At 47.7% G+C, this 288,358-nt stretch overlaps 1 long non-coding RNA gene across 1 annotated transcript; it reads left to right on the top strand.

Annotated features, from left to right (window-relative positions):
• Window positions 1-114,471: 114,471 nt before the first annotated feature.
• On the top strand, window positions 114,472-119,461 carry LOC140213215 (uncharacterized). The gene is made up of 2 exons (XR_011890155.1): window positions 114,472-114,901; window positions 116,654-119,461. It is a non-coding gene; the product is annotated as an uncharacterized lncRNA (long non-coding RNA).
• The last annotated feature ends 168,897 nt before the right edge of the window (window positions 119,462-288,358 follow it).

Here is a 288,358-nt window from a genome sequence, read left to right as displayed (position 1 = left end):
ACTTCGGAACAGGAAAATTCGTAACGGCGCGCATTTCGTCCGGATCGGGACGCACGTCTCTGACGTATACGAGGTGTCCAAGGACAGCGATTTGGCTGCGAGCGGCGTGACATTTTGACGAGTTCAACTGAAGAACGGCGCGGCGGAACACGTCAAGAATCGGTGAATGACGGTCTAGATGCGTGTCGAATGTGGGCGAATAAACGATGACTTCGTTCAGATAGCACAAACAGGTGGACCACTTGAACCCCTGAAGCAAAGAGTCCATCATTCTTTCGAAGGTGGCCGGCGCGTTACAGAGACCGAAAGGCATCATCTTGAACCGATAAAGGCCGTCAGGGGTAACAAATGCAGTCTTCTCTAGGTCCATGTCATCAAAGGATATCTGCCAATAGCCGGACTGCAAGTCGATAGAAGAAAAATAGGTGGTACCATAGAGGCAGTCTAGAGCGTCAGTGAGATATTCCGTCGCCATGACGATCCACTTATTTCCGGATGTTGGCGCCGGAAGCGGTCCCAACAAATCCATCCCGATCTGCTGAAATGGTCGGCAAGGAGGTTTTATCGGCTGCAGTAATCCTGCTGGCCTTGTCGTTGGTGTCTTGCGTCGCTGACAGTCTCGGCATGTCTTGACATAACGGGCGACGTCAGCGGTCAGACGCGCCCTGTAATACCTTTGCTGTATCCTCGACAGCCTTCGGGAGAATCCCAGGTGCCCAGCGGTTGGATCGTTATGTACGGCGTACAGTACTTTTGGACGCAGCGCTGACAGAACAACAAGAAGGTACCTGGCGCGGACTCGTGAGAGGTTCTTCTTTAGGAGCAGGTTGTTTTGTAATATGAATGAAGACAATCGGCGATTAAATGCCCTAGGTACTACGTCGGTGTTCCCTTACAAATACTCTACGAGGCCTTTTAGCACCGCGTCTGCTCGTTGCTGTGTAGTGATTGCTTCTGCGCTTATTATTCCGAGGAACGCTTCGTCATCCTCGTCGTCTTCCGGTGGGGGCTCGATGGGGGCGTGTGATAGGCAGTCGGCATCGGAGTGTTTTCGTCCGGACTTGTAGATTACTGTGACGTCATATTCTGGCAGTCTCAGGCACCACCTCGCCAGCCGTCCAGAAGGGTCCTTTAAGTTATCTAGCGAACACAGCGCGTGATGGTCGCTGACGACTTTGAATGGCCTGCCATATAGGTAAGGGCGGAATTTTGCGGTAGCCCACATGATGGCGAGGGATTCCTTTTCAGTCGTAGAATAATTGCCTTCCGCTTTTGACAGCGACCGGCTAGCATAAGATATCCCCGTTAATATCCGTCTTTCTTCTGGACTAGGACGGCACCGAGGCCTAGGCTACTAGCGTCAGTGTGGATATCGGTGTCGGCGTCTGCGTCAAGATGTGCAAGTACCGGCAGTGACTGCATGCGTCGTTTTAGTTCTTGAAATGCGTCGGCCTGCGGCGCTGGCCACTTTAACTCGACATCAGATTTGGTTAGATGCGTTAGTGGCTCAGCGATGCGTGAAAAGTCCTTCACAAAGCACATGTAGTAGGCACACATGCTAAGGAATCTACGCACAGCCTTCTTGTCGATGGGCTGCGGGAACTTTGCGATGGCAGCTGTTTTCTGCGGGTCGGGGCGTACTCCCGATTTGCTGATGACGTGGCCTAGGAACAGAAGCTCATCGTAAGCGAAGCGACATTTTTCTGGCTTCAGAGTGAGCCCTGATGATTTGATGGCCTCTAGTACTGTCGCAAACCGCCTAAGATGATGGTCGAAATTTCCGGCGAAGACGGCGACGTCATCCAAGTAAACAATACAGGTCTGCCACTTCAATCCTAACACCGTGTCCATGACGCGCTGGAACGTTGCAGGCGCCGAGCACAGTCTGAATGGCATGACGTGGCCTAGGAATAGAAGCTCATCGTAAGCGAAGGGGCCTCGTAGGGGCCATCTGGCGTGATGAAGGCAGTCATTTCGCAATCTCCCTCGTCGACTTCTATTTGCCAGTAGCCAGAATTGAGGTCCATTGACGAGAAGTATTTAGTTTTGCAGAGCCGATCCAATGCGTTGTCGATTCGTGGAAGGGGGTATACGTCTTCGTCATCGTCCGGACTTCGTCAGTCGACGATGAACGACGCAGAAACGTAGGTTTCCGTCCTTTTTCTTCACCAGGGCAACAGGAGATGCCCACGGGCTTTTCGACGGCTGAATGATGTCGTCGCGGAGCATTTCGTCGACTTGTCGCCTAATAGCTTCACGTTCTCGCGTCGAAACTCGGTAAGGGCACTGGCGGAGTGGTTGAGCGCACTCTTCGGTTATTATGCGATGCTTTGCAACTGGTGTTTGTCGAATCCTGGACGTCGAAAAGCAGTTCTTGTATCGTCGGAGAAGACTTCTGAGTTGTAGCTTCTTGCTCATAGGGAGACTTGGATTTACGTCGAAGTCTGGTTCGGGAACTATGGTCGTCGGGGTAGATGCGGCAGAACCGGAGAGAACAAACGCATTACTTGTTTCCAGAATTTCCTCCATGTACGCGACGGTAGTGCCCTTGTTGATGTGTTTGAACTCGTAACTGAAATTTTTCCTTCGTGCAGTCGAGCAATCCCTCTTGCGACGCAAATTTCACGGTCTAGCAGTAGACGTTGGTCACCCTCGATGGCGCCTTCTGCGTCGGCAGGTGTTTTGGTGCCGACGGAAATGACAATCCTGGAGCGAGACGGGATGCTGACTTGACTTTCGAGCGCGGTTAAGGCATGGTGACTACGAGAGCTCTACGGCGGTATCGCTCGACCTTCCGACAGCGTTATCGACTTCGACTTCAGGTCGATGATTGGGCCGTGTTGCTTCAGGAAGTCCATGCCGAGAATGACGTATCGTGAACACTGTTGGAGGATAACGAAGGTAGCAGGGGTAAGTCCGGTCATGAACGATAATTCTTGCCGTGCAGATTCCAGTCGGCGTTATGAAGTGTCCTCCAGTGGTCCGAATTTAAGGGCCCTCGCATGCAGTCTTAACCTTCTTCAACTCGGCGGCGATGTGTCCATTCGTGATGGAGTAATCGGCCCCTGTGTCGGCTAAGGCGGTGGCCGTCGAGAAGCACGTCGAGGTCGGTGGTTCTTTGTCTTGCGTTACAGTTAGGTCTTGGCGTCGGATCACGGCTGTCTCGCGTTGACCTGTGGCTGGTACGGGACGTCGTCAGGTTGTCTTTCGTCGTCGTATTCTTTGCTTCCACACTTAGTCGGGACGGCGGCGTGTCGTTATGTCGTCGAGGTAGCTTCTTCAGCCTCTTCGTCGGCGGCGGAGGATCTTCGTCAGTTCGACGAAGAGCAACCGCACCTCCATCGGTTGCAGCTTTTAGTTTTGCGGATATGGGCTCGCTGACCGGCCCCGGGATTGGCCAGTGTATTGACGGCGCAGCGGCGACAGGTAGCGGCCTGGTGACGGCGAACGGGACGGTCGTCGAGGGCTCCGCTGAGTAGCGGCGAGGTAGTCGGTGATGTCACGTGGCCGGCTTCGCCCCAATGGTAGCAGAGCGGGCGGTGGTCGGGGGCGCGCCAAATGTCCGTCTTCCTCGCGTAGGTGCGCTGAGCGACGGGTGGCCGTGATGGCGGCGGCGGCAGCGGACGACGGAATTGCGGCGTTACACGGCCCTGGCGCGATTGCGGAGGGGGACCTTGACGGCGTGCGACGGCGGCGAAGGTCATCGCTTCTGGCTGAGGATGCGGTCATTGAGGTTGCACCTCAGGAACTCCCAGCGATCGCTGAACGTCATCTTTCACGATGTCAGCGATAGAAGCCACTTGAGGCTGCGACGAAGGCAAGACCTTGCGCAGTTCTTCGCGCACAATGGCCCTTATGGTCTCTTGGAGATAATGGAGCCCAGCGCTTGGATGGCGCACTGCGGCGTGAGCACTTGGCGGTTATATTGGCTAGTGCGCATTTCTTAAGTTTTCTCAATCGTGGTAGCCTCTGTCAGGAACTCAGCTACGGTCTTCGTTGGGTTTCGGATTAGTCCGGCGAAAAGTTCTTGCTTTACGCCCCGCATCAAGAAACGTACTTTTTTCTCTTCGGACGTTTCCGGGTCGGCGTGCCGAAAAGACGGGTCATCTCTTCTGTGAAGGTGGCGATGGTCTCATCGGGTAGTTGGCCTCGGTTTTCCAGCAGAACTTCGGCCCTTTCTTTTCGGACAACGCTCGTGAACGTCCTCAGGAAGTTATTGCGGAACAGGTCCCATGTTGGAAGGTTGGACTCCCGGTTCCAAGGAGAAGTGCACATGTCGTAGCTTATCCTCAGATGTCCAGTTGTTAAAGGTCGAGATCCTTTCGAAGGTTTAGAGCCAGGTTTCCGGATCCTCCGACGTAGCTCCACGAAAGGTAGGGGGCTCTCTAGGTTGTTGAAGTACGACGGGTGACACTGGGGCGGCCATTGCGGTTGTCTTGGCCACAATCTTTTTGGTCTTCTCAGGTAGAAGTCCATGCTCCGGGGGCAGCTGTTGCAGACGACGGCTGGCTCGTTGGTCCGGGACTACGTTAGTGGTCTCTTTGCGGTCCGGGCTCGGACCGGTACATGGACGAAACGCACCTCCACAAGATGTCACGTGGTAGTGAAGTTAAAGAACACAGTAGCAATAATGTGAAAGACAAAACTAGCTTTTATTGGGCGAACCTGTGCCCAAAGACAGGCTACAGTTAAAGCACAACGATAGCGGCGAACAGAGTCGGCGATCGTCGAAAATCTGATCAGCGGGTCAAGCGCGTCGGCTTTTATAGATCAGTCGTTGAATGTTCCAGAGTAACCGCTGGCACCCGCCTGTCCTCAACAAAGTTTACACTATTCGCGTCTCGCATACATGCAATCAGATTACGCAAGTTGCGGGGAAAAAGAGCGGATGGAACCATCCATAACATTCCAGAAACTTCTTTTACATGCAGGCACATCCTGCGCTGTGCGATAACATCTGTTAGGTGGTGAGAAGTGGTCACCCGATAAAGATAAAGAAGTACACGTGTCAATATGCTTCCTCTTTCATAGGTCACTTTTGTTTGCTTGAAAAACAAATAACATGCCTACACTGAGCGGCTTGTCGTATCTAATTGGCTGACAAGAGGTGACGAGCACGCTCAAGTGGAAAGGCATTCGATGGGGCTGAGGTACTGCACTGGAAATTTATAACCGGATGAAGAGAGTGGTGAATATATCCGCGATTGTTCCGCTTTCCGTTACTTAACATGCGGTGGCTGGTCGAAAATCGCGGAGGCATGCAACGAAAGCTACAGAATGAATAAAATGGATTTTGATTGATTGATTAACTTTTATTTTACAGTCCTGCAGAACGCGTATTAGCACGCCGCGGGCCGCTCCCACGTCGGGACCGACAGGCCTAGCCTGCCAGCCGCATCGTGGGCCTGCTGGACAGCCCAACGTTGCTCAGCCAGGAGTGGGTTGCGGAGGGCCGCCTCCCACCTAGCTGAGCTGAGGTCAGGGCTTGCTATAGAGATACATCCCCAGAGCATGTGCGAAAGTGTTGATCTATCCCCGCAAGCAGGGCACGCGTCATCAGTGTAAATCTCCGGATATATCGCATGTAACGTGAACAAGTTGGGATAGGTTTCTGTCTGCAACAGTCTGAATGTCAGCGCCTGAGGCCTAGTGAGCTTGGGGTGAGGAGGAGGATATTGTCGCCGCGAGAGATAGAAGTGTTTAAGAAGTTCATTATAAGTGGCAGGCGCGTCCCTACCATGCATAACTCTCTCTTCGGCCGTTACAGCGCCAGCGCGGTCAGTCAGTGCGCGTGCGGCAGCGTGGGCCGTCTCATTGAGGTTCGTGGGGACACCCGCCATGTGCCCAACGTGGGCTGTGAACCAAGTAAGCGAGTGATACTTGATTCTATCCGGACCTGCCTTACGAAGCAGCCCAAATGCCTGTTCTGAGATCACTCCACACTGAAATGCCCTAATGGCCGACCGTGAGTCACTGTAGATGAGGTCGCTGCTGTCATCAAGCATCGCCAAGGCAATGGCCACCTACTCGGCTATCGCCGGATCTCCGGTTCGTACAGATGCACAGTTCGTGAGTCGCTGTTTGGAATCCACCACTACTGCAGAAAAGGAGCACCCCTTCCGATATGCGGCCGCGTCAACAAAGCAGGCTCTACGCCCCTCTGTCTGGATCTGTTTGAGTATGGTTGAAGCTCTTGCTTTCCTTCTACCCTTGTTATATTCAGAGTGTACATTTCTTGGTATCGGCGATACGGAGATCAAATCTCGTATGTCCAGTGGTAACTGGCATTTTCTTGGCGCTTCTGCAGATGGTGGGTAGGCGAGCTCTTGTAATATCCTCCTACCGGCGGCGGTCGTGGATAGTCTGGCAAGTTGCGCTCTTTCCTGAGCCTCTGCAATCTCCTCCAGAGTGTTATGCACACCTAGCTGGAGGAGGCGATTGGTGTTGGTGAAGATCGGTATACCCAGGGCTCGCTTAGTTATTTTCCTGAGCAACGTGTTGAGTTTGTTCCTCTCTGCTCTTTGCCATCTGTGCATAGCCGCCACGTAGGCAAAGTGGCAAAGCACAAAGGCGTTAATCAACCGTAACAGATTGTCCTCTTTAAGGCCATGATGGCGGTTAGCCACCCTTCGGATGAGACGTACTGCGTTGTCCGTCTTGGTCGTGAGCTTGATTATCGTTTGCGCGTTAGAGCCAGTAGATTCGACCACCATGCCGAGTATTCTTATTTCGTCGACCCTAGGAATCTTGTCTCCCTTGCCCGTGCGAAGACAAATGGTGCAGTCAGACAGTGGTCTCCAGCCCATGGGCTTACGACCTCTTCTTAAGGGGCGGTAGAATAAAATGGATGCTCAGCAAAAAATAGTTGGCAGAACGAGTAGCCAGTGCCTGAGCGATCGGCGACAGCCACATTTTATTCCTTTCGGAACGGGACAGCCTGCTGCTATTCAAAGGGAAATTGGTTTTGTTCGGTATATTAATGCATATTTAACGCATAAACGTCATTTTGACGGGGTAAGTTATTGCGGTTTTGTGACGTCGCGCGACTGGCTGGCGAAGTAGGTGCAGCTCGAAAAGTTTAGACCAATAGACGAGGGCTAATGGCGAAAAGACGTCGAATCAGAAGTAGCTAGTTTTCTTTTGTTAGGTCAAATCGACAGGTGAAGTGGGGTTGGTCCAAGAAAGTTTTTGACCAATCGCGGCGGGATGATTGCAGAATTGGAATAGAAAAGTTGGAATAGGGGCCCTATAACGCAAAACTATTCCAATACGTTTTTATTCCAATCTCCTGACGTGAAATTTGCGTAACCGCCGACGCAAGCATCGGGCAGTGACACGCATGGTTTTTAAAGAGACCAATCAAATGCTTTCCTTGTTATAGGAGGTCACTTTTCTTTGCTTTAAAAACGAATAATATTGCCTACACTGAGTAGGTTGCATTATCTAATTAGCTAAGAGGCGAGCAGCACGGCTTAAAGAGGGTTTCAATGGGACCGAGCCAGTGCACTGAAAATCGATAACCGGATGAAGAGGGTGGTGCTGCGTCTGCGATTGGTCAGCTTCTCCTTACTTAGCTTGGGGTGGCCCGTCGAAAGTCGCGGCAGCATGCAACGGAAGGTTAAGAATGCCACTAAAAAGGATCATCGGCAAAGAAAAGTTGACTGAGCGAGGTCTTAAACGTGTCGAAAGTGCTTGAAAACGTTACACGGCCACGCAAAAAGTATTATTGCAGGCAAACAAACATATGCTCTCCGGCAGGTGCGAGTAGTCTGTGCCTGAGCGATCGGCGGCAGCCATCTTTTACTCCTTTCGGAATGGGACAGACTGCGGCTATTCAGAGACAGTTTCAGTTTTGTTCGGCATGTTAATGCATCTTTAACGCGTAACGTCACTTTGATGCAGTGAGTTTTTGCGGTTTTGCGACGTCGCGTGGCAGGCAGGTGAAGTGGGTGCAGCCCGAAAACTGACCAATAGCCGAGGTCTAATGGCGAAAAGGCGTCGAATCAGAAACTATTTTTGTTCTGTTCTTTTTAGTCATGCATAATCAGTTTGTTCACATCATATCAGATGGGGAGTTACCGCGTTTTACGTGGCGTCGCCCGAAAGACAGGCGAAGTGGGGGTGGTTAACAATGCTGTTGGCCAGTGGCGGAGGGATGATTAGAATCGGAATAGAAAAGTTTCGAATAGTTTTACGTTATAGCGCCCTAGTTTTATGTTATAGCGTCCCTGGAAGGTGTTGCGAATGTTCCGTCAGTTGACTACATCGAACTTACCTGTTTTATTCTCTTGCCGTTACAGCAGTGAAGGTACACGCAGTGCATGGTTACATTGCTCTTCTTTGATACATCGAAAGCTCCCAATGTCTCATAGGTTTGTTCACCGCAATATGTGGCGAGAACCATCAGCTTTGTCGAAGATTTTACGAAGACGTTGGCTTCATATTACAATTCCCGGTGCTCTACCCAAAATAGACGAGTTCGGGCCGTGCACAAATATTAGTACCCTTCCTTTAGTCAGTCTACCAAACAGGCTTACTTCACTGGGTGTCGTTTCGTCGTAACTGTAGCCTGGTTTATGGCATTCCCGGAGCACTTGCTCATAGACTGTAAGGCAGGCCGTCTTTGCCACGAGCGGTCATCGGCGGCGCCACGTCGCCACCAGTCTTCGCTTACTAGCCTAGGCGCCACTATACATTAACCACATACACGAGTGCGTGATTATATTGCGCTTAGTGTTACACTGGCGATTTTAAGTGAAGGACAGTACATAATTATGAACGTCCACCAACTAGCCCCCTTCATTGCTTTACTAAATACACGCAGTGACTGAAGTTGTCCGACAGTTGCTTTTAAATTTAGTTTACACAGAACAGGAACTCGCTGCTCTACACTCTAAACCTAGGGGGAGTATCGCAGGAGTAAAGGGGCTTATGTGCTCTTCAAAGAATTATTTTACTCTCGCATAATGTCGAGTGGAGTGAAATGCATTGTGCCCTCCGTTTGTAAAGATAGAGTGAAATGTGCATTTAACTCTGCCGTTCTGAGAGAAAGTAGAATGCGCGTTCAACTCTTTGCGGCAATAGAGAACAAAACGTAGTGTAATCTTTTAACTGTAGGAGGCTGGCCGCAAACATGTCGATGTATCACTCACGCGCTCGGAGCAAAGAGCACGCCATCTTGTTCTATAAGAACAGGCAGCCACATTGCAAAGGGAAGCGGAGCCGGCGCTCTACTTTTTCACTCGTAGTTGGCCCACAGCGCGTGCTCACAACACCGCGGAACAGGACAGCAGCAGAGAAAAGTGATCCGTCCAGCGGCCAGGAACAGTCATCCAAGGAAAATCGTGTGTCAGTCATCTTGCGCTGCCTTGAAAATAGGACAGTCGTTCCTCTTTCGTTGGATATAACACGAAATCCTCCAGGCGACTGAATTCTCACTTCCATGTGCATCCTGCATATATGAATCAGGTGATCGCCAGGAAGTGGTCGCGACGTTTAGCCGAAGCTATTGACAACGTTCTAGGAAGGCACGTCGCGTCTCAATGCCAATCGAAAAAGCCAGTCGTCGCGATAACTGCATGTGATTTTATCATTTTCCGGTGTCCGTAAGAGACCTAAGGCGAAGGTACGCATAAAATGCTCTGTTTACCAGCCCATGGTTCAGAGCCTATGAGGAGCGTGCATAGCGTGCGTTGTGTGTTTGAATTTACTCAGTTTATCAGTATATTGTTTACGGAACACTGTTGACATAAGGAGTCATACTTTCGTTAAAAACCCAGTTCCTTCCAGAGCAGAACAACTGTGGGAAAGGGGGGTTTGTTGAGTTGACAGCTGCACTGGCACCGGAGCGATGTCATTAGCAAGGATTCCAAAACCAATCAGAACCGTTTCGTTTCCGCCGTGGAGGGAAAGAACGGAAGTGTTTTGGGCGCGCTGCGCTTCTTTTCTGTTTAGTTAATTATCCGAAAACGGATGGGACAGCCATGCGTTCTGCGTTCCCCCGAGGAACTGGCAGCACTCGACGAAAAGCGGCGAGAGCTCGCCCATGATAGGGCTCGCTGTCGGTGCGCGGATCCAGCGGTTAAGGCCTAAATCCAGTGCAACGTAGCCTGAACGTGCGCACGCATTACGTCAAGTTGGCGAGAAGTGCGTCTATATTTCGACCGATGGTTTGACGCACTGCTCCGCCAGTGTAACCGGACACCGCCAACGACGGTTGCCCGCGCGCCGATAACGCGCCTTTAGAGGCCCGCGAGCCCAAGCAATCCGACAGCAACGAGAACATGCCGAGCTCAGGTAGCGGGAGGCCGAAGCAATTCGGCATCGTTGCCTGTAGGCTAGTTAACCGTAACAAAGTTTACGATGCTCCCCGGAATCAAACCAGCGCCGGGAGCTGACTATGCGCACTTGGCCACGTGCGTAGGGCTGCATGGAAACCTCAAAGGAATTAAAATGCATCGCTGTGGTTGCTGTTATTTGCTGTCGATTGCAGATAGATGCGCGCAAGCGACGGGCGCAAGTAATGTTAGCCCAGCACGAGAGCGTGCGTGAAAGTGTGCCTTTAGGTGCCGGTGCTGTGAGCGACGGCGCACCGCACGAAGCCTCCCCCAACCCGTAGACGAGAAGGGAGTTTTCATTCAAACGCATGATCCCCACGCGACGTGTTTACTCGCACGTGCGACCGTTGACCTTGCGGGGTTCAAACCGGGGCACATCAGTTCGTCACGTACGCTGGATTCACGCGATCAGTTGCCATAATGTCCATGTGGTCATTCAAGGCCACGGTGAAGGTCCAAAGTGGCGTAGAACCTCTAATGAGCTTTCGTAGGACGCCATAAGCGATCAAGGGATGCCATCGCGTTACAAAAAGACGTGGCTTGATGAAGCAATGTCTTACAGACTGTTTACGGCGACGTCATACGTGGAAGGTTGTCGGACGATCGTTGGTCTTAAGCGTTGACTACAAGTCGCAAGTGCTTGTCATAGACAGGCGGAACAATTAACTTGACATTAGGTCGCACACATTAACACACATTAGGTCGCAAAGTGTACATACGTGCACGCCGACACGGGTCACTGAGAAGTGGGACTGAGTAGGTACTGCTTATCGAAAGAGCTCCTCGACGCAGATTTGAGTCTATGCTGATATTCCACGAGCCGCTTTAATGCCAGCTTGAGCCACTGGGTTCGCGCCAGCAGGTGCGTGCATCATTGTTTGTGTAATGTGGGCTGCCACACACTATTTTGGTTGCCGTGCATGCGGGCGTCGCTAGCCATGAGTGCAGAGCAGTCATACGACCATTCCCTTCGTAGAAGAGTGCTGTGTGGTTGTGTGAACATGACGTACACCGAGAATACTTGTAAACGCTCTGAACCACTCAACTTGCATCTTTTCATCGATCTTTGAGCAAGACTTCAGCAAGAACAATGCAGCGGTAAGCGACAAATATTTTTTCGAACACGATAATCTAAATGTGGAGCACTCTGTGTGGAAGATTTTTCATCTACCCTGGGTAACTATAGTACTGCCTGGTCGAATGGGTAGCGCATCAGGCTGCTGTCATGAGGCAGTAGGGCTCAGAAGGAATGGTTGGAACAACTTCGGTCGCATACTGTGTAGCAATGTGTACATAGGTGCAGCTGTTCAACGAACCTCTTTTACACCGACATTCGTCACTGAAACTGAATCTACGGCTGCGGTCTTTGGTGACCAACACTGGCACAGCCCAAGCGAGAGATACAACCGGTAATAGAAACTGAAGCCGCGGTGGATGCTGTGATATGGCCTACCAAGCATGCCTCGGGCCAGCGTGTACAGCGGTCTAGGCAGGTGAGGTTGTAGCCCTTCTCTTACAATGACGGAAAAGACTCGATGATATATAGGTGGATGTTGTCGAAGCGACGATCGGCCGACAATCACGCAGCCGTGTGGTAAACCTGCTTTCTGGAGCTGCTGACAGGCAGCGACACAAGTTTGTGCTTGCGCCATGGCAGCAGCAGCTCGCATCCCCATAAGCAAAGGCAAATTTGCACTCTTTTGTTAAATACGAGGTAATTAATGTGCCAAGCGTTACACTGAACGACGTAGACACTTAAGTGCGATATTTAGGCAAGATTTCAGCAAGAACAATGCAGCGGTAAGCGACAAATATTTTTTTCAAACACGATAATCTAAATGTGGAGTACACTGGAAGATTTGTCATCTACCCTGTGTAACTATAGTAGTGCCTGGTCGAATGGGTAGCGCATCGGGCTGCTGTCATGAGGCAGTCGGGCTCAGAACCAATGGTTCGAACAACTTCGGTCACATGCAGTGTAGCAATGTGTACATAGGTGCAGCTGTTCAACAAACCTCTTTTACACCGACATTCGTCACTGTAGACGAGATATTGGGTACGTGCCGCTGTTCGAATCTTGGACGCCGATTTCGGTTACGGGGTTTATGCAACTGTTCATGCTGGTATCATACGAGTCGCTTTGATGCCAGCTTGAGCCACAGTGTACGCGCTAGTAGGTGTGTGCTTGATTGTTTGTGTCATGGGGGCTGCCGATTCTGGGACAGAGAAAACTAACGTACTTCCGTTTCTTGTGCGCAGCCTGCCACCGATGCCGGCGAAGAATCAGCTGCCACCTAGTATTCTCCTAGAGCAGCGGCTCCTCGATGATTCAGCACCGACTGGATCGGGCATTCCAGCGGTGAGGGCATCCTCTGTCACCAGGTTCGATGTTGAGCCAGTCGTAAGTGGAATTTCTATGGAAGCCACCGAACACCCCGACATGACCGGCGTGGCGATGGTGCCATCCTCCAAGTCTGGACAGCCTAAGCAAAAACCTCCTGTACTGGGTCAAACTTTGGCGTCGGTAAAGGGCCTGGCCCCCGAAAATCCAGGATCCTCCCAAATGAAAAACAAAGACAAACGACATCTGCATGATGCGCAATAAATGTTCTCTCTGGGACCTCCTGCGATCACATGTCGATGTTACATATACTACTACATATAAGGACACATACCCTTAAATAGAAAGAATTGTCTTTTGCAACTGTATGGAAGTTTCTAACATAAAATGGCACAATAGAGCTTGCTCTCCGTGATTAGATTCCAAGCCTGAAAGAACTTCAAGGTTGTTTCAAGACGAGGAAGATGTAAAGAAGTAAATTTAAAAACACTGAAGGACAACATACTGTAACCGTTCTAGAACAGAAAATAGTAATACAAAAAGCGTTGAGGAAAAGGCAGTGCATATCGGGAAGTTTCCTGGAGGAGACGAATGTTTAGAAATGCTCAGACAGAAAAAAAAGTATGCAGAAACACCACTCCAGTTGTCTACGTAAACAGAAGCATACCCTCAAATTTGAAGTTGGCCTACCCCAAAATGAGACTGACCCACCCCAAATTTTAGCTCGGAAAACCCCAAATTTCAATTTTACCAACTTTTCAGTTCATTTTGGCCAGCTCCTACATTTAGGATGGCCCACTCCCACAATTAGGCTGCCCAACCCCCAAATATAAGTCCACCCATGCCTGCCCTAAAATGCTAGTTTGCCCACGCCCAAATTTCAGTTGTGCCATGTGCAAAAATTGGCCCACCCCAAATTTCACGTTTGTCCATACCAAATTTTATGTTGGCCCACCCATGCCTGCTCCCAACACGCGATCATAACCACAGAGTGCCCTAAAATTAAGTCGACCAACCTCCAAATTTGAGTTTCCCCACTTCCAGATTTCAAGTTGGGGTTCCCATAAATTTCAAGTGGACCTACCCCTATTGTCTTGCTCCCATATTTCATGCTGTCCCACCCAAATTCAGGTTGGCCCGCCCTAAAGATGGCCCAACCCAAAATTTCAAATTCACCCACCACCACATCTCAAGTTGGGCCACCGCAAATTTCAACTGCGCCCACCAAATTTCACGTTTGCCCACATCCAACACTCGGATGGACGCACTGCCATATTTCAGGCGGCTGACCTCTGTGCATTTTCGCCATATATTTTTCGACGGACCCCTATGTATTCCTCTGGACACTGTATCTTATAATTTCTTTGTTTGAGTGGTTCGGTATTGCTTATAAACCTACGAGTTATCTACATTTATACACTATAATAACGTATAAATGTCTGCGCAAACTTCGCCAAAGAATGCTTACACATTGTGTTTTTGGATTTAAAATTGTGTGCGACACCAATTTTCTTGCGAACAATGCACTATAGATGAAACAATGGTTCACAACAGATTGCGCGTAAACTTGTCATTAGAATAAATACATTAGGCGAAGTGAATATTTTCACAAGTACTATCAAAAACTGCTTAGAAGGCAGTATGTTGTGTTTAAAAGTATGTAATTCACAGCACAGAATTTTAATATTAGAAAGCAAACATTACAAAATAACAACAGGTTGGTGATTCACGAGGCTGAAAAAAAAAGCGCCTACCATTGGAAGGTCGGTGGCGCACTAATTGTACAGACGCTGGGAGGGCTGGAAGAAATATTGGCGGGTCAGTTGCTGGGTCGCTGGGAATACGCAGAGCCCAATATTTTCTTCTGGGAGGGCCAGACATGCCCTAATTTCGTACAATGTTGGTAAGTTAGCGAGAAAGTCAGTAAATGTAACAAGCGCAAACCTTCACGACAGGTTTCCTGGTAAAATACTATTCTCAACAGTGTAGTCGTAGAGTGCTTTCGTGTTCACGGAAAAGGTCAACCGCACCCTCACGTTAATCACGAGATACAGGTGGCGGTCATATTTGTTTTCAACTTCGAACACGGTGGAAGGCCTATAGAGGATAGACCGGTGTTTGAACCATGAAGAAAGGGAAAGTTAGGAGAGTTTCGCGCAGCTCGGTTGAAGCCAACACGTATCGCCCAACACGCGATCATAATCGCAGAGTGGTCGGCATATTTTGTGCTACCACTGTGCAGACAGAGATGCGGATGGCCTAGAGCTTTCTTGTATTTGCCCCACCCATTAGGCCCCCAGCAAATAATGTGGGGTCTAAGTACTACAGAGGGCAACCCGCTTTGCTCTCGTTTCAGCGTCATGTAAACTTCTTTCCGAACAGTATCATATTGGCCGACACGTAGTGAAGCGGTCATTTTTTGTCGGTCGTTGAATGGCCCCTCACTAGGGCGCACGTAGCATAGGGTTTGCCGCTTCGTAGTGCACCTTCGACACCTTCTGGTGCCAAGGTCACCGACGACCTGGCACCAGAAGGCCTCCTGTCATCGGCGATCTCTACGAAATACGTGCCCCACGCACCCGCTCTGGGCATACCTCACCCTACCTCGAGAACCTTCCAAGTACATACCCGCCGTGGTTGCTGAGTGGCTATGGTGTTGGGCTGCTGAGCACGAGGTCGCGGGATCGAATCCCGGCCATGGCGGCCGCATTTCGATGGGGGCGAAATGCGAAAACACCCATGTACTTAGATTTAGGTGCAGGTTAAAGGAACACAGGTGGTGGAAATTCCCGGACGCCTCCACTACGGCGCGCCGTATAATCAAAGTGGTTTTGGCACGTAAAACCCCGTAATTTAATTTCTCGCAATAAAGCAAATTCGCAGCAAGAACATCTCAGTATTGTTTGATCTGCGGCCGCTAAAATGGTATCTGCCATGCGCACAGATGCGTGAGCGCATATCAATCGATGGCCGCGAGCACTCACTTCACATCGATGGCATGATGAAGAGCGCAATCACGTTGCTGCTTCACACGTTTACGCGTCTGCGACACTTTAAGTTACGTAACCTCAAACAATACGCTCGCGGGAACAGAGCGCATATGAAGCCACCAGGCAGCTCGCTTCTCTCTTTTGCACACGCCGCAGATTACCTTAAGGCGTGTGGGCACGTATGCCCTCGCCAGATGACACGTACGATTGACGTCAGCATCATTTATTTATTATTTTTATTTACAGTACCCTCAGGGTTCAGAAGGACGTTAGAGAGGAGGTGGGTACAATAATAAAAAATACGCGTTCAAACAATTAGTAGTATTTAGGTGATAAATTAGGAACATAATCAGTTATCGCAATCTTAAAATATGATGCCTCATCAATGCAGGCGATGGAGGGGGGAAGGAGGTTCCACTCGGCACTGCTTTTTGGTAGAAAGGAATGAGAGAAAACATTTGTGTGACAGAAAGGAATGAACACTTTAAATCGATGATCAAGACTCGACGACATGTACGAAGGCTCTGAAATGTCGATAAGCGAGTTATTGTGGTAAGACTTGTTAAAAAAGGCAGATACGGGAAACTTTTCCTCGAAGCACATCGCGCTTCGCGTCACAAATTAATAAGGCCAACGTTTGACTTCATTAAGGAAACGCTAACTGTGCGGGAATAATTTCAAAGGATGAAACGTGCTGACCTGTTCTGAACTAACGCAATGATATCTGCTTACGTTTTTTGACCAGGGTCCCAGACTGACGACGCATACGATAACATCGGTCTAATTAGTGTTTTGCAGAGCAATAGCTTCAAATGGCGTGGCGCTTTCGAAAAATTGCTGCGAATGTAGCGAAGAGATCTGTTTGCATTGTTCATGATATGCTCGATGTGTGCATGCCACGAAAAGTTACCGTTTCATCATCATCATCATCATCATCAGCCTGGTTACGCCCACTGCAGGGCAAAGGCCTCTCCCATACTTCTCCAACTACCCCGGTCATGTACTAGTTGTGGTCATGTCGCCCCTTCAAACTTCTTCATCGCATCCGCCCAACTAACCTTCTACCGCCCCTTGCTACGCTTCCCGTCCCTTGGAATCGAGTCCGTAACCCTTCATGACCATCGGTTATCTTCACTCCTAAATAAATGTCCAGCCCATGCCCATTCCTTTTTCTTCATTTCAGCTAAGATGCCATTAACTCGAGTTTGTTCCCTCACCGAATCTGCCCTTTTCTTATCCCTTAACGTTACACCTATCACTCATCGTTCCATAGCTCGTTGCATCGTCCTCAACTTAAGTAGAACCATTTTCGTAAGCCTCCAGGTTTCTGCCCCGTACGTGAGTACTGCTAAGACACAGCTGCTATACACTTTTCTCTTGAGGGATAATGGCAACCTACTGTTCATGATCTGAGAATGCCTGCCAAACGCACCCCAGCCCATTCTTATTCTTCTGATTATTTCAGCCTCATAATCCAGATCCGCGGTCACTACCTGCCCTAAGTAGATGTATTCTCTTACCACTTCCAGTGCCTCGCTACCTATCGTAAAATGCTGTTCTCTTCCGATACTGTTAAACATTACTTTAGTTTTCTGCAGACTAATTTTTAGACCCACCCTTCTGCTTTTCCTCTCTAGGTCAGTGAGCATGCATTGCAATTGGTCCCCTGAGTTAATAAGCAAAGCAACATCATCAGCGAATCGCAAGTTTCTAAGGCATTCTGCATTAAGTCTTATCCCGAACTCTTCCTAATCCAGGTCTCTGAATACCTCCTGTAAACACGCTGTGAATAGCGTTGGAGAGATCGTGTCTCCCTGCCTGACGCCTTTCTTTATTGGGATTTTGTTGCTTTCTTTATGGAGGACTACGGTGGCTCTGGATCCGCTATATACATCTGTCGGTATTTTTACATATGGCTCCTCTACACCCCGATTCCGTAATGCCTCCATGACTGCTGAGGTTTCGACAGAATCAAACGCTTTCTCGTAATCAATGAAAGCTATATATAAGGGTTGATTATATTCCGCTCATTTCTCTATCACCTGGTTGATAGTGTGAATACGGTTTATTGTTGAGTAGCCTTTACGGAATCCTGCTTGGTCTTTTGATTGGCAGAAGTCTAAAGTGTTCCTGATTCTATTTGCGATTACCTTATTAAATATTTTGTAGGCAACGGACAGTAAGCTGATCGGTCTATAATTTTTCAAGTCCTTGGCATCCCCTTTCTTATGGATTAGGATTATGTTAGCGTTCTTGCTAGATTCCGGTACGCTCGAGGTCATGAGGCATTGCGTGTACAGGGTGGCCAATTTCTCTAGAACAATCTGCCCACCATCCTTCAACAAATCTGCTGTTACCTGATCCTCCCCAGCAGCCTTCCCCCTTTGCAGACCTCCCAAGGCTTTCTTTACTTCTTCCGGCATTACTTGTGGGATGTCAAATTCCTATAGACTATTCTCTCTTCCATTATCGTCTTGGGTGCCATTGGTACTGTATAAATCTCTATAGAACTCCTCAGCCACTTGAACTATTTCATCCATATTAGTAATGATATTGCCGGATTTGTCTCTTAACGCATACATCTGATTCTTGCCAATTTTTAGTTTCTTCTTCACTGCTTTTAAACTTCCTCCGTTCATGAGGGCACGTGCAATTCTATCCATATTATACTTCCTTATGTCAGCTGTCTTACGCTTGCTGATTAACATGGAAAGTTCTGCCAGTTCCATTCTAGCTGTAGGGTTAGAGGCTTTCATACACTGGCCTTTCTTGATCAGATCTTTCGTCTCCTGCGATAGCTTATGTGCATCCTGTCTTACGTTGTTACCACCGACTTCTATTGCACACTCCTTAATGATGCCCGTAAGATTGTCGTTCATTGCTTCAACGCAAAGGTCCTCTTCCTGAGTTAAAGCCGATAACCTGTTCTGTAGCTTGATCCATAATTCCTCCCTCTTCGCTCCTACCGCAAACTCATTGTTCGGCTTCTTATGAACCAGTTTCTTCCGTTCCCTCCCGAAGTCTAGGCTAATTCGACTTCTTACCATCCTATGGTCACTGTTGCGCACCTTGCCGAGCACGTCCATATCTTGTATGATGCCAGGGTTAGCGCAGACTATAAAGTCTATTTCATTTCTAGTCTCGCCATTCGGGCTCCTCCACGTCCACTTTTGGCTATCCGGCTTGCGGAAGAATGTATTAATTATCCGAATATTATTCTGTTCTGCAAAGTCTACTAATAGCTCTCCCGTGCTATTCCTAGTGCATAGTCCGTATTCCCCCACTGACTTGTCTCCAGCCTGCTTCTTGCCTACCTAGGCATTGAAGTCGCCCATCAGTGTAGTGTATTTTGTTTTGACTTTACGCATCGCCAATTCCACGTCTTCATAGAAACTTTCGACTTCCAGGTCGTCATGAGTAGATGTAGGGGCGTAGACCTGCATGACCTTCAATTTGTACTTCTTCACAGTTTAACAACAATACCTGCCACCCTCTCATTGGTGCTATATAATTCCTGTATGTTACCACCTATATTCTTTTTAATCAGGAATCCGACTCCTAGTTCTCGTCTCTCCGATAAGCCCTGGTAGCACAGGACGTGCCCGCTTTTTAGCACTGTATATGCTTCTTTTGTCTTTCTAACTTCACTGAGCTCTATTATATCCCATTTACTGCCCTCTAATTCCTCCAATAGTACTGCCAGACTCGTCTCACTAGATAACGTTCTAGCGTTAAGCGTTTCCAGGTTCAGATTCCAATGGGCCTTTCCGGATCCAGGTATTCTTAGCACCCTCTGCTGCGTCACAGGTCTGACCGCCGCCGTGGTCAGTTGCTTCGCAGCTGCTGGGGACTGAGGGCCGGGGTTTGGTTGTTGTATAATTGTTGATTGTTGTTGGTTAGTGTTTAGCTGGATTCTAAGATATATATAGGAAGTCACGTGCTCAAAGTTGGTTTCATTGATAATATCGCCGAAATGAATTGGTGAGCTTGAGCGACGCGAGACAGACATAATTTTCCATGTAGTCGGATTTAAGAACATTAGCCATTGTGAGCACCACCTTGAAATGTTATCTAGGGCTGTCTGAACCATAAGGTTATTATGCTGATTAGCTATTTAACGGTATAGAACGCAATCGTCCGCCAAAACTCTAATTGAACTATTAACTACGGCAGGTAAATCGTTAATATAGATTCGGAATAATAACGGTGCCATGACGGACCCTTGAGGAACACCTGACTTGACGGCGCAGTGCGGGGATGCAGAATTGTTAGCTGTTACAAACTGGGTACGGTTGCTTAGAAAACATTCTACCGATTTCAGAATATTAAGGTAAATATTAAGAGTACTAAGTTTAAGAAGCAGTAAGCGATGAGACACCTTGTGAAATGCGTTCGCAAAACGAGATAGATAGTCACTGACTTGGCCTTTGTCTAAAGAGGAACAAATTTTATGTATAAACGATATTAGTTGTGTTTCGCAGGAGTATTTTTTGCGAAACCCATGCTGAAATGAAGTGAAGAAAGAGTTGGATTGAAGAAATGAGACAAGATTGGAGAATATGACGTGTTCAAGGATATTGCAAGGCAAGCTGGTAAGTGAAATGGGTCGGTAATTAAGAGGAGAATGCGGGTTACCTGATTTCATCAGAGGGACCACCTTCTCCACCTTCCAGTCTGCGGGCAAAGTTGAGCACTCAATAGATTTCGTGAAAAGGTACATAAAGATATAGTGTTCATCCGAGAACGTGTAAATTGTAAATAAATTTATATAACCAATTTCAGTTAATCCATCCTTAGGCAGTTTGGCAATTGCTATCGCGATAGCTACGCAAACAAAGCGCCAATGGCAGACGAAGCTTAAGCGACACGGTTAATACGAGCGCGGTGGACGAAGAGCTAATCAACGCAGATGTTTGAATTGTTGCACATCTGAGACGTGAAGTTGACCTTAACACCACGCTAGCTGCACCCGTTCACGTATAAGTAAGCAGAAGTCTAACGAGTTGCCCAAATGTTTCGTTATTACGACATCTTGCACGACATAGTTACAGAAAAGTAAATACCAGTCCTAAAGACGCGTGGATAAGTTCAGTAGTGCGACTGGTCACCACGTGGAGAAAATTCTGCTATCGTGATACAAGCGTCAACAAACATTCTGTTATTCTAAACATATGCAGTTCCACCACTACTTTCGCAATCGCGTTTACCCAATGAAAACGCGAACAGCCCACATACGAAGCTTAAGCGCCACGGCTATCATTACGAGGCGGTGACAGAAGTAGGCAACTGGAAAAAACTTTCACGGTTACGTATGATATACGCCCACGTGCGAACGAGCAATCAAGTCAGCGTAAAGGTTTCAATCATCGCGTACATCTGAGGTGTAAAATGCACTGTTTCCACCCTAGTAGCAACCGATCACACGTAAGTAAGCAGAACATGAAATAACGTAAAATAAAGTGACCTCGAAAGAGTGCGGGTTATAAAACGTTGAGCGAACTAGTAAATCGTTGGCGTGACTTCAACTCGGAAGCGGTCAGCGCAGACGACGGAGCAATAGTTTAGCTGCGAAGCGGCTCGCCTGATTCGCTACTAATGCCGTAGGGAAAACTAATCGTATTTTCATCTAAAAGCAACATAAATATTCAGACGTTGATTGTGCTGAAGAATGCAGATGCTTTATTAAGAGCTCTGGAAGCATCGCAAGGTCTCAGCGCAGGATAGACTGCCAGCGTGCTAGGCCTGCACTATCTCCCAGCGATCGCAAGCGAACCGGACATGCTCGTTCGCTTTCCTCGGCGCCGATGAGTTTGCCCAATGAAATGCATTGCAATTTAATCTTGGCGTAATTGCATACAAGTTGTGCCGACGAACATAGGCGCTTCGTTCTACTAGCGGCAAGCGATCGGGTCGCAAGCGCCACTGGTGTCGAAGACAGAGTGAGCTACGCCTGCCGGCTCCTAGACACTGCGAACGCGGCCTTACGGAAACACGTCTAGGATGTTTACATAGAAGTGTTTATACTGTCATCGCTTGTTTTAAACGAGAGAGCTGTGCAAATACATTTGCTTGCACATTCTGTGCAGGCTCTCACGGAGAGGTGCAGGTTCTGGACGGAGCTACGCGCCGCTCGCCCGTTCGTACCATGCGTCCCCAATCGTCGTATTCGGGAAATCGGACATGACGCGCCGTACTACGGATCGCATGCAAAATTGCACCTTCTGTCTCGCGCTTACGGCGGGAGTACAGTGGATGGTCAATCGCCGATTGATGTTACCGTGGCCGTAAACCACTGGGATGAACAATGCCCGGCACTCGATTACGCTCAGACACGGCGACACTCTAGTCAATAGAGTTGCAGGGCTGTTATTAGCAGCCCTGCAACCGTAGGTAATGACACCTGTAGCATGTACGTCATGGCTGCGTGGTAGACTTGGCGGGTCGGGCTTGGCGAATGAGCACCTTGCCGTTCTGATCATGGCCATGCTTTTTTTGTAGAGCGAAGCTCTTCAGGGCTAGTTCCCCCCAAGATAAATAGCGCCCGTGTGTCGACATAAAACTCGAGCTTTCTCCTCCGGCATCCACGTCAGACACCACCTGCGTTCGTGCCGTCGGGTACGCGCCATGATTGGTACGGCCGTACTAGAATAAAGCATTACGATGGGCCGATCCCGAAGATAGTGCAATGCCTGGCCGATCCACGGTGGAGGCGAAGCACACGTTAAGCACTCCCGATACGTGGGCCTATCCCGAAGAATGTGCAATACCGGGCTGACCTGCGGCGGAGGTGCCGCAGGCTTTAGGCACTCGCCATAGGTGGGCCGATCACGAAGATAGTGCAATGCCAGGCCGACCCGCGGCGGAGATGAAACAGGCGTCAAGCACTCCCCATACGTGGGTCGGTCCCGAAGAATGTGGAATGCCGAGCCGACCTACGGCGGAGGTGACGCAGATATTAAACATCTCCATACATGGGCCGATCCCGAAGAATGTGCAATACCGAGCTGACCTGTGGCGGGGTGACGCAGACGTTAAGCACTCCGCATACGTGGGCCGATCACGAAGATGTTGCAATACTGGGCCGACCTGCGGCGGAGATGACGTAGGCTGTAAGAACTCCCCATGCATGGGCCGATCCCGGAGATTGTGCAAATCTTAGGCCAGCCCGCGGCGGAGGTGAAGCAGGGTTTGAGCAATCTCCATACCTGGACCGATTCCGAAAATAGTGCAATGCCGGGCAGACCCATGGTGGAGATGCAGTTCGCCATTTAAGGGCTCACTGCACAGCTTCGCTGTTCATCCTTCTTTACAGAGAAGGGCAATGAAAGCGGTCAGCGCAGACGTCACAGTAGTCATCTATGCGATGCGGATCGCCTGACTAGTGTAGACAAAACTAATCGTATTTTCAATTAGGAACAAGATAAATGTTCATTCATTGTTTTTGAAGATGAATTTAGGCGCTTCATTACTAGCTTCAATGTCGAAGGTGTCGCAATCGATGACCGAGGGAACTATGCCTGCCGGCTGCTAGCCATCACCGGCTGTCAACGGAGCAGCATTGCTAACGCGGCATTGCTGAACCACGTCTGTGGTGTCTGAATTGATGTGTTTATGTTGCCATCGTTAGTGTAAACGAGAGCTACGCAAAAACGTTTGCTTTCAATTATGAGCGAAGCTACGCAGTATTCAGAGCGTCCATGCAAGGGAACCGGTTCTGGGCCGAGCTACGCGCCGCTTCCTCATTCGTACCATGTGTGCTGAGTGCTCGTATGCTGCTAGTCGGACACAACGTGCGGTACGACAAATCGCGCGCAAAACCGCACCATGTGTCTCGCACATTACTACATAAACTATCTATTACCTCTTTATAGGTGTAGACCGTACAGGTGCCGCGGAGATAGAGCCGCAAAGCGAATGAAGAAAGCGTTCAAACTGGGATACACAGCGCAATAAATGACACAGGGACAAGCAGGAACACAGGACGAGCGCTAACTTTCAACAATTGATTTAATGCAGCTGGTGAGTATATATATACTCCCTGGGACGCCACTGCAATAGGCACACTGAAGGGAGGGAGGAAAAACAGTCATGTGACTACTATGCCCCAAAAATTCAAGCTCTTTCCTTGATAAAAGTAAAGACGGCGTGCTAACGCACTCCTCACCTGATCTGGCTATCTCAGCTGCTTCCACAATTTCCCTCGTAATCTTATTCCTGTGGCGATAGACAAAAACAGTTTGTTTTAAGAGCGGTAAGCATGGGGGTGCCTTCGCGTCACATTTTCTAGAATGGGCAGCCAGATGCCCATCTATTGCGATGCTCTCCACTTTGTTACTCTGCTCCGCCAGACGCACGTTTAAACATCTGCCCGTCTACCCCACGTAGTACTTCCCACACGAAAGTGGGATCTTATACAGAACATTGCGAGTGCATGTGGGAAGTACATGCGATGCTCTCCACTTTGTTACTATGCTCCGCCAGACGCACGTTTAAACATCTGCCCGTCTACCCCACGTAGTACTTCCCACACGAAAGTGGGATCTTATACAGAACATTGCGAGTGCATGTGGGAAGTACATGCGATGCTCTCCACTTTGTTACTATGCTCCGCCAGACGCACGTTTAAACATCTGCCCGTCTGGCCCACGTAGTACTTCCGACACGAAAGTGGGATCTTATGCACAACATTGCGAGTGCATGCAACATTGCGAGTGCATGTGGGAAGTACTACGTGGGCCAGGCGGGCAGATGTTTAAACGTGCGTCTGGCGCGGCATAGTAACAAAGTGGAGAACATCGCACGCCGCAATAGATGAGCATCTGGCTGCCCATTGCAGAAAATGTGACGCGAAGGCGCCATGCTACCCGCTCTTAAAACAAACTGTTGTTGTCTATCGCCACTGGAATAAGATTACGAGGGAAATTGTGGGAGCAGCTGAGATAGCCAGAGCAGGTGACGAGTGCGGTTGCACGCCGTCTATACTTTTATCAAGGAAAGAGCTTGAATTTTTGGACATAGAAGTCCCATGACTGTTTTTCCGCTTGCCCTTCAGTGTGTCTATTGCAGTGGCGTCCGAGTGTGTACATATATACTCACCAGCTGCAGTAAATCAATTGTTGAAAGTTAGCGCTCGTCGTATGTTCCTGCTTGTCCCTGTGTCATTTTTTGCGCTATGTATCCCAGTCTGTATGTATCCCACCAACACGCCCAAACTTCTACCCTGCTGAAGAAAACGTTAGCTGGAAAATTCAAGCTGGCACATGGCCCAACCAACACGTTCAGAGAAAACGCGCGAACTGATCGTGGAAGGCACCATACATGACCACAAGGGCGAAGAGATCCAATAATATCGCGGCATACAGTCATGTGACCGACTACGCGCAAAGCAACGCAAAACGTCTATGCAACAGATAGTGGCGATTTGACTGGGTAAGGGCAGTCACTGCTCTGTTCTACGGCAGGGGTTGCTGCCCTTGCAGTAGTCTACTTTCTCGACATGTTCGGAGAGCGTAGGACAAGATTGATTCGGTTACGCCTTGGGGTAGGTGGTAAAGTACAGCTGTTCCAGTGCTCTGCCTACGGCTTTGTCACATTTCCTCCCCATATACCCGTGCAGTGTCCGTCATCCATTGCAACTTCTCCACTTATCGTCTTCATTATAAGTTTGGTCTGAGTGTGGCAGCTTCATGCTACAGTCGGACATTTCTTTACGGAAGAGCGTGCCCAGAAGGCAGCTGTGGAAGGGACTTCAATTCCGCTATATGACCAGGTAGTACGTGCTGAATTGTGCGTGTTGGTCCCACATATGGCCGGTATGGGACACACGTTTGAAAATATACTTAGGACATCCATATGACAAAGCTTTGGGGTTTGTTTAGATCCCAGAAATTCAATCGTGTGGATATCCAAAGGATGTCCTGAAATAATGTCCTCATGTCCTCCACTGCAGGACCTTACCGGGACTTGAACATTCGCATACAGATGTCCGTGCACCGGGGGCAGGTTATGTGGCCTGGTCATGAACGGTATTTCTTGCTGTGCGGATTCAGTGGGTGTTATCTTGGTGTCCTCCAGCTGTCCGGATTTGACACCCTTCCCATGCAGTCTTAACTTCCTTCAACTGGGCGGCTAAGGGGCCGGCGAGGGCGGCGTTACCAGCCCATGCTTGGGCACGGAGGGGGAACATGATTGCAGGCTGCGGTGGCAAAGGTCGTCACCTGTGGCTAAAACGTCGCTTCGTCAAGTATTATTTTGTCGGCGTATGGTTGGATTCCAGGCTTTGCCGACATCGCGCCGTGTCTTTGCTACGTCGTCCACATAAATCTTGAAGCATCGTCGGCGGATGGTCTTTGGCATTTCGACGTACAGTAACCGTACCAGCATCGGTTGCTGCTTTTAGTTAGCGCGCTAGTGCTGAGGGACCCTGAACTGGATGGGTTAGAGTACTCTCATGGTCACGGCGACCGGTAGCGGCCTGGTGACGGCTAATGGGACGGTCGTCGAGGGGTCCCACCAAATGACGGCGCATATAGTGGGCGATATCACGAGTCCGCGTACCTTGATTTGGGCGTGCCATATTCGCCGCGAACCTTCCTTGACCGAAATCATGGTGAAGACACCGGTGGTGTACAGTGCCGGCTTCTTCGTACTGATAACAGAGCGGGTGGTGGTTAGAAGCGTGTCAAACATCTATCTTCCTTGAGTACTTACGCTGGGCGAAAATTGGGCGAGTTGGCGTTTGCGGCGGCGAACGACCGAAATGCAGCGTTACAAGCACTGGCGCGGGCGCGGAAGGAGAACGTGATTTCATGTTACGGAAGCGTAGGTCGCCGCTTCTGGCCGAGGCCGATGCGATTAAGGGACTCCAAGTGACTGCTTGATCTCTGTCAATGTCAGGAATAGAAGAATACCTGAGGATCGTCAAGGAAACCATCTGGGCATGTCCCAGAATGTTCTGGTGACCTCTCGTAGCTCTTCATAGCGTAGTGCTTGGATTTAAGTCTTCAGTGCAAGCACATGGCCTTTGTAATGCCAAGCGCGCGTTTCCAGCGTCTTCTCGATATGAGTGCTTTCCGTTCGAAATTCTCCCATATTCTCATGATGATTTCGAATGAATCCATCGAAAAGCTCATGCTACACACCACGCACCAGAAAGCAAACTTTCTTGGCCTCAGACATGTCCGGGTCGGGGTGACGGAACAGGTGAGTAATCCCTTCCGTGTACATCGCAGCGCTGTCGTTTGGGATGTGCATGCTATTCCAGTATTGCTCCAGGTCTCTCTTTGCTGGCAGACGCTCGTAAAAGGTGTTCAAGGTGTTGCAAAATGATACGACGTTGTCAAGATGACGCATTAATCTCGAGCCATGTTCAGGTGGCGTCTTCTAAGGGAAGTATGACTCCGCAGCTTTCCCTTGGAGTTCCAGTTGTTGAATGTGCCGACCGTTTTGTATATTTCCAGCCGGTTCAGCTGCGTATACTGTGTCACAATTTTGTGGCACAGTTTACATTGGGAAATTTGTGGCGACGCGCACTCTGTAACACTTATGCGCAGCTTCCACCTCGTCATCGTCCACCCCGGCAAAGCGCGGCTGTGTTGCGATCGGTTGCAAAGAACACGCCACCACCGCGTCACTGCCCACCACCGGTGGCTGCGTGGCTTGCAAAACACACTTGCTAACCGGACGCGCGAAGCGCGGGTTCGATGACCTGGTATTGCTACTACTGAGGCAATAAATCGCCGCCCTTTTTCTATGTTGGGATTCCTTGCTCAGTCAACGCAACATCCCACAAATACAATTGGTTATATAACTCACTTGGGCCAAGCGGAGGGACTAGAAGAATGTGGATGTTTGCTGCCCTACCGCACACGTGCATGTGGGCGTGATGTAGGTCCCTTGTGTTCGTAGTGCTTGTAAAACGTCGTCTAGCAAACGTACGCGCTTCTGTAGATCCACCTTCATGAGATAAAATGGAGGCAATATTTTCTTAGCGTTGCGCACAAAAGGACTGCGAATTTATATGTATGTTACTTACGTACGTTCTTGTGTCATTAGGTCCTGGTGTGTGCACCTCGTCCCCTAAATTTTGCCGAATGCACGGGTATCTAGCCAGTGCTGTAATAAATCTTAATTGTAATCGATGCTCGCAGGATCCAAGAAGCCCAGGAGGCGTTTCTTGACAAAAACCACGCGTGCTCCGCACTGGGTTACATCTAGCACTTCTGCAACAACGTTGACGTGGGCGTCATGCGACCCTGGAGAGGGGTGTATGCAAACGTGACAAGCTTTGTTCAATGTCATGGGGGACAATGGAGGCATAATTCACTTACCGCTACGGCCTGGTCAAAGCACAAATACAGTGAAACACTGGTGGGTTGTGAAGTGTGGCTTTTCATGGGTGCTTTTTATGGCTTTTCGTGAAATGCATAAGTAAATTTGAATTAAATTCAAAGGTAGTTCAGATTTATCGTCTTTTTAAAATATATATTTTAACGGACGAAAGCCGGTCAGATGATGCAAAAGCCGCAATAAATGCAGTCGTTAAAGTTTCAAGAAGTGACAAAGCCTTAAAGTCTGACAACAATATTCAAGAATGCAAATTTTTGACGCCCTGCAAATACGCTTCTCGGATACATATGAACATAGTGACATAATTGGGCAAAAGTCAGTTTCGTCCAAAAGAATAGTATATTGGTCAGCCGTCTAAACTTGCAAACACTCGCTGGCTAACTAAATTAAGCAGGATAGTGTCACGCGCGCACAAGCAAACATGAACACATCTCGCTCGATGATCCCGGAAATTGGCTGTCAACACGCTAAGGTAAGGAAGCGCAGCTGAAGCGGTGAGCGAATTGACCTTCGCGCTGCCTCTCGCGCCAATGCAAACTTTGCGGCGAAAGTACATGTTACACGAAGCGCTTTGAGGATAGGGCCCGCATGGACGAGCCATTTGCAACAACCGTCGGAGTAGAAACCGCCACCCTCCCCTCACCAACGGTGCCTTGCGCGCGACGGAAGGCTGCGCACTTCATCCTCGCTCTCGGCAGCCTGCGACTTGACCTTCGTGTTGGCAGTCGCTACATCGCTAACTAAGCGCACACGAAACAACGAGGAATCGGTGAGCTGTGTCCGCCATCGCAGATCACTTTTAAGATAGGGTCCTCGCGGCCGCATGCGGCGGCGCCATGTGCAACAGCTTCTATAGCCTTCTTACCTGCGCACATCCGGTGGCTTGCGCGCGACAGAAGAGGGCCCGACTCCTCCTCGATTTCCTCACTTGCGCGCGTTAGGTCTTGCTAGGTATTAAGCACCTTAATAACAGACATGGTGATGACAGAAAATGAAGAGAGCGTAGTATTGAAATCAGTTACTATCCGAGAAAGAACTACGTTCGTAAATGTTTTCTCAGGTTAATTGCGCAATAAATGCCATACGGTGCATTGACAGCTCTTGCAGTGTACGAAGGGCAGTAAAATAAATACCAAAATAAAAGCGTGTTTTACGGCGATGCCGACTATGCCTATGATCCCAGGATTTCTTCTTGATGCAACGGCGTCACACAGAGAGAGACTTATTTTGCAGAAAGGCAGAGAAGTCAGCCTGACCTATAACTTGCCCTTGCTTGCTACAACGGCAACAGCAGTCTATATCATTCAATGGCTCATATACCCAAATGAAATGGCTCATACCCCCACTAAGGCAGAGGCTAGAAGCGCTCGGCGATGATGATAATGAAGCAACATTTGAAATAAATCGGTGGTGCACGCAGGCACCTGACGGGGTGGTTCCCTAGTTACAGGACCCATATCTTCCCAGCAGCTCCTTGCCCCTGTCGTCAATGCGAGCTGAATAGGTAGGGCGGTGCTGGATAACAAGGTCTCCCATCGCTCAAGGGGCTAGGGATTGGGGGTGTTGGTGGGATTGGGAGGAGGGGGTCTTGAGTTCTGTGAACTCTTCCAAGAGGTGCGGCAGGGTGCCCTTTTCTCTTCTGCAAAAAGGACAGAGCATATCGTATTCCGCAGGGTACATGTGGTTCATGAGTACTGGATGAGCAAGCGATTCTGCGCTCGACGCAGAATCGCCTGTTGTTGCCTGGTGAGTCTGGGGTGCGGTTCTGGCAGTCTGCACCTTTCCTCTCGGTACATCCGGGTAATATCCCGAAAGCTGGTAACCGGGTGCGGTAGCTCTTCCGGCTCGTGCTCGGCCCAGACTGACATTTCTCGGGCATGGTAGTCAGCGATGCTGTTGCCTGCTACCTGCGAGTGAGCCGGGACCCACACGAGCTCTATGGTTCTTCCCGGAGGCTTGTGCTTTGCTAGAATGGCTCGGGCCGCGGAGGAGATTACCCCCCTGGGGAAGCTTCTGTAGGCGGTCTTAGAGTCGGTGAATACGGTGTCCACGCTCGGCTGTGCGAGTGCGAGGGCCACGGCAGCTTCTTCGGCAACTGCGGGGTCTGTTGTCTTCAGGGACGCGCTGACGATCAGCCTGTCTTTTGATGTAACCACCACCACTGCACGGTCACTGTGTTTTCAGAGCGAGGCGTCCGCGTATAGGACCCTGGGGATCTCTTCCAGCTTCCGGGCTAGTGCTTTGGCTCGCGGGGTGCGCCTCTCGTCGTCCTTGCTCGGCGTAATGGTCCGGGGAAGGGGATTGGTCTGAATCATCGTTTTCCAGTCTTCCGGAAGGGCCGTCTTGATGGGTACTGGCTCGATCTGCCATCCTATCTTGCGTAGGATGGCTCGTGCGCGTTCCGTGGGACTGAGCCGGATTCTCTTATCAGAGAGGTGGGCTTCGATGAGCTCCTCCACCATGTCGTGGGCGTCCATGTCTAGCAGTTTTGGTGTGGACGAATATATGGGCATGCCCAGTGCTTGTTTCGTCGCCTTAAAAAGCATTGTGTTTAGGGTGTCCCTATTCGCCTTCGTCAGCTGGAGATATGGGGCGGCGTAGATAACCCGCGACACGAAGAACGCGCGTAGCAGACGCATGGCAACGTCTTTTTTAAGGCCTCGGTTTCTGTTGGATACCCTCAGAATCATGCCAAGTATCTGTTCGGTTGTAGTCTTGATCTTTGTGATGACGGCCTGCGCCTTCCCATCGCTCTGAAGTAGTAGGCCGAGAATCCTAATCTGCTGTGTTGGCTTGATGGTCGTTCCGGCGATGGTGATAATCACGTTCGGCGCCAGCTCCTTCTTGGATTTTCCCGGTTGGATCATGAGCAGCTCTGATTTCTGGGGAACGCAGCTCAGTCCGCACGATTTTGCGTACTCGTGCATGGTCATTGCCGCCCGCTGCAACACTTCCTCCATCCAGGCACCGGATGCGGCTCGGGCCGTCCACACCGTAATATCGTCGGCGTAGAACGCGTGGTCCACGCCTTCGATTTGCTTGAGTAGATCGGGCAGGGGCAGCAGGGCCAGATTGAAGAGCAGGGGCGACAAGACCGATCCCTGAGGGGTGCCCCTATCGCCGAGCTCGACAGGGTCCGACTTCTCCTCCCCTATTCTGATGGTCGCCGTTCGCTTTGACAGAAAATCTTTTATGTAGCCGAATGTCTTTCGGCCACACCGGGTTTTGTTTAGATTCTGCAACACGCTCGCGTCGGACACGTTGTCAAACGCTCCCTTTAGGTCGAGGGCGAGTATCCCGCGCGGCGCGTGCCTCGTTGCCGGCTTGACGACCAGTTAGTGGAGTTGGATCATCACGTCTTGGGTGCTGAGATGTTGCCTGAAGCCATACATTGTCTCTGGCATCTGATCCATTTCTTCGAGGTGCTTCTGCAGCTGGTGAAGTACCATGCGCTCCATCACCTTCTCCACGCAGGATGTGAGGGAGATGGGCCGCATGTTGTCCATCGTGAGGGCCTTGCCGGGCTTTGGAATGAAGCGCACCTCGGCGTCCTTCCATTCCTTCGGCAAGTGCGAGCACTCCCAGGCATCGTTAATGTGCTGCTCTAGGAGGCCGCGGGCCGCTGTACCGCTCATGTTACCGAGTAATTTGTAAGTTATGGCGTCCCTGCCGGGTGCACTTCTGTTGTTACTGTCATCTATCGCTGTCCACAGTTCCGTCATGGTAAACGGCCGGTCCAGTTCTTCGTTGTCGGGTCCTTCGTACCTCTCGGGCACCGGGTACTGGCCCTTCTCTGTCTTTAGGTACTTGGCGTTCAGCTCTTCCAGGAACCTGCGGCCGTCTTCCTTGTGCGTGTTCAATACTTTGGTGAGCTTGCGATTCGTCGCAGTTTTGCTACTCAGCGGGTCGATCAGTTGCTTCAAGAGACACCACGTCTTCCACGTCGAGAGCTTGCCCTGTAGGCCGTCGCAGGTCTTCAGCCAATTTTCCTTGCATAGTTTGGCCGCTTGCTCGGCGATCTGTTTGTTCAAACCTGCTATGCGCTTGGCCAGCTTTCTGTTGTGTCTCTGACGTTTCCACCGCCGCTTGAACGAGTGTCGGGCAACAGGAAGGAAGACGACGACGTTTCCACGCAGACGTGGTTTCCTTGTGTTCCTTGGAAATTGCTCGGCAGCAAAGAAAATCTCGCCCTTATCCGGATACGAAGCTCATCGGAAGCCTATGGGGACCTGTGGACTCTGGTGAGGACCCTTCTTTGCCTTGTCCTACGGATCCTGCTCGTCTGATAGACTCAAAACAAGCACGGCTGGCGCTTAGGCTTAGTGCGGCCGAGCCGCCGCGCTCGCCCGACGAAGAAGAAGTGTTTGTGCCAGATGTGAGCTCCTCATCTGTACCTTCCACTGGACTGCTGCGCGTGACAACATCCATGCCAACTATGCAGCCGAAGTGTGCAACCGATAGCTCGAATACCCAAGATGCCACACCGAAGGACAGTCCTCTTCGTGATGTGCATGTGAACCTATCCGCAGTCGTGCCGACGGACACTGGTGACCCTATGGACGTGCAGCCATTTGGCGGTTCGACGAATGCAGCCAAGCGAGGTCCCCCTATCAACGTGCTTCAACAAGACGCCATTGCATCGCAGCAACCGGCAAAAAAGGTAAGGGCCACCCCAGACAATTCCTCCACGGCCTCCCCTACGCCCGCTCCCTCTCAGTCTTACCCAACGCCCACCCCTTCTCAATCATATCGAGTTCATATACGGCCCCTTTCATGCTACGACATAACTTCAGTAGCCACAAAATATGTCCAAAGGGTCATCGACCAATCTCTTGAAACCACCGGATACAAAGGGTTCGCAGCATACAAATCTACCAACTCGATCACTGTGCACTTGGCATCTCTCAGTGATGTGCAGAAAATGTGCACTTTAACATCTATCCCGCTGTCAGAAGGTCAACACCTGCCTGTGCAGTGCTACTTTGCATCGGGCCCTAATATACAGAGGTGTGTTGTCTATGGCATTGACCCAGAAGACACCCCTGAGATAATATGTCGTGAATTGACCTCCACGACACACAGGGTGCTCGCAGCTAGATTCATGGGCAAAAGCCGTACATGCTTAGTGACGGTACAGGGCCCTCAATGTATCCCAGAACGGTTTTATTACTATGGTTGCATATTGCGACCTAAACCCTACCTCCCTCGAGCAATATTCTGCTACCGCTGCTTTCAACGTGGACACATGCAGGCATTTTGCCCACAGCGTACTATTGATCCAGAAAAGCTCACACCAGAAGGCCAACCACGATATCGATGTGGCTTATGTAAATCTGATGAGCACGATATGACAAGCACAAATTGTCCGACTAAACAGAAGGCCACAATGCGGATACGAAAGGCTGTACCAAAAACGACTATAGTAACAACACACAATCGTTATGAGGTTCTTGCAGAAGAGCCAGAGATGCTCTTGGCAGAAGAGGAAAAAGCCCCAGAAACACAACTGTATTCTTCTGTTCTTAAACGTGGCAAGCAGTCGCAGACAAAGAAACAGAAATTACCGGAACCTCTGCATCAGTCAGATGATGACCATGATGACATTGACGCTCGGATAGACGCACTGGCCAGAGAGATTGAGCGACTACGCAAACATAAAGAATTGGTAATTCTGCGTCGTCAGAAAATAGGACCGACACGTGACGCATCAACCACTGCAAATGCCACCGTTACGCCTGGATCCCGTCCGGCACCACAGGTCAACCAAGCTGTTTGGACAGCAGTTTTAGATCAACTTGCTCAACTAACGTTGCTCATTCAGAATTGCCTGCATCATGGCTAATTCTCTGCAGCAGCTGTCACAGGATGGAATTCTACAGTGGAATTGTCGGGGCCTAAACTCCAAGTTAGGAGAAATTAAAACCAAGCTTCAATACAATAAGCTACATGTATGGGCACTGCTTATTCAAGAGCATAATAAGCTATGCTCCCTATCCAATTTCAATGGGTATCATAACCCATCTATTAGAGATAGACGTGCTACTACAATGGCTTCAGCTCCGGGAAAAGCTGCAGTTTATATATCATCGCATATTGCTCACACAGTGATTGACCTGGAGCCATGGTGTAGTGGTAATCAAGAAGTTGTCGGGGTCCTAACACGACCAGTGAAGACTCCTGTCATTCTAGTGTCATTCTACGCCAGACCGCAGCGCACACGTTTGAACTTGGGGTGGATAGCCCATCTCCGGTCTACGTACCCGGGAATTCCTATTCTCGTGGGTGGAGACTTCAATGCCCCACATACAGAATGGGGGTACAAGTACAACTCCCGAAGAGGATACCAAGTTAAAAACATCATGAGCGATGCCACTTTTACACTGCTGAACCATCACGCTGTGGCTACCTGTGCTGTACCCGCAGTATCTAGAACACACGCTCCAGACCTCACGTGGTGATTGGGTCCTGGAATGCCGCAGTGGCGGGTGGAACCAGACACATGGGGCAGTGATCATATGCCAATAATGATTGGTTTGCACAGAACGTGCATAAAGAAAATTCGACGACGAGTAACAGTCACGCATTGGGATAAGTTTCGGGAATCATCGATTGATGAAGTACCCTCAGAGCCCTCAGAAATTCTTCCCGCTTTGCAAGAACTGCTACGGAGGAACACCACTGTGACCACAGTTGACGAGGAACAACCTCAACCGGACCTCACCCTTTTGCAACTTTGGGCAAAGCGACGTCAGGCAGATTTGTATGCGTCGAGGAATCCCGATGCACCAGGTAGCCGTGCACGTGCTAACCATATAGCGGCGAAGGCGCGTCAGCACGAAAAGCAACTTTCTCGACGACGATGGTATGAGTGGTGCGAGAATCTTGGATCGGGCATTGGAAACAGAGCACTTTGGCGTACGTTCCGGTCAATGGAACGCGGTCATAAGCAACCTGACCCTGCAGCGAGCGTTAGGTTCGCCACATCAATTTGCAGAACACGCTGCTAGAGCGTTTTTCCCGAAATACGATCAAGCGTCACCTATAAACTGCCCCGATATTGATGAGTCTGCCACAACCTCCAAATCCGAAATATCCAGCCCTTTCAGCATGGCCGAACTAATAGCGGCGATTGAAACTTCGAAGCAACGAACAACACCTGGTCCCGATGGTATTCCTTATGAGGTTTTCAAGAACATGGAAGGAGCAGCTCTCGACGCACTTCTTCAGGCTAATAATAAAGTATGGGAGACTGGAAACGTTCCACCTGATTGGAAGCATTCACTTGTTGTCGCGATTCCGAAACCAGGAAAGTCTCCAAATAGCCTGCAGTCTTTACGCCCAATTTCACTAACCTCAACTGTCTGCAAACTCGCTGAAAAGATGCTGGCCACACGAGTTTCCTGGTGGCTTGAACGCCACGATAAATATCATCCTGCTCAAATTGGATTCCGTTCTTACTTGGGAACTGAAGACGGCCTTTCTATGTTATCAGACGATGTTTTACAGGTTTCTCCACACAGTCATGCTGTGCGCACGGTAGTAGCAACAGACATAACGAAAGCTTATGACAATATCGACCATGAAATCATTATATCTAACCTCATCGACCTGGGACTTCCACCGCGGGTGATAAGATTCATCTACTCATTCCTTCAGAATCGCACATTTCCGATTAGAGTAGATGGAAGGCAAGAAGGATATTTCACATCGAACAGAGGAGTCCCACAAGGTTCGGTTCTGGCTCCTCTTCTCTTCAACGTTGCTTTAATACCTCTAGCCTGGCAACTACATCGGATTCCGGATGTGAGGTTCTTAATCTATGCGGATGACGTCACTTTGTGGTCCGTGCATAAAGATATATCTAGACAAACTCAACAGCTTCAAGAAGCCCTTGATGTGATGAACAACTACGCTCGGAAAGCAGGATTGGACATTTCCGCCCTAAAATCAAGCTATGTTGTGGTGGCCAACAAGAAAGGACGCACAAGAATCACGCAGCACCCCTTCACATTTAGACTCGGCGCAGTGACAATCCCTGAGGCTTCTGAGGTCCGTATACTAGGTCTCGATATTCACCAATCCGGCAGTGGTGCCCACTGGCTCCGTAAAACCAGACAGAGTTCGACAAAAACACTTCACCTTATTCGTCGCATTGCAGCAAAAGCAGCTGGAGCTCGTACTGACGTAGCTCGACGGTTGGTGCGTGCAGTCTTGCAGCCACGAATTTTATATCAAGCACAATTTCAACGGCTGACTTTGGCACAGCTGGCACAGTTGGAGACGATTAATCGCGATGCTATGCGCACAATCACAGCACTGCCCCGCATCACTCCGATACCAACCTTACAGGAACATGCCCAGCTCAACACAATTGCAGAGCTAATTTTGCAACGTGAAAAAGCACGTGAAATAAAAAAGCAACTTATTCCGGCTGTCGCTGCGTTGCATGCTCATTTTCACCGCGGCTCTCGGATTGACAATCAGCCCTGTCCAATGCCTCCCTGGGAATTCACCAGCATCACAACTAATAAGCCAACGAAGTTACTACGCAGCGATACAACAGGTATTATTGACGAACACAACAACGTCGATGCATCATGCGTTAACACCTGCAAAGTCTATACGGATGCTGCCATTCTCCCGGACGGCGGAAGGACATCATTCCTGAGTACTACGCATAATTTCATCAGCGGCCACCACCGCTATTTATCTACGGAAGCCAGCGCTCTAGTAATGGAACTTCAAGCCATCCATGACGCTGTGCAAGATGCGACATCTAAGCTGCCTACCATCAAGCAACTAGATATCTTCACTGACTCTTTAGCGGCTATTCAGGAACTCAAGAAGGTTGATAAGGCGATGGAAATCTGCGAGAGAATACACACTATGAATAGTAAGACAGCTACTTGCGTCAAGGTACACTGGATTCAAGGCCATTCAGCAAACCCTCACAACATTGCTGCTGACCAGCAGGCACACTGCCCTCCTAATCCTGATCCTCCACCTATTCCCCTCCCACCCCAACCCCGTAACTCGCTGCGAGCCCGTAAAAATGTTCTCCGGCAGGACACACGCGCTCTTATCCCACCGTGTGTCTGCTCCCTCCCCCTTCATCTTACTAGGGCGGAGGAAGTTGTGCTTAGGAGGCTTCGGGCCGGGGTGGCCCTTACACCGGCTGTTGTCTCAAGGTGGAACTGGTCGCATTTACAACTGGGTGCTACGTGTCCATACTGCTCCATTCCTGTGGTGGAATCAGATGCATACCACCTAATATGGACATGCACGGGTTTACAATCGGAACGCTCGCGTCTCCTACTGCAAGCCGGCCTCCGCTACAGTGTGACAACCAGCTATGACCGCTGGATACATGACAACAGATTCCACAAAACACTGCTTCAATTCATACACAACACAGGCCTCACAGCACACATATAATACACATATACGCTCCAAGAACTATGCCTTAAGGGCAAGCCTCTATCGCAATAAAAAAAAAAAAAAAAAGAGTGTCGGGCCGCCCATATGAGGGTCAGTCTGGCGTTCACTAACGGTGTCTGCGACGTCGTTGCGATTTCTTGCGTAAATTTATCGGGAGCCTTCTTCTGGTCCCTCGCACATTCGGTGTAGGTCATTTCTGTTTCAGCTTGTCCCGATTCTTCCTCGGACGCCTCTTCTTGTTCTTGGGTAAACTTTCTCATCTTGTCCCAATCCGTGATCCGCGCCGTCCCCAGCCCAGCCCGATATCGGGAGCCTCGGATCGTGATGCCAATCACGCTGTGGTCAGACCCGAGGTCCGCTTCTTCGCTTCTCCAGGAGACGTCTAGCGTGCCCGATAACCACAACAGGTCTGGCGTGGTGTCCCTCGCGGCACTGTCCTCTTCTGGTGGTTACGTCCAGCTCGTTCAGTAGGGCCATCTCGTGATCCTCCATTGCTTTGGCCAATGCTTTTCCTCTCTTGGACTGAAACTTATAGCCCCACGTTGTTTGAGGGGCATTAAAGTCGCGGAAGATCAGGAGCGACCTGCTCCCTGCAACCCTCTCGCCTGGCTCACGATGTGGTCAAATTCGTACTGCCGTTGTGACGGCCGGCAGTACGCGCTCATTACAAATAAATTGCCCGAGGTGCCAATTTCTCTCGCATGAATTTCGACCAGCGTGTACTCGCACCCACCCTGCGCCGTGACATGTTGAGTTACTGCGACGTGGCTGCGGACGAGCACCGCCGTTCCGTTCTCCGTGGGGTCTGTGTAAGTGACGTACCCCGGGAGTCTTGGTTTCCCGATTTTTTCTTGTAGAGCAATTGCATCGGGCTTGTTTTTTTACCCGTCAATGTGTAATAATAGTTCCCCCTCTTTGTTGCGAATCCCGCGGCAGTTCCATTGGTAAATTACGGTGGTAACCTTCCCGGTTTTCTTCTTGTGCTTCTTACTTGGCTTCTGCAGCGAGCAGCGCATACATTCTTTGGAATCACGCACACAACATATAGAGCAGCATAAATTTCAATAACGAGCAAGCTCAACAAGCGCAAAACAAGCATCGAAGCCACAATTGAAGATAAGGCGCTCATGACAGGAATGCAAAGCACATAGCGCTCCCCGCATACGTTTCCAGGTAATGATTATTGCGTATTGTTACGTTTCGCCTCCGACGCGCGGTATAGTCGGCGCGGATGCAACGGACGCCGGGGCTTCGTTCAAAGCCGCGGACATTTTGGCCCGTTCAGCGCTGCCGTAACGCTTCCTCCCAAGCGCGTCCAGGCATGTTTCAATGCCACGTGTCTTCGTATGTGTGTGTGCGTGTGTGTACATGTTGGTGCCCACGCTTGTCAAAGCGCGGCAGCCGGGGCGAGGAGCTCCCCAACTGTGAAGCGAGGAGGTCTGACCGGCGCCGGCCCGGCGGATGCGTAACTTCTCGTCTCAACGTGTCCGTGCGTCGCCGTCACGTGCCCCTCATCCCGAGCCGTTCCTTCTTGCCCTCGACTCCGAGAGTATAAAAGCAGCTGCCCCCGGACGCCGAGAGAGGCTCCCATTTCTTCCGTCGAGTAACGTGCTCTCCCGTCTCTCCACTTCGGTCGACCTGACCGGCCGGTCTTTTGCGATGCTATAATAAACAAGTTGTTCTGTTAGCAATCGACTCATCCTTTGCCAGGACCTTCGAATGCTTCCAGTTGTGCCCCAGGTCGCCAGGCCAACACTACCCTTGGGGCTTGCGACCCAGATGCAACAACTGGCTGGCAGTGGTGAGATCACGACAACGGAGGCCAGCAGCGAAGATATGCGGTCGACTGTAGGCTGAGCAGCACAACGACCATCCGGGAGCAGTGCAACGAGCCCTGTGTGATGACTGCAGCGGAACGACTGCGCTGAATTCTTGGCTGTGATGTTTGGTGAGTGCGCGACTTTCTTCTTCTGAGTTTTGCCAGGCTTTTGTTAGTGTCAGAAACAGAGCTGGTAATTGTGGTTGTCGTTGCTGCCGGGTTAGTTTGCGGCAAGACAATAGTAGGCAGTAGAGAAAGCAGCATTCAGAGCAGCCATGGATTGGAAGTCGTTGCGCAAACCGAAATTGCTGGAGCTTGCAAGAGAGTTGGGTCTGGATGTCTCAGGCAAACTCAGAAAACCAGAACTGCTAAGGGTTATTCTTGAGTTAGAAGCTGAGGATGACGAGCTGTCGGAAGGCCTTGAGGCCATTGAGGAGAGGGAGACGGCAAAAAGACAGGAGCGCGAACGTAAAGACCAAAAAGAGAAAGACGAGCGCGAACGTAAAGAGCAAAAAGAGAAAGAAGAGCGCGACCGTCAACACGCTTTGGAAATGAAGCGTCTCGAGGTAGAGATGGAACGCGCTCGTAATGGAAGTCAGGCACACGGTGCAGGAGAACGAGTATCGTTCAAAATGACTGACCTGATGCGGCCGTTTAAGCTTGGAGAGGACATTGGTTTGTTCCTGGTTAACTTTGAGCGTACGTGCGAGAAGCAGGGGTTCTCTCGGGAAACGGGGCCACAGCGCTTGCTCACTTTGTTACCCGGCGAGGCGGCCGACGTAGTCGCTCGCTTGAAGAGAGAGGAGGCAGAGGATTTCGACAAAGTGAAATCGAGTCTGCTAAAAAAGTACAGGCTGTCAGCGGAGGCGTTCCGTCGGAAGTTTCGGGAAAATGAGAAAGGCAGAAGTGAGTCATATACGGAGTTTGCCTACAGGCTAATATCAAACATGCAGGAGTGGCTCAAAGAAGAGAAAGTGTTTGGTGACCACGAGAAAGTTCTGCAGTGTTTCGCGCTGGAACAGTCTCATAGTCGGTTACCTGAGAACGTGCGGTACTGGGTCTTGGATAGGCCAGACGTTAGTACTGTGGCTAAAGCCGCCGAGCTAGCCGAGGAGTTTGTGACGCGTCGGGCTCGCGGAGCTAAGGACGGTCAAAAGGGTGAATTTGGCTCCAAGTTTGAGAGGCCGAAGTTCACGCCCATGAGAGCAAGGGGGGACACACGTAGTGCGGATGCGAGTGAAAGCAGTCCGACCGAATGTAAGGAGACGGCGGCAGCCGAAGCCGAACGCAGAAAGCGGTTCGAGACGAGGCAAGCGCGCATGTGTTATACGTGCCAGAAGCCGGGTCACGTTTCGGCGCAGTGTCCTGAAACAAAATAAAAGTCGTGTTTTTGTCGTTATGCAGCACTGACGAGAACATGAAGCTTCTCGAGCCTTACATGCGAGACCTCCTCGTGAACGGGAAAGTGCCAAGTGCTTCGTGATTCCGCAGCTACAATGGATGTAGTTCACCCCTCTTACGTAGAACCCGATATGTTCACGGGCGAGTGCGCATGGATCAAGCAAGCCGTGAAAGCTCATAGCGTGTGGCTGCCCGTAGCAAAAGTGCTTATTGAAGGACCTTTCGGGGCACTTGAGACGGAGGCCGTAGTGTCATATATGCTGCCCCCCGAGTACCCGTACCTATTTCCGAACAGGTCCGATCACCTCCTGTGCGAGAAGGGGCTTTTGCTTGGCGAGGCTAGCATTCAGGCCTTAACCAGATCGAAAGCTCGGGAGCTCGCTGCAAAGGCGGTAGTTGCGGGGCCGACGTTGTCGAACAATGAGAAAGGGTAGGAGGTGCAGCAAGCTTATATTCAGAGCACGTCCGAACTGAATAAAGTTGAGCCTGTAGCGTTGGAGGCACCAGATACTGGAGAGGAAATTCCCGACACGGGAAAGTTAGAAGAGCTATCTGCAAATTTGCTCATCGCGCCTACGTCAGATGGACCTAATAGGTTGCTAAAAGTCAGCCTGTGGGCTTTGATAGCCGAGCTAAGAAGGATGGCAGCCTAGAAAACATGCGCTGCAATGTCAAGGAAGGTATCGCCAAGAAAAATGCTCGTTTTGTGGAAAGAAGTGGGGTCCTGTACCGGACGTATCTAGACCGCAGGGGAGTGGAGTTCGATGAGCTGATCGTGCCTCAGTGCTACCGTCAGGATCTGTTGCGCTTGTCGCATGGGGGTTCGTGGTCCGGACACCTAGGAGTTAAGAAGACTAAAGACCGTCTCTTGCAAGAGTACTATTGGCCAGGGTGTTTTCGTGACGCAGAACACTTTCTGAGGACATGTGACACCTGTCAGCGAGTGGGCAAACAAGGGGACAAATCGAGGGCGCCGTTGAAGTTGGTACCTATCATTACGGAGCCCTTTAGACGGCTCGTTATTGATACAGTGGGACCTCTGCCGGTAACAACCACGGGGTACAGACACATTTTGACTGTGATCTGCCCAGCGACAAAGTTCCCTGAAGCAGCGCCGCTTAAACAACTCAGCTCAGTTGAGATAGTCAATGCACTACTGTCCATATTTGCGCGAGTTGGTTTTCCTGCGGAAATCCAGTCAGATCAGGGCACAGTGTTTACTAGTGCTTTGACGACAGCCTTTCTCGAAAGGTGCGGGGTAAAGCTGTTACAAAGCTCAGTGTACCACCCACAGTCGAATTCCGTTGAGAAGCTCCACTCCGTCATGAAGCGCGTGTTGAGAGCACTGTGGTTTGAGCAACAAACTGACCGGGAGCTGTGTCTGCCTGGGCTGATGTTTGTATTGAGGACCGCGCCGCATGCGGCTACGGGGTTTTCTCCAGCTGAGCTGGTGTTCGGTCGCTCGCTGCGGTCTCCGCTTCGCATGCTTCGAGACGGATCACTGCCCTCTCCAATGGATGCAGACCATCTCTTCCATAAGTGGCCGCCTCCTGCGCTGGAGCCTCGCTTTGCAACAATATTCCTTTGAGGTGCGTTACAAAAAGGGGAGTCTCAACGGTAACGCCGATGGCTTAAGTCGAGGCCCCTAACGTAGGAATCAGCCTCAAAGTTGTTTGTTACTGATGTTTTCTTCCTGAGCCAGGATTTTTAACATATTGCTTTTGTTTAATGTTTCAAAGTCATGACGTGCTTTCTAGTGCAATTTTCCATTTGTGGGCGCGTTCTGAGTGCTGCTAGACTACTGTAAGGAACTAGGCAGTAGTATAAAAGGGGAAAGAGCCTGGCATGGCTTAGTGAGGGTTGTGTCGTGCTTGCTGACTGAGCGGTCGAGTTTCGGCGTAGTTCTAACGCTTGCTAGGAACGAGAGAAAAAAATGGCAACTCTCCCGAAGTCACTTTGCAGTGTCCTGTGTGAAGCTGAACGTGAGAACCAGGCCTTCTCAGTGCGCTGCGCTCAAGAAACGCCGAGGGGCGACCGACTTCGGTTACGAGCATCATCGAGCGACATCCCTCCGGACAGCGGATGCAGTCCCCTGACCATCGGGATCTCCTACTCTCGGCGGGGCGGCCTGTTACGTTTAGCCTCCGACGCGCGGTATAGCCGGCGCGGGTGCAACGGACGCCGGGGCTTCGTTCAAAGCGGCGGACATTTTGGCCCGTTCAGCGCTGCCGCAACGCTTCCTCCCAAGCGCGTCCAGGCATGTTTCAATGCCACGTGTTTTCGTGCGTGTGTGTGTGTGTGTGTGTGTGTGTGTGTGTGTGGGTGTGTGTGTGTGTGTGTGTGTGTGTGTGTGTGTTTACATGTTGGTGCCTACGCTTGTCAAAGCGCGGCAGCCGGGGAGAGGAGCTCCCCAACTGCGAAGCGAAGAGGTCTGACCGGCGCCGGCCCGGTGGATGCGTCACTTCTCGTCTTAACGTGTCCGTGCGTCGTCGTCACGTGCGCCTCATCGCGAGCCGTTCCTACTTGCCCTCGACTCCGAGAGTATAAAAGCAGCTGCCCCCGGACGCTGAGAGAGGCTCCGATTTCTTCCGTCGAGTAACGTGCTCTCCCGTCTCTCCACTTCGGTCGACCTGACCGGCCGCTCTTTTGCGATGCTCTAATAAACAAGTTGTTCTGTTAGCAATCGACTCATCCTTTGCCAGGACCTTCGAATGCTTCCAGTTGTTCCCCAGGCCGCCAGGCCAACGCTACCCTTGGGGCTTGTGACCCAGATGCAACAGTATCTTCAAAGATACCGTCCCGGAACATACGAAAACAGCCTGAAGCTTCCGGTCTAACTACACTGCAAAAAGTTTCCGTCATTACGTGGAGGAATCGCGGTTAAAAATACGGACAGTATGTCGCATTTAAAAAAAATACAACAAAACCTTTCGTTAATATATGGAAAGTGCTCCCTGTTTTGAACTTTACTTACATTTCATTATAATAATAGATTGGCTACACTGTTGTACATGAAACAGCCAGAATGTCGTATTTTGGTTATGCGAACGTCCGTATTTTTGCGAGAAAAACTATACACGCTGCATGTCGGAACGATCGCTTGTATTCGCAGTTTCATCTAACAATATTTTATTCAGCACGCAAACTGTACGCATTAAGAAGATTCGCACAAAATGTGAGAGCTAGGCTTCCACCAAAAGTTGCAATAACAGATGGTATAAGATATACGCATCCTCTATTCCGGTAGCAGTTCACCACGCCTACAGGCCTTGTATAACGGTGATTTATGCGCAAGCATATGCGTGTGTTTGCAATGTTCTCAATTTGAACATTTTGCAGCTAATAGTACGGCCTATATGTTTAAGTGAACGAATAACCGTGGACATACGTACCAATGCAAGCAAACTTGCGGCACTCAAGTGCTGGTGCACTGGGAGTGACATTGGTGCTTTACGCCAAAAATTGGGCGCACCATAAATCAGTACTCAAACAAAGAGAATGGTTTAATGACAGTAACTTCGTTTACATTTAACAACAAATGACCTGGAAGGGAACTGGCGGTCTATACATCCAAGTATAATGGTCGGAATGAAGCTTTGAATGAGGGAAGCAATTAACCCAAAAGTAAAAGTGCTTTGCTTAACTATAATGTAGTTGATTTAAGTCATTCCCATAATATTTTCAAAATATCTTGTATCTGTAAATAACTAGGCGATTAATTGATACACAACGATCACGCATAACCTTCACTGTTCAAACGTTGTCAATTCTTGCGCTAAGATGTAATGGTAAACATTTACAAAAAAAAAGAAACGGTGAATACGCACGTTCTTCTACGGCAGAATAAAGATAACAAACATGCACGCACCGACATGTGTGGAAACTACGGGAAGGTGACCGAAGATGAAGGACCTGGTACCGTGCTAATACTGTCTGTATGTCAAACAGAAAAAAAAAGAAAAGGAAAGAAAGAACGCCCAGTGCCGAGTAGCCGTAACGATTCAGGCTTTATTTCTTTTTGCCCCAGCACGCACCACCATTTGTTCCATGTGGTTCCATTTATGGTTAAATGTTATGACACAACTCCTTATTTACCCTTTCATTACATGCACTAACCAGACCAAATTAGCACTATACTAGAGCGTATTTATCCCTCGTAGCAATGCGTCTGGTTGACCTCTCTGCCTTTCTTGTTGCATTGTCTATCTCTTTGTATAAGATGCGCTACCTTGTGGGCGAGAAAGCGTTCTCCTCTTTCAGTATTTAATTATTTGTCAAGCAATTATTTTACTGTTCCAGCTACTTAGAGCGCAAATGCGACAACGAAACCGATGCTGTTTTGTTCTCCATGCTCACCGTGTGTTCCACCAGGGGGCAGCCCGCGCTGCGCTTCCGATCTGAGGAACGGTAGATAAAGCTGCACATGTCTAGTCAGCCGGCTTTTATCGTTCCATGTTGTAAAAATGGTTAGTTTACCGTAAATATGCCTTGATTTCTACTCAAGAGTGGAGCAAGGCCATAAGGAAGAGAGATTGACGCATCGGGAGTCAAGAACACAAGCGATGGAGGCTTACGCTGCTTGAGTCTCTCCATGTTCGAATTGGAAAAGTTCCGAATTTGTCGCCGTGTGATGTACGTTTGTGCGCTCGTCATGTGCCGTCATAGCGCGGGGATACTTGCGCTGAATGTGTTTCACTTCGTGTACAAAACTGCACGCATCGAAAAAGTTGTGCTGTGTTTGGGTAACACGTATGCGCTTGGACACGCGATAGCCTGTTCTAAGCGGATGTTCAAGACTACGCACGCTCGTAACTTGCTCATGAGGTAAGACCATTTTATTTTTATTTGGTTTGCATAACGTAGGCGTTAAAACGATGTAGGTGTTACGTAGGTGTTAATAACGTAGGTGTTAATGATGTAAGCGGGCGTCGCGAACAGAGATATTGTTTCAGAAGGCCAGTAAGCAGCATCTTAGAGCAAAAATGACGCACGAATGGGTAAAAGGATTACCTATTTTTAAGATCGATATCAATGGTAGCGTGGTTGGCTCGAGTGCGATCGCAATTTTTCGTGCGACACTTCTAAGCTCTTGGTCAATTGCGTTAAAAGCGTAGGATCAAACTTCATTTATTTGCGCACTGCTATTGAGGCTTGTAGCGGCATGAGAGCATACTGTATCTGATACGGCAAGAACTATTAGAATACGGAACTGAACGTTCAAGATAATAGCAATGGCTCAATACCTGCGATCGTTACTTTCTTGCTTGCGTGCACGTTTTTATTGTCGCGACCAAAAAAAAAAAGAGTTCTCGGCTGTGTGTTTCCTTGGTGCAACTGCTTGCAGCGCAACAAGATGTTTTGCTTCGAATAGTGCCTGGGCAGTCAAAGCATTCGTGTCAGTAAGCAAGCTGTCTCTATACTATCAATTGCAAAAAAATGGGGACCTACAAGAGAAGCGAATGCAATCATCATAGGCGGTATTTTAAGAATAATTCAGCTGTATAAATAAAGCGGAGAGAAGATAAGCGTAGAAATCAGATTGTATTGATACTTAGCAGGAGCTAGGTAACTTATCATTACTAATTATTCACTTTCTTTTAATGAATGACTAAATGCTGTTCTGTTGCAGCTAAGAAGAGGTCTGCTGACTGCAATGGGCCCATCTCTCTCAAGTTATCGCAGTATTGTCGCTCTCAAATTGAGTGGGCGTTTTTCCTCTTAGCTTTTTCCTACTTGAATCATGACTATGTACTTAGCTTTGTAGCTGTTCACTGTTAGTGACATTGGAGTGCTGGTGGGCAAGCGCCCCTTCATTATTGCAACACATATGACAGAGTGAAGCTGAGGCAGTATGCGAAGGTGTTAATGTTATTACGATATCATTGAGCGATGCTCAAGTAACGAGCCCCCGCGAGAACGACGACGAAGTGGGTCTGTGCCCTTGGCGCGAGCGAGTGTCGGCCTGACGGTCTGGCTCCAGTGTAAATAGCCTGTATATAGCCTCTTTCATTTGTTTCATTCCACGCGTAACATTCTGGTGGAGGTCAGCGATCCCTGTCCTCACCACAGAACTCTGGAGTGGTCGGTACATCGAGCTTGTCACCATGCCTCGCGGTGACGAGAGTGCCTCTGCAACGGCTTCGGCTTGTCCGACTGCTCCGATCATCCCGGTTGCCCATCATCGCGACCCTGGTGTGCTCTCTGGTCTGGAGGGAGAGGACGTTGACGAATGGATCAAGCTCTATGAAGACGCCAGTGCTAATAACAGGTGGGACCCAACAATAATGCTCGCCAATGTCATCGTTTATCTCGGCGGCACCCCACGCGTGTGGCACCAAACGCACGACGGCGAGATAACCAGTTGGGACAGTTTCAAAGAAAAGCTCAGGGAACTGTTCGGCGACCCCATTGGGCGCAAGGCTGCCGCTAGAAAGGCTCTTGCGTCTCGTGTTCAGACATCTACAGAGCCATACATTTCATACATCTTCGATGTCTTGGCTCTATGCCGCTAAGCTGACAATACTATGTCTCAAGCAGATAAAGTGTCGCATATTCTAAAAGGCATCGCCGACGATGCTTTCAATCTGCTTGTTTTCGGCCACGTCCCGACTATCGACGCCATCATCGAAGAATGCCGTCACCTTGAACAAGCTAAGAGCCGCCGTATCACACATCACATCACGCGGCTACCCAATACTGCTGCTACGTCGACATGTGAGGGTCGAGCGCGTCAGACCACCCCCTGGGACGACGTAACCCGTGTTGTTCGTCGTGAGCTCGAAGTCGCCTGTTCGCCAGCTTTCTCCGTGACGCCTCCCGATCCACCGGCAACCACGATTGCGTTGATTCAGGCCGTCGTCAGACAGGAAGTTGAGAACATGGGTCTCAACTGCGTGTGTTCTTCGTCTCCGCCCACGGTTCCCCAGTTCTCTAGCAGCCCTCCTCGTCCCCGGCAGTCCTTTTCTGCCGCATCTCGCCACAACCCGCCCGAATGGCGTACCCCTGATGACCGGCCGGTCTGCTTCCACTGCTTTCGCATCGGCCACGTCGCTCGTCACTGCCGCAACTGATGGCCACCACCTCCTCGGACATACACCGCCGCTCATTCCCGCCCCTTTGGACCTTCTGCTCCCTATGCCACCCGCCAGGAACCCACTCCCGCTGATGCTCCTGCCCCGAACCTTCGCTACAGCCGCTCGCCCTCCCCTCGACGCCATCAGTTTCGTTCGCCCCAACCCCGTCGCTTCTCTCCGTCGCCTATCGCCTCCCGGATCCAGCCGGAAAACTAGACATTGCAGCTTCTGGAGATGAAGCTGCGTTGTCCACCTTGGCCTCAAATCCTCTGCTCACGTTACATACGAACCAAAACCTTCTTGACGTTGACGTTGATGGCTATCCTATCTCTCATCGATGCAGGTGCACATCTTTCTATTATGGGTGCTGCCTTCCGAAGACGACTGAACAAGCTCCCCACCCCAGCTTCTGCACGAGTCGTACGCGTTGCAGATGGCGGTACTGTGCCTATCAACGACATGTGTACGGCACGTGTTAACATCGCCGGCCATCAAACTTTTGTCCTCTTCACCGTGATTGCTCATTGCCCCAACGACCTCATTCTCGGCCACGATTTTCTCTCCGCGCATTCTGCCCTTATTGACTGCTCTGGAAGTACCCTTCGCCTTGAGCTGCCAATTCTTGCAGAACCTTCTGATGCACCCCAGTGTGGCCTACGCCCCACCGGCTTTATTCGCCTGGCGCCAAAATTATTAGCCTATATTGTACTCTTGCTTTCCCCACCAGTCCCTGATGGCGAGTACCTCGTCACTCCTCTGCCGAACATTCCAGTACAGTATGACGTTACCGTGCCTCACAGTATACTTAGTATTACTGCGAACCGCACTTTCATGCCCATCTTTAACTTTGGATTGGCTCAGCATATTATATCGCAAGGTATAATTTGCTTAGCCAATCATGCCAACGTTGATTGTGTCGGCGACCATCACGTGGCAACTTTATCGATTGATGCTTCTTGCGAGCTTAACAGGGCCATCGTGTCAGCCTCGGCCGCCGATCCCAAGATACCGAAAATCGTTGCGACGGACCTGTCTTGTGTGCAGGCTGAAGACTTTTACCAAGTATTATCGTCCTACCGCGATGTTTTCTACTTCGACGATCGATCTTTAGGCCAGACGCTCGCGGTCAAGCATCGGATTCTTACTGGCGATGCTACTCCTATTCACAGACGACCGTATGGAGTATCTGCGTCGGAACGCCGAGTACTTCAAAGTGAAGTGAACAAAATGCTAGATAAAAACATCATTGAGCCTTCTTCGAGTCCCTGCGCGTGACCTGTAGTGGTGGTTAAAAAGAAGGACGGCACATGGCGCTTCTGTGTAGACTACCCTTATCTGAACAACATCACTAAAAAGGATGTCTACCCACTCCCAAGTATAGACAATGCCCTTGACTGCCTCCACGGTTCTAGCTATTTCTCTTCTATTGATCTTCGTTCTGGATACTGGCAGATTGCTGTTGACGATATGGAGAGAAAAAAACCGCCTTCATCACACCTGATGGCCCATACCACTTTAAAGTAATGCCGTTTGGATTATACAACGCCTTTGCCACCTTCAAGCGTATGATGGACTGCTTGCTCCAAGGTTTCAGATGGTCCACATGTATCTGCCACCTCGACAACGTCATCGTCTTCTCGCCCACGTTCCACACTCACCTTGAGCGTCTAACAGCTTTACTTGATGTATTTCGAAAGGCGAAGCTGCAACTTAACTGGTACAGATGTCGTTTCGGCCGCCGCCAAATTACTTTTCTGGGCCACCTCGTTGACACTTCCTGAGTACAGCCTGATCCCGACAAAACTCGCGCTGTCCGAGCCTTTCCGGTTCCGAAGACAGCGGCAGACGTTCGAAGTTTTGTAGGGCTATGCTCGTACTTTCGTCGTTTTGTTCTAAGATCTTTTGGCAATTGCTAGACCCCCCCCCTAATTTTTTGGCCAAATTAAGTTATCTGAGTGAATGTATTAATACACATGTCATTCGATTGAGGTCTAGCAAGCAAAAATGCTAAACAAGAAGTAATTTTAATTTGCACTTAGCTAAATTGTGCAACCAAATGAATTAAGATGTTACACATGAAATGAGACATTTGTAGATGTGTTCTACAATGTTGAAGTCCTGAATAGCTTTACAGTTGAGTGGTACCACTATAATGTCTCTGTAAAGCATATAGCAAGGTTCAACATTCTAGGAGGCTGGCATCAACAGAGGTCTTATATACTGTGATGTTGAAATGAGGTGTGACCGTTAGGGTTATATAAAATTTATGCTTGTATGAGGCAGAAATAGATGGGAAAACTTATTTTTTTTGGACAATGGCAGAAATGAATGGGCAGTATTTGTATGCATAAACATTACATCACTATTGTTTAACCATGTGGTGCCCCTGCGGGCTAGAATATACGGAGATATGATTAAATAATGTCAAACTTTGCTCTAACATTAAGACAGCACCTTTTATAATATTAGAGATTACCATCATTCCGTACCGTCATAGTATGATATTTGCAGTAAATGTATTTGACTTTGTCTATAAAACCCTGCACACTTGTGCATCATGAAAATTTATCACGTTAAAAATGTCATGTAGCCTACCAATTGCATAAATATAGTGCAAGATTTTCTCGATGGTTTCTGGCCTCAGAATGCACTTCAAGGTATATTCTTGTTTGCGACAAGCATATGATGTAGTTTTCTGTTTATATTTTCTGGCACTTAAACCTGCGGCAAGCTACACCACTAGGCAGCAATACTGGAATCGTTACCGTGTGTGGAGCTGTGTTCAAACACACATGAGCAAATACAGCTTTGGCTTGTTTGAATGTGTCGCAGGTACTTTTGAAGTACTGCCTGTCCAATAACCTTGGTGGCATCGAAGGGCTGTCCACTTCTATGCGTTGCTTTCCATTTATTTATGGCATCACGTCACATTAAACCGTAATATATACGATCATTTTCTATGAGACAAATAGCCCCCTCCTTGTGTTATATTTGCAGTCGCATTTTTATGTGCGGATTACCAGTGCTCCAAGTTCTATTTTTTTCGCAGAGTAAGCTACTAGTACCTAAATAATTCTGTATAGCAGGAAACCAAAGCTGAAGTACCGAACAGTACCAAGCAGCAGCCTCAGTGCAGTCTCAAGCAGACTGAGTGGATTGGACATGAGGAGCTGCACAGCGTACCTCTTTATTACTTGCTGAACAAGTAAGTAATGTGAAAACTTAATATTTATGTATGTTCAACCACATGCCATTGGCCATTGATCCTGTCCTTAGCAACTGCGGAAGATTACTGGGGCATTTCTTTTTCTAACTTATTCTTCTAATTGCAGTGGTATTACTGCATGTATAAGCGAAAACGAATCACATGGATAATCAAAAGTCGACAATGTATAAACTTGAAACATTGATTGTGCAGTTCGTTAACTCAGAATAAGTAGAAATACGCCATGAAAATTAACAATTAACTTTTACTTGACACATGGCTAGTGTATACAGTAACCATACCTTATGCTCCTACAGTGTCACGTAAATTAAAATTTTAGTGCAGGTTTCCAGTGTATGTAACATGTTACATGTCACGTGTTTCCAGTGTATCTACATGTTACCAGCCCTGTCAGAGGGCTGCTAACATGTTTCACACGTCTAGCAACTAGCCTGTTGTGGTATTGACCGAAGGTGGAAGTCAGACTCCAGCCGTCCCGAAGTAAAAGCCGTTTATTTAACATATACAACCAATATATATAATGAACAGAAGCGCCCCCTGGGGAATAAAGAACCGAAATGAATAACGAAACTGAATATAACATACTCCCTCCCTTATTTTTAGTAGTTAGTTAGTAAGTATTAGTAACGAAAACCCCAAAGCATGCACACTGTACTTATTTAAACATATTTACAACCTAGGTACATGACAGACCACGAACTAATTGGTCTGATAGTCTTTGAGCCAGGCCGGTGGCCGGCGCTCTCGGGTCGGCCGCGTTGGACGTCGCACTGGCGACGGGCTCGTTGACTGCTGCTGCGGTATGCCAGGACACAGTGCCTGCGTCCTGGGAGAAGGAGGCTGTAGCACGGCAGGCTGCAGCACGTCGGGAGACAGCGGCTGCGGCGTGGCAGGCTGTAGCGCCTCAGGAGACCGCGGCTGCGGCGTGGCAGGTTGCAGCGCCTCAGGAAGCTGCGACGTGGCGGGCTGCAGCGCCTCAGGAGACCGCGGCTGCGGCGTGGCAGGTTGCAGCCCATCAGGAGACCGCGGCTGCGGCGTGGCAGGTGGGTCTGGTCTCCAGGTGCCCCTCTCCGGAACCCTGGAAAGCTTGGAGGCATTCCACGTACGGCCGTCTCCAAGTCGGAAAGAGGCTGGTCCCCTCCTCTTGATCACCTCAGTGGGTGAAGAAAAGGCGCAGTCTCCCTTGAACCGAACGGACGGTTTTTTGACACGGACAAAATCGCCTACGGCTATCTTCGTCTTCTTGGCGGCTCTTTTGTCCGTGTAGTGCTTGCTGCTTTGCTGCTGACGCCGAACCCTTTGACGAAGTCGCGCCAACTCCTTGGCTGGATCTTCCGCAAATGCTGGTGCCGAGAAACCCACGATATCCAGCCTGGTTCGGGGCATTCTACCATGCAGCAGAACTGCTGGGGCGACTCCGGTGGTGGCGTGCGGAGTACAGCGGTAAATGGCAAGGTATTCTGTGACAGCTTGCCGGAGTGGTCGTCTTTCGAGGAGTGAGACTTGAATGAAGTTTTTCAATGTGCGATTGAAACGTTCTATTTGCCCATTGGCTTGGGGGTAGTATACTGAAGAATGTGAAAGACTGATGCCTCTGTGTTGCAGGAAAGTTATGAACTCACGCGAAGTGAACTGAGGTCCATTGTCACAAACGATCTCTTCCGGGTAGCCTTCATGGGCAAAAACACTTCTTAAAAAGTCTTTCACGGTGCTCGTGGACACTTCGCTGCAAAAATACACCTCTGGCCATTTCGAATGGTAGTCAACAAGCGTTACAGCAAATCTGCTGTTGTAGGCTGCATGCTCCAAGGGACCAACAATGTCTAGGCCAAGCTTTTGCCACGGTCGCTCAGGCCATTCAACAGGTTGAAACGGTGCTGGTGATGTTTTGGCGGACTTATATGCCTCCAGACAGATAAGCAGCTTTTTACTGCCGTTTCCACTTGCTTATCCATTCGTGGCCACCAGAACCACTCACGCAGTCGCGCCTTCGTGCGCGTGATACCCGGATGTTTCTCGTGCGCGGTGCCGATGATCTGAGCCGTGAGGGAGGACGGAACAACGAGGCGCTCTCCACGCAGAAGCAGGTCATCGACAACAGAAAGTTCTTCCCGAATGGCGTAGAATGGTTTCGCCTCTTCTGGTATGGACTTCTTTGGCGGCCAGGAACTCAGCACGAATGACTTGACGGTTTCCAGGCAACTGTCGTCGAGGGCGGCCTGCCTGAACTTCTCCTTAGTCACGCAGGCTGGCTCAATGAACGAGACAATTTCTTCCTCCTTAGCAATCTCTGCCTCCGAGGTAGGTGCTGGTAGCCGAGAAAGTGCATCTGCTACAGTGTTTGTGGACCCCTTGCGGTATTCAACAGTCAAATTGTAGCAAAGCAGTCGTGCACTCCAGCGTGCGTTTCGAAGTGCGCGTCTTCCATGTCCTTGTGACGACAGCAAGGACACCAGTGCCTGGTGGTCTGTTCGAATTGTGAAATGGCGACCCCACAGGTACGTGTGCCATCGCTCACACGCCCAAATGCACGCAAGTGCTTCTCGTTCACCGACTGAATATTTTCTCTCTGCAGGCGACACTGTATGAGATGCGAAAGCGACTGTGCGGAGCTCGTGGCCACTTTGTTGCTGCAGGACTGCTCCCAGCCCACAGTCGGACGCGTCGGTCGACAGAATTACTGGCAATGACGGATCGAACATCTGGAGGACTGTACTTGACGAAGCATTTCCTTGACCCTCCGGAAACTGCTGTCTGCTTCGGCAGACCAGATGAATGGCTCATTTTTGCGAAGTAAGACTCTCATAGGCTCAACCACTTGTGCCAAGTGTGGAACAGACTTTTATTTATTTATTTATTTATTTATTTATTTATTTATTTATTTATTTATCATGCCCTCAAGGTACGGTTGTACATTGCAGAGGGGAGGGGCAAAGTAAGTAAATACAGAGGCAATCACAAAATAAGGAGGGAAGGCAAACAACATGGCAAAAAACATCGTATACAAAACAAGAATGGTAAATAGAAACTTGTGAGCGTGGCAAAAATACATGGCGGAACAAAATAAAGAAAGGAAAGAACATACGATATAAAAATACAAGCAATAATGTAAAACAATGGCATAAAAGCAGTTATTATACAGAACAAGCAAACGCAACAATTATTTATAACATGAAGCTTTGAAGTGTGCTTTTAAAGTTATTGGTGTCAATAATGCTTGTAAGTAATGCGGGTAAGTTATTCCAATCTTTGCTCGTTTGCGGAAGAAATGAGTATGAAAAGCCGACGGTGTTGCAGTGCGGAATGTTTACCTTTTGGCGGTGGTCTATGCGAGATGAAATGTATGGTGGTGGTTGGACAAAGATAGAGCGTAAATATGTGTTATGGTAGTAGATTTTATGCAAAAGACATATGCGAGATAGTTTTCTACGGGTTGATAACAGCGGGAGGTGAAGGAGAGCTTTCATGTTAGTGACACTCGCAGTTCTTTGGTAGTTGGTGAGAATGAAACGGGCTGATCGATTCTGTATTGCCTCTAGAGACTGTATGAAGGTGTCATGACCAGGGTCCCATACTGATGACGCGTACTCTAGTTGTGGGCGAATGTAAGTTGTGTACAATAAGAGTTTTAGTGATGATGGTGCTTGAGAAAATTTTCGACGAAAGTATCCCAGCGTGCGAGTGGCCTTAGATGTTATGTGATCAATGTGAGTTTTCCAGGATAGATTGCTGGCAATGTGAACCCCCAAGTATCGATATGACGTTACACATTCTAGTGGGATGTTATTTAGCGTATAGGTGGGGCAGATGACGTTAGTACGAGAAATCCTCATAGTCTTACACTTTCTAATGTTTAATTCCATGCGCCATGTACGACACCACTCATTTATGTTATTGAGATCCTCCTGAATTAGTAGAATATCTGAAGAATTAGTTATATTACGATACAAGACGCAGTCATCCGCAAAAAGACAAATGTTCGAGGAAACGTGAGTGGGCAAGTCATTAATATAAATTAGGAATAATAAAGGACCGAGCACAGACCCTTGCGGGACGCCGGAGTCAACTGGGGCTAAAGGTGAGTTAGCGTCATTAGTGGTTACATATTGAACACGTGATGTCAGAAACGCGCGAATCCAATCAATTACGGAGGGGTCGATGTTTAGAACGCCTAATTTATGAAGAAGCAATGCATGGTTCACTTTGTCAAATGCTTTAGAGAAGTCGAGAAATATACAATCTGTTAAAAAACCAGAATCTAAATTGGCATGTAGGGCATTAGTGAAGAGGATAAGCTGAGTATCACAAGAGAAGTTTTTACGGAATCCATGCTGCATAACTGTGAAGAAGTTGTTATTTTCAAGAAAATTAACCAGATGTGTGTATATTATATGCTCCATAACTTTGCATGGTACAGATGTAAGTGAAATGGGTCTGTAGTTGTGTGGATCATGGGTTGGTCCGGTTTTGTGAATGGGGATTACTTTGCCAATTTTCCAATCATACGGTATGGTGCCAGAGTTGTAAGATTGTGAGTAAATGCATTCTAGTAGGATTGAACAGTATTCCGCTGTGTTTTGTAAGAATATAGTGTTAATTTCATCTACCCCACATGATGCTTTAGGTTTTAAGTTTTGTACTATGGCTTTGATACCAGTTGCGTCGAAAACGATGGGATCCATGAAATGGTAGTTAGTTGATTTTATCTCGGGCATCGGATCAGGGGTCTGAGGTGATGAGAATGACTGAGTGAAGGTATTGTTAAGCACGGTAGAACACAATAGGTCAGGTACTGGGTCCCCAGAAGTTGTTAGCAATGAGATTCCAGTTTTATGGTTGTTTCCTCCTATGGCTTCCCAGAAGCGTTTTGGATTAGTCTTCAATAAATTTGGAAGTGTACAATTAAGGAATGAAAATTTGGCTGACCTTAGGGCTTTAATATATGAAATTGCTGCGTGTTTATATGCTAGCCAATGTGTCTGTTTTGAGGAATGTTTCGCTGTACGGAATAAACGTTTTTTCCTGTTCGATAACCGATTAAGATATGTGCTGTACCATGGTGCTTTATTGTTAGCATAGACGGATCGAAGAGGTACGTGTTTGGTGATAAGCTCACTTATTTTATTTCTGAAGATAGACCAGTTAGTTTCTATGGAGCGTTGCAGATAAAGTGGTAGGAAAGTGTCTAGAAATATGCATAGTTCTCTGTTGATGGCTTGATAGTTAGCTTTTTTATAATCTCGGAATTTTTTCCGCTGTCGGTATGTTTTTTGTTGTGTTGTTGTAAGTGTAAAATGCAAGATGTCATGATCGCTCAGTCCGGGCATGTGTGTCACCGCAGAAAAGTTATCGGGCGATGACGTTAGAATGAGGTCCAGGAGTGATGATGTGTTATGTGCTACACGTGTTGGAAGTCTGACGATCTGCGATAAGCCGAAGTCAGAGCAAATGGAAATGAACCGATTGGCCTCGGCCGACGAAGGATTAGAAAAGGGACTGACATGTGACCAGACAATGTTAGGAAAATTAAAATCGCCTAAGAGTATAATTTCAGTTCCGGGGAAACGCATGGTAATCTTATTTAAACAATCATATAAGTCATCGCAAAAGGATGAGTCGCTTGATGGGGATCGGTAGCACACACCTAGTATTATTTTTTTAAAACTAATAGTTATACAGCACCAAATTAGCTCTAAATTGGTATCAATGGTCACAAAAAAACAATTAATACATTCTTTAACGGCGAGCAGAACGCCACCACCAATTCTACCAGTTCGGTCACTTCGGTAAACAACGTATTGGTTCTCGCACTGAAACAGTTCGGGGTTTGTTATTTTACTATTTAACCATGTTTCTGTGAGTACAATGATGTCAGCATTACAGTCGTTAATAACAGCACATAATTCGTCTTTCTTAGGAAAAAAACTACGAATGTTAGTAAAAAGAACTGAACACCCGCAATCTTTTAAGGCACCTCCCCTCGGATGGCCCTAACTTGGCTGTAACTTACGGCCAGAACGAAGAGTTGTACCAGGTGTATGCGTTCTGCGCATTTCATAAATACTTTCACTGGCTTCGTCATATGCGTAGCATTTCCCATCCAACATTAGTTTTTTATATCTTAGTTTGAAAAGCGTGTTTTTCGATTTGCCATATTCTATTAATTTTTTCCTTATGTTACGAGTGGCTTGGCAGAAATCTTCACTCATTGCTGTGTCAGTGTTTTTTAACAAACCCCGCTTTGAAGAGACTAGCTCCCTGGTTTTATAGGTTTCAAATTTAGTTATTAATGGTCGAGTTTTCACTGAATCAAAACGACCAATTCTGTGCGCCCGGCATATGTCAGAACCGGTTATGTTAACCTTCAATGTATTAGTCAGCAGGTTTAGTATCTTATTTTCCGATTCTGATGAAGTTTCGTCGGCGGTGTCCGGGATACCATAAAAGATCAGATTATTTCTGCGAGATCGATCTTCTGCGTCATCAAGACGTGAGTGAAACGCACTCGTGTCTTTTTTGAGGCGCTCTACCGTGGCATGCAATTCTTTCATATCTTTTTGGCACTGCTCGAAAACAGAAGTTTGAGTTTCGACTTTCGCTAGTCTGTCCTTTATTTCGGACATCGCTTCTGAAACAGACTGCTGCTGTTGCTTTACTTCAGCTACTGTTTCCAATATTGTTTTTTGCGCTGATTCAATTCTCTTTGTGCGCTCATTCAAGTCTTTCATCGTTTTCAGGACTTCTGCAAGATTATCGGGGCCAGGGTTCCTTTCAACATCCCCACAAAGAAGAAGCAGCAAGGAGCAAAAAGGCAATAGGACGGCTTCAGGGCACGGAAGCACGATAGCGAATGGATCATCTGATCTGAAGCTACGACAAGGTAATTTAGAAAGGCAACTAACCTGCAGGACGAAAAAAGAGGTGCGTAAGCCTTTGGTTCTTCCACTCATCGTGCCTCCGTGCCCACTGGAGAGATACTGTTCGATGCTTGGTCTTATCCTTTCCAGACGTGATGACGTTGACGTCGCAGCTGCGCACTGGCGGAATTGCAGGTGGCGCCCGATGCGCACTGTCAGGTCCACGTGAGCTGTTGCCAGCAGGTGTGGGTCCGGAGCAGAGGCGGCATCACAAATTCCGTCCAAGGGTGGAAGGTTAACCCGAAGGCCAACCACCGATGCGCCGGCCGCGAAGACAACGACGAACTGCAGGACGAAAAAAGAGGTGCGTAAGCCTTTGGTTCTTCCACTCATCGTGCCTCCGTGCCCACTGGAGAGATACTGTTCGATGCTTGGTCTTATCCTTTCCAGACGTGATGACGTTGACGTCGCAGCTGCGCACTGGCGGAATTGCAGGTGGCGCCCGATGCGCACTGTCAGGTCCACGTGAGCTGTTGCCAGCAGGTGTGGGTCCGGAGCAGAGGCGGCATCACAAATTCCGTCCAAGGGTGGAAGGTTAACCCGAAGGCCAACCACCGATGCGCCGGCCGCGAAGACAACGACGAACTGCAGGACGAAAAAAGAGGTGCGTAAGCCTTTGGTTCTTCCACTCATCGTGCCTCCGTGCCCACTGGAGAGATACTGTTCGATGCTTGGTCTTATCCTTTCCAGACGTGATGACGTTGACGTCGCAGCTGCGCACTGGCGGAATTGCAGGTGGCGCCCGATGCGCACTGTCAGGTCCACGTGAGCTGTTGCCAGCAGGTGTGGGTCCGGAGCAGAGGCGGCATCACAAATTCCGTCCAAGGGTGGAAGGTTAACCCGAAGGCCAACCACCGATGCGCCGGCCGCGAAGACAACGACGAACTGCAGGACGAAAAAAGAGGTGCGTAAGCCTTTGGTTCTTCCACTCATCGTGCCTCCGTGCCCACTCATCATCACTTGGAGTAGTATTCTACGAGGCCCAGGAACGAACGAAGGGCGGCCACATCAGTTGGCACTGGTGTGTTAACTATGGAGTCTACTTTCTCTGGAAGTGGCGAGATACCACGTGCAGTGACCTTGTGCCCTAGAAAGGCAAGTTCTGGAACGTCGAAAAGGCATTTGTTGTTCAGTTTCAGACCTGCGTTCTTGATCTTTTGCAGCACGGTCTTCAAGTTTGAAAGGTGTTGTTCTGCGGTCTTGCCAAAAATGATGACATCATCAATGTAGAACAACACGCCAGGGCAGCGGTCAAGGATTTTCGCCATCATCTTCTGAAATGCCACTGGGGCAGAAACCAACCCAAAGCAAACTCTTTTAAAACGGAAAAGGCCATCATGGGTGATGAAAGCTGTCAGATCCCTGCTGTCAGGGTGCAAGAGAACCTGATGGTAAGCAGAAGCCAAGTCAAGTTTGGAGAAGTGTGTAGCGCCTACCAAAGCGTGAAGCAGCTCCTCTGTATGGGGCAATGGGAAACTGTCTGGAACAATAGCTTTCTTCGGCTCTCGAAGATCTACACAGATCCTGATGCTACCATCTTTCTTGTTAACAACAAGAATGGGGGACACCCATTCAAATGCATCGATCCGCTCGATGATGTCAAGGCTCAGCAACCTATGAAGCTCATTTGATACTGGTGAACGGAGAGAATACGGCAGACGGCGAAGCTTCGAAGTTACAGGCTGCACGCCTTGCCGTGTCTTGATGCGATGCGTGAGCCCCTTAGCGAGACCCAACTCGGGACTGAAAAGTGAACTGAACTCATGTGCTAAGGCTGGCGCAAGAGCTTTGTTACGGGGCTGCGTGCTTGACGATGTGGAAATAGAACAGGATAGCGGGTCAACAACAGTCGGCTGCGGAGTAACGGACGTGTATTGGCACTTGAGAGCAGAACCCTCAATGCGAAGATCCAAGGCTTTAATGCCGTCTAGATCGATCAGAGAAGTGCCTCGGTGAACAACATAAAAACGTAGCGATGCTGTGCGGCCTTTAAATCGAACGTCTGCCTGGAAACAACCTAGCACTGGAATCAGCCGTTGAGAGTAGTCAAACAGACTAACATGCGGAGCAGGCAGGAGCGGAACGCTCTGAAAATATCGACTGAATTCTTGTTCCGACAGGATTGAAACAGACGACCCTGAATCAACAAGGAATGTCAAAGTGACATTCGCGACTTGCAATTGAATATGAATTCCGCTACGCGCGGAACGTTGCACAGTGAAAACTTCCTCAGCACTGCTGGATGACGAAACATCTTCATGAAATTCAACTTCACGTACTCGGCCTTGCATTTGGGTTAGCTTGCGGTTGCATACCCTTTGAAAGTGGCCCTTGTGACCGCAAAACGAACAAGTCCTGCCATGCGCTGGGCACTGTGGCGCTGACGCGATGTGGTCCCGCGAACCGCATCGGAAACAATGTGGCGAGCCGGAGCGGCTACTCTGTTCTCGGTACCGCTGAGGGGGGCGGTTCCGCTGCGGCGCACGTGAGCCGCTCGCGCTCCTCGTTAAATTCTGCTCTACGGTGGCTGCCGGTCGTGAATTCCTTTTTTTCGAAGAATGCGATGATGGTTTTCGACGCTGCCGCAATGAAATTGCTTCGACCGAAGCAGAAAGCTCCTTTAGCTCTTCAGCCGCCTGCTCAAATTGAAGTGCAATTCGAACAGAATTCTCGAATGAAAGTGTGGAACCCTCGAGCAGTAACCGCTCACGTACGCGAGGGGAAGCTATGCCGGCAACGAATTGGTCCCGCAAAGCATCATCTTGCGAGGCAAACGAGCAATGTGACGCTAGCTCCCGTAGAGCGGCAACAAAGTCATGAACGGACTCGCCTGTGTGTTGGCTGCGGCGGTGAAATCGATGACGCTCGATGATAACGTTGCGCGACGTCGAAAACTGTAGCCGTAATGCGGCGAGTGCAGAGTCGTATTCGTCAGGAGGGGCCACGGCAGACTTGTCATCGGCGCGTGCTGCGGCACTTGGCGCGGCCGGTGCTGCGGCGCTCGTCCCTGCATGTAGCGTCTGATAAATACGCTGGCCCTCCGCCCCCAAACAATGCAAAAGAATAGCCTTGCGTTGCTCCGGCTTGAATGCCGCGGCTCCGGATGCCAGCAAGTACACGTTGAACATCTGCTCCCACTGCTCCCATGGCAATGAGGGACGGCCGGGCGTCGGAAGGAAAAACGGCGGCGGAGCAAGCCCGGTGAAGCTCATGGTGGTGGATACGGACGGCGCAGCGGGGCTGGTGGTACGTTCACGACATCTTCGTCGCCAATGTGGTATTGACCGAAGGTGGAAGTCAGACTCCAGCCGTCCCGAAGTAAAAGCCGTTTATTTAACATATACAACCAATATATATAATGAAGAACAGAAGCGCCCCCTGGGGAATAAAGAACCGAAATGAATAACGAAACTGAATATAACACCTGTCTGTACACAGTAACAAAAATGTGCCATCTGTATTTTTTAATGATTTGATAGAATATGCAGGCGGTTCGCTTAGGAATGTAAAGCCATAAAATCAACACACAGTCATGTGACTTTCTCTGCACATGTTGCAGGTTCAAAAAGTAAGGTGTGAGCTGTTCCAAGGTTCCGAGCAGAAAGGAAAACCAGCATAAAAGAGTCCACACCACTGATCTCGACTACAGGGAGTGGATAGCACATCGAGTGCCCTCGACTGAAGCCAACCTTGACCCAGAAGTTGGCGCTTCACGACTTTTCAGCAGCACTTCGTCAGCATAGGTGTGCGGCATTTCTTCCTCTGTTGTGCCGTAAACTGCTCAAGCAGGCGAGAGTTATGTTTTGAGAAGATGTCCAGAATTTTTCCATTGAAGCGCCCACAGCGTCGCTAACATAGCTGGCACGCACTGGAAACACTGGTAGATGAGGAAACACTTTGTGTAAAAAAATGATCTCGCATACGGGTTCAAAGTGTCATAAAAGCGCTTACCAGGCATGTAGACAATCTCCTAAAATGTGGAAAACTATGAAGAAAAATTTTTATGGCGGCAATATTATCTGTTTACCCGCACTAGTTAGTGCACCATACGCCCTGCTTTCAGGACAAGCCCCTGCACGGCACTGCATTTCCACTGGCTTCACCTGCATCCGGTGCGGCGAGCGGCACCTAGCAAAACATATTAGAAATCAGTGGTGCATAGTGTTTTGTGTCCCTTTCTTAACGCCAACGGAACACAAGGTAAGCTGTTTCCAAAACAGAAAAAGGGCTCTGAACACATTGCCGTGTAAAGTGGCTAGCACTGGCAAAGCAAGTACTGTGGTATAGTATATTTGCACGAGACGAGCTATGAGCCGGAAAGACTGCTGGTTGCTTGCAAACGGCCAATGTATTGTTAGCACGTTGAAGTCCTTTTTTTTATTCTCATCACTTATTTATGTAAAGGACACAGCTTTCACAACTGGAGAAACCTTGGAAACATAAAACACTTCACGAAACCAGCTTCAATATATTATGTCTGCATCACATAATTTCCTGGCTGCGTGAGTGAGTCCCCACTCGTTAACATGCAAGAGTGTTCATGATGTTTACCATGTACTATCCACTTTCTCTGCAGGTAAACCCCTTCTTGAGACTTAGGCTGATGTTCCTTGAGAGGAATTGTGGCTACGAGCTTGCTTTCCAAGAGCCGGCTTTTGAGAATACGGAATGAGGTCAACACGAGAAAAAAGGGGTAAGGCGTGCAGACACGGACAGGAGAAGTGGACAACACGAATGACGTTCGTGTTGTCCGCTTGTGTTCGTGTCTGCACACCTTACCCCTTTTTTGCATTATGAATCCTTACCAACTAGCTCACCTTCCTGTCGTTCTGAGGTCAACACATTAAATGCCAGAACAATTGAATCCTTACCAACTAGCTTGGTGGCACGACAGCCATGACAACAGCCGCTTACCTGCGACGCCTTTTCGTTCTGCAGGTTCTGCTCTGGTGTGGCCCTCGACCACGCGACAACGGATGCGCTGGCGACAATCCGGAGGTCTCTTGGCTCCCGCCTTGGCCAGACGCAGCAGATGACCTTGATTTGCCACACCGGACGAAGCGCACCCCACCGGCATCACGAGGGACTGCTACATCGCCGCCCCAAGATCCGTTTCACGAGCCACCACCTTAGCTCTCACAACTGCGCCCCCTGGTTCTACCATTACCAAGCCACCAGATAACGTCACCTTTTACCCAGGACTATATAAGTGTGACACCGTGCAGCGCGGCATTCTATGGGCTCGGTGGTACGACAGCCATGACAACAGCCGCTTACCTGCGACGCCTTTTCGTTCTGCAGGTTCTGCTCTGCGTGGCCCTCGACCACGCGACAACGGATGTGCTGGCGACATCCCGGATGTCTCTTGGCTCCCGGCTTGGCCAGACGCAGCAGATGACCTTGATTTGCCACACCGGATGAAGCGCACCCCACCGACATCACGAGGGACTGCTACATCGCCGCCCCAAGATCCGTTTCACGACCCACCACCTTGGCTCTCACAACTGTGCCCCCTGGTTCTACCGTTACCAAGCCACCAGATAACGTCACCTTTTACCCAGGACTATATAAGTGTGACACCGTGCAGCGGGGCATTCTATGGGCTCGGTGGCACGACAGCCATGACAACAGCCGCTTACCTGCGACGCCTTTTCGCTCTGCAGGTAAATTATCAGTATTCATTGTATGGCCGACGTACTCGTTATATGGCCCTTGTTGTGCTGCCGAGCCCACAGTGTTGTATTGATATTGCTTTCGATTGTGCACGTGTCCTTCATCAACTACTAATACTGTCCGGAGACGTCGAGTTAAACCCAGGTCCAAGCACCCGTGCAAGCGAAACGCAAACATCCAGTGACATAATGACCGCACTGACTGAAATTCAATCTGGCCAAGCTTCACTACTAAAAGAAATGAAATCCCTGCAACGTAAGCTGTCCCAGAGCGACAGCGCTATAAAGGAGATTAAAGACCGCCTTGTCAAAATTGAAGAAGACTGCGCATCCCTGGTACTAATAAAAGAACAAGTTCACGATATCCGGACGCTTGCCGATCAAAATTCAAAAGATATATAATTGATTAAGGCCAGGCTGGGCGACTCGGAAGACCGCGCGCGACGCTCACACCTAGTATTCTTTGGATTAACAGATCGCGAACGTGAAACGTGGGCCGAGTCAGAATCGTTAATAATAGATCTATGCTGTAAAGAATTAAATATAACTGTTCAGTCGGTGGACATCGTGCCCACCGTTTGGGCAAATTCAATGTAAACAACAACAGGCCAATTATTGTAAATATTTCACATTTCAAAGTAAAAGAACAAATTCTTTCACAGGGTAGGAAACTCACAGGCACTGAATATAGAATTTCAGAAGATTACTCTCCTAGCACTCTAACAGCTAGAAGGCGTTTTGTCGAATTCGCCAAGAGACAACAGAAACCATTCAAGCTCCGACATGACAAGCTAACTATTGGAAACAAAGCTTACACGTTTGACCGCAACGCCCAAAAGGTTATCTCTCGTGCTTTAAATGCCTAGGCCCCAGCAATGCTAACTCCAAGAAAAATTGTTTTTCGTTTGTTTTTACGAACATTGGAAGCATTTTTTCCGAAGATTGACGCTCTCAGTAATCTTGGCGACACAACAGAGTCTGACCTAATTGTTATTACTGAAACTTGGCTTAATTCTGCAATAGAAGACTGAAATATTGCCATTTTTCCATAATTTCAATATTTTCAGGCAAGATCGAACTACCAAACGTGGTGGCGGCATATTCATTGGCGCTCATAAGGACCTTCAATGTACTGAAATTAAGACATCGTCCTCCCTAGAAATTCTGTTTGTCCTGTGTAATGCCACTTACCCACCCACAATAATCGCAGTCTGCTGCCCCCCTGGCAATGATCCTAACTTTGTTGCAGAATTCCACGAAACATTGCGTTCGGTAACTGAATTGCATCACCACTCTCCGATGTTACTGTTCGGTGATTTTAACTTCCCCGCCATAAACTGGACTAACCTAACATCAGCAACTTCGCAACGCAGTACCGAAAGCGATTTTGTTAACTCCTGCCTAACCTTTGGATTAACGCAACTTGTCACTGAACCTACACGGCCAGGTTGTAATTCTTCTAACATACTCGACCTCATTTTTGCTTTTGATCCTGACAAAGTTTATGCAATGACGTATTTGCCTGGTCTTAGTGATCATTCTATAATCCATGTATCGTACTCCTGTCAGCTTACACAACCTACAAAGATAACCAAAGTGATCAAACTGTATGACAAAGGGAATTACTCGGCAATTAACTCGGAACTCGCACATTTTGCTGCTTCATTCCACACCAGTTTTTTGATGCGTTCTGTCGAAACTAACTGTCTGCTTTTTAAAAACAAAATGCTCGATGTGTTCGCGAGATACGTACCCGTTATCACCCTAACCGAAAAAGTCATCCCCATGGTTTAATATCACACTAAAGCGTCTTAACAATAAAAAGAAAAGGCTTTTTCGCTCTGCTAAAGGATTTAACAACGCAGGCGCATGGAACAAGTATTACCTTGCAGAAAAACAATTCGAAGCTCTAGCAAATAAAGAAAAACGTAATTTTTTTTGCAAACGCTGCCGTCTATGTTAAGAAATAACCCCCAAAAATTCTGGAAAGTTATTAACCCTAATAACTCCCAGCCATTAGCTCTGTTTGACGATCAAAACCATCGTATTCCCGATTGCGAAATTGTTGAACAACTTAACCGTACTTTTTCTTCCGTCTTCACAACTGAACCTGTTAACATATTACTTCGCTTCCCTCTTTTGGATCATGCAGTCATGCCTGATATTACCTTTTGTCCTTACGGCATTGAGAAACTAATTGATTCATTAAAACTTACATCATCGTCTGGCGTCGATGAAATAAATGTTAAAATGCTGAAAAACACCAAAACAAATGTGAGCGCGATGTTATGTGCTATTTTTCAGCAATCATTGTCATCAGGAGTGGTGCCGGAAGACTGGAGAGTAGGCAAGATTGTTCCAGTCCCCAAAAAAGGTCCTCCATCGTGGTGCTCTAGTTATCGCCCCATTTCACTCACCAGTGTTTGTTGCAAACTAATGGAGCATGTTATTTACTCTCAGATGGTAAACTTTTTAGTATCCAATAATCTCTTTCACCCAGCTCAACATGGCTTCCGTAAAGGTCTTTCATGTGACACCCAACTAGCTTTATTTTTTCATAATCTAAGCTCTAACCTCGACTTGAACGTACCTGTAGATGCTATTTTCTTAGACTTTGAAAGGGCATTTGACAAAGTTCCACACCAACGGCTACTCCTAAAACTTTCCCGTCTCAAGATTAATCCATTTGTGCTAGACTGGATACGTAGCTTCCTCACTAACCGACAACAGTCTGTATTTGCTAACACACAGTCATCTAAAAGATATTCTGTCCTTTCGGGCGTACCACAAGGCACAGTTCTCGGACCACTACTCTTTCTAATTTACATTATTGATCTTCCTACTGAGATCTCTTCTAACACTCGATTGTTCGCAGACGATTGTGTAGTTTATCGACGCATAACTAACACTTCAGACATGCATTTGCTTCAAGATGACCTAAAACGCATTGAATTATGGTGTAACAAATGGTTGATGTCTTTAAATACTAAAAAAACCTCGCTAGTTTCTTTGCATCGCAGACAGCATCACCAATCAGGGAAATACACCATATACGGCGCCGAAATCTCATCCGTAGACTCGTATAAATACCTCGGCATAACCTTTTCAACTACCCTAAATGGGTCACATCATGTCATTAACTTAGCCAATGCCGGGAATCGAACCCTCGGTTTTCTCCGCCGGAATCTAAGACTTGCTCCCCCATCAGTAAAATTGTTAGCTTATGTTACATATGTCCGCCCTAAGTTAGAATATGCATGCTCTGTCTGGGATCCTCATCAACATAACCTATCTAATACACTGGAATCAATTCAAAACCGTGCAGCCTGGTTTATCTACTCTGAATATTCTTATCATGCAAGCGTGTCTGAACTAAAGTCCCCTGCCGGTCTTACTAATCTAAAATCGCGACGTCTTATTTCTAGACTGTGTCTTTTTCACAAATTCTATCATTCACCACTCCACATTTCAGCTATATTACCAGCTCATCGTCAGTCCAGCCGCATTAACCACAGCAAAGCCGTGTATCCTCCCCCGGCGCAGACTACCTCTCATCTACGATCATTTTTTGTGAAAACCGCCAGGGACTGGAACGGTGTGTCTGCCGACATCACGCACCACTCCGACACTCACCACTTCAAGGCTGCTCTCGAATCACTGTTTTGTTAAAGCCCATCCCTGATGTAATACCCCATCTCTGGGGCCTTTGAGGTATAATAAATAAATAAATAAATAAATAAATAAATAAATAAATAAATAAATTGGATGAGCACTTCAGGTCGAGAATGTTCAGAGCCCAATTGATTTAGTGATGTTAATATTCTACTGAAAGTTGTTCATTGTTACGTTCGTATGGTGCCCAAGCATTGCGGTGACAATTTATTTACTTGGAGTACATATCAAGGGTGTACTCCACATAAGCTGGTGACTTTTTGCTGCATCTTCAAAACTCGTTTCTTGTTCAGTTAGGATATTGAATGATTGCATGGTTTATTAGGAGTTGTGTCCTGTTTTCTTTTTCTACAGCTTCTTAGTTAAACATCTGTATAGTGAACACAAACTTGACATATGGCTTGATTTTTTAGGTTGCATGCCCTTGCTGCAAAACAAGTTAACATCAAAACTGTTTGCACCTTATTGAAGTAATCACTTAAAACAGCCATAGCCACCAATAACTCGCAAGAGATGATTATGAAAGCTTTAATATTGTTGTTTGATCTACAGGCTGTCCCATCTATCATGCACCAACATTTAATGATATGTAGAAACCGTGTAACTTGACAGAACCAACAAAATTTTGTTTGGCGTCGCTTGGAGATAGTCAGATCATTTTTTGCTTGCTGCCTAATTACAATGACTCTTAATTAGTTAATAAGTTTCTCAACTAATTAGATGAAAAGTTTAAATGAGAAAATTGTACTGCAACATGATAGCCCCCCGATACAGCTTTCTGTTGCTCAGTGTGTGCTATATATAAGTGTTTTTCCAAGAATGAAGCCTGCGAATACACATAAAGTGCCCTGATTTGCCAGTCATGCGGCAATTTTGTGTCGCAAAGCTACGAGTACAACATAAATGTGTACTTTTAAGCAAAATACTTAGCTCAGAAAACTCCTTTTATAGGCAGCCTGTGGAGACAAGGTTTGCTAGACATGGCCATCGCCCTCAAGAAAGAGGCCGAGGCCACAGCAGTTGGCTGAAGAAGCCAAGACACACAAGTAGTTCCTCCAGTGACCGTGAATAAGTTCCCTGGGGCACAAGTTTAATTCGGTGCCACCACCTTTCTCCTGCAGCTTTTCTACCTTCTTAGCTAATCAGCTGGGTCAAAGATAGCAAGGGTAAAAGACCTAACAGCTTCAAACATAGAACTTGCCCAAGCTCAATGCAGTTTAAGTGTGAAATTTTACCCTTATCTTTCATCAAAAAATTAGAAATAAGTACATGGTATGGTCTTCATATGGACACCTCTTTCCCGCAGAGAATTCGCAGTGAAAAAAGAAGCAGCTTATGAAGGCTCGAATATCGGCCAGGATTATTTGGCGTAGATAGGATAATGATTATGAATGCATCTGGTGAAGGTAGTGGTGGTAGTCTGAATAATGAGAGAATTTTGCAGAATGAATAATGAATAATAATTCATTATTGAATAAATAATGATTCATGAATAATGAATAATAATCAATAATAATTCATTATTGAATGAATGAATAATTTTTGAATGAATAATGCAGAATTTTAAACCATCCCAATAATTCTGTGTTTGATAGTCTATGCGTGTTGAGCGAGTGCTTCCTGATACAGTGCTTCTTGGTACTTGATTCTTGCTGACATCATTCTTATGCTGCTTAATTCACCTGTTTGAATTACCCGCTTCTCTTGTACAAGCAAATTTACATTCATTATAAGAAACCTTGTAGATGATTTCCAGAAACTTGCTCATGAGATTGGAGGGCGGTATGCACCCCAGGCTTAGACTCTCATATCTTGCAAATGTTAAAGATATACTCCTGCTAAACGAGTTCTTGGTATCATCGACAAGGTTATTTGCGATTACGAATCTGCCTAAATTGCTAAAATAGTCTGCCTAAAATATGTCAAGCAATATAGGTGGCACCATGGTACCAAACATAAGTGGCACCATGGAGACAATCCAGAGCATCGTCAATGCGGGGAAGTGGATATACATCTTTCTTGGTGATCGTGTTTAGGTGACAATAGTTAACGCAGAATCGCCAGCTGTTATCCTTAGTTTTGACGTCAACAACAGGGGAAGCCCACGGGCTGGAAGAGTGTTCAATAATCCTTTTGGCATGCATTTGGTCAACCTCACTCTGGATAACTTGTCACTCAGAGGGAGACAACGTGTATGTGCGTCGGCGAACAGGTGCTGCATCGCCGGTATTTATACGATACTTCACGACTGTAGTTTGACACAAAGGGTGATCGTTCAGGTCGAAAACGTCGGAGTAAGACTCGAGGAGGCCACGGAGCTCTGCGGCTTGTTGGGTTGAGAGGTCCGGTGCAATTATGTTTGTAAGGTCGTCGGTCGGAGCAGATGCGGAAGGCGCAGAATGAGCATTGGTCGAAGACGGCACAACAGATAGAGCGAAAATGTGGCACTCGTGCGACGGTGACAACGTCGCACGAGTGCCAAGGAAGTACTTGTGGGCAATGTCCAGAATTTAGGATGGGAAGACGTGTCTGATTGTCCGCAACAGAAACGATGGTATGTGTGAAGGAGGCATTGTGAGAAAGCAGGACTGAAGTCGAGGGGAGTAAGCACATAGTCTCCGTCAGGTACAGTTGGCAGGCTAATACAGGGATGCAGGTTGCCGCTAGAGGTGGCAGGCGAATAAAATCGACGGAACAAAGCTGAGTTGGAGATTGAGCAGGAAGGTCATGGGGAACATGTAGGGGTAGGTCAAGTTGTACAACACCAGCTGAACAGTCAATCAGAGCAGGATGGGAGGCCAAAACGTCGAGTCCGAGGATCACATCGTGAGGGCAACGTTCGAGCACACTAAATAAAGGGGACGTGTGGCGACCGGCGAAACTGACACATGCAGTACACGTTTCAAGAACAGCAAGAGTTCCACCGTCGGCGACCTGGAGCAGTAGTCGGAGCAGGAATAAGTACTTTCTTCAAGCGCGTTCGAAGCTCCGCACTGATGATAAAAATTAGGGCTCCAGCGTCTATGAGTGCTATAACGGGAAAGCCATCCAGCTCCACGTCCAGAAGGTTCCGATCTGTAGGCAGGGTCAGCAGAGGAATTTCAGGCCGTGGTTCTAGAGGAGCGTCGCCTCAAAGAGCTGCCCCAGCTAGTTTCCCGTCGGAGAGTGGCGACGGTAAGCTGGGGATGGAGAGCGACGCAGCGGGGCCGAACGGGAGCGGTGACAATGTGGTGATGGCGACCGGCTAGTCGCGGCGGCTCGAGCGTTGCAAGATGCATCTTCAACGTCGGTGGCGAGTGATGGCGGGCGAGGATTCAGTGGGGAGCCGCGGTAGGCGGGAAAGTTTGGTCGAGAGTGGGCTGGCCAGGAACTTCGACAGTGGCGAGAGATGTGGCCCACACGTCTACAGTCAAAGCAGATGGGTCTAGCTAGCATCACGTGTGCGCCATTCGGCCGGGTTGCAATAGCTGAGATATGGACCGTATTGGCTCCAGTGAACAGGGACAGAGGCAGCAGACGAAGCAAAGTCAGTATGGCCGGCTGAGCAGATGGACGGAAGACCCACATTGGCAAGTTCTTGGCCAATGACCGACTGAATGAGAGACAGAAGCGGCCGGGAATCGTCAAAGCACTGCGTCACTGGCGTGGTAGGAGACGCTGCTTCGATTTCCCGCTCAACGATACGCACGACTTTCTCGCAGGAGGTGGGTTCACGCGGTGGACAATGGCTTCGCATGTCAATGAAGCTGCGCTATTGGGTAGGCGCGTAAACTGTTGAACTATGCGGCGACTCTTCACGTCTTCAAAGCGGCGACATTCGTTACTGATTTCATCGACCGTTATTATGTTTTTGTTAGCAAGCAGGTTAAACGAGTCGCCCGCGACGCCTTTTAAAATGTGGCGGACATTGTCTGCCTCTGCCATATTGTTGTCAACTTTGCAGCAAAGAGCGAGGGCGTCCTGGATATACGCCACGTAAGGTTCAGTGGATGTCTGTGCATGGGTGCCAAGGCCCTGTGCAGCACGTTGGCCGCCGACGGGCTTGCCGAACAAAGCGCTAAGCTTCTGTTTGCACTGGTCCCAACTTGTAATGTCTTGTGTCTTGAACCAGACCTGTACTGTTTTCTTGAGGTAGAATATTATATTAGCCAGCATAAGCATGTTATCCCACCTGTTGTGTGCACTGGTCCGTTCGTAATTCTGCAGCCAGTCATCGACATCAGCGTTGTCAATCCCGTAAAACAAGCCAGGGTCGTGAGGCTGAGCTACGATGACCGTCGGGGGCGACAACAGGGCCATGGTTGAAGACTCCTTCGGATGACATGGCGGCCAGATTACGTCCGCTGCCGAGCTCCGTCTTGCGCAAGTGATTACTCCGCACCTCCCCCAATGATTCTACGGGAAGGAAGAAGCGTACGGCTCTTCACAGACGCCTTTTAATGGCGGAGAAAATAAGTGTAGATGAGCGATAATACTAAACTCTTCTTCGCCGTCTCCAAAGACACCATCAAAGTCTTCTGCCCACATTACCGACTGTGACAATATATACCAAGAAGGCTTCCTACCTATGCTTTGGCATATCTCCTGCTAAGTAGAGCATGAAGAGCTGCGAATTTTTAAAAATAATGTTCAAGACTGCCATTTGCAGTTGTACCATTTGGACTGACATACATTCCAAATACAGCTTGAACACAAACAGGGTCCAAGGCCTCCTTGAGTGGCTGGTTCAGGTGCATGTTGCTCTTTCGACCCAGGAGCCTTTTCTCCCACAGTTCATCTATTGGAAATACATTGCGCATATGAGCCCTGGAAAATCTGCCGGGGCCACTTTCGGAAGCTCGGTCCAGCTTTTCCAATGTGCCCTTCTCAACACTAGCGCTCCCATCAGTGCCCAACTGGGAACATGGAAAAATGTAGGGCCTGTTTACCCCATAACCTTTTGTAGAGCAAGAGATGTAGAATTTTCTAAACATATATAAACGACATGTAAAAAAATAAATTATGGAGTTTTACATGGTAAAACTGCGATCTAATAAGGGGGCACGCTGTAGTGTGGGGGTCTGAATAATTTTACCACCTGCGGTTCGCTATCGCGCACCTAAATCTAAGTACATGGGTGTTTTCACATTCCGCCGCCATCTAATGCGGCCGCCGGGGCTGTGCATTCATACCGCGACCCCGTGCTTAGCACAGCACAAAGGCAGAGCAAAAGCCCAGGTGTATATCAATTTGGTATTCACTATAGCCCTTAATTTTAGGTTACATTTTTTCATGTAACACCAAAGTGACATCCATCAACGGAAATTCTCCATGCTCAGGACATCCAATAAACTCTCTGATGATGATGGAAGTCATCAGCGGCTAAAAGGGTTTGAATGTGAACTCGTTCTTACAGATATATAGAGGAAAACAGCCCTAAAACACGGACGAGAAAGGATGAAGACAGAACGAGTGAGATAGCATGCAGCACAGTTTAGCATTGGGGGAGGCTGGCATCAACAGGCGTCTACTTACTGTGATGTTCAAATTAGGAGTTACTGTTAGGGTCACTATATATGTTTTATACTTTAATTCTAATCTTGATCAGGCAGACATAGTTTGACCACTTGGTTAAACAATAGTGATGTAATATCTATGTATACAAGTATTACCCATTCATTTCTGCCATTTGGACAATGGCAGAAATGCATGGGTAATACTTGTGCACATAGACATTACATCACTATTGTTTAACCAAGTGGTGCCCCTGCATGCTAAAATTTACAGGGCTATTATTAAGTAATGTCAACTTTTGTTGTAACATTAAGACGCCTTTTATATTATTACAGATTACCACCATTGCGTACCATCAAGGCGTGATATTTGCACTAACTGTATTTGACTTTGCTATAAAACCCTGCACAGTGGTGCATCATGATTTTTTTTTTATAGTTTCTGGCCTCAGAATGCACTTCGCGTTATATTCTTGTTTGCAACCAGAATATAATGCAGTTTTCTCTCCTTATATTTTGTGGCACTTCAAACTGCGGCGAGCTAAACCACTGGGCAGAAATACTGGAATCGCTACTGCGTGTGAAGCTGTCTTCAAACACACACAAGGAATACATAATTACTTTTTAGCGCAAAACAACGGACACAAGAAAGATGACCAGAACAAGACGCTACTCTCAACCGACATCACTTTATTGCGTCACTCCTTTATAGACAGCAGAATCTAGAAGAACATGCGCTGTGAACACCATGTGCAACAACCACCAACATCCGATCACAAGAGCACTCTCATGCGACAGAATAAAAAAAAAACCACATTGAGCACTGTGCAAGGCTAAAGCAGGCACACTAATGCACTGTGACCCCAATGACTGTATGAAGAAAGCTTCCGATAACTCTCGGGCGGTGGTATCACGGCTCTTTTTCAAAATCGTAGTATCACGAAGCATTGCGAACATGAGCGATCCATACCAGCAGGCACAGGTTACCATTTGGCTCAACATTGTAAAATATGGAAGTGCAAAGCCATGTTTCGTGATACTACGATTTTGCAGAAGTGCTGTGATACCACTGCCCGAGAGTTATCGGAAGCTTTCTTCATACAGTCATTGGAGTTGCAGTGCATTAGTGTGCCTTCTTTAACCTTGGCAGTGCTCAATATGGTTTTTCGGATTCCGTCGCATGAGTGCGCTCTTGTGATCGGATGTTGGTGGTTGCTGCCCATGGTGCTCACTGCGCATGTTCTTCTAGATTCTGCTATCAATAAAGGAGTGACGCAAATAAAGTGATGTCAGTTGAGGCAGCGCCTTGTGCTGTCGTCTTTCTTGTGTCCATTGTTTTGTGCTAAACAAAGCATTTATGGATTCGCACCAACTAGCCCGCCAACGCATTGTGTTGAACGCAACGAAATGTGGCGTTGGCTCATTTGACTGTGTCGCGGGCACTTCTGAAGTACTGTCTGTCTAATAACCTTGGTGGCATGGAAGGGCCGTCCACTTCTATGCGTTGCTTACTGTTTCGTTGTGGCATCACATCACATTATAATCATAATGTGTACGTACTTTTAGTACTTTTTCTAAGACACCCATATTCCTATCCTTGTATTATATTTGCTGTCACATTATTTATGTGCAAATGACCAGTGCTCCAAGTTCCATTTTATCGCAAAGTAAACTACTGGTACCTAACAGTTCTGTATATCAGAAAACCAAGGCAGAACTGCCGAACACTACCAAGCAGCAGCCTTAGTGCAGTGTCAATAGTCAGATTTTATTGGTCATGCAGATGCGCACAGCGTACCTCTTTATTACTTGCTGAACAATTAAGCTGTGTGAAAACTGAGTATTTATGTAGTTTCAACCGCATGCTATTGGCCATTGCTCCTGGCCTCAGCAAATGCGGAAGATTATCACGGCATTTCTTTTTCTAACTCTCTTTCCTTACTACAGTGGGATTACTGCATGTGTAAGTAAGAAACGGATCACATAGGCAATCAAAAGCCGACAATGTGTAAACTTGGAACATTGATTGTGCAGTTTGATGACCTAGAATAAGTAGAAATACACCATAAGCGATTGGCAATTACCTTTTACTTGACACAGGGCTAGAGCATACACTAAGCATAGTGTATGCTCATACGGTGTCACATAAATTTAAATTTTAGTGTAGCTTTCCAGTGTACGCTTCTATTGTTGCATTCTGTCAGAGGGATGGTAATGTTTCGCATGTCTAGCAACTAGACTGTCTATATACAGTAGTAAAAAATGTACGAACTGTATTTTTTAATGATTTGTTAGAATGTGTAGAAAAATAAAGCCATCAACGCCAACAATAAATCAACGCACAGTGATGTCACTTTCTCTGCACATGTTGCTGGTTCAAAAAAGTATGGTGGAAGCTGTTGCCAAGGTTCTGATCAGAAAAGAAAGCCAGTATAAAAGGGTCCACACCACTGATTTCTACTACAGGGGATGGACAGCACATCGAGCGCCCTCGATTGAAGCCAACCTCGTCCCGGAAGTTGGTGCTTCACAACATTGCCGCAGCATTTCGTTTGCGCGGGTGTGCGGCATTTCTTCCCATAACATGCCTCCCTGATGTGTCATAAACTACCGAAGCATTGCTGCGAGTTGTCCAGAATTTTTCTATTGCAGTGTCCACAGTGTCGCTAACATAAGAGGTGTGCAATGGAAATAACATAAGAGGTGTGCAATGGAAACACTGATAAATGAGAAAAAATTTGATGTAAGAGAACACTATCGTATAGGGGTTCAGATTGTCATAAAAGCGCATACCAGACATGCAGAGACCTCCTAAAATGTTAAAAACCACAAAGAAAATTTTTTCGGCAGCAATATTATCTGATTGCACGCACTAGTTAGTCCACCATATGCCCTGCTTCCAGAACAAGTGACTGCATGACACCGCATTTCCACTGGCTTCACCTGCATCCGGCGCGGTGTGCTGTATCCAGCAAAACATATTAGAAATCAGCGGTGCACAGTGTTTTCTGTCTCCTTTCTCGACGCCTACTGAACGCGTGGTAAACTGTTTCCAAAGCAGAAAAACAGAGGGAAAGGGCTCTGAACGCATGGCATGTTAAAGTGGCTGGTACTGGGTAACGCAAATACTGCGGCATATTAGATTTGCACCAGGCAACCTTGGAGCGCAAAAAGACTGCTGGTTACTTGCAAATGGCCTACGTATTGTGAGCATGTTGAAGTACCTTTTTTTTATTCTCATCGCTTATTTAGCTAGTGGAGACAGCTTTCACAACTGGAGAAGGAGCCTTGGAAGCATGAAACACTTCACAAAACCAGCTTCAATATATCATGTGTCTGCATCGCATAATTTCAGGGCTGCATGAGTGAACCCTCTGGTTAACATGTAAGAGTGTTCATTGTGTTTGCCATGCATTATCCACTTTATCTGCAGGTCAACTCTATCTTGAGATTTAAGCTGATGTTCCGTTTAGCGAAATTATGGCCGAGAGCCAGCTTTTGAGAATGTAGATTGAGCTCGACAGATTAAAGAACAAGTCGTTGAGGATTTCAGATCAGGAATCTTCAAAGGCCAGTTCATTTAGTGGTGTTTATATTCTGCTCAAAGTAGTTGATTGTTACGTTCATATGGTGCGCAAGCATTGCGGTAACAACTTCACTTGGAGTACATAGCAAGGGTGTACTCGACGTAAGCTGGTGGCTTTTTTCTGCCTTTTCAAAAACTGGTTTCTTTGTTCAGTTGAGATATTGAAGTTTTGCATTGTTTAGTAGGTGTTGTGTCCTATTTCCTTTTCCTGCAGCTTCTTAGTTAAACATCTGAATAGGGAGCACAACTTGACCTTTTGCTTGATTTGCTAGATTACACGCCCTTGATGCAAAACAATTTTACTTCAAAACTGCTTGTACCGTTCTGAAAAAATAACTTGAAGCAGCCACAGCGACCAATAACACGCAAGAGATGATTATAAAAATTGTAATATTTTTGACCTACAGGGTGTCCCAACTATCGTGCACCAAGATTTAAAAATATGTAAATGCGATGTAACTAGACAGAACGACGGTAATGTTGTTTGCCATCGCTTCGAGATACTCGGATTCTTTTTTGCATTCTGCCTAATTACATAATTCTTAATTAGTTAATAAAGACCTCAAATAATTAAATGAAAATTGTCAATGAAAAGTTGTAGAACAATATGAAAGCCTCCCGATACACTTTTCTTTTACTGTTACTCATTGTGTGCTACATAAAAGTGTTTTTCCAAGGCATAAGCCTGCGAATACACGTAAAGTGTCTTGAGTGACCAGTCATGTGTCAGTTTTGTACTGCAAAGCCACAAATACACCTTAAATGGGTTCTTTTAAGAAAAAGACTTAGCTCAGAAAATTATCCTTCTTTATAGAGCCTGTGGAGAGAAGGTTTCTTAGACATGGCCATGGCCCTCAAGGAAGATGTCGAGGCCACAGGCAGTTCCTCCAGTGACCGTGAAAAGGTCCCCTGGGGCACAAGTCTAATTTGGCATCCCTACCTTTCTCCTGCAGCTTTTCTATTTACTTAGCTGACCAGGTGGGTCAAAGATGGCAAAGGGAAAGAAGAATCAACGGCTTCAAACATACAACATGCTCAAGATCAATGCATTTTTGGTGTGAAATTTTTCCCTTATCATTTATCAAAAAAATGGGTAATAAGTATATGATATAGTCTTCATACGGACACCTCTTTCCCGCCGAGAATTAGCAGTAGAAAAAGCAGCTTATGAAGGCTTGAATATTGGTCAGGATGATGCGGCATAGATTTGATAATAATTATGAATGTTTCTCGTGAAGGTAGCGGTAGTAGAGTGAATAAGCAGAGTTCATAATAGATTAAAAGACATTTCGTTCCAATGCCAGAATTTTAAATCATCCCAATTAATTATTGTGTTTGATAGTCGATGCACATCGAGTGACAGTGCTTCTTGTTGCTTGCTTCTTGTTGCTTGCTTCTTGCTGACATCATTCTTATGTGCATAATTCACCTGTTTAAATTCCATATTTCTCCCGTTCAAGCAAGTGTGTGGCGTGTGGCGAATTTTGCCACTCGGAACAACCAAAATAATCAGTTTTCCGGTCTTCCGTCTTTTTTCTCACATCAGAGCAAATTAATTTAAATTAAATTAATTTTTCCCATAGGGACCAGCTACACTATTACACACGAAAATTATCAATCATCATCAGCCTGGTTACGCCAACTGCAGGGCCAAGCCCTCTCCCATACTTCTCCAACTACCCCGGTCATGTACTAATTGTGGCCATGTTCTGCCTTTAAACTTCTTAATCTCATCCACCCACCTAACTTTCTGCCTCCCCTGCTACGCTTCCCTTCCCTTGGAATCCAGTCTCTAACCCTTAATGACCATCGCTTATCTTCCCTCCTCATTACATGTCCTGCCCATGCCCATTTCTGTTTCTAGATTTCAACTAAGATGACATGAACTCGCGTTTGCTCCCTCGCCCAATCTGCTCTTTTCTTATCCCCCAATGTTACACTCATCATTCTTCTTTCCATAGCTCGTTGCGTCGTCCTCAATTTAAGTAGAACCTTTTTCGTAAGCCTCCAGGTTTCTGCCCCGTACATCAGTACTGGTAAGCCACAGGGATAAAGGCAACTTGCTGCTCATGATCTGAGAATACCTGCACGGTCTAAGGATTGCAGCGGTTGCGTAGAGGTAGAGCATCCGCTTCGCGTGCAAGAGGTCCGTTGTTCGAATCTCGGTACAATTTTCCACCAGGTTAAAAAAAAAGTCGGGGTGTTTATGAAATTGCATAAACAGGCGTGAAGTGCGGCCTGATCCCGGTGACCAGAACCGGTAACGCAATTCGTGCAGTACTAGGTCACAACCTCCTATAAGAATACAACAAAAAGCAACTGCGACCATTTTTACTTCCCTCATCTCATTCATTATATTCCATCTTCATGCCTGATTCAGTTGTACAAATAATTTTTTGCTGAGGCCCTTGTTAGGGGGGCGAAGGGGACTTCGTGCTGTGACAACAAATGGCAGAAGTGAAAAAAAAAAGTTGTTTTTTGCTTGAAGCATAATATGCATGCGGTGAAGTAGGCCACAAGCGTTGTGTAGTCTGCTGCCATCATAAGGTCGTGCCTACATCGGACAGATGTGATGCTCTATTAAAGCGAAATTAGGAATATTAAAAGATTGACTTCTTTGGCCAGCAGCGGTGGCGGTTGGTGGGGTTGACGGGATCACGTCTAAAAGCACAAATGATATTTTTGCAGGTTAGTGGAACTCGTTCGCAATATTGTATTGTATTCAATTTTTTTCCCGCCACTTCCGCTGCTGCTGCTTTGAGGGCTGTTTTGAGTATAGTCACATGTATACTTTTTCCTCGAGCAAGAATAACTGCAGAGGCATGTTCGTTCTGTCACTCCGCGTTTAGTCATGATGATGTCGTCTTACAATCTGTTCATTGCACTGGTCACTTTCGTGTCGGAAAATGTAGCGGCATCAATGTTAGGTCCTTTAAGATTAGGAGAGATGCCACGAACAAGTCATTTAGATGCCCTATATGTAAACTTGCTGCAGTGGATACCGACACAGCGGGCCAATCGACGAATCTTCAAACTGATCTGGCTGAAATAAACAAACAACTATCGCACATGCAAGCCCTAGAGGCAACATTAGATGAGCTGATAGGAATAAAATACACTGTGCAGAGCATGTAAAGGCCACTACCACATTTGTCTGATATTTACGATAACTTAAAAGACGCTATATATCGACAGGAACATGGTATCGGTGAATTGCGCCGCCTAATGGAGACTGTTGAGGAGTATCAAGGCACATCAATGGTCTCAAAGGTAAAGGAAGAAATAAACGATCTAGATCAGTACAGCCGAAGACAGAACATGGACATTCATGGCTTGCCTAAACAAGATGGCGAGAATCTGTTAATTGAAATAAATAAGATTACTACACAGCTTGACCTGCCGCCATTACCTGAAAAAGATATTGACGGAATGCACCGTCTACGCGAAAGAAAAAACAGGGACCCTATCATTCTTGTTCGTTTTGCCAGTATAACACTGAAGGCTACACAGTTCGAAAAGAAAAGAAAAATTCTCAGGAACAAAACGCAGTGCATTATAACTTTTGATAACTTCACTGCAACAAATAAGCGGTTGCTGTGGCTTGCAAAAAACAAACAAGAGAATTGAACTATAAATTAGTTTGAAGTTCGCAGGGAACTATCTTTGTACGCAAGCAGCCGAATGCTCCAGTGATAAGGCTCGTCAAAGAAAACGATCTATGCAAAATCGCCGAAGAATCAAAGACCACAAACTACCACAAACATAGAACCTTATTACAGTGTTACGTCCTTCAACAGCTTAGTAACGAAAAAGAACTGCTTCCATGAAAACGGACTTAAACCATTTCATATTGCTACGGGATTGTATTTCCAGTGACGAAGAGCCGAGCAGTAAGAAGACGACGACGACGATTGGAAGCTAGCGCGGGCTGTTGCCTCTTGGCCAGCTGCGGCGTATTGCCTTGTAAATATACTTGTAAATAGCTTTTCGTCGGTGTCTTCCTACGTAACATATGTGGTGGATGTGGACGTTCCCTGTACCTCTTCACGGAGCTTCGCAGTGGACGGTACGTCGAGCCGGCGACGACAACTCGACTCCGCCGGCTCCCACACCTGCTGCCACTTCGACGACCTACATCACTCTCCCCGCTCCCCGTGATCCTGGCGTATTCTCGGGAAAAGATGGGGAAGACGTCGATGACTGGATCAGCCTGTACAAACACGTAAGCCGCAATAACCGGTGGGACCCTACTATCATGCTCGCCAACGCAGTCCTTTAACTGGGTGGCACACCTCGAGTTTGGTATCGGACGCACGAAGATGAGCTCACCAGTTGGGATTCGCTTAAGCAAAAGCTCCGAGACTTGTTCGGCAACCCCTACGGTCACCAACTTGCCGCGCAGAAGGCGCTTTCCGGTCTTGTGCAGACGTCAACGGAGCCCTACGTCACGTACATTCAGGACGTCTTGGCTCTGTGCCGCAAAGTTGACGCACACATGACTGAGTCCGACAAGGTCTCCCACATCCTCAAAGGCATTGCCGATGACGCCTTCAACTTGCTCGTATTTAAAAACGTGGCGACAGTGGATGCAGTTATAAAAGAGTGCGCCGCCTGGAACTCGCTAAACGCCGACGTATCGACCAACAGTTTGCCCGTCTGCCCAACACCCCAGCGACATCTTCCTGTGCCGACGCTCCTCGTCCCAACAACACTGGCGATGTTACCAGGATTGTCCTGCGTGAGATCGAGGCCGCCTATCCGGCTGCCTTCGACTCCAGCCCCTCCAATGCACCTGCAGTCATTGTTTCCCTGATCCAGGCAGTTGTCCGCCAGGAGTTCGCCAACATGGGTATTCACAAAATCTGCTCGGCCCATCGCCCTGATACCCACCCGGCTTCTTCGATTCCGCCCCGTCACGCACCTTCTTACCCACCACGTTTCCGCAACCCCTCGGAATGGCGCAATGCAGACGACATGCCAATTTGTTTTCACTGTCATCGAATTGGGCACATTTCTCGGCACTCTCGCAGTCGCTGGAGTTCCCCGAACCAGTCTACATATACTGCCTACTCTCGCCCCCCCTCCCCCCCCCGGTGGCCCTTCTCGTCCTTATGCTGCCCGCTCAGATAATACCGCCACCGATTCTGCTGCGCCAAACCGCCCCTATTCTCGTTCGCCTTCGCCCCTACGACGACAATCTCGCTCCCCCCAGCCCCGTCGCTCCTATTCGCCGACTCCTTTTGGACGCTGCACCCAGCCGGAAAACTAGACGATGCAGCGCCTCGAGGTGACGCTGCATTGCTTACTACGCCGCCAAATCCTCTCCTGACGTTGCCCACTCATCCGAACCTTCTTCACGTGCAAGTCGACGGTGTTCCTGTATCTGCTCTCATAGACACTGGGGCGCATTTGTCGGTAATGAGCGCTGACCTTCGCAACCGGCTGAGGAAAATAATCACGCCCGCCACGACGCCTGTTGTCCGTGTCGCCAATGGCGGAACAGCCCCTGTAAAATTGGTATGTGTGCCGCCCGCGTCTCCTTCGCCGATCGCTCCAATACTGTGCTATTCACAGTCATCACTCACTGTCCCCACGACATCATCCTCGGCTTAGACTTCCTCTCCGCACATTCTGCTCTCATCGATTGCTCCGCCAGTACTCTCCGCCTTGACCTGCCTGTTGTGGATCTCGCTGAACTACACCCCAGTCACTTCAGTTCCGCCACTTTCGGCACTGACTCACGTTGATTTAGTGTCATTCCCACCAGTCCCCGACGGCCACTACATCGCGGCTCCTATGCAAGACGTCCTCCTTACACACAGGACCACAGTTCCATATACAGTTTTATTTATTACGGCGAATTGCGTCTGCTTGACAGTGGTTAATTTTGGCTTGACGACACAAGTGCTGCCACGCGCGATGTCTCTGGCCCAACTTTGCTCATTCGAGGATCACTCTGTAGCATCGATTTCAGTAGACGCCAATTCAGCCGATCCTCCTCTACCATCGCAGTCGGCAACTTGTACCATTGCCAACTTGCACCCGACATGCCGTCCGAGCACGCTCGTGCGCTCTACCGCGTTCTGATTTCCTACCAAGATATTTTTGACTTTAAGGATCGTCTTTTGGCCTAAACAACAGCTGTTAAACATCGCATTATTACCGGCGATGCCCCTCCTATTCATCGCCGCCCGTATTGAGTATCACCGGCTGGGCGTCAAGTTATTCACACCGAAGTTCGCAAAATGCTTGCCAAGAACATTATTGAACCGTCATGTAGTCCATGGGCGTCACCTGTTGTGCTGGTAAAAACGAAGGATGGCTCATGGCGCTTCTGCGTGGATTATCGGCACCTTAACAGGGTTACCAAAAAGGACGTGTATCCCTTACCTCGGATTGATGACGCCCTTGACTGCCTCCACGGTGCTCGCTATTTTTCCTCTATTGACCTACGCTTCGGCTATTGGCAGATTGCCGTGGACGATCTCGACCGCGAGAAGACTGCCTTTGTAACACCCGATGGTCTTTATCAATTCAAAGTGATGCCGTTCGGTCTATGTAACGCTCCTGCCACTTTTCAACGCATGATGGACTCCCTTCTTCACGGTTTCAAATGGTCCACGTGCCTGTGCTACTTGGACGACGTTATAGTATTCTCCCCAACATTCGCTACGCACCTCGAGCGCCTCTCAGCAGTCCTGGACGTTTTTCGGCGAGCCGGTCTGCAACACAACGCATCAAAGTGCCAATTCGGCCGTCGCCAGATTACCGTCGTTGGACATCTCGTTGACGCGAACGGAGTGCAACCGGACCCAGGCAAGATCCATGCTGTTACACACTTCCCTGTTCCAAAGTGTGTCAAGGATGTGCGCAGCTTCATCGGCCTTTGCTCGTACTTCTGCCGTGTAGTGAAAAATTTCGCGGCCATAGCACGACCGGTAACCGAGCTTTTGAAGAAAGACGCCCCTTTTCAGTGCGGCGATAACGAGGCCTCTGCATTCTCACTTCTAATCGACCTTCTCACAACGCCTCCCGTTCTGGCCCATTTCGATCCTTCTGCGCCTACCGAAGTCCGTACTGATGCCAGCGGTCACGGAATTGGGGCAGTAGTGGCATAACGCCAGCGTGGCCACGACCGTGTTATCGCTTACGCCAGGAGGCTCCTCTCGCCCGCGGAGCGCAACTAATCCATCACTGAGCGTGAGTGTCTGGCCCTAGTTTGGGCGGTTGCGAAGTTCCGCCCATACTTATATGGCCGACCCTTTTCCGTTGTCACAGACCATCACGCGCTTTGCTGGTTAAGCTCATTGAAACACCCTACAGGAAGACTTGGTCGCTGGGCCTTACGCCTCCAAGAATATTCGTTCTCTGTCACCTACAAATCTGGCCGAATATAAAAGGACGCTGACTGCCTGTCTCACTACCCGGTAGACGAGCCTGACGACGCCGACAGTAGTACCGCCGACGGCATTTTCTCTGTGTCTGCCTTCGCTAACATCGCCGATGAGCAGTACCGAGACCTATCGCTGCGAGTACTCATCGAGCGTCTGCGCTCTGCGCCTACCGACGCATCTGTTCGCCGATATGTCCTCCAGGGCGCCATTCGGTACCGAAGGCACTTCCTCCCTGATGGCCGTGATTTTCTTCTTGTCGTGCCAAAACATCTAAGACAGACTGTGCTCTTTGAGATGGATGACGCACCCACTGCAGGACATCTTGGGGCAGCCCGCACGTACGACCGTGTCCGCCGCCGCTTCTATTGGCCTGGTCTCGCTGGCTCCGTCCGACGCTATGTTGGTGCCTGTAATCCATGCCAGCGTCGGAAAACATCTCAGGTGCTACCTTCCGGTCATCTCCAGCCGATCACCGTCCCTGTGGAACCGTTCTTTCGTGTTTGATTAGACCTCCTCGGTCCCTTCCCCACCTCATCCTCTGGGAACAAATGGGTAGCCGTCGCAACTGATTACGCCACCCGATACGCTATCACGCGGGCTCTCCCTACCAGTTGCGCCACTGACGTCGCGGACTTTCTCTTGCGTGACATTATCTTAGTGCATGGCGCCCCTCGACAGCTGCTTACTGACCGTGGTCGTAGCTTCCTCTCGAAAGTTATCGCCGACATTGTGCGTTCCTGCTCTATTCAACACAAGCTGACTACCTCATACCATCCTCAAACCAATGGCCTGACAGAGCGGTTAAACCGTACTCTTACGGACATGCTGTCCAAGTACGTTTCGAAGGACCACCACGACTGGGACGTTGCCCTTCCTTACGTCACATTTGCTTATAATTCTTCCCGGCACGACACTGCCGGATTTTCTTCATTTTATCTACTCTACGGTCGCGAACCGACCTTGCCCCTTGACACGGTACTTCCTCCTGCTGCGATCTCAACCGAGTATGCGCGCGACGCCATCGCCCTCCCTGACCATGCACGCGAGCTTGCCCGTGCTCCACTGACGGACTCGCAAACCACGCAGCAGCGTCACTGCAAGGCCCGCCACCGTGACGTACAGTTTTCGCCTGGTGCACTCGTGCTCCTGTTGTCGCCCTCTCGTCACGTCGGACTTTCAGAAAAGCTCCTTTCGCGATACACAGGGCCCTACCGCGTGCTGCGCCAGGTGACGCCTGTGAGGTACGAAATTGCTCCTGTGAGCTCAACCTCGTCATCTACTCTGGCATCTAGTTATGTCGTGCACGTCAGTAGGCTCAAGACCTACTACACTCCTTCAGAGTCCGGCCTTTAGTCGCTCCGGGACGGCGCTTTTGCCGCCGGGGGTAGTGCTACGGGATAGTATTTCCAGTGACGAAGAGCCGAGCAGTAAGAAGACGACGACGACGATTGGAAGCTAGCGCGGGCTGTTTCCTCTTGGCCAACTGCGGCGTATTGCCTTGTAAATATACTTGTAAATAGCTTTTCGTCGGTGTCTTCCTACGTACCAATATCAATGCACAAAGTTTAAGAAACAGGTTGATATTCAGACACACCTATCTCAGCGGAATTGCTGCTTAAATTTCTTAGCTTTTTCGGAAACTTTCTATGCGAGCCAGTATGACCGCATACATTTCTCGGGCTACAAGCACGTTTCAATTTATAGTTCAAGAAAACGAGGTGGTGGCGTACCTCTTTATACTCGTGAATGTCATTGTTGCGAAATCTTGGCTGCATTTACATGCGTAACTGATCGTTTTGAATTTTAGTTTCTCAAACTATTTTGATTGTTGCTGTCTACCGCCCACCCCGAGATGCTCTAAAGAAACTGCTTCATTATATGGATTCAGTACTTGAACTTGCTAGCACGAAGAAATTACACTCGGTAATTGTTGGTGACTTCAACGCTGACTTTCAAAAATAATGACAGGATCCAACTTATTGAAATTATACTAACAAATGGCTGTGAAAAGCTTATTGAGCTTGCTACGCGGATAATTCTGAACTCAAAAACATTGATTGATTTACGTGTTGCTTCTCTCACAAAAGATGAGACATGTTCTGGAGTGCTCAGTTCGGGCATAGGTGATCATCTGCCGTTTTTTGCCGCATTGCCATTTCGTGTGCGCACAGGTAGCAAACATGACTTCAAGCGGGTCACAAATAATCACTCTATACGGCTATTTCAAACTTAACTTTCCAGTGTAAATTGGTCTCATGTTTATGCTGACGAAAACACTACAGCCTCATACGATGCATTTGTGTCCAAAGTGAATCAAATATACAATGTAGCATTTACTTCCGTCCCTGTGGTGAAGCATAAAAAAGCTAGAAAGAATGGGTAAATCAACAACTATACAAGCGCATTCAACACAGGCAAATTATTCAATAACTTCTTAAAGACTCGCGACCCTGAAATGCTGACAGAGTATAAACAAGTTAGAAACAAGCTGAGCAGTGATCTCATGACAGCAAAATTGCAATATAAGGTGATGCACCTTATATTGCAATTGCAAGATTTGAAGCCTCTATGAGTGATGGTCATAGAACGTGGAACATGTACAGAGAGCCAATAGGCTCATCTTCAGCGAGTATGCTACACGAAATTGTTGTAAATGGAGAGAAATACTGTGGGAACGATGCGGCTAATTTATTTCATATTGTCACGCGCTAAGGCAAGAATAAGCAGCAGTATCAGCAGCCAGACACGAAAATGTCAGACACAAGGAGGACGGTTCACCCGCTGGCGCAAGATCCTTGACTTCGTCGTCTTCAATCACCGTTTTTGCTGGGCACGCAACGCTGGCTCAAAACATTAGGTGGCATTATTCCCCCTCCTAATGGAGCATCGACTCGATGCTCAAACACAAAACGTACATGGAAACTAGACAAATTAGGTAAAACAAAAAAAAGGGGGGGGGGGACGCGCTAGCACACATACGGAAATGCACACGGAAAAATGTGTTCTGTGGTCGGGAACAAAAAAAAAAAAAGAACGCTTCAAAGTTCTTTGGAGGAAGACGCGACGACAGCAAAAAAAAAGAAAGAGAGGAAGGTTGTTTCACTAGTACACTTCACCGTGTAAAATACGGCTTGAGGCGGACCACATGTACAGTCTCTGCGCGTGGTAAACAGCGCTTGGGCGATGGCAGGTCTCCGTCTGGAATCACTTCATAGTCCACGTCGCTTACACGCCTTAGTACTGTGTATGGGCCGAAGTACTTGCTGAGGAGTTTCTCGCTGAGGCCTCGCCGTCTAATGGGTGTCCAAATCCAAACTTGGCCACCAGGCTCATAGGTCACTTGTCGATGGTGGAGATTGTACCTTATTGCATTGGTACACTGCTGCTGTCTTATGTGCACGCGGGCCAGTTGACGCGCTTCCTCGGCGCGCTGAATGTACTCCTCGACGTCAGGAGCTAACCGGTCGAGCTGGTCGAAATCTTCATATGGCATCATGGCGTGTAGCATAGTTTGGACATCTCGACCATAAACGAGGCGGAATGGCGGGAAGCGTGTAGTTTCCTGCGTGGCAGTGTTGTACGCAAACGTTACGTACGGCAGGATTTCGTCCCACGTTTTGTGCTGCACATCCACGTACATAGCGAGCATGTCTGCCAGTGTTTTGTTTAGTCTTTCTGCCAAGCCGTTAGTCTGAGCGTGGTATGCAGTGGCCTTTCGATGACTCGTGTAGCTCAGCTTGAAGATGTCATTCAGAAGCTTTGCCGTAAATGCCGTCCCTCGGTCAGTGATGATGAATGACGGTGCGCCATACCGAAGCACAATGTGATGCATAAAAAACTGGGCAACTTCAGATGCTGTCCCGCGTGGTAGTGCCTTCGTCTCATCGTAACGCGTCAAGTAGTCAGTTGCGACAATGATCCACTTATTGCCGGAGGAAGACAAGGGAAATGGTCCAAGAAGGTCCATTCCAACTTGATCAAAAGGCGTACGCGGAGGGTCAATGGGTTGTAGAAGGCCTGCAGGCTTGAAGGGTGGTGACTTGCGGCGCTGGCATTCACGGCATCCTTTCACGTAGCGTTTGACGCAAGCAGTCAGTCTAGGCCAGTAGTACAGTTGCCGTACCCTGTCCAGAGTCCTTGAGTAGCCCAAGTGACCAGATGTTGGCTCGTCGTGGCAGGCTAATAGGATGTCGTCGCGAAGGGCTTGAGGTACTACTAGCAGATGTGGTTTGTCGCCGGAACCTGTGTTTCTTTTGTATAAGATGCCCCCTCGTAGGCAAAATGACGACAACTGTCGCGAAAGTGGGCGAGGAATGGACGCGATGCCGCCTTCTAAGTGATCGATGACGGGTCTTAACTCAGCGTCCGATCGCTGTTTAGCGAGCAGATCCGGCCCGCTGAGTGCTCCCAGAAAGGCGCTGTCGTCTTCCTCATCAGGATTCTGAGATTTAACAGGTGCCCGTGACAACGTGTCAGCATCTTCATGTTTCCTGCCTGACTTGAATACGATGGTGATGTTAAATTCCTGGAGTCGCAGACTCCAAAGTGCCAATCGTCCAGAAGGGTCTCGGAGGTTGGTCAACCAGCACAAAGCGTGATGGTCGGTCACAACTTTAAATGGCCGCCCGTAGAGACACGGCCTAAACTTTGTGGTAGCCCAAATAACCGCGAGGCACTCCTTCTCTGTGATGGAACAATTGGACTCTGCGCGTGACAGAGTGCGGCTCGCGTAGGCGATAACTCGTTCAGTCCCGTCTTGTCGTTGCACCAGGATAGCTCCGAGACCGATATTGCTGGCGTCAGTGCGTACTTCTGTGTCGGCATCCTCATCAAAATGACCGAGCACGGGAGGAGAAGACAAGCGACGTTGTAGCTCCGTAAAGGCGGTCTGTTGTGCATCAGTCCAGAGGAATGGCGTGTCGTCACGCGTAAGGCGAAATAGCGGATCTGCAATCTTTGAAAAATTTTCAATGAAGCGTCCATAATATGCACACAAGCCCAAAAATCGTCTCACACTTTTCTTATCGGTTGGAGCGGGAAAAGCTGCTACGGCAGCAGTCTTCTCAGGATCAGGCCGAACACCTGCCGCGCTTACGACGTGACCAAGGAACTTCAGTTCCTCGTAACCGAAATGGCATTTCTCTGGCTTGAGTGTAAGGTCAGCCGATCGAATGGCTTCGAGTACATTCCGAAGGCGTCGAAGGTGCTCGTCAAAAGTTTCCGAAAAGACAACGACATCATCGAGATAGACGAGGCAGCTTTTCCATTTGAGGTCAGCGAGAACGGTATCCATCATTCGCTGGAATGTGGCTGGAGCGGAACAGAGGCCGAAAGGGAGTACTCTAAATTCGTAAAGGCCATCCGGAGTCACGAAAGCAGTTTTCTCGCGGTCACGCTCATCTACTTCAATTTGCCAGTAGCCACTTTTCAGATCGACAGAGGAGAAATACTTCGCGTGCCTCAGCCTGTCCAGAGAATCGTCGACACGAGGCAACGGGTACACGTCTTTCTTTGTGACGTTGTTTAGCTTCCGGTAGTCTACACAAAATCGAAGCGTGCCATCTTTCTTTTTAACAAGAACGACTGGCGATGACCAGGGACTGCATGAGGGCTGGATTACGCCGTCTTGAAGCATTTCCTTCACCTGCGTTTGAATAGCATGTCGTTCGGTAGGGGAAACACGGTAAGGCTGTTGCCGTATGGGGGGCACGTCGTCATAGGTGATGATACGGTGTTTCGTAATCGATGTTTGACGTACCTTCGACGACCGTGCAAAGCAAGAGTGGAACTCAAGCAACAGCTTGCGCAGGGGTTGTCTGTTCTCTTCAGGAAGCGTTGGACTAATGTCAACGTTGCGTAGAGGTGCTTCAGCAGTACCGATTGCCTCAGAAACAAAACACTCAGTGACATCGGCGATCGGGTCGGTGTAGGCGATGACAGTACCGGGGAAAAGGTGCCGGTGTTCGTAGCTGAAGTTGGTGACAAGAACCTCACAGTGGCCATCGTGGAGATCGACAAGGCTTCTTGCTACGCAAACACCATGAGAAAGCAGGAGAGAGCCATTGCTTTCTACGACTGCTTCACCGTGTATGAGCTTGTCACATGCCACTTGAACCACGACACTTGCACGCGGTGGTAACGTGACAGCGTCGTCGATAACACGAAGAGGTGCTCGAGGGTGGATGGTGTTGGTCGTCGCTGTGGCGCTTTTTGTCGAGAAAGTGACGAGGCGTTGTCGAATGTTGATGATAGCGCCGTGCTCCCTGAGAAAGTCCATGCCGATGATTAGGTCTCGAGAACACTGGGGGAGAATGCTCAAACTGGCAACAAACGTAGAGCCGCGAATCTGTATTCGTGCCGTGCACATGCCGAGTGGTGTGACGATGTGCCCGCCAGCTGTACGAACTGGCGTTTGATTCCAAGGCGTGGTCACTTTCTTCAGAAGGGTGGCCAGTTTTTCGCTGATTATAGAATAATCCGCTCCAGTGTCCACTATAGCAGTCAATTCACGACCGTCAAGCAGTACAGGAATGTCCAAGGAAATTCTTTTTCTGTAATCAGCAGGTACTGTCGTCGTCGATCTATCGTCGGTCCGCGTACGCGTCAGTAGGAGTCCTTGAGCACGTCCAGACTGAGCGGCCTCGCCCCCAAAGGTCGCTGTGGTTAGTTTTCCCGTCGTGGGCTGGGCGACCGACCCTGCACCACGCTTGAATACGTACGGCGAGTCGGAGAAAACCGCCGCGGCGAAGGGGAGCTTGACTGGTGTCGAGCTGATGGAGATCCGCGCTGCTGGGCAACGTATTCTTCAATTTCAGGAGGACGCTGGCCGAACCTAGGTCGCGGCGAGTTCGCTGAGAATCCGCGTAGTCCGAGCTCTCGATAGGAGCACTGTCGGTAGACATGCCCAGCTTCGCCACAGTGAAAGCAAAGGGGACGGCGATCAGGTGCCCGCCACACGTCTGATTTCCTCGGGGTCTGTCGGTGGTCCTGGTAATACGAGGCAGCTTGGACGGGCTCTAGCATGGCCGGGCGCGCGGCGCGAAGCGGGGAGGGAGGTGGGGCAGGTTGCCTCAAGGCTTGCGAATATGACATATGTAAGCTGTCATTTCTTAGCGGTCGAGCTTCTGTATTGAAGGGTGGTTCTTTTAGCGCATGCTGGACTTCGTCACGGAGAACGCTGGACAAGGAGCTGAGCGTCGGCTGTGAAGGTACCGACAGTTTCTGGAGTTCTTCGCGCATCACGGAACGAATGAGCTCTCGAAAGAAATCGACGTGACCCCCGAGAGCTCCGAAGAAGTCCGTAGGTGAGGCAGTGTTCACTTGACGTTCGTATGATGGTGTCCGCTGGCGAAGAGTCTGCTCCATGGTGATGGCCTCGGAAAGAAATTCTGACACAGTCTTGGGAGGACTGCGCACGAGACCGTCGAACAGCTGCTCTTTTACTCCGCGCATCAGGTACCGCACCTTCTTTTCTTCCGACATGCTGGGGTCGGCTCGTCGAAAGAGACGCGTCATGTCCTCGACGTACATTGCGACACCCTCGTTCGGCATTGGTATGCGGGACTGGAGATCACGCTCAGCTCGCTCTCGGCGATCAGGGCTCGCATACGTCTCAAGAATCCGCCGTTTGAATTCTGCCCATGAAGTTAAGACATCTGCACGGTTCTCGTACAAAACACGTGCGCCATGGTTAAGGCTGAAATAGACATTTTTCAGCTTGTCTGCGTCATCCCACTTGTTGAACGCGGCGACACGTTCATAGTGCACCAGCCAATCTTCAACGTCCTCATGTATGGCGCCGTGGAAGGGATTCGGCGTTCGCGGATTGAATAGCGTACAATGAATCGGCGTTGTGCCTTCCATACCGGTTGGGGTGGTCGGAGCTGCCATTTTCTCTGGGAGGAGACCAAACTCAGGGGCTTGTCCACGGATCCTTCTGCTGGCGCGGTGTACAGGCGTAACCACCGGTACGGGGCTGGAGCTCCTGCTACCCGGAGGGGTTTGGTGCATAGATTAGATTACCCCGCACCTCCACCAGTTTGTCATGCGCTAAGGCAAGAATAAGCAGCAGTATCAGCAGCCAGACACGAAAATGTCAGACACAAGGAGGACGGTTCACCAGCTGGCGCAAGATCCTTGACTTCGTCGTCTTCAATCACCGTTTTTGCTGGGCACGCAACGCTGGCTCAAAACACCAGGTGGCAATATTAATTTTGTAAATGCCGGTGCTTCACTTCCTACATCTGCTTCTTGCCCTGAACCTAATATTCGAAGTTTTATATATAAAACATCTCGTCAACGAGACTGTTTCTTACGCCTACGTCTGTAAGTGAGACCTTCTTTCTATGGGTGAGCAGCGCAACCCGGACGAAAGATGAGAGGAAGTACACAATACAAACGCAGTCTGCGCTCGTATTGTGTGCTTTATCTCGTCTTTCGTCGGGGTTTCGCTGCCCACCCATAGGAACATACTCAATCACCAACCCGCCCAGCTTGGCGTGAAAGTGAGATTTTTTCTGTTCTAAATTCCTTGAGTAACAAATCAGCTGTTGGCGAGGATGACATTAAATTACAACCTATTGAAGCAGGTGTTCACATAATGTGTGTGCCCATGGCACAAATTTGTAACAGTAAAATATCCAGTAGAATTTATCCTGAAGACTGAAGATAGCTCTTGTCGCTGTAATATTTAAGGGTGGGAAACACAATGACTTGAATATTTAGAGACCAATTTCAGTATTGCCGGTAGTTTCCAAATTGGCTGAACGTATTATATATAAGCGTCTAAATAGTCTTTTTATTTCTGGATAAGGTGTTATCTCGGATAAGCAATATCGCTTTCAGAAGAATAGAACGACGGAAATGGCAATGTTAAGAGTCTGATATACAATTATAAATGACATGGAAGAAAAATAATTTACCATTGGTATATTCCTAGACTTTCGCAAGGCTTTAGATAGCATAAAACATAACATATTACTAGAGAAACTCCAGGTATATGGCATTAGAGGCATAGCATTAGAACATATGCATAGCTACCTTGAATCTTGGTTTCAGCATACTTCCTTGAAAGGGTACAGTTCTGAAAAGAGCATGAATAAATATGGGGTACTATAAGGCTCAATTTTAGGGCCATCATTATTTATTATTTACATAAATGACCTAACAAAGGTTCCACTGACAGATGACTGTACGCTGATGACACTAATGTCTTTTTTTTTTCTCGGATGATACCTTCATGAACTAAATGTTAACGCAACCCATTGGTTACAAGAACTTAGCGAGTGGTTATATCTAAATAAACTTGACCTAAATGCAAAAAGAAATTACAGTTTTTATTGGAAAAATAAGGAAATGGATTATAACGTAAAACATTCTTATTGTGGATCGCATCTTGAATATGTCTCAAGCCATTCGTTTCTCGGTGTTACGCTTCTTAAAAACCTAAGCTGGACAGAGCACATAAATAATGTACGCACTAAAGTTGCACGATCTGTTGGCTTGCTACAACGCGTCCGACACTTTATACCTGTTAGGCTTCTCAAACAACTGTACTTTTCGTTTGTGCACTCGCATCTTAGCTACTGCCTCTTAGTATGGGGAAATGGTAATGAAACAATACAGAAAAATTGGCAGTACTGCAACGGCGAGCTGTTCGGTTGCTGAACTTCTCAAAACAATACATGGGATCTTCTATATTATTGATGCGCTACAACATTGCTAATATTAAAGGCTCTTACAAAACAAAGATCTGCATACGCCATTTAATGAGATCTCCAACAAAACTGAACTATTTTCAACTCGTTACCTGAGTAGGGACAGAGGATACAGCCTACGTCGCACATCAATAGTAATAAAGAAACGAAGGACAAAATATGGCGCGCAAACGATCGAATATGAAACTATGTGTTTATGTAATACGTACCCTAAGATTGTTGACGAAGCTATAAATTGTAGAACAATTAACTAATTTAGACATGCAATAGAAAACATACTGTTTTTTGATCACAGCATGTTTAACGAATGTTAACGGAGTTCGTTAGTTTGATGTCAATAATGATGTTAATGTTATATTATGATTGTGTAACTTTTGTTAATACCAGAATGTTCTTATTTTTGCAGTGCTGCATTTATTTAGTTCCTTGTTACTTTAGAAACGCTTGATACTGTATATAGTTTTGAAGTTGTCTGTCTTATTAGTCTTTATTAGTAAACTGCTACTGCTGCACACGCCAGGTAAATGCCTTATTCTGGAGGATTACGCCCTCCTTTTGCCTTACTTTGCGGGCACACTTTGTATTTGTTTTACCTAAATAAACGAATAAATAAAAAATAAGGAAGAAGTATGAGTCATCTGTGTGAAAAAACCCTCTCTCACACATTCTTAAAGACTGCAAGGAATGTGGCTGCAGTCCCCTGTTCCACAAAGTTGCGTTGTAGCCAGGTATCATGACCAGACAACATGCGAGGCAATTGTGGCTTGCAACATTTAAAAAAAATGACAGACACATCAGTGATTCATCAGTTTCACTGCATAAAAATTTCTTTTAACAGGTAACACCATGTGATGTCTCCACATATCATTAAATATTGCCTGTTTCTTGATTTTAAAGCTTTAGGTGAGAGCCGGTGCTTCAGTCATGTACGTACATAAATTTCTTGGTTTACTTTTTGTCATTACACCATAATTTCTACACACAAATGACCAGAAATATTGCAGAGACTGCACGGAAGAACAAAAAAGAATAAGAAAGCGCCTTGTAATCCCAGTTTGAGTAAGTACAGCGTGTTGTCAGATAATCACACAATATGACTAGAGAGGTTATTAAAGACCACGAAATCCACAAATTCAAAGACAAATGCGTAAGCGCCGCCTCAATTGCTCTGTCAGAAAAATAAGTGCGTTTTCTTGAAGATATTATTACGATATGATCGGTAAATACGCGAGAGACGAGCCGCCGTGAGAACGACGACGAAGTGGGTCTGTGCCCTTGGCGCGAGTGAATGTCGGCCTGGCGCTCTGGCTCCATTCTAGTGTAAATAGTCTGTAAATAGCCTCTTTTGTCTGTGTCTTTCTACACGTAACATTCTGGTGGAGGTCAGCGATCCCCGTCCTCGCCACGGAACTCCGGAGTGGCCGGTACGTCGAGCTTGTCACCATGCCTCCCGGTGACGAGCCCGCCTCTGCAACGGCTTTGGCTGGTCCGACTGCTCCCGTCGTCACGGTTGCCCAACATCGCGACCCTGGTGTGTTCTCTGGCCTGGAGGCACAGGACGTTGACGAATGGCTCAAGCTATATCAACATGCCAGCGCTAATAACAGGTGGGACCCAACCATTATGCTCGCCAATGTCATCTTTTATCTTGGCGGCACGCCACGCGTGTGGTACCAGACGCATGACGAAGAGATCAGCAGTTGGGACTCTTTCAAAGAAAAGCTACGGGAACTCTTCGGCGACCCCATTGGCCGCAAGGTTGCCGCGAGAAAGGCTCTTGCGTCTCGCGTTCAGACATCTACAGAGCCGTACGTTTCCTACATCTTCGACGTCTTGGCTCTATGCCGCAAAGCTGACGATGCTATGTCTGAATCAGATAAAGTGTCACATGTCCTAAACGGCATCGCCGACGACGCTTTCAATTTGCTTGTTTTCGGCAATGTCTCGACAATCGACGACATCATTAAAGAATGCCGTCGCCTTCAACAAGCCAAGAGCCGTCGTATCACACACCACATCACGCGGCTACCCAGCACCTCCACCAGAATGTTACGTGTAGAAACACCTGCACAACTGTTGATGTATTACTGTAGCCGTGTGCTCAGGTACTGTCATTCCCACCACTTTTGTTTAGCTTTGTGCATTTTCACTTGAGATTGGTTGCCACCGTACTTAAGCAGTGTATAACGCCTCAATAGAACCAGTTTTAAGTTCAGCGCTGTGTATGTGTACTCGTCTCGTGCTTGCCCTTTGTGCTGTTGAAAAAGAATAAATACAGGTGTTCTTTGAGATTTTCTGGTAGCCGACAAAATGTGTCTGGGCGGATGCATGCCGCCCGGTACGCCAATGAGCTTTGTATCAAAACAAAATTAAGTTTACTCCTTCATGAGTGGGCGCGGCTGAGTGTAAGCAGACTACAGTCGGCTTTCTCTGGAGGTACGAAGAGCTAAACCCCTGCATTACGAAGTCACTAAAACCTGCAATTTGGTTTGTTGTACTGAAATTGCACCTTTTATTTAAGTAAGTACATTTGCAAACGGAGAGTTTTAACAAAGAAGGGGTCGAAATCGGCAAAAGCAAATTTGAATGGGAAAAAAACTTTGGATTTGAGAGTCGGCGACCAAATATATGATTTTATGTTGTGTCAACACTACCCTCAGATAAGCAGTACGAAGCGAACGCAGCTCTACTTTCGCATCCACTCTGCCCTCACTGATACTGTCACACGCAGGTAGACAACGCCATCATGAGCAGTGCCGGCAGCGGGAGCGAATGCTTTGTCCTCCTGTTCTTAACAGCGCACAAACGTAGACGGGACATGATACAAGAAGATGACACCACAAGCGCTGACTTTCAACAACGTTTATTTGAAAGAAACACAGCTTCTTATACCATTTACCACACCTGTCGCAGTCACGTGATCGCACATTATGCGAAATAAGCACTTTTTAAAACTCAAAATAGTGGTCGTACGTGCAAAAGCTTATGTTCTTTTTTGTTAGCAACAAGGACGTCGTGCTAACGCTTTGGTCACGAAGTCTGGCAATCCGGCTGCCTCAATTATCTCCCGAACCAGCTGGTCATTGTGTTTTTTAGCACTTCGCAGCGTCTGAATTCTGCGGCACAAGCTTTAGAGCGGCTATCCCTCACATGGATACCTAGATTCCTGTTAGCCTGCTCGACGCTAAGTTTATGTTTCTTTCGTTTGTGCATCTTGAAGCTTGTCCTATCTAACTTTTTCCGCATTTATATAGGGCATTATAGGGCAGCACATTCCTGGAACGCTAGAGGAGAGATGCTGGCAGAATTCTCAGAAAGGAATACGCTTCGAATAATGAACACCTTTTTCAGGAAACGTAGCAACATGGATGGAAAGGTCTGTAAGAGTGGCTGCAAAATGCTGGCTCCCACAAAACCGACCATGTCCATATTGAGAGCAGGTGGGGCACCAAGTGTGAGCGACACATTAGCAGCCACCTTAAGAACAAAAAGAAATGTGCAGGTTGGAAAGCTGGTAACACTAGAAGGCCGGGTAGTCCGTGTCGCTGTGTTGGCTGCAGCTGCCTTAGTCACACAATTGCTTCGCAATGCAAGTTGTTCATCTTCAACACTGACAGTCGATGCACACAGGTGGGATACTCTGTCCTGTGTTCTTGAACTGCTGGTTGTCTCTCGTTGCTACACTTCACTGCAACATATCTGTGTAATGCGTTGAAGCAAAGTGTATTGCGGTGACGGGATGTATGGCAGCCCTAGTTACAGCTTTGATGTCTCCGTTAACCTGAAGACACTGCCCCACTCGCTCTTGAACTCTCTATTTGCCGGTATTTTTCTTTTCACATGCTGATTGGTCCCACCTCAATACGTATGTATAGTGAGGTGAAGCTTATTAAAGTTGCCAAATGCTTTGACAGTGTCAGACATAACAGTTTTAGAGTTACATGGCCAACACAAAAGCCGGGAACTTCTTTAACCATTTTATTAGGGCTGTCAAACTAATCTTACAGCTACAGAAAAACAATGTAAACACCTCAAGAGTTGATTAGCAAGTACTACTGGAGAGCAGAAGTCCAGTGGCCAAGGGTGTAGGGCTTTAAACACTCAACCAACACACCTTAAGTGCTTAAAAATTTCTAACATATTGATGCAGGTTGATCAGACTTACTGCGATATTGGCCGCATTCCGATGAAAATAATAGTACTGGATAAGAGGACGCATGCGACTCGTCTGGGACCCATGCAAACCGCATGGGTCTCAGACATACCCAAACAGGGTTCTTGTTTACGCATGCTGCTTGCGTTCACTAATCTAAGGCTCTCTAATGTCAGCAGTATAAAGAGAGGCTGCAAAAATAGGGCTTTGAACTTCACAATTCTAACTTTGTTTCTTCTATACTCATACAACCTAAACACTACACTGTCGTGACAGCATATGCCTAGTGAAACTCTCACTTGGGCTAGTTGGTTCATGCTTGAATGTGTAAAGGTAAGGCGGTAAAGACGAGGACTGAAGAAGGACACAAACGATAGGACCGGCGCTACTCATAGCTAAGTTTATTTCCGCAACAAGCCTGCCTTATGTAGGCCAATCAAGCCGAATCAAACACGAACCGTTAGGAGTACAATACAACAATCCATCGACCATTCAGGAATCATATCTGGCACAAAAGATCAACTGAGCAAACGAGAACCACATGTGGAACAGCACTGGAAGTAATTCATGGAGCACAGTCTTTACCAAGCGAACGGGAAGAAATAACGAGACAAAAAAAGTACCGTCTCTGCTTCACTATCCGCTATCCAAAACATAAGACCATTCAAACGCCTAAGACCCATTCAGTGATAAAACCCGCACGACTATGGGAATAATTACCAACGAATAACATGGCAAAAGAAAGAAAGGTCGTCTGAGAACAGCGTCTGCGTCAAAATTAAGATCTCTAAAGTCACTCACCGAAGAAAGTGATAAAACATGTGACCGCGCAAGAAATGAAGCATGTGACGAACAATGAAATGGACAGAACAGTTCAACGATAAAGGATCTAAACAACTGCGTCCAAGTCAAAACGAGAGCAAAAACATGTAAAAAATAAAATGAAAACGCGACAAATCCTGTAAGAGCCACTAGAAGATTGTCAACAAAATAAAAACTAAGTGAAAGGAAGACTGACGGAATAAACCTAAATGAAATCACTCTAACATGAGGGCTAAATGAAACCCTCTAAAAGATAAGTCTACTTGTCACTAAGCACAATGGACGGCCTGCTGACGCATTTGTTTCTCTCTTTCTGGATAAAATAGGCTTCCACAATCTCCCGCTCAAATCTCTCTTTTCCGAAACTTCAATAATTTTGTTTTGTCGAACTGAGGGCGGCAATTAGTCAAGTCTCGGCAATGATCTGCGAGGATGATCCCTTCATTGTTGCGGAGATTACAGCAATGTTCCATTGCACGCTCTTTGAAACATCGACCTGTTTGTCCGATATAGCTGCGACCACAGCTTAGAGAGATTTGGTACACGACAGGTGTCCTGCATTCAGTGAACTTCTGAAGCTGAATTGAACAAGCCGGGCGTTTCTCTCGGTTCTGCCTAGCTCATTGCCGCACTTTTCGACGAAAGCAGTGACCACTCAGTTATAGTTACCTGTCCTAATATTACTCCAAGAATTCTTTAAACAGTTCGTTTTTTAAGCACGAAGCATGTCATGCCCAACTAGAAAATTAACCACGCAATAAGCTACTAGAACTAGCTAAAAAGTCAGCAGTCTTCTGAAGTCAGCTTGATTTGCAGCTCCTAAAATTGACTATTATTGAATTTGGGGAAGGAAAGAAGAGCTTGAATAAACGTGTATCATCAAAAAGTTGTAGAAGCGTGCTGCAGGCTAAGGCATTGAAAGGATGCCGTGTTGGCATTGGTCTACCTCTGTCCCAAAACCAGGCACCGCAGCCAAGGCAACATCACTTGGCTTTGACATCTTCAAATTCGCTTTCCCGAGCACAAGATATTCAGTTGAGCTGAACTCAAAGCACATCACCCACACTGGGGATGCAAATACTTACGGCCAAGAGGATGCCACCTTGACGAAGCAGACACCACAGCGACTATCCCAACTGCCATAACCTCCATTAAAACCAGAAGGGCAGTACACTTACCTAGCATGGGCAACTGGGCCCTTCATCCAGAGTGTCATGGCTACTCTGCCCCAAGAGGCAGTAACCATTATCCAGTATAACACTTGATGTAGGGGTGAAAGTGTGCCGCATTCAAAAAATCATGGTTTCAGGCTGGGACAATTTCCGTGATGCACTTAAGTCTGGAGAGTGAAGGTGTTGAAGAATCGCACGCAATGCGCATCCTTTACACACTGCAAAAAGCGACACGCAACCTGGAGCTTACTGGGGCAACATCCAGCCCTGACAAGCACCTGCTACAACTTTAGGGTGAGCAAGCCAAGCTGGTATACTGCATACTTAAATTGTGGCTACACGCAACAAACCCTGATCAATGTTCTGCACAAGACTGAACAGGCAAGATGTCATGCTAAAACACTTGCCAGAGATTAGTGGATGGATCACTGTGCATCATTTGAACGTATGGGTTTCAGTAAGATGCAACACATTCTTGGCTATAACAAGATGAACCAAATAATGTAACTATTGAAAACAGGCTGCTCGATCTTGAGTGGACATTTGACTTATTTGAGGAACAAACTGCAGATGCTTTCCTCGACCACCTCACAGTCACCAGAGTTGTACGCACCTTAATGACCACTTGCCAAGGCAGGTAGGAATGAAAAGCCTTTTTACGGTGGCAGAACCTGTTGTTGCTCTCGAACAAGTTAAGACTTAAAGCGCACATGGCACAGATGGAGTCATATTGCACATGTTGAGGAATCTTGCTGAAACGAGGAAGCAAGCACGATTGCTTGTAATCAATGAAATCTGGAATATTGGAATTCCCCACAGAGTGGAAACACTTCGCCATGATGCCACTATCAAAAACCAGCGAAGAAACCTGGCACCATAACCAACCTTTGATAAGTCTCACTCACATTGGCAGTGCGCAAATTGATTCAAAGAATGTGCCTCTCGAGGCTGACCTACCATATGGGAAAGACAAGGCTACTTCCACCTGTGCCAGATTGGCTCTGGCCAAAGGTTGACACGTGCTAAAATAGCCTCTTTCTGCATCAAAGCACCGCCAATTCCAGCCGCTTTGGAGCAAAGATATATGGGTTCTTAGTTGCTGTCGAACCAAGAAGAATGTTTAGCACAGTATGCAACGAGGAGGTGCTAGGAACCTTTCGTAAAGCCTGCCCAGGTATTAGGGTTGCCAGTGTTGGCAAAGCCTCTTATGCAACCGAACGTTTGAAATATGAAGTTACAGTAAACAGCCAAAGAACTTTTACCAACTGCACAGGTGGAAATGCAGGTAAAACCCAGGCAAGCACACCTGGTCGCAGGAGTGATTCGCTGATGAGGTAAGAAGGTGACTTAAGAGCGGGTGATAAGGTATACCGAATGTAAGTATGTGCAGTACGTACGAGGTCTGTTAGAAAAGTATCCAACCTTGTTTTGCGAACACCTGATGGATATGAAACAAGCGCGCTTGCATCAGCCGACCTGAAACCTTCGTGCGCATGCACGACATTTTTTCGCACCTGCCGATAGCGTCAGTTGCTGGAACGCAGCGTTTGAGTGAGGTAGTACGCAGTGCTCTCGTCGGTTTTTTATTGCAAGGAAAATGGCGGAGCGACTGGAGAAGCGCTACTATATCAAATTTTGCCAGAAACTGGGCGACAGACAAGTGCAATCTATTCGGAAGATTCAGACGGCTTTCGGTGACGATGCTATGAGCAGCACACAGATTAAGCAGTGGTACAACCGGTTTAAAGACGGCCGCACATTGGTGGAGAGCGAGCTACGCTCTGGTCGGCCATCAACATGCCGAATTGACCAGGGCATTGCGGAAGTGAACGCTGTGGAGATGCGGGACGGTCGTGTGACTATCAGAGAAATTGCGGACGAGGTGGGCATCAGCACTTTTTCTGAAAATTCCGTTATGACCAATGATTTGGCCATGAAGAGAGTGACGGCGAAATTTATGCCGAAGCTGCTCACGGTGGAGCAAAAGTAACTTCGTGTTGAAGTCTCACAGGAGATGCTGTATTCCACAAACAGTGACCCCAACTTCATGCACACCGTAATAAGAGGTGACGAGTCTTGGGTGTACGGGTACGACCCAGGAACCAAATCCCAGTCACCACAGTAAAAGCACTCCACGTCACCAAGACCAAAGAAGGCCCACCAAGTAAGCAGCAACGTGAAAGTGATGCTGACAGCTTTCTTTGATTCCCGCGGTGTGGTAGACCACGGGTACGCCCCACAGGGTGAAATAATCACGAAGGAGTACTACAGAAGGTCCTCCATCGCCTACGTGATGCTTTGCGGCGCAAGAGACCGGAGTTGTGGTCAACAGGCAATTGGCGCATCCATCACGACAATGCTCCCGCACATTGCTCGCACTTGATTCAAACTTTCTGGCGAAAAACTAGACTCCTGTACCTCAACAGGCTCCTTATTCTCCTGATATAGCCCCCTGCGACTTCTGTCTGTTTCCCAAAATTCAAGAGGCCATTGAAAGGAGCGCGATTTCAGACAATAGAGGACATTATGGCTGCAACGACAGTCGAGCTAAACTCCATTCCGAAAGAGGACTTTTGGAAGGCTTCCAACAATGGCAGCACTGCCGGGAGAAGTGTGTGGAGTCCCAAGGAGACTGCTTTGAGGGTGATTAGCTTTCCAATTCTCCAGTTATGCCAGTTTATTTTCTTCGGCCAAAGGCCGGATACTTTTCTAACAGACCTCGTATTTGTACTGCTAGGCCAAAACAGATTAATTTTCTCCAAAGCAATATGAAACGCTTATTTTTTTTTCAGGATGTCACTCATGTGCTTTAGGCAAGTGTGGACAGCGTTACATAAAGCTTCATAGGCAAAATGATACAAATGGATATAGCTGTTAAGCGTAATATTTTTCTGCGCTAAATTCTTGCTTCTTGAACTCATTCAAGATCATTAACTGTAGCACCAAAGTAGTGGACCACTACCAGAACAAAGGCATTAGTGGGCCCATCTCAATTCTTGTGCTTATGCCAGTCTTCTTTTTTAGAGCAATGGGTGCTATGGGCTAATTCCCCTGGTTGTTTTGATATCTACTGGTGTTGCCACAGGAATTCCCAAATTTCTTGCTAGAATATTGCAAATAAAGTTCTCATTTTGCTGTGAGGAGCTGTGAGGATTCAAACATACGGTCAAAAGATTGGCAGTCCACAATTTTATATTTCATCCACTCTGCTGAAGGCAAAGTCATGGTGAATACTGATCCTAAAGAGCGCAATCAAGCTAACAGGTGCCACGATTGGCCAACACCTGCTCAATGTCTGCATACTGTAATAGAGCTGGCGTCCAGGCCTTCAAGTTCTGACACATCGCCTTCTTACTTGTGAAGGCAGTCCTATGTTAATTTTTCTCCTTACATGTAAGGACAGTGATTGGGTGCATCTGCTTCATTATTCTTCCTCTAGTGCTTTTATTTTCCTCAAGCACAGCGCGAGACCTAGCAATGGGAAGCCCAAATATAAATTTGAGAAAACCAACACGAATTCAGCAGTAAGAAGCTAAAGGGTTGTTTTGGTGGAGACCAGTGGTCAAGTCCAGTTGTGAAAGAGGAGGAAGAAAAATCGAGTCTTTCCACTTCAATACTGGGAGGCACAACTCCCACAAATATATACCACTGGTACTTATTTTACTTCTCTAAAGATTACTGACTTGCATTAGCAGGTGTTTACTTCAACAAACACCGCATATTTTACCCTCTACTGCATCATTGTTTTGCGTTATGAGTGAAACTGCAATGTTCTTTATGCCACAACTTGCCCAATTTTGTGTTTTGCAGTAGGATGTTAGCAGTGGTATTAAGGCACTGAAATACTCGTGAAGAGTAGTAGAGAAAAAAAATAGAAATGAGAAAGCAGCGGTTTTTTGTGCGTAGACTATGCATACACCTTTTCTTCCGTATCTGATAAACTATTCTAAACAAGAAAAGCTTATACATAATTATTGCGCAGTCAGACCACAACTAAACCGGAGGTATCTTTGGCAGGCAAAGTACATTTATTTGGTGACATTTCCTGCAGCCCTGCTATTGGGCTTTCTTTCCTTCCTTTTCAACTGTGCAAGTTCATTAAAGGGCCCCTGAAACGGTTCGGACAAATTTTGTAGACGCGTAGGGTACAGCTTAAGTAGAACATTCACACCACAATTTAAGTGAAGCGTTACGTATTAATGGAGCTTCAAGCGATTAGAAGTTACCCTCCTCCCTAGTCATGCTTTTCCTCCTCAACTCGTTCGCCGAGCGATCGGGGCTAAGCTTCGCCTTCACTGGTTTCGCGTCACGATGCGACGTCACATCGTCCACTTCCGGTTGTTTTGGAGCCCGCCCCCGCCCGCGTGATACCTCTCCGCTAGCCGCTTGGCCGTCGACCCCCAAGCGAGAGCTATCGAAGCAGCGTGCGTTGCGAGCATTCTGTCGTAGCGCCGAACGTGTCTGGTATTCCGGTAACCACAGGCAAGCTGGTCATTTCGGCAAACGACTGGAGGCATAAACTCAAGCTGATGAAGGAACTTTAGCGTAGACGTACGTGCGGCCTGATCGGTCTGCACGGTCCAGCCACTTGTTGGCGCAGTGCTTAACCAGCCAAACAAATCGCTAATATTGCTCTAACTAAGTGTAAAACATTTGAAACATTTATAAAAACAAAGTGTTGATGATTACACTCCTGCGAAAAATACACACCAGCAGCCAAAGAAGAATACACTTCGTTACTGCTACTGTGTATGGTTGAGCTCTGTGCCACCAGGTGGCTGTACCGTGCAGACCATTCGCATTTGCGATTCTGCTCATCCCATGGCTCATCCCGTTACGGCACAGTCAAGCGGCCAGACCCTGTCCCCTTGCGCTTGCATTTGCCCTAATACCGGACTCGCGAAACGCTATTCCGTTAGTAATTTTCCGGTGTAAAGTGACGGCCACAAACGCGCAAACCCTGGCGCCGATCGGATAGCGGCAGTCCGATGCGCAGCAGCCAGCTCGCTCGTATGCTGCCTTGCAGAGGGACACGATGTCGCAGCTTGACATATTCCCAGTCGCTACGTTTGCAGTCCACAAAGCAACAAAGTCGAATCGTAGTGCTCGCGAAAAGACTGAGACCGACTCTGACCACGGAGCTCTCGTCAAAATGGAGTACGTTGTAACACAAGCAGACGACACTTGCTGTGTGCCGGAAGTGCTTAATTGTATTGAAAAGTCGTTCTTGTGCATTCTCTTTATGTTACTTTCTGTTTATAAAAACAAATGAACTAACATTCCAACTATTACGAAGATCATTTGTTTACCATAAAGTTGGAAAAATTATTGATCACGCGCCCTGGTCAGCCAATCGGATAGCTCGCCCCACTGACGTCATATGGGTGATTTTCGTCATATGGGTAGGGGCGGCTTAAAATTCCGCCGAGGAGCGTGCTCCGATCGGCAGCGATGTGCATTTTTAAAACCTTATAATAAATTACACGCTTTACGCGGAGCACTTAGATGTGTCAATTAATGATCAGAAGGACCTACTCTAACGACTCAGTATGTTTGTAGAAAATCGTCAAAATCGTTTCAGGGTCCCTTTAAGAAGTGACGAGACAGTTTGAAAATTTAAATATTTGAAAGACTTAGAGAAACCTTTTTTGGGTTGTTTCTTTTTGGTTTCAGACTCTACACATTGCATTTTAAGACGTGTTTTTCATGTTTTTTTTTCTATGTGTAGGGCATGTTAACATTTTTGCACCACGTCAAGTATGTGGTGCCATAGACTTATTGGATGGAGTCTTGCCCTTTCAATCTGTAGAATATGATGTCGGTTTTTTGTGTCCAAGGCTGTTTTACATTTGAGTGTGATTGTAGCATTTTGCTAAGTTTTGCCTCTGTCACCCAAACTTGAAAGATCGCTAGCCACTGGTGGTGGTATGACACATGACATTTTTCTTCAATAAAAGGAACTTATCCTGTGCACGTATTGTCTTTTGCCTGTTTGAATTACAATTTGTTTCCTATATTTACTGTGTTGATTTCAGATTAGGAATGGCTATCATAGTTGGCATCATTTAACCATACTGAACACAAAGCGGATATGTACTTGCAATATAGGGTCACCATAAATATGACAGAAGTTAATAATTCAAGAATAGTGCCTTTGCATGGTGGTGCAGCGATGAATTGTGACTATAAGGTTCCAGCGGCGCAGGTAGCCACTGCTTGTGCAGAATATAGTTCAACTCTTTGTTTTTTTCAAAGATACTTGTTTTTATCTGCATTTGTATAGCTCCAGTTCCTGTAAACCACACACATCTGGAGGAAGAGTGGCTTGCATATGCAGTTGGGGCAAATGAATAGCCAAATTTCTGCACGTTTTCATGTTATGGGCATATTAGTAAAGGCAGTCGCTTTTATAGCAGCCTGTTTGCCGAGCATAGAAGCCGCTGCGGGGTGTCAGGACCTCGTACACATCTTCAGTTTTGCAGGGGACACAGCATCTGGCCCATATTTTGTCACAGGCCATGTCTTCGGGGTAAGTTGAGTTTACTCCCTTGCAAAGGGAGAACCAAGCTTGTAGAAATTGAAGTAAACCGCCTGTACACCCAGTGGCCTTCTTCATTTTATGTGACATGTGTTGTTATAGCGACCCTTGCATTATGCACTTGTTGTCCGTCAGCAGTGTTTGCTCTTGAAATACTCAGGATATCTTTGAGCAAATTGGACAGGAATAACACTGAAACACCAGCAGATGTTAATTGTCGAACTTATCATAGGAAGCTTCATACAGTATGATCAGGACGTAAATAAATTAGGGCGTTCTTCAAGGTCTTGTAGCACGCCATGAGTTTAGAGCAACATGATGTATAACACGTTTTTGATCGCATGATATAGGTTCAGCAGGTGTGGCCATGGTTGAAGTAGAGCGCAAGGTCGAGAAAACAGATGTGTATGAGCAGCACCCTGGTAAAGGAGACGCTAGAAAAACTAGTGGGAAGCCTATTGAACATCTGGTTGACCCAGTTGCTGGCTTCATCCGGCAAAGTGTGATAAAGAGAAGGAAGTTATCAACACATCAGAAGATTTTTACATACAAACACTGTGCCAAGGTTCTCAGGCAGGTCTCTGTCATAACAAGTCTTAGTGCGCAAGCTATGCATGACGAACTACATATGCCTTCCGTTCGGACAAAGAACTGCGCATTGTAACTAATCAAGATGGAGTGGACAAAAAAAAGAGCAGCTCCATTATTCTGGTTTGACTGTTATGCGCAGTGTTTTGTAAGTCTGCACTGCCATACTCCCCGCTGCCTTCTTGGGTGACACCAGCAAGGACCAGTTTGAGGCAAGGGGTAATCGGCGTCTTTGCAAGCTAAAAATGCATGCATGCATGCATTGTGTCCAGAAATTAGGTAGTTCACAGGGGCACTGGAGGAGGAACAGATTATTGACGGTGGACAAAGACAAGATTCTGTGCTGCTAAACACCCAACACTGTTGCTATGTAACACCTCTGAAACAATCCCTCTCAAAGAGGAAATTATCCTTGTGCATCCATAAACAGGGCAGATAGGCAAAGCCCCTTAAGCAATGCTGCCAGCTTCAAAAGGCCCACTTGGCACCATCCTGTATTCTTCCTTCTTAGACTTTGCTTGGTGATAGCATTCTGCTGTCCAAAAGTTGTCATTGAGAGCACTGTTGGTTTGGTGACGATACAGTTCAGAACCGATTGCAACAAACCTCCCTTCCTAATTGGTCTAGAGGCTCACGGTGCTCTAGAAGCGACATCATGAGACAAGCAAGGTGACTGGATGCCTCTCAAGCCCTTGCTCGTTTATCACACTGTTCTGTTAGTAACAATCAAGAGACTTGAAACCAACAAGCTCAAGTTCAGCACTCGTGTGGTTACTATGGAGGATCTATAATAAAAAGCGCAAAAACAGAAAACTCAAGGGCAAGTGTGAAGCACCATTTAACACTTAGTATTGCTGCAGCCCACCCCCTTCTTTTATTTTTTGCTGGTCGTGCTACATTTTTTTTTACTATAGATAGGTATGAACTTCTCCTGTGCACAGCTTGCTGCAGAGAGCATAAGTGATGTTCCCAATCAGTGTCTAATCTTTATATACACAATGTGCTGAATCAAAGAGGGTTGAAACACTGCAATGGAAGCTTCTAGTAGAAAAGGTGCCTGGAAGAAAAAAAAGCTGTGCTGCAACCATCTTGGCAACATGTTGTCCCCTTAATAAAAAATTGTGTTTCCATATCAATTTCAGCCTTACAGTTTAGAGTAAAGTACCAGAGCACATATGAAAAGCGAATCAATTCTCGAAGAGCATGTGCAGTCCAGCCAGAAGCATGGGCATGAATCCGCATTGTGCTCTTGCATTGGAGGTGAATACCACGTTCCATAATGGCAAATGTGCTTGAGTAGGATTCCCTGCAATATGAATTTGTAATGCACAAAGAATTGTCAATGAAGCTTACCATGAGCACAGATGTACTTGCAAATTATATCAAAATTTTATCACAATTTCACCCATGTATTGCAGTGTAGCAAGCTACAAAAATAGCGTTGCATAACTGGGCTTTTTAATATTACTTTTCTCTCAATACACCACTGTTTCACGGGGAAGCATACTGTCACTGGAAATAAGAGTGGTTTAATTCTGCGCTCGGCACCGCGCCGCTTCTCAGCTCGCCTAAGTGGACCGACCATGCTTAGTGATAGCAGCCCCTCCCACTTTTAGTATGCTTCCCCGCGTAACTAAAATATACTGCGGCGAAGAAGCAGTACATTTGTATTGAGTGAATAAACAAATGGTTTTTACAACAGTACAGAAATAAACGCGCACCATGCAGCAGTATAACACACAGAAGAGCGTAGCAACAAAAGGTAGCTGATTCACACAGGCCGTGTAGCCCACTTATCAGTCGTACAGGGCATTATGTGTAATTCAATATTTTAGACACAAATAAATATGTTTATATGTTGACGTTCGTACTCCTTGCGTAATAGGACTGCCAGAACTTCCACAATAGAAAGTAATTTGCAACACACAAACGCAAAGAACACAGACATATGCCTCGTTTTCAACTCGGTTGTCATGCAAATGACATATAGTACGGGATAACGTGAGCATGCAGTGTGTTAGCATCATAAACTTCATACTAGGCAAAGAGCACTCCACAATCCCGCGACAACCGCTAATGAGACCAAAATGGGAGCACATGTCTGTGAACGCGCAAATGGAGCTTCTAAGCCACTCTGGTCTACCACCACCTTCACTGCACGGCTGCACCAGTCGTTACAAACACAGCACACCAACCAAGCATTCAGCACTAATCAGTGGGCTGTCGACGCAGTCGCTTTATATGACTTGTAGCTAGCATCACATCCCTCGATGTCCGTAAAGCAAACGCGGACACGGCGCCACCACATCGCGGTTCGCTGAACTGCGCTGGCGATGCGCCAGGCCACTTCGACATTTCAATTGTCAGCACCGCCGGGTTCTCAAGAAAGCACGGGTCACACAACGCAGGTTCTGTACTGCGAGAGCTCACGAAGGCCAAAGCCGCACTGCCGTACTACCACTACTCACGGCTTTCCGCCAAGTAACACAGAACCTACAACCAACACACAAGCAATGAAAGCAGAATCACATGACCAATGTTGAACAACGCGCGGTCCAGAGAACGATCAAGCCGAGGACAAATACGCCATGGCGTCGCTCGGCGCCGCCATCGCGCATTCTCAAAAATCCGTAAATGATCCTCTCCCTAGGCACCTAGGATTAGGTCTCGTGAGGCATTTCTGTACGACATTTATGGCGTCCTCGATCACCTTGCCCCGGGGTTGCCCCGAAACCAGAATGGTGCGCTTTGCACGGCGGTGGTGGCGCACTGCGGAGGGTCAACATCGAGGACAAAACTGCACCCCGTGCAGGTTGCTTGCAGGCAGCGCTACTTTGCCCCTGGCGCACAAAACGTGCGCGAACACGCGCGCGCGCACATTTTATTGCTTACAGGTGCTGAGCATCCGCGGCAAGCGCTCCAACCTTGTCAAACTACGTGCTCCGACATACCTGGTTGCAAGGAAACACCAATGGATTTTATAATTAATCCTGACGACCCGTTCAATGAACCTGTCCACTTTCAGCTGCTATTCACCACATTGTTATTGGGCGAGTTCGATCAGCATGTCGTCTTCGCTCTCAGACGAACTTGACAAAAGCTCATCGACTGCGGCAGCTAGCAGCGCTTCCTTTCTCATTGCCGACATCTCCACTAGCTAACTCCGTCCACTCCGTTGCAACCGCAGCTATCGGGCCAGAGCGTCCGCGATTCTGCAGTCGGCAGTGCGCGCGCGCGTGGCGCGTCCCGCATTGCTTGCTGGGATTGCATCCCGGCGCACCGCCGATTTTCTCGGTGCGAGACAGGGCAACAAAAAACCGCTCCAACAGGGTGCGCTTCCAGTGATCGAGGATGGTCGGTGCGCACCGGTGCGGTTGATCGACGATCAAAGTGCGCACCAAGGCGCCCCGGGGAGCACCGGTGCGGGTGATCGAGGGCGCTATTAGACGCACGCCAAAAAACGCCTTTCCGCTTTCTGCATGCGCAGCGCCATCTGTTGGGTGCCCCGTTAAATTTCATGCGCCGCCGCTTCTTATTTTCGTACCACTGTGGAAGGTACAGTTTCTTATCTCTAATGTTTAATCCTTCTATGGTTACGCGAGTTGCGCGGCCTTTTACTACAACGTTGCTGACATTGCTTTGAGCAGCGAGGAGAGCAACCCGCTGAGCACCCGCATCAACAGGACAGGGTCGTAAAGTCTGTTTGAAATTCACAGCACATCGTCGTTTGGTTTGTGAATGTTACAATGTGTTTGTGTTTCGCAGCGGCATTATCGACCATAGATTTGGTGCCGAATGGTATCATCGACACACTTTGTTCCGGCTTGTGCGTCGTTGTACGGAAGTCTACTGTTCATGCGGGGTGCCGTCTGTCCATCGGGCGCTGCTGCCAGGCCGTCTGGCTTTGCTTTCTTGTGAACGCGTAAGAACGTCGGTTCATTATGCAAGAAAGGGTGAGACATGCAGACAGGAGACAAGAGAAGTGGACAACGCCTCACCTGTCCTTGCATAATGAATGCCTGCCAACTAGCTCAGCTTTCTGTCGTTCTAAAGAACGCCGGTGCCATCTTTCGCGAGTGCATTCGGAAACTACTTGCGTTTTGTCTGTGTGTGCGCGTGCGTCTTATATTCGTCGTTATTGTGTCAGCGCTTTGCAAAAGTGTTTTTCATGTTACTGCGTGTGCGAACACCAGGATGTGCTACATGTTCTTCATTTAATGACCCTGTTTCACTGCAGGGACATTGACACTTTGGTTGTTTCGAGGTCAGCTTTAAACGCTTGGCAAAACGTTGCCTTGCGCTTAATCATCATTTGCACATGAACTACTTTGTAATTTCTCCTCTAATTTCGGATTAGTTTTGTGTTTATTGCAAATAATGGTTAACCAAGCTGCGACGCTCAGCAAGTTTTTCGCCACTGCTGTGCACATATGAGGTTTTTTCTATTAGGACTATCTCTCAGCATCCCGTGCACAAGTTGTGAAAGACTTAGTAGAAATAATTTTTTATGGCAGAAATTGTGCATTGATCGTATGCCATTTTTAGTGATTTATGGTTCTCTAATTTCATTCTTCTGTATTTATTAATGACAAAGTGCGATGGATTATGACTTCCATTTTGGCTATTTAGTCATCGACCTATTTACACTGTGTTTTGTGGCTCTCTGTATATGTTTTTTTGTGTGGGCATGCATGGCCAGTTACATGCCTGCGTGCTATGGTTTGACTTAAACAGGCACTATCATCCTTTTATCATGCCTAATAAAAAGCAGCCACAAAATTTCTAATTGAAAGTCTTGTGGTTGACACACTCAGGTGTCCGAAAAAGTGGTGCTTCAAGTTCGCCCGTTACTAGTTCTGACTCACATCTCTGATGCAAGCAATATTATTAGGATGTGACACAATGCATGCATGTTCTGTCACTCATCAAACTGCATGCAATAAGCTCCTTTACTAACTCGTGCTTGTTGGATGTGTTTCCATTGCCCTATAATCACATTGCAAGATTTTATAACTGTGCACACTTACAAACTCTTAGCATTATATTATGAAACTTCGATGGTACCCTCCTCCTATATTGCACAAAATCTTAGGTTAATCTACTAATAACAACGGATGTATTCTCCGTCGATAGCTTTCGATACTATCATTGTCAGTGCGTGCTTATTGCTGGTCGAGGAATGCTTCAGACAAAGGCAGCAGTATCGCCGTAAGTGTTCATACCGGAATACGTCCCCAAATGAAAATCGTTGCATCAATAGTAGCGACACCAGCTTTGATTGGGATTTACGGGTTCATTGCAAGAAACTGCAGTTGAACAGTGGACCTCTTATTCGCTCGGTAATATATGCTCCTATATGTGTCATAATGATTCGATCTCATTACCAGCACATTAATCATACTCTTACATGTACTAACAACGACATCATATATCTCAAAGTCATTAATGAGCTTTTGTATGCACTATAACTTAGGTACACATATATTGTATGCATTTCATATTCATATTTAAAGATCACGTCGCTCATACGAGTACCGTGCATACACATCGCACGCAATCTCCCACACCTCATACGTAATCTCGTTACGTCTACGCCGCACATCGCACACATCTCATACACGCTCTGCGCACTCTAACAGCGCATCACATAGATTTCGTTCACTTCGTAAAAGTCTGCGTAGCACATCATACAGATCTCCCACATATTCTATGAGATCTCATTAAATATGCATAGCATATCGTTCACTTCCCGTCAAATCTATGCGATATGCATACATCTCGTTCATTTTTGGTATAATTATCATAACAGTTTTTCAATAGGGTGGCGCGGGCGTTTGGAGGGGAGCGTGACGGCGGCCTACGGCGGCCTAAGTCAACGCTTACGGCTGCGGACGTGGCGATTTGGGGACTCAAATTTACTGCTGAGTCTCCTCTGGAATCATGTCAGCAATGAATGCTACTTGAGGCTGCGTCGAAGGAACTATCCTGTGCAGTTCTGCGTGCACGACGGTTCTGTTGGTTTCTCGATGTACGCCGGACACTAGTGCTTGGATTTCGCTCTTCAGCGAAAGCACTTGGTGGTGATATTAGCGGGTGCGCATTTCAGCGGTCTTCTCATTCATCGTTGCTTTTGTTAAAAACTTGCTACGGTCTACCGCTGATTGCGGATCACTCAGGCAAAAAGTTCATGCTTGACGTTCCGCATCAGGAAGGGGATGTTTTTTTTCTCAGACATTTCTGGCTCGGGGTGTCGGAAAAGATGGGTCATCTCTTTCGTGAAGATGGCGACCCGTACAAAAATGAGTGTTGATTAACCATTGATATATTGTTGGGGAATTGTTGAAACAACGGACTTCAACAAATTTTCAAGAGCAATTGAGTTCACTCAATCCTTGCACAACAATATTACCATTGAGTGTTCTCAATAACCAATTTATTGGGTAATTTGCGTTGATATTTCTAGTTGTTCTTTTGTTGTGTAGCAGTTGAGTCCAGTATACAATAATTAGAAATCGCATATGAAGACATTCCAAACATGTTTTGCGATGCGTTCCAACCTAATTCCTGTCACTTTGCGGCAGGTAGGTTCTTCTTTCGCCTCGCTTTCATTAATAGAAAATTATGTGTGACCGATGGGGTGGAATCGAACGTCGGCCGTCGAGCCCGGTACTCTAACCAATAGCCACGAGCGCGCGCATAATCCTCTCATTCGAAAGCTAGTAAGCTCTGAAATGTTTGGCAATGCGCCGAGTGCCACTTCCTGGTGCTGTCGCTACAGCTGGCGCTTTGAAGCGCCTATCTCCGGGACCGCCCCACTTTCATAGCCATTTTCGCTGCGTAAAAACTGCAACGTTAGACTAGATTCATGACCGCCCAAGTTCATAACGATTTATTTCTTCGCCGGTGTACAAATGCCATCGTCGTTTTAACATACACTAGATGACATAACCATTGGTACGATCCGAAATGAGCACGTTTCGGGGAGCAGAAGAATGCGAAATTCACTTGCAAACACGGTGACTACGCGCATGTGCAGTTCCCCAAAAGTAGACACGGCGGCAGCGCGGCCGGCGATAAGACAGGTGCCGACAGGCGACGACGCTACCTTCGAGCATCGGACGCACTGTGGGAACCGTAGGATGCAAGCGCGCACACGCTACAAACGTACACGGTGAGGTCGTCGAATTTCCTGCGACGTACCCTCTGTCCGTAAAGCAAATATAGTTTTTTGTCCAATGTCCGTGGTACTAGAGATCAAAGAATGAACGCGGTTTGAGATCGCAGCGCGCAGCCGCTATAACCATTGACTTCAACGCGCTTCAGATTCAGCAACAGCCGCAACAGTATCACAGCTAATCGCTGTATCTGCGGCTGCTCCCGTTATTCGCCTTGCAAGAAGCACGCGATTTATTTGAGCCTCGCCGAACTGTCGTCTTCTCGTGTTCCAAGCATGCAGGTCTCGTATGTTCAGTTAAGAACACCACAGGAAAATGAAAGAAATACAGGTAACGAACTCTTATTGTACCCCACTTGTCACCTCGTCATCTGCAAAGATGCTGCAAACTATTTTAGAAGTTTTTTTTTTGTAAAGATAGCAAAAGTAGTAGTAATGTTTATTTCTAGGTGGCGCGACAAACGTTAGGGTAGGTTCGGGTGTGTATGTGTGCGCGCAAACGGGGGCAACCGAGCTTCGTTTTGCGCACACTTTTGCAACAGTACACATGGTTACCGCTAGTTTCGTAGTCGCATTTTTTGGTCGTAGTATTTGTTGTTTACGCTATAAATTAGGTAGTTCTTAAAAATTTATGAAGGTTAGTTGATGAAAAATTATTGCTAATCAATTAGTGGTTCTTAAGTGCCGTTATTTTGTGTTTGAAAGGTTTTTATAACTGAATACGATAGTGAAGCCATGTGAAGCTGTGAACGGCTCTCGGACTCAGTTATTCGGTTGCAGTTGTGCGGTGGTTCACGCCTCGTGCTTCTTGATGAAAGTATTTTCTTTTCGGACATCATGACGCACATTTTAGTGAAATGCTTTAACGACGATAAGTGGGACGTTTATCCGGTGAAGTGGTTGGCTCACCCAACAACTAGTCTTCTATTGATGTGCGAGCCTGACGGTTTTGATGAGTTGCGCGGCAGAGGCCATGATGCCTCTTGGAGAGAAGGCACCCCGAAACAGTCGCAGCCGCACTTCTGAAGATAGGTAAGTAATCTCGTTTTCTTGGGCACGTAGCCTTCTTTTCTATTTTCACATTGACGAGCGTGACATGTTAAGCACACCGTTCACTTTCTTGAAGCAAACCGCATGCCCCGGAGCAAATGCGCGCGATACTAACTCTCGCTGCCGCCGTCACTTCGTTTGAAACAATGGTAGGCGAAGAGGCAGCGGCGCCCCATGTGCGTAAAATTGCATTGCTTCATTTGTTCCTGTCTAATAACGTTTCCTTCATTTGTATGAGAGAACACAATTGGAACATAAAAGTCGGCTTCTCTGCGCAGTGATAATTTTCTACAGTGGCCACGTCATCTTTCATGGGGGCTCACGTATGCCGTCTAAGCGCTTGTTATCGCGTTCCGTTACGTGAGAGGCGCGCTGCCTTTCAAGGTATTTAGGCAGGCACTACGAGTTTAGGAGAACCGCGACAAATAATCGTGCAGCAGGTGTGCAGCTGTGCTACGCTTGTACCACACTCGTACCGGAAGGCAGTGTTGCACTTCACGCTTACGCATTTCGTAACTATGGCGGCCTCCGTGGCAATTTGGGGCTCGAGGTCGTGGATACGATCCTTGCAGCGGCCGCATTCCAAAGGAGCGGAATGCAAAAGCGCTCGTGCATTGTGCATTGTATGCACGTAAAAATTTCCAGGAAGTCAAAATTAATACGGAGTCCCCAACTACGACGTGCCTCATAATCAGATTGTTGGTTTGGCACGTGGAACATCAGAATTATTTTTTTTTCCGTAGTGGCTCATTGTATACCATACGGTTAGTGTGATCACCTTTTGTGCCGTAGCGGTTAGCGCGCCTCGATTTAGGTTGCGGCTAATGAGGCGGCGCACCGCGAAATATATTTCGGCTCTCTGGGATTTGCGGAGAACGACCAACCGATTAGTCACAGCTTCCGCGCGGTGACTGTACACGGATACACAGCGCAAATGAACGGAGGTGTGGTGACGTGGTCAAAGAACACAGCCGCCGACGGGCTCACCTTATCGTCTATCACCGCCAAAACTACCGCACTAAGCATCTTTAGCGCGGCGGGTTGCCGTTGAAGGCGTACTGTACAATTTTAATAAGCGATAACCGAAACATGCCACCGTTCTCTGCTGCCTCTTTGAGTTGGACCGATCCGAATGTGCGTTGTTTCCAGAAGCGAAAGGAGCGCCAATCGGCGCGTTGTCGCCTCGAGCTAAGCGTCGCACTCGAGCACCGTTTGCGCGGTGAAGAATGACGCGTGCATGAAGCTAGCTCACTGCGCGGACGCTACCGCGCAAAACGCGCAAGGGCGTGTACGCGACGTTCTGCACACAAATCGCGCGGGATGATCGGAGCCACGCCGGAGCGGCTAGCTTCAAAGAAGCGGTACATGTTCTCACTCGTACAGGCACGCTCACGCTCGCATCGCTCTCGGCGTATGTTTATGTCATTCCTTCTACTGGACTTCTGCCCAAAGATTCGATATCTGTTTGGTATGGGCTATGCACTGTCGCGTGGTCTTTGGTTCTGCGAGAGAGCCGGGAATATTTTCCCCACTGTGAAACATCGCTGTGCGTGTTTTAGCTAACATTTGCCGTAGCAACCCATTCCTTCCTTTTCTCGACGGCACTCGTAAAGAGTCTCAAATTTGTACTTGCCAGTATAGTGTGTAGTTCTATTTCGTGCGTAGTTATGTGCAGTGTGGGGCAGATTCTTAATCCGCGCAATATCATTTTCTGTCCACATTCCCTTCTCACAGGTTACGTATGCAGTAAATTCCCAGATGCTAAAGTGTTCTACGCCAAAAGCACCTTGGCGTCGTGCAAGAGACACCCGTTGATATGTGGCTGATTCACTAGCAAGCTCGCATCTCTGTTGCCACTCTCCATCAAGTGGGATTTTCAACTATCTTTTGTGTTGCTCTGTGGTGTACTAGCTGCCGTATGGATGCTGTGAAGGCTTACTTTAGATTAGCTCTGGCGTTTAGTAGTAAAGGATGGGCTACCTTTTGAGGGGAGGCATTTACTTTTGTTGGTGAGAATGTTTACCAGCCTAACCAAGTGATACGTGGGTACTGTAAACAGCAGCACGAACAGAGGCGGACGACGAAATAGGTAGGAGCACACACGAGCGCAAGCTCTACTAAAAGTTTGCTTTTGATGACAAAGTTATTAAACACACTGGTCAACTTGGCAAAGGTAAAAATCCGTGCATGCGTGGCAGAAAGAGCCACGTGCGACAAGAAAAAAATATGAAGCCATGTCATGTAGAATAAACGTGCGTGAAAAACGAGAACTATCGGTCAAATCTATTGAAAAAGCGAAAGATTTGTCCGATAAGTGATACTACCCAACGGGAAATACTCTTTTGAGAACAACTTTTTCCCACTAAGGGCAACAGATAACTTGGTTATGCAATTGTTTCGTTTGTGATCAATAAATATTGCTTCTGGAACTCCTCTGGTGCTGCGGTATAGAGCAGAAAGAACGATCTTTTCATCACAAGACCAGAACACAAGAGGACTTATGGAAGCATTATTTATTGATCACGAAGAAATATTCATAAGCAAGATTTCTGTGACCATTAGTGGGAAAGAGTTGCTGCAGTACTTCTCGTTAATATCACTTACAGGAGAAACCTTTCAGTTTTCATGTTTTGTTAGTTTTTGACGCACATGTTTATTCTACAGGACGTATTTAGGTCCTTTTTTGTTGTGCCGGGCTGTGTATGCTGCGCATTCATGGCTTTTTCTTTGTGAAGTTGGCCAGTGTGTTTAAAATCTTCGTCTTCACGAATAAACTTCTACTTGAGTCAGCGTTCAAGTGTGTTCCTACCTTAATTCATCCTTCTCGTCTCTGTTTGGGTGGTTGTGAAATATAAATGTACACCGAATTGGCGAAGTGTCCATAGAATTGATACATGAAGTTGTTTGCGCTGTTTATTTCAGGAAGAAAGCTATAGGGTCTTATCTTCTCAATGTTTTTGACACTGAGTACATTTTTCTAGTTCAATTTCAAGGAGTCCCCTGAGGAAGCCAATAAGAGTGATGGTAACTTCCTTTGTGTGTGCGCTTTATGAATTTCATCCATTCAAGGCATGACATGGCACATGCCTGATTGTAGGTTGCAAGCATTCGTAGTAAGATATACTTTTCTGTTCTCATGACGCTTCTTTGTACTGCGCTGCATTCTCCAGGCACATGAACCTTTTTATGCTCTAAGTGCATGCGTTCTTTTTCTATATGTTGGAGCGAAAATTGTGAGCTTAAATATGCATATATATCATTTTCCTTGTAATCTTTTTCAACATGGGTGCTGTAGCTCCCTCTGTCTTTCAGTTACTGCTTTGTCCCAATTTTTATGCAACCTTTATGTATTTTATGCAGCAAAATTCTGGTGCTATTTTAATAACATTTTATCTGCGAAATTGAGGTAATTGGTGTTTCGTATATGCATTTATTGGCGTTTTTCACTGTCTCAGCAATCTGGCTGTCGAGTCATTGGAACCTTTCCTCATACTTTATGACAATTTCTGGGGTGCTTGATACTGAAAGTGCAGGTGACCATTTATTTGGCTGTTTGGAATTGTGTTAGCCATGTGTTACTACCAATTTTCTGTACTAAATAATTATTTTTTCTCTTATCGTTCAAGGTATTAGCCTTTCCTTATCTTTTTATTGACTGAGGTAGCACTTAGTTGCTGGGTATAGGAAAAAAGGCCCCAAAAAGTGCTTTAATTAGCTTTGTGCAGGTACAGAAAGATTACCTGAAAATGAGCTCACTAAATTGAGGAAATGCCACTAAGGAACTCTTCTGTACCCCACATTAACATAATCAAATGGTGTACTGTTTGTTCTTGACTTGTGCCAGGGAGATAAGCTGCTTTCATTGCACAAAAGCTTTACAAGTTTATTTCTGAAGAAAGCAATCCTGGCTTGTCAGAAACACGATTCAGGTGTTCATCATGCCCGACAACTTTCTAAATTATGTCGCGTCAAATAATAGCTAAGTTGAGTGATGTTATTTTATAAAATAATTGGGCAACATGAAAATATATATATCTCGAAGACAAAGCTCAGGCAAGTCTACTTTGGTACTTCATTAAATTTTAATCGTGGTGAAAGACGTGTGCTAAAGGTTGTAAATATTTACGTGAAGTCATTTGTTTCAAGTTGGTTATTTTGCCTTCTCACAGTCAGCCGTAGCTCTTCCTGTGATGTGTTAGTGTGCGCAACATTTTAATGTAACATATTCAGATGTATTTTGTGTATTCACATGCAAGCAGCTCCAAGTGTTCATGTGTTCAAAGTTGGTTGTTACAAGGGTATGCTTAAGGCCTGGCTTTTGAGTCGCTTTGCCTTCTAGTCATAAACTTAAGTCGAAAGTGAAGAGCACAATGATCGTTTTGATTGGATTCATATGTATAGGTTTTTTCAGATGTATTTACACTGCTAGAGTGCTGTAGGTACTAGCCTATGTCTCCAGGTTCGATGTAGTGGTGCCTTATGTACTGTATTAATGTTTCACGTGCACGCATCTTTAGTGTAAATAAAGGTACTTCAAGTTGATCAGTCCCTCCTTTGATTTTGTTTGTGTTTGGGAAAGTTACGAGCAGGCACCGGGGCATGCAAGTGTGAACAGCGAAGCAATTTCAATATATGAATAAAAATACACTAGCCCAACGAAACGTCAATCATATTTCAATGGCGACTTCTGAAATCTCAATGGCATCTCAAGTGTGCAACAATATGCTTTTCAATGCTGTGGCAATAATAACTCAACAACAGGTCAACGGAAGTACCACAACGTTAGTTCAACGCAGAATCAATGGTAAATCAACAACCATTCAACAAAACGAACACAACGGGCCGTCTAAGCACAATGGACTTTCAATGGTAACTTAACAATTATTCAACATTGAGGTACCCAATGGTGTTTCAATTCGATTTCAGTGGCCAATATTTCAGAGTGCTCAACACTCAACCCAACAATTCTCCAACATACTCTCAATAATTCCTCAATAAAAAACTCAACATTGACCAACAATATTTCAATGCCTTCTCAATAATTTTTTTTGTACGGGGATGGTCTCATTGGGCAGTTTCCCTCTGGTTTCTAGCAGGGCTTGCGCTTGCTCCTTGCGCACGACGCTTGTGAAGCGCTGTGGGACGTCGCGGCGAAATCGGTCCCACGTTGTTAAGGTGGTTTCTCGATTATCGAACCACGTCCTGGTGGCGTCTTTCAATGAGAAGAAGGCATTGCGTAGCTTGTTGTCGCCGTTGCAGTTGGTAAATTGAGCAACCCTTTCATACGTTTTCAGCCAGTTTTCTGGGTCTTCTAAGGATGGTCCGCGGGATGTCGGTGGCTCCCTGGGCAATGCCAGCACGATAGGTTACGCTAGGGCTGTCATTGGGGTTGTTGAGTTGGCCACGGTCTTGTGAGTGGTCTCATGTAGAAGTCCGTGCAGAGGGGACAGGTGACGCTGGCGTGTTTTCGGTCTATGGGGTTGATGAGGGCGTCCGGTACATGAACGCAAAAACACCTCAAGCAGATGGCACGCCGTAGTGACGATGAAGAAAGCAGTGGCGAAACTGTGAACGAAGAATTCATCATTTATTGGGCGAACCTGTACCCACCAAGCAAGTTGCATTCAAATAAGAACGACAGCGGAAAACACAGTTGGTGATCCAGCGCGTCGGCTTTTATACCTCAGTCATTGAAGGTTCTAAAATAATCACAGGTTCCTGCATGTCTTCCAGAAAGTTCTGCACATTTCGCGTCACGCATACATCCAATCAGATTACACAAGGTCCAGTGACAACAGATAGCTGATAGAAGCATCCATAACCTTTAGAAAAACTTTCGATACATGCAGACGCGTTCTGAGCTGAGCGATAACATTTGTTAGACGGTGAAATGCGACCACCCGAAAAAAATAAACGAGTACACGTATCGAAATATTGATACATAACATTTTGTATATATTTGAAGATGTTGGGATACCGAAACAAGATGTGCGATTCTGCTTGTTGGTTTTTCATTACGATTTCTACAGCGCGGTTCATAAGGACGAAAAAGGAATGACGAAGGACAAGCTCTGATTTCCGACTTACCTTAATAAGGGGGACCACAAATTAATATCATCGTGAGAAGTATGACTGTTCACGTGATCGGAACCAAAACTACCGGTGCACAGTGGCTAAGCGAAAAGATAATTATATCTTGAAATAAGCAAGAGCCTAAGATAGCAACCCACGTGCAGCCCAATCTACCAACATTTGGGCAGTAGTGGTTGCGGCTGTGTGCAAGTACTGATCCTTGTGTTGATTCGTGCAGGTGGCGAATTTAATCTGCACGGTCCACTGGGAAGCACTGTTAGGCAACTGCTGTATCCACAGTACGTGCACACCTTACAAGTACGTTACTGAACTTCGCCATCTACGGGACAACCAGCACTACAAATAGGGCACCGCTTCCCGTTGCTTGACATATGGGCAGCAGTGGTTGCGGCTGTGTGCAAGTACTGATGTTTCTGTTGCTCCATCCAGGTTCGTTGATTTCTATTTGTGCGCTCGATTCTGTATTGCGTTTCTTCCGCTTCCACTGCTTCGTCTATTTTGTGTTTACTTTTTGCATTGTTGACTCGAGCATGCCGACTCGTGCTGAATTATCAAAGGAATTGCAAGCTCTTCGTGAGGAGGTTGCTGAAGTGAAAACCAACGTAGTGATGTTTAATGACATCTATGAATGTGTGAAAAATAAAAATGAGGCGCTGACCAAGGAAAACAAGGTCTTCAAAGATGAGAATAAGAAACATAGTAAGCAAATGTGCGCTCTCGACCAATATTTGAGACTCATTAAGGGCCGTTTATAGTCCGACGTAACGCCCGAGTGCGCACGCTACGTCACGTCGGCGAAAACGACCCCTCGATAGTCGGGCGCACCGGCGCAGCCAACGTAACCGGCGGCTTCCGATGCGCCCCGACGGGCCCGGCGCCGATATGGCTCCTGAGCAGGGTTGCCAGGTCCAAAATTTGAAAAGTAGCCAAAAAATCCCGGGAAGTAGCCAGAAAAGTAGCCAACATTGGCCACATACAAAAATGTAGCCAAAAAGGTAGCCACGTTATAGAAAAACGTTGCATTTTCATTAATTATGCAACTCTGAAGACTATATCACAGCCAACACTTAAAGCTGCTTTTAGTAAATGTAGGAACATAAAAAAATATTATGAAACGTGTATAAATGACTATAGCTAAGAGCGCTTTGGTCAGCATGTAATATGACTAGAATATTATCACAAATGAGAATCACAGCTCCAGTTCAGGTGTAAATGCCTGAGTTAATCTTGGCACACATTTCTCGAAGAAGGTCAAAGCTCGAGGCATCCTCGAGCGATCGCTTTCGCGATCGCTTTCGGACGCGTCGTAGGCCTTTGTTACGTTCTCCAAAGTGAGATGCCCAGCCGCGCGAAATCTCGCAAATGTGACCGTATTCTCGGATACAGTTGTATATTTTCAAGCTGGGAACACATAAATGGACCGACTACACCGACAGCGCGCCGGCCAGACCGGCTGCTGACATGCTGGTAGCATGTTTACGTTTATCCCGCGGCCAGCTGTCCAAGTGTTATTTTGCAAACTTCGGGCAGCTTCGGGTTGTCTTAGGATCCCACCTCACGTTGACTTCCCATCAGGACCGGCACTAGCTGGCTGCCGTCTGGCTGCCAGCGGGCTGCTAGAACTCCGAAAATCAAAGAAGCCCAATGTGCGGAAGGCCGGATGCGGAACGTCAATGCGAAGATAGAACACGCTGTGACGTCACCTGTGCGAAATCCTTTGCATGAAATGAAAGCGCCCGAGTCAGATTGACCGTGATGATGGTCCAGCTTGAAAAGATTTGAAGCGTCGTCGTCGTGCGTTGGCCTAAATATTTGCTAATGTTGCTGCATAATATGAGCTACACAAGGTTCTATCCAATTTTTACAATAGTCAAGCTATTTCAAAAGTAGCCACAAAAGTAGCCAAGTAGCCAAGGCATTTTTTTCCCCGCCAACAGCCTCAAAAAGTAGCCAATTTGGCGCAAAGTAGCCAAATCTGGCAACCCTGCTCCTGAGCCATTCGCGCGTCAGAGTCGGCGGACCTCTCGCACCACAATGCATTGGGCGCGAAGAAAAATGCGCCAACACAACTCCGCAGACGGCTTTTGCGGACGGCGCGCGACTTGGCGAACGCTCTGCGCATGCTCCGAAGATAGCAGCCGACGGCGCGCGCGTTGAAGTATAGAGGGGATGGCGCTAGGTCGGTTGCTCTGGCGCAGCGCAACCGACCTAGCGTGGATGACTGCGAACGGCGCTCGCCCGCGCGCCGATAACGTCGGAATATAAACGTGCCTTTAATGTTTAGCTATAGGCATCCTCGAGTCAAAAGATGAAGAATGCCTGGCTATTGGTAAGTAGATTGATTGCCAAATCGCCAATACAAATATAGACACTGCCCACCGGGTGCCCACAAAAATGGAAGCCACACTAATGCGCGATTCTATTCGCGAAACAAGAAGGCTGAATTCATTAAAAAGGTAAGAAAGGCGCAGCTGTCTACCGCGGACAGAGGGTTTTCCTAGAGAACAAGCCCCAACCCTATCTATGCGAACGATAACCTCACGCCAGAGCGAAAACGCCTTTTTGCGTAGTCATTTGCGCTTAAAGAAGTCCAGCAGTGGAAGCGCCTCTGGACCAACAATCGCACAAAGCTCGTATGACCGATGACATTCGCGTATTTCGAATTGCATGTGTAGATATTCTTGGTATCTTGCGCTGGATAAGCTGTCATTTCTCATTTAAACCGACCTTAAATCACCATGGCTATCTACACGTGCCAACAAACGACATATTTCTTGCACGAAAAGTGACCAGCATTATCGCTTATGCACCTAAACATCCGCAGTCCTAGAAAACACTATGATGATCTTGTTGCATTACTTTCTTTACTTGATCATTCATTCTCTGTCATATGTTTCCCTGAAACATGGTTATTTAGCAATGAGAGCAACTTGCAAGGATTACCGGGTTATCATTCTGAATATTGTAATCACAAATTGTGCCGTGGTGGCGGAAGTGCCATACTTGTCATCTGGTCCTTCATATACACGCGTTATCTTAATATCAGATTTGAAAATATCCCATGTGAATCTGATTGGATCGAATATAACCATAGTGTTATACTAATTTACATTCGTAACACCATCGTAGCTTCCATTTATCGCTCACCTTCATCTTCGTATGCAGAATTTTGCAGTCAGTTAAGAAACATTTTCTTCATAAATTCATAATGAAAAATGAGAATATTATTTTATCTAGCGATAATAACGTTAAGATCATCAATCCTGATAGTGCATCGTGTTTAGAGTTCATCCACTGTTTATGCAGCTTTGGTGTTTTTTCGCATATTTTAGCTCCAACTAGGAATGATTTACTGGGCTCCAGTAGACTAGCCGATCATGTTATCTCCAAGATTCCGTCTCAACGCATTGCAGGAGTGGTAGACCATTGCATTGCAGACTATATTCCTATATTTTTCACCTTAAAGGTTAAAAATATACAAAGTAATAATACATTGACAAAGCGGGCATTTGAGACTGTCAGGTCTGTGCAGTTAATTTGTGCAACAGAGAGTACATCAGTGATTAAGGAGCATTGAGCAGAAACACCGTGTCTTTCTCGGAAACAATAGTTAAGTGCATAGAAAACTGTATACTGCTTCTGTATTCATCGATCCGACCAAGTCATTCGATGCGATAAATCTTCGCATACTACTTGTTAAACTCGAATCAATTGGTACATCTGTAAAGGTTAACAGCCATCTCTCATCATCGAAGCTAATTAACGTAGGAGTCCCACAGGGATCAATTTTAGGTCCACTTTTATTTCTGGTGGTTATTAATGGCCTACCCACTGTTCTTGCTAAGACCAAGCGCATACTTTACACTGATTCCACGACCATCTTTATATCGAGTAAATAAATTGCCACACTCCAGTGTAACATTAACACCGACATAAAAAGATACTACTTTATGGTGCCAAAGTAATCATCTGCACATTAATCCCCATAAGAGCACATTTATGTTGTTCCATTCCCAGCGAAATTGATTCGGCGTCTCACCGTCTGTTCACATTGGTGATTACGTCATAGAGGTTTCGAACAAAGGGTGGTTGCTCGGCGTGATCTTAGATACGGAACTAACATATCATGGACACGCCCGATCACCTGTGAAAAAGATTGCATTTGGCATCCACATACTGTCAAGGCAAGAACTTATTTCCACCTCACATTGTACAATCTTTGTATTTTGTTTATATTCATAGTCATCTTCCGTTCTGTGTACCGTCATGAGCCAATACATACTCTACGCATATTGAATACCTGCACCGACTTCAGAGCTAAGCTATGAGACTCCCCATTTGATTTGTCCTGCAGGTCACCGTTTCCTAAACACAGCATTCTCCCGTTACGACAATAAATCCGTGATGAACTATCCATGATCGTATATAGGCTCATCACACATGACATCTTCATTGAATGTGAGATCCTGAACAGATTACTAACAGTAACCGGTTTTGCCTGCGCAAAAATCTTCTTTGACCTGCCGTAAGGACCAGTTACAGCAAGCTCACAGCCCTCTTTTCTGGCATAGCAATTCAGAATAGATTAGCTTTCGAAACAATATAGTCAAACAGCGTTCATACATCCTCCCCATTCAACAAGAAATGTTTCATTAGGAGTTAACCGACTCATCTTAATTTCTTAATTATCTATATGTATGTCATGTTGCTGTATACCTTTTGTTTTTGTATAAGTAGTTATAATTAGTAATAATTAAACAAATTTGTTCTGTCATGTCGGGTTGATTATTCTTTGTAATATTCATTCTTACTCTGATATTCTTCCCACGCTTTCGATTATTTCTCAAGTTCTTGAATAATTAACATTACCATTACCTTTTGCATCCAACTTAGTTATAGATTATAAACTCGCTTAATTAGTATTTTTATTCTCACATGACCATACTTGTATTCTGTTTTTCTATAATAATCATATTTATGTAATCTTAGGAGGTCCCTCTGGCAGTACTTTTTAAGAACTCTGGCACTTCATGCTGTAATACTTTTACGATGTAAAATAAATGTTCCTGATTGTTCAAATCGATGGGGGTTTTCTAACACCGTTGCCTTTTTGAATGGCCAGAGCTTCAATGATGATTCTAGTATTGTTACATGCGTATCTGGCTATTATTGCCGTCTCTTCAAATGCCGGTGAGCAGCCGCACTGATTATAATGGAAACTAAATAATTACCTTTTCCTTTCTCCACTTTCAGGCTATTTTCCTGCAGTTTCACAATCAGCCATCTCCTTATTTGCCTCACGTACCATAGTCCACAGGAGGTAGCTATGCCCTTACCACGAACTTTGAGCATTTGTCACGGCTTGTCACCCGTTCGCTGTAGGCGTGAAGTCGTCGACAGGGTAAACAAGCCGACTGGTCGTTCCTTCACTCAAGCGAACACAGCAAAGGAGTCAGAGCCGGGAGAAAGAGAAAAAAAATGTATCGACTGACAACGACACACAAATGAAAAGAAACTAAAAAAAACACAAGTACACTATCGCACATGCGCTTAATATAGATCATGTAGATGATCTTAATATAAATGGTGTTGGGCTGCTGAGCACGAGGTCGCGGGATCGAATCCCGGCTACGGTGGCCGCATTTCAATGGGGCGAAATGCGAAAACACCCGTGTGCTTAGATTTAGGTGCACGTTAAAGCACCCCAGCTGGTCAAAATTTCCGGAGTCCTCCACTACGGCGTGCCTCATATTCAGAAAGTGGTTTTGGCACGTAAAACAACATAATTTAATTTAATAACCACAAGAGAAATACAACGAGCAATTCACAGTGGATATAAAAATTAGCACTACACAAGAATGCACTTAAAGGTGGTCCACTAAATACAGCTCAAGAGAAATGAAATGATGTCGTATGCATGGCCGGACAGCAGCCGTCGAGTCGATGAAGCGACGACTCGACGGCAGAGCTTTCCCGAAGAACGCTAGCGAGACGATCTCGTTGCAATTGATGCGATTGCAGTGCTGCGTTAGCCAGGAGTCTAGATATGACGACGACCCTCAAGAAGGTTGAGCTAACTTGAGGGGAGCTACCGTGAGCTTCGTTGCATATGTTGGGCTGTCGTCTGTCACGTCCGCTAGCCACTCGGAGTTCAGACACCGCTAAGTGGCCCAAGCGATAGTGGACGGCCGTAGTCATTCGACGCTTCTCAGCAGATCACAGGTTGAGCTTCTAGACTGCTTAGCACGGTCTAAAATCTGCGTTTAACTTATGCTTCACCTATTTCCTTAGGTAGGTGAACGGCAGATATTGGTGGAGATCCAATCAAGTTCACCCAATTTTATCGCAGCTCCTCCCGAGGTCTTGGGCACACCTCTTTTAATTAGGGGGGAGGGAACGGGTGATTCCCCCTGCTGTTAGAAGTCGCGCACTTGTATTGCACCACACAGACACATACGCACACCCTTGAGTCCATGGCATGCCTCTATTTTCCGTCCACAAAGACAGAAGACACGACGGCAGCCGGCCATAGGCACCATCGGTACACATAGACTGTCAGTAATTCGTGGACACGGGATTGCACAGAGACACCACATATTTCAGGGTAATCGCACCCCTGCCGCCTTAGCAAGCTTCTCAATGCACGCGTGAGGCATAAAATACAGAGGAGTTCCTACAAACAGCAGTCGGAGCGTCACGGTCGCTCCGACGACAAAAAAAAAAAAAAATCTGTAAACCTGCCTTCAACTTTTTAGGCCGCTTGCCCGGGTGGCCGGCAATACCCGTTTTGCTCGCCGGTTCCGCTCCCCACGACCTTTTGGGAGCCGTTGATGAGTGCTTCGCCGACTCGAATAATGCTGCACCGTGGCAACTGCTCCCCACTTTCAGAATATTATAAAATGATATTACCTTTCAGAAGTGGCATTTTCGAGAAAAAATGAGAAACACCATTTCATGGATACAAAACCCTTTACATACAACATACAATGTGCACTATACCAGAAAGAAAATTGAACAGAAAACTACACGCCTACGTATATAACACAAAAATCTCCAACTTAACTACAGAATGACCCTATAATCGGCTGAAACAATCGGCTCCCATATTCTCGCTTCCCTTAATGTGGGTGACCATGAACTGATATTCCTGAAGTAGTAAACTCCATCGAAGTACCCGACCATTCAGTTCTTTCGCTTGTCGGGTGTAGCTGAGGGCTTTGTGGTCGGTTTGAACGAAAAAATGAATGCCGTACAAGTACATGTAGAATATTTCGACCCCCCCCAGACCATCTCTAGACACTCGCGCTCCACTTTGCTGTAGGCGGCCTCCCGAGGAAGTAGCTTTCGGCTGGCATCAGCGATGGGATGGAGTTTGTTCACGTGTGTTTGTACGAGCACCGCTGCCAGACTCTTGTCCGATGCGTTTGTACGGAGCACGAAGAGCTTGTTGAAATTCGGTAGCCGCAATATCGGGTCTTTGGAGATCTGGCGTTTGAATTCCCGAAAAGCTTCTTCGCATGCTAGTGTCCATTTGACCGAGTTGCTCTCTCCCTTCCGGGTTAATTTCGTGAGGGGAGCGCTCATTTTTCTTAGTTCGGGATGAATTCCCGTTAGTACCCGGTCAATCCGAGGAAGGGGTGCACCTGCCCTTTTGTTGATGGGCGTGGTGCAGCTTCAATTTTGTCCAGCGTCTTATCCATTGGTTGCAATTTACCCCATCCAACTCGATGACCAAAAAAGTCGATCCTTTCCATCCCAAACTCACATTTACTGCGGCGCAATGTTAGCCCGGCCCCCTCGCTGCTCTTGAAAAGCTGCTTCAGGGACCTCAGATGTTCTTTCTATGTCTGAGGGGCCACCAGAACATCGTCGTAGTAGTATTCTACACAAAGTACACCTTCCGCAATCTTGCGCATCAATTTCGCAAGCACCGCAGGGGCCGTCTTTGTGCCGAAAGGCATAAAGCGGAACTGATACAGTCCGGATGGCATTCAGAAGGCAGTCTTTGCCCTGGTTTCGTCCGACAAGGGATTTGTCAGCAGCCTGTCACAAAAGCGAGCTTGGAGCAATACCTCTTCTCCCCTACCATTGCGAAGACAGCGTCGGCCCTAGTCATCCGTTCGGAGTCGGCCACCAAGATGTTGTTCAGGCGCCTAGAATCAATGCACTGCCGGTTTGTACCATCTCGTTTCTTCACCAAAATTACCGGTGAATTTTACGGAGACACTGATCTCTCGACAATGGCGAGCCTCTCTATCTCTCGCAAATTCATTTCTACGCCCTCGCGTGTCGCAAAGGGAAGGGGGTACTGCGTCACGCGGACGGGGGTGTTCGTGGTGAGCTCCGGATTGCAGTAAACGCAATCGGGTTTCCCCGGGACGTCAGGAAAGATGGGTGCGTGTTTACCAATAGCACATTGAACCTGTCTGATCCGTTCGGCATTAAGCTTCTCGGAGCGTTTCACGTCCTTCTCGCCTTATTATTTATGTATTTCAGGAATCGGAATGATCCAATGGTAGCCCGATTCCATGACACCGAATGTCGTGTTACACACGTTGGCTGGACGGCAGTCTCTCTCCTTTTATATTTTCAGCAAGTTGAAGGGGAATACTTTCCTCTCGCCTGCCATGTCGATAATATTGAAACCCGGCCACGGTGGCCGCATTTCGATGGAGGCGAAATGCGAAAACACCCGTGTACTTAGGTTTAGGTGCACGTTAAAGAGCCCCAGGTGGTCTAAATTTCCGGAGTCCCCCACTACGGCGTGCATCATAATCAGAAAGTGGTTTTGGCACGTCTTACCTTATAATCTATTATTTCAGTAATATTGACACGTGTACTTGTTTGTGTATATCGGGCGACGCGTTTCACCGCCTGACAAATGTTATCGCATAGCGCAGGACGCGCCTACTTGTATCGGAAGTTTCTGGAATGTTATCGACGCTTCCATCCGCTGTCTGTGAGCGAACCTTGTGTAATCTGATCGCATGTGGGCGCGACGCGAATGATGTAGGACTTGGTGGAAGGCACGCGGGTCCTTGCGATTACTGTGGAACAATCGACGACTGATGTATAAAAGCCGGCGCGCTTGACCCGCTGATCAGATTTTCGACGATCGCCGACCGTGTTCGCCGCTATCGTTGTGCTGTAAGTGTAGCGTGTTTTTGTGGCACAGGTTCGCCCAATAAAAGTTAGTTTTTTTCTTTCAAAGTATTGCTACTGCGTTCTTCAACGTCACCACCACGTGACAATTTAGTCGGCCTCTCCTCTCTTCTTCATTGTTTCGAAAGGCCATTTCCACTGCAGGGGCACCTTGTTTTGGTCGGTAGGAAGCAAGTTCATTACCCTGACTCCAGGGTGAAACTGCCGCTCTTTTGTCTTGCGGTTGTAAAGTTTCGCGCAACGTGCCCCTGCCTTCTCCAACCCTCCGTGTGGCACACGGGAAGTTTCCTCCATTCGGTTCCGAAGATCGAAAACATGCTGATAGGTCGTCTTTGCTTCATCGCTGAGGTCGGCATTCGTTCACAGTTCCTTCTGGATCACTAAGGGCCCCCTCGCATGTCGGCCGTATAAGAGTGCTAAAGGCGAAAAGCCTATACTGGCCTGGGGAACTTCCCTGTACGCAAATAGCAGAGGCGCTCGACATCGGTCTCAATCTCTCGATTTTTCGGCGCACATGCGCTTCAACATCAACTTCAAAGTTCCGGTGAACCTTTCCACCATACCAGTGGTCATGGGACAGTATGACGAGGCGTAGAGCTGGCTCACGGAAATAAGCTCAGCCACTTCCTTTATCAAGTCTGACGGTAAATTTGTGTCCCAATCACTCAGCACCTCCTTGGGGACGCCAAATCGGGAGAACATCACGAGAAGGGCTTCGGCCACTCCTCTATCTGTATACTGCGTATGGTCACGGCATCCGAATTGCGGGTTTCACAATCCATAAGGGTCAGAATGTAGCAGTTCCCGTGTTTTGAGGTGGTTGTATTGGACGCACTATGTCGACAGGCACCGGTCTGAATGTGGTTTGAATTACGGGCATCCTTCCAAGTGGAGCGCGTGGCACTCTGCCTTTTGGAACAATGCGTTGGCAAATACCGCAAGAAGCGACAAACCTTTTCATATCGGCGGTAATTCCCGGCCAATACAATTCCTCAGAAATCCGATCCTTTGTCTTCTGAGCGCTAATTGACAAGCCATTATACCGTCATGTGCTGTTTTCAAAATCGCGTCTCGGTGGCACCTCGGCACGACGTGCTGACGCAGACCAACCGTTCTTTTCCGTGTAGCACCGGTAAGTAACCCACTTTCCTGTTTGAATTCGAGACTTCCCTTCTCGTTTGAGCACGTCTGATTCTGGCTGATCCTAGCGAAACATTGCTTAAGCGTATCATTAATTCTCTTATCGCTCACGTACCCGTCCTGGCCTGGCAACTCTGCTGCGGCCTCGGGAGCACGGAGTTGGAAAGCCTCTTGTACTGCGCGTGCGCCTGGGCGCGGCTTATAGCTGCCGCTGCGGGTTCTTTTTTCATTTCACCGTTACTGCCGCGTTATTCGGTCTCGTATTTCGGATCCTCCGGAGATCTTGCGCATCCTATATTTCCCACAATTAGGCCGTACAGTGGCCCTAGCATACAGAGCGCTCTAAGGGGGCCGGTAAAGTACTGTGTGCCGATTTTAATCCGCGCCTCGGGCTGCAGCTACGCAGTTCCGTCAACCATGCACACAACGCTGCTTGCACCCGTTAGCTGGTCATTGTTAACCAGGTCACTCTTTATAATCACCGTGTTACACCCGGTGTCCTGCAACACAGAGATCTCTCTCCCTCCTAGGGTACCGGAAGCAACCGGAAGAGCCTTGACGAGAAATTTTGGCTGCATCGCCATTATCACGTTGATGAGGGGAACATTTTCCCCATTTCTCATCTCGAGATAGCCGTCGCGTATCTTATGCTGGTGAGCTACTTTAGTGGAGGGGTAAATGCGCGATGCCGGTGGTCTGTTCTTAGGGCCCGCTTGGCAGTTGTACGATCTGTGACCCTTTCCACCACAGGTGGAACAGACGGTGGCCGCATTCGCCGCGGGTTTGTTGCGACATAGCTGGGGTGGGTGTTTTACCGCGATTGCAGAATAACAACGCGGTAGTGGCGGATCGCCGTTTCCCCTATTTCGTGTTTCCTGTCTCTCGGCTGCAACTGGATCACCATTCTTTGTTTTCGTGAGATTTGCTCCACACTGAGCTTCCACAAATTGGTCTGCCAGCTTTAATATATCGTACAAAGATTCTGCTTTCATCTCCTTTAGGTGACAAAGTCGGACCACAAGCGTGCAAAAATTTCTCTCTAATCAGCAGTGCGCGAAGGAAGCTGTACTAGGTATTTGTTTCGCAAAGTTAGAACCATCTATCGAAATGATGATTTAGCTGAGCTGCACATTGGATTGCCGTTTCAGCCCACACTGGTTTCTCGTTATGGAACCTTTCTCGAAACCCATCTGCTGTGAAGTGGAGCCGCCTCAAAACAGCGGTCTTCACTTTTGTGTACTCCGCTGCATCATCCAGCGGGAAACTTACGCAAACGCTCAGCGCTTCTCCACTTAAAGGGAAGCTGAAGAGTCTGTCGAATTCAATAAGACGCTCATATACGGATGCGGGAACCTTATAAACCATGAAGGTAAAATTTTGGGGGGGATTTTTCACTTAGGAGCGACGCAATCGTCGGCTAAAATTGCGCTGTAGCTCCACCCGCCGTCGAGCGCCGCTCGCTACTTCTGACGCTGACGATGCGAGCGGAGACCGGACACCGCGGCTTAGTGACGTCCACACTGGTGTTCCGTTCCTTCGCAGTCTCCGCGACCGTGCCTGACCGGGCTTATTTGTGCGTGCGTACCGTCCTAATCTGCTTCGCTCGACCCTACATTCCTTTATTAGTGTGTATATAGGAGGGGTAGTTGACGTGCTCAGCATCAATTGAACTTGTAGGCCGATCATGCCGGCGTTCTGTGCAGCCTACACTTGCGCGAAAACCAGCGGCCGCGACTATGTTCCGATGTTCCATTAGTTCCTGCAAGACAAGAACCTTTCAGCTAAGTGGGAGGCTGCGGTGAAGCGAAACAACTTCAAGCGCTCAAGAACAAGTGTTGTGCTCTAACCACTTCCGTGACGATTACTACTGGAGTTTATCAATAATGCGTGCTTTGGGTTCTCCTAAAAAACATTAGCATGCTGAACGGAAGGTGCATGTTTATTGCCCACCCTTGACGCAGGTTTCATCGCCAAGCGCCGCGAATTTTCTATTCGCACGTGTGTTGTGAAACAGCCTGCATGCAGCTACCATAACGCAGTGCAAGCGTAAAGTTTGCATGTGTTGGAAAGCCTGCTCACGCCAAGGCGCTGCACTCGCCCTTCTCTCGCACACATAAGAAACCGACCATCTCACGTAGCCGACGGAATTCGCCGGTTACGAGTAGCGTGCGGATGGCGCGCTGATGAAGGTTCTATACTACACGTGCTACAACAGCCGATAAACTTTTCCCGCGTTTAAGCCGTCTGTGTAGATTGCCGACAGCTTTGGGGCAGCGCACAAATGCTGGAGATCGCATCACCGCTTACGTTCTACGAGGAGGCATGCAGGAACATAACACTGCAGTTGTTTGCCCGGAAATGTACTCACTGGAACGCTGAATGCAGCTTAGCAAAAAACATACTCGCCAAAGAACATTTCCAACACAAGGAGATGCTAGCACTTCGCCTTCGTTCGCGTGGAAAGCAGTGCTTGCACCAGCATTTTTTGCTTCTTGGAGAGGCCGGCTTTTAGGAATCAGCTCGTACATGTAGTATGTACAAGTATAAACCCCTTACAAGTGATCTTGCACGCGACAGCGACAGCGCTACAAGCGAGTCGATGGCTGTCGCGTTCACTCGTCGTCTGCAAGTCGAACTCCACGCGAGCGACGGCTTTGAGCAACGACCTCCCGGTATGAGGGCAGCAATATACGCGCCGAAACTAGCGTGACGCATGCTTTATCAATTTAAGTTGGTGTATTTTACTGAAGAAGGAGCATAAAATATTTCTGAAGGTCTTGCACTAGGTTCTTATTCTTGCACGTGTAAAATTCAATAGTTTGCTCGTTCCGTGCGACAAACAGCAGTATTTGAGTTATGTACATCCAGTTTCGGCTTCGCACAATCGGCTAGTCGCTCATAGAATTTCCGGGTGACGAGCGGCGAGTTCTAGATTTCTAGAAACGAGCGATCGAGAGATAACACCGAGCCATTTGTTCAAGCGACGGCCCGTTTTGTCGCTCGAAGCCGTCGCCCGTCACCGTCGCGCGCAAAATCGCTCTCGTAGAGTTTGGACTTGACGCCGAACTCCTCAGAGAAACGCAAGCTCTCGAAAATTTCCATGACCGTCCCAGCAAAACACCACCAAACTACTTTGCACCGTGCTTCGTGTGTAGCGGCAGCAGTCGGTCCGGACGAACACCATTGTTGACGTCACGAGGCGCCCGACCAATCACAGGCGGAAACGATGCGCGCGAACTGGGCGTGTCTGCTGCTGCACTTTTCGTCGAAATAAAATATGTTTGCGCTTTCTTTCACTAAATTTCGATGCGATATTCGAATCCAGAGGGTTGAAAACCACGGCCTACTGCTCTTCACTCATTTTTTCTGGAAATCCTTCCAGCTTTCCTTTAAACAGGTCGAAAGCGCGGTCGGCCACTGGCCTTCGGGCCTCAGGCGATACTCTCAAACCACCAGATAAATGCGTCCAAATTGCCCCTTCTTTCCTCGAAGTAGACGAGAAGCCTGGTAGTGTTTGTTCGTAAGCAGTGCTATGAAGTAATAAAACGAAGGACACCGACCAACAGAAGTGCTAAAAATGAATAAATCTTTTAGATTTCTTGGTGTTGGTTCTGTTGGTCGGTGTCCTTCGTTTTAATACTTCATGCTTCATCCCGACCAGACGGGCTTCCGTCGAACCCTCGATTTCGTAACCAGTGCTACTCCAGTACTTCTAGGTGTTCGCTGCTAGCCCTGCTTCCGTTGCCACTTTGATTAAGCTGAATCGTTAATAGTAACAACTGTACTTCCCGCTCTCCGGCTTCCTTGCCCTCCATTTGCTCCCTCTCTTTTTCTTCGCGCTCTTTCTGTTTTTCTTTGCGCTCTTTCTTTGTTTCCTCGGTGGATGAGTGCTTTGATGTAGGCGGCACGGCGGTGCTCGTCGGCGAAATGAAGCAGCTGTGATACAGAAAATACGCAAGAAGCACTGGCAATATTAGAGGAGTCAGAGTCGTCAACAGGGTAACGCAACAAGCTGTCAGCGTCTTGGTGCAGGCGGCCAGATTTGTACAACACGGAATATGAAAATTCTTGTAGCCTCAAAGCCCATCGACCAAGCTGGCCTGTAGGATCTTTTAGCGAAGAAAGCCAGCAGAGAGCATGATGGTCAGTGACTACGAAAAAAGGGTGACCGTAAAGGTAAGGACGGAACTTCGCAACCGCCCAGACTACAACAAGACATTCTCGTTCCCTAATGGAATAGTTGCGCTCCGATGGTGTGAGGAGGCGGCTCGCATAAGCAATAACGCGATCCTGGCCACGCTGGCGCTGGGCTAAGACGGCACCTACGCCATGGCCGCTAGCATCTGTACGCAATTCTGTAGGGGCATCAGGGTCGAAGTGGGTGAGAATGGGTGGTGAGGAGACAAGAGTAACGAGACGAGAGAAGGCGGCGGCTTGTGCAGTACCCCACGAGAATTGTACGCCTTTCTTCAAAAGATTAGTGAGGGGTCTAGCAATTACCGCAAAATCTTGAATAAAACGGCGAAAGTACGAGCATAGCCCTACAAAACTTCGAACGCCTGCAGCTGTCTTCGGAACCGCAAACTCTCTGACAGCGCGAGTTTTGTCGGGATCGGGCTGTATTCCGGGAGCGTCAACGAGATGGCCCTAAAGAGTAATTTGCCGGTGGCCAAAACGACATTTGGACGAGTTAAGTTGCAGCTTCGCCTTTCGAAATACATCAAGTATAGTTGTGAGACTTTCAAGGTGAGTGTCGAACGTTGGCGAGAAGACGAGGACGTCGTCGAGGTAGCAGAGGCATGCGGACCATTTGAAACCTTGGAGCAAGCAGTCCGTCATACGCTTGAAGGTGGCAGGGTCGTTGCATAATCCAAAGGGCGTTACTTTAAAGTGGTATGGGCCATCAGGTGTGATGATGGCGGTTTTTTCTCTGTTCATATCGTCAACAGCAATCTGCCAGTATCCAGAACGAAGATCAATAGAAGAGAAATACCTGGAACCGTGCAGGCAGTCAAGGGCGTCGTCTATACGTGGGAGCGGGTAGACGTCCTTCTTAGTAATGTTGTTTAGACGACGGTAGTCTACACAGAAGCGCCGCGCGCCGTCCTTCTCCTTAACCAACACCACAGGTGACGCCCAGGGACTCGAAGAAGGCTCAACGATGTTTTTATCGAGCATTTTGTTGACTTCGTTTTGAATTACTCCGCGTTCCGAAGCCGAAACTTTATATGGTCGTCGGTGAATAGCCGTAGCATCGCCAGTAAGAATGCGATGCTTGACCGCGAGCGTCTGGCCTAAAGGGCGATCGTCAAAGTCGAAAATATTGCGGTAGGACGATAATACTTCGCAAAGGTCTTCAGCCTGCGTAGAGGACAGGTCCGTCGCAACCATTTTCTTTATGTTGGGATCGACGCCCGAGGCTGGCGCGATGGGCATGCTAAGGTCGCGAGAACCATCGGTCGATAACGCTGCCACGTATTGGTCGCCGAGAAAATCAACGGTGACAAGGCAAATACCTTGCGGTAGAAATCGCCTTGCCAATCCAAAGTTACAGACAGGCATGCGAGTGCGGTTCCCAGTAATATTAAGTATACTGTGAGGCACTGTAACGTCATACCTTATTGGAATGTCGGGCAGAGGAGTGACGAGGTACTCGCCATCAGGAACTGGTTGGAAAGACAACAGTTCAATGTAGGCTATTGACCTTGACTGCAGGCGAAGAAAGCCGGTGGGACGTAAGCGGCAGTGGGGGTGCGTAAGAAGGTTCTGCGAGCATCGGCAACTCAAGGGGAAGGGTACTGGAAGAGCAGTCAATAAGAGCAGAATGTGCGGAGAGAAAGTCGAGGTCGATCGATGAGTGCCGTGACAGGATAGCCGTCAACGTCAACGTCAAGAAGGTTTTGGTTCGTGGGTAACGTGAGCAGAGGATTTGAGGGCAGGGTCGACAACGCAGCTTGACCTCCAGAAGTTGCCGTGCCTAGTTTTCCGGCTGGATTCGGGAGCCGCTAGGCGGCGAGTAGAAGCGACGGGGTTGCGGCGAACGAGACTGATGGCGTCGAGGTGAGGGCGAGCGCCTGTACCGAAAGTTCGTCGCAGGAGCATCAGCGGCAGTGGATTCATGGCGGGTGGTGTAGGGAACGGAAGGTCCAAAGGTGCGGGAATAAGCGGCGGCGTATGTCCGAGGAGGTGGTGGCCATCGGTTGCGGCAGTGACGAGCGACGTGGCCGATACGACAGCAGTGGACGCAGATCGGCCGCTCATCAGGGGTACGCCAACCGGACGGTTTGCGGCGCGATGTGGCGGAAAAGGACTGCCGAGGAAGAGGAGGCCGCTAGAGGACTGCATAACGCTGGGTTGAGACGTGGAACACACGGAGTTCAGACCCATGTTCTCAAATTCATCTGGTTCATCGCAATGCTGGTCGCTGGTGGATCGGAAGGCGTCGTGGAGAAAGCTGGCGAACAGGTGATCTCGAGTTCGCGGCGAACAATACGGGTGCCGTCATCACAGGTGGTGGTCTGACGTGGTCGACCCTCAGATGTCGAGGTAGCAGCAGTGTTGAGTAGCCGAATGATGTGGTATGTGATATGGCGGCTCTTAGCTTGTTCAAGGCGACGGCATTCTTTGATGATGGCGTCGATAGTCGAGACGTTACCGAAAACAAGCAAACTGGAAGCGTCGTTGGCGATTTCTTTTAGAATATGTGACACTTTATCGGCTTCGGACATGGCATCGTCAGCTTTGCGGCACAGAGCTAAGACGTCGAGGATGTAGGAAACGTACGGCTCCGCAGATGACTGAACACGAGACGCAAGAGCCATTCTCGCGGCAGCCGTGCGCCCAATGGGGTCGCCGAACACTTCCCGTAGCCTCTCTTTGATATTGTCCCAACTGGTTATCTCGTCGTCATGCGTTTGGTGCCACATGCGTGGGGTGCCGCCGAGATAAAAGAAGACATTGGCGAGCATAATCGTTGGGTCCCACCTGTTATTAGCACTGGCGTGTTCATAGAGTTTGGTCCAGTCCTCAACATCCTGGCCCTCCAGGCCAGAGAACACACCTGGGTCACGATGTGGGGCGACCTTGACGATTGGAGCAGTGGGACAAGCCGAAGCCGTTGCAGAGGTGGGCGCGCCACCGGGAAGCATGGTGACAAGCTCGATGTGCCGACCACTTCTGAGTTCCGTGGTGAGGACAGGGATCGCCGACCTCCACCAGAATGTTCCATGTGGAAAGACAGAGACAAAAGAGGCTATTTACAGGCTATTTACACTGGAGCCAGGCAGCCAGGCCGACACTCGCTCGCGCCAAGCGCACCGACCAACTTCATCGTCGTTCTCGCGGCGTCTCGTTTCTGGGACTTCTCTCGATGATATCGTAATAATATAAACAACGGCGTTGTCCTGGGGCTTGGCAGGATACAGTGGTTTCTGCTCAAACGGCGACGCCACACACTGTTAGGACGCCTGCACAGAAGCGCGAATACGATAAGCGACCAAGGGAACAGCGAAATTTTTCATCCAGTTCGTGATGGAAGAGTGTGGTGTCATGTACTTCACCAATCAAATTCAGCCAACCTCTGCGCTACGGTCGTGTACAGATCTAACTTTACCCGCAGCGGTTGTTTAGTGGCAATAGTGTTGGTCTGTTAAGCACGAGGTCACGGGATCAAATCCCGGCCACGGTGGCCGCATTTCGATGGGGGCGAAGTGCGAAAACACCCGTGTACTTAGATTTAGGCGCAACCTAAAGAACCCCAGGTGGTCAATATTTTCGGTGTTCCCCACTACGGCGTCCTTCATAATCTGGTCACCGTTCTCGCGCGGCAAACCCCATAATTTAAATTAATTTAATTTAATTTATATCTAACTTCAGCTAAAAATATCCACAAATTAGCAACTCAAAACCCTAATGCTTACAACTGCTATCGCAAAACAGTTGTCAATGTCGTTTCAAAGAAATAAAGTTTTCGTACAGTGCAATTACTTGTGCTGCCGTCAATGATTTCATGTAGCGCATTCCTCAATCGTACAAGGCTGCGTCATATGGGTCTATCGAATCAGGTGATACCACAGCTTCGCTGGCCAAGCATTTTTCAGTGTGGATTCGAACCCATCTATTTAATGACTTGTTCTTGCGCAAAACTGAAAAAAATTTTGCGGAGCTGAAAAGCCAGTACAAACTGCCGCCCTCTGGCCTACCTCCTCAAGTTTATGCGAGGCAACAGTTAGGTGTGGGATGACTGCTATCTTGTTTTTCGCCCATATTCATGTGCTTCAGGGTTAATTAAATTATGAGGTTTTACGTGCCAAAACCACTTTCTGATTATGAGGCACGCCGTAGTGGAGGACTCCAGAAATTTGCTTCAGGGTCGGTGCCACAGTTTGACTGCTGGCGTTCTTCACTCAAATACCGTACAAGCCGCCTTTGTGCTTGCGCTTTCTGCCTCAAAGAGCACGCATCTTTTCAGTAGTTCACAAGACCAGTCAGTTCCATGAAGATGCCATTTGCCTGACAGGGCATCCCATTGATATATCTAATGTAACGTAGGAAGGCACTGACACATGCGTCTTGTCTATCTCTGGCCTGCGCTATAAAAGATGCGATTAACCCCGGGACTCAGTTTTACGTTCCACCATCAGCAGTCTTAGCACTGCCAAAACCGACCCTCCGCCTCACCTTTCTTGGTTGCTCGACCGCACCTTATACCACCATAACGCGCACAAAGATGGCCCTGACTGACTTCTCGTCGTACCTGTCCATCTGCGATCAACTGTGCTCCTCCAATTTCACGGTCTGCAAACCAATGGCCACCTTGGTGTCACCTGCACTTATGATCTCGTTATGCACCGTTTCTTGTAGCATGGCCTCTATCGCCTCGTAAAACGTTATGTCGCTCGACATGACCGGTGCCAATGCCGAAAGGGACCAGCCATGCTTCCAGGCCGTTTCTTTCATCCTATCAACATCCCCACCGAGCTATTCTCCAGCTTCGGAATAGACGTTTTTTGTCACTTTCCAATCTGATCATAAGGAGACAAGTTAGTATACATCGCCACACGACTGGACGACGCAATACGCAAGTATCCCTGCACTATCCAGCGTCGGCGCCACATATGCCATCGGCTTTCTTCTTTATGACATCATCATGAATTTATGGCTAGCCGACAGTTGCTGACCGCTCAAGAGCGGTTCTAGCCCTGCATCATCGTGGCTAACCTTCGTTCGTGCTGGAGCAGTCAAAAGTCACAACCGCTAAAAGCCACTGGACTCGGAGAGTGCCTGAACCGAGCTCTCAGTGATGTGCTGTCAATGTAAGCTTCCACCGAACACGTCCATTGGGACGTGGCTTCGGGGTATGTTATCTGCGCGTGCAACTCGTCTAGACATGACACCACTTACTCGCCATTTTATCGCGAACCTGCTCTCCCTCTCAATACTTGCTGCTGCTACAAGATAATTTGCTACTTAGTGCAGGCTGACATGGTGCACGCCGTACCGCTCGGCAGATCGCTCGTGAAAAGTCCACAGTGCCTTAGCCTTTGCAAAAAGACGTGTAAAATATAGCCACAGAGACATCATGTTACTGTGCTCTTGGTCCCGCCGCATCGGTGTCCCCAACACAGAAAGGTTTTATCGCTGCAGTGCTCTTTACATATTATTACATCCATTCATCGACTTTATATGAGAACTTGAACCTGTCATTTATCCACTGTGGTCTACGCTACCGCCCTCTGCCATCGTGCAGGTTGTGAAACAAGCCGTACGTGACGGCTTCGTCTGGACTGTCCTAGCAAGAGCCGCATCGGCGCTCTTGCCGCGGCCCGTAGTTCCATCTGAAACTGAAGAGACTGCCATTGTCGCTCGGACTACGACGACAGCGACAAAGTATCAAGACAGCCTGTCATCGTTCGCCACGGCTTATAGCTGTTGGAACCTTTTATACGGTACTAATTTGAAAATATAGGCTCTTCACATAGCGATGTGTATTCCACGTAAGTTTCCAAGACTCGCCAAATAAAATGCTGAAGTTCTTCGGCTGTGTCTTGTTTGTAATGATATTCAGGTTTCCGGGTATCACCAAATATAAACATTGGAGAATTAGGCTTACTGGCCTTGGATGGCAGTTAGTTTCTAGAGAAGCTCGTTTCTACGAATCAACTCTCCTATAGTTACTTTGACAACATACCTAATATTGCTTTTCTAGGATTGCCATATTCTCTCAAAAATTCGTGCATTTTATCTCTCTGGCACGCATATCAGATAGTGTTTCACAGTTGCGTTTGAGCCGCAATACACAGGGGTCGTCGATTCATAATGTACAGCACTAACTTTTCTAGGGTGGACACAACTTAATCATCAGCAGTTCTCGTTGCCGTATTTAACAGGAATTGCTTGGTACACGCGCAACTTTCCTACCAACACAATGTAAGTAGAAATGTGCCGTAGCTCAGAAAAACATCTTTTACCTCAAAATGTGCCGCCTAAACTTCACGAATTAAGCCGAATCTTTCCTACGATTCTCAATGTGTAGCGAAGTGCTTGACCTGGTATTATTGTGCTATAGATGCGGAGCTCAAGAGATGGGAGGTAAACCTGAGCATATAGCAGTTTTGTACTCAGTTTGCCTGAAGCCAAGCACATTCAGCATTGAAAAAAAATTGCGGCAGAAGCAATCTCCATACGACTGCCGACGGTAATTCGTTTAGCATTGAGTAAATGTAGCGACACAACGTATTGCCGACGCCCAAACGAGTTTTGTAAAAGGCATGTGCAGCAGCAGGATTCATATTTAGAACTTCCCTAAGAACGCTTGGCGCCATTTCGTGCCGTCGCCGCCAAGCCTACGTGGGACTTTCGAAATGCCTGACGCAGTGGTAGCGTGAACGCTGAGAAACGCGTCGTGCCGAAACCGGACTGCTCTCTCGCGCTTTCTTCTTCTCCTGTCGGAGAAGCGTGGCTTCACCGAGAGCAGAAGCGAAGTTGTAGCACATTGTAGAGTGCAGAGTTCCTTTGTTGCTGCCTTGTCTTCCTTGTTTAGTTTCTGTATATTTTTACAATTGGCATTGCGGTGACTCAGCAATCGATACGGCAATTGCCGCTTTGTATGGCTACTGTGTAGTGCGATGATCTTCACATCGGTACCTCGACTCATCGGGGCTCTCGGCAAGACTACAGGACATTTCTACAAAGACGGATGGCCTAACTGCCATCCCACCACCTCGGGCTTCCTGATCCGCCACTACTTCGCTTCCATCTCTACGACCCTCTACCTTTCTCCCTCCTACCCTCTCTCTCTCTCTTTCAATCCCATCTCCTTCACCCTGCTGGCCCTGAGCCCTGCTCCCGCGTGGGTTGCAGAAGATAGTGCTAGCCTTTCCTCCTTCCCCAGAAGAACCACTTCTCTCGCGCAATATTTACTGTTAACATCACATACGCACTGTTTACTGCCTTTTCCATTTCAATTGACTGTTTTGAATGTATTAGTCTTGCACATCATTGCATTGTGCGAATGAAGCATTTGTTAGGTTGATGCTGTTCTGTTGCCTTGTTGAATAACCCTTGTTTTACCTTGATGTAATCGCAATTTTCCCCTTACCCAATGCTTTCTTGAAGGCCTGTATGGTATTCATGAATAAGTACCTTTTCTTATGCAAAGGGGGGTTTATTCGGGTAGTAGAGAAGCAGTGACAAACACAGAACCAGCAGATTGGGCGCTGGCAGAGAGCGGACTGGTTACCTGCCACACGATGGACAACGGGGATTTTCAGCCAGCCGATCTGCAGTGGAGGCGTAGCGGTAGGGCATCCGCCACGTGTGCAGGAGACCAGTCGTTCGAATCCCGTTGCCGAGCAATTTTCCACTGGATTAAAAAAAAATGTGCGTGTTGATAAAACTGCCCAAACAGGCCTGGAGTGCGGCCGGATCCCGGTGAATAGAACCGGTAACGCTCTCCCTCACGAGAGCAGGATTGGCCACCCTGCTGCAGTAACTTGACCACAACCTCATATAGATACAACAATCCAACCCAGGTCCTCAGTCTCCAGCAGCTGCGAAGCGACTGACCATGGCGGGGGTCAGACCTGTGGCGCAGCAAAGGGTGCTAAGAATCTCTGGGTCCGGAGAGGCCGCCATTGGAATCTGAATCTGGCAACGTTTAACCAAAGAACGTTATCTAGTGAGGCGAGTCTAGCAGTGCTATTGGAGGATTTAGCGGGCAGTCAATGGGATATAATAGGGCTCGGTGAGGTTAGGAGGACAAAAGAAGTATATACAGTGCTAAAAAGCGGGCATGTCCTGTGCTGCCGGTGCTTAGCGGAGAGACGAGAACTAGGAGTCGGATTCCTGATTAATAAGGATATAGCTGGTAACATACAAGAATTCTATATCATTAACGATAGCGTGGCATGTCTTGCTGTGAAACTTAAGAAGAGGTACAAATTGAAGGTCGTACAGTTTGGCACCCCTATGTCCAGTCATGATGACCAGGATGTCGGAAGCTTCTGTCAAGACGTGGAATCGGCGGTGGGTAAAGTCAAAACAAAATACACTATACTGATGGACGACTTCAATGCCAGGGTAGGCAAAAAGCAGGCTGGAGACAGGTCACTGGGGGAACATGGCATAGGTTCTAGGAATAGCAGGGGAGAGTTATTAGTAGAGTTCGCAGAACGGAATAATAAGTGGACAATGAATACCTTCTTCGGCAAGCGGGAGAGCCGAAAGTGGACGTGGAGGAGCCCGAATGGCAAGACTAAAAATAAAATAGACTTCATGCTCTGCGTTAAACCTGGCACCATACAAGATGTGGACGAGCTCGGCAAGGTGCGCTGCAGTGACCATAGGTTGGTGAGAAGTCAAATTAGCCTAGACTTGAGGAAGGAACCGAAGAAACTGGCACATAAGAAGTCGATCAATGAGTTACCGGTAAGAGGGAAAATAGAGGAATACCAGATCAAGCTACAGAACAGATATTCGGCTTTAAAGCAGGAAGATGACTTTAGTGTTTTGTGTTTAGTCTATGAGATTAAAGAGATGTGTACGCACATTGCTGGAGACCTTCGGAGTAAGTAGGCGAGAGTAACGTTCCATGTGTCCAGCACCACCACTAAACAAACAAATGGGACGGTTGTCCTCCGTGCGCCAATGGTGTTGAAGTGGTGCATAGTGCACTACTGGCCGGGCGAGAGGGGATACGGGTGAGCGCAAAGGTAGGCAAAGGAGACCGTAGGTCTGCGGTGCAGGCCTCGCAGCGACTTCGGCGTAGGTCACGGGAGCCGCAGCCGCAGCCTGTTGGAGAAAAGGCGGAACGTGATCGGTTGCCTGCTGCTTGACGAGATACTTGAGAGCGGGCGCCAATGGAGAAGTCGATTGGCGATGGGCAAGCGGTATCAAAGAAAACTGCCAAACAACCTCTTCATGGACGAGCTCCTTGATCTGTAGGAGGAGCGAAGTGTTATCCGGGGCAACAGCCAAGGCCCACGTTGAAGTGGCCTAAGGAAGATATTGGCGGGTGGCAAAAAGTTGTTCGCGTAGTTTATTGAGGCTTTTGACAAAGACTGACAACTTCAGACACTGTTGTCGAATTTTTCGCCGACAGCATCTGCAAGGCGTCGTCTTCAATGCTTTTTAAGATATGTTTAATCTCGGTATCAGCCATTGTGACATCAACGTGGTTGCGGAGGTCGACAATATATTCTATATAACTTCCTAATGTATCCCTGCTCTGTTGCGCAAGACCACGCAAACGTTGCTCGGCGCGAAGCTTGTGAACAGCAGGGAGCTCGAATACTTGAGATAACTTGAGATAACCACACCATGAGAGAACTTTCGTGGTTGAGGTGCCACATGCTGGCACACCGCTCGGACAAAACGCCACGTACTTCAGTTTTGGTGTCGTCCCAGTGGTTGTAGATGTTCACCCGGTCGTAGTGAGTGAGCGAGTCTTCTATGTCATAGCCTTCCATACGCAGGAATTCTGGACACGCGTTTCGTTTCTTTTTTCGCCACCACGTGGCGTATCGACCTTAAAGCTTCGAAATTCGCGCCATGACGTATACCATGACGCAGAACTAAAGAAAACATGATAAAAACAAGCACACCCTGAGACTTGCTTCACCTCGGCAGTGGAAAACGAGCGCGCTTATGTATCAGCCTTATCTTGAAGACAACTAGCTACTTGCTCGACTTGCAATGAATCGACGATTTTGCTGGACACCTTGCCAGACAGCACATCGGCATTCCGGGTGAGATATCTGGCGGAGATAACGGCTACCGCAAAGCTTTCATTGGGTTTCTTTTCTTCATTGTTTTTTCTTAATATTTGTGGGCGACTGCGACCACACGCATCCGTCTAGATAGCGTTATGTTTCGTGTGTTTTCTAAGAACCGGAGTGATTCAATAAGAGGAAGCTTTAGCTCGGGCCCTTCTTCGATGCCGGCTGCTCAAATACATGTAAAATGCATAAATGATTTTATGAGAATTACTAAACCGCTCAACTGATCTGAATGGGAGTTGTTGCATTCAAGAGAGAACGTTAGATGACAGTGATCGTTGCAATAATAATTTTGATTTAGGCCATGGCATTATTGACAAGAATTATTGGAAATCGGCAAATATGAAAACAGATTAGAAGTAGGAACTTTACGAGTCCTTTAGTTCGGACAAAAACTGATATCGCATCCCTCTAAACTGCATCCCTCAGAGCATCACCATAGGAAAAATTCTATGTATGAATTTATAACTTATGTGTAGTTGTTACAATGCCTGTAAAGATTTTGCGAATGCCATATTCAGGAGTTAGTGGTGTATTTTAGGGTGGCATATGATATATTGTCACGAGCTCTCTCAGGAACCACGGCTGCCGCGCAGACAACCAGGTGGAAGAAATAAGAAAACGACATTGGCCAAGCTGCCTCGGGACCACTGGAAAAGCACATATCAACCAGATTCATCTGATTCTGCGTAAAACACCTCGTGTGCAACATTTCGTGGAGGTGCTCGGTTTTTTGCTCTGCGGCCATGATTGAGCGCGACGGCGAAAGTCCAGCGAGGCGACGGCTTCGGCATAGTTCAGCATAGCTAATGGCTCCGTTGTAGGTAGTGGGAGTTACCCAGCACAGCTCCTGTACACCTGCATAGCGGAACTGCCTCAAGAAAAACGTGTTCCGCACTGCGTGGTCTCAATGCCGAATGAATGTCAGGGGCTGCGGGCGCTAAACTGTTCCACTGAAGCGGCAGTGCTGCATCCACGCCTAAAGATTGCCACGTTTCAGGAAGATTCGCCCGTATCGCTGGTAGTACTTACAGAACTACCCGATGGAGGAGCAACCATTGTCTCGAGCCGCGGGAGCTCGAAGATACTTTCCATGAGTGATAAATCACTCAGTGATCGCGAGCGCCGAGTGTTGACGGCCCTGCTTAAGAAACACACCTCGGTATTCGACTTTGCACACCACGATGGCCCGCTGTCAATTCCTGCGTCCAGAACTCGTCACCGCATCAACACAGGAACCGCCCAGCCAATCCGACAAAAACCCTATCGTGTGTCCTCGTCACAACGCAAGATAATCAGGGATCAAGTCCAAGAAATGCTATGCAAAGGCGTCATTCGAGAATCATCTAGTCCTTGGGCAGCAACCGTGATACTGTTGAAGAAGAAAGACGGTAGGTGGGTGTTTTGCGTTGATTATCGTCGCCTAAACGCCGTTACTAAGAAAGATGTACATCCGCTCCCACGAATTTACGACGCCATCGACTGTCTCTTGGGGGCATCTTACTTTTCCTCAGTTTATTTACGGTCAGGTTACTGGAAAATTCCTATACACAAGCACGACAGAGAAAAGACAGCATTTGTAACGCCTGACGGATTATTTGAGTTTAACGTGATGCCTTTTGGGTTGTGTAACGCGCCCCCAACGTTCGAAAGGTTCATGGACACGATATTACGCGGCTTAAAACGGGAAGTTTGCATTTGCTACTTAGACGACATTGTGATCATCGGGCGAACGTTTAGTGAGCACAATAGACGTTTGGACTTGGTCTTGAACTGCTTGAAGAAAGCGGGAACGAGAAACTCTTGTGCTAGGACATCTGGTAGCTAAAGAAGGCATCCGACCAGATCAACAAGAGACTGCGGCCGTAGAAGCATTTAAGGGACCCAACTCTGTCAAGCAGTTACGAAGTTTCTCGGGCTTGTACTCCTACTTTCGCCGATTCATTCCCCGGTTTGCTGACATGGCCCATCCCCTTGCATGCCTTCTCCAAAAAAGGCGTCCCCTTTGAGTGCACTGCGGATTGCTACTTTTTAAACATTATGGCTTAATCGGCAACAGATTTATATCATGCTGTTTACATTCGGCATTTTGCGTTCTTTTGTGTGGAGTAGTATGGAAGGATTTTGCAGACATTGTCCAATTTCACTTTTTTTTTCTCGCTCCCCGTATTTATAACACTTCATTCTTCATAAAATATTTAACTTGAAGTTATACATCTGTGCACTTGAATGGTGTGGGTATATATGCCATGTAGGCGTGTATATGTAGATGTATATGTAGGTGTACATATATGTATATATATAGGGGCGTATGCGCGCCACTTCTACGGGTTATTGCGTGTGTACGTTTCAATATAACATGTCAGTGTACAATATTGCTTTGTTATTGGTGTGTGTATATGTAAATATTTTTTTTCTCGTTCTTCACAGCTTGGTGCAAACAGTTTCTTTCTTTCTTTCTTTCTTTTTGTTTTGTTTTTCTTTCTCAAGTTTTTTTTCTTCTAGTACGACATACACTGCTGTTTTGCCGCTGTTGCCACTGCCTGTAGGGCCTCATGCCTCGTCAAGCTGCTCAATGAGCAGCTTTTTGTCTGGGGTCCATTTTTCCTTTCCTTGAGGAAAATAAAACTGATTCTGATTCTGATTCTGATATCGCGCCATTAGAGTGGTTTTCCGTCAAGATTTTCTCCCGCCTGTATTCCAAGAATACCCCCGTGGGTTCTGCCTAAACCTGTCGTTACATTGCAGATTCCTGGAATTACTAAAAGGTCATCCGTTGCATCTATTGGCCTCAGGCAACTCACCCTGTTGCACATTTCTGCAAAGTACGGATATACTGTACACGTGTGTACCGATGGCTCTGTTACACCATATGCCTCCACTGCAGCCTTCGTCATTCTACATATGATCATCGCTTGGCGGTTTACACTAGACCATAGCTCAACATCAACTGCCGCAGATTTTTTTGCTATCCGAGAGGCACTTCGCTTTCTCTCCGAGGAGCCTCCTCACGTATGGACGATATTCTGCGATTGGAAACCAGCTCTTCAAACGATTGACTGTGTCCTCAGACGGGGCCCTTATTATTCTATGGCTATAGAAATTACAGAGCGTCTCGACCACGCAACTAGAAATGGCCACAATGTCACCTTTCAGTGGATACCCTCACACTGCGGCCTGATCTGGAACGAACAGGCAGACGCTGAAGCGAAAACTGCTTTAGATAATGCTTGCGAAGTACGCATTCCGTTCTCACGAACAGACATAAACGCCCTACTTCATCGCGTAAACCGCAACTCTACGTTAGAACACTCGACCCAACCAGATCGACGACACAAGCGATTGCACAAATGGGACGAATAAATGAAATTTCGTATGCCTCACAAGCTCAAAAGAAGCCACACCAGCATGGTGCATCGGAATCGCCTTGGTGTCGCATTCACCAACCGTTATAGACATATGATAGGTGCCAGTGATACTAGCCCAAACTGTGAATGCTGTGAGGTGCCAGAAACACTTGAACATACATTTTGTGTATGTTCCGCGTACGCGCAAGAACGACAGCAACTAGCCTCTTCCATTGCAAAGATCCATGAGAGAGCGCTATCAGACGAGCTTATTTTAGGTCCTTGGCCTAATGCAAACATCGCAGCCCTGGTAACAAGAGCCGCTATAGCTTTTCTTCAAGCCACTGGGCTGGACGCACGGCTTTAGAGATCCCAGAACTCTGTGAATTTTTATATACGCGTCTCTTCCTTATACCATCATCATTCATCAGCCCTTCTTTCTATCCCCGTCCCTTTTCCCCAGTACAGACTAGCAGGCCAGAGCAAGGTATAGCTCAGGGCGACCTCTCTGCCTTTCTGTAAATAAGTTTCTCCCTCTCTCTCGCATTTTTTAGAATTAAGCAAAGCGGAAGCTAAATGAAAATTTGCTTTTGAAATTTCATTTTAACTATTTCTTTTAAGTTCAAGATAAATTATTGCTGTGCAGTGGTTGTAAGAAGAAAGGATTGCTGATTGCCCATGTAGGAGCTAAAGATTCCCACTAAGTTAGGTATACAATATTATTTTTGCGGACAGAAGAAGCAAGACGGGTACCGTATATACATTATGGCGGCCGCAGTTCGATAGGGGCGAAATGGGAGGACACACGTGTAATTAGACTTAGGTGTACGTTAAAGAAACTCGGGTGGTCGAAATTTTTCAGATTCACCCACTATGCCATGCCTCATAATCAGATCGTGGTCTTGGCTCGTAAAACCTCATTATTTTTTTTCATTTACAGAATGTACAGTAATTTACAGTAATTGACAAAGCCAAGCCAACAGCAAGCTAATCATTGAAGCGTTCACTTCCTAAGACCTAAGCTCCTGCTCATCTCCCTCAGCTTTGTGCAGAGCTTTGAAACTTATTTCCAGTTGGCGTGGAAGCGCCATCCCACTGCTTTTTAGGCAAAAAAGACTGGTAGCGTTTTAGGCGGCTGACCTGCATGGCGTGATGGGAAGTCTGAATGGAGCGAGCAGCAGGTGCGACTGGAGACAGCTTATGGGTTACGTCGGTTACCTGACAGAGGATTCGGTAAGGGCCGGAGAAGTGGGACATTAGTTTTTTAGAGAAGCCGAAACGGCGGGTAGGAGACAAAAGAAGGACAAGATCCATGGGGGCGTCCCGGTGAATTCTGTCACAAATGCTTTTCCGCTTGTTCTGAAAAGCACAAAGGTGGCGGTGAGCAACTTGGCATGTTTCTTGGACTCGACCAATGACATCGGTTGTATACTGAGGCACGGACTCTTGAGCGGTAGGCAGTATTGTATTAAAAAGCAATACTGGATCTCGGCCGCACAACAAATAAAACGGCGAGTAATGAGAAGTGTCGTGGCGTGATGAATTGTACGCGAACATGACAAACGGGAGAGCAGTACGCCAGCCACAATGGTGATCAGAAACGTACATGAAGAGCATGTCTGTTATTGTTCGATTAAGCCTCCCCGTAAGACCGTTCGTTTGCGGATGGTATGCATTAGTAAATTTGTGCCTGGTAGAATAAGAACGGAGGAAGTCGCCCACAACTGTAAAAAGGAAGGAGCGACCCCTTTCGTAAGAAGTTGATGAGGATCGCCGTGGTGAACAGTGACCTTGTGCAACAGGAAGTGGGCTACGTCTCTTGGAATGGCTCTGGTGGACGCGAACCAGGTTGTACAATGTGTTGCGACGGATCCACTTATTGCATCAGTCAGATGTGGGGAAAGGTGGCAAGAGGTCTACACCAATGCGATAGAAGGGTTCGGTAGGAACGCCAAGAGGTAGGAGTAAACCAGCAGTAAGCACAGGTAGCTTCTTTCGTTGATGCAACTCACAAGAAGCGACGCAGCGGTGGACAGATCGGTACCGACCAGGCCGAAAGAATCGTTGCCGGACACGGTCGCACGTACTTTTTCCGTAAGGTGACCAAAATTTGGTAGATCGTGCAGCTTGGGCAGAATAGTGGTGCGAACATGCGGGGCAAGGACCAGCACCATCTCCCATCAACTGGCGTACATGCTACGCCGATATAAAGTGCCATCATTGAGTAAGAACATGTCAAGAGAAGGGTCACATGACCTAGATGTGAACTTTTCTAGGATACCACGTAAGCTTAGATCTCGGCGCTGTTCGGTAGCAACGTCAGCTAAGCAGATAGAGAAAATACAGAGCAGAAGCATAGGTCGCAGGAACATCGTCTGGGTGGTGGTACAAGCAGTCGGCATCTTGGTACAAACGGTCGGACTTGTAAACAACTGTGAACGAATATTCCTGCAGGCGTAGTGCCCAGTGACCTAGGCGATGGGTAGGGTCTGTGAGGGACGAAAGCCAACAGAACGCATGGTGGTCTGTAGCGAATGTAAAGTGCCAACCACATAGGTAAGAGCGAGATTTCGCCATGCCTAAAGAAGTGCAAGACACTCACGTTCAGTAATGAGATGATTCCGCTCAGCTGCAAAAAGCAGACGGCTGGCGTAGGCAATGACGCGGTCGTAGCGTCGTTGATGTTGGCGAAAATGGCACTGATTCTATGAGGACTGGCATCAGTGCGGACTTCTCTTGGAGCAGTCTGGTCGAAGTAGGCAAGAAGAAATGGAGATGTAAGGAGAAAGACAAGCTTCAAGAAGGCAATTGCTTGTTCAGGTCCTCAAGAAAATGAAGCGTCATGTTTCAGTAGAGCAGGGGGCTGGTGACCTCCGCAAAATTGTGCATGAAGCGGCGGAAGTACGAGAACAAGCCCGCGAAGCTCCGGACAACTTCAGCACACGTTGGCACGGGAAACTTTTGTATGGCACGAGCTTTTCCCGGGTCTGGGCGCACACCGGATGAATGAACATGATAACCAAGGATAGTAATTTAGCGGCGCCCAAAGTGACATTCAGACCGAATAAGTTGACGGCCAGTATTGGGCCAGCAGAGGCATGCCGGGTGCGTGAGAAATGTAGGAGCAAAAACAACGGCGTAGTCTAAGTAACAAATACAGATGGACCACTTGAGGTTATGAAGGAGTGTGTCCATCATGCATTCAAAAGTAGATGGGGCATTACATAAGCCGAGTGGTTTAAATTTGAACTTGTGTAAGCCATCGGGTGTTATAAGGTCGGTTTTCTGGCGGTCCATGTCGTCGACGGCAATCTGCCAGTAACCGGAACCAAGGTCGATGGAAGAAAAGTACTTTGCACAGTAGAGTCAGTCGAGGGCGCCATCAAAGCGTTGTAGAGGATAAACGTCTTTATTGGTGATCTTGCTGAGGTGCCGGTAATGCACGCAGAAGCACCAGCTGGCGTCCTTGTTAACTAGAACGACAGGGGACGCCCAAGGACTGGTTGATGGTTCAACGATTCATCGAGAAAGATTCCCTTCGACCTCCGTTTGAATGACTTGTCGTTCGTGCAAGGACCCACGGGATGGTCGCTTGTGAATAGGGCTTGCGTCACCTATGTCAGTATGCTGTTTCGTGAGAGAGATCTGGCCTAAAGGGCGACTCAGGTCAAAAATGTCGCTGAACGCGGAGAGCAGCTGGCATTTCTGGACAAGCACAACTTGATAACTAAGCATCAGTACGCTTTCCGGAAAAATATGTCAACACAGCTAGCTTTGCTTGAACAGAAAGAACTAATTCTAAATAATTTTGAGAAACGTTTGCTAACATTGGGAGTATTTGTCGATTTTTCAAAAGCCTTCGATTCTATAAATCATGATCTCTTGCTTAGTAAGTTAAACCACTACGGTATACGCGGCAATGCGCTTGACTTGATTAGGTCGTATCTTGGTCATAGAAAGCAGTTTGTACAAGTAAATAGCTTTAAATCTGAAGTTCGATCGGTCAATGTAGGTGTACCCCAGGGCAGTATTTTAGGGCCCCTCCTCTTTAATATCTTTATTAATGATTTAGTAAACATTGATGTTGATACGCGTTACGTAATCTATGCTGATGACACTACGTTATCCTTTTCATCTAACCGCCCTGCCGAATTGATTATAAGAGCTAATGCAGTTTTGAATAAACTACACATGGTCATCTGACAACGGTTTGACTATCAATTCACAAAAAACTAAGGCGGTGTTATTTCGCGCTAAGAACATGCAAATTACTCTAGAGGAAGATTTGCTAATGAACAATTCTAAAATTGAACTTGTACACTCGGTAAAATCGCTAGGTGTATTTTTTGATCATACTATGACGTGGCAGAGCCATATAGATTTTCTTGCTAGTAAGCTTTCACAAATCACTGGAATATTTTATTCCTTGAACTATCTTCCTCGCTTTATTAAGTGCTTGTTATATAATTCACTTTTTCTCAGCCATTTAAATTATTGTTGTTCGGTCTGGGCTACCACTTCTGACACAAATATCAACAGGCTGTACATACTGCAAAAGAAGGCTCTTCGCGCTATTTGCAATAAACCATACGATTTCCCTTCAGCTTATTTATTTCATAAACTTAACACACCGAAAGTACAGGCCCTTTTAAAGTATCGTTTAGTGCTTGCGTATAAAAATGAACAGAAAAAGAACATCAACTACATTACTTCTATGGCTAACTTAAAACTACAGGAAACTCCATACAGCACAAGAAAGCCAGAGTACTGGCACGTACCAAAATCGCGCACAAACTATGGATCACAAATGCTGTGTTCCAGACTCCCTCGGTTATTAAACGATCTTATTGTTAATAAAATTGATATTGCAACTTGTTCTCCTCCTGATATTCTTGATTTTTTCTCTCATATGTGAGTTGTACAATGCCTGTGTGCTTTTGAAGTGCAGTGAGATGTCGTGTTTTTGCTTGCTTGCTCACATCTTGTTTTTGTTGTTTTTTTTTTTCCTCGCCTGATTTGCGATGCGTGTGCATGATATGTTGTAATGCTTGAATATGTGTGTACTTGGGAAAACTGTATTTCCGCGCTGCTGCTCCCTTATTTTCTTTTTGTATTTTTAAGGGTATTTGGGGCTAGTCAAGCTGCTACGAGCAGCTTTTTTCCCCACTTTACCCCCGCAAAGCTGTATTTAGTTTTTTGTGGAAATAAAGCATACATACATACATACATAAATAGTTGGCGTGGTGAGGCGGAAGGGAACAATAACGTTTGTGAGCTGAGGAAGGACATCCGGCAAAGAAGAAGAATCAACCGGAGATGACGTAAAATAAGCAGCCGAGCACGAAAACAGGCAAACTTGGGAAGAAAACGGCGTACCTAAGTCTATACGTTGTGGTAGGACGTGGTCACTGATTTCGAAGTTGACGGGCTGAAGGCTGGTAGAGTTGTTGGTGATACTGACGACGGTTTGCGGAAGAGCAACATGATGAGCAAGGAGGACTTCCGCGAGAGGAGACACAACACAGTCACCATCAGGCACAGGTGGAGCTGTATAAAGCAGCACGCTGATCATGGCTTGTGGGGCGATTCGAATGTGCTCAGCGAAGCAGAGCCTGCTGAAAAATTCCTCAGGAGGGTCAGGACAAAATAAATGAAGGGGAAGAAGTCCAGTGGAGCAGTAGATGAGGGCGGAGTGAGCGGATAGGAAATCAAGGCCTAGAATAATGTCATGGGGACACTCCGAAAGAACAGTAAACAAAACAGACGTTTGGCGGCCGCAGCCACCAAACCGAGCGGCCCACATTCCCTTTGTGACCAGTGTTCTTCCGCTAGCGACTCGCACAACACGGGACGCCGCAGGTGCCAGGACGTAAGTGACCTGTCTACGAAGGGGGTCGCTCATCACATAGATGCGCGCCTGTAACACGCACAGGAACGACAGGGACACCATCTACGTCACATCAAGTAAATTCCTTTCCGTCGGTAAGGACAGTAGAGCAATTGCAATCGCGGTCGTTCTAGCAGCGTCACCTCTCGAAGCTGCACCCGTCAGTTCCCCGTATAGTACAGATACATGGGGGACGCGGAACGGCAAATAGTGGGTGAGCGAGACAGGGGTCGTCGTGGTGAAGGTGAGCGACTTTACCGTGTAGATGAGGACGCCTGCGTAGAGTCGTATGGCGCTGTGGAGTCTTGCGGTGATAGACAAGTACCTGACGAGGGGCGGTAAGGTTGGAGCGCAGATTGATATTGGCATGACGTCCAGGTATTGCGGCAGTGGCGGGAAATGTGGCCAACGCGGCGGCACTTGATAGATATTGGCCGGTCATCGGATGTTCGCCATTTCGCTGGGTTGCGAAAATGCCGACAGGGGTACACGCCTCGCGAAGAAGAGGTCGTAGGAAAATGTAGGGGTGCAGGTGTCCGCTCGGTTGACGGAATGGAGAGACTGAATTCCATGGTTCGCCAACTCGTCGGGCAGAACAGACTGCCCAAGGGAAATCGTCAGTCGAGAATAGTTCCAAGAAGTCTGGAAGCCAACCGGTGCCACGGCTCCGATCATCCGGTGAACGTTACGGATGAGGCTTTCAGACCTTGGCGGCTCATGCGCAGAGCGAAAGTTTTCGCACGAATACGTAGCAGCCGTATTTCGAAGACACATCAGCTGGTGTGCGATGCGACTTTTTTGCGTCTTCGATGCGTCGCCGTAGAATAATGACGTCGGCTATGGTGGAAAATATCTATGCACGAAGAGAAGGCAAGCGTCGTCTACTATGCCCTTCAGTAAGCGGCTCACTTTGCCTTCTGAAATGCTCTCGTCAACCTTGCGGCAAAGGGCGAGAACTTCCTGGATGTATGTCACATGATTGGCTCGATGCTTTTACGCGGGATCGAAGTTGCCTTTGCACAGCTCGCTGACGGCCAACAGGTTTACCGAACAACTCGTGGAGCTTTGGCTCGCATTGCTGCAGGCTCATCAGTTATTCCTTGTGGTTTCGAAACCAGAGCCATGACATTCCTTTTAGGTAGAAAATGATGTTAACCAGCATAACACTTTTGTACCACCTGTTGTGGGCGCCGATGCTCTTGTACATTTAGAGCCGCTCATCGACATCTAGATTGCATGTCCCGGAAAACGTTCCTGGGTCGCGGGAGTGCGATAAGATGAGTGTCGACGTTGCAACCCCTTCTAACAATATATGCACTTATGGCACTTAGTAGGAATATCGGCGCTGAGTTAAAGCAGTGTTTTGGTCAGGGATCGGCGGTGAGACATTTCACTTCAGGAGCAAATTGTTTTGCACCCTCCCGGCTGAGGGAAAATTAGTGCTATTTTGTTTATCTTCACTTCGTGTAGGCTCGTGTAGACGAGTGTAGTGCTGGGCAGAGGTTATGACGTCGTGTGCTGCACTTGGCTCGCTGGGCTGTAGCTAATCGCAGCAGACTGCGCGTCGTCTTCTACACCAGCTGACGAAAAGCAAATAACTTTGTACTTACCGACTGCATATTTGTGTGTTAGCCGCGTCTACACCCAAGGGAGCGTCGCATCGAGCTTTACTCGTAGCCGCTTGCCATAGTCCCTTGCACGAGCAGGGATCGCCGTCACACACGCTGGTATCGTGGACTCACGACCACGTGGACGACCGTAGCATTACCCGCATCAGCTACCCTGAAACCAAACTCCAGTCTACGGTTTCTTTTTCGTCAACAAATCTAGATAAACTGCAGGTAAATACTTGGCGAATGCGCAGTGCACGAAGTCAGCGCGCAGTGTGAAACAGCCTGCACCATCCATGAGTAAGATAATTTTACCTTCTTGGAAGATTAGCTCACCTCCCTCTGTGACACATGGTCACTTAAGCACTTCGCTACCGACTTTGCAGGAAGTGTTCTATCGTCTATATATATATATATATATATATATATATACCACTAACATTGTTTGACGTCCCCTGCCTGTATTCATCGAAAGCGCAGTATAGAAAGTGTTGTTTTCATGCTAGACTACAGCTATAAAAATGACTTCCTGTAGGTCGGCGGAGCTAAACTATTCTTCGCCAAGTAAAAACGGCGACTTTCTACACTAACTACACTCTTCTAGCCAGCGTAGATAAAAACATAGCCCTATTGACTTCAAGAAGCACGAAATTTGAACCATAAGGCTATTTATTAGAGCTCGCGTCGAAACTGTAATTGTAGAGCTAGTGCGATTCACTCTGCACGCAGTAGCGTCGTTAGAGGCTGCAGGGAGGGAGAGGGAGTGCATGTGCGTGTGCATGTCTTGAGTGTTTATGTGCCTGTGCACGTCTTGAGTGTGCATGCGCGTGTATTTGAGTTTGTGTGTTCGCCCATGCTTTTCTCTCCATATTTGAATCTGTGTGCGCACGAGCGCGTTTATGCGTCTGCGAGCATATGCGCGTTTGTGTATGCGTGCATTTCCGTGTTCGTGCGTGCATGCGTACGCGCATTTTTCTTCAAGTGTACATGCGTGGGCGCGTGTAAATGTGCATGGAGGCAAACGTGCCTGTCATCTGTGCGTCTTTATGCTCTAGAGAGACAGAGCGAGAGAGCGAGAGTGTGTGTGCAGAATACGGTGTTTGTGTGTACATGTGTGTGTGAAAAGCTAGCATTTCCTTACTTGCACCTGCTCTCGGATGTAAATGAAATATAGGCATTAAACTGTGGGGTTTTTACAAGTCAAAATCACACTCTGATTATGAGGCACACCGTAGTGGGAGACTCCGGAATAATTTCGATCACCTGGGGCTCTTCAACTTGCACCTAAATCTAAGTACACGGGTGTTTTCGCATTCCGTCCCCATCAAAATGCGGCCGCCGTGGCCGGGATTTATATACAATACAATATGCATTTATTTGCATAAACGTACAATTTATGGGGGATTTAAGGAAAAAGTTGCTCGCAGCAACTTGACGGGCGTTAAACCCGGTCTGAGGGCAGCAGCAGAAGGCACAGGCACTGATTCGGAACCGACAAAAACAATATATAAGCAAAAATATGTCAACTTTGCTTAGACATTATGCCTGCAAACAGAAATCCAATGAAAAAAAAACATTACAAACCATAAAAAACTACGGAATCCACAGTGTACACTAGAACAACAACAGCAGTGATAGAATCATTAAGAAGGTAATTACTGTAAGGAAAGAATGAAGAAAGAATGAGAAGAGGAAGGAAAGAAGACATGATTGAGCTGTTGACAGAGGCTAATAATAAACGGAGATGTGTGACGACAGTCTACTTCAGAAACAGTCAGAAACAACAAATTAATTCGCGGTCAAAAATCACTGAAATGCTCATATAAATGCGATACAGGACAAGAAGTGACACCTATGTTATTAAATTAAATCGTGTTTAACAGGCATGGTAAGCGATGGTGCAGCATTTGAAGAGCATAGTTAGTGCGAGGCTGCGGCACATACCAGTGTTCAGGTGACCGTGTACTGTATTCTGTTCTGTTTCTAATTATTTGCGCTAATGACGTGATGTATGACTGGCTTTGTTTTGCCTCTTTACGATAGGCTAGTAACAGCCTGTACTCTAACAGAGAATGAGTAATTTCAACTGTTTGAATAGAGGTGCAGTATGAGCGTCTACTGCAGCATTACAGATGCTACGTATTACATTTTTTTGAAGCAAGAGTAACCGGTTTATATTTGTAGCAGACGTACTCCACACGAGACACCAGTAGTGTACGCGAGTCAGGAAGAGAGCGCTGTACAAAAGAAGTTGGACCATGCGTGGCAGCGGTCTTAAACTGAAGAGCGCCCCAGTGACTTGCGCAAGTTTGCCTCCAAGGAAGTCGATGTGATCAGTCCATAACGTATGGCTGTCAAAAAAGACACCTAGCGTCTTCGCAGACTGAACAAGCTCAATTCTTGAAAAACCTATTATAAGTGAGTCTTTAAGTTCACACCTTTATTTCTTGGTTGATATAAAATAGCTTTTGTTTTGTCAGTGTTAATTGTTAAGCCATTTTCCTATGACCATCTCTGTATTCTTCAAGAACAGAGTTTGCAGTTGAAACCAGCCTTTCAATGTTGTTCGATGAAAAAATCACCGTAGTATCATCTGCATAGATGATGTATTTAGGTTCACTATCGACAAGAACAAGGTCATTTACGTATATATTGAAAAGCAGAGGGCCCAATATGCTTCCTTGGGCAGCACCAACTGTTACTTGCTTGAACTGGGAGCAGATGCTATTAATTTCAACAAGTTGATTCCGCTGATTTAAATAAGATTTCATTATATTCAAAGCAATACCACGAATACCGTAGTACTCAAGCTTACTTAACAAAAGTTCATTGTTAATAGAGTCAGACGCTTTACTGAAGTCGATAAGAACCCCGAGCGTGAGCAGCTTATTTTCAAAATTTCGCAATATTGGTTTCTTTTGTGTTAGTAACGCGAGCTGGGTTGACCATACCTTTCGGAAAGCATATTGACAGTCAGTGAACAGGTTATGTTTTTCAAGGAAATCTGAAATACGCCGAAATATTATTTTTTGCAACTCCTTTTGAATATACTGGAAGTATAGAAATGGATCTGTAATTATATATCACATAACTATTGCCTTTTTTAAACAGTGCAAGTACTTTAGCTGTCTGCATTTTGGCAGGAAATACCCCAGATATCAGGCAGAGGTTGTAAATGTATGTTAAGACAGGCGATATAATGTTTAAGACGTGCTTTACAGGTGTAATCTGTATACTGTCAATGTCACACGACGTGGTATTACGTAACTCAGAAAATAAATGGACTAGCTCAGATTCAGTAGTAGGATATCAGAATATACTATCGGGGCACCTGACCTGAACATAACGGATGGCATGTCTATGGGCACATAAACCAGCTGCCACTAACAAAAAAAATATTAAAACAATCAGGAAGCACTTCATCCGGGATGATAATGCCATCATGATAAAAATGGGATGTCTGTTTCATTTGAATGCGCAAAGTTTAAAAAGCAAACACGAACCTGTCTGCATGCTTCTACATGAATTACAGCATGAATTTGAGGTTTTAGCGTTCTCTGAGACTCGGTTCCGCGACGAGTACGATGCTGTACACTTCTCAGGCTATAAGTGTTCTTCACTGTCCCGAAAACAAAAGAAAGGGGGTGGTGTAGCTATTTATGGAAAACACGATGTCTGCTATGACGTAATTTCTGAGTTTTCTGTAATGCACACGCACTGTGAATCCCTCATGATCAAGTGTGCGAATACTATAATTGTGGTTATTTGCAGGTCTCCAGCCGGTGTTGTATCCATGTTATTCGATCTCATTGAATGTATGTTGGATTTTTGTACACAGCATGGCACTTCCTCATTGTACCGGGCGACATTATTATTAACCTGCTTTCAATAGACCGATCCAAGCAAGCGTTTCTGCATGTTTTCTTTTCGTTTGGCTACGAAAATGTTATTATTGTTCCAACTAGGGTGACGAACAATTCCGAAAGCCTACTTGACTTGCCTTTTACAACGCGATTAATTGGATTAGTGTCGGATGTCCTCATCTCTGATGTAAGCGATCACATGCCCCTTTTCATGTTTTTTACACGTGAGACGCAAGTGTGTTGACAGCGCAAAAGTGACACGCGCTCAAAGTACAGATTGATAACCGAGAACGTGATTGCTGATTTTGAAGCGTCAGTCAGCAAAGCGGAATGGTCTGAAATATACGCATTGTCGGGGGGCGTTTCCAGCGCTCGTTCCGCTCGGACGTGTTTTTCCGTAGCTCCGGATTTTCGCCCCGTTTGCTGGTTTCTTTTCCCCGCTACTGGAACCCTGTTTTTCGCGTTTCGTAATTACTACTGGCGCCTATCTACAAGGTCCATCGTCATCTACACCCTCCTGCTGCGCCGTCCAACTCGAGTTCTTGCGCGGCTTCGCGAGTGCGAGTGCCCCTGCGGCGCTCGCCGTGTCTGCGCGGAGCATCCAAGCTGCTGTCCGCTGCATCGAGGGAGCGGAACATTACCGATGCAACTGCCATCCAAGCCAGGAATGTGGGGACAAGTGCAACGTGCGAAAGCGGTACCCTGAGCATGGATACCACCAACATGGAGCAGAACAGCCCTGCTGTCATGGCTCACACCTCAGCCAAGAGAACGACGGAAGCTACTGGCCTTCCATCGGATGAAAATGTAGCTCCCACAGCCCCGAAAAGACCTCGCTCATCACAAGGCCTGCCCGCACGACCGACACGCACGTCTCCGGAGTCGCCAACGACATCGTGGTACAAAGTGGTTATCAAGTCTCGTGCTAGATATGACATGTCCACTCTGCACAACCGTATCATTCAAGCGGCCCTGGACGCCTGCCTCGAGACTGCCCGATTTCAAGGTTTTGCTCTACACAAACCCACTAATACGGTCTCAGTATGGGTGTCTGCTATGGCACTAGTTTATAAACTCGAAGAACTGCAACAAATACGAGTCTCGGAAGAGTGTGTCATTCCAGTCGAGGCGTACCTCGCCAGTGGTACAGATTTAAGACGCTACGTGGCTGATGGCGTTGACCTTGACGAAGAACCCGAGAGGCTCCTGCAGGAACTATCGTGTCCCACACACAACGTCGTGCCTGCTCACTACCTAGGCAGCGGTCGTACGTGCCTAATCACGCTTCAAGGTCCTAATTCCCCACCTGAACGTATCCTGTATTACGGCTGCGTACTGCGCCCGCGTCCGTTCAAGCCTTCCGTTGTGCACTGCTACTGTTGCTTTAGAGAGGGACACATGAAATCATCCTGCCCCTACCCACCTAAAGACGACACCTTGGAGCCTGAACCGTCGGCTTCGTTTAGATGCGGCCTATGCCAAACAAACGATCATGACATCACTTCCACGACGTGTCCTACGAAGTTGAAGGCCACTAAGAAGGCTCGACAACGCCATTCTCGACAGCCAGCAAGGACCCCTCGAGATTCATCAATTAAACAAGTCCCTGCGTACAACCGTTACGCCGTTCTGGCCTCGCTGGAAGAGTATGCTAGCCAGGTGACAAAAGCAAGTACAGCGACAAGTGTGCTGCCACTCGTATGTACCTGTAGCGCAGCGGTTAGGTAGTCCACTTCACGACCGCAAGGGATATCACAATCGATAGAAGACAAGCCGCCTCCTTTGGCAGACGAAGAGCTCGAGATCGACGCTCGCCTGGCCAGCCTTGAAAAGGAAATCCAACGTCTAAAGGAACGCCGTACAGTGCTCCGGCGTCGTCATGACGGAGCGCGGCCGTCGCATTCGCCATCGACGCCTAGTCCTGCTCATATGGCTAACCCGGCATCTGTGTCGAAGCCTCTTTCACCCCAACAACTGCTGCGTTTTGTTGCGCAACAGCTCCAGCATCTCACCTAGGTTCTACTGGCCAATCTTAATCTATGATGGCTGCTACGTCTCCACGTGTGCCAGAAGGCATCTTACAGTGGAACTGTCGCGGCATCGCTGGGAAACCCGCCGTGGTTGCTCAGTAGCTATGGTGTTGGGCTGCTGAGCACGAGGTCGCGGGATCGAATCCCGGCCACGGTGGCTGCATTTCGATGGGGGCGAAATGCGAAAACACCCGTGTACTTAGATTTAGGTGCACGTTAAAGAACCCCAGGTGGTCGAAATTTCCGGAGTCCTCCACTACGGCGTGCCTCATAATCAGAAAGTGGTTCTGGCACGTAAAACCCCATAATCTAATTTAATTTTTTTTAGCATCGCGGGGAAGGTCGGAGAGCTGCGTCAGCGTCTCAGATGTGGGAAGCTGCGTGTTTGGGCTCTACTGCTTCAAGAATCCAACGGCCTGCCACCCATTCCAGGATTTGTGGCATACTCATCGCCTTCAATGTTGGATCGTAGGAGTGCTACGCCCGATGAACCTCCAGGAAAGGCTGCAGCGTATGTAAGATGCACTCTTCATCATACTCGCGTTGATCTTTCCAGGTGGTGTACTCTACTGCAAGAAGTCGTGGCCGTATTGGTTCCTCTCCAACGCACGGACGTTATCATCGTTTCATACTATGCCCGCCCCTACAGTGGTCGTGCGGCTCGGTTGTGTCTCGGCTGGCTGGCGCACCTACGACAGAAACATCCTGGTTGCCCCATTATGGTCGCAGGAGATTTTAACGCGCCCCACACCACATGGGATACGCTATTTCCAGTGCGCGTGGTACATCTGTGCTGGACACATTTATGGACGCCCAATTCACTCTGCTTAATAATGTGTCAGTGTCTACTCGTCGGCGAGGCCACCCTTGCGCGCCGCCACACTCACCGGACTTACCTTGGTGGCTAGGAAGGACGACCGTCCCGTGGCCATGTGAACCCGACTGCTGGGGTAGCGACCATCATCCGATTCACCTTGGCTTATCTTCGGGCGGAACAGGCCGCCTCCGCCGACTATGTCGAGTGGTGGACTGGGATCGATACAGGGCGGTATCATAAAGCAATGTATCCAACTTCATGGTGGACCCGTCCCATTGTCTTAGGGCGGCATTAGTTGAGGCGACACGTATGTCGTGGGTGTATGAATCGCGAACCTCTCCTGATTTGCAACTGCTGCGTCTCTGGGCGTCGCGCCGCCAAGCAGAACTTGCATCAGAACGTGACCCTGCATCAAATGCCCTTCGCTTAGAGGCCCAACGCCTTACTGCAGTAGCTCGGCGCTATGAACACCGCTTAGAACGTGGTCACTGGATGGACTGGTGCTCTTCTCTCGGACCTTCGTCGTCCAATGCCTCAATTTGGCGCACCTTCCGAGTAATGGAACGTGGTCGGCGCCCTCCAGAGCCCGCAGCCTGCGCCCTGTTAGCATCGGGCCAGACACCAGCAGTATTCACAGAAACTGTCGTCCACACCTTGTTTCCGGCTTTGGACACAGCACCGCCTCCCTTCGTTGTTCAAAACTGCCTTCCCGCGGTCGCAGGCACGCCGCCTACGCTCTCTGATATCTGGGGTATACAAGCTGCCTTCACTATGGCGGAATTTTTAGCGGCAATTGACCTGTAGAAGCCATGCAAGGCACCAGGACCGGATGGCATACATACCATATGAACTTTACAAGAACACGGAAGGCAAGGTGCTCGAAGTGCTGTTGGGGGCCATAAAAGAAGCTTGGGCTACAGGAGTCATTCCCGATTCTTGGCGGCATGCAGAAATGGTCCCTATTCCCAAACCCGGAAAACCCCAAGATAATATCGCTCATATGTGCCGAATAGCACTAACCTCAACGTTAGGCAAGCTGATCGAGCGTATGCTCGCGACACGTATTACATGGTGGCTCGAGCGGTACTCATGGTACCATCCTGGCCAAATCGGTTTCCGTGCTCATCTAGGCGCAGAGGATGGCCTTGCGTACCTATCTTCTGTGGTTGTCATCGGAGGCCGCTCCCGAAGAATTTGCACGATTCTGGCAATGGATATTCGTAAAGCATACGACCAATTGTCGGAATTCTCCATTGGCTTCAGTTCTCTAGCCGTGTCTGCACATTCGTCGAAGCCTTCCTGTGCCCTCGCTCCTTCTCCATTCGCCTGGCTGGCCAAGCAGCAGGTCAGTTCGTCGCACATCGGGGTGTCCCACAAGGATCTGTGCTCACACCAGTCAATTTCAATATTGCTCTCCTTCCACTAGCCTGGAAGCTAGCCACGATACATAACGCACAGTACATAATGTACGCAGATGACATCACAGTCTGGTCAGTTGATCCTGAAATCTGCCACCAAGAACAAGCGCTCCAAGAGGCCCTAAACATGACGCACAACTGGTGTGCTCAGATAGGCCTTGACATTTCCAAGGACAAGACGACGTACATGTCAGTAGCGAACAAGTATGGGCGCCGTCTACTGGCACTCCGGCCTCTTCAGTTAACTCTGGATCAGCAACCATTACACGAGGCTTCAACTCTCCGTGTACTCGGCCTTGAAATGGATTCCTCCGGATCTGCGGGACCATGGGTCAAGAATGCAAAGCAACAGGCCGCAGAAACGATACAGTTGATATGTCGGATTGCGAAGAAATCTGGCGGAGCGAGCACCAACATGGCTCGCCTTCTTGTCCGTTCTGTATTGCAACCACGACTCGTCTACAGAGCCCAGTTTCATCATCTCCCGAAGGCGCAAGGGGCTCGCCTTGAGGCCATTAATAACGAAGCTATGCGGGCCATAACGGGACTACCATGTCTCACTCCGTTGCCAACCCTACAGGCTGAGTCCCAACTCAACACTATTGACGAACTCGTACACCAACGTCGATGCGCGCGCGCCGTAATGCCATCATATTTCGGCTCGGCTGCTTCACTCGCCCGGTACATGGGACACGAAATAGACAATCCAGCATCTACGAGACCCGATGTAGCTCCGTGGAAAAGGGTACAATTAAGTGACAATAAGCCTCTTGGTCGTCTGTATAACCCGGTTCCTCGTCAGGTGAATGCCCATGTTTCCCGCCTTCATCGCGCCGATGACAATCAAGACGATGCGACTCTTGTAGCATACACTGATGCCAGTGTTATTGGCGCCATGATTCACACAGCTCTCGTGTATCCATTGATACCAGAGGCAGGCCAAACGTGCTCGTATGTTGCCGATCCTGCACCACCGGCCTACCTTGCCGAGCTTGCTGCCATACGAGACGGCTTGGCCGCGTTGCTACCTACTGTTCAAGATGCTCGATACTCTCAACTCATCATTCGCAGAGACTCGACTCAAGCCATCCGCGACATACGTAGGGTATCTCGGTCCACTTTATTCTCAAATAGCATTCACCGTCTTGCTGCCACTACGAATATCCTCATACGCGTCCAGTGGGTGCCTCGAGCAGCCCTGCCGGGTCTCCTTGAAGCAGATGTGGCAACCCACCCACAGATTACAACATACCTACTTCCACTTTTTCGTGAAGACGCCTGTGGAAGACTGATCCGGGAAAAGGAAAACCTCCGACGTACCACACGAGCTCTCATACCTCCGTGTGGGTCAGACCTCCCTAGTGGGTTAACCCGCCGAGAGGAGATTACGTTATGGAGGCTACGTGTAGGGGTCGCGCTCACCCCGTCTGTGACCGCTCTCTGGCCACAACAGTACCATGGTCCTTACGGCTCATCGTGCCCATTTTGCAACACAGGAATCCAAAATGTGACAGTGACACACCTATTATGGACGTGCCCAGGACTTCATCTAAGCCGTCTATGCCATCTCCGGGCAACAGGCCTTCGGCCTGGCCGCCCACCCGACCTTGAACGTTGGATTCATGGACCCCATCATCGTTAACTCCTAGATTTTTTGCACGAGTCGAATCTGTTCGTGTATTTCTAACATCTTGTGTATTATGCTTAAGGGCATGCTTTCGAAATAAAAAAAATACGCATTGTCGGATCCTTTGAGGGCATTCACTCGCTTTCTCAGCATAATCAAAGACCTTTATCACAAAGCTTTCCCTCTAAGAGAAGCTAGAAGAAGCAAGAAATGCAGGAAACCGCGGGTTGACACCGCGCTTCTAAAACGCATGAAGAAACGCGATAGACTATTCGCTACTTTTATCAAGACAAGGCAACCAGAGTACTTAATGAATTACAAAAAGGGTCAAGAATAAATTGGGCCGTGATATAAAGCTGGCAAGGGAGAGGTATTATGAGAATAAGTTCGTCCATATTATTAATTATCCAGAAAAGAGTGGGGAAAACATTGAATGATCTGCTTCCGAACAGTGACTGTAATCCTGTTTTTGAAGTTATGGATAAAGGCGTATCTTTCGCAGGGACTGCACTGGCCGATAAGTTGAATCAACACTTCTTACAATGTGGCGCGTCTGATGCGTTTGATGCTGATAGCCCAAGTTACAGGTCTTATATTCCATGTAGCATGAGCAGACCGCCATTTCGTGCACCAACAGTTGAGGTTGAATTAAGTGGCTTATTTCTAAGGTCAAAGAATTCCACAACATGGGGGGGGGGGGGTTGTTGGCATAAAGGCAGAACGAATAAAAGCTGTGGTGCTGAATATTTGTAAAGTAATGTCACACATATGCAATTTAATATTGTGCACTGGCGCATTCCCCGATGAATTAAAGATTGCACGGGTATCGGTAGTTTTTAAAGGAGGAGACAGGAATGACGTGAACAACTACAGACCGATTTCAGTTCTCCAAATCTTTTCCAAAATATTATACCAGGTCATTAACGAAAGCATAATAAATTTCTGTACTCAAAATAATATAACAGAAAAGCAATACGGTTTCCAAAAACATCAATGTACGGTAATTGCGTGTCTAAAGATCAAACAAAAAATAAGTAACTTTCAGGATAAACTTTAGACAATAGGAATATTTCTTGACTTTGAAAAGGCATTCGATTCCATAAAACACGATACCTTATTACAAAAGGCAAATGAGTACGGAATTAGGGGAACTGCTCTTAACCTAATTAAAAATTACTTGACCAACCGACTGCAGTACACATACACTTGTCATTCCAAATCAACAATGGGTGTAATCAAATACGGTGTTCCGCAGGGGTCCATTCTGGGGCCACTTCTCTTTTTATTATAGATTAATGACATCACAAATGTACCTCCAACACCTGACATAATCATGTCTGCTGAGGACACTAATATTTTCTTTTCTCTTGGAAACTTGCTTACTCTCGAGCAAGAAGCAAATATTTAGCTCAGTAATCTTTCAGACTGGCTAAGAGCAAATAAGTTGGAATTAAACAGTAAAAAGACAAAATACATTGTTTTTCGGCTTCGTAACAAGGGTATTGATGATAGCTTAGTATTACAATTCCGCTATGAAGTCATTATACGTTCTACGTCCCAGAGGTTCCTTGGTGCTACGTTTGAAGAAAACTTAAACTGGTCCAGTCATGTCGGCAACATTAAAACAAGCATTTCAAGATCCATCGGTGTTATTAATAAATTAAAGCGTCTATTGCCTTCTAGATTAAAAAAAAAACAATTATACTATAGCCTAGTGCGTTTGCGCCTCCAATATTGCTTATCTGTCTGGTGTAGCACGACGAAAACCAACATCCATAGTTTACTAACCTTGCAGGAACACATGGTTCGGGTAATTGACAATGCGCCCTATAGAAGCCACTCCACTCCGCTTTTCAAGAAGAATTGTATTTTAACATTAGAAAACCTTATTAACAAAAAAAAAACAGCCATTGCAATATTTACAGAGGTAAGACTCAATGAAAGCGCCTTTTTTAAAGCATACCTCCCGAATGATCATAAATACAACACAAGGCAATTAACTTACAACAAGGGCAAGATCCGTACAAATTACGGCATGCAAAAGCAGGCATACATAATTGCAGATTTTCTGAATCATCACCTTAGCTTACTCATTATAATAAATGAATCACCGTCCCTAAGCACTTTAAAAAAAAAAGTGAACATGTATTTGCTGTCGCTTCAGGTTGGACTGTTCATTCTTTTGTACACAAATCGCATTCAGTATTTCTGTTACGTATTTCATGTACTTCTCATTTTTTTGTGTATGTATCCACTTTGTGTATCATGCTTACCCTGTGTGCTTGAGTGTTTTCTGCACTGGGAACCGGTCGGGGAAGGGGACTGACACTTAGTCATGTCCAGGGATTCTGGACATTCTCCTTAGTAACTTCAAATCAACGCACAAGTGTAACTTAATGGGAAAAATTTTCGGAAAATAATATTTCAGAATATCGGCCGAGGATCAAAAAGTTTCGACTACGACAAGAGGGTAGCCCCTTCTAACAACATATGCATTCTGGCACTTAGTCACAACATTGTTGGTGCGTTAAAGGAGTTAAAGCATGTTAGAGAGCGGCATTGAAGTCCCACTAGAGGAGTAAATCGTTTTGCACCCTCCTGGCAGAGGGCACATTGACTTGAAGAAGCGCCGAATTTAAACAGTTGGCATTGAGACGATAATGGTAGAGGGAGTGTTATGCAGCCTGTTAGCACGCGCAGGTTTTTGGGAAGCAGCCCTGATAGTAGAGAGTGGTTATGCGTGTGCATGTCTTGAGCGTGTCTGGGTATGGTTGTACGCGCGTGTGCCGTCTGTGTATGTGTGTGAGGACGTGTGCCTCGGTGTTTGCGTTTTAATGCGCGCGCGTGTATGTGTGTGAGCGTTCGCGGCGTGTGTGCGTGCCTGCGTGTGCGTGCGCATGTGCGCGCGCTGGCGGTGCATGTGTGGGCGCGTGTGAACGTGTAGGAGTGCCAATGTTTGTTTTTGAGTTTCAGCATGCACGATTGCGAACAAATGTGTGTGTGTGTGTATGCGCTTGAATACCGTTGCGTGTTTATAGTGTGTGTGCGTGTGTGCGTATGACGGATGGAGAGAGAGTACGTGCTGGTGATGGAGAGTGCGCTTGTGTGCGAGGAGACAGAGTGTGTATGTGTGCGTGTGTGAAGGAGAGAGAGCGTGTGTATGCGTGAGGGAGAGAGACAGTGTGCGTGTTTGTGCGTGCGAAGGGAGAGTGTATGTGCGTGCTAGTGCCTCCGTATTTGCGTATGCTTGCAAGCGAGTGCGTGTATGCGTGTGTGAGCGTTCGCGGCGTGTGTACATACCTGCATGTGCATGTTAGTGCATGCGTGTGTGCGCTTGCGTGCTTACGGCGCATAAATGTGCACGGGTGCGACCATGCGTGTTCGTGTTTCAGCATGCATACCTATGGACAAAAGTATGCGTGTGTGTGCGCATGGATATCTGTGCGTGGGGTGGAGAGAGGGTGTGAGTGCTTGTCCGGAGGAGAATGCGTGCTCGCGCGAGGGAGAGACAGTGCGTGTGCGTGCGAGGGTGTTTGTGCGTTTGCAGGTGTGAGCGAACATTTTCCTGCTTCCACCTACTCTTGGAAACAAACGGGATGTGGAGACCATTAAAACCCATGTATAAATCCACGAGACAAGAACGAATGGCACTGCACTTGTAGCATTATCTCTTTCTGAAGGCGAAACCGACAAATAAAGAAGTGCCTGTGACGTCAGTATTACCGCCCTAGGCTGGCACGGCTCCGTAAGAAGCTGCCAAGCAGTTCAACTTCGTTATCTTGCATCCGTCGGTGGCAGCGCAATGTATTGAGGGCAATGACACGCGAAATCTGCGCTGTCATTCAATCCTGTATTGTTTCTGTGACCAAGCAAGCTTCCGGCAGCGCACGTTTGATGCTACATTGACATTTCAACTTTAAAGGACTTGTCTTCGTAAAAACAATGTGAATAGAATTGCACAGTCGTCTGGCCGCAAGGAACATGCTCACGGAGACGTGCCATTCATGACAATATCTCAAAAGGCTGGAAGCGGTCAGGTCGATGTTATCCACGATCTTTTTCCGCGTCAGTATGGGACGCGCAAAATATTTGTTTGTAATATATTATTTACAAATATTTAAAAAAATATTTGTAGCTAAGAACAATTATTTTCCAATTAAGTGCTCTCTGAAAGCCTAACTGGATTCAAAACGTTTTCGTCCTGTTGTGGGACTTCAACGCCGCTCTCTAACATTGTTAAACTGCTTTAACGCACCAGCAATGTTCCGACTAAGTGCCAAAATGCATATATTGTTAGAAGGAGCTACCCTCTTGTTGTAGTCGAAACTTTTTGACCTTCGGCCGATATTCTGAACTATAATTCTACGAAAAATGTTTCCGATTGAGTTACACTTGTGCGTTCATGTGAAGTTCCTAAGGAGAATGTCCAGAATTCCTGGACATGAGACGCAAAGTGGAGGAGGAGGGGAGGGGAGACAACCTGCGCATGTGCTGACTTGCTGGCGGCCCTGGCAACTGCAGCCACGTGGGCGATCTCATCTACACTTCCGAGGGCAGGGTGGCGTTAAGTGGGGAGGACTACGTTCGTCGCGGGGTCAGCTGCCGAGGTTAGTCGGCCGTACGAGCATGTGTGTCGGGGATAACTGCTCCAGCAAGGGGCGATCACGAGCGGCTACGACTAAAGGTCGATGTGACACTCTTGGGTGTTGTCACCGCTGAGACTAGCGGCACGGTTTCCCCGCGACAATTGGCTGCTGTCATCTTCGGTTGAACGAAAACGTGAAAAGAAAAGCTTAATGCCACCCAAGACGGGCTGTACGGCGACGACGGCTACGATATAGTGCTATCGTAGCACGCGTCGTCTGTCTGAAAACGAGGGGCTGCATGAGCCGAGGTCTGCCTGCGGGGGCTGCTGTGACTCGAACCCGCCCGTCCCATACGCACTGCCTCTCGTGATCTCCATATTAGCCAGGAAGTCGTGCCAGAGTTCGCTCCGTTTGCAAAGAGCCGCACGAGGCAGATTGTCCTCGCCAGAGACGCTGCACACAGCTTTCTCTTCCTAATAAACCATGTAACTATGTAACCATAAAATAAAACCGTGACACACGAAATGAAAACAGGTATAGAGCTGCGCTTCAATTTCGTATTAGAGAGTATTGTAATCAGCGGTTTATTTTTCCTCGCATCATCCACGCCGCCGCAGAAGTGCTGGACGGGCTCCTCATCGCATGAAAAGCCCTCGGGTGAGCGCGCCGCGATGCTGAGATGGTTTTTGTGAGCAGGGATGCAACTTTGATATGATAGTTAGTTGAACCGTGTGATAACATATAGTATGCGTTGAAAATTGGCGTTTGTTCGTTCTCGAAGTATCCAACGCCCGTAGGGATTCTGAAACCTCCGCCAAAAGTGAGAATTTAATAACCAGTCGGACCACCAAACGAATCAAGATCCGTTTGCGAAATTTAGCGAGTTTTCTTTTGAGCATAGTCATTGTATTAGTGTAAATGCATGACTTGCAAACGAATCGAATCAGTTCTAACGGAATTTGACTGTATACACAGTTGTTGAAAGCCAACTTGTGATCCTTTACGCAGGTGGAATGGTCCAAAGCTGGAACGAGCGCTGTCTGCTGTTACTTGTAAATTTCTTGCTAGCAAATATACTGGCCACTCAATACTTTGAATGAGAAAACGGCATCTTCCGCTTGCACTGTTAAACTAAAGCATTGTATAAATACGATATAGGTTCTTGCTGCCCAGTGGGGTCTCCTGCATAAGTTGAGCGTAACCAGCAAGCTCCACCAAATTGTTGTGTGTACCCTTCTGGAGTATACAAGCTGAATCAAGATACAGACGGTTGCACTTTACGAAAACGCAAGCGGCGACGCGCGATGCCAATACGAACCTCGTTCTCCTCTTCTTCAGTCTCTTGCTGCGCCAAACCATGTGGCAAAAGAAAAGAAGGAAAGCATACATAGGCTTGAGATGGTCTAGGACGAACACATAGTCACAATCACTGTGGTGTGCGATATAGTCACAAGGCACTGATGGACGAGAAACCACAAAACTAACCGAAACGGCTCAAAACGTCGAATATTGGGGCAATAGTACGGTTTCAACCGCACAACGTGCACAATCTCAGATTGCGGATGTCGATGTCGGGGAGGCTGACTTCCGTCAGGAAGAACATCGTAGTTCACGTCACTAATTCGGTGCAACACTCTGTAAGGTCCGAAGTAGCGACACAAAAGCTTCTCGGATAGTCCTTTTCGGCGCACGGGAGTCCAGATCAATACTTGATCACCAGGTTGGAACTCGACATGTCGATGGCGGAGATTGTAACGGTGCGCTCGGGCAAGCCGACGGGCTTCTTCAAGCGCGTTGCACGAGAAGTTCGGCAGCTTGGGCGAGGTCGAGATGATCGATGTTGTTGCACGGTAGCATTGCTTCTAACATAGTCTGCACTTCACCGCCATAAACGAGGTAAAACGGCGTGAAGCGTGTTGCTTCGTGCGTAGCAGTATTATAGGCAAGCGTTACGTAAGGGAGTATCTTGTCCCACGTCTTGTGCTGTACGTCTACCTGCCTAGACAGCATGTCAGTCATCGTTTTGTTCAGTCTTTGGGTCAAGCCGTTTGTCTGCGGATGATAGCCAGTTGGCCTTCGATGGGTCGTGCAGCTGAGTTTAAAAACCTCTTCATTGAGCTGTGCTGTAAAGGCCTTGCCTCGGTCTGTGATGACGTGCGATGGGGCGCCATGCCGAAGGACGATACTCTGTATGAAAAACTGGGCAACCTCGAAAGCTGCGCCTCGAGGCAGCGCCTTTGTCTCAGCACATGGCGTTAAATAGTCCGTGGCGACGATTATCCACCGGCTTCCAGAAGGTGACAGTGGAAACGGGCCCAGAAGATCCATGCCGACCTGGTCGAAAGGTTTGTCAGGTGGGCCAATCGGATTCAGCAATCCCGCAGGCTTCACAGCTGGCGACTTTCGGCGCGGGCATTGAGGGCAGGCTTGGACGTACCGCTTAACACACTCGGCAAGTCTTGGCTTGTGCGGTGAATTGGAGCCAACTCCAAATATGACGCGAGGTTCTTGCTGCCCAGTGGGGTCTCCTGCATAAGTTGAGCGTACCCAGCAAGCTCCACCAAATTGTCGTGTGTACCCTGCTGGAGTATACAAGCTGAATCAAGATACAGGCGGTTGCACTTTATGAAAACGCAAGCGGCGACGTGCGATGCCGAGACGAACCTCGCTCTCCTCTTTTTCAGTCTGGTGCTGCGCCACACCATGTGGCAATATTGAAACCAATGTTCTACTCACCCGGAATAAAGAAGCGTGAAGTGTTTCGAACAGAGCGGTATATATCAGTAGTCACCTTTCCCAATGCCAAGTTTATTATCCAAGTCACTTCCTGATTGGCGTCGGCTGCTCCTTTCGCGAAAAGATACAATCATGCATCGGTGTCTTTCCACAGCGATAACACACATAATGATAAACAATAAGTCCTGAAAACTATGGTTTCATGTCTGACCTTGTGCGCGGCCGCACCCTGACGATTTGAGCAATACGACGCATTCATCGGATGCAAAGTACCTTGATAATGTGAAAGTACCGCAACTCTCTGAACTCTGCCGCCGCTGCGCTACGTGCTGGCCTACTCCACGCCCCTTGCCCCCCCCCCCCCCCCCCCCCTCAGCGGGAAGCGGTCTTCGATTGGTCTCCCTGGCGTTGCCCTTCGAAACGCTCGGATCTTGCGATTTGTTAGTGTTGTTTTTTTTTCGCCCGCGCCATTTTTCTCATCAGCTCGGCTAGCTCGGCGCTTTACCTCTGCGTGGCGAACGTTGTAGGCTGTGTTTCCTGCTCTTTGTGCTAGCGCTATTCCGTGCTGTATATTATATAACTGCAGGAAGAAGCCTCAAGATAGTTATGCAGTTTTTATGTTACCACAAGGAGAGCGTGACGATTTCGCAGGAAGCATTGACTGCATAGCATTGGCCGAAAGAACTTCGTTTCGACAAAGAACAGTGTTGTTTGCGAGGTGTGGCGTCGTTCCTGTTGCTCGTATCAAACATCCCCTAATGCAGCATTTTTTAATTATTCTGGCCTGCTCACCAGCCTTGTTTCTGCTGCAGTTTGAACGCTGCAAAAGATGGGGTTGTCCTCAATATGCTTAACATTCTGCTGAGACTGCACCTCGCACGTTGCCAACTGTTGTTATTGAATGGAAATTCAGCGCTATAGATTCAGCTTACCACTGTGCACATTTATGTACGAAGATGCAGCCTCTCGATTGAACTTTTCACTATAGTTAGGATCCATTGCCTGTTTTACTGGAAATGGAAATGTCGGCTTGTAGAGGAGCTATTATTTTCAGCGTACGTCGATGCGTGCGTAAGCCATGCAGTGAATGCAGGCCCTGAACAATTTGTGGCAAGTATACCCGTGCTATTGCAGGTGATGAGCGCTAGCTAGTCCACATTGTGTTTTCTTAGTTTTAAGGAGAAAACCTATAGATCTCAGTTTCAAGATCGCGTTGTGAACAGAAAATGTCACGTGACCCAGGAAGGCCAGAAGCAACCCAAAGCGTGTCCAGCCGTGTATAAGAGATCAATGATTAGCCAAGTTATTTAGCAATTCATTAGTGATTTAATTATGGTGAATGATGGAAGATTAGGGTTGATTAGGACGTAATAAGGTGGATTAAGGTGTATTAGTGAATATAAAGGGGAATAAGGTGCATAACAAGGATTAAAGTGTATTAAGTAGGATTAGGATGGATTAAAGTGGATGAAGGAAGATGAACAATCATTAGGGTGATTAAGATGAATTTGGTATTGAAAACGTGTTAAGACCGATTAGGGTGAATTGAGGTGGATTAGGGCATACAATAGATGCTTAAGGAGCATGAACATGGATCAAGGCGGATTAGGAGGAATTAAGGTGGATGAAAGAGGATAAAGTTGAATTAGAGTTGATGAAGTAAGATTAAGACCGATTGGTGTGGATTAAGCAGGGTTAATGTGAATTAGGTTAGATTAAGGTGGATTAGGGTTGATGGAGGTGTATGAAAGTGAATTACAGTAAGCTTTACAAGGCTTTCGCATTTGCGTCTCTTAGGCGACACCTAAAAGCACCTTAGATTTTTGTAATTTGCTTTAAACTTCACTTCCACGCACGTACAAGTGACCGACAATAATTATTTGATTTTCCCGCTGATCCAGACAATGTGTAGGGGGTGTTCACATGATCGCACGCTTGCTGTTTGTATTGACATCTAGGCGGAAGCCGAGAATCATCGCTTTATTTCGAATGTTGTTTTAAAGCCAAATTTCCAAGGTTTTGTTAAGTCGGGAAACTTCTTCCAATGATTTAACAGAACCCTAAATCATTGCATCGATACCCTTTTGTTATGAACGCTGAGCAACAAATCATAATTGTGATCATAATGTTGTAATGCAGAGAATATTCTGCAGGCAATAATATTTAGCACTGCAACGATTTTCACCCTAATCCACCCTAACCGACCTTCATCCTCCTATCTACGTCAATGCACTATATTCCTCCTTCATCCACCTTGATCGACCACAATCTTTCTCGATACACCTTAATCCACCTTCATCTACCCTAAGTCATTTTCATCGACCTTAATGCACCTTAATACAATTTTCATCATCATCATCCTCCTGGCTACACCCACTACAGGGCAAAGGCTTCTCCCGTTATTCTGCAACTAACCCGGTCATGTGCTAATTGCGGCCACGTTGTCCTGCAAACTTTTTAATCTCATCCACCTTCCTAACTTCCGGCCGGCCCCTGCTACGCTACCCTTCACTTGGAATCCAGTCCGTAACCCTTAATGACCATCGATTATCTTTCCTCCTCTTTACATGCTTTGCCCATGCCCACCTCTTTTTCTTGATTTCAACTAAAATGTCATCAACTCGCGTTTGTTCCCTCACCCAATCTCTCTTCTTATCCCTTAACGTTTCACCATCGTTCTTCTTTTGATAGCTCGCTGCGTCGTCCTCAATTTGAATAGAACCCTTTTCGTAAGCCTAAAGGTTTCTGCCCCGTAGGTTAGTACTGGTAAAACACAGCTGCTATACACTTTTCTCTTGAGTGATAATGTCACCCTGCTGTTCATAATCTGCGGATGCCTGCCAAACGCACCCCAGCCCATTTTTATTCTAATGTTTATTTCAGTGTCATGATTCGCATCCGCGGTCAATACCTGCCCAAAGTAGATGTATTACCTTACCACTTCCAGTGCCTCGCTACCTGTCGTAAATTGCTGTTCTCTTCCGAGATTGATAAACATTACTTTAGTTTCCTGCAGATTAATTTTTAGACCAAGCCTTCGGCTTTGCCTGTCGAGGTCCGTGAGCATGCATTTCAGTTGGTCCCCTGAGTTACTATCAAGGCAATGTCATCAGCGAATCGCAAGCTACTAAGGTATTCTTCTTTAGCTCTTATCCCCAACTCTTCCGAATCCAGGTCTCTGAATACTTCATGTAAACGACCTGTCAATAGAATTGGACAGATCGTATCCCCCTGCCTGACGCCATTTTTTATTGGGATTTTGTTGCTCTCTTTATGGAGGACTACGGCGGCTGCGGAGCCGCTATAGATATCGTTCAGTATTTTTACATACGGCTCATCGACACCCTGATTTCGTAATGCTTGCATGACTGCTGAGGTTTCGACTGAATCCGACGCGTTCTGGTAATCAATGAAAGTTATATACAAGGGTTGGTTATATTCCGCACATTTCGCTGTTACCTGATTGATAGTGTGAATATGGTCTATTGTTAAGTAGCCTTTACGAAATCCTGCCTGGTCCTTTGGTTGATAGAAGTCGAAGGTGTTCCTGACTCTATTTGCGATTACCTTAGTAAATGCTTTGTAGGCAATGGGCAGTAAGCTGATCGGACCATAATTTTTCAAGTCTTTGGCGTACCCTTTCTTATAGATTAAGATTATATTGGCGTTTTTTCAAGATTCCGGTACGCTCGGAGTCATGATGCATTGCGTATACAGGGTGGCCAGTTTTTCTAGAACAATCTGCCCACTATCCTTCAACAAATCTGCTATTACCTGATCCTCCGCAGCTGCCTTCCCCCTTTGCATAGCTCCCAGGCCTTTCTTTACTTCTTCCGGCGTTACTTGTGGAATGTCAAATTTATCTCGACTATTCCCTCTTCCATTATTGTCGTGAGTGCCACTGGTACTGTATAAACCTCTGTAGAACTTCTCAGCCACTTCAAATATCTTATGCATATTAAGTAATGATATTTAGTAATGATACCCAGCACCTCAACCACAATGTTGCGAGAAGGACGAGTCAGTAAGACGAGCAACCATTTACAGCTTGTATTTACAACAGCGGTTGCTGCGCTGACCGTTTAGATTCACAGCTCGAGCCTAGTTTGTTCTTGCTCCTCTTTTCCCGAGTGATGGCGCCCACGCACCTCGTTCAAACAAGCAGATATTACACGCGTGTAGCATTATTACCTGCTTTGTCTCTTAGCGCATACATCTGATTCTTGCCTATTCCTTGTTTCTTCTTCACTGCTTTTAGGCTTCCTCCATTCCTGTGAGTACGCTCAATTTTATCCATGCTATACTTGCTTATGTCAGCTATCTTACGCTTTTTGATTAGCTTGGAATGTTCTGCCAGTTCTGTTCTAGCTGTGGGGTTAGAGTCTTTCATACAGAGGCGTGTTTTAATCAGATCCTTCGTCTCCTGCGATAGCTTACCAGTATCCTGTCTAACGAAGTTACCACCGACTTCTGTAGCATATTCTTTAATGATGCCCATAAGATTGTTTTTCATTGCATCAGCACTAAGGTCCTTTTCTTAAATTAAAACCGAATACCTGTTTTGTAGATTGATCGGAAATTCCTCTATTTTACCTCTTAATGCTAACTCATTAATCGGCTTCTTATGTACCAGCTTATTCCGTTCCTCCTCAAGTTTAGTGTAATTTAAGATCTTAGCATATTTTGGTCACTGCAGTGCACCCTGCCGAGCACGCCCACATCTTGTATGCTACCAGGGTCACCCACTCAATACACGCAGAGTACGAGGTCTATTTCATTTCTTGTCTCGCCATTCGGGCTCCGCTCCGTCCACTTTCGGTTACCCTGCTTGCGGAAGAAGGTATTCATTATCAGCAAATTATTCCGTTATGAAAGCTCTACTAATAAATGTCCCGTGCTATTCCTATAACCTATGCCATATTCCCCCACTGACTTTTCTCCAGCCTGCTTCTTGCCTACTGGCACTGAAGTCGGCCATCAGTATAGTGTATTTTGTTTTGACTTTACCAATCGCCGATTATACATCTTCTTAGAAGCTTTTGACTTGGTGGTCATCATGACTGGATGTAGGCGCGTAGACTTCTGCAACATTCAGCTTGTACCTCTTATTAGGTTCACAAGACATGTCACCCTCTCGTTAATGCTATAGAGTTCCTATATGTTACCAGCTACATCCTTATTAATCAGGAATCCGACTACTAGTTCAAGGCTCTCCGTGAAACCCCTGTAGCCCAGGACGTGCCCGCCTTTTAGCATTGTATATGCTTCTTTTGCCCTCCTAACCTCACTGAGCCCTATTATATCCCATTTACTACTCTCCAATTCCTTCAATAACACTGGTAGACTCGCCTCACTATATAACGTTCTACAGTTAAACGTTGCCAGGTTCAGATTCCAAGGGCGGCCTGTCCGGATCCAGAGATTCTTAGCACCCTCTGCTGTGTCGCAGGTCTGACTGCCGCCGTGGTCAATTGCTTCGTAGGGGCTGGGGACTGAAGGCCGAACTTTGACTGTTGTATTAATATAGAAGGATGTGGCCAAGTACTGCACCAGGGTCGGAAGGGGGCAATTCTGCGCTGGTGAGGGAGTGTGTTGTCGGTTCGGTTCACGGGGATCTGGCCGCACTCCAGGCCTGTTTGTGTAATTTTATCAACAGGCGGATTTTTTTTTCCGGTGGAAAATTGCACGGCACCGGGATTCACGCGAGGCGGATGCTCTACCTCTACGCCACCGCTGCGTCCTTTACTAACACTAATACACATGTACTAATCGGTAATCATCTTTTATACCCGGCTGCACATGCTTTGGTTCACTTCCGGCCTTCCTTGGGTCGCGTGAGATCTTGTATACCTCACAACGCGACCTTGACACAGAGATCTAAAGCTTTCGCTTAACAACGCACAAGCAGAAGCACAATCAATACCAGATCAGGCGTCGAAAGTAAAGCATCGCGTCATGCGGCGAAAAATTGTCTGTGGTATCGAACTCGCCTAAAAACTCCTTTTACAGCAGTAACCCCGTTCACATGGCTTCAAGAAACACCAACCTCCTCATAAACGTTTCCTTCAGCATTATCGATGCTGTTATCCGCGTTTCTCAAAACTTTCAACACCACTGGGGTGTGCAAGTGGTCCAAAATAATACGCTTCTGTAGAATGCTACGGCCTGCCCACGGAAGCCCAGGGGAAAAAGCGTGTCGTGCGGAGAGACGCGGGGACCATCGCGGGGTTATTGTGCATGGGCGCTGGACGGCACGCCTCGAAATGTACACAGAGGTGCTTCCCTGTGAGCGATTTGGGCCGATTATCTTGTAACAAAATGCGCTCACTGCAGTGAAGTGTTCATATTCTTGCGTGGAAGCACAACAGGGAAACCATTTACAGGGTGTACTTAAGCGGCTAGCAAGCTCTAGCCAATATGAACACCAGCCAACAGAAAGTAATGCACGTGGTCATCAGATCAGGCAGCGGCCGGTTCTGAGTGTAGCACACTACTACGTGCCAGGATGGTCCGGTCACAGAAAGATGACGACGACATGCCCAGCACGCTGGCAGTGGAATCAGTGTAACCAGGCTTATACCTGATTGAGCGGGCTCGGCAAAAAATATAATTTGTGAAAACCAGGCATGAGCCTATGTCTAGTTTTTCTTCACCCACAAATTGATGACTCCTCACTTCACGCTATCGCTCTCAGGTTGGGGTGCCTCAGGAGCTTCGCTGGGCCTACCTTCGCAATGAGGTTGAGCCCCGCTGTTTTCGCAGTCCGCCTTAATCCAGTGAGTCATATTCTCGTATTCTCTGATGAAGTACTGCTGTCAACGCCTCTACTCCACGATCCTGAGGTATCCGCTCTCAAGCTCCCTGAGTTCCCGTTGTTGGACTCGGAAATTTATTCCTTAACATCGAATCCTTGTTCCGTCGCCACCACCTCAGTTCGCAGTTGCCATGTTTGACCACGTCGTTGTAGAGCTTCTACGCACTACTGCTGCACTTATTCGCGATGTTCTACGCCCCACGCCCATCGACCCCCCTTATGGCCACCTTAAGGCCACGCTCATCCAGCGCACCACTGAAAGGGAACGGCACCGATTACAGCAGTTTATTACATTAGAGGAGCTCGGCGACCTCATACCTACACACTTATTGCGTCGCATGCAGCCCTTGGCTGGAGGCCTGGCTCCTTCAATCGACAGCGGACTTCTCCCGGAACTCTTTCTGCAGCGCCTTCCTCTGCAGTTACGGATGATCCGGACCGCACCTTTATTCTCGACGCTGCAATTTCTGGCTCAGTTGGCCGACGAGATTAGATGTCTGTTCTCCCTTCGTGACCACAGTTAATCGCCCCCCTGAAGCACCGTACCATGGCGCAGCCTCTGGGGGTAGCTGTGCGCGTCTACTCGGAGCTAACGAGGCGCTATCATGGCAAGTAGCGCAACTGACAGCTCAGCTCGTTGTCATCCGAACACTCCGACTGCGTTCTTCGTTACGACCTCACCGCCCCAGCAACAATCACTCTGGACGCCATTTTCCGCTTCTTGTTACACTTTACTAGTACCACCGTCGCTATAGCTCTCCGAATATAGGGCCGCCAACCCTCGTCCTACGCGGGAAAGGGTTGGAGCGAACAGTAACGGCAACCTCTGTGCCATGCCCCAGATCCAGTCGCCTTTTCTAGGTCATTGACCGCGCCACCAAATTCGCTATCTCGTCGACAGTCACGCCGAGATTTGCACCCTTCCTCCTACTTGGCTGAGTGCCACCATCCTCCCGACTCGCCTCCTCTCACCGCGAGTCAAGGGATGAACCATCCGGACCTCCGGCCAAAAGTCGCTGACTTTTGACATCGCCTTCAGACGTACCTATCGCTGTATCTTTGTCATCGCTGCCGTGCGCCAGCCCATCACCGGAGCCTACTTGCCTTGGCGCCACAAGCTTGTCGTCGATGAGCGGCGCAGCTGCTTCTTGGGGTCCAAGACGAACTTAACCGTCTAAGGTGTTTCCTGTCGCGCTCCAGCACTGGGACTTCTCCAGGTGCACATCGCTGTTCCTGACCCTTGGACAGCCGTCCTTGCCGAGTTTGCGCATGTCTTCCAACCCCCCTTTCAGTACTTGGTCACTCACAGCGTGACGCATCATATTGTCATGACTGGCCCTCCCGTGTTTGCTCGGGCTCGTCGCCTCGCGCCGAATCGTCTAGCTGTCGCCAAAAAGGAGTAGAACATGTGCTTCACCTTGGCTTCATTCGTCTCTCCTCCAGTACAGGAGCCCGTGTGTTGATATGAAAACTGAGTGCAAGGTGATCACTTAAGCCTTTTATGTAAAGAATTGGGGAAACTGTGTCAGGGTTCGTAGTGAGAATCAGATCTAGTATGTTAGATGAAGAGGCAGACACGCGCGTTGGTTTCAGTACAAGCTGGGTGAAGTGGAAATCCAAACAAGTGTTTATAAACTGGGTACTCTGAGGAGACTGGGACGTTGCCGTGTCGTTACGCCAAATGATATTGGGAAAGTTAGTCACCAAGAAGAAAAAGGGACGCGTTAGGGTATCTGACAACTAATTTGTTCAATGCGTCGTGAAGGTCATCGCAAAATGTTGCCGAAGCAGTAGGAGGGCGATAGCATGTGCAAAAAATAACATCTCCGTTGTCGAGTACAACGCGCACGCAAACAAGTTCAAGGGGTGTTTCTATGGAAATTGAGCTCGAAGTGAGCGTTTCAGTAACTGCAGTCAAGACACCTCCACCTGATCGCGCACCACGATCGCAGCGATAGCATGAATACAGTTTCTCACAATCAAAAATTTCGCTATTTTTTATCCGAGCAGAGAGCCATGTTTCAGTGAGACATACTATGTCAGCAGCGCATGAATCAATCAGTGAGGACACTGCAGCACGTTTATTTAGTAGACTTCGCACATTAGTGAAAAAAAAACAGATATGGTGTTATTAGATTGCGCATGTGCTAGGTATGTCGAACCATTTCCTTCGATAGCTTGACGCGACCGAACAGAAGAGCGTGCTGCACGTGGCATGTTGACTTCGCATACATTGTCAGTGGTCGAACAGTAAACGTAGCACTTCTTCTTCAAAAATAACTTATTTAGCCGTATTGAGTATGTCCGGCCCGATGTTTTAGTGAAATGAAGCAGCTTTTTCCTAGACTGGTGCGTTGCTCGGCAAAAAATTTCGCCCGCAGATACCCCGGTGATTTCAGATGAGATTTTAGTGCCAGAATTTTATCCTTTAGTTTGGAGCAAGGAAATTTCATTATAATCGGGCGAGTCTTATTAGCAGTATACGAGCCAAGTCGGTGAGCTCTACATACCATATTCTCGGGGACCTCAAACTTAAGATGATGAGATAAAAATTCACATACCAATATTTCGGACTGCGCCCATGTTTCTGACGGAGTGTCAGAAATACCATAAAATATTAAGTTATCCCGGCGGAAGCGATCTTCTAGATAATCGAGACGTGTCAGGAGGGAGGCATTTTCAGTTTTAACGGCGTGAGCTACAACTGCAGGTATGTCAGCTGATGACGGGTTAAGCTCAAGTGATTCAACAAGCTATTCAACTGTCGTTAATCTAGTGGTTAAATTGGACACTTGCTTAGTTAATTCAGCTTGCTTTTCTTTTAATTCGGCGAGACCACTCATTACCTCTGTGTGTCGTGAAGTACTTTTTGCTGAAAGGGCAGAAATGGCTGCAAGAAGTTCTTTGTACTGCGTGTCAGTTGCGGGTCCAGGATTAAGTTCAACGTCATTACATAAGATGAGTAGCCTTGCAACAAACGCACTGTCACACAGTGAGGCAAAAAATACACTTGGGCACGGGAAAAGCAGCAGACAGACGTTACTCGTACGTTTAGAGTAAAGAGACGGAGCTTCACAGACCTGCATGAAGAAGGAAAAAGGGTTTAGCGGTGACTGCATGGTTGCCGCTATCCCGTGCCCACTGAAAGTGGCCGGAAGAAGGCAGCTGCTTAAGAAGAGCCAGAAGGGAGATGTCGCTCCTGGCGGCTGTGAATCCGTCTGCAAAGGTATGAAGATGGCGCCCTGGATTACTTTCTGGCACCAAAGATCTTGACTTGCGTCAGATAGCAGGACTGCCAACGGTGTCGGTGAGTCATTATAGATGAGCACTGGTGAAACCGCACATGCGCAGGACGAGGGATACAGCCATACTCCAAGGAGCACGATGAACTGCATGAAGAAGCAAAAACGGTTTAGCTGCGACTGCATGGTTGCCGCTATCCCGTGCCCACTCTGGAGAGTGTTATGGAGAGCACTATGGAGATTGTTGTCTGGCAGCGGCGAGGTGGCAGCCGCCGGACGTAACGCGCACGGGAATGTTATGTGTTCCAATGTCGGTGTTCCTTCGCACCGCTGGCATTTGTTGCTGTATTTCTCTGGGTACATTTCGTATAGCCTGTATAAATGTGGGAAAGTATTTGCAGGCGGCGCCAGTCCCGTGCTTGCCTCCTGTCTAGGTCTGGGTGGGGAAGGGCTTTGGTTCGGCTACTTAGTCGTTGTAATGTGAGGATTTCTCTTAGCGCACCGGGTGTCGAAGTGTTCTCTTTGGCGGTGTGGCCGGTGGCTCGGCCTGTCATGCCTCGAGCAAGCGGTCCACCCGTTAGTTCCGTGCTATCCCTGTGTGCGCAGGGCACCAGGTCGCGCAATAATCCATAGTGAGTTCCGTTCCTAGGATGCGGAAGACGCAGCGCGGTAAAGCCGCTCCAAGTAAGAGGCGGCAGGCGCCCTGCGAGTCCGTCAGCACGTAGGCCGATTGGCCCTTAGCTTCCGCGGAGCGTATGGCCAGGGCTATGGCCACAGCTTCAGCCGTTGCAACTGATTTCGTGTGTATGGATGTGGCTGCGGTTGTTCTTCCGTGGCAAGTCACGACTGCTGCAAATGTATTGAGGATGCCTGTATTCTTGTGATAGTAACTCGCGTCTGTAAAGTAAGTATCCGGATAGCTTTGTCGCCTTAGTAAAGTGACTGCCCGCGCGCGTCTACGGTCGCATGATGGACTGGGTGCATTTGACTGGGAATCGAGGTCCCGTCGATCCACTCACAGATTTCAGATGGCAGCAGTATTGTTTCGTCGCCGCAATATTGTGGTGTCAGTGGATAGTGAAGTCTTTGCAGAACCGAGCGTCCCTGAGGCGTAGCCGTTCACGCTGCGCCATTAGTGTGGCCGCTGCATATTACTTGAATGTGTTCGTCATTCCCAATTCGTGCAGTCGGATCGTGCTTGTGTTTTCAGGAACGCCGAGTGCTGCCTTGGAGGCGTTTTTTATGAGCTTATCTACATGTTCGATGTCGTTACGCCGCGTGGTTTTGAAAGGCAAGGCGTACGTTAGACGACCAATGACGAAGGCGTTTATTAGTCGTGTGGTGTCTGCTTCAGTCATGCCTTCTCAGCTGCGTGCAACCTTTCTAATAAGCCCGCTTACGTTCTGAACAATGCGTCACAGATTGGAGAGCACTATGCTAACGCTGCCCGTTTCTTGAATGCACATTCCCAGTAAGCGCAGGTGGGATGCCTTTTTGATGGACTCTCCCCATTCCCAGTAAGCGCTGGTGGGATGCCTTCTTGATGGACTCTCCCCCCAAGGTGCTGCTGCAGATCCGGAGCCCCGGTCGCTTGGATACGTCTAGGTCTAATATGAATATACTCCGAGTTCACTGGAGCGCACCTCATGCCTGCTCGCCTCATATACCTTTCAATGGTGCTGATGGCCTGTTCAAGCATGTCCTATCAGTTTCCGTTGGGTCCTTTGTAGGCCCAGAGTGTAATGTCGTCTGCATATATGGCGCTGCCTAGGTCCCGGTTCTTCTGCAAGTGCAGGGCCATTCTACGTATGCTGATCTTAAAGAGAAGTGATGACAATATAGAGACTTGAGGAGTGCCCTTATCTGGTAGGCGATAGAGGGCACAACGTGCTGAACCCAGTCCTATTCTCGCGGAGTGGCTGCTCAGGAAGTGTTGAACGTAATAAAGTACTCTTTCTCTACACCCGACATGCCGTAGTCCTTCTAGTATTGTGCTGTGTGAGATGTTATCAAATGCTTTATGGCCGTCGTGTGCTAGTACGATTCTGTCCATGCTGGCCGAAGGAGGATTGAGTACCTCATCTCTTAATAGAAGAAAGACGTCCTGTGCACTGATTCCCCTGCGGAAACTGAACATGAATTTAGGGAAGAGCGAGTTCCGTTCGATGTGGGCTTCGAGTCGTGTTAGAATTACTCATTCAAAGAGCTTGCCCATGCAAGACGTGAGTGATATGGGCCTGAGATTGTTGAGCTAACGCGGCTTTCCCGGTTTTGGTATAAGCACGATGTCTCCCTCCTTCCATTCTCGCGGTGGTCTTCCATCCTGTCGCCAGATCTCTTCATTGAAGAAGTCAACTAAGTGCTGTCTAGGAGCCATGTTCTTGAAGGTTTGTGCCGCTGCGTAGAGCTCTAAGAAGGTGATGGGGGCGTCCAAGCTCGAGTCATCCTGTCCTTGGTATTCTCCCATAACGTGTGAAGATGTGTGTGAAGATGAAACGCACCTACACCGGCAGCGCCGGCGCTTTAGGTGCTCAAGTAGTTCTTGTTCTGAGCCCTTGTATTCTCCTAAGAGTCGTCGCATGGCATTAGACGTCTCGGTGCGCGTGCTAGTTGGATCTAACATGCACCGAAGAATGGCCCAGGTCTTCTTGGTACTGTGGGTGCCTCTGAGAAATTCGCAGAAGCTGCACCAGTTTTGATTATTCAGCTCTTTTGCATAGGTGTTAGCTTTGTTTGCGAGCAGGGCTATTCGGCGCCTAAGTTTGCGATTACCCCACTGCCATTTCCAGTATTTGGTGAGGCTTTTGCTGGCCTCCCAGAGGTAGGTGAGATGGCTGTCTATTGCTGGTGTTTCCATTGTGGTCTTGATTTCTCTGGTGGTGGCAGCATGGGCTTCCTTGAGGAAAGTTGTCCAACCTGCGGCCATGGCTAGAAATGAGGAAGCAGCCTGTTGTCGTTCTCTATACCTTTTCCAATCAATGAGTCTGGCTACCCCTAGCGGCTGTCGAACATTGACAGTGTTAACACTCGCACAATAGATAGTGATCACTACCTAGCGTTTCGTTTAGGTTACACTAGGTGACCCCCGTCGCATTGTTGACAAACGTAAGGTCCGGCGTAGTGTCCCGGGCAACGCTGTTTTCTATACTCATAGGAGTGCTTGGCTGCGTATCAGTACGAGTTCGTGGGACTGAGTTTCTCGTAGTAGATTGAAGCCCTTGGCGGTGTCGCGTTGATAACCCCATGCGCAGTGCCAAGCGTTGAAGCCTCCAAGAAAGTGTAGTCGGTCTTTCGTTGAGAGCAAAGTAGATACATGATTTAAAATTAATGAAATATCGGCCGTCTTATACCTACACTGGCTATATACGTTGGTTATGGGGCACTTGGGACGACCGTTTTTAACTGGCCAAACGGTGAGTATTTGGTGGTGGACATCTACGCCAGGTGTTATGGCGACAGTGATTGTCAGGTCCTTGCGGGACAATGCTGCCACTTCACGGTAGTTCGAATCGTTGTAAAAACGGTAGCCCCCTATAATATCCACATTTTCCCCACTTCCTGAAGACAAATAATGTCGGGTGGGAGGAGCGCCGCCTTGATATATTGCGTAAGTGCAGCATGTTTGTTATGTAGTGATCGACATTATCACTGCCAAATTACGAGATTCTGTTGGTGTGTAGATGTGTAGTTAGCGAGTGTGGGCTCTCGAAATGTTCTGTGTCTGTGGTTACGATGACCTTTGGATCTCGGTTGTCCGGGCTAAAGCGCGCCCCACATTCAGCGTTTTCCTGGCGTTTTCTGGCGTTTTGTCACCCGGCGTCGCTCGGCGTCGACGCTGAGGCTGGCGCCAAGCCAAAACGTCGTGCTCAACGGACACCTGGGGTGCGATCTTGTACGCGTTCCAAAATCGAACGGAGGCGGTCCGTTCTTTCCGTCGCGAAATAGGCGGTCCGTTCCGTTGCGTTCGTCCGATAGCAGACGACACTGAATGAATGACAGCAGATATCCCTTCACAATTGACGTCATGGCGTTCGTCACCGTTCAAACTGACCAACTGTGTGCGGCTCGGTGGAACGAACCGCCTCCGTTCTATTTTGGAACGCGTACAAGATCGCACACCAGATCTCGCCGCCGCCGTCGGAAGCGGCTCGACAGCGCCGACCAATCAGCGCGCGGCAGGGCGTGGCCACGCGGCGACCGCTCGTGATGTTCACGCCGATATTGCTGCCAGTTTTCTGAAGCTTAGCCTTGTGTAATTTTTCTACACTGCTCTGAATATTTTATTTAGCGTAAAACTATGCAAAAGGCATAAATATTGCATTGAAGAATACTTATGACAGCTCTTTTCATTGACATTACACAATTAGCTTAGGAGGTTTCTGGTAAAATAAATCTGGTCACATTGTGTGACGCTGCGCTGGCGCTGGTCCGCGTGCCGCTCGTGTGGCTGGACGCCCTCTCTGGCGCCGTTCATGCGACCACGCCGGGAGACGCAACGCCAAAAAACGCCGGTAGAAACGCTGAATGTGGGGCGGCCTTAAGGCTGCTACGACGTTTTCGCGTTTTTTTACTCCTTTGAGCGAGTCGTCGACGTACCATTTAGGATTGTGAAACTCTGCAACAAATAATTACACTAGTGCGTACATATTGTCTTGGTTCCCTTCCAGATGAGGGATGGGTGTAGGCGTCTGTGCTACAGGCTGCGTTTCTGATAGTGGTTTGGTTTGTGTAGGTTTGGTCTGTGTGTTGGACAGCTATGAGGGTTCGTTTGTTCTATGGTTTCCTCCGCGCGTCATCATGCTTGCCATTTGTGGTTTAAGCGTTTCGAGTTCATTTTTCATGTTGTCCAAGCTTGCCATAAGTTGTCTGTTTTCGGCAACTATTTTCATGTACTGCTTGTTTTGTGTGATAGGTGTGGTTGTGGAGGACGCGACCGCTGTCTAGCTTACCTGTGGATTTGTAAGGACGGAGGCCGCCTTCGGTGCTTCTGTGGATGATCGTTCCGTCTGCCTTGCTTCTCCTCCCTGGAAGCGCTATAGTGCTCGAGAGCGGGATCTGCTGGGGGCAAGTGACGCTGATCTGGACCATGCATTAACAGGGTGCGGAGATGGTAATCTCATGCTTCCCAGTCAATCGCGTTGGTTGCTCCTATGGCCGTTTGTTTAGTCCGTTTCCTCATCCTCTGTGTCTAACCAGCGTGGTTTTTCTGCACTTCACTATGCTTGTCAGCACTCTTTCTGACGAGGTTTTTTTGGTTGCTTGTGGCGTCGTTGGCAGCTGCGGTCCGCTATGACGTGGGCCCCCTCACACGAGGCGCACTTTGGCTCGTGTGTCCGTCCATTGGGTTTCTGAGTCCGCAAATTCGGCACACTCGCTGGTCGGACTGCGGACAGACGTCTGTTCACATGTTTTGCATGTTTTGTACACTTGAGCAGTAGCACGGTAAGCATTACAAGGGAGTTCGCCTTCGTTGTAGTACGCCACTCGCGGTAGTGACGGGCCGCAGGAAGTAAGGGCGGCGCTCTTTGTTTCTCCGATCAGTCTTGCTTGGCTAAGTCCGACGCCTTGAGTCCGTATACGTATGTTTGCTATGATGGTCTCCAGTGGCGTTCGGGGTGGAAGACCGTGTATAACTCCTCGGATAGCTTCCTCTCCGGTGGCAGCGTATACGTTAACGTCATGTAAACGTCCGTTGATGGCGAGGGAGTGGACTCGGCATGCCTGCTCCAACACCTCCTGACTCAATGACGAAAGTATGGCGATGTTGGAGCCGGGCTTTATACGGAGCGAAAATTGTTCATCTGGTATTTGGTAGTCGCAGGGCTTGACGATCGCTTCGGTGAGGGCCGGCGTGCTGATAGTTTTCAAAGGCAGTCCCTCGTGCGGTCGCATAACTATCTTGAAGTCGTCCTTAGAAAGAGGAGGAAGTTTGGATATCCCTCTCCATCGTTTCCTTAGGTTCGCCGCGTTAGTGCTGCCCGTTGAGCCCGTTTCTCGCTTACGCTCTCGCGCCTGCTGCTTCTTTTGCCGTAGTGTCAGGACTGCCTGTCTGTCGTCGTCCGTTCGCTGGCGTCCCCCGGCATTGTGGCGAACGGGGCTTGCTATTCCGTCTTCTGTTCTGTCTAGATTTATTAGATCCATGCTCTCTCCTGGTGCGGTCTCACTTTGTATTGTCGTCGTCGTCTGACGCTCGCTAAGCGTTCCCGTAGTCATGCCCAGGCAGAATGGTTGCTGCCATTCACATTCCTCACGCGTCGGAGAAGCACCGGCTGCTGCGCCGACCTGGCGTCGGGGTTATCGACGCTGACCCGCAGTCCGGGTTTGTATGATCGCTGGGCTCCGGCAGCTTCACCAAGGGCCACTTGGGTAGCACGCCCCTGTTCCTTGTATCCTCACAAGTCGACTGGTACCTCGGTACCGTGGGTGGAGGCACTTGTCTACCAAAAACACATTGAAACGCAGTGAGGAATCGTGGCAGTAGCAACCGAATTAATGTTCGTGCATGTCTCAACTCAAATAGCACATACGGAGCTACCGGCACTACGCGCACTCTGCAAACGTACTCTCCAAACATCGCAGATCGCTTTGAAGATGAGGCCTGCATGGACGCGCACTTTGGCCACGTCTCAGATCGCTTTGAAGACACACGAGCGCGGACAACGCGTCCCTGCAGCGTCCGCCAAAGGCGTCTAGTACGGCGTCCGCCAATCACGTGTCCAACGCCGTAGTAGCCGCCGCGTTTGTGTGCACTCTGTATGCAGCGGCGGGCGAGGTGGACATCAAGGCACTCTAGCAGCCCCCGGAGAATAACGCCCCTCCTCCCTAGCTTCACCCCCCTGCCTCGTGCGCGAAAGCAGAGGGCATGCTTCCGGCTCGCGTTCCTCGCTCGTCGGTTCAGGATCGCACGTTTCACTCGCACATGAAGCGACGGCGTGCGACGACGATTTTATCGCCCTTGGATTTTATACGGAACTTCACGACGACGCCGATGGCAAAATTGTGTTTAGAATGTCTATATAATTGCTCTCGCAATAGAAGACTAACCTCGCGCCACGCCACCTGGAAAGGGCCCGTGAGATAATCGTCTCTTAAACGCACAGCAGAAACACATTCGTCCTCATTGAGACACAAATACAATAGAATACAAGAGAACTTTTTTATAACTTCGACGACATTACAGGCTACTACACAAACACAATCCAAAGTTGTGCGTTCGAGAGACACATCTGAAAGTTAACGATCTCTCAATTTTCTTCCTGATTGCACCATCTTGCGAGAAGACCGTGACGAGGCTCACGCCTCCGGCAGTGTAACAATAGTAGTCGACAAGTGTGTAGCTCGGCGAAGCATCGCCCTTCAAACGCCCCTTCAAACATTGTTAGTTCGGGCGATTCTCTTTAATAAGTTGGTCACTGTATGTTCCATATATATACCCCCAAAACATCATCTAAAGAAACAGACTTTTCTAACCTCATTCATCAGCTTCTTCAGCCTTGCATACTCGTGGGAGATTTTGACACTCACAACACGATCTGCGGTGACTCAGGATGCGACTTGAGGGGTCGCCTCATTGAAAACTTTCTTTTATATTCCGGTGCGTGCCTCTTTATAAGAAGCAACCAACATATTATACTTCCCTTCCTCCATCATACTCGTCAATACGCCTGGTGATGCTGCGCTTCAATCTTCCCTTATTTAGAATGGCGTACAATTAATAATCCACTCTTAAGTGAAAATTCCCAGTAACTATAAACCTAGTAACACAACATGACACCCCTGCACATGTCCCTCGCTGCAAACTCGCCGAGGCTAATTCGAATTGTTTTAAGGAATCTGCCTACATTTCACCATGTTTTATAACTATTGTTTGCTGCAGATCATGCCGACAATATTTTACCGCTTTTATCATTGACGCAACAGAAATGCTTAGTGTAGGCCGGCACGATTAGTGTAGGCAGGCACGTAAGAAACAAAAAGCATGGGATATTGTGTGGCGGATACCCAACTACAGAAAACCTTATTGAATTCAAGTAGTCTGAATCACAGGGAAGGTGCACGCGACGGTAGGTAAGGAGAACCAGCTGGGATAGACTTCTGTGGGGAATAAATTCTTATGCATAAGAAACAAACGTGTGGGATGTACTTAGAAGGCTGACTGGGCAGGAGCTGAATTCGCTGCCCTTTGTAAATAGCCAAGGTAACAGGTTGGAAGACCGGGCTGACGCTCTTGGAACACATATTCATTATGTATCTAGCTCCTGGCACTACACTCAGCAATTCGTGAAGCAAAGAAATTGAACAGTGGAAAAGGCTGGACCGCAATTTGATCGGAAATGATTTATATTACTGTCTATTCGACAACGCTTAGCTGAGAGAAACATTGAACGCCTGCAAAAGCTCTGCGCCGGGAGGAGACGGGAACATGTATGACATGGCAAAGAACGTGCACATGGACACACAAATTGCATTTCTCGCATTTAATAATATTTTGGCAGATGGACCCCTTCCAGTGGCATGGAAAGAAGCAATCATTGTCCAAGTTTTCAAACAGGATCCATGCCCATATTGGTAAGAATCTACCGTCCCATAGCACGTACTAGCTGTCAGTGTAAGCTTTTCGAAAAAAATGACAAATAGCCGTCTCTTGCATTTCCTAGAATCAAACAACATGCTTGATCCCTGTTAATATGGTTTTCGAGAAGGTCTGTCCACAAGTGACCAGCATGTGCGCACTGAGGCAAACATCCACGATGGATTTGACCAGACACAGTATTTCTTGTCACTTGTTCTAGGGATGGAAAAGGCCTACGTCACCACAAGTTACTACGTGATTATCAGAGATCCATCGGTGATGGGTATCCGTGGCAGCATGCTTAGCATAATAGAAAGCTATCTCTCACACAGTACATTCCGTGTTAGAATGGGTAACGCTATTTCTAGGTCATTTATACAGGAAACACGGGCACCGCACGGTGGCGTACTTACCTCTTCCCTTTTTACGGTTAAAATCAAATCTTTACGTTCGTATGTTCCACAAAGTCTATTTTATTGAATACATGTCGATCATCCACAGATTGGATTTAAATAGTGTAACATCGCAGTCTGCGAACAACACGTTCACTTTGAGTTGAACAAAGCCTCAGCATGGGCAAATGAGAACGCCTTCAAGATGAATCGCAGAAAAGCTCATCTATCCTCCTTACAAGAAAGAAGGGTCTTATCGCAGAGCCTAGTATCAACCTCAGTGGTCAGTGCTTACCTTTGAATACGCAGCACGAATTTTGTGGTGTCATACATGACTTTAGACTGACATTCATTCTACATCTAAAATATCTGTAAGCGAAATGTTTCACAACAATGAACATTCTTAAAATTCCGGCGCACACGACACGGGGCAGTGATAAGGGTTGCCAAACGAACCTGTACAGGAGCCTCATACGGTCACGTCTCGACTATGCTTTCGTGGTGTGTCTAAATGCTGCTCCAAGTGCATTAAATATATTTAAAGAAAAATGGGAGACTGAGCTTATTGGTATTCCAATACGTTGTCTACGGCGGGGCCCATACAGACGGAAAAAGAACGATGAAGCTGACTGAAACGCTAAAAGCTGAGACGCTGACTGCCAACTTAACTTTATTACAGAGAAGAGAATTAAAATTTTATAATCAGAAGTATCAGTGTTCACACAATCACAGCCAAAACTGCCGATGCACAATGGCTAAGCGAAAAGGTAATTAAATCTTGAAAGAAGCAACAGCTTAAGGCGGCAACCTGCGTACGGCATAATCTAGAAATAAAGGTTTCTTATCGTTCAATGCGTCGGATAGCTTATTAACGCAGTTGCCTTTTGCAATGACCACGACTTCAATGATCCTCCTAGTACCCTAGCAATAATATGAGTTCCGCGGAAGTTGCGGCCGATGCCCATAGCCACGTAAAAAGTACACGACCAGATCTTGGCAATCTACATCGGAGTGGGCTTGGTTTGGCACGTGGCCAACCCCTTTGCCGATATCAGGCCGCCGGTTGGGCGAGGACACCGGGCCGGCGTCACCACCGCCGGTTAAATCATTGCGACCTCGTTCGACCGACACACGGGCCGACGTCTTCCCCATAAACGATCGCAGCAGCATGGCTTGTCCGCGACCGCATTCTATTGCCGGTAATATTATTTCGGTGTGTTTTTTTAATCATCTATATAGCGGTAAAATTAGAGCCCCTCAACATGCAGCTATTCTGTTTAAACAAATTTCGCAACTAGAACGTGTTTCGAGATATACGAAATCAAAGACAGCAAAATCAGTTCATTTCCTAATTTCCTCGAGCATTGCATATATTCGCAATGCAGCAGGAAAATAGCTATGACACCAAGGCATATTTACAGCACACTTCGACGCATATAATCTGAAAGTAGTAGCACTTGTAAAACAGGTTTTAACTGAATAGGCCCTACACGTTAACGGGCTCATTTACAACATTGCAACATACGTACTATAGTTACTAATAGAAAAGATAATTGGCCCAATATTTTCAATTAGCAATTTGTACACTACTACTCATTTAGAATATCCGTATGGTAATAGTAGCCCAGATGAAGAAGCGTAGTGCTGGTATCTGCCACAAAAGTTATTAAAAAATACTTTTACGTCAGGAAAGACACCGATATAATTCGCTACTTAATTCGTGCACGCACTTGCATCTTAAGGAGCTCTATAGAAGGCGAAGGCTTTGTGGAAAAATTATCACTGCTGGTATGTTTGTTTAATTTTATTGAACTATTCACGTACAAAGAACGACATACATTGGAAAACTGTGTTGTGAACAGCAGTAATAGTACGTTAGGGGTAGGGATAAAAATAAGTTATTCAATGACAGTATCTATGGTTACATGAAAATGTCCTTCCTTGAATTGCATAAGACTATTGAGTAAATAACTGTGCAGCCAGGTAACTTTACTTCTGCAATGGTCGCGCTCAGGTATCTGAAATAAAGACTTGTACTATGTAAGTTTAAGAAATGGGATATTGTGATAAGATAGATAATGTGGGCCCAGGATCCTTAATAATTCACACGACAGTCAGACACTCTTTTGTACGTACAACGCAGACTATATTCCAAAGATGCAATTATTTAACATTTGTCAAAAATTGAACAATGGCAATCATAAATGTCAAGAATGCATGAAATGACGAACGCACCCGTGAATCGTCCAAGTCGATGGAGTATCGTCGTCGTTGCCGTGTTTGTCGTCTTGGGCGCTCCGCGAAGCAGTCGGACCTCCAGCACGTCTCGAGGTGGCTTGTACCCGACCATGACTCGGCAGCAGTAGAAGCGTACAGCAGGCCAGCAATACACCAAGCCGCTGCATTTTACGTCAGTGGCTAGCCAGTCACTGCAATCGCGAGCTTCCGACACATCAGATCAGCTTGTCCACAGGCGCGTGCCACCTTGGTCGCAGGCGGCGAGCACCGCTGGCCACCAGGCCTTCAGATCAAATGTGGCATCAGGACGCTGCGAGAGCAGGCTGCCGGTCGCCGGTTGAGCAGCAGCGCCAAGCGCAACATCAGTATCAGCAGGTTCGCATGGCAGCAGGACACGCGGTCGAAGACAGACGTGACTCGAACCTCCGGTAAGTAAGCTGCTGTCCGAAGCGTTGTGCGCTCGATGCTCCCTAGCCGCACGCAGCTCTCACTCACGTGGTCATGCGTTTTCTTCGTTGCGTCACGGCCGCACAATCCACATCAGAACTGCCGTTTCTTCCTCGCCTCCCCGTTGCCACACAATCCCCATCATCACAGACCGGCATAACAATCGTTTGGGTGATAAATATTGGACCGCATGCTTCGCGGTCTCTCAAAACCTTTTAAGCATCACACTTGAGAACAGGTTTTAAATATGCATAATTTTTCATTACAAACATTATAGGCATTGTACACGCACACACAGTTTATGTTATTTGGCCTCGAAAAAAACGTCGCAAAAATCGGATGCGAGCGAGCAGAAACTCGCCTTCAAATTATCTTACGCTCGTCTTCACGACCGCCATACACATAAATCGTACGCAGGACATATAGCACGCTATAGGCAGTGTATGCACACGTCAGAGCTCTAGGCATATCACGATGCACCCATACTCTCTTAATTCACTTGCCCGACAAGCTTTGGCATGTGAAATCCTGCACATTAAGTGCAGCTATGAAGAGCACATCAAATCTAGACCACGCTATTAATATCTGGATTTGAACAGATGTAAGACTGCAGACGAGCTCTCGAAACAAAGAAATTCACCCTCAACAGTCCTTACGCGCACTTTCTCAAAATTACCTCAACAAAAATGGGCTTCAATAGCGTTTCGAAAAGTGTAAATAAGAGCTGCGATTTACGTATAGGTATGAAGGTCCGTAGGAAGTGCTAAGCCCCTGGCTGAAAACGTCCCATACACACTTAAAGCGGACTTCACGCGAACAAAAAGCGCAGCATGAAAGAAACCGTGCGAAGCTGCACCGATGAAGCAGCTACCTAACGCTTTTCCCGCCAGAAGGTCTCCCGGTCCCCCCTCTCTTCTTACCGCGTATTCCCGTCTCGCCCAAGCAGTAGCTAGATGAGGAGAGATGTCGAAGAGAGAAAATTTTTAAAAGTTGGCGTCGGCTGTCGAGGGCATCCTATATTATCGGCCAGCAGCATCGGGCCACCGTGAAGCCTACGCCTCTGCCGAGCCAAAACTTTCGCGCTCGGCATTGTCTAGCCCTAGTGATCCAGGCCAGCATTCGTGGCCGAGCTGTTGCCGACAAGGTCAGCAACACAGGTCCGGCTCTCGACGACTCAAGCTTTTCATGCCGACATTATCGGCTGCCAGTGATCTGCCGAGCATCGCCCTATAGTTGGCCCTGGGCGGCTTTCCCTTGAATATTTTCACATGCGTGTCAAGCTATTATTGCCGTCTCATGGGATTCCGGTGCGCAGTCGCATTGGTTACAATGTAAACAAAAAATCATTTTCCCTTCTGCACTTTAGCAGTATGTTCCTGCAGTCTCACAATAAGCCATCTGCCTGTTTGCCCCACGTACCTTAGTCCACAGGAGAGGGGTATGCCATATAACACGTACCTTGAGTATTCAATAAGGTTTTTTCTGTGCTTTCTATTGCATTTGATAGAATTTTACAACGAAGCTACAAGTATATAAGACTTGGATTCCTGGATTTTTTTTGTCCCCGTCGTCAGAAATGTCGGCAGAGAACTATTACATGAATTGAAGCAAAAAGTGTCAATCTCTATTCGGCTCATGCATCTAAACACAACCCGGAATTCGTTTCAATAAAAAAAGTATCTAAAAAGCCTCAAAATCACATGATATATCACACAGCGCGCTCGTAGAATGCAAAGTACTTAGCGTTTGCCGCATGCGTTTTCCGGCAAAGACTACCGTTGCATAAGCTGTAGTTCCCGGTAAGCACTCTCTGTGGCATACGAAGCAGAAAGTGACGTCACTACACTTTCATATGTAAGAGGAGAACCCGCCTAGCAAATTATTTCATTTGGGTAAAATTAGAACTCCCGGAAAGCAGCTAGGACAAGATGAGCGGCGACGAGAACAGCAACGTGAATATGCACAACGGTGTTGTGCTCAGGCTAGGCAGGACGCCGCGGCTCCTGCACAAAGCAAGCCACGCACACTTAGGACGCCTGAAGAGCATCTTGCATACTGGGAGCAACCAAGAGAACAGCTAAGTGGTTCATCCAGTTCGTGATGAAAGAGTTTGGTCTCATGGACTTCAGCAATTCAAATCAGCCAACCACGGCGCACACTTCGTGTGCAGATCTAACTTTAGCTCTCTAAAGTTACGCCTCTCAATCTCCCTAATGTGGCAACGGAAAACCTCAATGCTTACTACAGCTGTCCCAAAGTAGTTATCAATGTCGTTTCAGAGACATACAATTTTAGTACACTGCATTTACTTGTCGTTCTGCAAATCATTTCATGTAGCGCATTCCTTAATCGTTCAAGTCTACGTCATATTTGTTTATCGTGTCAGGTGATACCATAGTTTCGCTGGCAAAACACCCTCACAGCATGGGTTGAAAACCATTTTTATTAATGACTGCTTCTAGCGCACAGCTGAGAAAGCTTTTGCGGAGCTGAAAATCAAGGAGAAACTCTCACCCTCTGCCTTATCTCCTCAAGCTCATGCGAGACACCGTTTTGTGCGGGATGACTTCTATCTTGTTTTCGCCCATATTCATGGGCTGCCGTGACAGTCTGACTTTTGGCGTTCTTCGCTCAAATAACTTGCAGGCCGCCTTTGTGTTTGGGCTTTCCGCCTCTAAGAGCACACCTTTTCAGTCGTTGACAAAACCAGTCAGCTCCACGAATATGCCAATTCCTGGCAGCGCATCCCACCGATCTCTCGTACGTCAAGGGGCAAGACACTGGCGCATGCGTCTTGTCTATATCGGACGACCGCAATAAAGGATGCGAATAACGCCGGGACTCACCTTTACAATCCAACATCGGCAGTCTTAGCTCTGCCACATCCGATCCTGCGCTTCACTTTTCTTGCTTGCTCAACGGCACCTTATACCGCCAGTGCACATGGACTGCCCTGAACACCTTCTTGTCGTGCCTGTCGATCTGCGGTCCACCAGCTTTACGGTCCGCACACCACTGGTCAGCTTGGTGCCGCCTGCACTTATGATGTAATCATGCAGCGCTTCTTCTAACCTTGCGTCTTTGCCACGTAATGATTCATCATTGGTTACCACCGATGCCAACAGCGAAAGCTACCAGCTATGCTTCCAGGCGGTTTTTTTCATCCTCTCAACATCCCCGCCGAACGATTCTTCAGCGTCGAAATGGACGGTCTTCGTCACTTCCCTATCTAGTCATCAGCCTGTCAGTTGTTCTACGTCGCGTCCCGAATACATGGCGCAATACGCGACTATCACCGCACTTTCCACCGTCAGCAATACGGATGTCGCCGACTTTTATTTTTAATGACACCAACTTGTATCATCGGGCAAGCCGACTGTTCCTGACCGCTCAAGGCCGGTTCTTGTACTGCGTCATCGTGGAAAACCTGCGGTCATGCTCGACCTGCCAAAAGATCACATCCCCTTATTACAGACAAACCAATGGACTTGGGGAGTGCCTGAACCGAACTGTCGGCGATAAGCCGTCAACCCACGCTTCCGTCGACCACCGCCATTGGGACGCGACTTTGGCGTATGGCATTTTCGCCTACACTTCGTCTAGGCATGACAGCACTTTCTCTCCGTTGTATCGCAAACCTTCTCTGCCTTTCGGCACATTAGTTCCGGCGGCTCCAAGCTAATCTACTGCGTAAGTGAGGGGTGCCATGGTGCGCCGTAAAGCTCCGCAGATCACTCGTGAAAAGCCCACAGTGCCTTAGTCTTCGCAAAAAGACCTGTAAACCGTGGCCACAGAGGCATCGTGTTACTGTGGTCTCGGTCCCACTGCATCGGCGTCTCCAAAACGCTTTTATTTCGCAGCGATAGTCTTTATAGATTGTTCTATAAAGTCACCCACTTTATATAGGAAATTGGACCTTGTCATTGATCCACCGTGGTCTACGCTACCACCCTCTGCTATCGTGCACGTTGTGAAACTGAAGTGGTACGTGACGGCTTCGTCTGGACTGCCCTAGCAAGCAACATATTGGCGCTGTTGACGCGGCTCGTAGCCCCACGTGAAACTCAAGACACTGCCATTTTCGGCCGAACTACGGCGACAGAGATGAAGTACCAAGGCAGCCTTGCTTCGTTCACCACAGCTGATGGCTGTTGTAACCTTTTTTTGCGCAGGAAATTTGAAGATATTGGGGGTTATTTCCGTAGCAATGTGCATTCATGTAAGTTTCCAAGACTCGAAAAGTAAAATTTTGAAGTTCCTTTTCTTTATCTTGTTTGTGTTCGTATTTAGATTTCCTGGTATAAATTGAGAAATCTTGCCATGATAGGCAGTTAGTTTCCAGATAAACGCGTTTTTATGAATAATCTCACTTATAGCTGCCTTGGCGCTCTATCTAGTAATTATTTACTAGGATTGCCATATACTTTCGGAAAATCGTGCGTTATATTGTAATCTCTCTGGTATACACATCAAATACTGTTTCACAAGTGTGTTTGAGCCACAATTTTCAAAGGTCATCGCTTCATAATCCACTTTACTCGCCTTTCTAGGGTGGACACAACGTGATGGTCAGTAATTACCGTTGCCGTGTGCAACAGCTTTTGATAGACACACACATAACTTTGTTATTGGAGCGTACCAACACAATGTAAGTAGAAATGTACCCCACCTAAGGAAAAACGTTTTTTTTTAAAGAATGTGTCGTCTAAACTTGACTAATTAAGCAAAATCTTTCCATCGATTCTTGAAATGTAGCCAACTGGGTGACATGGTCTTATGGTGCTACTGACGCTGAGCGCAAACGATGGGAGGTCACACCTGAGCATGTGCTAGTTTGCGCTCAACTTATCAGAAGGCAAGAACATTTGGCTTTGAAGAAGAAATGGCGGCAGAATACATCTGAATGCGACTGTCGACGGTAATGCGTTTAGCATTGAATCATTGTACCGGCACAACGTATTTTCGCCGTCTAAGCGAGTTGTGTATAAAGCATTTACAACAGCAGGAGTCATATTTCGCACTTCCCTAAGAACACTCGGCGCCATCTGCCACAGTTGCCGCGAAGCCTGAGCGTGGCGTCCGAAATGCATGACGCCGGTGTATGCGAAGGCTGAGAAACGCGTCATGCCGCCACCGGACTGCTCTCTCTTGGCGTGGTGCGCCGCTGCCTGTTGAGAATTGTAGTCTGTCTTGCTGTGCACTCAGTGGCACATACGCAGTGACCTAAGTTGGAGAGAAGTGCGCTGAATAGCGAAACATACACTGTGGGTTAATGGCACCGCTTGCTGAAGCGTTAGCGTGGTATGTGTTCTTTGCACAGCGGCACATAACCCGTGCTATTTTTGGCCTAGTCTGCTGAAGAATTGAGTAGCTGTACTTGAGGAAGCGTTGTGAGATGTGTTCGGTTCCGCTCAGCATTCATAAATTTTAAGGAGTATTTTTCATCTCAGTAATGCGGCATATTCCAAGTGGCACATACGTATTTACCTTGCGCCTGTCCCGTCTTCTTCCTTGTGATCGTCTACAAAGCGCGTCCAAACTTTCCGAATACATTGAACCAACATGCCCAGCAACGCATCCTGCTAAACAATATTTACCCACGTTGGCGTAAAATACGTTCATTGAAGCACACAGCTACTGGCACATACAAAAGTGGCTCGAGAAGGCACAAAGCAGATTCGTTCCAGACCAGCACGGAAGGAATGTCATATGACCAGTACTAAAAGTAAGCGTCAGAGAGTTTTACCCCGACTTGGGCTTGTAACAACGGTACCTACCCAGTCCCGCAGCCACAGTGACCCATGCCGGCATGAAGGAGGTTCTTTGAAAAGCGGCACGCATGTACAGGTTGGTATATACAGTAATTCTTGTTGGTCCACTGGTTGGTTGCGAAGCTCGTTACCTCAGCACCGCAGCCCTATGTGCTAACCGTTTGACCAGTGACTACCTAGTGTCCCACGTAGGCGGAAAAACATTTAGTACAAAATTACTTTTCATATTTATTACTCATTAATTGATTTCTTGTTGAGAAATATTTTTTCACTCGCGAACACTTGGCAGCAGCCGTAGAAGGCAGGCTGGCGAGCCCTCAATGTGAGCGTAGTGTCTCTTCACCTCCTGGGAAATATTTTCAAATCATGTATCCCAGGCAATTTTTCAGCTCTTTCACGAAGGTTCTGCCGCCTCGGCCATCTGGTTCCTTGGTGCCTTTATTTTTCCAATATTTTTCTACAATTATTGTATGGATAGTGCAGTGCGAACTTATGTTTAGCTGTTAATGTTTAAAACGAAAAATATGCGTGGATTAACACATGAGTCATTGGAACCTACAATGTAAAACTATTCCTATATGTTTTCATTCCAATTTCCTGACGTTAAATTTGCGTAAGCGCCGACGTAAGCATCGGGCGATGACCAGCAGGGTTGTCTGAACAGACCAATCATACGCTCTCTTCGCTTATAGGTCACTTTTGTTTGCTTTAAAAACAAATAACATTGCCTACAGTGAGCGGCTTGTCGTATTTAGTTGGCTGACAAAAGGCGAGGAGCACGCTCAAGGGGAGAGGGAATCGATGGGGTCGAGCCAGTGAACTGAAAATTGATAACTGGATTAAGAGGGTGGTGCCGGCGTCGGCGATTGGGCCGCTTTCCTTTACTTTGCTTTAGCCGGCTGGTCGAAAATCGCTGCGGCATGCAACGGAAGATTATGAATGCCGCTAAAAAGGATCCTCAGCAAAGTTGGCTGAGCGATGTCGTAACGTGTCGAAAGTGCTTCAAAACGTTACACGACTACGTAAAAAAGTTTATTGTACGCAAATAAACCCATACTCTCCGGCAGGTGCGAGAAGCCAGTGCCTGAGCGATCGGCGGCAGCTACCTTTTATTTCTTTCGGAACGGGGCAGCCTGCAGCTACTGAGAAAAAAATTCAGTTTTGTTCATCATATTAATGCATCTTTAACGCGTGCACCTCACTTTGACGTAGTGAGTTTTTGGGGTTCTGTGACGTGCCAACAGCGGAGGGTTATATGCTAAAAGGCTTGGAATCAGAAATAAAAATTTTTTTATTTGGTACAAGATCACTGCGTACGCGTTTATCGGGAGCTATCGCGGTTTTCCTGACGTCGCATGATAGACAGTCGAAGTGGGAATAGTTCAAAAAGTTTTTGACCAACCTCGGAGGGCTGATTACAGAATTGGGATAGAAACGTTTGGAACAGCTTTACGGTATGGCGCCTATTGTCTCGGAAATTGTAGCTTATCGTAAATGGCACAGTTCAGTTGTTTCTGCTTTGTCTTTCGTTTTTAGTTTGTCTATCTTTTTACAATTTGCATTGCGGCGGTTGAGCACTTGATACAGTAAATGACGCTTTGTACGCCTACTGTGTGGTGTGATGACCTTTTATATTTACTCTTCGTGTACGTACTTCTACCTACTTTTAGTTTTCATTTGAATTGACTTTCTTGAGTGTAATAATCTTGCACGCCAATGTGTTGTGCGAATAAAGCATTTGTTGGGTTGATGCTTCTTTCTTGCGTTGTTGAATAACGCTTGTTTTACCATGATGTAATCTTAATTGGCCCCTTACCCAATGCCTTCTTGAAGGCCTATAAGGTATTCATGAATAATCGTCTTTTCCTAAATTATCTAAAAAAGTCGTCGCGTAAGCAGGGACACGGATAGGAGAATAGCATTATTGTGTCGGGTGTAATTATCATGTAATCTACACTGTTCATAGTTATAACAATTCCTGCTTTATCGGGAACTAAATGAACTATTAGATGATTAAATAATTGCATAATTTACCACGTCACGCTTCGCGCACACGTTCCCGCCGCATCCTGCATAGAAACTACGGCACGCCGGAAGAAAGGGCATGTCAACGCACGCAATAGTGCAAAAGAATTTTTTTTAATCCGCAATGAAACCTTCGTTGAAGTTTCCTGCGCGTTAGCTGAAACATTTCAGTGACAATTTACCTTGAATTCTTGCCATTGGATTAGCACACTTACTCCGTGAAGTTAGGCTTCTTCGTTTGGTAGCATGACCAACGCTAGAAACGTAGAACAAAAGGTAGATGAAAGGGTGTAGTGGGTGGCTGTTCATACTTTCTAGCCGTATCATGAAGAACTCTTGCAGGAACAAACCATTGATACATGCCCAGATAAATGTAGTGGGTTAATAAGTGTGCACAAAAAATTATAGGATTTGCGAAAAAATAGCGGCCAGCATACGCTTTGCCTCTTGTACAGCTCCAGCCACCGTTTCTTAATCCATGCGGGACCATATAGCTAGACGCAATCCTGTTTTAGACCCCAATTCTTCGCCGCCCGTTGCTGCGTTGAGCATCGGCGTGCCTCGCCGTCTTGCCTCGTAAGCGACCGAACGAGCACAGCGAAAGAGAAGCGAACACGGAGTGCAACAGGACACGAAACCACATAGCGAGAGGAGGAAGGGGAAGAAGAGGCTCCAGTGAAAGCATGAGGCGAAAATTGGAGGAGCCGCGGAGGAGAGACGGCCTTCGCTTATGCCAATTTGTCGGCGGCCGCTTTGGCGATCTGTGCTTCCGTGGGGCGGCGGCAGGGTGGCGTGAAGTGGGGACTACGTTCATCCGTGGCGTCAGCGGTCAAGGTCAGTCGGCGGTACCAGCGTGTGTGTTGGTGGTGGGTGTGGTAAACTTTATTGAAAAGAGGGAGCGGAAAGGGGGAGGTGGCTGCGAGATCAAGCGTAAGTGACGCCCGGGTCCTGCTTGGCCTTCTCTGCGCAGTCCACCAGTTCAAGCTGTCGTTCGACGTCCCCGGACCTGAGCCAGGCGGTCCAGTCAGTCTCGCCGCAGACCTGAGGATGAGAAAACGGAAGCGAGGTGCATTCCCACATTATGTATGTGAGCGTCCCTGTTTGTGAACAGAGCCTAAATAGGTCGCTTTCCTTGGCCCCTGTGATTTTGTTAATGTACATTGTTTGTGGGTATGTGCTCGTTTGCAGTCGCCTAAACGCGACCGCTTGCGTTTTATTGAGTTGCTTGGCCGGTGGTGGTAGCGCGCTGCGCTTCAAGTGATGCCTCTGGGCTATTTCGTGATAAGTGTCGCAGGGTTCCTCCTGTCTTCCCTCCTCGTTGATCACTGCTCCTTCAAGGTGCGATGACCGGCGACTACGAGTAAAGGTGGGTGTGGCGGTCTTGGGTGTTGTCACCGCTGACACTGATGGCACGATTCCCCCGCGGCGAATGGCCGCTCTCGTCGTTGGTTGAACGAAAACATGAGAGGAGAAGCTTAGTGCCGCCCGAGATGGGCTGTGCGGTGACGATTGCTACGATATAGTGCTATTGTAGCGCGCGTCATCTTTACGGAAACAAGGGGCTGCATGAGCGGACGTCTGCCTGCCGTGGCTGCTGTGAATCACGCCAACGCCTCCCACATGCGCTGCCTCTCGCCATCTTGCGATTAGCAGGAAGCCGTGCCATATTTCCCTCAGTTTGCAATGTGCCACAGGAAACAGATTGCCCGCGCCAGTGACGTTGCACACAGCTTTGTCTACCTAATAAAGAGTCTACCTATATAATTATAGTACAAAGTATAATCATAACTGAAAACGGCTATAGAGCTGCACCGCAATTTCGCATTAGGGAGTATCCTAACCATCGGTGAATTTTTTTCTCGCGCCATCCACGCCGCATCAGAAATGCTGGACGTGCTCCTTAACGCATGGAAAGCCCTCGGGTGAGCGCGCCGCGATGCCGAAGAGGACTCTGGGAGCAGGGATGTAACTTTGTTTTTATAGTCAGCTGAACTATGAGATAACATACAGTATGCGTCTGAAGAGTGGCGCTTGTTCGTTCTCGAAGTACGCAGTGTTCGAGGCAGAGTCCAGGCTTGGGGACGCAGTAGATATCCAACGTCCGTAGGAATTTTCTAACCTCTGTGAATCGTGAGAAGTTGATAACCAATTGTACCACCAAACGAGCCGAGTTGCGTTTCTTCTATTAGGTTTACGAAATTTAGCAGGGTTCTTGTTTGGAGCATAGTCAATGTATTAGTGTAAACGGATGACTTGCAAACGAACCGAACCTGCTGGAATGGTATTTGGCTGTATGTACAGTGTGGGAAAGGAAACTTGCGGCGCTTTACGCAGGTCAAATGCTCCAAAGCAGGAGCTAGCTCTCTCTACTGCTGCTTCTAATTTTTTTAGAGCCATTAAATTGACAACTCAATACGTCGAATAAGAAAACGGTGTCTTCTACTTGCACCGTTCGACTAAAGCATGCTATGAAAAGGATATGCAACATCGCGACACAACATGTGTCAAGATCAATTTTAGACCTCCTCAGATATTTCATTCCTGCTGCTGTGCCTGCAGATGAAACTGCATTAGAGACAATATTCATGCGGCTTAGAGCATTGGTAACACAAATAATGGAGAAGGAAGCTATAAACGTGCTGCAAAGTGAAAACGGCAACGAAGACAGAAAAAGCACGTTTACCGTGACGTGAGACGGACGTCATCGCACGCGCCGGAGCGGCTTCGGGACGTCTGAGAAAAGGGCTGTCACTGAATAAACTGGCGCACTGTTCCCGTTGTTGTGTGAGCGTTATTATGCTCCTTGACGTCCGGCCGGATGGTGTTCCGGCCCGGTAGCATTCATAACAGCTGAGTTATAACAGTGCCGACGAGCAACGAACCAGCGCCTTGATGACGGCGACACTCCTGCCTTGGCGTACCAAGTTCCACAGTTGTACGAGGCCAAGGACAAGTGGTCGTCGTACTACATCAGAGTCGAGTCGTACTTCGAGGGTAACGACATCGCCGATGACGCTAAAGAAAGGGCGCTTCTCATCTCGGCACTGGGTTCAAAGCCTATCGACGTACTTGATTGGGCGTCGTGTCCCGCGGAAGGTGAACGAGTTCACCTACGCGGAAGCGGTTAACATTCTCGAAGAGTCTTACGCACCCCAGCCAAATGAGACCGCCGCAAGCTTCAAGTTCTTTACCCGCATTTAAAGGGAAGAGGAATCAGCTCAGCAGTTTATCGTGGAGCTTCGACGCCTGGCTGATAAATGCAACTTCGGGATCATGTTGAACCGACTGCTGCGAGACAGGACCGTGTGCGGAATTCGCAGCAGTGACGTGCAGAAGGCACTGTTTTCTCACCCAAAACTGACGTTGCTGGAAGCAGAAAACATCGTGCTTGCAGCAGAGCCTGCACGATAGGGTGTTCAGCTTATGAAGCAGATGGAACCGAAGGAAGAGCCCGAGCTTCACAGACTAGCGGGTGATAGACGGCAGCGCCAGGCACGAAAAACCTGCAGTCAGGCGAGTGCCTCATCTAAAGGCTGTTGCCGGTGGGGAATCCGCGAGCACGGTGAGGCGACTTGTGCCTTTAAACACGCCAATTGTTTCAACTCTAGGAAAAAGGGACACCTAGCTGCCGCGTATCAATCTAAAGGAAAACGACCGCAGCAGAGCTTGGCGCTGAGTAGCGACTCAATGAAAAATGCCGAATTCGAGCTCTCCGGATAGTTGCATAGACTGAAGCCGCAACCAACCACAGCCAACGGACTAGTCAGCCCTGTACGACGCAATTTTTGCTGGGGCGGAGCCGACATCGTAATGGAAATCGACGCCAGCTCATCCGTGTGCGTGGTGTCTTGGGACGTCTACTGCCAACATCGCACAAACTGGCCCTGCCTTGAAAAATCCAGCTTGAAGTTATCATACTACTTGGGTCCACTGCCTATAGCGGGGAAGCTAACGCTCCCAGTTTCATACTACGGCACGACTGTTACGGCCTCACTGAGCGTTGTTCGCGTTTTTTCGGATCGAGCCTCTGCGGCCGTAATCTCATTCAGACACTGAACAACGAAGAGGCTGCGGTTTTGAGCGTGTTTGGCATTAAGAAGCAAGAGCTAAACTTGCAAGCGATCCTGTGTGAGTTCGAGGGCATGTTTGAACCTGAACTGGGTCTGTTCAAGGTTCCGCCCGCTCATCTATCTATACATGAAGGAGGATGCAGTTCCAAAGTTCTTCAATGCCACGCCACTTCCATATGCTATGCGAGAAAAAGTTTCTAATGAGCTGGACAGGCTTGCCAAATCCGGAGCACTGTCCCCGGTGGCTCACTCGGAGTGGGCGACGCCGATAGTTCCGGTAATGAAGAAATACAGAACAGTTCGATTGTGTGGCGATTACAAGCTAACGGTAAATGCCGGCTGCCTGACGAAGCAGTAGCCACTCCCGGTAATCAATGACCTTTTTGCTGCACTGCACGAGGGTGACGTTTACATCACATTGAACATTCGAGATGGCTACAACCAGGTTGCCCTGGAGGAGCAGTCAAAGAAGCTGACGCTCATTAACACAGATTGGGGATTATTCTGCTTTAATTGCCTGCCATTTGGTGTGTCTTCTGCCCTAGCTATCTTTCAGCAAATAATAGACAGCGTCCTGAACGAGTTGCCGGTAGTCCAGGCGTGCATGGACGACGTTCTGGTTGCCGAGAAGGGAAATGACTGCGGACAGAATCTCAAGGCGGTTCTCCAGCGCTTTCGAGAGTACTGCGTCAAGCTAAGGAAGGACACGTGCACCTTCAGGATGCTTGAAGTTTCGTAACTTGGCCACAAGATCAGGCCTGCAACCTCTGGAGAAGAACATGGACGCTATCATGTAGGTGCCAACGCCCAAGAAAGTGAGTGAACTGCGTTCCTACTTGGGTATTCTCACGTATTGTAGCAAGTTCCATCCCAATATGGCCAATCTGCTATCCCCGCTTTACGATTTGCTAACGAAAGGACGTCACTGGAATTGGGGCTCTCAGCAACGGGAAGCATCTCACGTAAAAAGATCTCTTTATGCAATGCGAAATCGCTCACTCGCTTCCATCCCTCACTGCCGCTGCGCTTGGCGTGCGATGCGTCACTGAACGGAATTGGAGCAGTACTGTGCCATCGCATTGGCAATGTTGAAAAGGCTATAGCTTTTCGCTCTCGAAGACTTACCAAAGCGGCAAGGAATTAATCCCAACTGGAGCGTGAAGCGTTGGCCCTAGTGTCGGGTGTATCAAAGTTCCGGGATTACTTACTGTGAAGAACCAACGTCTGAGAAAAGGGCTATCAAAGAATAAACGGGCGCAGTGTTCCCGTTCTTGTGTGAGTGTTATTAGGCTCCTGGCCGTCCGGCCGGATGCCATTTCAATCACAACCTGGGCAAAAGTGCGAGAAAGTCTAATTGGAGAGCCTGCTTCTCCCGGCTTCCAACGCCAATGTCGGCACGCTTTGCGGCTCACTCACACTCGAGGCATTCGCCGTTCCTTCGCAGCTCGAAGGGCTGCGGGCAGTAGCAAATGAAGTCGACGCAGCGCATGTTGGCGCTCCGGTAGCTGCACTCCTGGTGGTAGTGGCAAGACTCGTACAGGGACTTGGCTGCACGCATAGCCGCACAAGATTAACGCGAAGCCGCTGGTGGGTCTATATAGCGCAGATCGTCCCAAGCCCATCATGGATGCCGAAAGAATTCAGCGTTGGTCCTTGCTGCTGGGAGCATACCAGTACAAGATAGAGTACAAACCTGGCTCGGATAACCTGAACCCAGACGCACTCAGTCGGCTTCCTCTAGAAACCACCGAGGACATATCAGAGGAGCTACACGAGTACGTGTACTCGCTGCAGCAGCTGGATGACACGCGCCTTTCGTCGCAAGCAATGAGACAGTTGACCGAGAAAGACCAAGTACTTAGAAATGTCAAGTCATACAAGCTTCATGATTGGCCAAAGGGGTGCAAGGCACCCGATCCGCCTTTGGACCCATACTTCGAACGAACGCGTGAGCTAACGGTTTGCGAAGGTCTCACATGGGGTCACAGAGTCGTGATTCCCGAGGCTGCTCGTGGTAAAATGCTGCAATTGCTGCATAAGAGGCACCAGGGAATGTCTGCAATGAAGGTATTGGCCCGTACGGTCGTGTGGCGGCCGGCATCGACGGAGTTATCTAACAAATCAGTAGGAATTGAACTACATGCATACAAGCAAGAGCAACGCCACCGGCGAAAATACCAATAAGCTAGCCACTAACGCACGAGAATTGGTCACGTGTACATTTGGTTATGCTTGTCCAGTGAATAACACCATGATCCTAGTGGCCATGCATTCACATTCGAAATGAATCGAAGCAATTCCAATGCATCATGACACAGCACAGTCGACAGTTACATCCTTGCGTAAAATCTTCAGCAGGCTGGGCATAGCAAGAACCATCGTGACAGACAATGGAATTCAGTTCACGTCAGAGCCTTTCACAGAGTTTCCGACAGGAAATCACATAAAGCACTTTCGTACGGCTCCCTATCACCCCTATCGAATGGGCTTGCTGAACCCGCCATGCGGGCGCTGAAAGATGGCCTCAAGAAGGTACGGTCATGTGACTGGGCTGAGCGATTGGCTAAACTGCTCTTTAGCTACCGTAGAATGCCCCTGGATGATGGACAATCACCATCTCAACGTTTTTTGGGTTAACTGATCCGTTCTCGGTGAGAGACGTGCCTTCCACAGCCCGTAACCTTTCCTATCTGTCAACCGGCAGATCAAGGAAGCAAGCTGAACCCAGCACTCCTGTTTGGGCTCGCAACTTCGGAGAAAGGGAAAGGTGGCTACCAGCTACAGTAAAAGCAACAACAGGATATCGAATGATCACCGTTGGAACGGGAGAAGGTGAGCTTCAGCGTCGCATAGATCAAGTCCGTCCTCGATACAGTCATGTGCCGGCACAACCTTCGCAAGATCAACCAGCTGGTGTGTCGACGCTACCAGAAGCGGCTGAACCAGCTGTGCTTCGTAGATCGACCCGCACAAGCAAATCCGTATAGCGGTACTCACCTTAAGGAGGGAAGAGTGCTGCAGAGTGAAAACGACAAGGAAGACAGAAAAAGCGCCTTCGCCGTGACGTGAGACGGACGTCCTCGAACGCTCCGGAGCAGCTTCGGAACGTCTGAGAAAAGGGCTGTCAAAGAATAAACGGGCGCAGTGTTCCCGTTCTTGTGTGAGTGTCATTAGGCTCCTGGCCGTCCGGCCGGATGCCATTCCCACCCGGCAGTAGTCATAACAGTCGAGTTATAACAAAACGAATAAAACCAAATGAAGCTTAAACCTATATCACTTTAATTTATTAAAGCGCCTACCTATGTAAAGCGCACTCCCCGATGTGAAACCTCTGCAAGATATTGAACGCAATGTCTTGCTAACAAGGAAGAAAGAAGTGCAGAGGGAAGTATTTCGAACAAACCGGCACAGTATCAGTATCTTCCCTATGCCACGTTTCTCTTCCAAGTTGCTTTCTGGTGCGCGTTGGCTGCTACTTTCGAGAATAGTTGAAATCGTACATTGCTGTCTTTCCACTGCGCTGACACGCATATAGAGAAACAACAAGTGTTTCGTCATCCATAATAGTTTCATTTTTGAGCTTGTGCGCGGTGGTGTCAGGACGATTTGAGAACTACGAGGCACTCAGCAGATGCCGCGATGGAAGGCCCTCTTTCGCTTCGTGCTTGAACCTAGATGAGTTGTTTCAAGGCGCGGCCACTTTCAGGCGATCATTCAGTTGGAGTCGTCAATAGGTGAAAGCACCGTCGTGGCGTTCGTCAGTATGCGCGGTTAGCGGCGCGCCTTGAAATGCGCACGGAGGGGCTTCCCTCGGAGCAATTCGGGCCTATTATTTGGTAATAAAATGCTCTCGCTGCAGTGAATTGTTGATATTTTGACGTGGAAGCAGAGTAGGGAAACCATTTACTGTGTGTGTTCATAAGGTGAACAAGCTCTTGCCAATATTCTTGTTATTATTTGTTTTGAACACATATATACAATCTACAGGAAAGGGAAAGCGAGGCGCCGGCTGGTGACTGCCACCGGAAGAGACACTACGCCTGCCTGCTCTTCTAAGGGATGTGACAGCACCAGAGAAATGGAAAACAGGAAGGGTAGGAGGAAAGAGCAACAGGACAAAGCTAAATAATAAAGTAGAACACACAGTACAGATCACACACAGTAGGAGCGGTCAATGAAGGTCATGCTACTACAGAATGTGGTGTACTGAAGGCACTCGGCAGTGGGCATAGTGCTGGTGAAAGACGATGAGAATTGCTTGCCTTCCCGTTTCGACATAGCACCGACCTGTTTAAGCCTACCGCTACAACCTGGAACTAGTGCTGCTAGGCGAACACCCCCGTTGTATTGGGTGGAGCTGCTGGGTTTCTCTTCGACATCGTGAAACTCCGCAGTCGGCCGCTACCACCTATTGCAATGGATGAACCTGGACCGTCCCAGGCTGCCGCTCCTGTGCCCCCGGTCATCGTCTGCTCTGGCGTCATCCGGCAGCGCGATCCGGCTATATTTAGCGGCACAGACGACCATGACGTGAAAGACTGGCTCGCCGAATATGGCCGTTTAGGTGCCTATAATAGGTGGGATAACCGCGCCAAGCTCACAAATGTCATTTTAATTGACTGACGTGGAAGACCTATCGTTCCGCAATCACGAAGCCAATTTTGCCACCTGGTCGGCTTTCACGACAATTGTGGCAGAGGTCTGCGGCCGTCGCGCCATTCGCCGGCTTCGTGCTGAGCAGCCCTTGCGTGGTCGAGCTCTAGGCTAGGACCAGACCTTCACCAGTTATATTGAAGACGTGCTCTCGTTCTGGAAGCGCGTCGTCTCATCTATGGACGAAGCTCACAAGATCAAGCACGTCATGGAAGGCATCGATGACCATGCCTTCCAGATACTCGTCTCGAAGAGTGCCCGGACGATTGCCGAGGTCATACAGCTTTTTCAGCAGTACGACGAGCTGCGCAAGCAGCGTGCATCAACATGCGCTGCTCAGCAGGACGCTGCGGAACTATCTCCGTTGGATTTCGGCCGCGACGCTGCCGACATCTCTGCTTTAATGCCGATGTAAAGCGGTTTCATCTGTCAGAAAGTCACACGCCAGCTCTCTCTGGCGAATACCACACTCGAGACGTCGACAAACTTTGCTGCTTCGCTTCGTCATGTCATTCAGACACAAGTTTCCGTGGCGCTGCCATCTGCCCCTTCCCCGCATCCTGCAGCTGGAGCGCTAATTTACACTGACGTCGTCGCCCGGCCTTACGCACCTCCGGCTCATGACACCTACCGGGCCACGGGCACCTTCCATGTACCGCCGCCACCTTCGCGTCCAATTGTCGTCCCTTACTCGGCCGCTGGAGCCCCTGTCGTAAACCGTGGCGTACACCTGATAACTGTCCAATATGTTATTCCTTCCATTTTCCGGGCCACTTAGCACGATTCTGCCGTCGTTGCAGCCACCGTTTACCTGACAGTGGGGGCGCCAGAAGCTACTGGCCTGCTCCACGTACGCGTCAGGACCCATGTAACCTTCCTTCGGGCTCGTCTTACAGTCGCCACCCCTTCGATTCACGCCGGTCTGCTTCCATACGTCGCCGATCTATTTCCTCAATGGTTCGCCGACCCAGCCCAGCCCGGCAGGGAAACTAACAGTCACAGTTCAGAGGCCAGAACTGTGCTTACGTTGAACATTGCAAGGCCTGATTCGGCCCAGGCGAGCGCAATTGTACTGTGGGTAGACGGCGTCACTGTACACGCACTTCTCGACACCGGACCCGCCGTTTCTATTATTAGTGAGAAGCTCTGCCGCAATTTGAACAAAGTGACCATTCCGCTTACCTCTCTTTCTCTGCGTACGGCAACCTCGCATCGCATTCAGCCTTCGGCGTCGTGAACAGCCCGGGTTGTCATTCAAAGTGTTATGCATGTTATCCAATTTGTCGTCCTACCTCGTTCCTCCCACAACGTTATTCTTGGATGGAATTTCCTATCTGTCAATCAAGCTCTTATCGACCCCGCTCGTTGCGAACATACGTTATCAGGGCCGTGTTTTGACCCTGACGACCATTATTCTCCTAAATTTGTTGCCGCCTTTGACATCGATATCGCACTTTTCTCCGCCGCTCTGGTTCCTGTGCTATGTAGTTCATCTGTTCTGTTTACGCTGTCAGCCACTTGTGCGCGCTGCCGGAACTTTCTGCTTCCGTTCGCTGTCGTCACTTTTTGGGACGGTTCTGCTGTCCTTTATGTGTGCAATCCGTCTGCCTGCCCATCATCCCTACTCCGCAGCGAGTGCCTGGATACCTCTGAAGCTTTCGATTGCGTTCACCCGGCCACCATATTTGGTGATACGGCATCACTTCCGATTTGTGCCGTCACTCATCCCGCCGCGACCGATGCCCCTGTAGACGTCTTCGCTCGTGCCGTCGATGCAGAACTCACACCTGCGCAGCACACCGAAATCATCAAGCTCCTCTAGCGTTTTTGTGCCTCATTTGACATTGGCCAACCATCCTTGGGCCGGCCGTCCATAGTCGTTCACCATATCGACACCGGCCAACAAGCACCATTGCGCCAGCGTCCGTATCGTGTGTCGGCCGCTGAACGCCGTGTCATCGACCAGCACGTTGACAAGATGCTGGAGCGTGGCATCATCTAGCCCTCTAACAGTCCCTGGGCTTCTCCGGTTGTCCTTGTTAAAAGAAAAGATGGCTCCATTCGGTTCTGCGTCGACTATCACCGCCTTAACCGAATAAGGCGCAAAGATGTCGATCCTCTGCCGCACATCGACGATGCCTTGGACAGTCATCAGGGAGCGGAATTCTTTTCTTCTCTGGATCTACGCTCTGGGTACTGGCAAGTACCAATGGCAGAGGCCGATCGCCAAAAGACAGCCTTTGTAACTCCTGATAGGCTCTATGAATTCACCGTCATGCCGTTCGGCCTCTGCAACGCGCCTGCCACTCTTGAGCGAATGACGGATACCATTCTTCGAGGGCTGAAGTGAAAAACGTGCCTCGGTTATTTAGATGACATTGCGGTTTTTTCCACCAACTTTGCGTCCCACCTGAGCCGCCTCGAGCAAGTCCTTGCGTGCCTCTCCACTGCAGGACTGGCACTAAATTTGAAGAAATGCCATTTCGGCGGTCGCACGCTTACTATTCTCGGCCATGTAGTTTCAAAAAACGGTGTCCTCCCGGACCTCACCAAAATTAGCGCCATATCCGAGGTCCCTAAACCAACCACCATGATAGAGATTCGCAGTTTCATCGGCTTGTGCTGATATTTCCGACGCTTCATCCGTAACATTGCCTCTATCATCGCCCCCCTTGAAGCAGCTTCTCACCGGCAGTTCTGACCTACCAGCCTGGTCCCCGGCGTGCGACGACGCATTCTAAGAACTGCGACGCGTTCTCACCTCTCCTCCAGTACTGCGACACTTCGATCCATCTGCACCAACTGAGATCCATGCGGACGCTAGCAGTGTCGGGCTCGGCGCTCTTCTTGCACAAGGCAAGGATGGCTTCGAAGAGTACGTCGTCGCGTATGCCAGCCGCACACTTACCAAAGCCGAGGCGAACTACTTGGTTACTGAGAACGAATGTCTGACCATCATTTGGGCAAACGGAAAATTTCGTCCTTATGTGTATGGGCGTTCATTTGACATCGTGACCGACCATCATGCCCTATGCTGGTTATCTTCATTAAAAGATCCAACTGGTCGGCTCGACGGTTGGGCATTGCGTCTACAAGAGTACGACATCCGCGTTGTTTAGCGCTCCGGCCGAAAACATTCAGACGCAGAAGCTCTATCCCGGACACCCCTGCCCTCCGGTCCTGTCCACTCGTTTATTTCCACCATGGAGCCTTCGCCCTCAATATTTCCGACGTGCTATCAGAGCAGCGCAATGACCCATGGATCTCTTCGCTTATCGACTTCCTGTCTAGCCAGTCGCCAGCGCCGATCTCGCGGGCGCTCCGTCGTCAAGCCGCGCACTTCATCATTCAGGATAACCTGCTGTACCGCCGCAACTACAATTCGAGCGTTTGGAAGTGGTTGCTTGTTATGCCCCGACACCTGCGCCCCGACATCTGCACCACGTTCCACGATGACCCCCAATGCGGCCACGCTGGTGTATTAAATATATACTCTCGCCTCCAGCTTCACTACTACTGGCGCGGTATGTACCTCTTCGTTCGCCAGTACGTCCGGGCCTGCGTCATAATGCCAACGACGCAAAACGCCACCTCAGCATGCCACCGGCCGCTTGAAACCTTTACCATGCCCCGCGCGCACGTTCTAGCGTGTCGGCATTGACCTATACGGTCCGCTTCCCAACACTCAAGCGGCAACCGCTGGGTTATTGTTGCTGTCGACAACCTCACGCGGTATGCCGAACCTTCAGCCCTAGTATCTGATACAGCAAAAGACGTCGCCAGTTTTATCCTTGAAAACCTGATTTTACGCCATGGTGCACCTCGAGAATTACTGAGCGACCGCGGTAGCGTTTTTCTCTCAGACGTCATTGCAGGATTGCTAAAGGAGTGTCGCATCATTCACCGTATTACCACGGCATGTCATCCCCAAACTAATTAAATGACAGAGCGTTTCAACCGCACCCTTGGCGACATGTTGGCTATGTATGTGTCCTCTGACCACTTGAATTGAGATCGCATTCGGCCTTTCGCCACCTACGCTTACAATACCGCCACGCAAAGTACCGCCGGGTTCTCCCCTTTCTTTCTCCTTTACAGACACGAACCTTCATGCACTATGGACACGATTCTGCCTTACCGACCAGATGCTTCGGAATGCACGACTGTTTCAAGAGCGGCTGCTTATGCCGAATAATGTCGCCAGCTCGCTCGTTCGTTCACATCCCAGGACCAGTGGCGCCACAACATCACCACGATTCATCTACTGCGGCTACGTGTTTTGCTCCTGGCTCGCTGGTCTGGTTGTGCGTGCCCTCCAGTCCTCCAGGCCTTTCCTCCAAGCGGCTCTCCAAGTACCACGGTCCTTATCGGGTACTGAAACAAACATCCATGGCCAACTGCCTCATCGAGCCAATGAAAGCGCATTCCGACCAGCGTCGTCGCGGCTAGGAAATTGTCCACGTCTCCCGCCTCAAGCAGTGCCATGACCTGCCTGTGTTCTCCTGTCCCTAGGTCGCCAGGATGGCTACCCTGTTGGTTGGGAGTGATTGTACTCAAGGCACTGGGCAGTGGGCATACTGCTGGTGAAAGAGAAGAGGACGTGAATTGCTTGCTTCCCCCTTTCGACATAGCCCCTACCTGTTTATGCCTACCGCTACATCCTAGAACTTGTGCTGCTAGGTGAACGCCCTCGTTGTAGCTTAATAAAATAGTTTCTACGCTACAAACATGAACCTAAGTTAATTGACTATAGAAAAGTAAGTAGGGCGCGATGGGAGCCTGATCACGTTTAGACGCACAACCACTGGGGTACAAGCATTCGTCAAATGTATACCGCAGGACAAGGAGATGATGGTCTCTCACTAGCGACATGCGCCGCGCACTAAAAGCTGGACCCTCAAATATGAGGTGCTGAAGTGTTTCACAGCAGCCACAAGACGTACACTATAGACTGAATGCACATCCTTGTCTGTATAAACGTCTGTGCACGTTCACGCAGCCAATCCTCAGCTTGAGTAGTTGCGCTCTAATACGAGGCAAGCCTCGACCGCGAACACGGGGCGGGAACGTTCCATTGGTGACGCACTGGTCTGGATACTGCTTGAGTAAGTGGCGACGAACCAACAGATGAGCGTCATCAAGCTTGCACAAAATTTCTGGGCAGTCACAGTTGTTGTGAGCGCAAGTTGAAGCCAGTTGATCAGCTTCTTCATTTCCGGCGATTCCTACATGTGAAGGTATCCATTGAGCAACGAGAGATACCTCACGTGATGGAATTTTGCTTTCAAAGTCACTGATGCTGCGCACAACTGGGCAATCAACCTCAGTGCGTTGTAACCTGCTAAGGGCAGCGCGGGAGACCGCAAAGATGGCAATATCCGATGTAGGCAACTCCTCTTGCACGTATTTCAGTCCGACATTAATCGCTGCTAGCTCCATAGTTGTTGACGAAGTTGGATGAGGTATTTAAAAGATACGCCGTACTTTTGTCGGAGGACAGAAAAACCTGCAGAGGCGCCTTTACCGTCGCTGTGTACAGATGCATCTCTGAATACCTTAAGATAATCTCAACCCCTTTGGAACATGTGAGACTGAGCCAATTGGAATATTGCCGAAACCGGCATAACAGATTTTGTGTGTATGTCAGGGATTGTGAGGTAAATGGGGAATACGTGTTTCGTTATGTCTTTTGGAAGCGGAGGCGTAACTGACGAAGCATGTTCAGAAATGTCAGTGATATTCATAAATAATGCCGCCATTATTCTCACATGAGATAACGGGCGGTGGATGAGGTAATCAAGGAGCGATTGACCATTCGATGCGCGGTGCAGACGTACAATATTGACACGTGTACTTATCTTTATCGGGCAACCACGTTTCGCCGCTTAACAACTGTAATCGCACAGCGAGGGACGCGCCTGCATGTATCCGACGTTTCTGGAAAGTTATCGACGCTTCTATCCGCGGGTCTGTTGTCGCCGAACCTTGTGTTATCAGATTTCATCGCGTGACACGAATGGTGTAGAACTTTGTGGAAGACACGCGGGTCCCATCAGTTAATCTGGAACATTCGACGACTGATCTATAAAAGCCGACGCGCTTGACCCGCTAATCAGTTTTTCGACGATCGCCGACCGTGTTCGCCGCTATCGTTGTGCCATAAGTGTAGCCTGTTTTTGTGGGCACAGGTTCGCCCAATAAAAGCTAGTTTTGTATTCCACCGTATTGCTTCTTTCTTCACCGTCACTACCACGTGACATCTGGTGGAGGTGCTTTTCGTCCATGTACAGGACGCCCCCGACAAGCCGTGATCCCAGCCCAGACCACAAACAGAACACCAACGTAGTCCCGGACCACCGAGCAAGCCGCCGTCTTCAACAGCTGCCCCCGGAGCACGGACTTCTACCTGAGAAGACCAAGAAGATTGTGGCCAAGGCAACCGCAATGGCAGCCCCAGCGTCCCCCATCGTGCTGCAGCAGCCCAGGGAACCACCAACGTTCCGCGGTTCCACATTTGAGGACCCGGAAACCTGGCTGGAAACGTATGAGAGGGTCGCTACGTTTAACAACTGGGCAAGCGACGACAAGCTACGACATGTCTATTTCGCATTGGAGGACGCCGCCAAGACGTGGTTCGAGAATCGAGAAGCCACCTTGACGACGTGGGACCTCTTCCGAAGCGGCTTCCTGCAAACATTTCAAAGCGTCGTGCGAAAAGAGCGAGCCCAAGCTCTACTGGAGACAAGAGCGCAGCTGCCGAATGAGACGATCGCGATTTTCACTGAGGAAATGAGCCGTCTGTTCCGCCACGCCGACCCAGAAATGTCCGAGGAGAAGAAAGTACGTCTACTGATGCGTGGTGTAAAGGAGGAACTTTTCGCCGGTATGGTAAGAAGCCCACCGAAGACCGTCGACGAGTTTCTTCGTGAGGCGACGAGCATCGAGAAGACACTGGAATTGCGGAACCGGCAATTTGACCGACGCACCAAGCCAACAAGCTACTCCGGAATTCAATCACTGGCCACGGACGATTTATGCGAGACCATCAGGGCCATCGTGCGCGAAGAACTGCGCAAGGTCTTGCCATCGTCGCAGCCTGAAGTGGCCTCGATCACCGACATCGTGAAAGAAGAGGTGCACCGATCGCTAGGAGTTCCTGAGGTGCAACCACAATTACCGCAGCCCCAGCCAGAAGCGATGACTTACGCCGCCGTCGCACGCCGTCAAGCTCCCCCTCCGCGACAACGCCAGGGCCCTGTAACGCCACAATTCCGTCGTCCACCGCCGCCGCCGCCAGCACGCCCACCCGTCGCCCAGCGCACCTACGCGAGGAAGACGGACATTTGGCGCGCCCCCGACCACCGCCCGCTCTGCTACCACTGCGGCGAAGCCGGCCACGTGTACCGCCGATGCCCATACCGCGACCTGGGATTGCGAGGCTTCGCCGTGAACGCACAGCGCCCGAGGGAAGGTGAACGCCCTCGTGACATCGCCGACTACCTCGCCGCTACTCAGTGGAGCCCTCGACGACCGTCCCGTTCGCCGTCACCAGGCCGCTACCTGTCGCCGCAGCACCGACCATACACCGGCCCAGCCCGGGGCCGCTCTGCGAGCCCATATCCGGAAAACTAAAAGCAGCAACCGATGGAGGTGCGGTTGCTGTTCGTCGAACTGACGAAAATCCTCCGCCGCCGACGAAGACGCCGAAAAGACTATCTCCACGACATAACAACGACGACACACCGCCGTCCCGACGAAGTCTGGCAGGAAAGAACACGCTGACGAAAGACCACCTGACGACGCCACGTGCCAACCACAGGTCAACGCGACACAGCCGTGATCCGACGCCAAGGCCTAACTGTAACGCAAGACAAAGAACCACCGACCTTGACGTGCTTCTCGACGGCCACGCAGTCACTGCCTTAGTCGACACAGGGGCCGATTACTCCGTAATGAGTGGACACATCGCCGCCCAGTTGAAGAAGGTTAAGACTGTATGGGAGGGCCCCCAAATTCGGACCGCTGGAGGGCACCTCATTACGCCGACTGGAATCTGCACGGCAAGAATTACCATTCATGACCGGACTTACCCTGCCACCTTCGTTATCCTGCAACGGTGTTCACGAGACGTCATTCTCGGCATGGACTTCCTGAACCAACACGGCGCAATCATCGACCTGAAGTCGCAGTCAATAACGCTGTCGGAAGATCAAGCGATACCATCGGAGAGCACTTGTAGTCACCACGCCTTGAGTGTGCTCGAAGATCAAGTGAGCATCCCGCCTCGCTCCAGCATCGTTATTTCGGTCGGCACCGAAGCACCCGCTGACGTAGAAGGCGTCATCGAAGGCGACCAACGTCTACTACTCGACCGTGAAATTTGCGTCGCAAGAGGGATCGCTCGACTGCATGGAGGAAACACGAGAGTGTTGCTGACAAACTTCAGCCAGGAGTTCAAGCACATCAATAAGGGCACGACGATCGCATTCATCGAGGAAATACAGGAAACCAGCGATGCCTTTGTCCTCTCGGATTCTGTTGCATCTACCCCGACGACCGCAGTTCCCGAGCCAGACTTCAACATAAATCCAAGTCTCCCCGTGATTAAGCAGCAACAGCTCAGAAGTCTGCTTCGACGATACAAAGACTGCTTTTCGACGTCATCAAGGATTCGACAAACACCAGTCGCAAAGCATCGCATAATCACCGAAGAGAGCGCTCGACCACTACGCCAGAGCCCTTACCGAGTTTCGACGCGAGAACGCGAAGCTATAAGACAACAAGTCGACGAAATGCTGCGCGACGACATCATCCAGCCGTCGAAAAGCCCGTGGGCGTCTCCAGTAGTTTTAGTGAAGAAAAAGGACGGAACCCTACGTTTCTGCGTCGATTATCGTCGACTGAACAAAATCACGAAGAAAGACGTATACCCCCTCCCACGGATAGACGACGCATTAGATCGGCTCTGCAATGCTAAATACTTCTCATCGATGGACCTCAAGTCTGGCTACTGGCAAATAGAAGTCGACGAAAGGGATCGCGAAAAGACCGCCTTCATCACGCCAGACGGCCTCTATGAATTCAAGGTTATGCCATTTGGACTGGGCTCGACGCCATGCTGCCGCACGTCACTGACGAGGAGAATCTTGACGTCGCTACCTATCTCCAGCGCGCCGAAGAAGCCCGACAGCTCGCCCGCCTACGGATCAAGACCCAGCAGCGTACCGACAGCCGACACTACAACCTCCGACGACGCTTCGTCGAGTACCAGCCCGGCGACCGTGTTTGGGTATGGACCCCGATACGCCGGCGAGGACTCAGTGAGAAGCTGCTGCGACGCTATTTCGGACCCTACAAGGTCATCCGACGTATTGGCGCACTAGACTATGAGGTCGTGCCAGACGGCATTTCGCACTCACAGCGGCGCCGCGCACGATCTGAAGTGGTCCACGTGGTGCGCCTTAAACCATTTTACGGACGCTGATGAACTTCCTTAGTTTGTTGTTTTCTTTGCTACGAGTGCTTTTCTTTGTTACTTTCGTTTGTTAGCAGCATCGGGTCGATGCTTTTTAAGAGGGGGGTAATGACACGTGTACTTATCTTTATCGGGCAACCACGTTTCGCCGCTTAACAACTGTAATCGCACAGCGAGGGACGCGCCTGCATGTATCCGACGTTTCTGGAAAGTTATCGACGCTTCTATCCGCGTGTCTGTTGTCGCCGAACCTTGTGTTATCAGATTTCATCGCGTGACACGAATGGTGTAGAACTTTGTGGAAGACACGCGGGTCCCATCAGTTAATCTGGAACATTCGACGACTGATCTATAAAAGCCGACGCGCTTGACCCGCTAATCAGTTTTTCGACGATCGCCGACCGTGTTCGCCGCTATCGTTGTGCCATAAGTGTAGCCTGTTTTTGTGGGCACAGGTTCGCCCAATAAAAGCTAGTTTTGTATTCCACCGTATTGCTTCTTTCTTCACCGTCACTACCACGTGACAATATAATATAGAGATGTCTGGTGTGCTTGCAGCCTCAGGGGTAACTGATGCGCTTCAGTGATAGATAGATAGAATAAACTTTAATGTCCAACGGATTAGGTGATCTACCCACCCCCCGACACGCAGGGCAGGGGGCGAGTGCCGCCGCCTCAGATGCAGGCTGGGAGGTCTTGGGTCCCAGCAGCCTCTTCAGCCAGTTGGACGAGCCGGAGCTGGAGCTCAGAGTCCGAGCTGCGCAGCAGGGTCTCCCAGGCGTCTCTACTATCTATTTTGTGTATTCCCCCGGGAGAGTACGGACATTCCCATATTATGTGGTCGAGGGTCCCTCTCGCCCCACAAAGATTACATTTATTGCTCCTGGCCTCGGGGAACATGTGGTTCGCCATAACCGGGTGCGGATATGTATAAGTTTGTAGTCGTCTCCACGCGACTGCTTGTGTGTTGTTTAATTTTGGGTCTGGCGGGGATACCAGTCTACGAGCCAATCTATAATGCTGCGTGATCTCCCCATATTTTAGCATGCGCTCTCCGCTCCCTCGGTCATCGAGGGGCCCCGTAGCGGCTCGGCGGTAGAGATCTCGAGCCAGCTCGTGGGCCGCCTCGTTGCCGGGGACGGCTTCGTGCGCCGGAGTACGAATTATTTGAATTTTTCTATCTAGCTTTCTCTGGCCTAGGATTCTGGCCGCTAAGGGCGAGATCCTTCCCTTGCTAAAATTTTGTATGGCAGTTTTGCTGTCACTGATCACAAATTTCTCGTCCGTTCCAGCGCAAGCTAATGCGATCGCAATTTCCTCGGCAACTTCTATGTTGCGCCCGCGTAGAGTGACAGCGGTCACGGGAGTACCCCGGCCGCTGACGGCCGTTGCCACCGTAAAACTGCCGCTACCTCCCGCCGCGTCTACATAGGCCACTTCATGTTCCGAGATATTACCGAATCTAATTTTTAATGCTTCGGCTCGTTTATGCCTCCTGTCTTTGCTATGTTCCGGGTGCATGTTTTTTGGCAGGGGGGGGATAATCAGATTTTTTCTAACTTCCCTATCTACTTCCACCTTTTGGGTGAGGCCTCTGTCCGGATTTATTCCAACTTTGGCCAATATGGCTCTTCCTGTCCTCGTGGTGCTAAGTCTCTCAATTTGAGAGGTTCGCACCGCTTCCGCCAGCTCTGCCCATGTGTTGTGCACTCCTAGAGCCATCAGTCTCTCTGTTGATGTACACATGGGCAGTCCCAGCGCTCGTTTTACGCACTTTCTCATTAGAGAATCAATTCAGTGAGTAATGCAACAGATTGCGCCTCACGAAGTGATCCAAACATTAGTCGGGCAACGCGACGATCTCGTTCCAGTTGGGCCATGGAACTAGGAGGTACGTTCAGGACTGGCAATGCCTAGCCAATATGAAAGCCAGCCAACATAATGCAAGGCACGTGGTCGTCATGAGATCCGACTGCGGCCACTTATGGGTGGGTCTCAATATATGCGAAGGTAGACATCATGTTATCGGAATAGCACGTAGAATGACCCCAGATGGTACAAGTGCTGGCCCGGCGCCACTAAGCAGCCGCAACAAATGAAGGGGGTATTACTTCTGTCTGGAAACGTGGACGAGGTCCTGGTCAACAGAACAGAACATGTACTGGGACTGGCGGACACAAAGTTGTACGTGACGTCTGTCACTTGTCGAAGAACGCGGTATTCGCTCATGTAGAGCAGAAGTAACTAATAAATGGAAAATCAGACATCCACCCGTTCGTAGAAATCGCTACAAAGGAAACCCATACGTGTTCCTCGAAAGAAAAGCCTCATAGTTGAAGAAAAATTCGTCCTGGTCCGGGACGTTCTGCGGATTTCCGCAGAACTACTGCGTCAGAAGAAGTAACTTTTCAGACAGGCCCACCCGTCATGAGTAGGAGCAAATTAGCACGAGGGCACCCAGAGGAAAACGTTCGTCGCGGTGTCGCTGGTTGTAAAGGCGCTGCTGGTTGTCTTCGGAAGCAGCAATTGTACTACGGGCCATCTGCTGCGCGTAATCAGCCCGCGAAACGGTATCACTTGCATGTTCAGTTGTGGAAGTTGCAGTGGAAGGAAATGTATCGAATGGTAACGTTGGTTCACCTCCGAATAAAATATAAACGGGTGAGTATCCAACATTCCCATGGCGGGAGGAATTACATGGAAATGTCACGTATGGAAATGTGAGGTCCCGATCGCGGTGGTCAGCAGACGCGCACCACAGCGAAGCTACATACCTCTACTGTCCAGGGAAATTTTCGTGACGTAAGCAAACAAAAACTGCTTATACGTGGGCCGATGGCGGAGACAGTACAATGCCACGCCGACCCGAGGCGGAGGTGAAGCAGGCGTTAAGCCCTCCTCATACGTAGGCCGATGCCGAAGATTGTGCAATGACGGGCCGACCCGCGGCGGAGGTGAAGCAGGCGTTAAGCACTACCCGCACATGGGCCAACCGCAAAGATAGTACATGCCGGGCACACCTGCGGGAGAGGTGAAGCAGGCGTTAAGCACTCCCCATGCGTGGGCCGATCCTGAAGATAGTGCAATGCCAGGGCGACACCCGGCGGAGGTGCAGTTCCCCATTAAGGGGCCCATATACACAGTTTCGCTGTTCATTCTTCTTCACAGAGTTGAAGGGCACTTAGATTTTTTGACAGCACGTCAGTTAAGGTACGATTGAAGCACTCGGTGAACAAGTTCGTCTGGAGTTTGCATGACACAGGGATTTTGTGCTGCGTGGATTAGCAGTGCATGATATGATAGCACATGATAACAGCGCATGGCGACCACACCTATACACCCTCGAATAGGATCACCCTTGCAGCCGCAAAGCCCATCGTCCAAGCCTCCCCGTGGGATCTTTTAAGGACGAAACCCAACAGAGAGCGTGGTGGTTCGTAACAATGGAAAAGGGCCTACCGTATAAATTGGGGCGGAGTTTCGCCACTGCCCACAACATGTTGAAACATTCGCGCTAAAGTAGTTCCGCTGCGCACGTGCCAAAGACGGCTAGTGTACGCGATGACACGTACATGGCCGTGTTTAACTTTTGCCAAGAAGGCAGCTATTCCGTGGCCACTGGTATCGGTGTGCACCTACGTAGGGGATGAAGTAGCGAAGTGTCTTAAATCGGTGGAGTGGTAAGCATGGTGGTAAGGCAAGAAAAGGTGGTTACCTGAGGGGATGCCCCATGAAAGCGGCACACTTTTCTTCAGGAGATCTGTGAGAGAGCATGCTATCGTGGAAAAATTTTTACCAAAGTGGCGGAAGTAAGGGCAAAGGCCCACGAAACTTCGGACATTTTTGCGGACCGTGGAACAGGGCACTCTTTCAAGGCGCGAATTTTTCCTGAGTCCTGTCAGATGCCAGTCGCATTGACGACACATCCAAAAAGAGTAATCTCACGATAGCCTAAGTTACATTTCTTGGAGTTGGGCTGTAGAACGGCCTTTCGAAAAACGGCAAGTACAGCTGAAAGGCACTCAATGTGCGTGCTGAATGAGGTGAGAACACAATAACATCATCTAGGTAGCGGAGACAAGCCTACGACCACTTGAATCCTTGGAGTAATGAGCCCATCACACGCTCAAAGGCAGCCGAAGCGTTGCATAGCCCAAAAGGCGTAACTTTGAATTGGTAAAGATCATAAGGCGTTACAAAGGCGGTGTTTTCACGATTTAGATCACCGACAGTGATTTGCCAATACCTGAACCGTGGGTCGATGGACGAAAAATACTGTGCCCCGTATAGGCAATCGAGGGCGTCAGTGATACGCGGTAGTGGGTAGACGTCCTTCTTCTGATACGGTTCAGGTGGCGGTAATCGATGCTGAATGTTCATGAGGTGTCCTTCTTTTTGACCAGCACGACAGGGGGCGCCCAGGCATTTGACGATGGCTTAGTGATATCTTTCGCTAGCATCTTGTCTACTTCCGTTTTGGCGACGTGACGCTCCGAAGCTGAAATTTGGTAGAGTCCCCAATGGATGGGTGGATTATAGCCTGTATGTATACAATGTTTAACAAGTGACGTCTGGCCTAACGGTCGGTTGTTCAGGTCGAATATCTCCTTGGAGGAAAGCAATAGACTGCAGAGTTGTTCAGTCTCCGCAGGAGTGAGATTCAGGGCGATCATTTTCCTAATGTCGTTGTAAGTACATTTGGCAGAACGGAAATGCTCAGAGGAAGCGTGGACGGTAAAAGTCTCAATGCAACTAACTTCTAAAGCAGTGATCGTAGCCACGGTGCTATCTCTAGGAAAAATTTTCTTAGCGAGCCCCAAATTCCCCACAGGGAGGTACGTGTGATTGTCTGCGACACTCAGTATTGTATGCGAGTATGCGAGTATTGTATCAGAGAGCTCACGGGTATATTGGATATTCTAATTGACATCAAGAGAGAAAAATGGAGCTGGGCAGGTCATGTAATGTGCCTGTTAGATCACTGTTGGACCATTATGGTTACAGAATGAATACCAACAGAAGAGAAACGCAATCGAGGACGGCAGCAGACTACGTGGAGCGATGAAATGCTCTGTCAATAAGTTGGGTAGAAGGTGTTGTCAAGGGTTCGGTGAAAATTCATTTATTCACGTAGCATGATTGTGAAGTTTTGGTCACTGACCAAATAAGTGATTATCATCGTGTTAGACACGAGACCAATTTTCGTCAGACCTTTACCTCCTACAAAATTAAACTCAAGGTGTAACCGAGATTCGCTGGGTCATTTCACTCACATCTAGAATAGCCACCTGTGAGTGCCATCTTTTCTAGAAGGCGCAAAGCCAGGAGACTTGTCCTGAATAGTCTGCATTTGAAGAAATTAGTTGCGTCCACTTGGGGTCTCAAAATAAGTGAGCACGCTAAAAAGCAATTACTGTGAGCACAAGTATGCCTACGAAAAATGAAGGGCATCAAGGCCCATCCCTTCTTCGCAATTTGTCATTACAGGGTCATTTTTCATGAGTTTCCAGATGCACAACTTCATGCCAATTTTGTGCTGATGCTAAGGAAGCACCAGCGCAGACAGTTGAAACAAAAAACATGCTGCCGTAAAACAAATGCGCCCATCCAAATCATATCAATTATGTTACACTTGTCTTCCTACACCTACACTGAGCCTACACGTGTTGTTTTGGGGAAGGGAACAAACAATACTGGCGCATTGCCTGACTCAATAAGAGTCACCTGAGCCGAGAATGGTGCCGTCTGTGCACTTCTTTCCGTAGATGAGGCTCACATATCCACTTTGAGTGCGTTGTAAACATTGCAGCAGCACATCCCACAAGGCTGTCTGCCTCAGCGTGCGCAAAGATTTCGTATGGGGCTCCAAAACCCATCAAACTAATGAACGTAAGCCCAGACTAACAAACCTAGCTTCTTCAGTGCTGAGAAAAGTAGCCTCACATCGGCTTTTACTAAAATTATTTGTCGCCACGGCAGAAGATTGCTTTGCTGTGTAGGCAGGTATGTAATGCAGAGGCATGCATCACTACCTGTGCGGAAAAGCATGGTAAAAATTACGTAGATCACAGGAGGGTCAATGGCTATCAAATGCCGCTATCGTGCAGTAGACACTGCAACTGCAAAACAGACCAATGAATAAATTACTGGATTTGCAACCATCTTAACTTGATGTTCAGGTCATTTTGTGGTCACCTGGCAGTGCACAGCTATTTTGCATTCTTTTGTTTGAGAACTGTGCGACTGTCGCAATGCAATAGGACCATAGTGCTGGTGAGATTGGTGAGGTTTTCCTTTATATGTGACAGGGAACCTGTGAATTGACTCCCCCTCCGAAGGATTATCAGATAGCAAGACTGCTTATTTGTCATCGCAAAAGAAGTCTCATAGTAGCCTTGCCATGTGACCTTTTCGTAGTTGTGTGAGCAACATGCATTGCAGATTTAACTGTTCTGCCCTTTTTGCCTAGACCTTGATACTGTTATGTTAGAACTGTAATTGGATGGTTGTTAGACTGTGTTATATGCTGTCAACTTCTTACCTTTCTTATGAATTGTGCGTTAAATAAGGCATTTTCTTGGTGAAAGAGTGCTACTTTAAACGGCCCCTTACCAGGTCTGTCCATTTTTAGCTGAAGTCAAGGCAGCGTCCGTAATGCAGTGGAACGCCAGAGGGCTAAAATCAAGAATTTCAGATTTCAGCCTGTATATGTACACCAATGTTTCTACTCATCGTCATTTGTGAGCCCAACTTGTCGAAACCGATCAGACTGTCAGGGTACGAATGTTTCACGTCATCAACAAATAGTGCATGCAGCAAAATCATCGTTTTTGTTCGTCGTGAACTCACCTATGTTTTTCAACCAATTGCGCCCCACGACCACAATCAGTATATATGCAGCACAGTTAAAAAGAACAAACTCTTGTTTACTCTCATAGGCGTGTATATATCGCATTCCAGCAATTTCGACACTAAACGATTAGCTGATATCTTGAGTGTTTGCCCCGCCCCATGTGTCATCATGGGAGATTTCAATGCACACCATCCAGCATGGGGAAGTACAAAGACAAATGCAAGAGGAGGAAGATTATCAAACATCGCCTACAACTATGGCCTTACTTTCTTGAACGATGGTAGCCCCACCTTTCTTCGAGGCGTTACATACGGCAGCTGCCTCGACCTTGCTTTCGTCTCTAACTCTCTCGCCAGATGTGTGAAGTGGCTTCCAGATATTGAGACACATGGGAGTGATCACATTCCCACCTATCTGAGCATCAAAGGCTTGTCGTCTAGATCTGGCCCACGGAATACCATTCGGACGATTCAATGGGCCAACTTCAAATCTGATATGGAAGATGCCTGCAGCGAGGGCCTACACTCTGGGTTAGAACAAACAATTAAAGATACGATGCGAAACGCCACTCGCATGCTGACGATCTCTTACACGCGAAACGACTTCGACATAGAATTAGAGCGACTTCGCGCACTTCGTCGCCGGGCGGAACGTCGATATCGGCGTACAATATCAATCCATGACCTTAGGGCAGCCAGGAGGATACAAAATAAGATTGAGCGTCGAATGGATAGATTAGCGTCTGAACGTTGGGCAACGTTTTGCCAGACACTCGACCCCCGCAAGCCGCTGTCTCACATTTGGACAACGGTGCAAGGTCTGCGTTGCCTTCCGGAACAGCGTTTTCCATTCAAGGCGCTCGCGCTTTTCCAAGGACGACAAGACATCGATGTCGCAAAAGACTTTTGTGCGCGGATGGCAGACCAAGCGAAACGTCCAGATCCTCTAGCCCGAGATGACGTCCCCCATTCCTGGGATTGCCACATGGACTTTCCTTTTACAATGGAGGAGCTCGAGGCGGCACTAGCTCTCTGCAGGCGCTCATGATCTCCGGGTCCAGATGGTCTATCATACCGAGCCTTGTGCTATCTCAGAGAATCCGAACGGATAGCACTATTGAGTCTCTACAACACCTCATGGCAGGAGGTGTTGGAAAGTGAGCCGCCTGGTGCCAATCTTGAAGCAGGGCAAATCCCCGCTAGAGCTCACCTCATACCGCCCGATAGCGTTGGCCAGCTGTGTAGGAAAGATAATGGAACGGATGATCCTTGGCCGCCTGGAATGGTACCTTGACTACTACAAGATTTATCCGAATTCCATGGCTGGTTTCCGACGTGACCGCTCTTCCATCGACAATGTAGTTGATCTCGTTTCATATGTCCAGCACGAAAGGTCCCGTAAACGTTTATCTGCCGCTTTATTCTTAGATGTGAAAGGCGCATACGATAACGTATTACATGAGGCGATTCTCGAAGCTCTTGTGATGGTTGGCCTAGGTGGTCGAGTATTTTTGTGGATTGCGAGTTACCTATCTGCAAGATCATTTTTTGTGGTAACTGACGATGACCCAACTACGCTATGCTATACCAGCAGGGGCGTTCCTCAAGGCGGTGCGCTCAGCCCGACGCTATTCATCCTCGCTCTTATTGGACTTGCTGAGTACCAAGTACCACCAAAATTTCAATATACGCAGACGACATCTGTGTCTGGACTTCGGGAGTCACACGTCCTCATATACGTGCACGGCTTCAAAGAGCGGCTACTATGACAGCGAGGTACTTGTTTGAACATGGTCTGAGCATATCGCCAGAAAAATGCGCCCTACTGGCATTTACTCGCAAACCAATGACGCCTTATGTCATCTCAATCAATGGGCGGACCATTTCCTATGTCAGAACCCACAGATTTCTTGGCGTAATTATCGACCGAGACCTCAGTTGGAGCCCGCACGTGGCCTACATGAAACGGCGCCTGACGGCAACTTCCCAGTTGTTTAAATACTTGACAGGAAAGACGTGGGGATGTTAGTAGACGCAATTCTGAGACTCCACAGAGCTCTCTTTCTCGGTTTTTTAAGATACAGTCTACTGAACAGCACCTGCAAGGCAAATATTCGTGTTCTGCAGGCAGCACAAGTTCAAGCACTCAGAGTTTGCCTTGGTTTGCCCAGATGCACGTCAACTGAGGCAACTATTGCAATTGCTCGGGATCATCCAGTGCAAACTCACATCACAAGCCCTGAGAACGCATATCAGACATTTTGCACGTGCCCCCTATCCCCACCTTGCAGCACTACTTTCAGAGAGGCAGCAAGCATCATTCTCTAAAACTATCGTCAAGTACAACGACAAACTTCCCTCTGGCTTCACCACTGCATCTAAACCATCGATACGCCCTTGGTGCCTTGTCAGCCCCACAGTCCATCTCAGCGTACCGGGAATCGGGAAAAAGTCTGAGCTGTCGTCGCCTGTGCTGAAACAACTGTCTCTGCTTCTTCGGCACAAGAGCTACGCGGGCAGTGCACATATTTATACTGATGGTTCCACAAACAACCAGTGTTCGTCCGGTGCTGTGGTCGTCCCAGCAAGAAGTATTACCATAAGCATTAGGACTGAGCACCCAATGACATCTACATCTGCGGAACTAGCTGCTCTTCGCGCTGCACCTTGTTTCGTCAATCGGGAACCACCTCGACAATGGTCAATTTTTAGTGACTCAAAGGCATTCCTACAATCAGTGCTATCAGCTCTGTGTCACGGGCCATTCGAACAGCTCGTGCTCGATATTAGATGCCTACTCCATAGATCATATGAGAAAGGATATCACGTGACGTTTCAGTGGCTGCCAAGTCACTGCGGCGTCATAGGAAATGAAGACACCGATAAAGCCGCTCGGACAGCTCTTGAAGACACACAGGAAGAGGCCATACCACTTTCACGGTCCGATGCAGCCAGCAGACTTCAAGTGCTTGCACGGGAGATCACGCTCTCTCCATGGTGCACACCAAGCAGCCAGACCAACCGCAGCAATCATCCACACCACCTGCCCTCATTTATGCATCTCTGTATGCCAACTGGACTCCGCTGAAGTGAGGCCACCCTGCTTTATCGCTTATGGCTAGGAGTGGCCTTCACGAAATCCTACTCGTTTCGCATTGGAATGGCTGACAACGCTCTCTGCAATGCCTGTCTTTACGAGGAGACGCTGGAACACATTCTGTACGACTGCCCTGAATATAATGTTCAGAGACAGTCCATGGCGTCCGTTCTAGTGCACCTGCACAATAGACCATTGTCAGTTGCAACCTTTTTCACATATCGCCGACAGAAGACATCGCAGCTGAAGGCGACGAAGGGACTACTTTGGTTTATGGAGGATACGGGCTTGGACAAGCGGCTGTGACAGTGATGTCGCGTACCGCGCAAGAGTGACGGACTGTAACTGAAGATGTTTTTGCTGTGTTATCTGCGCTCTCTCTCTCCTCCCATCTTTCATCCCCCCCATCCCGCTCCCATGTGGAGGGCAGCAAACCGGTTAGGCTAAACTGGTTAACCTCCCTGCCTTCCTTCTCCACTTTTTCCTTCCTTTCCTTCCTTGAGCTGACAAGCGCAGAGCACACATTGTGCGATAAGGATCGTGTATGCAAAGTACTACATCGCTACGGGCCGCGGAAACATCTGAAATTTCAAACCGAACGCCATTTTTCCTTCTCCTCGCGGCCGCCTCGCTCCAAGCCGGAGAATGACGTACTCGTGTGCCCGCGCCTACGTATTGGTGTCCGCAGTGTGACGTTGCTCGTGGTGACATGGGACTTCGAGCATTATTCAAGATACCATCTGTTATCTGTGCGATCTGTTGCTTGAATTGACGAATTGAACTTTAGAGAAACAATAAAACACAAACGGAATGTCTGCGTGTTTTTGGTTTTACTTCACACCGAAGCAAGCGAGAAATACATCCGCTTCGTCTGCTTGTTGCCACGGTCGTGCGGTCACGTGCGCAGGTACCAAAACAGAAAAATACGAAAACTTCCAACCCGCAAGACCAGATACGGTTGGCGAAATGGGCTGATAGCGTCGCGGCAAAGCAGACGCCACGCTAGCCCACACCGCTGGGAAAGAAAGCTCCACTAAAACTTGACAATAAAAGTTTTCTCTCTCTATGCCATTTTCTACCGTGTTCCAGCGCGTGAACATGCACTATGATCCGCTTTTTCTGCCTCAGTATTCGTTAGCACTGAATTATACCGCTAGCCGTGTTTTCTCGTGCACAGCGCGCAAAATCGTGCGCTGTGCGAACGAGACAACAGCTCGCGCGCGACGCCGCGGTGGAAGTGTATAGCACCGAAAAAAAAATTCAAGAAAAAAAAATGAAGCAGGGGCCTGTGACGTATGCGTCAAGCGATCCACGAGGTCCGGTATGGGAGATCGCAGGGTACGAATTTCGCTTGCATAGGCTAGACGGGGCTAGTGGAGAGAGCGTCTTGCTTGTCAGAGGAGGCCGCCTGTTGAAATCATGGATTTGCGGCACTAAAATAGTTCTATCTCCGCTATAAATGAGCCCATTTGAAAACTTTTTGCGGCAGAATGCACCCTAGAGCACACGTAAAAAAATTCCAGGGTATAACCAAAATTTGCTATGGGGCCTGGTGAGGGGCCCTTTAAGGCGTTATCAAGCTGCACGGTACTTTGCAAATAATAGTGTAAGCATCCTTTGAAAGCATGTCCATGAGGAACATTGCAAAAAGAGAACTTTAAAAATGAACTTGAGTGTATTTATCAGGAAGGCCATGTGTCTTCTTTCTTGACATATTTTTCAAACGTCACACTCAAAACGGATACTGAGGTGGAAGCTGTCCATGTCATATTACCTTGTCAATGAAGCAAAGCACAGTGGTGCGTGGGTGTTATGTGAGCAAGTCAGATGTGGAGATCGGCGCTGATGAGGAACACAGCAGCCTGCTTATGCTTTTTCGGCAGGCTCAGCCACACCTGCACTAAAACAAGTGAGCTTAGTGTCATTAGAGTATATTATAAAAAGTTACAATGCGAACAAAGCAATCATTAATATGTATAAATAGGAATGAAATGCTGATATTCGCCTATAAAAATCTTCACTTTGAGTAACAAAGCCTGCAAGAAAAATTGGATGTATGAGCTACTTGTGCGAATGCATTCATCGAAGGTCCCATTCTTTGCCTTCTTCATCCTCATCGCCTATAGATGGCAGGCAGGTTAATTAAATTGAACCAGACTACCACACAGTATAATCAAAGGTGGTCAATTCCTGGGCCAATTATGATACCATACCACGGCTGCATACTTAAAGTCGTTTTAATGTGTTTTGTAATGCTCGCTATCCTGTAGGTCCTACAGTGCTAAAGCACCCATAAGCCTAATAACACTATCTACTAGTGCTAACCAAGAAGTATCCACAGCAGCACAACTCAGCATACATATCAGTAGGCTTTCATTATACTTTTACAACCATTTTCCTCGGGTTTCAGCCCATTTTTTTTTTCTTAACGAAATACAACCTTGTAGCATCTGCACAAGCTGAATGCACCAGGGCACCATTACAAATACGACAATAGCTTCCTACGCAATCCCACGTTTAATATAACAATGGCAATGTCACTACCATGTGTAGAACAAATCAAATTGCTCTGGAATCAAGTAATCCTCTCTTTTTCATACATGGAAATATCACCAGCACTACTACTGACCTATGGGTGTTTTGTGTACAAGAACACCAATTTCGAGAGCCGAAGCATGGGCAAGGTGGTAACAGCTCATTTTGATCGTGTTCATAGCGCACAAACGCCAAATTATGAGCAACAAACAGAGAGCGAAAAAGCACTGTCGTCTTTTGCATACTAAGTGTCCCCTATTTCCTTGGAATGTGCACGCTGCACATTCCACCATCTGCCTGTGTGCACTATAGATAGCATGGAAAAGAACACTGGGACCATATAAAAGCTACAATGGGTACAAAGTGCAAAAATTAAGCCCTCCTATGCGGCATATCGCTGAGCGACTTAATTTTCAACATCCTAATCCTGCCACTGCACTGAAGAAAGCTAATTCGAGTTGCTGTTAAAGACAACAGTTTTCTTGTAGAGAAAACATACCTTTATAATAATATTTCACCAAAGTGGTGGTTCTGCAATATTGTGAAAAGTTGGCATCACTGAAAATCAGCTTTATCTATTAGTAATAAATAAGCATAGAGACCGGTGCAGAGATAAAGCGTGATATAAATGGGAATATCAAGAATTTTAGGAAAATGCCAAAGATAGTTCAGTTCACGTCAGTGATCTCTGGCTTCATTTCAACCGTATAGTCTCGCACTGTATGCATCATTACATGCCGAAAAAAAGTAAAAACTTAAACAAAAAAATCCTTGGATAACACGCGATATAATTCACGTCAACCGCAGAATAAAACGATTGCGGTGTAACATGAAAAAGAACGGTGAAAGTACAAAAAAATCGTAACTCTCCCGCGCTGCCAATGAACTCAAGTTAAAGACTAAGCTGGCGTAACATATATATTTCAATGAAACATTGCCTAAACTTATCAATCACAACCCTAATCGCTTTTGGAACTTTTTTCGCGCACGCCCCTCAGCGACACCAGATTGTCCGCGCGAGGAAAAACTGGCACTCGCTTATAAATTTAACCAACACTTTCAATCAGTCTTTACTAAATATAATGACACAATTCCATATTTGCCACCGTCATCATTACACACTATTGACACATTAACAATAAGCGACTCCAGAATACTTAAGCAGTTAATTGAGTTAGACGTGAAGAAAGCAAAGGGTCCTGATAACATTCCCAAGGAGTTCTTGAAAAGATATGCTGAATGTAACAGTAAATATCTTGGCCTTATTTACCGCAAGTCTGTTTCGACGTCAGGCCTACCTGAAGATTGGAAAATTGGCAAAATTGTACCGATTCATCAGTCAGGCGACACTAACCTGTCATACAGACCAATTTCACTTACCAGCACATTATGTAAAATTTTGAAACACATTATTCTGAAACACTTAACCGCATATGTTGAAGAACAGTTTCTGGTAGATGTTCAACGTGGTTTCAGAAGAGGCTTATCGACAGTCACTCAGCTAACAGAGGTGGTACACGATCTTACTTTAAGTATTAATAATCATAATCAAACTGACCTACTTTAACTAGATTTCAGTAAAGCGTTTGATTGTGTGTGCCATACTAAACTAACTGCCAAAATTACAGGTGCTATTGGAAATGAACCCATTACTGCATGGATAAAAAACTTTTTATCTCACCGATCCCAATTTGTCGTCATCGAAAACATGCCATCTGCTCCGGTGCCTGTCACATCAAGGGTCCCACAGGGCTCAGTAATGGGACCGCTGTTATTTTTGGTTTTTATCAATTACTTTACAAATAACATTGATTGTAAGATCAAACGGTGTGCAGACGACTGCATGATATACAGAGAGATACCTAATCACCAGGATCAAGTTCTGCTCATTAATGCACAAGAAAAAATAACCGACAGGAGTGATAACTGGCAAATGACCAATAATACAATCAAAACGGTTTGTATGACAGTGACGAGAAAAAAGCCCCCTTCGCTTTTCCACTACACACTTAACGGTAGCCTCGTAACTAGAGCTCCACAGCATAAGTATCTTGGTTTAACAAAAAGCCGACTTTAACTGGACATCACATATTAACAACATTACTTCTTGTACATTACGAAAACTATTTTTTCTGAAAAGTTGGAAGAAGACGAAGAAGCCGACTAGTGCGAATGCGATGAGTTCGGCTTCTGTTTTATTTCAATGATTTCGGTTGGTTTCCTTCCTCGAAACCGAGTAAATTACGCGTTAATCGACGCAGCAAGTTATGAGGACTTCACCGGTACCGGACGTTTCACGGTGGATGACTTTTTTGACGTTTTACAAGTGTGTGAAGTTCCGACTGGGCCGCGGCATAGCCAACCCTAGCGCGGTAGCTAGGCCTAACCTCGGCGAGGCAGCACGGGTAGGCCTGGGCCTAGCCCTGCGACCACGGGCCAAGAGGGAGCGCAGGATGGAGATCGTGGAGGGAGAAGACATCTCTCAACAAGAAGCAAGCAGCCCCGGCTGGATGACGGCATATAGCCGCAAGAACGGCAAGGCGATGAGAGCGGCGACTATTACCCGCGAAGGTCACCGAAGACGTGGCGAGCGAAAGGACGGAGGCCGCACTGTCGCCCCACGGAGTCCGTAGCAGTGCATCGTCGCCAACTCAAGGCTCCCTCGACTGCCGAGGGACACGTATCGCATCATCGTCAGGCCAAGGGACGGCCTGAACGTGACCAAGGTTAGCCAAATACTTTTCGAGCAAGCCCTAGCCATGGCGGCGGCCCTGGCTCCGGCCAAAGTTGAAGAGGACACCATTTGCCCCAACGGTACCCAAAACATCTATGTGGTGTGTACGCCTTACGAGAAAAATACGTGCGCCTACGTAAAGGCACAGCAAGTCCGGCTAGGCGAAAGCACGTACCGGATCTTTGTGAACCCGGCTCCCTCCGACGACACGTGTAAAGGAGTAATACGGGGTGTCGACGTGGATGTCAACGAGGCTCAACTCCGAGCAAGAATCATGAACCGCCGCAACCCAGGAGCCATCGAGGCCAAAAGAATCAAGAACACCACGGCTGTGGTAGTATTGTTCAAGGGTATGAAGGTGCCCAGTTATGTGTTTTGCGGCGCCAGCATGTTTCGCTTCACGCTATACAGGAGACGCACAGAGGTTTGTTACGGCTGCGGAGGTTTAGGACATCGTGCCGACGTTTGCCCTAATCCAAACAGCAAGTGGTGCCGCACGTGCGTACAGAAATCACCAGCGGACGAACATCAGTGCATTCCAAATTGTTCGCTATGCGAAGGTCCACATCCCTCTGCCGACAGAGTATGCAAACGCAGATTTCAACACCCTACATCGTCAGAAGGAGAAGACGCCGACGCCACCGGCGCGCCGAGAAGACGCAGGTGGCCCGAGGAATGCAGTCACGCGACTCCAGCGTATGTACCAGCGTCGCCAGCACCCTCGGAAGAGGTCGCTCCAGGACGCCATCAACGCGGCGGCGCGACGCCAAGCGGAGCCGCTCCCGTTCCAGAGGATGCTCGGCGTCTCGAACGAGATTTCAGGAGGAGCTCACCTGGGCGGATCGAGTGGCGAAGACGCCCAAACCCAGAAAGGTAACGCGGTCGGCATCGCCAGGGCATAGTGCACAGCGTGAAATTCAACTACGACGTCAGGAGATTGCTAGTCTCAAAGAAGAGCTATGCAAGCATAAAGTTGCGCAGGCCATTCAAAGCAGGGCCGAGAGTGCGAAAGCGACGGATAATGCAGTGCCGAAAAGCACGCAGGAACCCAAAGTCGAGGTCAGCAAACCAAACGTAAGGCCCCCCTCCACTTGAGGACGACTGGGAGATGAGCGAGTCGGAGATGGCCGGGGCGGAAAGCTCGCAGAACAAAATGCTCCAAGAGTTGCTTAGAATTTGCAAAGAAAATCTGGCAAGCATTAACCAGCTCGCGCAGCGCACGGGAGCACTTGAGAGTAAAGTAGGAGCTATAGAGAAAAAAGTAGTAGCAGTAGCAGCCTTTCCTTCCTTCTTCTCCTCCCTTAAACTGGCTCTCTTAACTACTACACGCAGAGACAAAGCAACAGCGCTCGCATTAGACCCCGTAGATGAGATGAATGTTTATATATATATATATATATATATATATATATATATATATATATATATATATATATATATATATATATATATAAGCCCTCCACGTCTCAGTAAGGTGCCTGGTGGTGGTCTCGTGCGGACGTTGCCCTCTCGGTGAGCGCATATTCCCCCTCATCTTTTAAAAGGTTCAATACTTACAAGCATTTGTCTCGCAAACCATACTTAATTCAAGGGAATTTTTGACGTCTCAATAATTTCTGTCTTCGTATTCGAGTGCTGATTGCCGTGTTATCGTTTGTTAACGAAGCTTTCCCTCAAGTCTAAATATTTTAAGGCAGTTTGTCGTGTGCGTATCATCGCCACGCCCGCTTATATCGCCTTCCGTTTCTCTACCACGGGTGCGCTTTAAAACCACGGCGCTGCAATTTTGCTTCAGAGACTTTCCTTTCCTTCCTTACTCTCCTCCCATAAACTGGCTCTCTTAACTACTACACGCAGAGACAAAGCAACAGCGCTCGCATTAGATTCCATAGATGAGATGAATATTTCTAATTATTTTTAGGGTTATAATTATATTCGAGTGCTGATTGCCGTGTTATCGTTTGTTAGCGAAGCTTTCCCTCAAGTCTAAATATTTGAAGGCAGTTTGTCGTGTGCGTATCATGGCCACGCACGCTTATATCGCCTTCCGTTTCTCTACCACGTGTGCGCACTCAAACCACGGCGCTGCAATTTTGCTTCAGAGATTTTCCTTTCTTTCCTTATTCTCCTCCCTTAAACTGGCTCTCTTAACCACCACACACAGAGCCAAAGCAACAGCGCTCCCATTAGACGCCATAGATGAGATGAATACATAAATATATATATATATATATATATATATATATATATATATATATATATATATATATATATATATATACATATATACATATATATATGTATGTGTGTGTGTGTGTGTGTGTGCGTGTGGTGTGTGTGTGTGTGTGTGTGTGTGCAGGTCATAAATACCAGGTTCTCTAGCCGAGTGCCATCCGTACGGTATAACCGAGCTCAGATTGGTCCACCTTGACTGATCAAATAAGGCACCACTGTAGGTTAAATGAGGCGTACAACTCCTGCGGGACCCGCCGTGTTACTCAGTGGCTATGGTGTTAGACTGCTGAGCACGAGGTCGCGGGATCGTATCCCGGCCACGGCGGCCGCATTTCGATGTGGGCGTAATGCGAAAACACCGGTGTCCTGAGTCCGGAGTCCTTCGCTACGGCGTGCCTCATAATCAGAAAGTGGTTTTGTCACGTAAAACCACATAATTTAATTTTTAATTTGACTCCTGCGGGGACGGTAGAGAATCCGCCTCCCGTGCAAGAGGACCGTGATTCAAATCGCGGTGCCGCGCAATTCTCAACCGGAAAATACAAAAAAAACGTGTGTTGAGAAAATTGCACAAACAGGCCTAGAGTGTGGCGTGAACCCGGTGACCAGAACCGGTAACGCACTCTCTCACCAAAGCAGGATTAGCCACCCTGGTGCAGTACTTGGCCACAACCTCCTATATGAATACAACAATCAAACCCCGGCCCTCAGTCTCCAGCAGCCGCGAAGCAACTGACCACGGCGGCGGTCAGATCTGTGACGCAGCAGAGGGTGCTAAGAATACCTGGCTCCGGACAGGCCGCCATTGGAATCTGAACCTGGCAACGTTTAACGTTAGAACGTTATCTAGTGAGGCGAGTCTATCAGTGTTATTGGAGGAATTAGAGGGTAGTAAATGGGATATAATAGGGCTCAGTGAGGTTAGGAGGACAAAAGAAGCATATGCAGTGCTAAAAAGCGGGCACGTACTGTGCTACCGGGGCTTAGCGGAGAGACGAGAACTAGGAGTCTGATTCCTGATTAATAAGGAAATAGCTGGTAACATACAGGAATTCTATAGCATTAACGAGAGGGTGGCAGGTCTTGTTGTGAAACTTAATGAGAGGTACAAATTGAAGGTAGTACAAGTCTAAGCCCCTACATCCAGTCATGATGACCAGGAAGTCGAAAGCTTTTATGAAGACGTGGAATCGGCGATGGGTAAAGTCAAAACAAAATACACTATACCGATGGGCGACTTCAATGCCAGGGTAGGCAAGAAGCAGGCTGGAGACAAGTCAGTGGGGAAATATGGCATAGGCTCTAGGAATAGCAAAGGAGAGTTATTAGTAGAGTTTGCAGAACAGAATAATATGCGGATAATGAATATCTTTTTCCGCAAGCGGGTTGGCCGAAAGTGGACGTGGAGGAGCCCGAATGGTGAGACTAGAAATGAAATCGACGTCATACTCTGCGCGAACCCTGGCATCATACAAGGTGTAGACGTGCTCGGCAAGGTGCGCTGCAGTGACCATAGGATGGTAAGAACTCGAATTAGCCTTGACTTGAGGAGGCAACGGAAGAAACTCGTACATAAGAAGCCAAACAATGAGTTAGCGGTAAGAGGGAAACTAGAGGAATTCCGGATCAAGCTACAGAACAGGTATTCGGCTTTAACCCAGGAAGAGGACCATAGTGTTGAAGTAATGAACGACAATCTTATGGGTATCATAAAGAATTGCGCAATAGAAGTCGGTGGTAACGCCGTTAGACAGGAAACCAGTAAGCTATCGCAGGAGACGAAAGATCTGATCAAGAAACGCCAATGTATGAAAGCCTCTAACCCTACAGCTAGAATTGAACTTGCAGAACTTTCGAAGTTAATCAGCAAGCGTAAGACAGCGGACATAAGGAACTATAACATGGATAGAATTGAACAGGCTCTCAGGAACGGAGGAAGCCTAAAAGCAGTGAAGAAGTAACTTGGAATAGCCAAGAATCAGATGTGTGCGTTAAGAGACAAAGTCGGCAATATCGTTACTAACATGGATGTGATAGTTCAAGTGGCTGAAGTGTTTTATAGAGATTTATACAGTACGAGTAACACCCACGACGATAAGGTGAGACAGAATAGTCTAGAGGAACTTGAAATCCCACATGTAACGCCGGAAGAGGTAAAGAACGCCTTGGGAGTTATGCAAAGGGGGAAGGCAGCTGGGGAGGATCAGGTAACAGCAGATTTGTTGAAGGATGGTGGGAACACTGTCCTAGAAAGATTGGCCGCCCTATATACACAATACCTCATGACCTCGAACATACCGGAATCTTGGAAGAACGCTAACATAATCCTAATCCATAAGAAAGGGGACGCCAAAGTCTTGAAATATTATAGACCGATCAGCTTACTGTCCGTTGCCTACAAAGTATTTACTAAGGTAATCGCAAATAGAATCAGGAATACCTTAGACTTCTGTCAACCAAAGGACCCGGCAGGATTCCGTAAAGGCTACTCAACAATAGACCATATTCACACTATCAATCATGTGATAGAGAAATGTGCGGAATATAACCAATCCTTATATATAGCCTTCATTGATTACGAAAAAGCGTTTGATTCAGTCGAAACCTCAGCAGTCATGAAGGCATTACGGAATCAGGGTGTAGATGAGCCATATGTAAAGATACTGAAGATATCTATAGCAGCTCCACAGCCACCGTAGTCCTCTACAAAGAAAGCAACAAAATCCCAATAATGAAAGGCGTCAGACAGGGAGATACGATCTCTCCAATGCTATTCACAGCATGTTTACAGGAGGTATTTAGAGACCTGGAGTGGAAAGAATTGGGGATAAAATGTTGATGGAGAATACCTTAGCAACTTGCGATTCGCTGATCATATTGCCTTGCTTAGTAACTCAGGAGACCAATTGCAATGCATGCTCACTGACCTGGAGAGGCAAAGCAGAAGGGTGGGTCAACCTAAAGTAATGTTTAACAGTCTCGGAAGAGAACAGCAGTTTACAATATGTAGCGAGGCACTGGAAGTGGTAAGGGAATACATCTACTTAGGGCAGGTAGTGACTACGGATCCGGATCATGAGAGTGAAATAACCAGAAGAATAAGAATGGGTTGGGGTGCGTTTGGCAGGCATTCTCAAATCATGAACGGCAGGTTGCCACTATCCCTCAAGAGGAAAGTGTATAACAGCTGTGTGTTACAGTACTCACGTATGGGGCAGAAACCTGGAGGCTTACGAAAAGGGTTCTGCTGAAATTGAGGACGACGCATCGAGCTCTGGAAAGAAGTATGATAGGTGTAACGTTAAGGAATAAGAAAAGAGAAGATTGGGTGAGGGAACAAATGAGGGTAAATGAGATCTTAGTTGAAATCAAGAAAAAGAATTGGGCATAGGCCGGACATGTAATGAGGAGGGAAGATAACCGATGGTCATTAAGGGTTACGGACTGGATTCCAAGGGAAGGGAAGCGTAGTAGGGGGCGGCAGAAAGTTAGGTGGGCGGATGACATTAAGACGTTTGCAGGGACAACATCGCCACAATTAGTACAAGACCGGGGTAGTTGGAGAAGTATGGGAGAGGCCTTTGCCCTGCAGTGGGCGTAACTAGGCTGATGATGATAATGATGAGTTGAAAACAAGGTGGCAATAAAGGCCAATTCAAAGGATCGTAGGCAAGCTGCAGCTAATGAGGGTACTGAGATGGACCCGAAGGGTCATCAAAATCTAAACTAGCAAAATGGCGGCCACTCAAAGGTATCTTGTAACTTGGCAGTATAATTGTGCTAGCTTTCAAAGGCGCAAGACTTCGCTGCAACAGTACATTACAGCTGAGGCCAAAAGACCGCAAGTAATTTTGCTCCAGAAGACACAGTGTTTTACACCCACCCTCGCAGGCTACAAATCGCTGGCGGCAAGGGGGGAGTCCATGAGAGGTACAGCTACGCTAGTGAGCCAAAAGGTCGCATACCTTGAACATGACCTTCAGCCAGGTCGCGGCAGAATGGAGGCGCTTCTGGTTGAGGTTATCTCCAACAGCTGGCTTAAACAAAGCGCGTTCATTCTCAAAGTTTACAGCCCCCCATCCGATCAGAGATAGTCTTTCCACTCCCTGTTTATGAAGGCGGCTTCGCTAGCTAGAAAGTCAACGTTAGTAATCGCAGGAGACTTCAACGCCCCACAAAACGCATGGGGGTACATCGGGCAGACGGCTAAGGGCACAAAATTAGCGCGGGCCGTCGATTACCTAGCGCTAACAGTCATTACCGATCCCCGTTTCCCCACCAGACTGGGCACGTCGGTGACTAGAGACACAACCCCCGATATCGCCCTTATCAGAAATGTCGATCAAACAACATGGGATAACAAGCAAGAAAACCTGGGTAGCGATCACGTCATCATTAGTGTTACCCTTCAGGTCAGAGCCCCCCAGGTCAGGGAATTTAAAGTGACGGACTGGGATGCTTTGCGTAAGCTCAGAAAGGAGGAAACGGGCGAATACGCCAGCTTCAGCGAACTCGTCGAGGCACTCAGAGCAGATGTTGAAAAGGCTACAAAAACTATTCAAACCGAGCTCGAGGTTTGCAGGATGGACCCGCACCTCGCACATCTCTTGGAAGCTAAAGCCTCTATGTTCAGGCGATGGAAAACACAAAGGCTTAACCGGAGGTTGCGAAAGAGGGTTGCCGCACTTAACAGGGAGATTGAATAGTACCGCACCGAGTTAGCTAGGTTACAATGGGATGAAATCTGTTCAGCAGTCGATGGGCGCATGCGCACAGGCGGAAAATGGAATTTCCTTAAACACATGCTAGATGACACGCAAAGCAAAAGCAATCAAAGACAGACATTGTGCCGCTTCAGTCACAGGCACAAACAAGAAGGAGTAACCGAACAAATGCTCTTAGACGAGGTAGCCAATAGATATCTCCCGCTAGGCGCAGCACACTCAGAGGAATATCCCAACATAGAATGTGACACGGCAAAGGAGCTCGATGACCCCTTCGCGGAGCCCGAAATCAGAGCAGTACTTCACAACTGAAATAGCAGGTCGGCCTCAGGTCCGGACGGCGCCTCAAACAGGCTGCTAAGGAACCTGGATGATAGATCAATTGAGCTGCTAACGAGAGACGTCAAAAGATAATTTGGGAGAGCGGGTGCGTCCGGGACGAGTGGAAAGCGGCCTCAGTTGTGCTTATCCCGAAACCGGCTAAGCCCCTACACCTTGACAACCTAAGGCCGATATCCATAACCTCTTGCGTAGGCAAGGTAGCGGAGCATGCGATCCTCCACAGGATATCGGATTACATAGAACGCAATGAACTGTTCCCGCACAACATGGTCGGCTTCAGGCCCGGCCTTTCCACGCAGGATGTAATGCTACTCCTTAAGAAGCACATTTTCGATAACAGCACTAGGGATGTTAGGGGCATCTTAGCCCTTGACCTGACCAAGGCCTTTGACACCCTATCTCATCGATTTGTCCTGCAGGCCACGGCCAGCCTAGGTCTGGGAGCAAGGTTTAAGGCTTTGGTTAGATCATTCCTCATGAACAGAACAGGCATCATCAGGATTGCGCGACTCAAGTCAGATGAGTTCGCACTAGGGGCCAGAGGCACTCCCCAAGGAGCAGTCATCTCCCCCTTACTGTTCAACATAGTCATGAAGGGCTTATCGGAAAGGCTCATATCCCTTCCTAATATAAACCACTCGCTATACGCGGACGATATCATAATTTGGTGCCCCGGAGGATCACTCGCAGAGGTAGAGCACGCGCTACAATCAGCCCTAGATGCAACGGAGTCCTACCTGGAAGACACAGGGCTCCAACTATCCCTAAACAAATCTGAATTGTTACTGTACAGGCCGGCCAGGCAAGATGTTAGGGGGCTCACCCCCCTAAACCAACTTCCCATATCCCTCTTTGCAAGAAACGGGCCGCCCATTCCTCAAGTCGAATCTATTCGAATCCTAGGATTACTGATTGACGCGCGCGGATGTAACGCCAAAACGCTCAAGCGCATCACGGCGAAAACGGAGAGCATGTTGAGACTAGTTGCTAGAGTATCCGGAACAAAGAAGGGACTAGGTGAAGACAACCTCCTCAGGATCCATCGCGCTTTCATAATGAGCCACATCAACTATGTAGCCTCGGTCCTTAACTGGACCAAAACCGAAAAGAATAAACTTAACATTCTCATGCGCAAGAGCATCAAAAAGGTACTGGGGTTACCAGTAACCACTTGCTCGGACAGGTTAAGCAAACTCGGTATGCACAACGACATTGATGAAGTGATCGAAGCGCAGATCACCGCTCAGGTAGTCAGGCTCTCGTCAACCAGGGCAGGGAGACGCATCGTAGATGAGGCCTGCATGGCACCAAGAATACTCAATGAACGGAAAATCACCTTATTCAGGGAAGCACGGGCAACCTTTGTGGTCAGCCCATTCCCTCGGAATATGCACCCGCAATACAATGTAGGGAGGCGAAAAGCCCGAGCACGGGCGATTTTGCAGAAGGCCAGCGAGAATCAAGATTCGACTGTCTTTATCCACACGGCTCAGTACGGCAACTCTAGCACGTCCGCGTTGGCAATCATTGACGGCAAAGGGGACTTACGCTCCTCGGCCTCGGTTAGGTTAGCTACGAGCGGAGTCGCGGAACAGGTCGCCATAGTCCTGGCCAAGACCTACCCCTCGCGCACCAACGTTCTCACCGACTCACGAGCGGCCATCAAAGCTTTCGAATCGGGTAACCTAGGCCAAGAGGCTGCCTCCATCCTGGAAAAGAGAACAAACCCTGGCATTCACTTCATCTCTTGGTTTCCCGCCCATATGGGTGCGGACGTTCATCAGAACATACCTAACCTCAACGAGCTTTCCCATGACCGTGCGCGAGAGCTAACGCGCCGCGGCGGCATGGAGGCCTAATGGCGACAGGATGAAATCCAGCAGAACGATCCGCTCCTTACTTTTCACGAGATAACATGTCACTATCGGCTTAGTAGAAGGGCCTATCCTCTTCGTCACCCGAAGTTAGACAGGTCTCAGTCAGTTTCACTTAGAATGCTCCAGACGGGCTCATTCTCCTCGCTGGGCATTTTCAGCCGTATCTACACAGACGTCGATTCAAGCTGTCCGGACTGCAATGAGATTTATTGTTCCTTAACGCACATGCTCTGGCAATGCCCCGCGTTACCTAACGGCCCTCTATCCAGCGAAGCCGACTGGGAAGAGGCAATCCGGAGCCCATCGCTCCAGAAACAACTAGAGGCAATCCAGAGGGCCCGAGAAAGGGCGGAACATCACGGTATTCCTGCCCCGACTTGGACGCGGCCAGCGGCTTCCGCGGGTCCCCGATAGGGGACCCCGCTGAAGCTCCTCAGGATCAAATAAAGTTCATTGTCTGTCTGTCTGTCTGTCTGTCTGTCTGTCTGTCTGTCTGTCTGTCTGTCTGTCTGTCTGTCTGTCTGACTCAAAAGGTGCGTGCGGTTGGCACCAACTAACATTTAACTTACATTACATTTGTGAGACCTGTCCTTGAGTATGCTAATGTCGTATGGTTCCCGTGCACTAATACAAACATATCTAAACTATAAAGGATCCAGAGAAAAGCAATTAGGTTTATAAACCGAAAATACCGGCTGTTTGAGCAAAACGAGCTGGTCTAAAATTTCTGCATGAAATATTACCCAGCCTACTAAAAATAAATGCCTCTGCATACGTTATCTTTTCTAAATCCCGCGTACTTCGTCATAATTATCCATATACACTAAACGAGTTCCTTTGTGATAGCGATACCTTTCAGTCTTCCTTTTCCCACCTTGTTGTTCGCGAGTGGAATGACCTAGATGCATCTATAACTAATACAGTATCGCAGTCTGATTTTGTTAAGTTATTAGAAGAAGAAATAAGTATTTAGGAAAGAATAGTTGTTATGCATATATAACCGTCAGAACTCCCATTTTCCGAACTATAGCTAAACATTTACCTCCTTTTTTCTTTCTTTGTTTTTATAACATTGTAATAATGTTTACGTACATGTAATCTGAAGTGTATTATTTATGTGAATTGCTCTTGTTGTTCACATTATTGGTGTTGTAAAATTGTGCATTGAGCCTGCTTGATGTATTTCCATTTACATGTTTCGATGTTCTTACCATTCGGTATATAAAACATGCATTGTATACATAATCATATACCCATCTGCTGAGTCTTGATATGAGACTGGCAGTATTGTAAATTAAAAAAAAATATTTACATGATTGTTGAGGTGAAAAGAATAGCCGACACATCCCTGAAGCACTGTAAATGCATTTGAAAAAGACGGTGCTTTTCTGTTGAAATCGTTTACCATTGTTCTAGTGAACACAGCATGATATAATTTACTACAAGACATTTCAAATGGAGGCTCTTTATGGCTTGTTGGGGACCCATGAAATGAGGAGCAAGTGCAGTGACATGTCTTAGCACCTCAAAGACAGTACTTGTGATTTCATGGCAACGCAAACAACTTACATGATTTTTTGGATTGTAAAACTTTATTTGTCCAACAGATGCAGGGAAGGCTTTAAGCCTTCCCGCCTAGACGACGGCCAGGAGTCCTTGGACTCTAGCGGCGGTTTCGGCCAGTTGGACGGTCTTCAGTTGAATCTCCGAATCGCAGCTGAGTAATAAGGTTTCCCATTGTTCTAAAGACTTTATTCTTCCCTCAGAGGGAGCCTGTGGGCATTCCCACAGAATGTGATGAAGATTAGCCCTGGCTTTACATAGCTTACACTGGCTGGAGTACTGACCCGGGTAGTAGAGGCTGCACGACACCGGGCTTGGAAACGAGTTGGTTTGCAGGTGACGCCAAGTGGAGGCCTGGCTCTTGTTTAAGGATGCATCAGCCGGAGCATATTTAACCCGCCCTAGTCTGTAGTGTTGTGTGATCATGTGCTTACATGAAAAATAAGTTTCGGGCAGCGGCACCTCAAGCATCATTCAGACAGAACTTTAAGGGGACACTGAAGAGAAAAATAATGATCTGTGCTGCATTATAAATTACTATTCTGCAACACCAGAAAAATACTGCAGTTACAAAAGAAGAGATTCGTAAGCCAGAAAAAAAGAACTAAATAGAGGTGGAGATGCAACAATAAAGTTACCGCACCTGCCTACCGTCGGCAGGAGGCCTAGTTATATTGTTTTTGGCAAATATTGACTGTCTAGCCTTCTGACAGAACTAAATACTGTTCTTAGCACTTTTTCAGCAAAAGAACTGAGCTGCCACAGCCAAAATACAGTAAAGTACTCTGGAATGCATATTGTGCCCCAGACGTACCGGCAGTAACGTTATGGCACAACATTTGGCAGAAAATGAAGCTTTGACCTTCAGACACTCTTCCACAAAAGACCTCTCATCAGAAAATTTGCATAACAAAGAATACTTGATGTATGCGAACTGATTTGGTGTGTGTCTTTAGTGTTCCTTTAAAACCAGTTCAGTAATTTTATTCAGTGAGATATGAGTCCCAAATCATTTTATGCACATTCATACCACTTACCTTGCGCCTGACTTCCAGTGCCTTTGTATGCCAAGCAACATGAAACTGTATAACCGGAGTTACCCTAAAGGGATAAATGAATGGGCTTCCCCTAGTATGAAGAACTGTACAGGACAGATGAAACATGGCTTCATGGCCTAAATAGAGCAATAGAAATGAAATTACGCTTTGGGTAGGGACCCATATTATGGTACTACCTAAATATCTTAACAAGAGCTTATTCAGTCTGTACTTATCCCAGAGCATTGTTAGCGACATACGCGTCCCTTTGCACTAATGGCCTCTACGCCAAAAGGTTTACGCTAAACGTTAGGTAGCCACACATATTTTAACCATCAAATTATATTCTGTTAGGAAATTTGCGACGCCTGCGGCAGAAAGATGTTCCACATTCGCCGCAAAGGTCTGTAAGAGGTGGCACTGGCTAACACTCCCAGAGTTCTGGGAAACATAAGTAACCAAGAAAGTGGATAAGCAAACGGCGCCGCGGTAGCTCAAGTGTTAATGCACGCGAATTTCGAAGGTTGTGGCACCGTCCCCCATCTCCGACAAGTAGTTTTTTCATCCACTTTCATTTTAACTAATTTAACGTTTGTTTACTTTATTTATTAAGCACATGTAATTTCCCCTATCTTGTCCTTGGTGTGAGTGTTGGCTTCTTATGATATCCCTAATAAAAATCGGGCCCCTCGGTTAACCCCCTGTGTTCTCGTTTATTACATAACAAGGGTCTCCAATCCCTCAACATTGATGCCTTCAGGTAGCATGTGTGGGCTTATTGACCGGTTGCTTTTACATAAGAAGTTGACGTTCTCGTGACGCCTTCGGCAGCAAGGACTTTCCACATCCGCCGCCAAGGTCTGTAAGTGGTGGCGCTGGCTAACACTCCCTGAGTTCTACTAGGAATCAATATGCACAAGAAAGTGCATTAGGAAACGGCGCCGCGGTAGCTCAATTGGTAGAGAAATGCACGCGAAATGCGAAGGTTGCGGGATCGTCGCCCACCTGCGGCAATTTGTTTTTTCATCCACTTTCATTTCAAATAATTTATGGCTTCTTTATTTTGTTTATTAAGCAGAAGTAATTTCCCTTATATTTACCTTGGTGTCAGTCTTTCTTGGCTTCTTATGATATGACGAATAAAAATCCGGCCCATCGGTCAACCCCCTTTCTTTTCCTTTATTACATAACGAGGGTCTTCAATCCGGCAACATTGATGCCTTCAGGTAGCATGTGTGGGTTTGTTGACCGGTTGCCTTCACCGAAAAAGTTCACACACCTCATACACCTCACACACCTCATATATATTCTCGTTAACCTTACGCAGCACTTCGCACACATATCGTTAAGGATCTACGCATTCTTTTAGCAGATTACATGGACCTCGTGCACTTCGTAAAATTCTGTGTAGCCCATCATACAAATGTCGCACATATTCTACGAGATGTCGTTCAATATGCATAGCATATCTTTCACGTCTCGCCAAACATATCCGATGGGCATACATCTCATTCATTTACAGTAGAATTCGCATAGAAAGATTTAAATAGGTCAGTGTTAAATTACAAGGAAACTATGCGTTCTGTAAGTTTTGATAAATGAAATTAAAGTAAAAGCAAAGTAGAATAGCTTAAGATCAAAGGAAGCAGTAGTGCTGTATTTTAAATTTCTTGTTTTTCAATTCTTAGTAGTCGCTGCTAGCATGATGAGACACCATCGGGGCCGAATTCACCAAAGCGGCATGTTTTTCCATTCCAATAGGCGCGTTTTGTTCCCTAAAAGTCTATGGTTTCTTGCTGAGACATTGTAGTGTTTTCGAAATTAAAAAGTAAAGTTAACCTAACTAATGAGATTTGATGACTGTATGTGTCTGTCTTCGTTATCTTGTTGTGACGGAAAGTGGCTTAAGATTGCCTTATATCATCCCTTTCGTTCCCTAATTATCACTAATAAGGCGCGCACCGGCTTTGGCCTGATGAAATGTGTGCTGGCCAGGTGTCATCTCTTCAAGGAAGGCTTACGCCATAACAAACCTTGGAGTATTAGAGTGAGGGACCACAGAACTATGTCATGGAATTCCACGAAGCTATAGTCTCTCAGAAAAGGGATGCTGCTGCCTCAAAACAGAAGTTACGTGCTCAACAGGCCACTTAAGCACTTCACGGATGACAAAAGAAATGTTGTGGGAGTTCCTTGGCTACAAAGACATCAGGGAGTTTACATTAGGGGACCGCAAGGCCTTCATCATCATCATCATCATCAGCCTGGTAATGCCCGCTGCAGGGCAAAGGCCTCTCCCATACTTCTCCAACTACCCCGTTCATGTGCTAATTGTAGCCATGTTGTCCCTGCAAACTTCGTAATTTCATCCGCCCACCTAACTTTCTGCCGCCCTCTGCTACGCTTTCCTTCCCTTGGAATCCATTCCGTAACTCTTAATGGCCATCGGTTATCTTCCCTCCTCATTACGTGTCCTGCCCATGTCCATTTCTTTTTCTTGATTTCCACTAAGATATCATTAACTCGCGTTTGTTCCCTCGCCCAATCTGCTCTTTTCTTATCCCTTAACGTTACACCTATCATTCTTCTTTCCATAGCTCGTTGCGTCGTCCTCAATTTGAGTAGAACCCTTCTCGTAAGCCTCCAGGTTTCTGCCCCGTAGGTGAGTACTGGTAAGACACAGCTATCATACACTTTTCTCTTTAGGGATAATGGCAACCTGCTGTTCATGATCTGAGAATGCCTGCCAAACGCACCCCAGCCCATTCTGATTCTTCTGATTTTTTCAGTCTCATGATCCGGATCCGCAGTCACTACCTGTCCTAAGTAGATGTATTCCCTTACCACTTCCAGTGCCTCACTACCTATCGTAAACTGCTGTTCCCTTCCGAGACTGTTAAACATTACTTTAGTTTTCTGCAGATTAATATTTAGACCCACCCTTCGGCTTTGCCTCTCTAGGTCAGTGAGCATGCATTGCAGTTGGTCCCCTGAGTTACTAAGCAAGGCAATATCATCAGCGAATCGCAAGTTACTAAGGTATTCTCCATTAACTCGTATCCCCAATTCTTCCCAATCCAGGTCTCTGAATACCTCCTGTAAACACGCCGTGAATAGCATCGGAGATATCGTATCTCCCTGCCTGACGCCTTTCTTTATTGGGATTTTGTTGCTTTGTTTTGGAGGACTACGGTGGCTGTGGAGCCGCTATATATGTCTTTCAGTATTTTTACTTACGGCTCGTCTACACCCTGATTCCGCAATGCCTCCATGACTGCTGAGGTTTCGACTGAATCAAACGCTTTCTCGTAATCAATGAAAGCTATATATAAAGGTTGGTTATATTCCGCACATTTTTCTATCACCTGATTGATAGTGTGAATATGGTCTGTTGTTGAGTAGCCTTTATGGAATCCTGCCTGGTCTTTTGGTTGACGGAAGCCTAAGGTGTTCCTGATTCTATTTGCAATTTCCTTAGTAAATACTTTGTAGGCAACGGACAGTAAACTGGTCGGTCTATAATTTTTCAGGTCATTGGCGTCCCCTTTCTTATGGATTAGGAATATGTTAGCGTTTTTCCAAGATTCCGGTACGCTCGAAGTCATGAGGCATTTCGTATACAGGGTGGCCAGTTTCTCTAGAACTATCTGCCCACCATCCTTCAACAAATCTGCTGTTACCTGATTCTCCCCAGCTGCCTTCCCCCTTTGCATAGCCACCAAGGCTTTCTTTACTTCTTCCGGTGTTACCTGTGGGATTTCAAATTCCTCTAGACTATTCTCTCTTTCATTATCGTCGTAGGTGCCACTGGTACTTTATAAATCTCTATAGAACTCCTCAGCCACTTGAACTATATCATCCATATTAGTAATGATATTGCCTGCTTTGTCGCTTAACGCATACATCTGATTCTTGCCAATTCCTAGTTTCTTCTTCACTGCTTTTAGGCTTCCTCCGTTCCTGAGAGTATGTTAAATTCTATCCATATTATACTTCCTTACGTCAGCTGTCTTACGCTTGTTGATTAACTTCGAAAGTTCTGCCAGTTCTAGCTGTAGACTGTAGGGTTAGAGGCTTTCATACATTGGCGTTTCTTGATCAGATCTTTCGTCTCCTGCGATAGCTTACTGGTATCCTGTCTAACGAAGTTACCGCCGACTTCTATGGCACACTCCTTAAGATACCCATAAGATTGTCGTTCATTACTTCAACACTATGGTCCTCTTCCTGGGTTAAAGCCGAATACCTGTTCTGTAGCTTGATCCGGAATTCCTCTAGTTTCCCTCTTACCGCTAACTCATTGTTTGGCTCCTTATGTACAAGTTTCTTCCGTTCCCTCCTCAAGTCAAGGCTAATTCGAGTTCTTACCAACCTATGGTCACTGCAGCGCACCTTGCCGAGCACGTCTACACCTTGTATGATGCCAGGGTTCGCGCAGAGTATGACGTCGCTTTCATTTCTAGTCTCACCATGCGGGCTCCTCCACGTCCACTTTCGGCCAACCCGCTTGCGGAAAAAGGTATTCATTATCCGCATATTATTCTGTTCTGCAAACTCTACTAATAACTCTCCTTTGCTATTCCTAGAGCCTATGCCATATTTCCCCACTGACTTGTCTCCAGCCTGCTTCTTGCCTACCCTGGCATTCAGGTCGCCCATCAGTATACTGTATTTTGTTTTGACTTTACCCATCGCCGATTCCACGTCTTCATAGAAGCTTTCGACTTCCTGGTCATCATGACTGGATGTAGGGGCGTAGACCTGTACAACCTTCATTTTGTACCTCTTATTAAGTTTTACCACAAGACCTGCCACCCTCTCGTTAATGCTATAGAGTTCCTGTATGTTACCAGCTATGTTCTTATTAATCAGGAATCCGACTCCTAGTTCTCGTCTCTCCGCTAAGCCCCGGTAGCACAGGACGTGCCCGTTTTTTAGCACTGTATATGCTTCTTTTGGCCTCCTAACTTCACTGAGCCCTCTTATATCCCATTTACTGCCCTCTAATTCATCCAATAGCGCTGCTAGACTCGCCTCACTAAATAACGTTTTAGCGTTAAACGTTGCCAGGTTCATATTCCAATGGCGGCCTGTCCGGAGCCAGGGATTCTTAGCACCCTCTGCAGCGTCGCAGGTCTGACCGCCGCGGTGATCAGTTGCTTCGCAGCTGCTGGGGACTGAGGGCCGGGGTTTGATTGTCGTGTTCATATAGGATGTTGTGGCGAAGTACTGCACCAGGGTGGCCAATCCTGTTCTGGTGAGGGAGTGCGTTACCGGTTCTGGTCAACGGGATCAGGCCACACTCCAGGCCTGTTTTATGCAATTTTATCAACACGCGGATTTTTTTTTTAATCCGGGGGAAAATTGCGCGGCACCGGGATTTGAACCACGGACCTTTTGCACGCTAGGCGGGTGTTCTACCTCTACGCCACCGCTGCACCGCAAGGCCTTGCCTCCCCCTAATCTAAAGCTCTCCATTATGTAGAAATGTCTGAAGCTGCACATTAGGACTTAACAAAGCGAATACTGCCCAATGACAACAGTGGAGCCCATCGGACGCTGAAGTCCTTCAGGAACTTTGTACGCGAATCATGGATGGACCATTGTTGCTGATTTCTAACTTATTCCTCTCTTTACGCCCTTTCACTGCGTAGTCTTTTGAGCCAGCAGTCTCTATGTACGTACAAATGTATCACTTACTCGATGCAACTTTCCTTCAGCACGAATGATGACTACTGAAATATAATTTCACCATGGTGTAGAGCATGTACTTCGTAGCTGTAGGTTTCCTAATGTGAACACACATAGAATTGGGGACTTTGAAATGTTTTGTTCTTTTTTGAGACGTAACGAAATGCAATAAGCAGCCGTGATGTTGCAAAGAAGCTTTGCGTTCGAGGAATACATTGATACCCAAATTTTAACTGCTTAGTGTAATAAAAGTAGAAGTTCTCGGCTTTCTTTGTTGTGCTTTTCTTGGTCTTGCGTCAAATCTTACGGTTATATTTGTTGACTTTTGCGGAAATTTGCTTTTGGGGTAATTCTATGCTAACTGTCCTAACTGTGGCGGTCTACTAATACCGTTTTCTGTAAAAGATTTCAGAAAGTTTCATGTTGATAAGCATTAATTCGACAGTATATTCCAAAAGATTTTGAGTGGCACATTTTTTGTGCGCCACAGAGGCCCATTTGAATCTTAAGAAATTGTGGAAAGCTAGGTGCGAAATAAAAATTTTCCGAAAGTGGACCGTTTCGTCTTTCTTACCAACTTTGCGTATTTACGTTCGCGGAAATTGTGTTTTCATTATCGAACAATTCTACAAAACACTTTTATAATCTTCAATCCATACGACCATGGTAAAAATGTGCCAACTATAGCATGCTTGGTAAATGTTCCGCAATAAACCGACAAGCACGAAAACCTGGAAATATTCCTTTAGAAGTATTCCTAACGGGTACTATATTTTAATATATTATTTTCGCCTATTTGCAGCGCACAGGTTCTAAATACAAGACTCATTTTGACAAAAATACGATTTTGGCATATGTTTACAGGTCGGTAACACACTAAGGTATTCCAGCATCAGGTCGCAGGATGAAATCGTTACCTCAATGGCAGCATTGTGATGGGGTGGAAATACAAGAAAACACCCTTGTGCTTAGATGTAGGTGCACGGTGAAGGGCCGCAAGTAGTTCATAGTAACCCGGAGCCCCCATTATGGTGTGCCTCATAATCAAATGGTCGTTTGGGCACGTAAAACCGAATAATTGAATTGAATTTCACTAAGGTGTTCCGTAAAAAAATATGCATAAAAGCGGATCTAATTGACAACCATGACTGCTTTCAGCACGAAAATTTTATTCGAAGTAATTTGTGTTTTCACTGAAAAAAAAAATATTTGACAATGAGTCCAACCACGGTAATATTGTAGTTCGCGCTTCAACTGCACCTCACGACATATTGGCAGGAAGTACAAACAAGGATAGTGCACATAGTGGCCTATGCGGAGAGGAGTAAAGGGGGTGATTACCAGAAGCTTGCAAAAGTTTAAATGCTTAATGTGTGCCTACATTGCCGACATTGCGCACTTCCATGCATTCTTTTTATGGGCGTGAACTGGGAGCACTACTTCAACAACACGCGTTCAGTCATCGTAAAACCAATATTTTTGATAGGCAGCATTCGGAGCATACTTTACTAGTTACATGATATGTCTACTATTATTTCATCTACCTGGGGACAGACTGACAATAACCAACATAGTTTTTGTTAGGACACGCAGCACAGGGTCTTTGTGATGCCAAACTTCAAGAAACCAATAAGTACAGTTCTTTATCCTTGGGGGCATTGCGGTACTTAAGGCAACCGTACAGTTATATCTTTGACTCTGTTTGTTATCGCAGTTATATATGGAGTACTAATTTCTCGCTTTTACGGAATATGAAAAAATAGGCTGTTGGAGACGGCATAATTCTCGTCCTTGAGTGGGATTAATCTTAGAGGTGGATACTACTTACACGAGAAATCAAAATATATATTCAACTAATTAAAAATTTCACTAATTAGCTGCTTAATTAGTTACTTTACACTACATATCCGAATTTACAAATCGCAGCCGGTGAGCTTACTAGGTGTAGCCCTTCAAGGTAATTTTCAGTATGACGCTAGTTTCGTTATACATGCCATCAAACTGGCTGAATTGATGCAATGTTGTTCCATTTACTTTAATGAATGACGCTTTTTTATTATTTGATGCACAAAAGTTACCGGAACCGCCGCGTGTTTCGTCCCACATATTGCAAAATATATCTAAAAACTGGTGCCATCCTGGAAATTCATCTTGAAAGGATACGTCTTGCAGGCTCACCGGCTGCCGTTTGCAAAGTGCAATGTGTGCTATAGAGTAACAAATGAAGAAGTCATTTAGTGATTTGTTAATTAGCCGAATGTGTGTTTCCATTTTTCGTGCTCTAATGTCAACCTCTTTAAATGGCCCAACTCAAGACCAATAATTGTGCTATCTGCTACAGATCATTTTTGAAAGTTACGTAAAACAGAAAAATTATCAGCCCGTATATTGCACACAGATTAAAGTGAAAAGTAAAAAACGAAACCCATATGCAGTGGATACGCCGGGAAGTGTAAATTGTGCTCCGCCATTGAAATAAGAAAACTTGACAAAAAATCAAGAAATTCCGAAGTCTGTCCTAAATGGGCAGGTAACATATATTGTGTTGTAGTTGAAGGTGTTAGTATAGTGTAGTATATTATAGTGTAGTATATTAGTATAGTATAGTATATTATGCGATACGAAAGCTTGACGTCTACTGGAAGATATATTTAATTAGGTGCGTTGTAAGTGCTGTTCACGTTGTTTTTCTAAGAAACGTTACTGTCATCTAAGTGTATATTTGCCAGTATGATGTAAGCAGACGGTAACAAAATGCATGCTTTTACATGAAAACAAGGTTTTTCCGGGACATATCCACTGTTCTTTGAGATGGACCAATGCATATTAATAGGTACGTATTAAATCGGCACATGTTCCTGTTGCACATGATATTCCTACATATTAGCGTTTCTTCTTAGCAGCTCACTTTGGCTAGAATGCAATTTCTTGGCAGCACATACAGCTTCCGGCACATGATTTTTGATAGCAGTAAGACGGAAGGATAGAAACAGATTTTTCTGTAACCTAAGCCCAAATGATAGGTTTAAGAAAAATGAACATTGGCCGAAGATGGCGCCGTCTACACGGTGATTTCGCAGGTCGGCTGGACGGACACATAGTCTTGGTCATTGTAGGCTCGGAAACAGAATGAACCGAAATAGTGCCATTGAAGGTTGTCACGTCGGAAACCATGGTCGGAGCTCTAAGGTATAATGTTCACAGCTTGGGTTTCCAAAAACGTTCAAGTCAGGCAATGGACCACAATTTTTGGCCATATACTTTCACGAGTTCCTGGCACGTAACAAGATACAACTCACACCATCACCCTATCACCTACGATCGAATGAGTAAGCCGAAGAGCGGTGCGCACAATCAAGAAAGGACTATAGAAAAATCCAGGAAAGGAGTTGAAAACTCGGTTGGATCGTTTTTGTTCAGGTACCGTCGAACACCCGGAGAGTATGCCGAGTCACCAGCAAAACATTTGCTGGGTTACCAGATTAGGACGAAGATAGACTGCATCACGACCAAAGAAAATTCGGCAGATCGCTCGCTGACAGCAAGCACAAGAAAATTTAATACAAATGAACGAGTCCGGATGTGCAGTTTTGGAACAAGTCGAAGGTGGATTACAGCGTACTACACGACCAGCAAAGTACCAGGATGGTCACTGTGGATTGTGCGCAAGGCCTCCAGCGGCGACATCTAGTGTAGCTGAGATGTCGAGCTCAATCAGAGAACTACTCCCCTGGCGAGAAACATAAGCAGGAACCAGCAGAACATACTAGGAAAAGGGCGCAAGACACTCGGTCAGACATCGTAGGGGAAATGCCACGACCACCGATGAGACCATGGAAACTACCTAATGGTTATTGCTTTTAAAAGGGGATTATGATGCATCATCAGTAGGCAGTCGATTCAACGCACGTCACTGCAATGTCAGCGGCTTGCAATATAAAAACACACTGTTGAATAAATCGTTCTTCTTGTTGATTTATCGGCCTTTCTTGCAGTGGATTAAGGTGCCTGTGTTTATTATTAGCAGAGGAAAGAAACAAACGTTATGTAGTCGAGGCTTCACTAAGCACAGCACATACCAGGACACCATTGAACAAAATGCACACGCAGAACAGAGTTCTGTGCGTACTTTTCTGTGACGGAGGATTACATGCACCATTGTTAGTGGGACATGAATAAAAAACTCACCCGCGCTTCTGCCATAGTAGTATAGGCTCTTTTTCTTCTCCTCCAGCCTCCAAGACTCTGCCCATTATTGTTCAAGTCTTGCCTCTGTTATCTCTAAGCGTACTAGCCAAACAGCGAATGTGTCACTAACGGAAGTACCAACGAGGGCCAGAGTCCTCACAACCTGATTCTGAATACTACACCTAGAACCGTTCCTAGAACCTAGAATCTATTGGGCGAACTTTTGTTTCAACAATTTTTACTAGCATGATTTTCATGACTTCATCATTGTCGTTTAGATGTAGTTGAGCAAAAGAAATTAAGGTCTGCAACCTGCCCTCAGAAAGCCATAAGAAGCTCAATTCACATCCCAATGACAAGTCGTCTTGAACTCTGCGCCTCTCCATTATCCGTGAAATCTTGACCCGTTACCAGATGTAGGTGTGTGTACTCTCTAGAGGAAAACAGCAGTCAACACTTTTGCATTTTACCGTGCAGGAAAGCCAAAATTTGACATAAATCTACTTCCTTTTAGGGCCATTTATGGTTATTGCAGAAGTAACACTAAGATCTTGGTAGGGGCTAGTTGGTTCATATTTGGAACCGAGCTTGAACAGCGCGAATAAAACAAGGACACGAGGTAGCAAATGCCACATACAAGCGCTGACTGCCAACTGAAATTTTATTTGAAATTATCGTTTCACTGACTGCAGGCGCAACGTAATCTATAAGATACCGCCGAGCTGGGGAAAAATTTACACAGGGCAAACGGACAGTGTTTAAATGAAAGAACTCGTCAGCACAGCAGTTACTTAAAGAATGGCTGTGGGAGGCATTTAGCAGGACATTGTAACAAGTTTCCCTGAACTCCCATATTTGAAAAAAAAAAACAAATTTGTAGGGAAAGGAACATGTAAGAGGGAAAAGGAAATAATAGAGGCTTATTAGATTAGAAAAGACGGAGATAAATGTGTAAGCGCTCCTTCTCTTGCCCTGTCGGAAAAAGAAATTTCTTTTTTGAATGAAAGAATGTTATGTATCTGTGTAGATGTATTTGCGACTGCTGTACGCATGCCTATGCTGCAAAAGGTATAAAATGGGTGGAGAATTTCAAAGAAATTTCCAGTTGGCAGTCAGCGCTTGTCTGTGGTGTTTATTTATGCGTGTAATTGTTCTATTCGCGCTATTCAATATCTGTTATAACGCCAACTTGTTTCTTTTCTGCTCATTACAACCAAGGCGAAGTGAACAGGAACAAGGTACAAAGATCCTAATTGGATATAACACAAGCTATGCCACTTGCTCTTTGTATATCAACTTGACGGAAAATACCACCAACTCTCCCATGCTACATGGCAGCAATAATTTGTGACATGAATGTGCCACTTATTTTCAAACGATCAGAGACCCTCAGACTAATTTTCTAGAATTTATACTTAATGGTCACTGAATCCCTCACAGTCACTCTTACTCGGTTCATGAACAGTTTGCATGTAATAAAGGACCAGACTAGCCCTACGCAATAAGATAAAAGAGATCCTACAAAAATTCAGCTAACACAACCGGCATTCTCCAATTTTTACACGCAATATAAATCACTAATTTATATTTCTTTCTTCATTCAAGAGATTATTAAACCTGAGCACCTCAGATTTTTCAACATGAAACCACAAGTTTCATTTTCCAAAGATCGGTGATCATTGTTAAGCCTCACTTATATGTTTATTTAGCCTACTTTTTTTATTCACACAATTTTCACAGAACTTTTTGTAACCACTGTTGTCTCTATAATGTTCCCTGCTTTTCTATGAGTGCTTTACGTGTGTCGAACCCCTTGCTGCCCCACCTGAACACTAAATGTGCAGCAGAAATATCAGGAGCGCACAGCAATTTGTGCTCAAGAACTAAGCATAATGTTTCTTGTTTTTTTTTTCTACACAAAGTGCCACTTGCCAATGCGTTATGAAAAGAATTTCACATTGCAGGTTAAGCTTATGTTGTTGGCATTACAGCTTTAGCGGGAACGCTTTATGTTCATTATTTCAAATCTACCTGAAACTGCCAAGTGCTTACAATATACGCATAGCGTTAAACAAGGCCAGCGACACTTTAGGCAACTACAGTACAAGGGTACCCCTGCATAAATATCATTGTCGGAAGCTTCGTCGTCACTGTTTTCAGCGGCACACCGAACATGATGAGAAAATTTCGCTCGATTTCCATTTTCCATTCCATTATGAAGGCAACTATCTGTACTTCAATACGTTGCAAACTGAGTGACTGACAGTATTACGTCCATCTGACCTGTACGAATATTGCGTGCATGTACTTCTTCATCCACCATTGGCAATAAGCAATGTAAGCTTACTTGATTTAAGTGGTTTTTGGCCGGTTCAGGCCTGTCGGTCACCTGGCAACATAATAAATATATCTGTAGCCATGTTAGTGCACAGTACACATGAATACCACCCTGGCAGCGGTAACCAAATTCGGGATAGACACTTAACACTGCGTACTTCTTGGAATTGCGAAAGCTATATAGTCGCTTTGAATTGTTTTATTGTGTGAGCGTTCCTTGTGTGCGCAAGCTTTCGCGTTCGTTTTAACTGCGTTTCGTTAAGGCCAAATAAGAAAGCACCAAGCGTCTCAACGCACTCGCTTGACCGCGTGGAGCTCATAATTCGAAGGACTGCTCAGCGGCTTTCAATTCTACCTCAATTCTTTTTTTCTATTTTATACACAAATGGTATATAATCATGACGTGGCGTCAGCTCCTACGCATTCGCTGCGCCGTCATGTGCCTATCGACGCAAGCTATAGGTAACACACTTAGTCAGCCAGATGGCTCCAAAATGACGTTTTTTTATGACGGCTGTTGTGCCCAGGAGGCGCGGGTTTGAGTCCTGTTGAGACCGTTATGAAACTAATATTATTTTCAAACGCAAGAATTTACTTCGCTTGCGCGTACCCTGCTGTTAAATTTCTATTCATTTCAAGTTTTCGTTGATCTGGGTTTATTCTTTGCCGTCAGCCATTTTTAGTACCATTATTCGGTAACGCCGGCGTCTACAACGATGTGTTTATGCGAAATGGGGCACATAATTCCTACACATATAAAACGCCCAATTCCAGCGAGCTAGCAGCGAGAAAAGGCCCGCCAGTCCACACCACAGCGGCGATATTTAGCACTACGAAATATAGGTCATATTAGTTTTGAATTTGACAGCGCCATCTGTAGATCATATAATTTAGTTTCCGACGCCGCCGCTACACTTACTTCTGTTGCACTGCGAAATGTACAGCTTTCCTTCTCTAAATATATGTGTGTTATGTGGCTCTCACAACTACAGTGCTATATTTTTAATTAGGTTAGAACGCTAGTATATTGTATGACAGATCTGTGTTTTTGTCTTAGCGCACTCTTATATAATTAGTGCTTGCTTGTTCATTTATATTTCGGTAATATTCCCGCAGCGTCGAAAACTCGAGGGACAAACGCACCAGTCAGGAGGAACACTAACAAAATCGGACCGTATAGTACCGTACGATAGTAGCTTCTTCACTATGTTTCCTTTAAATTCCGATGTGTATTGTTATCGTCATTGTGCTTGCCGCCCCAGAGGCGGGAGTATTTATTGATTTGGATTTTGTATTCTTTTAATTACTCTACCTCTACGGTGACCCATGCACTTTCTTAAACTATCGGCGTATATGAATTTTTTTGCGATAGCAGTTACACGGACACTCCATATGCATTCCTGCCGCCAGCGTCGCTATGATACATTGTATAAAGTCGAAGGGAAATAACAGTATCACTCCCCCCCCCCCCCCCCTTTTACTTATATGCGAGTGAAAGCATTCCAACGAAGCCGACGATCGTGGCTCAATCGGTTACGCGCGAAGGAACAAAACTGAGAGCTCACGCACTGTCTTGCTCCCGGCTAAATACCGTGGGGGAAAGGGGGGGAGCGAGGGGGGCAGGGTTGCCCTCTGGCAGCGACAGCGGATTTTGTGACTGGCCGCAAGGGGAACTGACGACCACGGCTCAACCTCTTGTGCCATACGTGCAGGAAAGCGGTAGGCAGCGCGGGAGGGAGAGGGGAAAGCGGCTTCGGCTTTTACAAGTGAGTACTTTGCACCGCTGCACGTGGTCGCGTGCGCCATGTCTTGAAACGGATCTGCAGACGACTCATGCATTTGTGCGCGTAGTGTTCTCACTGCTCTTGCGTTGAAGCGATTGCCCGTACCAAGTTCACTTCACTCACGTCTGCTGTACGACTTGCTCACTCCAGCGTCTCCACCACTAGCGTCTGCGTTCTTCCACTGTGATATGGTTCTTTGTTTGTACGCGCCTACACTAGGATGTGTTACGTTTCGCCTACGACGCGCGGTATAGCGGCGCGGATGCAACGGACGCCGGGGCTTCATTCAAAGCGGCGGACATTTTGGCCCGTTCAGCGCTGCCGCAACGCCTCCCCGCCAAGCGCGTCAAGGCATGTTTCAATGCCACGTGTATTCGTGTGTGCGTGTGTGCATGTTGGTGCCCACGCTTTTCAAAGCGCGGCAGCCGGGGAGAGGAGCTCCCCAAGTGTGAAGCGAAGAGGTCTGACCGGCGCCGGCCCGGCGGATGCGTCACTACACTCGTCTGAACGTGTCTCTCAGCGTGTCCGTGCCCCGCCGTCACGTGCGCCTCTGACGAGGTGTTCCTTCTTCCCCTCGACTCCGAGAGTATAAAAGCAGCTGCCCCCGGACGCCAAGAGAGAGGCTCCGATTTCTTCCGTTGAGTAACGTGCTCTCCCGTCTCTCCACTTCGGTCGATCTGACCGGCCGCTCTTTTGCGATGCTAGAATAAACAAGTTGTTCTGTTAGCAGTCGACTCGTGATTTGCCAGGACCTTCGGATGCTTCCAGTTGTGCCCCAGGCCGCCAGGCCAACGCTACCCTTGGGGCTTGCGACCCATTTGCAACAGCTGGTAATTATGATAGTAAACGAATATTTCCAGCTTTGCACGGCCGAAAAACTACTATCCTTACATCATATAGTTCTCTACTAATTTCCTATCACAATCGACGCTTCGCCTTTCGAGCAAAACTGCGACATCTTTTTTACGTTGAAAATTTCCTCCATGCCTAGAACTCTGAATTTAGATCATCGTCCTTTTTTGTTGTTTGTATTCGCTCATGTGGAAGATCATTTTGTGATAGACGAGAGTTGTATTTACTATTGTGCAAATACTGTTGTGTAAAATGCATTCTGGAGTGGAGGCATCTGTCAAGGATACTCGGCTTTAGCCCTCGCTTCAACTTCATTGAAGGAAATAAAGTACTCAATCAATCGCTCACTCAGTCAGTTGTTATAGGTACAGATCAATGCATCTGATGATGTGGCGACTTGGTGCGTGTTAGAATAATTGCTGAATGAAAGAACAAATGGTTCCACAACATAAACACTGCAACTAATATGATACCTAGGCCCGTTAAAATCTTACAGACATCGAAGCTTTTTCTGTATTCTACCCCACCGGTGCTTTTGTTCTGGATGCTTCTTGGAGAGTAAATTAAGCCGATTTCGAAATGCTGTAACAGAAGAGTGCGCCCAACTTGAATATGGTGGCGCAGAATACAGACAAAGCTTCGATTGCTATAAGCTTTTAACGGCCCTAAGTAGCATATTAGTTGCAGTGTTCGCCAATATATATATATAAAGGCAGAGAGTGAACGTTAATGAAAACCAGCAGTTTAGTGGGCTGGGACTAGACCCCCTACGATGGGACGTCGAGGTCTTGCCTCTTCGCCGCTTCGTAGGGCTTCTGAGTCTCCCAGAGTTGGTCGTCGACATGGGAGCTGCGCAGCGCGGCCTGCCGTCTCGACGAGAGGGTCATGAAATTAAGGTCTGGGTATTGATGTTTGCACTCCCATAGCATGTGGGGGAGTGTTGCTGATTGAGTGTTACAGATCTTGCATGCCTGGCTTGGGTAGATGTCGGGGTATATGATGTGATAGCGCGTGAGGGAGGGGTATGTACCGATCTGTAACAGGCGAAGGGTGGTTGCCTGGGGTCTGTTTAACTTGCGGTGAGGGGTGGGGAAGGTTCTTCTTGCAAGGTGAAATGACTTCACAAGGTCGTTGTATATTGTAAGGCGGTCGCGTCCTGCAGGTGCACCTGCACTGTCTCCGGCATGGTTGACTAGTCCTTGCGCTACGGAGTGTATAACCTCATTGAGGTTGGTGAGGCGCAGGTGGGCAACGCCGCCGTGTGCTGGGATCCAGACGAAGGTGATTTGAATTTCATGCGAATGCGGGGCTTGTTGTAAGATACGGAGTGATAGTTGATGAATAACAACCTTGATGTAGTTGTTGATTGCTGAGCGAGAATCGCTCGGTATGGTGTGACAGGCTGGGTCAGGAGTGGCCAGGACGATGGCCACTTCCTCGGCTGTTTCGGCATTTTGGGTAACGATGCTGGCAGTATGTCGGAGGAAGCCGCCTGCTGTGGTGACCTCCGCAAAGCGCCGTCCATCTTGGTGCTCAGCTGCGTCGACGAAGGTGACGCCCGCGGTGTTGGCATTAGCTTTGATGAGGGAGGAAGCTCGTTCCTTCCTGCGTACTTTGTTGTGGTCTGGGTGCATGTTGTTGGGAATGGGGTCGGCGTGCATACAGTAAAAAAAAAAAAAACTGAGCCTCCACTGGAAGATAGCCCGCACTTCCTGCTGTTTCACGCGTGACATTGCGCAGAGCTATGGGGTGACGTGAGTACAAGCGCAGTCTTAAATCTCGATGCTATTTGCAGTCTTTAACGATTTGGGTAAAATTGATGTTTTCTTTTATTTCAGGGTACCTGCAATTATTATATTTTGGCAACAGAACGCTAAGTTTGACTTTGGTTTTGATAATAGAGTTGTAGTGATTATCGGTGACGTTCTCAGTATGATCTTCAACCTCGCAGGTCTATACGATAGCATTAAAAAAACTGTGAAGTGCATGTTTTCTGATAAAATAATTTTCCAAGCTTTTGGAACGTATGATTACCTTAAGGCATGAAACAGGCATCAAATGGATGTAAATATTGCTGGTGATCAGTGACATTTTATCAGCAATCTTAAGGCGCTGTACACACGTTTATATCAAGAAGCTTTCATGAACATTTTAGATTTTGATGAAGCGTGAAAACTGCTCTCGTTCCTGATACTAGCAGAAAGAAAACGTTGTTTGAATACAATTCAGCAGTTTGCCATGAAAAAGTTATCTGAAAATGGAAAACAACTCAAGGCACATTAAAAAAGGCAAGCTAGTAAGTTTTCGACGCTCCCTTAAAATAATAATGTTCTTTGTCGAATGTACTGAATCGAATTTGACAAAAAACAGGCGTGAAAGTTATCTTTGTTCTGGCTAGGTTTAGTGCTTGTTGTGGTTTGTTTGGTTTGAATGTTCATAAAAGCCTGCAGTAGAAATTAGGTACTAAAATTTCGTAACTCAAGCTCCAACTTCGTTCTTTAGGGATAGCTTGTGCGAATTGTAGTTGTGTGAATAATATATGTGCCGAGTAACAGATAATTCTTTGGTGGTATTTTGTATACAATTATTCCCGTATCAATATGCAACGATATTTATGATAGGGTGGTAATTTAAATTGGATACACATTGCTGCAGAAAGACACACATGGTAAAGCTTATGGTGCATTCCTGCTTAACACCCCCACGCTCTATAATATAGTATAAAATTTATATCATCATGAATGTGATGATAATACATATATGATGCATGTATTTCACAAGAAAGCTTAACTTGAAAAATCGTATTTGAAAAACGATGTTGCTCGAAAGTTCCAATATTTTGGCGAGAATACGGTTGGCATTGCCATTTTCCTTTACTTAATAGTAATGAGTACCCTTAAGTTGGTGGTTAAAAGTGGTTTGGGATTATATTACTATAGGCATATTTTCGAATATCTCATATCATCAGGTGGTATTATGAATGAAAATATGTATAATAAAGAAGACTATAAGACCATCCGTTCTCAAAACTTCTCATGAGTCGTTGACGTTTCCAGTCCTTGCATTTTTTTCATTTCAATCGATTGTATTTTTAGGAGGTACAGTAGACGTGCATAGACGATGCAAGCGTCTCAGATATTTTGGTAATGAGTCTATTGGGACCTTTGCAGAAAGTTTTCTTTGAAAAAAATCTGCAAAATTTAGGCTTTTTTGTCTTTGTGAATGATTTCTGGAATACTATACCCTTAATCAATAATTTCGCCGTCTTTCGCGTAAACGAACCTGGCACGTGCACAGCCATGCTACGCAGTGTGACATCTCTTGCATAGATTTGTATGATATCCTTTCTTCTTATAAGAAGCCAACAAACACTGACACCAAGGACAACATAAGGACAGCACAAGTAATTTCCCCTATGTAGTCTTTGGTGTCCGTGTTTGTTGGCTTCTTATGATATGACTAATAAATATCGGGACCCTCGGTTAACTCTTTTTCTTCTCGTTTATCCTTTCGTCTTAGTTACTTTAAATGTACTACATGCTTCTTGTCCCATTGGGGGCAGGTGCCATGAAATGGAAATCATCATCATTATCTTCACTACGCCTTGTTTTTCACAAAGAGCTAGTTAGTGCTATTACCATACGTACTGCCTGCTTTACGGCCAACATCCAGTACTCGGTGTGGGTCGTAGTATCAGAATCCTCATGATCACGCACGGTCATATGAGACTGCTATTGGGTGTTATTACAACAAAAGTGCACCTGCGTTTTATGGAATGATGGTTAGATTATTGAGTTCCTTTGTTCGGGAACCGAACTTATTCACCTAATGCTTTTTGGGAAGTATGAACTACTTGGCAGGAAAAAAGCAGCATCCAGCCAGCAACCATGTTCAGAAGGGTCCGGCGAAAATAGCAAAGAATATTTTGCTTTAAAGATACTTCTTTATTTCCCTGGAGACACTGCCGTCGAAAATGCAGCTGGAAATGGCAAGGTTGGAAGGAGTATATATACTGCGTTTTATCAAATTGCCGGTTTGTTTGCTTTTACAGTTCAAACTAGCTGACTTATGACGAAAGGTCTTAAAAAGAAGGTTGTACATTGTTGCTTGCTGCCTAAATTTATCGTCGTAAATCTAAAAATTACTTGCCCGCAAGTTTCGCCAGAGGATTTTGAAGGCGCTGTATTTATGGTAATGATAAATTTGTTCGGTGAAGTTGAAGTCTCTCACCCGTTTAATAATCATTCCAAGTGATTTTACGTAAAACGCTTAAGTGCTACTGACTTCCTTAGTTTTCACCCTTATTTATGATCTCTGAGTTAGTGAACATAAATATGCGACATACCCATGAATTCTGGCCATTCGTTCAGTTTATTTTTTTCGTAACTGCGTGGCGTATGGACCTTGTAAAAAAATCGCAAAAAGGACACAGCGCAAAAAAAAAAAGACAAGGACACGAGCGAACCACACGCACACAGCACGATGTGCTTGTTGTTCTCCCGTGTCCTTGTCTTTATTTTGCGCTGTGACTTTTTCCACTGAATCACCCACAAAGCAAGCTTCCACGCTAAGACCTTAGAGAAACAAAATTCGCAGCGTAACGTATGCCATGACACACAACTAAACAAAACACAATAAAAAGGAGCACACCCTGACAATTTTGCTTCAACTCGGCAATTCTAAACGCGTGCGCTTACGCATCAGCCGGATACCGAAGAATATTAGCTACTCCTGGTCTAGAAATGATTCGAAATTTCGCTAGACACTTGTCCAGACAGCCCGTCGGCATTCCAGACGAGAAGTCTGGCCGAGATTACTGCTGGCTCGAAGCTTCAGTGCTTAATTTTTTAAAGCGAAGCTGTCTGTGACTATTCTCTGGAAAAATTGTGGCCGCGAACAAAAAATGCCTTGCAGCAAAGCAAACTTCCTCTTGAATTATCTGTAGCTCTCAATTTAATGTAGTCATCTTGGGAAAAATCATACTGAAATTCCCCGCTAAGACGACTTTATCATTACGCCCAGTTTCAATTCTTGTCGTAGTTCACAGTGAAGTTGTAAACGTCACGTGTCGCGATCCACCCCGAGTCGTGAACAAGGGAGGGCTTCTCAGCGTGGTGGTGCTGAAAGATTACTGACCGGCGAGCTGCCGTGCTCGTCGGTGTTTATTGTGGTGCGGGTGACCACTGTTGCCTGCCGAGCTATAGCAGGCCGCCGAGCTTGGCGGGTGAACCAAGATTATGTCCGAGGGGGCGTCACCTACTTGCTACAACCCCTCACCCGCAGTTTGTTTGTTAAAATAAAAAAAACAAACGTCCAAGTTCAAACAAATTTCCAAGTTCAACAACGTCCAAGTTCAAGTCAAACTCGTGAAACAAACGTCCAAGTTCTCACTATGAGGCTCTGCCTCCACCCTAGCTGGGTCGACGGTGCCTGCTACCCAGGCGAGTAACGGTCTGGTGGCCTCCGCCGTCGAGTACTCCGCCGGGGCACCGGTGTTGACGGGTCGGGTGTGGCAACGCCGGGTGCTGCCTGAGCGAGCCTCGCTCCATCCGGAGGGTCCGTAGTGGTTGGCCTCGTGAGTGGTGCCGAGCTCGACACCGGTCCAACGGGTGCCGCACCACTGGCTACGGTTGCCGCCTCCGAGGTAGGTGGTACTCCGCTAGAAGCGACTGGTGCTGCCGCTAGTCCTCCTGCGGGCTGGAACTCAGTGGCAGTCGAGAGTGCTGGCCAGGTCCCGAGGCGAGGTCTGACATGGTCGGCGTGTCTATGCCACATGGCCCCATCTGGCATGCGGACGAGCAGCGATGAGGCGCTGGCAGGAGACACCACCTGTCCGGCAGACCAGGGTGAGCCAGGACGGAAGTTCCTGGCGAAAACTGGAGCTCCCGACTCTGGCAAAGGCCCGGGACGGCACCGTTGGTCAGCAGCCAGCTTCTGCTTCTCTGATTGAGCCTTGCGCAGCTTGCGCTTGCTGCGGGAGACCTCGCTCTTGAGCTGCCTGTTGCGGCTCTGCAGGCTCGTTATAATGTGCCGCATCTCCCCCGGTTGATTGGCTGAGCCTGCTCGCTGGACACCGACGACGCCTCTAACTCAGTGCGTAGATTCTCGTACTCTCGACGAATCTGCGCGATGTTGTCCTCGAGGCGGACGACCTCCGAGCGAAGCTTCTTCTGGACAACGAGCTCCTCGCTTTCCATCTGCTCAATGTGGCGAAGGTGTGAGCTTTTGGCTGTCGACAGCAAGGAGCGACACTCGTCCAGCTGAGTCTTGAGTTGCATGCTCACATTGTACAGCACGGAGAACTGGCTCTGCAGGCACTTGTACTCTGCCGTGCTCACCACCAGGCTCTCGGGCAGCGACCGCAGCTCTATCCGCAGCCGCTCTACCGTCTTCAGGGCCTCCTTGTGGTCAAGCTGAAGCTGCTCCAGCTCCAGCAGCCGTGCCGATGCCAGCTCCCGCTGTTCCTCGAGCTGGCTCTGCAGGTCCTCCAAGCGCAGGGAGGCTGCTCCGCCACCACCGCCACAGCCCCCAAAATCCACATGTAGGCGGGACCAGGGTCTCTGTGGGAACGGCCAGGGGGTGCTTTCCACATTACGCAAGGCTCGCTGATGCTCCTGGCAGATTTGGCAGCTCTGCATCACATGCAAGCTGGCTTCCGGGTACTCTGGCAGACGAATGCCCAGTACATGAATCCAGTTTCGGCCCAGCAGCGTCGGCGACAACCCTTTCGTTAAGTAAAGGGGAAGGGTTGCCTCCCTGTCGCCAAAACGAACGCTGACCTGTGCCTGACCCTGGACCAGGGAGAGTTGCCCGGAGGAGCTGCGCAGCATCACGCTCGAAGCCTCGACGGACACGCCGGGGAAAGTCCGCTTGAAGAACTTCCCGGCCATTACAGACACGCTGGCCCCCGTGTCCAGCGCCATGGAAATGGGGTGCCCGCAGATTTCGACGGTCAGCATGTATGGCGGCCCAGACGACGGTACAAAGCCTGTGTGCCACATGTCGAAAATCGGCGGGTCCTCGGCCACGACGTGGAGCCTGGCCGCGGAAGAACTTGAGCTTGCTGCCGCATGCCTCCGCGGCGTACCCTTGCGACGGCTACCCTGGCCGCAGGCTTGTGTTGTACCTGGGCTTGAATCAGGCTGCTGCTTGCTGTTCGTCCTCCCACTTCGGCATACACGTGCCAGGTGCCCAGCTTTCCCGCACGTAAAGCATTGTGCTTGAGAGAACTGGCACTGTGAAGGGGAGTGGGCACCACCACAGCGACCGCAGGTACTGCCCTATGTCGCGAATTTGTTGACCGCCGCTTCCGCCGACGGTGAGCCAGTCGCACGGGAAATCTCGCCGGCGTCCTTGGCGGCAGCTTCATTGCCAGCGCTGCCTTCACGGCGTCGTCCAGCGACGGGTCGGGAAGCTCCAGGAGTCGCGTCTGCATGGCGGGGTTGTTGATTCCGCAGACGAAACGGTCCCGGAGCAGCGAGTCCAGTTGGTCCCCGAAGGCGCAGGCACTCGCTAACCCTCGTAGCGCAGCAACGAATTGCCCGAGGGTCTCTCCTTCCCGGCGGCTCCGGTTGTTGAAGCGGAAACGCTCCATTAGTGTGGACGGTGCTGGGTTAAAATGCGAGCGCAGTATGGCAAGCAGCTCACCCAGCGCCTTAACGTGGGGGCGTGGCTGGCTTCAGAAGGTCGAGCAAGAGGCTGAAGACGCGGGTCCCGCAGCTGGCCAGGAAAATGTCCCGCTGTTTGGCCTCGGGTGTGTCGTTTGCCCGGAAGAACACGTGGACTTGCTCCTCGTAAATTTGCCAGGCGGACCCATCTCCCTCGAACGGCTCGAGCCTTCCGTACAGCGGCATGGCGACAGCAACGGGGGGGCGGTGTTTCGCCGCTCGCGGCGGCGTGGGACGCTCCGTAGGTACTCGTCGCCATCTTCGTCAGTGTCACGAGGATCCCATCCTCGTCGCCAGTGTCACGATCCACCCCGGGTCGTGAACAAGGGAGGGCTTCTCAGCGTGGTGGTGCTGAAAGATTACTGACCGGCGAGCTGCCGTGCTCGTCGGTGTTTATTGTGGTGCGGGTGACCACTGTTGCCTGCCGAGCTATAGCAGGCCGCCGAGCTTGGCGGGTGAACCAAGATTATGTCCGCAGGGGGCGTCACCTACTTGCTACACACGTAATTCCTGTCTATTGCCAATACATGGGCATTGTTGCGGCTCGAGGTGGTGTTAGGGCAAGGAATCTACCAATCCCCTGGATGAGTATGTCCCGTAGTAGGAAAGAAGGGAAAAGGGTTTTTTGAAATTAGTTACCCGGCTCCAGGTACGGGTCCCACTCCATGCAAGGAGCAAGTTAAACGTCCATGTTGACATCAGGACACGTCCGACTCACTGCACGAAAGGTCTTCGCTTTTGATACCGCCGTCTTCCATAGGCGACTCGACTGGGGAATAAGATGACTACATCGCAGCCAATCACAATCGTTATATCGGTTGCAATACCCCGCCCATACTATTGCGTCATTCCACAGCACCCCCACACGTTTAAATTCCTACGTCCGATATATTCCCCACCTCCGACGCATACCTACCTCCCATGAACTTACACTTCCGATGGTATGGAATAGATGGCCGTATAGCCACGAGTTCGGCCGTGTGACGTAGTCAGATTCTCATCTGCGAATCTTACTGAGACAAGTACGTGACAGTGTCTCGTACCCTCGACATTATTGTAATCACATTCGTTACCTTTAGCGATACTTTTGAAGTACGCACACCATAAATGGCATTGCGATGCAGCTAGCGAAATTCAGATCGGCCATGTGACGCTCTTTCGCGTGTGCAAAATCTTACCGAGAGAAGTTCGTAACGCTTTCTGTAGCCCACAAGATGTTTGAAATAATTTCGTTACTTTTTCAGGATACTTTTGAAGCACGCTCTGCGCACGCGGCGTTGTGACGCAGTTAGCGAAAATCCGCTCAGCCGTGGTAACACAGTCGTTCGTGTACTGAATGTAATTCAGACAAGTTCGTGACACTGTCCCTCACCGCCAACATTATATGAGTAATTTCGATACTTCTTCGATACTTTTGAGGTATGGGTAGCGCACCTGGTGTTGTGACGCAGTTAGTGAAACGCATCTCGACCCTGTGACGCAGTGAGTTTCACGTTACTAAATCTGACTGGGACGCGTTCGTGAATCTTTCTCTCTCACCGAGCGTTATTGTAATTATTTCGCTGTTTTTGGGATACATTTAAGGTCCGCGAACAGCAGGTATCGTTGTAACGCAGTTATTCGATGGCGTCTAGACCATGTGACACAGTTAATTTCGCGTGCACTGAATCTTGCTGGGAATGGCTCGTAGCGCTTACTCTCAACAACTATATAATGGAGAGAGAGAAACAACTTTATTCAGTCCACTATAGACGTAAGCAAGCTCCACGTCACCTGGCTAGGCCCACTCGGGGACCATCAGGTGAAACCTGACGGCCCTCTCGCGAGCCCTCTGGACTGCCAGGATTTGAGAGGTCTGATCCTGGACCTTAATTAGCTTCATCATTTCCCCTTGAGTGAAAGGGGGACCGGCAGAGGCGCAGCCCCACAGGACATGTTCGAAGTCCGCGTATTCACCACACAGAGGGCAGTCCGGGCTTGGGAACCGTTCAGGGTACATTGTGTGCAGCGCCGCGGGGCTCGGGTAAGTGCTTGTTTGCGGACGTCTGAGAGTGACTGCCTGGGCCCTGCACAGCGAGGAGTGCGGCGAAGGTAGGAGTCTTCTTGACACATAATTATATTTGCAGATTTCGTTGTACGAGCAGAAAGGCTCGGGTCGCCCAGGAGAGGACGCGTCGCCCAGCGCACGGTCAGTCAAACCTCGTGCAGCCGAGTGCGCCTCCTCATTGGGGTTGATCGAGGCACCCTCAATGGTTCCAAGGTGTGCAGGGAACCAGGCCAAAGAGTGATGTTTCATGTATTTGGCACTTTGGATGATACGTAGGGCCTGGGGAGCCACCATTCCCATCTGAAAGGCCCTGACAGCGGCCTTGGAATCAGAATAAATCATGTTACAATATAATGGAAGTAAATTCTTTACTTTTTGGATACTTTTGAAACACGTTCGGCGCGCCTGGCATTGTGACGCAGTTAACGAAAATCAGAGCGGGCGTGGTAAAGCAGTCTCGTGTGTACTGCATCTTAGAGAAGTTGGCGAAGGTGTCTCTGACCTACAAAAGCATAAATGATTTCGTTAGCCCTTGTATACATTTCAGGAGTGCGCACCACGCCTGACGTGGTTACGCACTTAGCGAAAGGCATGCCGACTGTGTACAGCAGTTAGTTTCGCGTGTACTCAATCTTACTGAGCCAAGTTCTTACCTCGGCATTATTTTATTAATTTCGTTACTTTCTGGATACATTTTAGGCAGGCGAAGAGCAGCTCCCGGTGATACTCAACTATTGAAAGGCGTGTCGCCACGGGACACAGTTACTTTCGCGTGTACTGAATCTCACTGGGACGATTACTCTCATCCATAATATTATTGAAATAATTTCGTTGCTTTTCTGTTACTTTTAAAGCACAGTCACTGCACGTACTATTGTGATGCAGTTAGCGAAAAGAAGCTCGGCCATGTGACGCAGTTAGTGTCGCGTGTACTGAATCTTATTGAGACAAGTTCGTGACACTTGAGGTGATCCTCATCATTATGTGATTATTTCGTTACTTTTTCGCACACATTTGAGGGTCACTCGATGCACCTTGCGTTGTGATGAAGTTAGCGAAAAGCAGCTCGACCATGTAACACAGTTGCGCGTGTACTGAATCTGTACTAAACGTGTACTGAGACCCGCTCGTGGCACTTGCGGTGAACCCCAACATTATTCTAAAGAATTTCGTTACTTTTTCGGGTGCATTTAAGGCAGAATTGCTGTACCTTGCGTTGTGACCCAGTTAGCACACATAGCTCGTCCTTCTTACGCAGTTAGTTTTGCATGTAGTCACTCTTACTGTCACAAGCACGTGGCACTCGCGGGTATCCTCAACATTATTTTAAATACTTTCCTTACTTTTTCTGATACTTTTGAAGCACACTCGGTGCACCTTTTGTTGTGATTCACTTAGCGAAAAGCAGCTGCGAAATGTCACGCAGTTAGTTTCGTGTGTAAATCATCTTACTGAGACTCATCTTACCGCCAACATTTCTGTAATTATTTCTTCAGCTTCTCGGGTATTTTTGAGGCATACTCGGCGCACCTTGCGTTGTGATGCAATTAGTGAAAAGCACCACGCCTTTGTGATGCAGTAAGGTTTGCGTGTAGTCAATCTGACTGAGAAAAGCTCGTTACACTTGCGGCGATTTTCAACATTATTGTAATTAATTTCCTTAATTTTTCTCATACTGTTGAGGCAGACTTGCTGAACCTGGCGTTGTGAAGTAGTCAGCGAAAAACAGCTCGGCAAAATGACGCAGTAGTGTCGCGGGTACCGAATCTTATTGAGACAAGCTCGTAAACCCTACGGTTTACCCCATCATCATTGCAATAAATGTGATTACTTTTTGCGGATAATTTTGAGGCACACTCATAGCAACTTGCATTGCGATAAAGTTGGCGAAAAACAGCTCGGCCTTTTGACGCAGTTTGCTTGGCATGTACTGAATCTTACTGAGGCAAGCTAGTAACATTTGCGCTGATCACCAATATTATTCTAATTAAGTTGTTTACTTTTTTGGATACTTATCAGTCACGCTCGCTGCACCTTTGCTTGTGAAGAAGTAAGCTAACAACAGTTCGGAGTTGTGACGCAGTTTGTTTCGCATGTACTGAATCTTACTGAGGCAAGCTCGTGACATTTGCGGTGATCCCCAACATTATTCGTATTAAGTTTCTTACTTTTTCGGATACTTATCAGTTACACTAGCTGCACCTTTCCTTGTGACGCGTTAAGCTAAAAACAGTTTCGCATTGGGGAGCAGTTGGGTTCACCTGTACTCAATCTTACTGAGACAAGCTGGTGACACTTGCGGTAATTTCCAACATAATTGTAAATAATTTCGTTACTTTTTCTGATATACTTGAGGTACACTCGCGGCAGCTTGCGTTGTGACGCAATTAAAAAGAAAAGCAGCTCGGTCATGTGACGCAGTTAGCGTCGGGTGTTCTGAATTTACTGAGGAAAGGTCGTGAGACTTGCGTTGACCACCCACATTAATGTAATTCACTTCGTTGCTTTTTCGGGTAATTGTGAGGCATACTCGCTGCACCATGCGTTGTGTTTCAGTTACCGAAAAGCAGCTCTGGCATGTGATGCAATTAGTGTCGCGTGTACTGAATCTTACTGAGACTAGTTCGTGGAACTTGCGTTAATCCACAACATTATTGTGATCAGTTTTGTTACATATTTAAATACATTTGAGGTACATTCACTGCGCCTTGCCTTATAACGCAGTTAGCTTAAAACGGTTCGGTGTTGTGGCGCAGTTTGTTATACGTGTACTGAATATTCTTTATACAAGCTCGTGACACCTACGGTGATCCCCAACATCATTGTAACAAATGCCATAACTTTTTCGGATACTTTTGAGGCACACGCGCTGCAACTTGCGTTCTTACGACGGCCTTGTGATGCAGTTAGTTTCGTGTATACTGCATATTACTCAGGCAAGCTCGTGACACTAGCGGTGATACCCAACATTATTGTGATTATATCGTTAATTTTACGGATATATTTAAGGCACTATCGCTGTACATTGCGTTGGGACGCAGTTAGCAAAAATAGCACACGTCCTTGTGACGCAGGTAGTTTCACGTGTTCTGACTCCTAGCGTAATTATTTCTTTACTTTTTCGGATACGTTTGAGGCACAGTCGTTGCACCTTGCGGTGTGACGCAGTGAGCAAAAAGCAGCTCGGCAATGTGATGCATTTAGTTTCGCGTGTACGGAATCTAGCGAGACAAGCTCGTGACACTTTCTGTGCTCCCCTGTGTAATTGTAATTATTTCATTACTTTTCCGGAAAATTTAGTGGCGCACTCGCTGCACCTTGCGTTGTGACACAGTTAGCGAAAAACAGATTGGCCTTTTGAGGCAGTGAGTTTCGCGTGTACTGAATCTTACTGACAAGCTCGTGAAACTTGCGGTGACCGCTAAAGATTACTGTAACTATTCTGTTTTTTTTTTTTCGCGTAATTTTGAGACGTACTGGCTGCACCTTGCATATTGCACCTTGCATATTGATACATTTAGCGAAAGGCAGCTCGGCGCTGTGACGCATTTAGTTTCGAGTGTACTGAATATTTACTAAGACAACTTCGTAAAAAGCGAGAAGAAACGGGGTTAAGGGAGGGGCCTGATTTTTATTAGTCACATCGTATGAAGCCAACAAACACGGACACCGAGGACAACATAGGGGAAATAACTTGGGCATAATGAATGAAATAAGATATTTATAAATAAATGGAAATGAAAGTGGATGAAAAAATACCTTGCCGCAGGCGGGGAAGGATCCCACAACCTTCGCATTTCTCGTACGATGCCCTACAAATTGATCTACCATGGCGCCCTTTCCCCATCCACTTTATTGGTTATTTTCGTTTCCCAACAGAACCCTGGGAGCGTTAACCAACCCCAACCATCGCAGGCCATGGCGGCGTTTGTTATTCTTTCATCCACTTTCATTTCCAATAATTTATCTTTTCTTTACTTCATTCATTAAGCATGACTAGTTTCTCCTATGTTGTCCTCGCTGTCAATGTTTCTTGACTTTTTATGCTAAGACATGATCGTGACACTTGCGGGGACCGCTAACGTTATTAAAATTAATTTCGTTACTTTTTTGGATACTTTTGTGGCACACTCGCTGCGTCTTGCGCTGGGACGCATTTAGCGATAAATATTCGGCCTTGTGACGCAGTTGTTTTCGCCCGTACTGTATCTTACTGAGAGAAGTTCGTGACACTTGCGGTGATCCCCAACAATATTGTGATCAATTTCCTTACTTCTTCGGATACATTTGAGGCACATTCGCTGCACCTTGCCTTGTGACGCAACTAGCGAAAAGCAGCTCAGGCCTGTAACAGTTAGTTTCGCGTGTACAGAATCTTACTGAGACAAGTTCGTGACACTTTCTCTGGTTACTGAAAGCGTTAGCGACGTCCTCAATGTCGGTTAAGTTAACTGAATTGTAGCTAACGCATGGTGTGTCATTATCAGTGGCATTAGCGTATAAAAATTCTTTATTAACTTGCCAGTTTCGTCTGGTGTCGTTTAATTTTGTCTAATCTTGTTTTCGTAGTAATTACGCTTCGCACATTTTGGAGTGGCTGCAAGAGCATTTGAATATGCTTGGAATCGTGAACGCAATGTGTTATTAAATGGCTGAGCTTTGAGCTTCTAGCGAATGCTGTCTTTTTTGCTATGGACCGCAATAAACCGTTGCGCCAAGAGTACACCAAGGCTTTCTTGGTGTACTGAACCAGCGCGTCACGGTGAAGTTGTTCATGCATAAGTTAGTGCACTCTCATATCTTCGCTGAAAAAGATGCAAAAGCTTTTTCTGCACATGGCTCCTGAAACACGTCAGTCCAGTCAGTCGCGCGAATTAGGTGAATGAATTTATTTGAATCAAACAATGACCCGGTGGTTTTTCTAGAGAGACTAGATGTTACGGAGCCTGCTTTAAAAATATCGGATAATGGTCTGTTATATCATAGTTTACTACACCGGTCGTGGCATTATCAGTAGGTAAGCTGGAAAGGATATGATCTATTAGAGTGCTAGAGCCGCCTTGTTCACACCGAGTTGGAGTATGAATTAGCGAAGAAATCCACAACTAAGAAAAGTGCTAACGTACTCAGAGCATGACTGACTGTAGGGTCAATTATATTGATGTTAGTGCCACCGCAAATTATAATATCTTTTGTCTCGTCAAATAACATGTGCAGTAACTGCTCGAATTCTCTTCAGAACTCAATATAAGAAGACGAAGGTGAGCGATAGATGGACGCGATTATAATATTACGATTCGTGGGCAACAAGTTACGACTTGACTGAACGTTACTTTGATCTTCTTCTAAACAAACAGATTCGCAGAGAGAAGTGAACAAAGTGAGGTCATGACGTCGTTTGTATGATAGTTTTGAATTTACTAATATGGCGCAACCGCCACTACGATGTATTTTGCGATGACAGTATTCAGAAGTATAACCGGGAAGACCGTACAGATTCCCGTCATGTGAAGACAATCACGTCTCAGACAAGCAAATGAAAAAGAAAGCGTGGTCCAGAATGGAAAGAAACGTGACAAGATCATCGTGGTGCCTGCGAATACTGCGGATGTTAAGATGTACTAAGGATAGGGTAGGCTCCTTTTTCTTTCAGCCGACAATTAGTGTGATCAAGTGAAAAAACAGACACAGCCATGATGAATGGTAAAGATCAGTCTGCTAGGAAAACGACATGTGATTACGTGAAGATAGTTAGATCTGTCACACTGGAGAGGCGGTGCGCACGGCTGTCTTCCGACTTTCGTGCTTTGATAGCGCAGTTGTCGGTCCACATGAATTTCCAACCTTCAGATTTCTTAAGATCTAGCGCCTGCGCAAAAAGTCACTTATTTTACGGTGCTAGATGATCGTTGGAGAAAATGGATGTCAGTGGCTTATGCGAGAGCCCAATAGCGGTCGTAGTGAGCCGGGCCTTTCGCGTTTTGGATGCAAAGTCACCCTTTTTTGTCCTAGAGCAGAATCAGGCTATGGCATTGTACAGGTACTCGGTGAAAAATATCCATATCAGCAGCAGCCACAGGACCGCCAATCTTTTCGCCCAAGACCTCTACAACTGACAGGCAGTTTTCTCGGTCTGCATTTAGAGTGCCCTTAATTTCCACATTGTTTTGCCGCGAATACTGCTCCAGGTCACCAACTATTTGCGTAAGGGTTTTGTTACTCTCCGCAAGGAACTTGTTCTCATCCCTCAGAGATTTATTTTCTTGCACAAAACTGCCATTCCTTGATTGCACAGACTCGTACAAGTCGTTAAAAGAAATCAGGCTTTGACGCATCTCTGCGACTTCCGAACGGAGTACTTAAATTTCCCTCGCCAGCTCAGCGTTAGTCGGAATGGCCGTTAAGCACTCAGAGCAATAAACACAAGCAGCAAAATACAGAGCGAAACGGCGGCAGTGGTGGCGGCAGAGAAGGCATTTATGAATGGCTATGAAAAAATTACTAAAGCCCCAACCTGCGCAAGAATTAAGGCAATGGTTAGGACGGCACTTTACGCCACAACCACCGCTCCCGAAATGAAGAACGCCGTCCAGAGCCAGCCGCCCAAGAAGGCTAGTTTTCGCCAGCAGTCACCGCACGCAGCGCGGTTGTTCCGGTGTAAGCAGTTCTCACGCAGTAGTGACGATGCAATGGCAGCCGGTGGTACTCGTGCCCGCCACGTCAGTAGGCGTTGTTGCAGTGATGTTCTCTGAGCTGTGATGCTACGCGATATGTGCAAGAATAGAGGCAATGGTTAGGACCGTACTTTACGCCACAACCACAGCTGCCGAAAATACGCACCTAGCGCACCTAGATTAAAGCAGTTGTGCCATGTGACGCTGCTACTTTCGTGTGTACTGAATCTTACTGAGACAAGCTCGGGAGGCTTCCGAGGACCACCAAAAAAACTGCAGTTAATTTCGTTACATTTTTCGATACATCTGTGGCAGACTCGATGCGCCTTGCGTTGTAACGCGTCTAGCGAAAAGCAGCTCGGCCATATGAGGCTGCTATTTTCGCAAGTACTGAATCTTACTGAGACAAGCTCGTGAGATTTTCGAGGACAGCCAAGAAAACTGTACATATTTCGTTACATTTTTAGATACATTTGAGTGAGACTCGCTGCGGGTTGCGTTGTGACGCACCTAGCGAAAAGCAGCTGTCATGTGGCGCTGCTACTTTCGCATGTGCTGAATCTTACTGAGTCAATCTCGGGAGGCTTCCGAGGACAGCCAAGAAAACTTTAGTTAATTTCGTTACATTTTTAGTACATTAGAGGGACACTCGCTTCGCGTGGCGTTGTGACGCACCTAGCGAAAAGCAGCTCGGCCATGTGACGCTGCTACTTTCGCGTGTACTGAATGTTACTGAGTCACGCTCGTGAGACTTCCGAGGACCGCCGAGAAAACTTTAGTTAATTTCGCAACATATTTAGACACATTTGAGGGAGGCTTCCTGTGCGTTGCGTTGTGACGCACCTAGCGAAAAGCAGCTCGGCCATGCGACGCTGCTACTTTCGCGTGTACTGAATATTACTGAGTCAAGGTCGTGAGACTTCCGAGGACCTCCAAGAAAACAAGTTAATTTTGTAACATTTTTAGATATATTTCAAGGAGACTCGCAGCGCGTTGCGTTGTGGCGCATGTAGCGAATACCATCTCGGAAATGTGACGTTGCTACTTTCGCGTGTACTGAATCATACTGAGACAAGCTCGTGACACTTTTGAGGACCGCCGAGAAGACTGTAGTTATATTGGTTACCTTTTTAGATACATTTGAGGGAGACTCGCTGCGCGTTGCGTTCTGACACACCTACCGAAAAGCAGCTCGGCCATGTGACGCAGCTACTTTTGCGTGTACTGAATCTTACTAAGTCAAGGTCGTGCGGCTTCCGAGGACCTCCAAGAAAACCAGTTAACTTTGTAAAATTTTAGATACATTTGAGGGAGACTCGCAGCGCGTTGCGTGGTGACGCATGTAGCGAAAAGCAGCTCGGTCATGTGATGCTGCTACTTTCGCGTGTACTGAATCTGACTTAAACAAGCCCACGAGAGTTTCGAGTAGAGCCAAGAAAACTGTAGTTATATTGGTTACATTTTGAGATACATTTCAGGGATACTCGCAGCGCGTAACGTTGTGACGCATGTAGTGAAAAGCAGCTCGGCCATGTGACGGTGCTAATTTCGCGTGTACTGAATCTTACTGAGACAAGCGTGTGACAATTTCGAGGACAACCAAAAAAACTGTACTTATATTTGGTTACATATTTCGATCCATTTGAGGGGGACTCGCTGCGTGTTGTGTTTCGTTGCAGTTAACAGAAAACAGCTCAGCCATGTGACGTTGCTGATTTCACGTGCACTGAATCTTACTGAGACAAGTTCGTGAGATTTTCGAGGACCACGAAGAAAACTGTTTTTAATTTCTTTACATTTTTCGATACATTTGAGGGAGACTCGCTGCGCGTTGCGTCGTGACGCATCTAGCGAAAAGCAGCTCGGCCATGTGACGCTGCTACTTTCGCGTGCACTGAATCCTACTGAATCAAGCATGTGAGATTTTAAGGACCGCCAAGAAAACTGTAGTTAATTTCGTTACATTTTTCAATACATGTGAGGCAGACTCAATGCGCTTTGCGTTGTGACGCATCTAGCGAAAATCCGTTCGCCTATGTAACGCTGCTACTTTCGCGTGTACTGAATCTTACTGAGACAAGCTCGTGATACTTGCGAGGACGGTGAAGAAAACAGTACTTAATTTCGTTACAGGTTTCGATACATTTGAGGCAGACTCAATCCGCTTTGCGTTGTTTCCCATCTACCGAAAAGCAGCTCGGCCATGCGACGCTGCTACCTTCGCGTGTAGTGAATCTTACTGAGTAAAGGTCGTGAGACTTTCGAGGACCGCCAAGAAAACTGCAGTTACATTGGTTAGATCTTTATATACATTTGAGGGAGACTCGCTGCGCGTTGCGTTGTGACGCATATAGCGAAAAGCAGCTCGCCCATGTGACGCTGCTACTTTCGCGTGTACTGAATATTACTGAGTCAAGGTCGTGAGACTTCCGAGGACCTCCAAGAAAACAAGTTAATCTTGTAACATTTTTAGATACATTTCAAGGAGACTCGCAGCGCGTTGCGTTGTGGCGCATGTAGCGAATAGCATCTCGGAAATGTGACGTTGGTACTTTCGCGTGTACTGAATCATACTGAGACAAGCTCGTGACACGTTTGAGGACCGCACAGAAGACTGTAGCTATATTGGTTACCTTTTTAGATACATTTGAGGGAGATTCGCTGCGCGTTGCGTTGTCACGCATCTAGCGAAAAGCAGCTCGGCTATGCGACGCTGCTACCTTCCCGTGTACTGAATCTTAGTGAGTCAAGCATGTGAGGCTTTCGCGGACCGCTAAGAAAACTGCAGTTTTTTTATTACATTTTTCGATACATTTGAGGGAGACTCGCTGCGCGTTGCGTTGTGACGCATCTAGCGAAAAGCAGCTCAGCCATGTGACGCTGCTACTTTCGCTTGTACTGAATCTTAGTGAGTCAAGCATGTGAGGCTTTCGCTAACCGCTAAGAAAACTGTGGTTAATTTCGTTTCATATTTCGATACATTTGAGGGAGACTCGCTGCGTGTTGCGTTGCGGTGCAGTTAACAAAAAATAGCTCGGCCATTTGACTTAGCTGTTTTCGCGTGTACTCAAATCTTACTGAGACAAGTTCGCTAGACTTTCGCGGGCCGCCAATAACAGTAGTAAATTTCGTTGCATGTTTGATACGTTTGAGGGAGATTCGCTGCGCGTTGCGTTGTGACGCATTTAGCGAAATGCAACTCGGCCATGTGACGCTGCTAAATTCGCGTGTACTGAATCTTATTCAGTCAAGCATGTGAGACTTGCGAGGACAGCTAAGAAAACTGTACGTAATTTCGTTACATACTTGGATACATATTGAGGGCGACTCGCTGCGCGTTGCGTCGTGACGCATCTAGCGAAAAGCAGCTCTGCCATGTGACGTTGCTGCTTTCGCGTGTGCTGAATCTTACTGAGACAAGTTCGTGAGACTTTCGAGGACCGCGAAAGAAACTATTTAATTTCGTTTTATTTTCCGATACATTTGAGGCAGACTCGCTGGGCGTTGCGTTGCTATGCAGTTTGCGAACAGCAGCTCGGCCATGTGACGCTGCTGCTTTCGCGTTTACTTTATCTTACTGAGGCAAGCTCGTGAGACTTTCGAAGAACACCAAGAAAACTGGAGATTTATTGGTTACATTATTCGATACATTTGAGGTAGACTCGCGGCGCGTCGCTTTGTGACGCACCTAGCGATAAGCAGCTCGGCCATATGACGCTGCTACTTTCGCGTGTACTGAACCTTACTGAGTCAAGCATGTGAGACTTTCGAGGATAGGAAAGCAAACTGTAGGTAATTTCGTTACATATTTAGATACATTTGAGGGAGACTTGCTGCGCGTTGCGTCGTGACGCATCTAGCGAATAGCAGCTCTGCCATGTGACGCTGCTACTTTCGCGTGTACTGAATCTTACTGAGCCAAGCATCTGAGAATTTCGAGGACCGCAAAGAAAACTGTAGTTAATTTCGTTACATATTTCGAAACATTTGTGGGTTTCTTGCTGCGTGTTGCTTTGTGGGCAGTTAGCAAAAAGCAGCCCGGCCATCTGACGTTGCTGCTTTCGCGAGTACTGAATCTTACTGATACAAGTTCGTGAGATTTTCTCAGGACCGCGAAAAAAACTGTATTTTCTCTTTACATTTTTCGATACATTTGAGGCAGACTCGCTGCGCGTTGCGTTGCGACGCAGTTAGCCAAAAGCAGCTCGGCCATGTGACGCCGCTACTTTCGCGTGTACTGAATCTTATTGAAACAAGTTCGTGAGATTTTCGAGGACAGCCAAGAAAACTGTAGTTAATTTCGTTATTTTTATATAGATTTGAGCGAGACTCGCTGCGCGTTGCGTTGTGAGGCAGCTATCGAAAAGCAGCTCGGCAATGTGACGCTGCTACTTTGGCGTGTACTGAATCTTACAGAGACAAGCTCGTGAGACATTCGAGGACCGCTAAGAAAAGACTAGTGTATTTCTTTACATATTTTGATACATTTGAGGGAGACTTGCAGCGCGTTGCGTTGTGATGCAGTTAGCGAAAACCAGCTCGGCCATGTGACGCTGCTTTTTCTGTGTGTACTGAATCCTACCGAGACAAGCTCTTGAGACTTTTGTGGACCGCCAAAAAATACTGCAGGTATTTCGTTACAATTTTTGATACTGTCACGTGGTGGTAACTTTGAATAACACATTAGCAATACTGTGAATGACAAAATTAACTTTTATTGGGCTCATCTGTGCCCACAAAACAGGCTACATTTATAGCACAACAATAGCAGCGAACACGGTCGGCGATCGTCGAAAATCTCATCAACGGGTCATGTGCGTCGGCTTTTGTACATCAATCGTCGAATGTTCCAGACTAATCGCTGGGACCCGCGGCGGTTGTAGTGTCGACTACAACCGCCGCGCAACTTATACATATCCGCACCCGGTTATGGCGAACCACATGTTCCCCGAGGCCAGGAGCAATAAATGTAATCTTTGTGGGGCGAGAGGGACCCTCGACCACATAATATGGGAATGTCCGTACTCTCCCGGGGGAATACACAAAATAGATAGTAGAGACGCCTGGGAGACCCTGCTGCGCAGCTCGGACTCTGAGCTCCAGCTCCGGCTCGTCCAACTGGCTGAAGAGGCTGCTGGGACCCAAGACCTCCCAGCCTGCATCTGAGGCGGCGGCACTCGCCCCCTGCCCTGCGTGTCGGGGGGTGGGTAGATCACCTAATCCGTTGGACATTAAAGTTTATTCTATCTATCTATCACTGAAGCGCATCAGTTACCCCTGAGGCTGCAAGCACACCAGACATCTCTATATTATATTGTCACGTGGTAGTGACGGTGAAGAAAGAAGCAATACGGTGGAATACAAAACTAGCTTTTATTGGGCGAACCTGTGCCCACAAAAACAGGCTACACTTATGGCACAACGATAGCGGCGAACACGGTCGGCGATTGTCGAAAAACTGATTAGCGGGTCAAGCGCGTCGGCTTTTATAGATCAGTCGTCGAATGTTCCAGATTAACTGATGGGACCCGCGTGTCTTCCACAAAGTTCTACACCATTCGTGTCACGCGATGAAATCTGATAACACAAGGTTCGGCGACAACAGACACGCGGATAGAAGCGTCGATAACTTTCCAGAAACGTCGGATACATGCAGGCGCGTCCCTCGCTGTGCGATTACAGTTGTTAAGCGGCGAAACGTGGTTGCCCGATAAAGATAAGTACACGTGTCATTACCCCCCTCTTAAAAAGCATCGACCCGATGCTGCTAACAAACGAAAGTAACAAAGAAAAGCACTCGTAGCAAAGAAAACAACAAACTAAGGAAGTTCATCAGCGTCCGTAAAATGGTTTAAGGCGCACCACGTGGACCACTTCAGATCGTGCGCGGCGCCGCTGTGAGTGCGAAATGCCGTCTGGCACGACCTCATAGTCTAGTGCGCCAATACGTCGGATGACCTTGTAGGGTCCGAAATAGCGTCGCAGCAGCTTCTCACTGAGTCCTCGCCGGCGTATCGGGGTCCATACCCAAACACGGTCGCCGGGCTGGTACTCGACGAAGCGTCGTCGGAGGTTGTAGTGTCGGCTGTCGGTACGCTGCTGGGTCTTGATCCGTAGGCGGGCGAGCTGTCGGGCTTCTTCGACGCGCCAGAGATAGGTTTCGACGTCAAGATTCTCCTTCTCAGTGACGTGCGGCAGCATGGCGTCGAGCGTCGTCGTCGGGTTCCTGCCGTAAACCAGCTTAAACAGCGTGATCTGTGTTGTTTCTTGCACCGCCGTGTTGTAAGCGAAAGTTACGTACGGCAGGTCGGAATCCCAGGTCTTCTGTTGGACGTCAACGTACATTGCTAGCATGTCGGCGAGGGTTTTATTCAGGCGCTCCGTAAGACCATTCGTCTGTGGGTGGTAGGCAGTTGTCCTCCGGTGCCTTGTTTGACTGTACTCAAGAATGGCTTGGGTGAGCGCCGCTGTAAATGCCGTTACTCCGTCGGTGATGAGGACTTCTGGGGCCGCATGTCGCAGCAGAATGTTTTCGACGAAAAATTTTGCCACTTTGGCTGCGCTGCCTTTCGGCAGAGCTTTAGTTTCAGCGAAGCGGGTGAGGTAGTCCGTCGCCACGATGATCCACTTATTTCCAGACGTTGACGGAGGAAACGGTCCCAACAAGTCCATCCCAATCTGCTGAAAAGGTCAGCAAGGAGGCTCGATCGGCTTTAGTAATCCGGCTGGCCTTCTGGGTGGTGTCTTGCGTCGCTGACAGTCTCGGCATGTATTGACATAACGGGCAACGTCGGCGGTTAGGCGCGGCCAGTAATACCTTTCTTGTATCCTCGATAGCGTCCGGGGGAAGCCAAGGTGCCCGGCGGTCAGATCGTCATGTAGGGCGTGCCGTACTTCTGGACGCAGCGCCGACGGAACAACCAGAAGTTAGTTGGCGCGGACTGGTGAGAAGTTCTTCTTCACGAGTTGATTGTTTTGAAGCGTCAAGGAAGGTAATCTGCGCTTAGATGCCCTGGGCACAACGTCGATGTGCCCTTCCAAATATTCGACGAGGCCTTTTAGCTCCGGGTCTCCACGGTGCTGTTCAGCGAAGTCTTCCGCGCTTATCATTCAAAAGAAGGCGTCGTCATTCTCGTCATTTTGCGGCGGCGGGTGAATGGGGGCGCGGGATATGCAATCGGCATCGGAGTGTTTTCGTCCGGACTTGTAGGTTACAGTCATGTCGTATTCTTGTAGTCAGAGGCTCCACCGCGCCAGTCGTCCTGAAGGATTCTTTATGTTCGCTAGCCAACACAGCGCGTGACGGTCGCTGACGACTTTGAATGGCCTGCCATAAAGATAAGGACGAAATTTAGCTGTAGCCCAAACGATGGCGAGGCATTCCTTTTTGGTCGTAGAATAGTGGCCTTCCTCTTTTGAAACCGACCGGGTAGCGTAAGCTATCACCTGTTCGACTCCGTTTCTCCTCTTGACTAGAACGGCACCAAGGCCTAGGCTACTGTCGTCAGTATGGAATTCTGTATCGGCGTACTCGTCGAAGTGCGCAAGTACCGGCGGCGACTGCATGCGTCGTTCGAGTTCTTCAAATGCGTCGACCTACGGCGTTTCCCACTTGAATTCAACATTACATTTAGTTAGACGTGTCAACGGCTCAGCGATGCGTGAAAAGTCCTTGACAAAGCGCCTGTAGTAGGCACACATGGCAAGGAATCTACGCACTGCCTTCTTGTCGGTGGGTTGCTGGAACTGTGCGATGGCATATGTCTTGTGCGGGTCTGGACTAACACCAGATTTGCTGATTACATGGCCTAGGAACAGAAGCTCATCGTAAGCGAAGCGGCATTTTTCCGGGTTCAGAATAAGCTCTGATGACTGGATGGCCTCTAGTACTGTCGCAAGCCGGCTGAGGTGATCGTCAAAATTTCCGGTGAGGACGACGACGTCATCCAAGTAAACGAGACAGGTCTGCCCCTTCAATCCTCCTAAAACCATGTCCCACACGCGATGGTACGTTGCAGGCGACGAGCACAGTCCAAATGGCATAATCGTAAACTCGTAGAGGCCGTCTGGGGTAATGAAGGCCATCTTTTCGCGATCTCTTTCATCGAATTCTATTTGCCAATAGCCAGACTTGAGGTTAATCGACGAGAAGTATTTAGCGTTGCACAGCCGATCCAATGCGTCTATTCATGGGAGGGGGTATACGTCCTTCTTCGTGATCTTGTTCAGACGACGATAATCCATGCAGAAACGTAAGGTGCCGTCCTTTTTCTTCACCAAGACTACAGGAGATGCCCACGGGCTTTTGGACGGCTGGATGATGTCATCGCGCAGCATTTCGTCGACTTGGTGCCTTATAGCCTCACGTTCTCGCGTAGAAACTCTATAAGGGCTCTGGCAGAGTGGTCGAGCACACTCTTCAGTTATTATGCGATGCTTTGCGACTGGCGTTTGTCGAATCCTTGATGACGTCGAAAAGCACACTTTGTATCGTTGAAGTAGGCTTCTCAGCTGTTGTTGCTTAATCATGGGGAGACTTGGATTTATGTCGAAGTCTGGTTCGGGAACTATGGTCGTCGGAGTACATGCGGCAGAATCCGAAAAGACAAACGCATTGCTGGTTTCTAGAATTTCCTCGATGTATGCGATCATCGTGCCCTTGTTGCTGTGCTTGAACTCCTGGCTGAAGTTTGGCAGCAACACTTTCGTGCTTCCTCCGTGCAGTAGAGCGATTCCACTAGCGACGCGAATTTCACGGTCGAGCAGTAGACGTTGGTCGCCTTCGATGACGCCTTCTACGTCAGCGGGCATTTTGGTGCCGACCGAGATAACAATGCTCGAGCGAGGCGGGATGCTCACTTGATCTTCGAAAACACTCAAGGCGTGGTGACTACGAGAGCTCTCCGGCGGTA

Source organism: Dermacentor andersoni, chromosome 9, assembly GCF_023375885.2.
Source record: "Dermacentor andersoni chromosome 9, qqDerAnde1_hic_scaffold, whole genome shotgun sequence".
Taxonomy (NCBI): Eukaryota; Metazoa; Arthropoda; class Arachnida; order Ixodida; family Ixodidae; genus Dermacentor; species Dermacentor andersoni.
This window is presented reverse-complemented; position numbering and strand designations above follow the sequence as displayed.